A 270,812-nucleotide genomic window follows, 5' to 3' on the forward strand; every position below is an offset into this window, starting at 1 on the left:
TGTGGCACTGCAAGCTTTCGGGAGATGAGACAGGTCCTTGTAGTATGTGTTTGTTAACAAATGCACAGAGAAAGCTCAGGTGCAACTCAGACGTTGCAGGGGCAGTTTTGATGACAACAACCCTGCAGGAAGGGCCTTTTTCTCATGTAACAACCTCCTTCCCATAGGAACTGAGTAAGTCCCTTACATCGTATAGTTAGACGCACAGGTGCAATGGAGAATAAAAGAGACTTTGTCCTGCCTTTGCCATTCCAGAGTAATGTATGCCTTGTGTCAGTGAACAAATTCCCAGTCGGATTTTCAGATGACAGAAAATGTTCACCCCACTGACTGCCAGGAACAGAGATCATCAGATTGTGCTGCTATTTGTGACTTTTTTTTTAAGGTTTTGTCAATGGGAATTCTGCCTTAAGTCAAAATTGGGCCTTGTATTTTTACAACACGAACCATTACGTATCCCCTCCTGGTGAAGGGCAGCAAGTGTCAGCACAGCAATAAGGAGAAATATTTTATCGAGGTCTCATGGGCAAATTTTCTATTCAAATTAAAAGTGCAAACCTGATGCTGAGAATATTGAGCGAGCATCAATGGTTTAGATCTAGGAATAACATCTAATATACCTTCCCAGGTATTTTTCAATATACACAAATATTAAATGCCTATGTCAAGGGGAGCTTAACAGATATTTTCTTTGCTTGACAAAGAAAATAGCTGTGAGAATGAGAGCTGGCAAGTGTTAGCAGACCTAATGCTGATTCTTTTTGTTGCATTTGTTTAGGTATTCACAATAAGGATGAAATGGAGCTGTCTTTTTTGCTAAACATCTATTGTTTTCCATGGTATCTGCATCATGAATGCAGGTAACAAATACTGGCTGCACTCATAATGTTATTTTTCTGCTGAAGTGCTGTTATATATCTTACAGCAAACACCAGTCTATCCCAGTGGATCACAGCTGACATTTTCTTTCTGCTACAGAAAGCAGGTTCCTCTGCGGGGTTAAGCCTAAAAAAGCAGCTCAGTCAGAGTCGCAGGCTCATTACCCTGCCCTTGCACAGCTACAGCACACCATCAAAGACGACAAGTGCAAGGCTTCCCCTTATGATGTTGCTGCAAATCTGACATGAAAAAGTAGGCCCAGAAAGCTGGGAACACAACAATAGCTATTATTTATTAATGCACCATGGACAAAGATCCCAATTTACTAGACCCTCCACAAACACAAAGCAACAAGCAATGCTCTTTTTGTCCAAAGAAATTACATCCTTGGTGTAAGACCAGAGAGAGCAGATGGGAGAGCACCAGGAAACCATGAGACAACGCTGGCCAGTAGGATAAGCATTCGACTGGAGCATTCAGCAGCCAAGCACCAGCAAGGACACTGTGGCAAAGGGGAATATTAAAAGCGGACCTGAAGAGGAACTGTTACAACCAAAGTATGGTCCGGAACCAGCTCCTCAGCTGCTCTGACGTTGCCACTCGCTCCCCTCGAGCTGATGTGGGGTACCCCTCTGGAGCAAATGAAAACTGCAGAAGAACTGAGGCAAATCAGTCTGTCCCGGCCTGGGTTATGCATGACAAAGCAACAGCAGAGCCCATGGAGATAGCAGCGCAGTCAGTGTCACTGTTTGCTGAACTACTTAAATGAGATCTGATTTGTAAGTGAAGTAGCACTACACTTTGGCTTGGAACTTACCTGTAAGTATTTAAATTAATGATTTTAGTTAACTGTGATCTTTTCAAGATTTTCAGGTTTTGACCTAATACCCAGGAAGCAAGAACTGAATGCTACCTGTACCAGTGCTGTAAATGGTTCTGTTGTCAAACTGGATTCAAAAAGCAATATAGCTCACTGTCAGGACTAACCTGCCCGTCACTACTCAAAGTGATGTCAGTGCCACTGGCTTACCATTCTAGCCTCAAACATTTACTGAAGTGAATAGGAAATACTAATGCTGTGAATCAGAAAAAAATGAGACCCTGGAAAAAGACCAATCCAGACACAAGAAGGAGCACTAATTTCATTAAAGGATTATCCCTTCATAGAGGATTTTCTCTTTTACAAGGTTGAAAAACTTCCTGTCTTTGTTTAAGCTCTATGGAGAGTATTCAGAGAAGCAAACTGTTGGAGAGCTGTCTACTTGGTCAGTGGGGACCAGACGAGGGGCTCTTCCAGGGCCTGATTCTGGGCTCCTGCGTTCAGCTCCACCTCTGACTCCCTCTTGGTTTACCTACTGACTGCAGAGGAACTTGGAAGAGACTACGCCTTTAAATACTACTCCCCCCCTCACACACCCCTTCCAATTCAGCAAAGTACTTAAGCTCATCATCTCCCCACTTTGACAGTATATTTTAATACACAGCATTGGTACTAGTTTAACAACTTGATCTTCCACTGGCATAACTGTAATGGATATTCAGTCATGGCAAGAAAATGCCTAAAGCATGGTGGGCTTCCAAACAAAAAACTGGGAGTTGGTTTAAGGAAAACAAGGAAAACACACACAATATTTTGAATAACTCATTTCTTTAATGCCTTAAAAATATAAAAGCTTTGCATGCACATAAGACAAAAGAGCAAGTGTTCTGTATGTTTTGACAAAGTATTCTGAACATTCTCATGTCACAAAAAATGAAACTAATTTAGAAAAAAAGTTTTTAAAAGCCTAAATTGGGGGGGTGCATTTGGAACCTTATACAGAAAAATTAAACTTGTTTTTTAAAAAAATACTAGACTGCGCTACTGTGGACTGGCTTAGTCCCTAATTTTAATGAACAAGGTGGAATTCTGTAACGAGCATTCAGGTTTAACAACAGTCATTTAACCCCAGAAATGAAAGTGAAGGGCAAGACTGACAGACAGATACCATTCCGATAGCTCTGTAAAGCCAAAATAACACATACAAGGATGATTTTTTAAACTATATATATATACACACACATTGAGACCTGTCAAAATCTAGAAAGTAACTAATATTAACTAATTCTTCATTAGACTGTGAAATTCTTATGAAGGTGGCAGACACCCCACTGTTTGGAACCTCTAACACTGGTCTTGAAAACACAACTGGAAAGTATCAGTAAGGCATAAGGGTGTTTCTGTCCCTAATTAGTTATTATATTGACTGACCAGCTTCACACAGAAAAAAAAATGCTCCTGTTCAGAGTATCTGTAACTGAAGATGACTTGGACTCTGTATCACTATATTGGGCATAAGAATTGTATAAGCAAAACCTGATTCAAAAGTTTAAATGCCCCAAGATTTTCACATCAAAACTTTGGATATACTCCCATGTCTAAATAACATAGGACACTGCCAAGGGACACTGCAGGTGCTGTTACCACTGTCAAAGAAAAAAACTGCACCACTCCTATGAAAACAAAATCACTTACTTTCTTGGGTCAAGAACTTCTAGTGCCAGCTTCTAAGGTCTTTCTCAGGATGTGAGAAGCCTGTAAAATTAGCATGTGTTCCCTCTTCTCAAGTGTCAAAGCTCTACCTTCTTCGTGCATCTCAATGACAAGAACTTTCTTCTGCAGACGAAGGTCATAGAAAAAGGCCACTGTTCCTGTTTTCAGCGGTCATCTCCTTGCACAAAGAAAGATATCCTAACTTTGCTGTAGTATTTTGTATCACATTGGCTTATCTAGCTTTGTAGGTCTAACTTCCTATGCTAATAACTCTTTAAATATTCCTCTTTTCTCATCATGTCACGAGAGACACAAAGATGATTTGCTTCCTATTCTGAATTTAATTTGATATTTGGGGGAGATGCAGGTTTTTTACCCTAATGTGCAGACTTCCCAGACTGTGAGTGGGAGAAATGAGATCTGCGGTGACACAGGGTGCACAGGTTATACCAGTACAGTCTGTATTAGAAGCACAATGTGTAAAGAAAGGCCAAAGGTACAATGGGGTTTTTACATGGAATAAGAAACTGCCCATGGCAAATATTTGGTGCAAACAAGCTTGGTTCTTGTTCAGTAAAGTGCTTTGAAATCCTATGAGAAAGGTTGCAGAACTGAAAACATGCTTATCTAGAGGTCCGAGCAAAAGGGCTTCCCTATTGCCCTGCTGTTCTTCACTGGGAATCAGAGATGACTTGTTTCACTTGCAGCAGCCACGTGAACATGATCTTTCTAGCTAATTTTTTTGGCTCTGAATCTTTCTGCTTACTTCCTTTGTGAATTCAAAAATCTCAGAAGATTTTCCTATAATATCAATGTGAGTATCATAAGGAATAATCAAAACATATGGGTAATGGGATTTTACAGTTTCACACGCCTGTTTACATTTCTGCTTTTCATCTCCTGTGTGCCCCTCAAGATAGAGCCTTTCTTTACGTAAACTGTTATGAAGTTTTATAGACTGATTTTCAATTTCCTCTTTGACTCTTAAAACCCGACCAGCGCCAGACCTACTTCTGGCATTCTCAAGATACACTGTAGTTATCTCACCATCAGTTATGTCAGAAATCACAACACCATAATTTACTAGGAATTTCTTGAAAAAAAAGTGTTTCATGTAGTGGTATATATCTGTGTCAAGAACAACCACCTGTTTTTCTCCATCTGGGTCAGGAATGAAATTACTTGTCTCCATGGAAAGTCTTTGCTGCTGGAGCCTTCTCTTTGGTCTCTGATGGTGCTTATTTTCTTCTCTTTTGTCCTTCTCTGAAAGGGGTTTTGCTTTTAATAAGAGAAAGTCTTTTAGCAATTTGATTGCTGGAAACGGCCCTTGAACAGAAATATGCCCATTGGACTGCAAACAACCAAAGTTCAAAGCCGTGATGTTCTTTTTAAGTTCTTGTATCAGATCTTCTAAAACAAATTGATCTTTGAAAATAGACATATTGAGGACAGATGTGACAGAGGTGAAGACCTACAATTTTAAATTAGAGAAGTTAGGTAATAGTTAACATAGCAATGGATGTCTGATTAAATAAATAATGAATGAGCTTACATTTTCACAGTAGCGGGTTACTTTCAGAGGATAGTATCTGGACAGCCTCTTGTCTTCTAGTCGATGTTCATCCTTCTTTAGAACATTCTCTACAACTATAGAGAAAATCAGATTCACTTGTTCTACAGTAAGATAATGTGCTAGCCAGTCTGATGGCTGGAGCACTTCACAGGTGTTTTTCTCTTGATGTTTTCGCTAACAATTTTCCATGCATATAAACAGGAGGTTTAATACTCTTGCCTAATATTTCATGCATCAGTCAAAATTTTTCAGAGGCGAGAGACAGAAGTCTGTCTTCTTAGAATATTAATTGGCAGAGATTTATTCCCAAAGGCCTGACTATAAAATTCATGTCTGTTATGCAGGGTATAAATTTAGCCCTAAAACCAAACCAAACCAACACTTTGCATGAAACCTGTTCAGAGTTATGACTATTTCTGAACAGAAGTAAAATCCTAAAACTTGACTGACTAAAAAAGAGGTGTTAGTCTTCCAGATATATAAAATCCTAGTACCAGTACACAATTTGAAGTGGTTTGTTTTAAGGTTAACGTTCTATGACTAATTCTTTGGGTGACAGCTATGATTTCTATGGTTTATTAATTTAAATACCTTCTGGATCTTCAAAAGTTATATATGCAACTCCTTTCTCCATTGTTGGATACGTAACTTCTTCCACATCACCACCATTGTTCTTCGCCATTTGGAAATGAATCACCAGTATATCAGTCATGACATCATTGTTCAGAAGGCCATCCGGAACACCGGAGACGACAACCGTCCTTGCTGATTTAGCAGCTTGTCCTGTTGCCTGTGTACACAGACACGACACACTGTAAACACAGGTAGCACCAGTGACAGTTTCACCATTAACTGATTCTCTCCCTTATATTTACCCAAATCCACCCTGACAGCTACTGTGACTTCCGTTCCTTTAGCACAGAAAACATCCCCATTCAGCAGACAAATTAGGAAGACTGCTGAATCAGATTTTGATTCCTGAGAATGAGAGACTTCCCTCAGGCACCTTTACATTACTGTGGAGTAAAAATGGCCTGACTCTGTAAGTAATTTACACCCTTTCAGTATCTTCTTTTGTTAGAGCAGTAAAGATTATAACTAAATTTAACAGCTTCCCAAATGAAGAGATCAGTGTCACACTGTTAAGACTCTTTGCTCCACTTTGATTCTAATATTTAGAATTTTAAGAGAATGAAAATTGTTAATTGCATGTTCGTTTGAATAAGGGTTGTCATTTCAGAATGGTAGGGTCAGATTTGGATAGTCCTTCCTTGTTAAATTCATGAGAGCTGGGATCTAGCGTTATGCTCTGACTCATCCCTCTCCACTTATTAAATGGATAACCTTGTTAAACTGGAAGAACATAATCCCAGTCATCTGAGATTTGCTGTGCATAAAATAACTAAATACACACATGATTTTCATCAGAACCAAACCTCCCAATGCTGCAAACATGAAACCCATCCTAAATAGGATTTGCATCTATGTCTTGTAAAGAAAAGCATATTTTCCTTCCATTATTACACAGAAATAAACAGTAATATTTCACTGGGAATATCATGACAAAATTACTGAACACTGAGTAAATTTTGTAACAGTTCATTGACTTTTTGGAAGAAAGTAAATAATTTAGTATGTCTGCATAGAAGCGTTTGTGGGAACAAACTGTCAGTAACTTCTGAGTGACTGTATTCGAGGTTAATTTTTTTCTAAACTCTTTAGACTTCTCTTAAAAAGATTTTTCTGGACCCATGCTGCCTAAAATATTAGGGCCAGCACAGCAGTTAGAAAGCCTGCAAAACGTGCCACGGGAGACTAATTTTTCACTGACATGCATCCAAACCTTTTTGGACCCCCGCTATAGTATTTCTGAAGGGAGCGAGGAGACATTCAGTGAGACACTGTAACCTTGCACTGCTTTTAATTCAGGAAGGCACGAGGCCTGCTTTTACCATCCATCAAATTTAAAGAGCCAAGAGCTTAAATCATATTAGATGCTTTTTTTTTTTTTTTCCCCGATGGGAACGTGCATCTGAACAGCAAGTTTTTTTGCAGCAGTCAGCACAAAGAGAAAGCAAAAACAGGGTGATTCCGAGATGAGGAGTTTTACGTTAAGAGTTTCCTCAGTCGCGCCTCACGCAACCAGCGCACCCCCCCCCCCCCCCCCGCAAGAGCAGCAGCCAGGCAGCGTCTCTCGCCTTGTCAGCCGGTATTTTGGAGAAACGCTAGTGTCTTCTGTTGGGGTTAGGAGTTTTTGGAAGTCCGTTTTGGGCACCTCCCAACCCGGCTAATCGGAGGCAGCAGCCGAGCAACTTCCCCATCCCGCAGCCGCCAAGGCCCCGAGGGCCTGCAGGGGACCAAAGCCGTGCCGCCTCAGCTCAGAAGGCCCCGAGGTAACTCAGGAGCTTGGTGTTTTGTTAAACTGCCTGAAAAAAAGGAATATTGTTTTCTTCCAAGTAAGCTACAGCGTGAACGGCTGTTGTTGTTAGGACAGCGAAACGCTACATAAACACTGAAGAGACGATTCAGAGCAGACAGGAAGGCGCAAAGAGATCTCAGCAGTTCACGCTGCTATAAAAAAAATCTAAAACATCAATACAAGGGGGAGGAAAATCAGACCTGTTATTAACACCAGAAAACTGAAAGCTGAGGCGAAAGCTGCCATAAAATCCTCAGTGCTGTTAGAGCACTAAGTATTACTTCAGTCGAGAGGAATGAGAGAAGGCAACAACAAAGCCATCACGGCGCTGCGCACTTAACGCACTTAAGTTTTTAACGAGCGCCGCAAGGGCGGGACGCGCCTGCGCGCCGAGGCCGCGGCGGGGCCGGGGGCTCCGCGCCGCCGCTTCGCGTCCCCTCGCTCACCTGCGCCTGAGGAGCCGCCGCGGAGGCGCCCGCCATGGCCGCGCCGCGGGTCCCGGGTTCCGCTTCGCCGCCGGCCCCTCCCGCGCTGGGCGGGCGCTGCCGCCGCCCCCGCCGCCCCCCGCCTCGGCGGCCCGCGTCCCTCTCCAGCGGCAGCGTCCGTTAGGCTGCGGCCGGGCGGTGGAAGGGGCGCGAGGGCGGGAAGCGGGCAGCGAACGCACCTTCGTGGACAGCTGCGTAACGAAGCACGCCGGCACGGCAGTCCAGACGCGCCGCTGAGCTTCTCCGGCTCCTGAGGCGTCCCAGCGTCTCGCTCCAAGGCCGCTTCAGCCTTAAGGTTTGCCTCAGCGTGAGAGCTACCTCCGTACAAGTATAAAAAAAGCTCCTCTTCAAGCTCCCAGTCAAAAAACAAACTCACTTAAGTCGGCAGAAAAAGGATATTGCCATTTATGGAAAACTGACATCACCTAAATTGTGTTCTTGTTCTTCCGCCACGGAAAATGATTTCCCGTTGCCTTTTTATGGCACCGCTACGGCTTTAAATTTTAAACGGTATAATTAATTCATCAGACAGAAAATTAAGATAATCAAATTTGTGAATTTCTCAAAATTTGTTGTTAAAAAATCTCATCTTGATTTTAAGTACTTAAAACCTGCCTCTTCTCGCTAGTCCCACACGCTGTGAGACCTTATGAGAATTTTAAACTTTCTCCTTTTTCAAGGATTTACTTCTCAATGTTTATCAGTGAGGTATGGTTAAAATTCCAGACTTTTTTTTTTTAACCTTCATTAAATCTTTCCCCTCTTTCTTTAAGGCATTTGATCTTATCAACTACGTAGTCTTTAAAAACAAAAACAAAAAAGCTACAGGCACAAGTATACAATCCCCACAAGTACTCCAGTACTTATCTCACAGTTGTCAGATGATCAATCCATGCCTTTGCATGCACTAAACAGTAAGAGGAGCTACAATCACATGCATCTTCTTCCAGTAACTTCAAAATCAACTGCGGTGGTACTGGCCTTTTACTTTTCTATATTCAACCATATTTATTGTTTATTAATTGAAAAATACAACTTCTCTAGAATAATAATATCTGAGGAACATATTTGCAGTGCTCTTCTTACACTAGAGTTAAGGGCATATTCCTTTTTTGCATACTAAGATCTCAAATATTATGAAATATTATTTTCAATGTTGGACCCAAACTACTTTGAAGATTACTGCTGCCAAACTGTTTCAGACCCCAAGGTAGCAAATAAAAAGGATCACAGCAGAAAAGCAAAAATATCCCCCCTTAGGGAAAATAAATCCTTCTCTGACTTTGCACTTCCATTTTATTTCAAAGATCTTTTAGAATGAGAACTGAGAGGATGAACTGGAAACAAAAGGAGTTTAAATGCTGAAAAAATAATTTACCCTAAATTCTTTATGCTTTTTTCCAACTGACTCTATACCAACCCTTCTGGAGTTGGAAACCTGGCCAGTCACGTGCAACAAAATACCTCGGACACAGCATTCATCATTAGATTGTTTCCCCAGTACTGTTACAAAGTAATCTGCTTTAGATAAAGAATCATCTAAATTTGTAGCTAGCACAGATAGCATTTTAAATGAAGCAAAACAATGAACACAAAACAAAGAAAAAAAAATAACTGTAGAAACAAATATAAGAAAACCCAGCAAACCAGGCTATTAACTTATTAGAAGCTCAGCAGAAGTTGGATCAGATCCTCAAGGAAGTATCAGCATTTCAACAGCTAAAAGCAGGACTTCAGCATTTCTCATAAGGTGCAATTTCTTGAGTAAATCTGTGGCATTTTTACACTCTCCCCTTTTCCATCACAACCACCATTTGACAGATATATATACATATACAAATATACATACATAAAGCTCCTTTCCCTATTGCCATTTTATCACTAATGCGTTGATGGAAATTTTATTAAACTACACAGTAATTGCTTTGAAGTATTTGAGGTGTGGTGGTATCTTCTAACCTAAGCAGGACTGGAGTTATATCAGAGAGAGACTTTTTAAAGCTAAGGCACTTAAAAAGCAGGTGTGTGAGGACACTTTCAAGAGAGGTTATGGCTGGTTTTCCTAACCAAAATTTAAGAAGGAATAGATCTATCCCACTTTGGAGTATATCACCTATCTAAAATTTGAAAGATACAAAATCTTCAAATTTGCAGAAAAAAATCTTGTATTAAGTTTCAAGTGCTGGTAAAGTCCTTTTCGATGACTTTCATCAGGAATCTCTGGAATCACAAGCAGTGTTTTTCATTGAATTTCTATGCTTAGTTGAATCAAAAAGGCAGGTAGTTCCTCTTTTTCAAGTATAGATTTCAGAACACTAAAGCACAGTTCTAACTATCTGCATAGTTTCCCATGCCTCTGAAGAAGCAAAAACTCAGAACTTACACTTCATATATCCTTAAGTATCCTCCTCAAAATAAGCCCATGTAACCCCTTTTGATACATATTTGATGTTTTCTATTTCCCCACCACCGTTACTAGGCTTCTGAAAATGAATTTCAATCATGTCCTGTACACTTTCCTCATCATCTTCAGTCTCTTGAATTCCTTTCAACAGAATGGTCTTCTTAGAAATCCCAGAACAGATCTATTGAGGAAAGAAAACCAAAAGAACTTGTATTATGTATCAGCTGCTGCATGTACATCTTAAGGAACTGACAGATACTGGAAATAAACATATCCCTGAGAAGCTATAGCTATGATCTTTGATTACATTTTAAGATTTTGGACACTGCGGTATATTTTAAATCACTGAAACTAACAGAAGTTGTGAACTCCGCAGGCTGCAGAGTCTGACAGTTAATGCATCTGACAGGTAATGCATCCAGCCTCTAACTTGTGTCTCCTACATTCCTTAATGCACACACTGGATTTCTGGATCTCTGATGATTCTAGTCGGTATCACTCAATCAAAATCAATGCCAACACACTAATATATACCTGCAAAGGATGTTGTCAAATCTCACAAATGCACATGCTTTAGTTAAAGGCCTGATTATATACAGTATACAATACTGACTTGATCACAATTTATTCATACAAAGTAAAAGACAAAAAATTTCAGTGAGAATATGATGAGCAAGTAGAGCAGTTACCGGAAAAGGGGACATTATTTTGGTTGAATGATTGAATGAAAAAGTGATTGAGCAAATGTTTTCTAGAATAAGAGGAGTCTCTACTGACACAATCAACCAGGCATCTGATTAGGGCTGAATATGATAGTACCTTGTGATTTGGAAATACGTTGTTGTTGTGTCTACTATTAACCTACTTCACTTCATAAACAATTCAATATCTGCCTCCCGCCTAGCAAAGACATTATGGTAAACGGTGATGCAATCTGATCAAGGAAAAACAGGCACATCCTTTTAGAATGAATTACAGCTTTCACACTGCAAAGCATAAGATTATCAACAGCATATTGCAGGCTCCCACTTGCTATGAAGTTTCACAGTTTGAGTAACAAGAAAGCTTCTGCAGTCCTCAGAACAGAAAATTCTGTCCATACCTTCTATTTACGTGGTAGTGTGAGTTAGATTCTTTTACCTGAAGCTTTTCCAAGTGTTTTTCTGTGCTTGGGGACACAGAAACCATATAGAACCTTCCATTTACAAAGAAAGAACATGTAGCATGTCTCAGAAAGCCACTAGCTGCTGTAATGGAGAATGAGAAAATGGGGAATAACATTAATATAATCAAAAATATATTTTTGTAATCACATCAAAAACTAACTAATCCTTTTTTAATACAGATTTAGAAACTAATATATGATAGCACATTTGTAGATTCCTTATATGCAAAAGTTTATTTGAAAATTGGAATTGGCATTTCCAACAAAGCAAAATAATTAAATACCCACAAAAGCTTCTGAAATAAATCTAAAGCAGCTGCACTAAATGGATGTGGCTCCACTGATCTTGGTAGAATTTCATACACTTAAACCAGAATGCCTAAAGTTAGGCAATCTGAATGCCTTTCTTAACTTCATTGTCATGAAGGAGAGCTAAAATCAAACATATTTTCCTAATTTTCTCTCTCCAATATAAGCGTCCAGCAATGCAAAGGAAAAATAGATTTTTGACAAAGTTAAAGAAGAAACAAAACTCACAAGCTACATAAAGTCATGTTTGATCAAAAACGAATGTTACGAAATACTACTTTATTTACAGATATGCAAGTGAAACCACAACTCTTCCCAGGGAGAGTAAAGTAGAACAGGAATAATTCGCTACAGTCAGTGGTTAAGTTAACATAGAAAGAATGTGAGGAAATGGACAATATGGCCTGTGACAAAATGGCTAACAAAATATTGCATAGAGTACCTTCAGGTCTGAGGAATGTAATAACAGCTGTTCCAGACCTCTTGTCGTATTTTACATTCTCTACTTCTCCTCCACCATGTTTAGATTTGTAGAAATGCAGCTCTAATTTGTCTCTCATCCAGTCATCAGGAATTGATAGCTCTGGTATTTCAGAAACGTTGATCTTCTTTCCAGAAATAGTGACATGGAGCTAACAAAAATATTTTTTTTGTGCGTTTTGTGACTGAAAGCCACCCACAAAACTGAGCCTAAGTACTGCATGTTTGTATTTTTATAGTTCTATATTTCAGTCAATTACCTCAAATTTGATTCCCATTTCAAGTGTAACAGGCTTCGCTCTCAGATTTGCTATTTTGCTGTCCAGGTTCACAGTATGCTTACCCATTTTTATCAGCCTCTGGGCAACTGTAAGGAAAATCACAAGTTTGCAGATATGAAAAGCCTTGTGTAACCATTATGAATTTAGACTGTTCCCCAGTCTTGTAAGCAAAATCTCTTTTGGCATCAATAAAGGAGAAATAAGTAACAGCTAGGTATCCAGATCCCACTATCTACATCTTCAGACACGTATATTTCTGTAAAATCTAGCTGGTTATAGGCAACAGGTAAAATATTTTACTATTTTTAGAATGAAAGTTGCTGTCAAAAGATGCTCTCTCTCTATAAAATATTAATACTAGACTTTACATATTTCACTTAAGATTCTTGGATGAAAACCACATCATTACTGGCTGTTGAGAACGCCTATTAGATATGTTAGTTTGCAGCCAAAACAAATGAGTCGCACACTAGCCCTCTGTCTGCAATATACTTGCATAACACACGGCCGAGTTACCCACCAAGCGGGCCCAGCCCGAGCGCCTGCAGGCAGGCAGCAGGCCTAACAGCAAGCATCTCAGGGAAACAGGCGAGTTACAGACTGCTCCGTCCCTCCATCACCTCAGATCTACCCATCAGTGACATTCATTTTACAATTAAAATATGCATCGTACCTTCCTCATCTTCAAAAGTAAGCAGTGCTTGGTTTTTATTCAGTCTGAATGGGATTTTTGTAGTTACGTAAAACACACAGTGAGTGTTCATATCTGGATAACCATCCTTCATGTCTTCCATTTGAGTGAACTTCATTTTCATTTCTGCTACCTTTTTTTTAATCTAATATTTTAAAATCAATACAGAAAAAAAATCTGCCATTTATTATATAACAGAAAAATGAACAGTATAGTCTCACCTTGAAGTACAATATATACAAGTTTAACAATCAAGCAGATTGAAGTCACTGCTCGTAAAACAGGTACACCTCCTAACTAAATATAGTTGTGCATGTCTAGTTCTGGGATTTTTGTCTATGAGTGGTTTTTTGATTAATTTTGAGCTTGGGCTTGACCTTGACCTTACACAGAAAAGCTTCAGTTGAAGTCCATGGGGTTTTCTATCTGTAGAATTAGAGTATTTTTGGTAAGAAAAATTTGCACAATGCAAGTATCAGAGCCATTCATGTTACCATGTATATGCGACTAATTTCATCACTACCCTACAGAAATAGGAAGTCTGCTAACAGATAGGCTTGCATGTTACCATCTTAGTAAAACAGGTAAGAATATCCACGTACTTTATAACTAGGACAGGTTAAAAGTGTTCATGAAAGTTTCTGGTTAGGAAAGGCTATTTTAATACACTTGAGGAAGTTTCAAGTATCTCTTTTTCTACCTTTACATAACTATTTCAAAAGAAATCCCTGTGTGGAAGAAAATAAAAAAAACAAAAAGTTTGTGTCAAGATAATATAGCCCGAGTACTGAAAGCATTCCTGCCACCTATCTTCAAAACGCTGAATTCGGCATCTTACCTAGGAGCCTGTTTTCCTCCTGTTCCCTCTACTGCCAATGGAAAGAGAGACATTCTTCCTAAAGATAATTCAGACACTGAAGGCAGGCCCCTGCTAACACTGAATCTCCCTCTAGAAGAGCTTTGCCCTGTCCAATGACTGTACTGAAAACTGACAAACTTAGAAATGTATTTTAGGAAGCTACAGTTAATATTGTATTATTATTAACATTAAATAACACTTGAATAGCACTTCAAACTCTGAAGCAAAAGTTTGTATAAAAAACAAATCACAGTTTTCATTTTATTGTAAATTCTCAAAATATTTAGTTGTGTTCCAATTCAGAATGAAACCAGATTTTTAAAAGCTTAAGTTTCCAAACGGAAAGTTCTAATCTCTGCACAGCTCAGAGTCTACAGCAGTATGGCTAAAACGACACTTTGGATTCTGAACGTATATCCATTTAGTATCAGTGATATTTAGTTGGCTGCAAATTGAGTTATTTCTGATTTGGAGTAATATGAGAGACTGATCAGGTCAAGCTCAATATAGGCTATAGTAAATGCTACATTTGTCTTATAATGGACATAATCCCTTTCTTGCATCCTCTTATCCCAAGAAATATTAAATAAAAATACTTGAAAATTACTAATGTTATGCATATGTTTTATTCTAGCTTTCCATTTAATCATTTTCTGATTTTCTTCACGCTTCTCATCTTCCCAGTATCTCACACTTTTGTATTTGTTTCCATATTCCTGGTCTTCCTCACATCATCTTGCCAGATGAAATAAGAAAAGAAAACTTAGAGCTACATTTTCTATTGAAATCAATAGAGGTTGAAATGCTGAACAACTGGCCCAAAGAATCTAAAAGTGACAAAATAAAAATGTAGCCTCTTAAAAGACTAATTGCAAAATATTTCAGATGTTACCTGAACATCCTGTGAAAGCACTGAATTATTTGTTGCAAGGTCTTCTTTGAGCTTTTCAATCTCTCTCTTCAGCTCAGTATTTTCTTGATTTAGCAGACAGAGTTCTGTCTACAGCATGAAAAATATTAAATGCAAAATTAAACATGTAGAAGATAAAAGTATTTTAGCAAAATCTATAGACATTATAAACTATATTTCTACTTTTAATTATTTTTCTAGATGACAGCCACACACGAGACATTTTTTGCACAGCTTTAACTTTACACAAGGTAAATTTACTCAGCAAAGAGCAGTTTCAGTTGAAGTAAGTTACAGTAAGAACATTTTCAGAAATGAGGCATTAGTGTTTTCAAGCATATACAGTGTACCATAAATTACACTCTACTTTGCATAGTTATATTAATTCTTTCTAAATGCAAGGTCAGAACCTATGTTAACAGACACACATTTTATTATTTTTGTACCACACTTGATCTTAAATAACTGTTATTCCCTTCCTCCTGTCTGAAACATATTTCCTCTACATATATAAATCCTAAACGGGCATAAAGCCCATGTAACTAAATCCAGTATCTCCTGGATGGACAACACAACAGAGGAGAAGAAAACACAACAGAAGTAATGAGGTCCAGCCATACACAATTAGAATATCTTTCCTTTAAAGCCATTAACCACTTAAATGTTTAGACCAGTTCCCATCAGCTGAAGATAATGTAAAACAAAAGCCAGATGCTGAGAATGACCTCTTCTGGCTATAAAATCAAAACATTTATGATTGGAGAGCCAAAAAGAACTCTTAGAAAATCTCATGCAGACCTGAATGGGCAGAACATTATCTAGGCATGGGTAAAGTTACTTGTGCATATGAAGTTCCTCTGCACAAATAAGACTAAACATGAAAATAACAATGTCACAGTACGCTGATAACCAGTGATGAGATAAAACATGACTTGAAACAATAGTTTAAGAGGGATTTCAGAGAGAGAAGGGAAAAATAAGCCATTAACGGAGGAAAAAAAAGGATTTTTTTTCCAGGAGTCCAAAAAGGCAAAAGTCACATTAAAGTTGGAGGACCAGAATGAACACAAGGAATAAGGAGTGAAGGAGGCAATAAGAACAGATGAACCAGCAGCAGCAGAACCAAAGTTACATAGAACTCTGCATGTGAGGACAAAAAGTTTGAATTTCATAGCCATGTTTTCCTCAGCTTGAGTTTATCCCTGCAAATAAATAACTTCTGATGAAATAAGCCCTACCTGTATTATTTCTTTGTACTTAGCCTATATTATAAGAGTTTGCGATATCAAAGCTGTAATTTCTCACCAGTGACTTACAGGCCAAACTAAACTTCACTGAAACACCTTCTTGACAGTCCATGAAAACTTCTCTTATTACAGAACCAACAACTGCATGATGACACATTGAGGTAATTACCATTTAGTTCTAGAAAGAAAAGCCATCTGGCTCTGGCTCTTGCCAAATTAGCTCCAAGCTTTCCTAGCTCATAGTGACTTAAGAAATGCTAGTTCTCTTGCATATTGTAACCTTTTGTAAAACATGCTGGGATTTAGGGAAGCTGTGGAGCAAATGAAGCAACCAATTCAATGTTATCTGCGTCACACAAATCTGAAACTTATCTGTAAGTGGAGAATCCTGGAGGAGGAAAACCAGTTTTGTCAATCATCATTTTCTACACAAGATGAGTCTAAGTTTTGCCTTCACTCTACAAACATTACTGTAAGATTTTTTTTTTAATTGCACTGGTTCTTAATTTGCCATTGAAAAATTATGTGTAAAATATTCTAGTCATACAGACTGCAAACTGATAAAGCTGTTTAAACTGAAAGGGAAATATTATTCTCATTTTCTCTAATCAACACCTCCCTCACCATTCTGCAAATATTGACAGCTATGAGTAAGCCTTCTCCATACCTCATAGTTTTCCCTAGACATAACGCTTTCCTTACGCTGTTTCTCTTGCAAGTCTTTTAGCTTTGTCAGCTCATCCTGCGCTTTAACATGCTCTTCATCCGCACTCAGTTTACAAAGGAAAAGATCAGCTTTTGCTTTCTCAGCTTTTTCAAGTCGTTCCTGGAAAAGAAAAAATGTTTTATATTTTTGCATGAGAACCAACAAAACCTGAGGTAAGCCCTATTTATTTATTTTAATTCCCCTAAGGGATAAATATTTCACTTAAACGTACAAGTATAGTTACCACTGAGGTCAACACAAACATGTACCATTGAAGAAGGAAAAACAAGTTAGACAAGCATCTGCTATAACAGAGGTAGAGTTGATTTTCTTTAGAAGGATGGACTAATGGTCTTCCAAGGCATATTTCAGCTTGTTTCCATTATTCTATGCACTTTATACAACTTGCCTTCCATTTCTCCAGTTCTTCTTTAAGACTTTCCATTTCATCTTTTGATGGGCCAAAAGGGTCAGTGGTTTCCATACTCTGGAGAGAAAAGAAGCACACACAGTTTTTATTTGTTTGCTTGTTTTTAAATAGGGAATAAATAACTGAGACACACCAAACTGTTCAAATTATTCTATAAAACTTGAAAGAATAAACACTTTGCAGTTGGATGAAGCATTTTGCCATGGTAGCTTTCAATGTATCAGCATTAATGACAGTCCAATGTATTTTGCCCATGTGCCCATTTACTGTTTCTCTCCAACTGTGCAGGCAAGATATGTGGCAAGTTAACATTTTGAGGGACCCATTTAACTTCATAATTAGATCTTTCTAGCATCTGCATGCCAGAGGATAGCATATAGCACATAATCTCTTTTAATACATTGACAGTTAAACCAATTCATTGAACTATTTTTTATGGCTGAATGGGACAAAAATCTAAGAAACTCAAGACTGGTCAGTAACCATTATTTGTTAACTATCCAACCGAAAATATTCACAGGCTAATATTTTGATAAGTCACAGAAGCAAATTATGCCTGAAGGGAAGGGAATTATGTCTGAAGGGAACTAAGATCTCCAACACCACAAAGGTTTATCTGTATGCTCTCTCAGCAGTTCTTCTAAGACAATGTATAAAGAATATACAAATTTAAGGAGAAAAATTTGCAAAAAAAATTTTTTTTTATTTTTTTTTCACAAGCGCAAGGAGATTGGACAATAAAAGGTAACATCAAGTGGGAGAAAGGTGTTAAAAGTAGTATTTCAGAATTAAAGTACATTAGGGTAGAAGTTCACAAGCATAGGAAAACTACAACTGGATAAAGCCCAAGAAAAGAGAAAGTGTTCTTTGTTCTGTTTTGTTTCTATGGCTGCAATATTCTGCAGAATAAAAAGAAAAAAATCCAAAGAGACCTGCTGAAACAATCCCTCCCTTTTACGTAAGATTATGTAAAACTTGAACGTGAATCATGAAATTTAGGCATGGAAAGGACCTGTTAGATAATCTAGTCAATTCTCTTGGTAATGCTGGGTTTTTCCTAATAAATAAATAAATAAATAAACATTTCCACTACTTTGTCCAGTTTCAAATGCCTATTAAGCAACAGGGAAATCCACATCTGTATATAACTTAAAACCGGAAAAAAATTCCTTCACCCAAGGGATTGAGTGCAGGAAAACAGATGGATGCACATGCTACAACTGGAAACTCCTTGTTACTGCAAAATGTTCTAAGACAACAGTTTTCAACCTGAAAGAAAGAAAAAAAAAGGCAAAAAAAACAAGCAGGAAAACACAAGAAATCCCAGGAAAAGTCCCATCCAAACTACTTGCCATGCTGCAAGAATTGAATGAAGGGAGGCACCGGGAAAGAGGAAATTCCGTTATGAAATCTCTACAGAGACGGATTTGCAAGGGAGTTAGGAAAGGAAAGCTCTCATAGAACCGTGATGGGACTCTCCCTGCAGAAACAGGAGCCAGCTGCAAGGGAAAGGATGTAGGGAGACCCTGCTAGAAACTGAGGTAAAAGGTTTGGGCAAAGAGTTTTATATTGGACAAGGACATCTGGAACTTAAGATGCGCTTGTGGGAGAGAGGAGGGCAGAGGACAGGAATGAGAAATGTCCACACTATTAAAGGGTGGAAGATGATTATGCCACTTAAAAAGTTTCAGAACCACCATCCTTGCAGTCCAAACATGTATCTTCATTGAGAGAGTGTACTGTCAAATACAGATCATTTCAGGTAGGAAATACTTCAGGAAATACTTACAAAACCATTATCTTGTAAAGACCATGGTGGACTTGTTAAATCCATTGAAACATGAGGGAATGGGAAAAAAAAAATACAACATTGAGGGTATTGGCTCTTTTTGTAGCAGAACACTCCAGAATGAAATACCAGAAGCTGGGTTTGGCTTTTTTTTTTTTAATGTACCATTTTATAAACAAAAATGGCATATACTGGGTTTCTGAAACCTCCTTCCTTACAAAGCTAAGAGACACGTGAAGAATTCTACACTGCACAACTTCATGTTTTTAGACCTGAAACTTAGGTATGTGCCTACCTTTATGTGCTGACTGTGCTGTTACGAATACGCATAACCATCTGTATGCTCTGTGCTTAGAAATATCACTCTTAAACCTGCTTAAAACAAACAAATAAAAATACCGTCTTACACAGCAGACAGTGCAAAATGGGGCATCTGTTGCCACAAGATTTTGTGGTGGCAGATGAAAAGAATTTAGGTGAATTCACGGGCAACTGACCCACAAACAGGCGCTGGGGAGCACAGATTCTCAAGCAGGTCTCGTCTGCGGGTGCTGGGGGGGTACAAGGAGTTTGGACACGGGTCGTGACCACGCGCGCGTCCTCTCCCCAAACAGCAGCTCTGAAACCCGGCCAGGAGACTGCCCAGCAGGACATTTCTTACACTCTCCTCCGGAAACCCTATGCTTGGTTACCATGTGGTGCCGTTAACACCGGCAGCATTCAAGAGGAGACTTGAAATCGATCCCGTTACCATCTCTGGCTAATTATCCAAGAACCCCCTTCCTGTTTTGGGGACTTGATTCTGCATTAAGTAACCTGATTTATTACCGGCGTCTCAGGTTAGGCACAGGTTGCCAACGCACAAAACCGAAAGCGAATGACTCGGCTGAAAGTGAGAAATACGGTTTCTCCACACGACGGCCCAACCGGCGGCTAGTAAGGTGGCTTCACCCGCCCCAGCGCGGTTCTGTCGCAGCCTGGGAGGCAGCAAGGGGGTCTGAGGCGCCGCGGCCCGGCGAGACAAGCCTGAACCCCCATCAGCGCTTCGCTGGCGCTGCCTAACGCGGCCCCGGAAGACCAGGGGTGCTGCTGACCATGAGGCAAACTACTGAAGGGCAGGACTACGCCCGCCTTCGTTTCTTCCTCCCTTCCTTCCCACCGTACGGGCAGCGCTGGACCCTCACAACCCCGTGGGGCAAAACGCTCGACGGGGCGCCGCGAGGTTTACAAGGGAAAAAGCCCCCGGCCGGGGGAGGGCGGTCAAGCGCGGCGCCTCGGGAGCGGGACGGCCCCGGGCCCCCGGCTCGGCTCCCCCAGGGCCCGCCCGGTGCGGCGCGGCGCGGCTCCGCCGGCTTTCGCTTTCCCGCTGGCGGGGACCCCCGGCAGTGTCGCACTTACGGGGCGCGGGTCCCGGGGCGGCTGCGGGGCGTCCGGTGGCGGCTCCCCGCGGGCAGCACCGCTCCCCTTCCTCGAAGTCACGTGAGGGAAGATGGAGCTTTTCTCCGCATCAGCGCGGCGCCGCGGGACCTCCCCGCCGGGGGATGGCGCTTTCCCGGCACCTTCGCCCGCGGAGGCGCTGAGGCGGCCGCTAGGAGCAGCCGGCGCGGCCCCGGTCTCGCCTGCCCTCGCCGGGGAGCCGGCCCTGCCCTGCCCGCTCCCCTCACACCCCGCCGGGCCCCGCGGAAACACAGCCGCCTCCCGGTACTCCCCGATAGGTAACCCCGCGGGCAGCGCCCCGTAAATATCACGGAAAATCACGGAAAAGGCACCGGTGGGGGTGGGCTGCGAAGGCTTTCTTGTTGTGCTCCTTCAAGGGTGGCTTGAGGGCTGCGAGTCTGCCGTCATTGTCCTTCCACATTTACTTTTTTGCCCACTTTTAACTTGGCTGGAAACTTCGGGTTTGGCCTTCAGAATTTTATATGCAGTCAAGTGACTAAAGCTAGGTGCCCCCAGGCTAAGTTTTGTTGGATTTGTTTTGTGCGTTGTTACATGTTCTCTGGGATTACATGTTATGTTATAAAGGACTAGGTCACCAGGCTGTGGCAAAAGACAGACATTCAGTGACAGAAACACCCAGTGCTGATGCAGGTGCCACGTTCAAACTACCACTTCCAGAAAGCTCAGACCTCTGAAAACGGTGCAGGCGGTGGCCCTGGACCAGCCAGAGCCCCACATCCATTCCCTTTGGGTGGAGGTGCCCGCCATCTTAGAGGTATCCGCCATCTTGGAGTGCCCGCCATCTTGGGATATCTGCCATCTTAGAGGTACCTGCCATCTTGGGCCGCAGGGGTGAGCTGGGGCCCTGGGGCAGAGCACTGGCTGTGATCTCACCAAGCAGAGGGACTCAGCCCCATTCCTAAAGGAATGTGGTGCTTTTATGAACCCTTCCGTATATAAATCTTCCCATCGCATAAAAATGATTGGTGGCAGATGTACCTAGAATTGGGCAACAAAGTCACTGACAGCCTATGGGCAAGGCCAGCTTTGTTCTGCGGTGACTGTTTAAGGCTGCAGTCTTGTAGCTGCCTCAAGTTTGTCTGTATCTGCTGTGCGCCACTACATGATCTCGCTGCATCCTTTGACAGGCCATAATGTTTATTTGGTGAGTTGGATTAAAGCACCGATCTGATTGTAAACTATCTCCCTTCCTCCCTCCCTCAAAAAAATCAGTCTTTGGCCAGATCAGTTACCGGATCTGTGACTGCACAACTGCTAGTGCCAGCACAAGGGAAGGGAAAGGTGAGCAGGGTGGCCCTTTCAGCTTCAGCCTGCATCTAAGTCAGCTTAAAGCAGTCATGAGAGGTGGCCTGAGGTGAGGTGACATCTTTGCAAACAATGGGCACTCATTTTCTGAAGAGCTTCTTAAAGGGAAAAGGCTTAGATTTCCCTGATGGCCAGTTTGAGGAAGAGAAAGCGCTGGCTCCCCTTTGAAGGAGATAGTAAAGGGCTTTGGGTAGTGAATGATTCTTCTTCATGTAGGTAACCAGAAAGTTGCCTGTGAACCCTGAGAGGGGTGGTATGACTCGCTTCTTTGTGCAGATCATGTCACTAGCTGGACAGACTGGCCTTCTTGCCGTGGGAGTTGTCAGGTGGGAGATACACAGTGCGTGCGCTTAAGGATGGGTAAGTGTAAGAGTAGCACCACAAGCATCATTCATGAATAGCTGTTGGATGCAGGAGCTCACAGTGCATCCAAGATTGTAGCCAACCAGTCTGGCACAGCTGGTTGAATTCAAGACTGTAAATATCCATTTAGAGACACATTGTAGATGTGTTGCAGTCATGAACCAAGTTTGGGCAATGTCTATATCCACGAAAAAATGAAAGCTTACTGCTTGCAGAAATATATGAGCAGGTGTCCTTTAAGACTAAATTGTTTAATCTTTTAAATGTTATCCTCACAATTGCAACCAGACTTGTTGCAACCAGACTCAGAAATTCAAAATATGCCAAATGAGTTGGACAAAAAATAGAAGCTTACTTTGTCACTTACTGAACATAGATTTCTATTTTCAGGGAAAAGCAGAAAGAACTCTGTAGCTGTGAAGCCTTGTAGCATGGAATTGGTTGGGCTCTGCATAGGCGCTTGAGGAAACCTGCACAAGAACAGCCAGGTCACGGTCTTCAGAACTTCTGCTTTCATTGGCTGCACAGAGGAAATCTTGAATTATACTTGCTTGGATACCAGTCACCTTGTGCCACTGAATTCAGTGGGAGTTTTACCCATGAGGTAATTATTATTAGAGTAATTTCAAATTTCCTTCTCTGCTTTTTAAGATAAGTGCATGAAAATATGACCCTGTGTTCATGAGACTTTTTTTTAATTATTTTTCAGATATTTTTGCCTTGACAATGGATAACAATGTTTACTATTGCTTTGTAAACACAAAGTTGGTTACTAATGAGATGAGTAAAAGGGAGAGGTTTTGCTGGAGTAGCCAGGGAGGAGGAGGTGATTATGTTATGATCTAAGTACATCAGATTTCAGATTTAAATGTCAGAGTGGTATTGGCAGGCTGTTCTCCATGAACAGTGGTCATGTTGGGAAGTCACTGCTGATCTGAAAGAGCTTTATTTCATTAAACTCCAGGGAATGCAGTAAAGTCAATCTGTTTACATGGCCTTCTGCTCTGGGATTTGAGCAGAACAATGTGTTTGTGCTTGTTTTGGGAAGGATATTTACTGGAGATGCTAAACTGGACCAAGTCCCTTAACTGAAATGGAGTTGGCTTGGAGTTAATTTGTATGCGCAATTGATTTCTATGTGTTGTGAATTTATAGTGTTAACCACATGTGAATCAGAGAAATGGCAAAAATACTGGTTTCATAACTCTGAAGAGTCTAGCTAAAGGGGAAAATCAAGGAGTAAAATATAGCATAGAATACAAGAAGCTTTAAAACTCTCAGGATTTCTCTGAGCAGTCTGCATTGATACCAAACTTGTTCTTTAGGAGTCTGAAATACTCTTAATAAACCTAGGAATCAGAACTGGATACTTCAGGGAAAAAAAAACACCAACGAACTTCTAAAAACTTCTGCCCTTCTGGCAGTGTAGTATTAGGACTCATCTACCGAAGGAAATACTCAAATTAAGCTGGAAGAAGGTTTACAGCTGTAAGCTTACCTTTTATTTATACCAAAAACAATTTGACCATACCTCAGCATCTGGACAATAGTCCTTAAGAATCTTGTGGCATTATCTTCAAAGGTAGAGTATTTTGGTTCTTTTTTAGGTTAGATTAGATCCAAAGAGAGAGGTAAGTGGAATTTAAGTGCTTAAATCATAACTGTGATCCTGAAAACCCATTTCAGTGCCTGTCTAATCCTTGCACTACCCTGACTACAAAGCCTAGTTCTCCAGACAGGTCTCGTAGCATCTTAATGTTGGCAGCTTTGAGTGCCTTAACTTGATAATGCTCAGAAGCCAGATTCAGTAATTAAAGTGTTCCGATGACACGTAATGGTACTTCAGTACTTTGACAGAGTCATGTTTTACAGCTGTCTAACGTATCTTGTGTTTGTTTCAAAACCTGGCCAACACAGGCATAGTGATACCTTTCCTCCTTATAGTCAAGATTTGCAAAGTATGGAAAAGTGTGCATGCTTTTATAGATTATTAGTGCCTGGAAAGAAGAAATCAAATTTCAGTCCTTAAGGACCAGCTCATGCATTCTATGCACATGCTAGTACACAAATACATTCCTTAATAAGCAGGGTACACAGTCATGATTCCTGCGTTTCAAAGCTTTTTTTCCGTACTCTTTGAGAGTTTTCACAGCCTCTCTCCAATGAACCTAGGTATCTCAATCCTTTGCACTTCTTCCAACAGCTAGGCTGTCTAACGGGAATAATGGTTCCTGTTCAACCTCCTGCATAGTGATCTCTACTCAGTTATTGAGAAAAAAAAACTACAGACCCTGAGTAAACAGAAATGTCTCTTTTCCGTCCTTGGTACAACACCAGAGCCTGGAGAGGAGCTGATCTGAAACTTGTATTTATTGTGGTTTTGGTGGCTGCAGGTGTGCTGACTTCTAAGCAGCATCAAAAATCACCATGCTGATTGTTCTGAATCTCATTGCGGAGATACCAAAGTCTGTGCTTCCTCAAACTTTGGTATCAAAGAGACACCAAGGGCACACAAATGATGGTGTCTCTGAAGAAACTGTCCCATTTGCTCCTGCCATTCGTTTCTCCCCTCCCCTGTCCTGAGTAAGTATTTGTGCAGCCATGTGGCTGCCTAGATTGGGAAATGAGCCAACTAAAAACTAACCACAAGAAAAGTTATTTTTTAGCTGAATTATTTCTTCAAGCAGTTCATCCTGTGGTCAAAAAATGGTATGCTATCCCAGGAGGAAGATGACATGGAGCGAGGTCAGTGGGCTCAGTGGGGGGTGAATGACAGCTTATTTCAGTGGTGCTGCCAGCATAACGTGACTTAAAGCACTCATCACAGCCTCATTCTCTGTAGATACAGTGTATAGAGCCTGAGTGCCAGAGGAGGCTCCAGATTTTGTTTCAAGGGACCTAAATTTTAGGCATTGCAACATATAGGTCCTTTTTTCTCAGTTCTAGGAAGGCAACAGACAGAAACATTCCTGAGAATGAACATTTAGCACTTTTCGATGTTGAGTATCTGCCTGTTATAAAAGTACAAGTCCATTTCCAACACAGAGTTATGAAATAAATAATCTATACCAAACTACATTCTTTACAGGAAAGATTCCGAAATGTGTTTGAAAAGATTTGGGAATGTTTCAGCTTTCCTAAGATGTGTGTCCCAGAACAGTACTATGAGGCAACACAGTGGTTTAACAGTAGAAATAGAAAGCAAACAATGAAGAACATACACGTTGTTACAAGCCTAACATACATGTTGTTAGGCTTGAATAACATTCCAGTTCTTTGGCTATAAATCACTGCATGTTAATGAAATACTTTTTTCGAATAAAGTTGTTAGTGCTTCAGTGAGGATTATCAGTTTACAAAGGCAGAATAAATTCTATCATGCAAGCTATTTTATACTGAGTGATCACAAATGAGAGGAAAAGAAGAGTAGGAGAGGGGATAGAGGGGATGACCTTGTCAGTAGTATTAGTCTGCGCTTTTTTCTTTGATGAATGAATTGAAATTGCTTGTTTATATTCCTTAGGAATAAAAAACACTGCCTCTGAAAATCCCAGGTGTGGCTAGGGGTGGATACATAGCGTAGAATTAACCGCAGGATGCAATGTTTCATGAATGTGTCTCTGGCCTGAATGGCAGATTCTGAAACTGTCTGTATGAAAAACAGATTTTTTCTGTTCCTTGCCAAACTTTGTAGTCAGCAGGATTTATTCATACCTCCACTGAATATTTTACATAGGTAATCTTTTGGGGGATGTTTAAATAAGTGCCTTAGTCTCTGGAAATGCTTTGTGGAAGAGATTGTGAGTTTTTTCCCTTTTTTAATTTCCAAAAAGTGTTTAATGCATACCACACTTCATTAAGAAACACTGAGTGTAAAGAAAATCCTGTCTTAAATAGAAAGCTATGGTACAGCTGAGATAAATTAAAAAGTCAATGTGTGTAAGTTAAAGCATGGCAACTGCTTATGTGGAGGATATCTCTGGGAAGTAATCTCAGTATTATGCAGTTTTGGTCTTGAAAGATTACTGAAAAAAAACTCAGAACTCTTAAATGGTGAAGGAAGGTCACTTTGCCTGAAAAACTGTTCACAGGAATTTAATATATTAGGTTTTATTTATTAACACCACTGTTTTGGTCAGTTCATCTCAATCCTCAGTGCAGACCAGCCCAAAGGTGCTTGGTAAACCACTATTCCAATTATTATCTTCTATAAGCTTTAACCAACCTAACCTAATCAGGACAACTATTAAGTATGTAAAAATGAAAAGCGCAGATTTTTAGAGAATGCAGCTTCTCTTTCCAACTTCTGCCTCCATCCTTAAGTCTTTTGGCAGAGCCCAAGTTGCTGAATGCTGAATAGACTGCCAGCAGATATTTCCATATAATTAATTTTCTTTTACCCTTTTATTGAAACCCCCAGTGTGAAGCCAAGGATCGAGTAATGGCTGTCTCGGATTATTTTATTCTCCTGTGGAAATTGCACTTACCTTCTCTGTAAAGATATCTCCACAGGCAGGCCCTCCAGGGAATAGATAGAAGATTTCATGTGCTGTTTTTTCAAATTACCCAGGATTTAATTATTTTGGATGAACTTAGATTTCAATTTCTCCCTCTGTTATTATGCTCATATGGAGCTCTTTTGAAGATACAAACAGACACAACAGCTGCTAACCCAGTTTATTTCCAAAGAAGTTTTACTAACTAAGGCATCTCTGTCTAGTTTTTTGGAGGGTTTTTTGGAATTATTTTTGTATGTCTGCTGGCTGAAGATGTTTTGCTGTGTCCAGTTTTTAAATAAATGGCTCATATTCTCTGATACTCTGTTTCCTATCTGACAAACGATCATGATTACATGTTAAATCAGCATTAAAAATGTATAGTTCAGTGTAATTCACAGCTGAAGACAGCATTAGATACAGTGTAAACATGTGTGTTTTTATTATTATTTACTCAGAAAATTGCAGTTTTATGGAGGAGAAAACTGTCAATACATTTGGGTAAAAAACTTTTGTGGCAAGTAAGAAAATATATGGAAGGAACTGACATATTTTGTTTCAACTCTTTCAAAATGAAACCCTTTGATTTTTTTAATTTCAGACATTTTGGAAAATAACCATATTTGATAGTAAAAAATGTTTAAAATGTGAAATGAAAATGAAGTTCTTTAAATCGAGCAAAATAAGGAACTTGACCCAAAGTTATTTTGGTTGTTTCACTAAAAAAATCACATTTTATTTTGAAATAACAGAAATCTTTATTTTTTTATCTTTTCTTCTTTGTGTTTGGCCAGCAAATTGAAAATTCAACTGTTTTATTGCTTTAGTTGGATCTTTGAACAAATGTTTCTCAGTAATTGCCTTTCCCAGCACCAGTGTGCAGGCAATAGCTGTCTTACATCAGCATAGGATATTGAACATACAGTAAAGTTTGGGTAAGATTTATATCATCCCAGCTTTTTGGGAAAGATGATTCATTCAGCAGTATGGCTTCGTTAGAGTGCTCTGAATTTGGCATATTGATTTTTGATTAGATGCAGCTGTTAATATTTAGAGAGGACAGAGCAGACGGTTTCTGGAATGACAACCGGCCGTTGTCCTTCCACTTAAACTGCCTGTTTGTTAGCTTTTGAAATAGTCTGCCGCAGTCAGTCTGGGATTCGTATAAGATACCTGGAACTGTTCTGCAAACAACTGAATATCAAAACCCAAACATATTGCTGGCAGACTACAGTTTTGTCACTTGAATCAGCAATACATGGTTTGTGATAGTTCAAAGCTTTTTTTGAAGTGTATAGTTATATATCCATTTCGAAGTACAGAAATTCGTATGGCAGTAAGACACTTTCTTTAGCACTGTTTAAAGACCCCTTACACTGAGAAAAGAAATCTTTATGACTTCTTTGTTAGATGTAAAAGAATTCACTTTTTACCTCTTCATCCTCAAGTGCCAAAAAATTCTCATTTTCCATTTATATTCCCATTTTGATATTTGCTGTAGTGGCTGACAGTGGTATTTAGTAATATATATTGTCAGCCATTTTTTAGCATGATGAAAATCAAATGAATCAGTCAACTGTATTGTAAATAACGGGGAGACACAGCAGCAGCTATAAAGCTGCTAACGCTTCAGAACGACTAAGAAAATATAACAGCAATTAGGTGGGTTATATTTATCCATTCTTTACACAGTGTGTATGATGCTGGTGTGAAAAGCTAGCTCATAGATGTATACATGCAATTGAATTAAGCAAGCTTTTGGAAGCCTCCTGAAAGGGATTGCTTTGCCTATTTGAATTGTTATTTAGCAGGTAAGTATTCTGATGATATGAAAAAATGGCCCAAAACTGAGAGCTGGCAAAGGAAGAGAAGAACAGTCAGATCATGAAAAACAAGGAAAAATAAATACTGTAAAAATAAAAATTGATAAGACACATTCTGCCAAATACATGAACAAAGCCAAAGAGCACTTTCATAAACATATAAACAGGAGACTGAGACTACAATCCTGTTAAAAAGACTTAATGGAGAGATGTTACTATAGCGTAGGATAGTCCATTTTCTTTTTCTTTCATGAGGAGAAAGGCTGAAGAGAAAATGTACCTTAAAAATGTAAAGCAAGGAGAATACCAACTCCATAAAAACACACATTCATCAAAATAACCTTGGAGGGATACAGTGGCCCACAGCCACAGGACTTAATTAAATAGATAAAGCACAGAACAATTAAGAGAGTAAAGTATGACACTGTCCGTAGCAAATAACTTACTCAGTACTATTGTACATCGGCTTGCAAAATCTGGGGATTGCCACTTTGATGGGTCTAGAGTGCTAATAGGCTGTTTGTTTGATGAGGATGCTCGTCTGATTTTCAGCGACAAGAGGAAAGACTCCAAGCATTGTAATTTCAGATGCAGTGGGAGTAACCTGTACCACTGTAACACCATTTCAAGCCAACTTGTGCAACTGGGCATTCCCAGGGTTGAAACATGATGACAGGAATATTTTCTAACACCATACTGAATGTTGTAACCATGGTATTGCATGCAGTCATCAGAAGCCAGCGTGCTTCTCTTGAGTTCATAGGATGTGAACTATACTCATGCATATAAACAAATTCATAGCTTAACTCTTTACAGAAGAGTATAAAATGGGCGACAGAGATGGATCAAGTACATGATACTAAATGGAATAAAATCAGCTGTAGAAAAAGCTGGTAAAAATATTGAGTCACTATGACATTAGTAAAAGACAGAAATTTGATTTCCTCAGAAGCTGAAGCAGGCAGCAGGAGGGAGGAGGAGAAAATGAATATGCAACGGGCTAGGAAATGAGTGTTGCAAACATGAAGGGACATCTTAAGCAATGACTGCTGAGACTAATCCACTGAGTATTTTATCACTATTCATCTCTTTGGGTTTCAGGAAGGAATTTAGCATAATACTGCAAAGCGGATTATTGCATATGATTAGTATTTATGGGACTAGAGGTACTACCCTTGAACTAACACAAAGTGAGGAGAATGAGATAAAAAGAAAGGAAAAGTAATAGAGGGAGAAATCAGGAGAAAAAGCAAGTAATGGCTGATGGCTTCTGAAAACAGAAAAGTGCAGAATTCTGCCGCTGTCTAGGTGAGAGAAGGGGTTTGACTCCAGAGCTTATCTGAAGGGAGTACTAATGCGTGGTGAGTCCAGTGACAGGCTTCCTGGGAAACAATCTGGGACACAGTGTGGAGAGAGGCTTGTCCTAAATCCTAAACATCCTTTTCCATTTCTACATTATTTGTCTGCAACTCTAAGCCAGTGACTTCTGTCCACTTGGGATTTACAGGGTGGGTAGATGCCTTGACAGAGTATGGGGATCTACGCGTACGCTTTCTCAGAGGAAAGCAGACCTCTTTCTTCTCTTGTAAACTGGGTTGCTGGTGGTGCGCACTTTTTATATGTTAGCCTAGTGCCTGAGGTTCAAACCTTCAGGTTTTTGCAGGTGCTGAGCTTAAGGAAGAGGTTCCGCTGTCCAGTTCCACTGATAAATTCCTTTTTGAATCTGTCTGTTAGGAATATTGAACAGAAACAATCCGTTAAGAACACAGAGCAGAAGACATCCTGATGAGAACCTATAAATCCATTTTTTTCAAAGTATTCAGGTGCCTTGTAAGATTTTCAAAAGCATCAGTGCACAAACTCAAGGGAGTATTTTGCTTCTGAAAATTCACTACCTGCCTATGGGCATCCTTGGGCATGTAAATAACTTTTAAAATCTAACCAGTTGTTGAAGACGTTATGAGATGGACGAACCAATGGGACTTAAAGTAACACAGGTGAAAAATAGTGGTCAGATATTCAACATTTATGTGCTCCGAATTGCGCGTTGGGGGCTCATTGACTGGAAAGGCTCCTAATTCACGCATTTGCATTAGATGCTTAGAGTTAGACAGTGTGAATACCCATGTTATGTTATATGCCAATGAAATAACTATAAACGTAGAAGATTAAAACAAGCTATTATGAATGCTTAGTTACTTTAACTAGAAAGCAAAAATCATTAAAAATAGTAAGGATAACTATTTATTTTGTAGGTAATACTCTGACAATTTTGCAGCAAGTTATGCAATATTTCACTGAAAATGTAATGAATTTTTAACATGCTCTTTAATTTAGTTATTAGTGGCATTCTGTTAATTTACTGTTTCAACCCTTGGCAGGACAGCATCATTCATACAGTGCCATAAAACTGAGTAGTCAGATAATTAGTATAGATACTTAAATTGTGAGAGATGGAAAATGTTTCTTCTTTTCTGCAGAAGTGATTATTCACTGCAGCTTATTAACTGCCCTTTTGAGGTATGAGTTGTAATCTCTACTATGCCACACATGGAAGGATTTCTTAAAATTGCATATTTTTTAAGAATCTAAGTTGTAGTCAATCTTACAATAATGCTTGTTTCCCAAAACACTGCTTGGAACATGCAGTCTTGCTAAAAATTGTCTCCATGTGGTTGAATGGGCACCAGTGATTTGGCTCTAGTCTTGTTTTCACCAGTGTAAAAATAGATAATATGTAATGTTTTTATAATAATATAAACTATTGTAATGTAAATACCAGGTGTTTCATGTAGGTCTGCCAGACAGTAATATTTTTATGGGCATGTTTACTAAAAAGAAGCACACCATCTTTTAAACCTCTAGTTAATATGCCTTGTATGAATATATTACAGGCATGTATACATCTTTAAAAAAAATTTTTAATGTAAATGTGAGAGAAGTGATAATTTGCAGGCTTTTGAGAGACTGTGCTGTATTAAGTTGAGGTGACCTCCCTGACTCTGTACTTGTTAGTGCCTTAGGATAATCAACTGCAATCTGGTAAATACTTTCTGAGCCTCACAGCACACTGAGGGCACAAGCTGTGTAGTATCCCGCAGCCTCTGAGAGCCTCACCGTGGAGGGACACTCACTGAGCCAAAGCTGACTCCTAAGATAGGTTCTTGGTATTCAATAGTGATTTCTAGTTATCACTATACTTCTGCAGACATCCTGGTGCTCAGTATACCATAAGTGTTTAGCTGATTTGATGAAACTTGTAGCATTTTGGTAGGCAGGTTTTCTTCTGGGAGCCAAACTCTGTCTTTGAAGTCAGATGTGACTTCAGTGTTATCAGCTGCAGGAACATGGAGCTCTGTATCTGTACCTGTGATTCATACTGCGAACCCTCTCTAGGATCTTTCTCTCAGAACTGAAACAAGCTCAGTTTCCCAGAACTCGGGAAAACTTTTCTCTAATGGAATCATTGGATAACAGCTTGCAAAATACAGATTCACTGTTTTTGTCTGCTTGAGAGTGTTTGGCCCTACATAGCTTAGCCACAAAGGATATGTGCCCATCATCAGTTTGTAGATATTCGGGGTAACTCTCAGTGTTTCCCATTAGAGCTGCTCTCCCTTGCCTAGGAAGCTAAGTACTTCTTGTATCCAAGAGGAGAAGAAACGTATCGTTCTAAGAGCACTAGAAGAACCAGGCCAGGCTCATGTTTTTTACTACATTGGCTATTGCTATTTAGTATTCAGTGGAAAAACCTGAAAGTGCCTTAACAAGGTTGTAAGGGACTAAATTTCTTTATATCTCACTCCTTGACTCTCTGTACATTAACTTGGCAATTGAATATTAATATATTCACATACACACACATTCACTGTGTAGTTGCAGTTTCATTTGAAATGGATGGAGTTGTGAGTTATTTTTTCTTTGAGGAGTTTTTTGGCAGTCTTTCGAGTCTATTTATCTTGGAGTACCCCTACCATGTTACTCATTCTTCAGTATTATATTGTAAAAACTGTGTTTACAACGTTTTAGGAATTTTTTTATGTATTTATGTAGTTTAAAAATGTAAAGATAGAAGAACATCCTTGAGACACTTGTAAATTCCATGTCTATCTATTTTTTAACTGTGATAGGCCCAATTATTTTATTTGGAATTACTGTTATTATAGGACTTCAGCTAACAAATACTTTAACTTGGCAAATGTTCAGACTTTCTTAGTAAGTGAATCCATTATACTCTCCTAACATCTGCTCTTAATTATCACAAATGTTTTTGGTACTTTCACATGAAGTTTTTCATTTGCTTTTTTTTTAACTAAAGTACCATTATGCAGACTGGTTGATTCTTATCTCATTGAAGTCACTGGTAAAATGGGCATTGATTTCAATAAGAATTAGACTAGAAGACAAAGGAGAATAAGTTTAAAAAAATATAGTTATGAGACAAAATACTCTGTTAAAAATAAACTTAACACTGTGACAATAAATAGGAAGATCACTGGCCAAATACGTTCTCACGTTATAAAATTCTTCTAAACTTGCATCATCTGAAGCATATAGGGGGGCAGAAAAAGTCACGGATTTTGGTTAGAAATTCCTTCCTTCCATCCCTCAAGTGCAATAAATGTGTGACAACTTAGAAAACCTGTTTTGTAAATTCATTGGGAAGTAAGTTCTTACTAGCCCAAAACATGGAGTTTCATCAACTCTTTTCCCCAACACAACATTTCTGTAATGCTTGTCAGCTTCCAGTAAAACAGCATACAAGAAAACAGAGACTGGAAAGCAAGTTAATGTATTCATGTAGGCCTACCAAATCTCATTGGTTTCTTTTATTTTGAATTCATTATCATTTACATACTTTGGGCATGTTCTTTGAAAAGATATTTTAGATGAAATAGATATTTTAAAATTTTGCTGGTTATTTTTAAAGGCAATCTCACTAACAGCAAACATCAAACTGGGATTTTGTGTAAATAAGTCTGTCATCTGGAAAATGCATGCCACAATTCTGCACTATTTGACATTGCAAAGGCTTTTGCTGGAGTACTGTGTTTGGTTTTGGCATGACACCTCAAGAAGGATGCAGCCCGAATAGAAAGAATACAGGAGAAAGGAACAAAAATGATCAAGGATCTAGAAGATATGACCTACAGGAAAGATGAAAAGAAGGGCCTGTTTATTTTTAAGAGAAGACCTGAAATGAGATACAATAACAGTCTTCAAACACATAACTTTTCTGCTACAAAGAGGCAGTAAAGAATCTGTTATCTTTGTCTGCGGTAGCAGAGAGAAGCAATGGGCTAAAACTGCAACAGGAAAGAGTTTGATTAATGGAAGATATTTTGTTATGGAAGATATTTAAAATATTGGGAAGAGTTAAGCACCAAGAGGTTGTGGAATATCCATCACTGGAAGTTCTGAAGAACAGGCTAGACAAGTATCTCAAGAATAATGTAGGTGTAATTATTCCTGCCATGTGGAAGAAGGTTGGGGTCTGATGGCTCTTAAAGTCTCCATGTAGTTCCTTGAGTCTGGGATAATCCTTTGTCTTTTACCTTGACAACTCAGTTCAGGAAAAATAAGAAAAAATAAATATAAAATAAAAATAAGATAGAACAGCAAGTGGCCTTCTTTCAAAGGACATCAAATCCAAACTCCTGTTCAAATATCATCTCAAAATAAGTTAGGTGGGTTTTTTTGTTTGGCATATGTATTTGGGGTGTTCCAAAGCTGCTTTGCTCTTATGATTTGAAATTGTCTTTCACTTTTCAGCCTAAATTTATCTCTATATAGTATAGTATGGTATGGCATGACATGGCATGGCGTGGCATGGTATTATTGTTGGGCCAGCTTTTCCCTTTCTTTAGGTTAAATAACTCTTCTTCCATTCTTTGGTCCTGCCATGTAAATTCAGTCAGTGTAGTCATAGCCCCCATTTTAGACAAGCTCTTTTAGTTCTTTTTCGGAAGAAAAACTTAGCTTTAATTTTTTTCACTTTTTCCCTGCACTTCTCTTTTCTGTATTTTTCACCAAGCAGTTTTTTTCCGCAATGGGATTACGGTTTCTTGCTGGAAGACCTCTTAATGAAAGGCCTTTCACTGCATGCTTTTCAGTTTAAATACACCATTCTTGATATCATTCTAAAACCTATCAACAATATAATTGTAATATATTCTATACTACCTATAGTAAAATACATCTTAGAATGCAAAAGCTATAAATATTTTCATTTTCATTTGTTAATAAAATAGCAGAGAAATGGAAAAATTTAGGTGCTTAGTACTTAAACTAATGTAAAAGAGATTTGTCTCCCAGCATACACTACTGTTATTTTTTAAAAATCCCTCATCCCCAGTGGTTCATCCATTAAACCTCTGGATTACTTTTTCTTGCTGTCATTGTGATCAGTTTTCTTATATCACAGTACTTCTACTTTATTTTTTGCACTATTTTCCCCCAGTACTTCCCTGTTCTACTCCTGCCATTTTTTTTTTCCTCGAAGCAATTATGGTTTCTGGCTGAAAGACTGACAGCTAACAAAAATCATGGACATTGTAGTCTAGCTGGTACCAAACCAGCAGTCCCCATATTTTTCATATAATCACAGTCAGCTTCTGTTGAATCTTTCTGGCCAGTGTGCATCCCCATCATTAAGCTGAAGTGAAAAAGCTGTTATTTTTATTGTGTAATACAGTGCTGTGCATCTCCATTACTGTGGCATCATGGATTGCAAGTGGGCTTCAGACCACCACTTGCGAACTACAGAGTTAGGTGTTAACTTCAAACACTAGTCAAACAGTGTTTCTTGACATATGTAGGCATAGAAAGAGTTAAGAAAAGGTCACCAAAAATCTGTGTTTTTTATTTAAGATATGTCTGCGATATATTTAAATGTAGAAAACTTGGAGGAAAACTTAAGAAAATACTGTCAGATGAATGTCTCAGAGTGGCCATGTCCAGCTGTGGAATATCTTCTTCTTGGTGAGAAGATCCACTACAATTTGCAGATGAAAGTTTTCCTTTCCGACTCACTTGGGAGCCAGATGTATAGGACTGAATGTATTACTTTATTGACACTGAGAGCTGCACAGATTCATGCCTAGGCTGAATCTGGGCAATATGTTTAATGCAAAACAATAGTAAATATTAGGTTGTTTCCTTGGATGTCAAAATATTCACCATACCAAATTACTCTTCACTGTAAAACATGTACTGGACCTTGTAAAAATGTTATTAACTTCTAACAAAAGATGAAGTTCATTCGTTTGAGGGATTGTTCAGAGGATATTATGATAGACATCTGAATTCTAATCTCGGGAATGGACGACCTCCAGAAGTCCCTTCCAACTTCAGTTATTCTATGATTCCTAAGCCATTGTATTTCTTTGGAAATAGTAACAGCATAGTTTCTCCAGAAAGAAATATATTAATACTAGGGAATTATATTAATTATATCTCCAGAGAGATACATATCTTATTATATATAATTAATATTAGAATTTGTATATATCAAAAGAGGTGCCATCAAATACTGTTATTATCAGAACTCTTTGTCACGTTATGCCCTTTATTTACTATGTTACTTTTTCTAACTGAGGCCTTTGACAATTATAGTCAGCTTGAGTTATTATTGCATGAGTGTCTGTCTCAAGAATTTCACCATAGTTGTCTATTACAAATCACCTCTGAGTTGGTAGGCGCTCCTTGCTTTCATGAGTTAGTCACTATTAACACATTTTTGTAATCTTGTGCGATTGGCACTCGCCTACCGGAACAGAAAAACTCCCTGTGGTTTAGACATCTGGTTCTGATATAAAATCACTGAGCTATCAACTCACATTACAGTATCATTCAGAGGAATTTGAATGAAATGGTAGAGAAGAAGTGACCTGTGAAAAGAAGGGCATCCACAACATAATTCTCTCTGTTCTGAAAAAGAGATCTTAGTGTCAATCTAAGAGGATTCTCTTCATCTGAAGAAGTTCTTTGTCTTTTTGGCTTACTGATGTATGATATTACTGTTGGATTTTCACTTTCCTTTTCTTTCTATTCCTTCTCTCATGCCTCTTTATTGTTTCTAGATCCCAAGAAGACACCATGAATATATCACAACTCAAAACAAGCAATGACTTAAGTGTCGGTCTCCTTCTGTTATTGAGAACTGGATACTCCAGAGTAATGCTCTCAGCACTGTCTCCTTCATTTATCAGCACCCTAAAAGGTTGTACTGCCACCTTCACAACTCATGCCCCAGGTAAGCTCATATGTGTGTCCTGGATATCAATGTGTGGAAAGCAATAGACTACTACCAACTTGTTTTGGCAGAATAATGTTGAATAGATCTCATTCAAAAAGATCAGACTCTTATGAAATGAGCCAAGTCTGGTGGATGTTTTCTTGTTTTGCTGACAGAAGAGCTGTAAAGTGTGGTGGGACAATCAAGACTGCTGAACAAACTGGCAGGCAGTATTCATGGTCCCAGCGTCCCATGCTGTGGGAGCTCACTAACACAACAGCAAAGAGGACAGCAAGCGTGTCCGCTATGCCGAGGGTGCCTTAGGCTGATTGGAGGGAAGCCAGGGGGTTGCCATCGGCTTTCTGTGATACCTAAGTGGGAAGTCCCATTGCCAGGCCTTGAAATCACAGTGCACCTGAGCTTCATCAGGAGCAAGATGACTTACATATGTTGTACAACTACTGCTGCACGCCAAAGGTTCAAACCTGAATGTGTAAAGCATTCATATGCACCATAGGAATGTACGTTTAGGAGAACTTTACTGTAAGAACTGGTTTGCTCTCACCCGTGAGCGCTGAACAAGATAAGTCAAGACACTGGTATTTTGGTGCAAGTTGCCTCGCTCTTCTGTCTGATGCAGTGGAAAGGCCCTCGACTCCACTTCCCCACAGCTTTCCTCTCTCCCTTAGCATCTGTGTGTGTTGTAGGTGGGAGGACTAAATGTGTGCGTGTGGATATCATGCAGCTATGTGTTCATTACATTATATTAAACCTGGAATGATGAAGAATCTCTTCCTCCGTGACACAGCAGACGTTTATGTAAAATATTTTTGAGTATGCACAGAGTCCTCCATCCTTTCCTTTTCATTTTTGCTTTTCATTTATTTTAACTTGATCATGCTCTTGATCATGCTCATGGTCATAAGCCCATCTTTCTCCACAACTCCTGACTTGGAAATTACAGATGTTATCAGAACTGGAGAGCAAATTCCTCCAATGGCTGCTTAGGAGTGTGGAGCAGCAGACAATTTTCCATACTCTCATCCTTCCCCCTTTCCTCTCCCACTCATCCCACCCATCACAAGGAATAGCTGCAGAATTCACTTTCAGCCAGAAGGGAAGACAGGCAGACAGCTGTCATGCTATGAATCAGATCCTAAAGTGTGGTTTGGAGGGAAAGATTTTAGCTTTAGTTCCCACTCGCATAACAAAGAGCATCTGTTTTTGGCACTTGCAGTTTTATGCTGTTCTTGAAAAACTTAGGAGTGTGACTTGCAATTACAGATTTCACGTGAGGAAATTGAATTCGCATATCCAAGGCAAAACATTGTACTGACATTTTTTAACTGATCAGGTCACTATGAAATTAAATTCAAATTATGTATGAAAGAATAGAATGTTTAAACGAGAATGTGAAGTAGTATGCGTGATTCTCTTCAATCCTGTGAATTGTGTGAGTAGAAACATTACATGCAGCTAGACTGGTTATTAGTTTTACTGTTCTATGGAATTTGAAGACAGCGAGTGCTGAAGAATGAACAGACTTTGGCTTGAAAAGTTTTCATGTGTGCTCCAGTAGTTAGGGATAGAATGATTCCTTGGACACTCTGGGAATCAAGAGAGCCAAAAGTGAGTCACATGGACGAATACAGACCTCACATTTAATTGTACAATAATACTACAGCAAGCACAATTGGAGCAGCCTTGCTGACCTCACAGCTGAAAGCACTATTTAAGATCTGGCTACCAGATGTTCCAACAGAATCTAGCCAGCTGCTAGCAGAGGTTACCCTGAGTGTTTTAACAGAGAGTATTTACAGCCTAATAGTTCGGAAGAGATGATTGCACTAATTTTCTTTTCTGTCCTGCTGTGGGACAAGGCTGAAGCATGGGGATTCAAGGACGGAGTGCTGCATAACTCTATTTGGTTAGGTAAGAAAGAATTTAATCATGAATGTTTTTCTGCAGAAATCACTGTGTTTCTCTAACAATATAAAGATGAACCTCCAGCAGTATAAAACCATGCATTAAAAGAAGCAAAATCCTGCACTGAAATTGGTTATCATTTATCTAATTAATGCCTGTAAGTTTTGTCTTTACAGTCTTACTGGTTTTACTGTTTATCTGATGTGCAGGAAAACACAGTAATGGAATATTTTGTCTGAATGTATTTGCTTAAGCATGAAGTTAAGTGAAAGCACTATTAAATATTAGTTCCTTCTAACGAAGGAAGGAAGAGTATGAAAGGAAACATTTGCCAAAGGAATGAATTAGTTTCTGCATGAACATACTTCAAATGCCTGGGGTCCTACATATGAAACTAAATGATCTGGAAATAAAAGCAATAATATTTCCTAGGTTTCTAGGAAAATACAGAAATGTATATGTTTTGGCCATTCGTTTGTTCACATCATTAAATAGTGGAGAAAAAAATTCCAAAGGGGCTATATAAAATGCTGTGGCAATAGCCAAGTGGGCTTAAATAGCTCTTAGAGTTCTTTCAGAGTTCTTTATTATTCTCCAACAACAACAAAAAATCAAAACATTTCCATAAAATATGTCAAAACAAATATATGCAATGAGTGCTCTGTTTTATAGACAAATATTTATAGACTTCTTTATTGTCTCTGGAATATTGCATATTTCTTTATGAATTTTAAGGAATTGCCATAGCCAGAACTCAATTCTGTAGCTCTCAGATGTTTCATGAAGAATCGAGACCTTGCTCTGTTAGTTGGTATAACAACCACATGAATCTAAGCCCTCCTCAGAGGACCTTGTAAGCTAAAAGGAATGTGAATGAGAAGGAAATCGATCTGTAGTATTTTCCAGTTAATTGCACATTTTTGATTACTTCCGTTTCCCTCTAATCTTGGAGCATGTGTCCTGTAGTTACTGAAGGTGTTCAGATAGGAGAGAGCTCTGAGGGAGGATAGCTTGGCACCTTCTTGCACCACCGCAAGGAGGAAGTATTCAGAAAAGGATGACAGAGAAGAGGCTTGTGTGAGAAACAACAAAGCCTGCATTCTTCGCTGCAGTAGCAGTAAGGAGACACAGAAGATAAATAGGACTGAAGCTGTGTTAAGCCCTGATGGTAGGGACAGAAAAGTTGAATTTGGTATAGTTTGTGATGGGTATTCTCATACAGAAAGGATGTGGTCAGAGCAGTGGGTAGAGAGATATGCTGAGCCAGGCCTCCTGTTTATCACTAGTTTGTACAGGCTCTCTCTGCACAAGAGTACTTGGCTGTGACATAGGTCGGGTCTGCGCTTCAGCTGTTTGCACGCTCCCTGGCATGGTTTTCATCTCTGCCAGCCAGCGGTCCTCTGAAGAGTGCCTGAGCGGCGAGAGCAAGGCCAGGGACTATGCAGGAGGCAACGTGGATGAGGCCCCCTGACCCTAGGGAAAGGGAGTTCAGCCACACGGCACAGCACTCACACTCATGGCCAGGGAACGGGTCCTGGGCGTTTTATTGGCAAATACTGTCATATCCATGTGACTGCTGCTGCCAGTGCTGCCCTGGCTGTGGCCCTTAGGGGCTTCTGCAACATAAATGTGAACTGATAATGATACTAATCATTTAAGCAGTTGCACTTTGTATGACATGAGGTCCTTTTGCATATAAAAGAAGGTTCAAATTCCTTAAAAGCAAAGAATAGTGTTAACTGGAATGAATAATAAAATAATGGTTTGCTACACCTTTAGCATTTACCATGTGAGTAAATAGAAATGAAGGACAAGAGTAAAAATTTGACTTGCTGCAAATAAATAAATACATGCAAAATCTGGAAGCACGGTATATAACTTTCAAATAATCACTCTGCTTTCACAGCTCCAGGACTCAATTGGAACACCTTTAAAAATATACTATCTATTCTAAGTACTGCAATAAAATTACTGTAACAAAAACCAAGTTGCAGTTAATTAAATTAGCAATGGAATTCAGTGCAATATGTATAAATGAAGAAAAACTTGGCAAAATCACAGCCATCCATTTTATACATCTTTGCATTAAAAAAACCCTGTAATTTGAACAATAAAAGGAGTAACCCCAATCTCATACTAACTATGCACAGGCATTAAAGCAAGACCCTCTCCCCTGGATAAAACCTAGGAATGCGCAGTGACATTTGAACTTTTCTTATCTTCTCTTCTTCTGATAAAGCACTTTCAAGACCAGAATGAAAATGAAGGGAGTTTTCCATTTTACCTTTTTTCCTCAATAAACCATTAAAACAAATATCAACTCTTCAATTAAGGTCAGGCTAGAAATGTTCATGTCTTTTACCTTATTTCTGTGATACAAAACATCTTTTGTTTTCTCACAAAATACAAAATCCTGATGCAGCTGAATATATACTATTCCTGTTAATGTCTTTCTTGTTTGAATGCAATATTTTTGGGGCTCATTTTTGAAACAAGCACTTTATAACCAAAGGTTTATGGTGAACTGATGAGAGGATCAGAGCAATCTTTCCCGAATATGCTCATAATCTTCTAATTCTAGTGCTGTTCTTAGTGCCCCAAAACAGGAGTTTCCCAGGGCAGCAGGAGCTCAGGATCAGATAAGGGCCAGGGCTCCGCTGCCTGCTTTGTTTGCGCAGGCCCCTGGAAAGCAGGCAGGCTGGATACGGCTGCCCCGCTGAGGGGAGAGTTGCGACGGGGAGCAGGAATGTCCCTGGCAGTCAGCAGTCACCAGCCCATACCAGCAGAAATAAACACCAGATCTCCTAGGTGTCCCAAGTCCCAGCTCTGTCCCTCCTTGGGGGGCCTTCCCCTGCCAGTGGTAAGAGTAGGTAGCCCTCATTCCTAATCCTTGGGACAACTGAATTTGATCTTGACTTCACTGCTGAGAAATACTGAGTCAGGGCTGAGCTTCTTATAATCTTGAATAGATACAGTGCGAACAATTCATCCATTGAGGAAGTGGAGTTACATGGGGTGATATTTTTGCTAGGAATAAGAAAGAGAGAATGTTCTAACCTCTGATGGCAACAGAAAATAACATAAGGATTTTTTTTTTTTAATTGTGTCAGGTGGATTCTTCATCAAGAAAATTACTCTGTTCTCCATGACTTAAAAAAACCCTCATAGTCATCGAGAACAGCAAGTGCAAGAACATTGCACTTTCACTTGATAGTTTGGGTTATGTTTACAAGGAAATGTGTAAATAGAGAATATGAATTTTATTAATGATGTTTCATCCTGCTGAACAGAATTGTTCCCAAACTATTTGCAGTGAACAATTAAAACTATTTCTAGGAATAGAAGAAAGGACAGAGAGCTAAGAAATTAAGTGGTTTTGCAAAAATACTCAACAGCACGGACTGGCAGGGAGAAGTCAACGATGGTGTTAGACTTTCAAAGGACTGAAGACACAACCAAGCCCTGCTTCCAAGCCCTCAGTCATCACCTTTGCAACTCAAGGCATAGGCTTAGATCAATCCCCGGAGTCACTGTAGGGTCCATGACAGATGCAGCACACCACAACACACAGCTGAACAACTGGGAACAGATGGGAAGTGTTCCTCCAAGAGAAGCCCCAGCAAGCCATGACTCGGGTGGCACCACAGAGACAGGGAAATGGGGCTATTCTAGGCCTATGGACTTTTCTAGGGTGATGTCAAAATATCAGTCAGCAGCAGGGCCCCAGTATACATATTTCATGATCCAAACTGTCTGGGGGTAGACGTACCTTTCCATATGTGTATGGCCTAAGCCTGTGATATAAACAAAATATGGTGTATTTTAACGTGACAAAATTCAGGCCTTGATTAGAGAGCACTGAACCGCCGTACAGGAGTGTAGTGAGGAAGTCCCCACTCCTGTGTTCAGAATTTCGTTCCCATTCACACACCATGTGTCAGTGAGGTGTAGGGACCGTGCCTACCCCATTGGCGCCATACCTACACCATTCAGTGGAGTACTCTGAGGGTGGCCATGAGTTACCAGAGACCTGTGCCAGTAACTTTACATGACAACCCCCCACTTTGAAGTTAAATACTTCTGTTTGTCCTTTATTATATAACCGTGTGTCATGCATATTGATGGAACTTTATTAGGCCAAATCTCATATTTTTTTGTCTTTGTGCAGAAGAGATTGGCTGCATTTTAATCTTGCCTACTGCTGTGGGTGACTCAAGGGTCACTCTTCTCACAGAACCCTGCTGTCTCTGGACTTCAAGGAGAAATTTTAAGAAATGTGAGTTGGAAGGAACATGTCCTGTCAGCCCTGTAAACCATGTTCTTTTGCGTAAGAACCAGAGGAAAAAGTGGGTGGAGAAATCCCAGAGAGGCCAGCCCCAATATGCAGGTTTTCAAGCAAATAAGGAAGAGTCTAGTTGGAAGTTCTTGCAAGGAGGGCTAATGCTAGCCAGTGAGTCAATTAAGGTTGCTCCTCCATGGTTTGAGTACAAGGAGTTGGACACTAAATAATTTTTTCAAGTATTTCAAAGCCATTATTATTGTCCAGGAAGAGGAGATTTCGGAGAGGTCAGATACCCTGGGAGCAGCTTTCAAGCAGCATTCTCCATCAGAGAAGATGCCCAGCTGCGGCTGGGCCACACCATGCTCTCTAGTGCCAGACTCTTGGTATACGAACAGCACATATTTACAGTGGTAGGCATGTGCTTGCGCCTGCAAGTAAAAGCAAAATTTGATTCAGGTTCGTCTACACAGCCATGATCTTGCCTCCATAATGACTGATAGTAATTCGTGCATGTCTGTGTTCATGTTCTGTGAATGTGTGTATATATATGTATGTATGTATGTAAATGTATATTTATAGATATACTTACGATGCTTTGAGCTAGGTTTGTTTTTGTAGCTTATCATTCTGCACAGTCCCTAATGTAATTAAGATGGGGAAAAAATGCCTGTGAAAGATCTGATCAATTAATTAGGATATGCTATTCTTAGGGAATACTGAGTCATTAAACTGTGACACACTGATCCGGCAGCAAATATCAAAGCTCAGCAGAGTGTATGTGCATGGTCTGTCCTTCCAAGGGCTACTTTTATCGAGTTGCAAAGGAGTAACAAAGATACAGATTGGCGATTGCTCTCAGCAGGGTAACACCAACCACCAAGACATTGCATGAAGACTCCGTGGTGCTGCTATCAGTATAGCAGCCCTTGCAAAAACTATGAAGGGCAAATCTTTCCAGCAGTATTCTGGAAAATGGGACAATGATGTCCTGACATTTTAGCATCAATAAATAGGGATAGATACCTCTTGAGGGATAAGATTTGAAAACGCTATTGCCAGGAGAAAAAGTCAGAGAAATTAGAGACAGCTGAAAGTGATAAGTTTTTACTGTCAGCTGCAAGTCTAAACTGTTGGTGATTCCCTCTGAATGCTAGGTGTAACATCCAGTGCTCTTCCAGGAAAGGAGCAGAGTGGGTCTTGCAAAAATAGCTGCCAGAACTAGGAGAGCTTTTATCAGCAACTATCACTTAAAATAAGCTTTAAGACTGTTTTTACTTCAGCAGTGACTGATCACCTTTGCCACCCAAGAAAGCTTGGAATGAACTGCCTCTTACTCTTTGACTCAGTGTAGGTGGGACAGCTTGGCTAATCCCAACAGAGCTGTAGTAATCAATAACCTCATTTCCAGGTTGTCCCCTGAGTGTGCAGTGAGGCTAGATTGTGCATTATTTTTTTAATATTCAGATTTTCAATTCATGCATACTGAATTTAATATAATTATGCTGTAAGGAAACAGTGACTGGATTTATCTGGCTAAAAATGATAGATCATTATGTGAGTGAGCAATAATACTTTCTACAAATGAAATTTTGATTTAAAAAGATTATTTTGAACATACCATACTATTATTCCATAGCTGTTTGTTATTAAGACTGTTCTTTGCACTGGAACTACCTTGGCTTCTTAGAAAGATCTTTCCACAGGATATATGTTATTCTTTGCCCATGCCAGTGACATTTCTGGCTATGTTACAATAAGAACTCTGAGTCTTCTGAGACTACTCTCAGCAATATCATTTACTTCATTGGGAGTGAGTCCAGTGACTGTGGGTCCAAAAACTACATTGGCAGACGTCATTCTGTATCTAATAAAGGATCTCACCATAACTAACCACAATTCAGTGGTTAACATTTTTTTAAGTATCCTAACATAGCCAAAACTACTGATTCTAAGTAGAATCAGTAGAACAGAGAGTCACTAGAAGAGACATTCTTTTTTTCCCATGGTGCAAATAACTACTGTAAAAAAATGCTTCCTATTTTGCTTCTTTTCTCAATTATGTTGCTTAATGATAGCTGCAGACAGCCATTTTTCTCAGATTATACCGAATATAAAAAAAATCTAAAAAAACCACCATTCAGATTAGATTTGCACATTGGTATAGAGACAGATTTCTGTACATATGGCATCAGACAAGTGAAACAAGAAAAGATTATAAAACCTGTAATAGTACTGACAGTTTCTAGTTTTCCCTGCAAAGCTGCTGGAATTTTCAATAGCAAAAAAAGATATATGAAAAAAATGTATTAAATTTCTGTGTAGCAAAAATATCAGCCAACAATTGTTCCGGTCTTTGTGAGACAAGCACAGATATTTTTATTTTGCATTTTTATTCCCTTTAATTTTTACCTCTCTTCTATCCAAGTAGCTCTCATTTAACTTCTCTGGAGATTCGAAACAAAGCTCTGATTCATCTTGCAAAAGTACTTTAAGTTATATCCAAAAGTATGCTGTAATAGCAATCCAGAAAAAGTTTCCCTGGAGTTTGATATGGTCCCACAGATCTAGTGATACTGAACCAGCTGATCGTTCCCATAACTACTGCTTTCTGAGTAGTCCTATGGGACTCCTTCCCTGTGTTTGTTGATTTTCTGTTTTTCAAAAGCTTGCCCCAAACTCTGACCAGCTCTTGCTCAGAAACTTCTCCCAAACAGAAACATACCTTTGTGTTGCATATTTTCCTGACACTTCCCAAATAATGCAGCTACTACCAGAACATCTTGTTTCTATTCTCACCTGGATGGTAGCCCAAGGTGAAGGTCTTGGGAAACTGCTGAAGCTGTAAGACTTGACATCCTCCAGGAAGGTAGGTCAGCTGGGATCCCATAGTCTGTATTCCAAAAATAAAACAATACTGAGCTTGTTTATTGCTTTGATCCCCCAGAACGAGCAGCTGGAGTGTATCACAGGGAGTCACGCACTGGAAAGTACCAGCTCACCTATGCAGAAGCAAAAGCCGTCTGTGAGTACGAAGGAGGACATCTAGCCACCTATCAGCAGCTGGAGGCAGCAAGAAAAATAGGTTTGAAAAAAATAGCTGTTTGCATTTCATGCTGCTCATTGTGTCGCCAGTCTCTCATTTTCATGAATGTTATGAATCCTGTGAGACTTATAAACTCCCTGGATTTTTGCCCGAGTTGCACACAGTGTCTCCCCGCAGTAACAGAGCATGGCTGCACCCCTGAGCTCTGCATGCGACACCCTCCTGGAAGCAGTAACACAGAGTGGAGAGCCGTCTTCCTCGGCTGGGAAGCAGCGGTACCTGCCCGGCGCCCTCCCTGCCATGCTGCAGCAGGGGCACCGCGGGGGCCTGCGGGGCAGGGCATTTGTCCCCAGTGAGCCTTCTTAGGAAAGGAGAGTTGTTCTTTTTCGCATAAGCAGTCAAGGTGTTTTCATAACGTTTATCTGAGCCCCGTTTGCTCTAAGAAAGAGTGGCTGGTGTGCTCGGAGAGAAAAGCCGATCTCAGTGAGGACACTACTGCATATCTGTTTGATTCCTGTTGAGGAATGATTAATTCATTCAGAGCATTAGGAAAACAATGGAAAATATCCTCCACTCTAGAAATATGCAGGCTACGCTGTTGAGTCACAAGCTGGCACTCAGCACCACCACACATGTGAAAAGGGTACTTCTGTCTCTTCTGACTAGCTCGCAGTCCTGGCACGCCACAAGTATGTTCTGGTTTGTCTCGGTGGAACCATGGAATTGATCTCTACCAGACAGTGAATAACAGTGCATTCTTTGGCTATTGTTTCTAAGTTCCCAGCCACACAGTGCATTAACAGGATCTTTTTGTTTTGTAAGGAAATACATATTTTAGGTATTTAAATTTAAGCTGTAAGTATTTTAAGTGAATATTTTGTTTCCTTAGCTGTCTTCTGCATACAGTATTTTGTTCACCCTCAGAACTTAATAGTGCAGACTCTTAAATGAGATACGATTGAATAAATTTGTATGACTTTAAAAGGGAAACAAAGAACACAATTTATTCGCTTATATAACTAATCCAATATATAATTTGATTACAAATGCTGGTACAGCATTTAAAACTCACCACCCTGGAGAATATATAGTTCATCTGCATTTGATTTTTGTTTTCAAATGACAAACAATAATCATACTGTGGAGAACATAATACATCCTGTGTTTAAAATCATCCTCTTAAAGACTGTTCCTTGTAGTACAATTTCTATTAGACCAATTACATCTAAGTCATTGATCAGCTGGAGTGAGTCATTATTTATTTGAATAAAAAGCAAAGTTTCTTGCCTAGGATTAATTTATCACATCCATGCCTCATTTTCTCCCCATCTCAGGTTTCCATGTGTGCGCGGCTGGCTGGATGGCAAAGGGCAGAGTTGGTTATCCCATAGTAAAAGCTGGACCCAACTGTGGCTTTGGGAAGACTGGCATTGTTGATTACGGGATTCGCCTCAACAGAAGCGAGAGATGGGATGCCTACTGCTACAACCCTAACGGTGTGTTTAAAAAGAACCCACTGCTCCTTAGTTCTGAGAATGTGACTACATGGCATGATGTCTGGCTGTGCGAAGGCACCCAGACTCTCAGTGATAATTACCCTTTTGCTGGCCTTTCACATTTTCCTCAGTTTGTAAACAAAAAATCAATAGAGTTATTTTTTGCAGTTCTCAGTCTTCTAGTTGCAAACACTGCTGATAAAAATTAGAAAAAAGCCATGCGACTTCAGCAAATAAAATCTAGAGAAGTTCTCCAGATTGTTTTGTGTTTGGTAAAGTTCTAAAAAATTCTAAAAAATTAGAATTTGTTCAAATCCATGTTGGAGAATTTTCTTGTGTTCCTTTTACTAGCCTGACATTTGTGGAGGAAGGTTAGCTATAATTAGATGCCGCAAAGGTAAGCATGTGTGTTTTTACTTACATGGAAGACCTTAAAGGGCTGGCAGATGTTGCAGGAACAGTATCACCTTGCTGGTGAACTGCCACTATGGGGAGTCTACTGAAGTGAAAATGTCATCTGAGAATCTGGCTTCTAAGACTAGGTGGGACTGTCCAGATGATCCATATGAATTCTTACCAAAAGAGATAGGCTGTAGGCTATGGTTTTAAATCCAAACAAGGAAGTTACACTCTTCAGTTGTTTTATTCCTTTATTATCAACACAATCCTGGAGGAAAACAGAGGTGTGCGTGCAACTGCTGTTCCTGTTTAACAGCTCTCTAATGCATATATAGAGATACGAACAAAAATAAAGCATTATGACATGGAAACTATTTTCCAGGTATTTTGCCTATAAAGATGTGGAAAGTTTACCCATCTTCCTACTCATGGGACCTTCTTTCTCTTGCCTGTGATAGAAAACTCTTGAAAATGAACACTCTGTCTGGGACTGAAACACACACAGATACAGCTCCCAGCAGTGTGTGTGTGTGTGTGTGTGTGTGTGTGTGTGTGTGTGTAACTAGATGGAGAACAGCGGATCTCTGAAGCAGATCCAGAGAAGTGATTCAAACATGAATGACAAGACCTCATGGACACGGGACATGTCTCTTCTCCTGGGGAGGGTGAAACAGGTCATCCGCACCTTGCGCAGCCACATGTGGGCTGTTGCTGCTGCGTGAGCTAGTTGGCTGAGTCTAGCTGGAGTAGCCCCATACAACACTGCAGGTGACTGAAAGATTAACGTGGCCACTGTCCAGTTTATCTTGGGATCCTCCATGTAGCAGGGAAGATACAAAAAGTGGGCACCATCAAGAAAAGAGAAGCTTAACTTTGTGCTCTGCCTGGCTCTCCTGCTCCTCCAAGTGTACTACCCTGCATGGGAGAGCCAGAAACTGGAGTTGTCCGTGACGTCTGTACAGCTGTGCACATTTTGTTTGTGCTCACAGGGTTTGAGCTTGTTTATGTTAGCCGGGCAGTTGTTAACCAAATAGCTCTGCGGGGTGGGGGACTCTCACAGATGTTCAGCATACAAAGAAAACTGAGAGAGAGACTACTGCACTCATTACCGCATTTAAATTGTCAGCCCAACTTTCTCCTTTGTCAGCCCTCTCTTCTGGGATGAAACGTGATTACTTTGCAAATGCGTTGGCTAGAGGACAAAAGGAAACCAGAACCGCCAACACTCAGAAGGTGACTTGAGCCTTTCGCACTATGAGGATATGTATTCATGCTCGATGGCAGTCTGCTTCAAAACCTGGCAGAGTTGTCTGTTTGCAGGTGGGAAACCGTAGCCTCCGGAGGCAAAGCTGAATCGATTGAATTGAGCCTGTGCTCTTCTCAGAGATGCTAAAGATGTCAAGCAAATTGTGGAACTACTTGCATGTTTGAAATCACATCCATCCTACCTGTGTTGTGGTGCTGAAAAATACAGGACTTGTAGACAGTGTGCAAACTAAGAGGGTTATTCCCCTTATCCAAGTTAAAACTCCTAACACATGTGCCCTGAATCACCCCTGGAAAGTACCTACCTCTCCTGTAGGTCTGAACTTAGGGGACAATGACAAGGTTGAAATCAAGCAATGTGAGGCCCCCAAATCAATTGGTCCCGCCAACAAGGTAAGGCTCAAATGGGCATGGAATCTAACGGGAATGCGTGCTTTTCTTCCCAAAGGAGACCTTCCAAAGGGAGGAGAAGAGCTGCAGCAATAAAAGCAGCGCAGCAGAATAAATGTAGTCACTAACCTTTATAGGCTTTTTGGAGAAGGCGCACTTTAAAGAGGTATTTGGAGAAAAAAGGATGAAAGTGAATGTGAGGGCAACTTACAAGAACAGCTGTAAAGCTTACAGTTTGACATAGTCAGAAACCCCAAATGCCTTTATATAAAGCCCTTAGCTCTGGCCCAAAGTCCACTGAAGTCAATGAAAGCTTTTCCTCTGAGTTCAGTGAGTTTTGGATTGTGCTTCATTTCCAAAGTATCTGCTCCCAAAAGCTAGGAATGACTGACATTTCTTCTGAATGCTGAGTGTTTAAATATATGAACAGTGATATTTCTCTGGGTGTTCCTATGTGATTTTCTACAAAAGATCTACTGAATCAGAGCGCACAAAGAATTAAATCATAGCCATATCCAAAATGAATACTTGAACTCTGATGTTTTTATGTTTCTCTTAGGAAAAGAGTGTGGTGGAGTCTTCACAGATTCAAAACATGTTTTTAAGTCACCAGGCTACCCAAATGAGTATGAAAATGAGCAAATTTGCTACTGGCATATTAGAGTAAAGTATGGACAACGGATTCATCTACAGTTTCTGGAGTTTGATGTTGAAGATGACACTGCTTGTATGGCTGATTTCTTGGAAATCTATGATAGCTATGATGATATCAATGGCTTTGTGGGCAGGTAAAGTAATTCCAGCTTTAATAAGAAAATATTCAAATGTTTTGAAAATTTTTCAAGCATAATACTTAAGAAAAACTGTATTACTTTAGCCAAATAGCACCCCTGATATGCCCTAAATACTTGTAGCACCAGTACCTAACCTGTCTTTCCAGACAATTTTCTTTACTATTATTAACACAGATCTGTAAAGCACTTTTGAAAATTATGCTTTGCCCTTTTCTGTTTTGTTAAATTACATGAAAAAGACCTGCAAGACTTTTTAGTTAGCTGCTTATTTTTAAATGAGTCTTCTATTATTTTGCAGGAAGAACTAGCAATCTCAAATAACATTTTGTATTTGCTTTAATTGAAGGGAGGGAGGAGAGGTGTTAAACTGTTAGCAAAATTGTATTTAATTCAAATTATAATTAGCCACAGAAGTCAAATATTGTCTAAGAAAATCAGAACAGAACAAGTGTTATATATCTTCTATTAACATTTAAAGTAGTTTCCCTCTTCTTTGCTTAATTCTCACTTTCTTTAATATCTTTTTGCTTGTTCTTTAGCAGTCAAATTTTTAATATGAAGTGTCTCATTTTTCTAGTACAACAAATAAACTAGAAAAAGTGATAAAAACACTTCCCTATTCCTGCCACTTTTCATATCCTCTCTACAAATCATGCACAGCAAAGCAAAGATATATTCCATTTGTTTCTCCTTTAGAGATCATTTTAAATATTTTTCTTGATGAACTCTTGCTTTCTCAGTTTTGGGCCATTATTCCTTGCCTTAATGCTGTGTAAAACAGTTTTTTCTTGTTTTACAACATTGACTTCCTTCTTATATTGAAAATTCTGTTTCCTGCAGCTTTCCCTCCCCTAAATCTTACTATAATGAGAAAAATCCTTGAGTGAATTGCTTTAACATACAGAAAATTACATGGAGTGAACACATACAAGCAGTTTAACCCATGAGCCACAGCTCTCTCAAAAGAGAGTACAGCCCGAGAGTCACCATTGTCAGTACAGGTCCCTGCATAACAGGGATATGGCATATTTGCTGGGTCACTCAGTCATAACCATTTATAATTTTTTTTCAGGTTCTGTGGAGATGAATTGCCAGATGATATCATTAGCACAGGTAATATTATTTGCACTTTTTACAGTAAAAAATCAGCCCAAATCATCTCTTCTCCCTACTTTCTAGGTCATAGCCAACATGCATAAGCTGCTATTTAAAACTGCCAGTGTACTCTTTTGTCAACACAGTTACTTTTAAATAAGTGTAAAAGAAAAAAAAGGTCTAGTTAGAAAAATAATCAGGGAAGGATCTACTCACCAAGTTTCCCTGTTTCCAGAGCAAGGATTGCAAGAACATTGTCAAAGCTGGATATAGAAAGTATTTTGTATGTATGTATAAACAGCAGTCCAAGGTCTGATTCTGTATAAATGAAAGCCACTTTTACCTCTCTTTGCTCAAGTATTGCAAAGTCGCTGTAGCGCAGAAGTCAGCGCAGGCTAATCATACAAGGAAGTAGTCATGTTCCCCAGGGAATGTGTATAGTCTGCGCAGGAGCTCCTGTTGCCACACTTCCAGTGTCTCTGGTACCTAAACATGCAGAATTCACAGTGCCGTCAGTTTTACCGTCTGTGGATGGGTTATCTCAGGGGTGAATTAACAGTGCTGCGGATGCAAACGGGCCTCACATATCTGGAAGCACCTGTCATACTGTGCTGCACTGGCTCACACCATGAGCATTCATTCCTATGTTACACCAGGCTATGATCTTAGAGCCTAATTGTGTATGTGTTATATTGTTAGTGTTTTCTTCCTTACCTGGACGATCCCTGATTAAGCAAGGATATACTGTTACTCATTAATCAAACATAAACTGTTGCTGAGAGGTTCCTAAATGTGCCACAGTGCCAGAATCACAACCCTGACTGCAAATACAGCACAGTCTCAAGCAGAGGTACATAATCTGAGGAGGAATCACTGGCATCAGAAGAAATACTTTTTAGAATGAGGCATCACTGTAATCATCTGAAAACTGTGAGCATTGCCATTTGTTTACAAATAATTCTGTTTTAAATCTCTTTAGTCTCTAGTAATAAAATCATCCTAAAATAATTCTAAAGAAGTAGAACTGAAAATAAAGCAGTTTCCCCTCCTTAAATATTTAAAAAAGCCAGGGAAAAAATACATTACAATGGAAAGAGAACATTACCATGAGCAAAAAGAAGAAAATAAAACAAAATTAACAGGAATGAGAATGGGAATGAAATCATGGTGAAAGAAATAGAATGTAAACAAAACGGAATAAAGGAAAATGTGTTTGTCGGGCCAGATGATGCCACTCTTTTTCATAATGAACAATGCATCATTCCATACACAGTTTGTTGGATTAGTCCATGCAAATAAAGGGGGCAGAATGTGAAAAATACTTGCTGCACTCTCATGGTTAAGACATGAAAAATGGGATTCTGCCCTGATCCACTGCAGTTTTCATGTTCGACTTTGGACAAATCCTGAGCTAAAGCTAATCTAAGCTTTGACCTTTGCTTTGCTTTCTGTGCTCACAGCCCACAGTTCTAAGCAGCAGAAAGAGAAGAGAAAAGCTGAATTGTCCCATACCTGCTCTCCCAGTTTACACTGGCCTGGCAGAGGATGACCAGATGACAGTCATGGAGAGTGGTGTAGCAACCTCACCCCTGTGTCACCTAGAGCTGCCTGAGGCTCCGTGCCTATTTTATATGTCCAAGTATTTTCTCTTCTTAATTTGGGGTGACTGCCGAAGCCGAGCAAGTCCAACATGAGCCTAGTTTTCCAAGGGGCTGAAAGGCCTATACTCAGCTTGGAGGTAGACAGACCAGGTGGATTGCTCTGCAGACCTCAGTGTTCAGGATGTCACACCCATGCCGCAGCATAGACTCCCTGCTGGAAACCCAGGTGCCTGAGGGAAGCAGGAGAGCAGTGTGAAAATAACTGAAACAGCACATTTTGTGCCACTCACAAATGTGATCTTTGTTTTTCTTTTTCTTGTCCTAGGAAATGTTATGACCTTGAAGTTTTTGACAGATGCCTCAGTGACAGCTGGTGGTTTTCAAATTAGATATGTTACTATGGACATGCCTTCAAAATCAGGTGACGGAAAGAATACAACTTCCCAAGGAAAGACAAACTTCTTATCTGGAAAATTTGGTATTATGTGAGCAGATTAGCAAGGTATAATCATTAAGAAACGTGTTTTAGAACCCAGCTCAGATATCTGTTTCTTCAGATAAGACAGAGACGTACAGTCATTTTCTTCATATCTTTCTGACTTTTAATTTTCTGCCTTATATAAGGTTTTTTTTAATAGAGTAGATTAGGAAATAAATTATAAAAGGTACTTACATAAATAATAGAAGACTATTTTTAGATTACAAGGACTGTATAAAACCAAAGAATTAATCGTTACCAAAGATTTTAAAATTATTTTTCTATATGAATTGTTCTCTTTCCTCATTTCTTGCTCCACTTGAACAAATATTTTGTGTGACAAATGTTTCAGGGTTTTTTTTTAATTTAATTTGCTCTTCTATCCTTATTTTTCTTGATTTCTGCATATTTATTTTTGGATTCTGGCTTTATTTCTTCCTGTTCTCTACACTATTCTATTTTTTTTAATTAACATTTCCCTGAACCCAAAAGGCCATTTGAGTAAACTCCTTTATAAGATACGTGAATTCATCTTGCGGGTGGCCTAACAGCCACCTATGTAATTGTCTGAAGTCAGAAGATTATAAAGCATTATGAAAAGCACAGAATCAATTATATTATCATCATAATTTTGTTGTGAGATAAATTAAAAACTACTCGATGAATTTTGTCAGGTTTTCCTCATCCAGAGAAGAGATGCTCAAGCATTTAACTTTTCTGATTTCACTTAGTAAAGAATCAAATGAAAGACTCTGTAATGATAAGCAAATAGGTGAGATGAAGGATCAGGAGAAATTATTTACTGACTACCAGCACATCTGTTTATAAGATACTGTCAAGATGCTATATGTTGTTTACACAGGTTTTAAGACTGTACTGTTTTGAACTGATAAACATAAATCATTCTCCATATGTTTTTAACTTCAGTTTAAATTCCTCAGTCTGAAGTGTCATTAAAGCTACCTCTGTTTCAATCTTGTCCAGAGTTTCCAGTGAATGCTTTTTTATTTTTGTGAGAACTCCTCAGATTTTTTATCGCTTTTCTTAATTTAAAAAAGTAAATAAGTTTTGAGAGGGTTTTTTTTTTCTTACTGAATATTTTCCTGACCCCAAACCAGCTGAAATCTAATGCCTATTGAGCATCTTCCTGTGAATTTTTTGGTTTGGCACTTTGTGAATTCCCCAGAAAGAGTTTTGTACAAGAGGAGTCCTGTCTTTGCTTTACAACATTCTCATTCTCAGTACTTTAAATTGATTTCAGCTTTGAGCTTTTATTGTTTTAATTGCACTTGGAATATGATTTTGTTTTCTAGTTTAAACAACAGTATAGATAGCACATGGCTGGATCAACACACACACAAACACAATTTCAGTTGCGTGGGTAGTGGTGACAGGGCTGACACAGCTCTTTCTTAGCTAGCTTCTGAGTAAATAGTGTATGCAGTCTGTCATGACACCCTACCACTGGGGAGAAGAGAGGTTTCATTCTTTTAATAGGACACCATATTCTGTTGTAAACATACTGCTTTTTTTTTTTTTTTTTGGTTTAGTTTGATATTCTGCCAATAAGCTCATGGCGTTTAATATCTTCTGGTTTGGTAACTCCCTCCCATTATACTTATCTCTGAAGATACCTGCTTATATTGCAGTCTTGTTTCTGTATTCTTGATACTTGCCTAGAAACAGTGTATCTGACATCTCTTCAAAATTTTTACTCGTGTATTGAAAGAATGACTGCTCTTTGTCCAGGCCCTCCCCACCTCGCTTAATTTCCTTGTTAATTCAAGGAAATGTATTTTATTTTCTGCTTTTGCAGTAGCCAACTTTGTGCTTCTCCATGAGGCTGGGCTCAAGACCAGCTTTCGCTGGGTAACCTGACTCAGCTGGTACTCGCAGGGGAACATCTCAGCTATTTGCTGAGTTTTAGACCGTGATTGAGGCCATACTTACCTGCTATGTATCTGGCTTTGATCTTCCATCTCTGTTTGTGGGAAAGTCATCTGATTAAGGTCGAGTCTATAAGGCAGCCTGCCAGGGGGATATTCAGGCAGGCAGGCAGGGCTCAGACAAGGTTTGCCTGCTCAAAGGCAAATATGGATATAAGCGCTGGGTTCAGGACTGCCTTGCTTTCCTGCTGTTCCCAGGACCAGCTGACCCAGGCGCCGATATGAATATGATTATGTTGTTGCCAGTAAGTGTCACTGTATTTTTTACAAACAAATAAATAATATGTATTTTTAAATAAATGAAATATTTCTTCTGGGGAAATTCAGGTCTTTGGTGTATATGAAAATTGACTGTGTTTTATACACTCCACTCTGGTTATCTACACTTACCCTTGACTATACTGACATTCCTATATCGTTCTTTTATCCTTCTCAAATACACACCAAAATGCAATTTCAAAATTGCATAACAATGGAAAAGGATGAATTAAGGATCCTGCCAGCAGAAGTTGTTGACATTTTTCACAATTTTGAGACATATAAGAAGCAGTGGTAATGACAGGAAAACAGAGAAACACAGAAAATCTGACATCTGGAATCTCCTGAAAGTGGGAAGAATACTATAGGTAAAATGCTAAATATCTTAAAAGATTCCTAGTTGTCTTGGAGAACAATGTCACAGCTAGAACTGCAGCTACTCTCTCTTTCATTTCAAATACTCTATTCATGCTTCATCTTAATGCCAGGAAACAAAGTTCCTATTACTATGTTAAATGGAATCAAACTGCACCTAAAATCAACTGGTATTTTTTAATCCTGCCACCTGGTGGACTGAAAAAAAAGCTATTCACATGTTCCTGTGAATGTATTTCTCTAAAATCAGCAGAAGTATTTAGCAACAAGAAGCAAAAAGCCTGGAGAGGACTGTTAACATTTTATTTATGGTCTGGGGTTCTTTTGGACTGAGAAGCAGCAGGTCTTAAATTGTTACGGAGCAGAAGCAAAAACTGTACAGGAAACATCCACATGTCTAGGAAACCCTCCTGGGACAGTCAGTGGAGTGACATCATTTTAAGAGTTACTTTACAGAACGTAGACTCCAGATAAGTGTATCAGAAGCCACTACAAAGCCCTGCAGGTGATGAAGAAGGAAGACTCAACGGTTACTGTAACTGTTAAGGCCTATTTTTATCCCTGAGAAGCAAGGTTTCTCTGCACACAAAAATCTGCTGCCACAGAACTTGAGTTATTTCATATTACATCCACAAACACTGTTGATATAAATTATTTCACACGCTTATCGATAACTGGCTTGTCTCTTTCCCATGAATTTACCATGATGTGGAATGAATTGTCCCTAATAGGTGCTAATGTCTCCTCACCCTGAAGCCACTGCTGCGCGTCCCCGTGGTGCAAATTTCCTGTTTGTCTCTGTGCCCCCTGCCCTTCCCCGTCACTCAGCACTGGCTCCCGGGTAGGACCGCTTTTAACGCTGCCCTTGCTCAAGCTGATACCGGGAGCCTGATGCTAAAATCCAAGATTTTTGAGTCCGATGCGCCGTAGGGGGGACAGTCTCGGAGACTGATCAAGCACCTGGAGTCTCAGCCCCAGGGACCACACTGACGAAAAACACCAACTTTCAGTCACTTTTATGCAATGCTTTGTCACGCAGCCCTACGGGGGAGCTTAAAAACTCGGTGGAAATGTGCCAGAGCACTTTTTGTTAAACTAGCTTTTTTCTGCTTTCTAGAATCAGCAGCTGCGGGGGGAGCTCGGCCTCTCCACGGCTGTCCCTGAGACAACTAGAAGTGGCTGTGGCGCTACCCAGCGATCCCGCTTCACAGTCCTCATCCACCTAGGTGGATTTATGGTCCGTTTATGGTCCACCTAGGCCTCAAGGAACCTTAGGTTTCTGCAGATAACGTTGCCACGGAGCGGAAGCACGACCCTAACGCCCCAGCAGCTCTGCAGAAGTCAAGAGATTGCTTCTCGGTTACAAATACGTATGATTTGCAGATTGCACGCGCCTCCGTGAAGGACGCGAGGGTTGAACGCGCGCTCTGAGAGGCGACAGAAGCAGCGGCCAGTTACGCGCCCAGCCCACTCTATTTAAAAACCATAATAAAAGCGTAGAGTCAGACAAGGCTCGGACTGTGTTTGAGCACCCCGAGGAGCACCCCAAGCCGAGAGAGGCAGGAATTGGGTTGTTAGAGGAGGAGCGCAGAGCAGAGCTGAGGTAACAGCGGCCGCCCGAGCCCGCCGCCGACCGTTGGGGCCGGGCAGGCGAGGGGCGCCCCTCCCCCTCCCCCCGCCCCGCCTCGCGGGGCCGCCGCGACCAATCGGCGGCGGAGGCGGGGCCCGGCGTGGGGCGGGGCCCGAAAGGCGCGGGAAGCGATCCGTCGCTCCGCGCTCCTCTGCGCGCGGGGAGAGACACGTGGTGCGGTGGGCGGGGCGGGCGCCGCTCGATGCGCTCCGGCTCGGCCTCGAGCCCCGCCTCCCCGCGCCTCCATTGGCTCCGGCGAGGGCAGCCCGGCTCCGCGCGGCGCCGCGTCCCGCGCGCCGCCATCTTAGCCCGGGAGACGGCGCGGGGCGCGCGGCGGCTGCGGCACGGGGCTACCCCCCCATCCCCCCCCTCGCCGCCGCCGCCATGAGCGCGCCCGCCGTCGGCCCCAGCCTGCTGCCCCTGCTGGAGACCCTGGAGGACCCGGCCGCGCCGCCGGGGGACCTCACCGACGCGCACCTCACCGTCGCCAAGTGAGCGCGGCCCGCGGGGGGGTGGGGGGCCGCGCCGCGCCGCGCCGCGCCGCCTGAGGGGACGGCGGCGCTCGCCAGGCCTCGGCCGCCCGCCTGCGCCGAGGGGCCCGGCCGGGCCTGGCGCGGCCTCGTGCGCCGGCACGGAGGCGGGAGCTGGCGAGGCAGCGTGGAGCCCGGGGCCGCGGCGCGCTTCCCCTGCCCGCCCACCGGCCCTTCCCTGCCCGCTTCTCGTGGTGGGTGAACGCGCGGTGAGAAGCAGAAGCTTCTTCCGACCGGGGAAAAAAAACCCTCACTTTTCCGCTTTCTAGATTTTTTTTTCCCCCCCACAGTTTTGGAATGATCATGTGTTCTCTTAATTACATTTTTTTTCCCCCCCAAAGGTACCTCTTAACCATCAGGTCCCATTTTTACCAGAATCCTTCACATCTGTTAACATGTGCAAAGTCATTATTACCGCTTGCCATGAGTATCTTCCTTGATTCCCTGTCTTTCTCCTTTCTAGTGACTTCTTAAACCATAAATGCTTAGGTATCAGTGACTCTGCTCGCTGTATAATAGAGTTTACCGGTTTCTAGTAAGAACTGACTGGAACTAATATCCGAACTTAGGGATCACATCAGAACAAGAAATTTCTCAGGCTGTCTTTTGATGGTTACACGTGTTAAGCTTGTTTCCTGCAATGTGAAACTGCTTATTAACACTTTATAGGGAAACACGAACTCTCCTATGTGGATGTTCTTCAGATACGTGGGAATTTTTCGCTGTTAGTTGCGAAAGCAGAATTTTTCTATTATCAGGGATCTGCATTCTAAAACTTTTTTTTTTGAGTAGTGTGCTAATTTTAGCTTTATAACAAGCCGTGTAAAGTTTGTCTAATTTTCAGTAGTCACAGGAAGTTTGCCCATTAACTTGTAATGTTTTTGTCAAAGATGACAGAAGATGAAAACCCTTAATGTCTTTTATGCTCCATACACAAAATGGTTCATTAGTTATTTCACTTTTTCTAATATATTAGGATATATATGCTTTAAAAAATACTGTTTTACCATTATGGCAGACTAATTGTGTGGTGATTAGTGGCTCTGTTCTTTTCTTTATAATTTTTTTTTTTTTTACTTTCTAAGGAAAAAAAAAACTGTTCTATAACCACCATCTTTAGACCAGTTAATGGATTGTGTATAAAAAGAAATGTATGTCAATACCACATTTAACATTTGTCAATATTGCTTATTTTCTTCTCTGCTCCTTGAAGTCGCTTGACTGGTGAGGAGAGCAAACAATTCACTGCAGAAGTCAGAAGACACTTTTCTCGACTTTGCAAAGTGATGAAGGTATGTCTCTTCCATTAAATTTTCTGCAGTTTATTTTAACGAACAAACCAAAGGTATGTTTAGGTGATCGAGATACCTGGCCAGTCTAAGACTTGAATTCATGTAATGCTAATTTGAGCTAGTGACGTGGTGGTAAGGGTTTGTTGGTAAATTGTTTCCTTTGTGTTATAGAAATTACTATAGAGAAATAAATTTGAGAGTCTTCGATGAGTTCATGCTGTGTTGTGCAGTCAAATCTAGTTTTCCAGAAAAGATACAGTGTGTTCTGCCTGTCCTTGGAAACACTTTGGAGAATTGGAATATGAAGCAAATCTCAAGGGATTTGGAATGTAAAGGCTGTTGTTCTAGCCACCTTTTTTTTTTTATTATTCCTGCTGTAGGTATTTAATAACAATTGGAGAGTTAGGTAGTAGTACATGCACAGAAAAGAAAGAATTTCTGATGTTTAGCACATATTTAAGTAAAAATGTCTAAATTACAGACAGTAAAAATGTCTTGAGAACCCCAAATTCTTTCAGTAATTTGCGTTGTATATAAATAGGATGGCTTTACTATATCAGTCTATTTTCCATCAAGCATTCTGTTTTGACAGCTCTCTTCGCTAAGCAGAAGTGTTGGAATTAAGACAGTTAAAACTTTATAGCCACTTCTGTGACTTGAGACTTTAATAATTTATTTTTTCAGGCACACATTTCTAGTCAAAACTCGGAGCTAAGTAATGCAGCATTACAGGCCTTAGGATTTTGTGTTTTTAATTCGAAGATTACATCTGAATTATCTGGTAAGCAAACTAAAACTTTCACATATTTGGTGATTAAAAAAATATAGCAGATCTCTTTATTTATTTGTATACTTTAGTTTTGACTAAGTTTACAGTTCCCATGCGGTACAGTAGTTTTGTCTCTAGCATGAAGCAATGTGAGCAGTTCACTAATTCCATTTTGTGCAAGAAGTTGTAATGTGTTTCCATGCTGCTATACTAATACTATTGTACTAATTTCCAGTTTCAGTAAACACTTCGGTAGCATTTAGGTCCTGTAATTTGTCTTTGTGGAATTAGTAATGAAAAAAGATGCTGAAATGGAAAAAGAATGGACACTTTTTTTTTTTTATGTAGGGACAATGTAGGGAGCTATAGTAGTGTTTTTGAGGGGTTTTTATCCCTTACTTGGTGGTTCTAGCTTGTCACATTGCTGCTGTCTCTTAAATGTTGGGCTGGTAAAGTCCTTGAGATTAATTTAAAGTAATCCAAAACTTTATGGCCTAAATTACTAGAAAGCACTAAACCCTTTTAACGACGAGTTTTGCTGCTGAAAACTTGAGGGTATGCATCAAGGTATGTGGGTTTTTTTTTTTTTAAGTCTGGATTTTGTTAATGGAGGAGAGCTAATGTCCGAGTTGGCTGATCTTCAGAAGGTAGCTGTTAGGTGTTCCAGTGGTCAGGCATATCCACTTGCAGTCATACGATCAAAAGCCGCTCTGTGTCAAAAGCCGCTCTGTGTCGGATGGCCTGCGACCTTTGTGTGTACACCCTTAGCTTTAGTGTGTGGTGGATGGTTAAGCTACGATTGCCTTTGATGGGCCCGCAAAGGAAAGTAGTGTGATTCAGCTCTTGCCTTGTACCTTGATGGTGCCTGAGCCCGTAGTGACCATTAAGAAGAATGACAAATGGCAAGCTGTCTATTCCCCACCACCACCACCTCTTTCTGGTGAGCGCTGAATGGTTTTGGACAAATGCACTAGAATAATTTTTAGCAGAGGAAAAACCTACCTCAGGCAAGACTGAACAGCATCCTGTGTATGGATGTGCAGACAGGATTTTTTTTGTGTGTTTGAAAGGATACTGCCATTCTGCTTATTGAAACTGATTCTTTACCTCAGATTTTCTACTCATATTTCCTGAAGAATGTGTCCTGCTTTCCTCATGCTCAAACTTTCTGATTCCTTGTGGAAATAAGGCATCTATAATAACATCTGTGTAGTCCCTTTCTTCTCTCCCATAATTTTTTAAACAGTTGGTCAATTGCAGTCAATTTTGCTAGAGAACTTGTGGTTTCAGAGATAATTAAGTCCTGAAAATAGGTGGACGGGGGTTGGGGCAAGAACTGTACATAACTCTGAGGAAGGGGCTATATGTGAGCTTATGCTTCTGAGATACTGAGATCACTTGCCCAGGAAACCCAAATTCGTAAGAAATCAGGCTTTATTCAATCTGAATTTCAAAGAAATAGATGACTTCCCTGCCTCTCTTCCTAGTTGAATTCAAGTGCTTTATCTTGCTCTTTCTTTTGTGTAACTGTCTTGCTGTTACCTCAGTTCGAGCTTTACTGCCTTTTTTAATAATAAAAACCTCTTGTAGTCCTTAAAATGAATTTTGTGTGTCAGCATAGCAGTGAAATTGACTGGACAAAGGTGCTTCTGAATTCACTTGAAATCCAGAAAGAAGTTGTAAAAAATCAAAGAAATATTTAATCTTTAGGGGTTGGGGGGGGGTTTTGATAAAATTGTCTTTCAGTTTTATGGTTTTCTGGTTTCTTAAAATAATACTATAGATATATACATACTATTAATGTAGTATATCAATACTTTTTGTGCATTCTTGCTAATTATTTTGAAATGAATTTACAAAAATTGCTGAAGATTAATATTTAAGGCATTAAATCGTGACTTTTGGGAGCTTTAGTTGCATGGATCTCCTTGCTTTAGTATTTGTTAGCTGAGCAAAATGACCTGAAACTTGCTAAGAAGTTGATTAGAATTACGCAAACAGAATTTGAGTGCTATGCATTCTGCTTTCAGCGCCGGAAATACAAGAGTTGCTTTCAACAGTGAACAGCGTTGCTGTAAAAACTTCAGACAAAAACACTCGCACTCGAGCACTTTGGGTGATCTCTAAGCAGACATTTCCTTCTGAAATTGTTGGAAAGGAGGTAAGTTTCCTAGCTTTTTCTTTTTATTTTTTTCTTCTTCTGCCCCTGGTTTCCAAAGGAAATAAGGCTTAATGCAATTTCTTGGTCACTCTCCACCCAGTAGCTTTTGAGTCTGAAGGCCATTTTCCGCCAAATTTGACGGGCTCAATTATGTTAAGTTCTTGGAAAATTTTTAAGCATGGATAGCTACAGAGAGAAAAGAGTTCACAAATTATTGCTCCACTTGAGGGAAAAGCTGCAACGTGAGCTTGGCAATTGTGTTAGACCCCAGCAAAGCTGCATAGAAGAGAAACATTACAAATGCTCTAGTTTTCTCAGATTTCTAATCTTAACTGGACCCAGGATAATCCAATCACGGGCACAGTCATGGGAAACCAGATTTCAGAATTCCTGCTGCTTATGGAAATATTCATATTTAATACAATGCTGGCTCCGATATTATTTCCTCAGGTGTCCAGCATCATTTCTACGCTGGAAGCAATACTTACTAAAGGAGATGTACATTCTATGGTTGTCGAATATGAAGCACTGAATGTTGTTATACGGTATGTGCACTGCAATATTAAATGCTTAAAATAAATGCTTAGTTTTTTGGAAAACTATTGAAACAAAATCTTAGTGACATTAAATATTCTGATGATAAATATTTGGAATGGTCTTTGAATTGTTAAATACATTAGATTTTTTTCTGTAATGTTTTGCATTAATCAGTGCAATAGAGTGAAAGTGTGTGAACTACTGTTCCTATTTCTGGCCTTTTCCCAGGCTCCTGAACCACTTCATCTGCAAAATACTCCATTAATGATAACATGACATAACTGATGCTGACCCAGAAAGTAGTCAGTGTTCAGATGAACTTTAACTGCTTTAATTTTTTAATGGTTTATTAGGAATGCTAAATTATTTCCGAAGTCTCACTTACACTTCACAAGTCATGTTCTTTTCATGTTCTAGTTTTCTTTTTCAAAGTCAAGCTGGTTGAGAAATTTTCAGCTCTCATATGGAAGGATTTACTTTTACAAATGTCTTCTCATTGGTGCTTTACAAGTTTATCGCTACACTGTTCCTCATAACACTGTTGAAATACTATTTAATTCCAAAGCCAACATTTTAGGCTAATACTGAAGAGTGCATTCTTTTGGTCAGCGCTGCCAGAATAGTCAAAATAATAGATTTTATCTTTATTTGGAATTAATTCAAATTTTTTATAGTAAATGTGTTTAAGCTTAAATCTTTATTTAAGTCCTTTCAGGGTAAAAAATTTCTTGAGCTGTATGCATCTGTCTTGAACAGCAAATACATCTTTAAGAAAAACAGTTACTGTGGTAATTTGCTTATTTTCTCCCCTATATTTTAATGCATCAGATTTCTATAGCAGAGAAATTGGATATTACTTTTTCCATTTACTTGGTATTTAGTGCTTTTGGCATCTGAATAATTATACTTTAATAGCTCTTTTTGCAAATCTGAGGTGCAGTAGAGAATTACTCCTGAAAGTTGCACATTTTATTAAGTTTCATATACTTCTATAGGATTACAAAAAAGATTCAGTTACTCTCCAGAGCAGGAGTTGTACTTGAAAATAAACTTTAAACAGATACTGGGTCTCAGGTTGAGTGACACCATTGGTAAGAGGATGCTGTGGTTCAGAAGTCCCTTAGGCTGATGGCAAATTTAATGGAAAACTGTTGTCTTAAGCAGTGTTTGTCCTTCAGCCTTCACCTCAAAGATGTGAAACCTTTTCTTAGGAAAAATTGTTGAGAGGCAGCAATTTTACTTAATGTGGCAAGACCTTTGTTAGTTGTAATGACAGGGATGTGATATGACGGGACCACAGAGAACACCTGGGAAATTCTGTCTCTTCCAGAGAGACAGCCTTCTTCAGACAAGTTTGAATACGTGCCAGGAACTCCCGGTTTTGAAAGCCTCATCAGCTTCAGTGTGGGATTGTGTAAACATACTGAATTTTTTTGTCTTACTGTGCTCAGACAACTAAGCACTAGAGCAAGGATGAAATAAGGATACTTCACGAATCTGCTTTGGGTCTGTGCAAACCTGTGCTGCTTCTGGGTTCAAGCTGCCTTTGAAAAGCAAGCGTTTATTGCTTTCACCACACGTAGCCTGTTGAACCTGGTCTGGTCCGTGTGAAACGTGTAAGGAATGGTTAATTTGCAAACTGTACTTGGTCATTAATGATGAAGAGGTGATTGTATGTTTCTTTCAGGCTTTCAGTTATTGTGCTAGATTTGCCTAAAAAGTTATGATAGAATAAGGACAGCTGTAAGTGTCGGTTTGTTGCTCTGCTCTTGGTGAGGGACATCTGAATTACTGTATTTTTTCTGAATTCAGCTTAATGGAGCAGGTGCCAGCCCAAATGGGAGAAGAGGCTGTGAGGTGGGCAAAACTGATCATTCCTCTGGTCGTCCATTCCGCTCACAAGGTGCAGTTACGAGGTGCCACGGCGTTGGAGATGGGCATGCCGCTGCTGCTTCAGAAACAGCAGGAGGTAGCGGCTGTCACTGAGCACCTCATGACCACAGTAAGTGGAAATGTTGTGCCTTCTCTCTGCTCTACAGGCAACAGCACTGGTTATCAGGGTTTTTTTATAATCTAGGTAGAGATTTTTCAAGTGGCTTTTTGCTGTCACTGTGCATTAACAGCAACTACATGATGACAGTGGTTTTGACAGGAAAAAATGAAGGTAATGGCAATGTAGTTATAGGACCACTAAAAAAATTAAGTTTCTAGTATGAATCATAGATCAGGATAAAAACCTACATTTTAAAAATGACCTTCAAGCACCTGTCTTGATAGCCTTAACTCAGAAATAGCATCATTAAACTTTATTTATTGCTTGTTAAAATAAATTTAGTTTACCAAACTATAATTATAGCAAAATCTAGAGTGGGAGTGACCCACATTATCTATTCCAGCTTCCTAATCAAAGTAGGAATAGTTAGATCAGGTTGCTCAGGGCCTTGTTCAGTTGGTGTCTGAACATCTTAAAGGACTGAAATCCTACAGTTTCTCTGGGCAGCCTGTTCCAGTGCTTAACTACTTTTACTATATTAAAAAAAAAGTTTTGTTTTTTCTCTTTTTTTTTTTTTTTCCTCTTTCTGAAGTGGAATTTGCCTTGTTGAAACTTGTGACTGTTTTCTCCAGTCTTTTCCTCCGGTGCCTCTGAGAAGCGTCTGGCTTCTTCCTTGTAACCCTACTGTAGTGGAGGTAGTGGAGGACTTTGCATGTACTTTTGAATTTTGTGAGGTTCCTGTCGGCCCATTTCTCAGGCTTGTTGAGGTCCCTCTGAATGGCAGCTCTGCTCGCCAGTGCTCCAGCCAGTGCTTTCCCTGCCCAGCTTGGGGTCAGTGACAAACTTGCTGGGATTGCGTTCCACCCATCGTCCAGGTCGTTGATGGTGTTAAATCATGTTGGCCCCAGTGTTGACCCTTGATGAATGTCACGCATAAGCTGGGCTCTGAACTGCTGACCATGGGCCTTTGAGCCTGACAGTCCAGGCACACGCTTTGTAATCTGACTAGTCTGTATCTCCCCATTTGGCTGCAGGGACACTAGAGGACACAGTGTCAAAAATTTGCTAGAGTTAGAGTGAAGAACATCTGCTGCACTCCGTGGGTCGGCAGAGCCAGTCATTTCCTCATAGCAGTCAGTCAGTTTGGAAAAGCAGCGTTTTCTCATGTTAAAACTGTGCTGACTGTTTCTAGGGACCTTCTTGCTGGTTTATGCCTGAAAATGACTTCCGTGGGAACTTGCTCTGTTATTTTTCCAGGCACTGAAGCTGGGCTGGTTAGCTTGTAATTCCCCAGATCATCTTCCCCCTTGCTCTTTTTTTGGAGACTGTCATAACATTGTCTTTTTCTTTCCTGCTGTCACTGGGGACCTCTCCTAATTGCTGTGACCTTTCAGAAATGATAGTGTGGCCTCATGGTGTCATCAGTCTTCTCCCTCAGCACCTTTGGATGCATGCTGTACAGTTTGATGGACTTTGATATGTAGTTTACTTAAGTGATCTCTAGCTCAGTTCTTCACCATAGGTTGCACCGTTGTGCCCAGTAGCAAAGGTTATGGGAGAGCGACGTTGAAGGCCTGAGAGCAGACCTAGCCAGTAAAGGTGGAGGCGAGGAAGGCACCGAGTACCTCAGCATTTTCCATGTCCATCAAAAGGTTCCCACCCTATTCAGTAACAGTCCCGTGTTTTCCTTGGTGATCATCTTGTTGCCAGCATACTTGTAGAAGCCTTTTGTGTTACCCTTTAACATCCAGCACTGTTAGCTTCACCCTAAAAAAATAATGAAATGTTAGCAAAGTTTGACTGATTTACTGGCAAATGTGGCATGGTACAGAACTGTATCTTTCTGATCTAGAAATAACATAGTCAATTCCAGATTGTTTGTGTCTTTCCAAGAGTCATGAGTACAAGTACGTGGTTTTTAGGGTATTTTGAGTATATTCCTTGCCAAAAATATTTTTCTTTTTGTTTGCAGAAATTAATTTCAGAACTCCAAAAATTGTTCTCTACAAAAAATGAGACTTATGTGTTGAAATTATGGCCACTATTTGTGAAACTACTTGGAAAGGTGAGTAGAAAAGCAGTAAGTTTAGTTCCCTAAGGATTCATCACTGTAGATTTTGACAACATAAGTATCTTAACTCTGTGAACATCTTTGTCTTCAGACTCTGCATCGTAGTGGAAGTTTTATTAACTCATTGCTGCAGTTGGAGGAACTTGGATTTCGTAGTGGCTCACCAGTGGTAAAGAAAATAGCCTTCATTGCATGGAAGAGTCTAATAGATAACTTTGCTCTAAATCCAGGTAGATTTAAAAGCAAAAAGCTAACACCTGAACTGTTTTGTCTATCATCACATTACCTAAATGGAAGAGAATGTATTTTTTCCTCAATTTGATAGTAATCAACCGTATATGTGTATGTATAAGTAAAATTGAAATATGCTCTTTTTTTTTTTTTAAATTGAGAACTAACTTTATTTGATCAGTTCTATCTTAATTTTGCTGCTAGGAGAAATGGTTAAAATTAACAAACCTTTGTTTTATAACAGTTTGAGCCAAACAGCAATGAAATAGAGAGGAAAAACATGTTGTAGGTTTTATTTTGCGTTGTATTGGCTAATTGGATAAGAGCAATGCTTCAAAACTCCAGTAGTTCTTCTAAAAAAAAAAATTACATGGTGTTGTTGGCATTTGTGTTGTGTCCTAAAACGAACAGCAAGGATTAGATACTGCAAAAGCAGTCTGAGCAGTTTCGTGTTGATTGCAGAGGGCTGGTGCTGCTGCTGCTGAGTTGGCTAAAAGTTTCTCTTCTTTGAGTGCTTGGATAAAGTTGAGCAAACTTCTGTCCAGATTTGCTTTGCTATTCCTACATGATAGGAAGATTAATTTAAGTAATCTGTAAGTCATATAAACGCTTCAGCGGTAAATTATCACTTGTGACTCCAGTATACTTTAAAATCATTCAGTCTCATTGAGTAGTTTATGTACATATGCGTTATATTTGTTTTGTTTTTCTGTTCTCTTTAAATTATCAAGCATGAGTGGATATCATTCTTCCACGTTTACATTAGTATTCAGCAGACTTCATTTCAGTCCTGATATTCAAAAGAAATACCTGCTATTTCTGGAGTCATTCCATAAAACTTAGAGCAATAAAAAGGTCAGAAAGATTGGTGTATACATAATGTATTTTATTTTCACGAATTGTTACTCGTTGTATTTGAAGCTAAAATACATTAGGAGGAGATGTGGTTTAAAAAAATTCTGCTTTTTTTGTTCTGCAAATCAAATTTTAATTGCATTGCTTAAAAATACGGACTTTTTATTTTGTCTTCAAGATATATTGTGCAGTGCTAAAAGGCTGAAATTGCTAATGCAGCCACTGAGCTCTATCCATGTGAGAACAGAGGCTTTGGCACTGACAAAACTGGAGGTCTGGTGGTATTTACTTATGAGACTGGGACCACAGCTGCCTGCGAACTTTGAACAGGTAAGAAAATGGAAAATAGTCATGGCATAATCATTTAGCCTGTGTTGAGTGTGTGAAGCTAAGTCTTCTCTCTCATACTGTAATTTTTTATACCTGTTTTGTCATTCCCTAGTTCGGTATTACAGTGAAACTGTCATAAGGGACTAAATCTGACTTAGGCCTATGTATGTTACACATCTATATATTCTATGTAGAAGGAGTATTTGGGGCTATACTTGCAGTCTTTTTAAAGTTCTAAAGGAGTTGAGAGCGTATCTGCATGTCATGTGAGCATCTTAATGAAAATCTCCGCTCAGCGCACGGTTGTAGTAAACCTAAGTGGATTATCTAAGGGCTGCTCTGTCCTGTCACTGTGGAAGTACATGCTTTGCAAAGTCTGCCATGGGAAAACATTCTGAAAAGAATGCAAAATACTTAGAAAGTGACATGGAACAATGATCCAGGTGTACTTTTCTGTAAAATTTGCAATCAGGCAGTGCTTTGCCCTTCCCAAGGAACATCCAGTGAACAAGGAGAAAAACAAACTGTTATGATAGCCTGTTCACAAAAATATTGTGAAAGCCTTAACTTCATGTTTATAAACTGTCAGCAGATAAGTGGGATACTGAAAAGAATGTCTACGTCTATTTGAGCAGATGTTTTACAGTTACTTAAGGAACCTCATGTATGCTCTAGTCAGTTGTTAAGTGTGTACAGTTTTTATCACTCTGTTTTCTAAAGATGCAAACAGAAGTTAATCATAAGGGAAATAAAGTGCTCCCAAGTGCTTTATGCACAGAACAGACCAACTTTTTAAAATTTCATTTAACAATAATGGGAATACTTCTTGTAAAAGTTGTTCCGAGACGTGTGCAGCTTGGAGGGGCAGGGGGATTAACTTTTGTATTTTTTCTTCCTGAAACACTAGTTATTTTGGATTGTGCTGACTTGGAATAATATCCAGGTAATACTTCAGGAGTCATCATTGTCCGTAATGTGCAAACTAATTTCTCCCCTGTTCAAGCAGGATAGGCCTGGGTGAAGGTTTCTGTGTTCTGTTCACTATGGATTTGAAGGCTTAGACCTTTAAGCAGTGCTTAGGTGTTTGAGTTGACTTTAATAGTGGTAGTTGCACTTGTTCTGGAAATGCGATTTGATAGAAAATTTGATAATGTTGTTAGTACTCACCTTATAGTTGGAATGAATAAAGTGTTGCTACTAGGTTTCTGAATTTCATTAAATTAAACTTGACAAGGTGAGAGAAGGGGTCAAAGTTCATTTACCTTTTTAAATTACGGTACAATTAAATCACTTCTGCAGTGAGTTTGGTTTAATCTAGCCTTTGCGAGTCCAGCAAAGGGCTACTAAGATGACTGAGGGATTAGAGCATCTCTCCTATGAGGAAAGGCTTGAGAGAGCTGGGGCTGTTGAGCCTGGAGAAGAGAAGGCTGAGAGGGGATCATATCGGTGTGTATAAATATCTGAAGGGAGGGTGTCAAGAGGACAGGACCAGCCTCTTTTCAGTGGTGCCCAGCAATAGGACGTGAGGCACTGGGCACAAACTGAAACACAGGCAGTTCTCTCTGAACATGAGGAAAAACTTTACTGTGAGGGTAACAGAGCAGTGGGACAGGTTGCCCGGAGAGGCTGGGGAGCCTCCATCCTTGGAGATATTCAAAAGTCATCTGGACACAGTCCTGGGCAGCGTGCTCTAGGTGACCCTGCTTGAGCAGGGGGCTTGGACTAGACGATCTCCAGAGGTGCCTTCCGACCTCAACCGTTCTGTGATTCTGTGAGGTACCCAGAAACTCTGGAAACACTGATACTGTAAACAGCAGTAGTTTACGTTGAAACTTAGAGTTCTTTGACTGCTTGTCTGTCATTCCTGTTTTCACTGAGGTTTGGTATCTTTGCAGGTTTGTGTACCGTTAATCCAAAGTACTCTAAGTCTAGATTCTTCTGCTGTGTTGCAAGGAACACCTTCACGTGGACCAGCCAACCAGAGTTTAGCCTCAGCAAACCCTGCACCGAAATCAGGTATTGAAACACAAGCCCCTTTCCAACTCTATTTCAGAAGCAGGAACTAACCTGTTGTATTAAACCCTCTTATGATTTTTCACTTGCAGTATGTTATTAACGTAAACAATATTTAGAATATTGCGTGCTCTTCTGAGAGCTTAGAGGTGGTGACTTATGTTAGTTAGAGACTGTTGTAGTCATAAGTTTACAAAATCACGGTAATCAAATTTTGTTGAAATCCAGCTTTTAATGTCCTGAATTGTGTTGCCTTTGGTGAGGGAGCTTTGATCCTTAGTTTGAAACTCTGTTTCTTAGTATTTGTTGGTATAGGCACTATTTATAGATGCCATTTCCAGTTCTATACTATTTTCACTTTCTGTTGGAATGAGTAACCCCTGTGATCATAATACATCCCTAATTTTGGTTCTTTAAATACATGTTAGATACCATCAAGTTGAGCTGTGTGTATAAATGTGAGAGTTACAGAACTGCCTTTTTTCGCTGTATAGAACACCCCGGAGTCTAGGCCTTGTGTAACTGTAGGCTGCTGTAATTAGGAGCCTCAGGTACGTTGTAGGAGTATCCTAGATGTGTAAATCTCCCTGTTGTTCCTTTTAACAGGAAAATTAGTTAACTTTAATTTTGTAAAATCCTCTTTGAAATCTGTCAGTATTCTTTGATCTGGGACCTCTCGCACTTGAGTATAAAAGTTTCTAATGGAAATGCTTTCATAGCAATAGAATTAGTAGCAGTTGCTGTATAACAGCAACTTTCATGGAGAGACTTTAAAAAAAAAAAAGTGGAGTCTGAAACTTTGGTAGAGATCACTTGAAGATATGTATGCTTTCGAAATACATGTTTATAACTGACGTTAACCTAACTTGGAGCGGGAGTTTGTACTAGATGTCTGACTGTCAGAGATCCCTTTGAGCCTATATTATTCTGTGATTTGTTTTTTTTAGTGTTAACTTTGGGGTTTTGGTCTGTTGAATCTTTCCTTTCACTTGATTCTAGATGAAATACTTGGTAATGTAACTTTTCAACCCTCCCTCCAGGTCCTTACCCATTTGGAAGTCCAGTCACGCCAAGGATGAACCTGAATTCTAGTACAGCAGGAATGGTGGTGATTCCTTCCATTCAACTTTTGGGAATTGAAATGCTGCTTCACTTTTTGAGGGGTCCAGAAGTTTTGAATTTTGCTAAGCAAAATAAGCTGGTACTCAGTTTAGGTATATGAGTTGTATTTTTTCAAAGTACTTTTGCCTAACCTGAAATTACTACTTTTATTAGACTTAAAGATGCCCATTAGCATGAAATGCTTGAAATATTTAAAGGTGTTAGTTGTCATCTTTAATATTAGAAAATGTTTTCAATTGTATCAAATGCTTATAATGCATATTTATACTTGATTTTTTTAAAAAAGATTTGTCCTAAAAGTGCACCACAAAATAACAGATTTACAGAATGTGTTTTGTTCTTCTCATAGAGCCTCTTCAGTACCCGTTGATCAGTAGCCCTTCTTTTTTTTGTAAGCATGCCAGCACACTTATAAATGCAGTTCAGGATGGCTTCATTGCAATTGGAAAAGAGGTTCCTGGTAAGAATTTAATGGTGAAATTAGATTTTTGTTTCTAAGAAAAGAATCTGGGGGAGGGAAAGATAAGAAAGAATAAAGTAACCGCTATTCTGTAATGTTCCAGTGCTGACATTATTAAAGAGAACTGATCCAGCTAGGTTTGAGAGATTGAGTTGTGGCTTAAATCAAAGTCTGTAGTTTAACATATTTCTATTCAGTCTGTAATAAAAACATTAAACAGACACTAAATCTAAAATACAAATTGTGTTATCTTGCAGATTCTATGCTGAATATTATATGGAAGGACATTAATGGATATGTAAAAACAGCTATTGAATCAGGTAAAAAAAAGTGTATTTTATATTGGTTATTGCTGACCAGTTTTTTTTTAAGATTAGACTCTAAGAAGTGTTTGCTTCACTGCTAGCAATTGCCCATTTTTATGCATCATCAATAGCTGTTCCTAAAGAAACAAGCTAATCTTTACATGATGCCTCCATCTTTATTACAAGAAAGAACATCTGATCTGCTCCAGTGAGGCTTACTAGCAAAGGCACAGTACCACATGACTACAGCTGTGTTGTCTCTTAAGCAAGAAGATGTAGCAGCACTGCAATTGCTTGAGCAGTTGTGCTTTTCTTACTGAAAAAATCTTTGCCATATCAAAAAAAAATCCCACCCCATGTCTTTGTATTGAGGAAAGCTCTTAGATTTCAGTGTCTTAATCAAATTAGTATAAATTCCTCCTTGTGTGCCTACAGCTACTTTTTTTTTTAATTTGGATTTTGTCTCATAGTAAACATAATCTCTTCACAGATGTATAAAGATAAGTTCTTTCATATTAAAAAAAAGTCCATTACTCTATAAAGGCCTTAAGTGCAGAACATTCTTAATACTGAAGTTTCCTTGCACTGAAAGGTCTAACTGAAAAGCATAGCAAAAATCCAGTACTAAATATAACACTTGGGTGAAGTAATACTTCACAGCATTTTTGAACACGTCAAAGTTAAGGGTGTACAGAAGTCCGTGTTAAAGGTAGGAAGGTTTTTCAGTTTTAATAATAAAACTTAGAATTTTTTTCTTTAAACTTTTTACACTGTTCTTTAGAGCAGAGACTTGGTATCTGATTCTGTAAAGTGTCTAGCATATGTTTATAGTGATATACAGGATTTATTTTGGCTTACAGTGCATTATATTTAATGATGATCACAGTGACCATTAGTCTGTTCTGCTGTAACTGTAAATACATTGTTCTAGGAAATAAGAAAGAAAAGCAAGGGTCCGAAGTACTGACTATGTTGCTCCAGGCCTTAAAAAACACTGTTAGATCAAATTCTCTTCCTATGCAGAAAATACTGGTAAGTCAGATGTGTTTTTTTAATCTCATCTTTTTGATTTTCTAAATTCTGCTTGGAGGCAGTCTTGCATTTTATGCATCAGCACTGCCTCTTAAGAGCCAACTTTTTTGGTGAAAAGGAGGAGCCTCCTCCTAAGGAGGAGCGAGTGTTACAATTTTGCTATTATTTTGTACTGTTACAAAAATAACTTCCCTAAGGTTCCTAGTATTTAAATACATTTTCTTCTTTTTCCCATCTTTAGTCCCTCATTGACATTACTGTTAAGGAATTGCCCCCCAAAGTATTGGGATCGCCAGCTTATCAGATTGCCGATATGGATCTTTTAAACGTAAGTCTGACTTTATTCCAGATCTTTGTCTTTATTTATGCTTAAAGGCATTAGGAAGTCATATGTGCACAAATGTACAGAGTGCTTTAAGTCATGACAGCCAGATCTTTTGAAAATTATGTTCCAGTTTCTGGAACACTGATTCTGTTTTCAGCCCCTGACTTCTCATGAATAATTTAACTGTCAGTAGCTAAATAGGGATGTGCTGAAAATATTGGATGAAACAAGGTTTCTCCTTTTATTTAAGTCATGATTTACTGTACAGGTTGCAGATAATCTTCAAGGAAACTGCATAGTCTAACTGTATAGTGCTTGTTATATACTGAAAAATGAAGTTTTGGGAAAATGTTGTGAAGTCAAAGTTAAGTTCAGTAAAGAAAGATAAGTGTTATACTCCTCAGGAAAAATCAAATGCACGGACACAATGCGGAGAATGTCTTGCTGGGCAGCATTACTGCAGAAAATGATCAGAAGTCAGAGTGGCCTAACAGCTGAAGATGTCAACCATGATCTACTTTAAAAAAAGGAAAAGGAAAAAAAAAAAAAAAAAGCTGGTATCCAGCATTAGGGAGAAATACTCTGGTTCTGCTTGAGTCCTGATGAGCCCTACCTGGAGTTCTGTGGCGAACGCTGTGTGCTGCCTTAGAGGGGAGAACGAGGGGAGGGCAATGTAGAAGATAGCCACAGAAAATAGCCTGTGAGAAAAGGCTGAAATAAGATTTTTGGTTGGAGTGAAACAGCCTGAGGGGGGGCCTGCTGGCAGTTGGATTTTTTTTTTTTAAAGGTGGTTTAGAGCAGTCTAAAATTGAATGGTGATCAGCTCTTCTGTGTGCCTCAGTAGATAGGAGGTTTCTCGTTTGTTTTGCAGCAGCAGAGGGAGATGGAGCTCTCTAGCCTGCGAAAGCAGCTAATTGTTTACGCTTTTAGTCGGGGAGAGTATGGAATTCTTTTGGGGAGGTTTTAGAAGCAGACCGATATCTGCGAGAGGATATCTGAGTACAGCAGAGCAAGTGGATGCCTCAAGTTGTATAAATTCTGTGTAGTGGAACTGACTTAAGAGCTCAGCTCTCAAGGATGTCTTGGTTTTTTTGGAGGCTTTCTTAAGCCTTAATTACAGTCAGAGCTTTATTAAGGCTGATGAAGTTTTAACTGGCAGATATTAAATGTGTTTTGTTAAATGCCTTATCAGCAAATCTGAAATAATTCTCTGACAGATTTTAAAGGATTCAAGGTTGTCTGAAAGATGTCTTACTGAAACTTTAAATTAAGCAAATCTCACACTGCTCCATGTTGTTCAAGGAATTGTAATATGCAGTATTGGCCTTATGTCTACTTATCTGTTGCCTATAATTTCAAAGCAGTAAAAATGATGTGCTATAACTCATAACCTTTTAAAAATAAGTTTTTAGCAGAACACCAGTTATACTATAGCTGAAGCTAAAGTACCAGGATCTTTCACCACTAGTTTTTATTTTGAAGTGTTATGACTGACTATATCATACAGTTTGCTTTCAGTGGTTACAGATTTGTGGCTTACAGTTAAATATAGAAGATAGCAGATTCACTTAAATGTGTATCTATTTCATTTGTTCAGTGTAGACTGTTTTGACCTCTTAAATTTCTTTTACAAGGGAACGCCAGCTTTGTTCTTAATTCAGCTGCCTTTCCATAATAACCTCTTGGAGCAGTGTGTAACAGATGAGAGGTAGGTGTCCTAAAGAAAAGATTACTGTGGGTTCTGTTTGTTTTTTCAACAAGCTTCCCATAGTCTAAGATTTTATTGAAGCTTCTTTCTAACTTCAGTTAAACTTACCTGTGTAACTTTTCTCCCCTAGGTTCTTCGTAATCCTAGAAACTCTCGTGGGTTATGTTTTATCTGGTCCTACATCTCCGCTGGCTTTCAGCGAATCTGTGTTCTGCATCATTAATCAGAGCACAAAGCAGGTGGAGAACAAGGAGCATCTCTGGAGAATGTGGAGTATTGTCGTTAATCCGCTAACCGAATGGATTAATCGGGTATAGTGTTGTGTCCCCCCCCCCCTTTGCTCCTCCCTCACCCCTCCCCAAAGAAAAACACAGGGAAAATTTTCGTGCTGATCTTTAATATAATTTTAGGAATTAGATGTCTTAAAGCGATGGCAAAATTACATAAGCCTTGGTAGTGTTTGTGAAAGTAGGATGTGTACAGCAATTTGTAAAGTTTTGTAACTGAAGGATGCACACTGCAAAGCGAGGGAGTAAAAAGGAGGAGGAAGGCAGGAGTGCTGGTCGGAAGTGAGGTTTCAGGTGATTCCAGTCGGAAGAGTAATTATTCTTCTGTACAATGTACGGTGCAGTGCTGGGATCTTTCCCCCCTTTTTAAAGATTTCAGACGTGTTTATAGATGTGCTTTGAGCCTTCAGTGTAGCCTGGTTGTTGCAAAGGCTGAAAACTTGCCCTTCAGGACCTCCTAACCTTCACGTAATAAGCTTGTTTGCTCTTTGTGAATACTGAGTTGCAAGATTTAGGTTGTAGTTAGAACTGTTTTCCAGTAATGTTAGACTTCTTAATTGAAAGCCCTAATAAAAGCCATGTAAACTGTAATATTCAACTGGTTCTGCAGGCTGCTTGCCAGAAATCCGCTGACTTTAATGTAGGAACTGTCAAGCTAATCACCATGTAGTCTTTGGACCTAAAAAAAAAAAATCTTTGAATTTTTAAAGGAAGTTATTTTTAGGTGCTTTAAATAGGTTGCTAGCATCATTCACTGCAACTGAAATCAGTAAAATTAATTAAAAATTCTAAATCTGTTTTTCCCTCTGGGGTTAAGGAGCTATTTTGGAATTAAAAAGTAGTGCTCCCCCTGCCCCCCCGCCCTTTAATAATGGCTTCTACTTAAGCTCTGAAGGAGCTGAGAAATGGCTAATTTAAAAACACCGTAAGTTATTTAATTTGTGCAAATTTTATGTACAAAATAAATGCATTTGGAACAGTCTTATTCATCACATAAATTTTGCAGGTTGCTAATCCACCAAAAACTTCTCGTTGCAGACTAACGAAGTAAATCAGGGTGATGCGCTGGAGCACAACTTCAATGCTGTTTATAGTGCGTTGCTGCTACCCGTATTCCATATATTCCCCGTTCAGGGATTTCCACAGGTAACAGTGAATTGCTAATACTGATTAGAAACAATGTGGGTTTGATCAAAATTATGAAGTACTACCCAATAATCTCAGAGTAGAGTTTAATTTACCAGGGGAGTGTGTGTGTGTGTGTGTGTGTATATATGTATATGTGTGTGTATACATACATATAAGACTATTGTTTGAAGGCTGGGATTCTCAAGTTGTGTAGGTTTTACAGAAGAAGAAAACTTAAAACAAATGTTTATCTCTATGCACAGACATTGATATTTATAAACTTTTTCTTTCTATTTTAAAGCCAACTATGAAATCCTTGTTGCGCACTTGGTCAGACCTGTATAGAGCATTTGCTCGCTGTGCTGCTTTAGTCGCAACAGCAGAAGAAAACGTGTGCTGTGAAGAACTTTGTGCAAAAATAATATCTGGGCTAGAAGGTGAAACTCCAGTAGTGAGTATAAACCAGTGATACTGAACTATATAAATATTTTAGCAAACTTTTTAAACTAGGTACATGTGCAAGAACATATTGAAAATTTTAATGTAGTGTTTTCTGTAACTTAAAAGTGGGCAGTGGGGAGGACTTAAAGCAGTAGGAAAATTTCTTTTTACTGATGGGAGTTAACAAGTTGATCCAAAAATGGATTGAAAGAAGAGAGTAAAAGTAATTATAATGCTTTATTATTACAATAAGTTAAGCAGGTTTTGCATTTGGCTTCTAAATACTTAAGTAATACTGGCTTAGTGAATGTCATTATCATGATAAATATAATTTGACCAGTTGAAATGAATATATGAAGCAACTTAAAGTCAAATTAACCAATACCGAAAAGAACAGATGTTTTCATTAGGAAGGAGAATAGAGTAGCATCGTAGCATTCAGAGAACATAGTTTGCTCTATTCCTGGCAGTTTCAACCCTACACACTAAAACTAAGACCTTTAACAGTAAAGCTTTATAAAAGAGAGAGCTTTTGAAAGATGGAGGTATTGCATTACCTCTCTTGTTTGTTTGCAAGACCACATCAGCTGGGGAGAGTAAGAGTGTCTGTAGGTGTCAGTGAATATTACATATTACTTTGGAACATAAAATCTCAGGTGCTTCAAAGTTGAATATTTGGGGGGGTGGGATGGAAATACTGTGAAAGGAGCAAACAAGAAATGCCTAAGAAAAGTGGAATCTGAAAACATGTCATTTGGAGGATTACATCATTACAGCTTTTTAGATGCTGCTGTGTACAGTACTAATCCTGATTATAAACTTCAATTTTCAGAAATTAATTATTCATTAAGCCAAATTTAAGCATTTAAGAGCTTCAGTATATAAGTTATGTTGAAACTAGGCTTTTTTTTTTTTTGGCCTTCCTTTTAAAAGGAAGCACAACCTTTTATTTAGAACAAGATGTGGTGGATTGGGGAAAAAGAAAATGCTTGACATCAATCTCTTCATCTGTCCTAGAAACCGATTGTGCTTTCTGACTGTAGTGTTGTTAATGAAAATCTTGCTGTTAATGCCAACAATGGCTTTTCTAAAATCAGGTTTTGTATAGTAACTGAAGTAAGGCCACACTGAGATTTGATGGCATGTTCTACTAGACAGCTAGTACCTTGAACCTTTATATTTTTGATGCATCTTCTTAAATCTAATATCTTCTTACAGCTGCCTGTTACTGTTTTGCCTCTTTAGAATTATATATGTTTGCATCTCATTTGTGTCGAGAGGGAAGACTGCATCTTTCCCTCATGCAAATGTGCTTATTTTAAATCATAATCTTTTCTTTTCTTAGTTGTACCTGACCATGTAGTCAAATTTCATCCATTTCCCTCCTTCCAAATTTGAAGTTGTTGCATTGCTGTCCTGAATGGCCAACACGTCTTGTTTTATGTCACTATAACCTTTTTTCTAAGGTTTGCTAATGATTTCTGTTTCTTACTCAGATCCTTTCAGTGGTGGATGGTCTCATCCATATTATATCAGTTATGGTGGACTGCATCAACTTTGCACCGTATGGTACTAAATATCAACCAAAAAATAGATGTAAGAAAACATTTGAATATTGCGATTTTCTTTGTCTATTTTTTTTCTTCCTGGGTTGTTTGAAAGCTGGAATTATTGTAGATTCAAAAGTGATGACTGTAAAATATCAGCAGTCCATATAGTCTACGTATTATCTAAGCACTGAGCAGATTTTAAAAAAGTCACAAAAATGAACTCAAAATATCATCCAATGTCTTTAGGTACCTTTTCTTAATTGTTGAGCAGTTTAGTAGTTACTAAACGTAGCTGGCTTGGCAAAGCTTACTAAACTTAGTTACTAAACTTAGTTAGCTTGACAAAATATAGCACGTGTGAAATGCATGTAAACACTGAGGCTCCGTTCCTTTCCAGCTCCCTCTAGAATATAGCTCTGTTTCAATCTGAAGATGTATTTGATGTTTCAGCTATAATTTCACTTTTTGCCTATGAAATCTGCCTCTTTTGTTCTATTTAAACATACTTTGAAGTAGCAATGCTCGATCATAAACCATAGTCCAACTATATAATAAATACCTGCCTAAAATGAATGTTAAGCTGTTAACATTACAACTGAAAGGCTACTGCTTTTGAAGCTGCTTTGCATAATGTTAATCGGGAATAGGATTAATAGGTTTGCAGAGTGGTTTCCTGCCTTGCCTTGAAATCCATGGTGATACATGAATACAAGAGGACATTGTAAAAGGTGCTTTGTGCTGTTGCCTCTTCCCACTTACAACTATTGAAGAAAGGATTTGCAAAGTGACTGTAATTCAGTACAAAACTGAAGATATTTTTTTAATAATTTCTCTGCCCCATTTGAATGTTAGGGTAGCAAGTCGTCGTGTTGGACTACTGAAAGAATGAAATGCTTTAATTGAGTCTTAATAAGGAAAAGCATGATGGAACCTTTTCACTTTGACTAAAACTCCCCCTCCCCTCCCTATCCCTGTTCTAAAACTTACGCATATCAACTGGTATCTGTACAGTGGTTGCCATCCTTTTGCAAGTAGATATTAAAGATACTTAAAAACATAGTCATTTGTATGACCAACAGTAAGTATAAATGAAAGGAATTGGAATTGTATCTGTAGTGATATCATAAAGTGATGCATTAAAAATGTAAGTCTTCTGTTAGGCCTGTGTTTTAGACTGTTTTTCTACAGATACAGTTTAGGAATCAAAGTTCTGTTTCCCGTGTAGAAAAAAAAAAAGTTCTAATATTGTTTATAATGTATGTAGGTTAGATAGGAATCTTAAAGCATGGAGACAGGGTGAAAAAACAAACTTTTAAAAAATCTTTTCTTTTAGCTCCACAGACACCTACGGATTGGTCTAAGAAGAAAAAGGAGCCCCTTGGAAAGCTCGCCTCTCTGTTCAGACTCCTGGTGATGTTGTTAAACTCTTTCCATGTGTTCAGTTCCAAAGAAATCTGTTCAGAAACGCTGGTCTCTGTTGGTCCTTCAATTATTGCTATTCTTCACAATATCATCAGCCGTGTTTCGTTGCCTTCAGTGATTGGGACTATGTTTGCAATTTTTTCAAAACCTCTGGCAGTGTTTTATGAAAAAACGAAGTGAGTATTTTAGGAATGACTGGAAAACTGGATTCATTGTATTGCTGCTTATTGGTGTAATTTTGTGTAGTCTGTAGCAAGCATTATATTTAAGCATAGCTCAGGGTTTTTCAAAGCATCAGTCCTGGGATACTAAGAATTCTCAACTCCTACTAACCTCCTTTTTGAGCACAGAGTATTTTGCTAGACTCAACCTGGTTAGTAGGCACCGTTCCTGTAGTGCACCCAGCCACTGCGAGTAGAACGTGTCTGCCTGGGACAGTTGCCGGGAAGCTGCTGGTTGCTGTGACGGCTGTTTGTAAGCTGGGGTGCCGGGGCCGAGTGCGCGGTGGCACCCAAGCTGGCATGGCTTCAGAAGCGGCCTGGCTGGTGCAGCACCGCGTTCGGCGCGTGCCACTGAATTTAAACGGGTCTGGCGCTCTGGCTGACGTGCGCGGCGGCCCTCGGCGCTCGCCGGTGTGTTACCTGCTAGGCGGCAGCGCAGCTGATGTTCGGTGGTATCCCAAAAATGCACGTGCGGGTAGTAGTTCCCATTGTAAGGCTTTTCTTTAGAAATGGAGCCAAACTTGATTTCATTACAAAAGGAACGCTGTATAACTTCTGAAAGCTTGATGGTTCGAATTGCCGTCTCTTTGGAGTGAATAACGTTACCTCCGCTTCATTATGCACAAACTGAAAATTTCAGTCATGATGTTTCATTTCTCTAAAATGGCCACTGGAAATAATACTTATCCAAAACAAGCTGCACATGGTAAATATGGTCTGAGAATCACTTAGTACAACTATAAAAACCTTACAGCTTGAATAATTCCTTTATGAAGGTAGAGTTGAACTACACCTGCTCTCTCCACCTCCCACCTCATCTGCCTCTGAGCACTGCCTGTCTCAGAATTATACATTAAAAGGGAGATGTTCGAGTTGGATATGTGTCTTTGAAGGGAGGCAATATGCAAGCAAACATAAGTTTGGGAACCTCTGTCTTCAGCTTGGAGGTCATGGGCTTAAAAGAAATTACAAAACACTGATCTCTCGCATTTTTTAGGATTGTGCGTGTAGGGATATATTTACATGAAATTAGTTTAGGTGCTGCTTCAGCTTTATACGCAGGTATTTATGGGGCCTGGGAAACTGTTTGGAAAGAGAGATAAGAGCGATACAAGGCAGGTAGAAGTTACTTTATCAGAAAACATTTTATTGTAAAGTTGAAGTAGTTAGTGCTCATTTTTGCCATTAGGTGGTTTAAAGAAACGTTTAGAGCATGCGGGTGTCTGGTGTTAAAGGGAAGGCTCGCTCGAAAGTCTTCAAGTCGGGAAGCTTGTAACTGCCCAGTGAAGAGGGTTGATTCCCAGCATACCCACGCTGTGTACTCATCAAGTTGTGTATTAAGCCTAGTGTGCAATGCTTGAGTGTGGTTTAATTCTTATGTTTGGGATAGATGAGACAGCAAAATTTCATAATTTCTTTTTGTTTTGACAGGCTTGCTGATGTACCTAGAGTGTACAGTAATCTCAACAACAAGGTAAATTTGCTAGAGACAGCTGGAGGGAGGGAAGGGAGGGGGGAATATGACATTCTAGAGGGGGGGTTTTGCAATTCATCCTGTGTTCTAAACAAAATTGTAGCAAAGGTAATTTTAATTTTAAACTACTTGTATTTTACTGAGAAGACAGCTAATGTGAGGAGCTGTTAGCTTAGCTATTAAACACAGTTATATCTGATTTATTTAGAGTGAGACTTTTTCTGTGGCATGGTGTTCAGACTTGTTTATTCAAGCCATAACATCCTACAGGATAACAACTCTTTCTGTTTGTAGAAAAGCCTTTTTTTTAAGTAGTAAATATGTGCAACATTTGAATGAAAGACTAAAAATATTGCTTCTTCCTTCGCTCAGCTTGAAAAGTTACTGGCCGAGATTATCCTGTGTTTAGAGTCTCACTGCACTGGTTCTTACGATAGTGAACTACTAGAGCAGCTTTCTCCATTGCTGTGTGTAATATTTCAGCATAAGAGCAAACAGATGCGCAACCAGTGTGCCCACTTCTGGAATGCAACATTTGCTAAGGCTACATCGTTAACATATCCCGAGGAGTTAAAGTAAGATATATCTTTATGCTGTGTGTGGCTTGGACTGTGCAACAATATATAGTCCATGCAGTTTTAAGCAGGTTCTCTTTCTGGTCGTAAGAACTAGACATAATCAAGTGTGTATGTGTGGAAGAAAAGCATTGGTAGTATGTTTAAATTGTGAAAGTACCTTCATCCTTGAAGTTAACTGTGTGCAATGACTTAAATATACGGTTTTATCCTTGAATGCTTAGAAGGATGTTTGAGAAGTATTAAAATAGGTCTGGAAATTCATGTGTAAGGTTACTTGGCTGTAAAAGCCATGAATTGTAACACAGGGAAGAGAGATCTTAAGTTATAGATGAACAAATTGGCGTTGTTCTGTTTACTGTGTATGTTTTGCCTGTTGGAGGGCTGGTGTGTCTGCTGGTCTTGTTGCATGCTTCCCCCCGCTCCCCCCACTAAGTCTGACATTTTGTGTTGAGCAGAGCTGTGTTAAGCCAAGCCAAACAGAAAATTCCCCTCCTCCTGCCTGGTTTTGAAAGCGTTGAGATAGCAGAAGACGACAGTGGCCCGTTTTCTGATGCGGTAAGTATTTTGTTGACTCCAGTGGGCGCTTCATTGCGTATGACTGGGGGAGTCATTCAGAAGGTTTCCTAGTGCAAGGTGAACTCTGTTTCCCCGCCATGACTGACTTGCACTTGCTTCATGTTTGAAGTAGGAAACTAAGCTGAATAAGCACTGACGAGAGACTGAGCTGACTCTTAATAGTTTTTGCATTTTAAATTTTGGTTACTACCAGCTTGTTCAAAATAATCTTTTAAGTTGTCCTCTATGTAATTTAGAGAAAACAGGAGAGTGGGAAGGATGAACACATCGCAGGATGAATTTACGAAACTTGAATTCGGTTTCTTCATAGCAATGCGTTCAGTGTATTTTTGTTTAAATAGATGGAAAATTCACAGTGGGATGCAAAGATAAGTGGAATGGAAGTAAAGTCGGGTCGAAAACGAGATTCTCTGTTGGCACAGGCGAGTGAACTGAAAAGTGAAGTAAAAGACAAGACCAATAATGTTCAAGTAACATCTGCAAAGGTAAGGTGCTTATGAATAAGTGTAACGAATCAGATCCTTTTTTTTTTTGCAGTAGAATATTTAATACTGTTGTGAATTCTTAGTTAAAGTTATTGAATCATGTAGTACTGAAGTATTTCAGTCTTTTCTTTCAAATTTAAGCTGTACAGCATGTTCATGTAAATTCTGTTCAAATTCTGTAATAAGTTTAGAGACTGCTGAGGTTTAAGGAGGGATTATGCTGCTTGACGAACAGGAAGAGTGGCAGTCAGACACTCGGTTCATGCTTCTGGTTGCACGTTATGACAAACTCTAGTGTTGGGGTGGATCGGATCTTCAGTTTTGGTAGAGCTGTGCCATGTGCTCTGAGAGTTTAATTTTTGAGTAACACTGTCAATCTGTGTGACCCTGGTACTAGAGAATGAAGGGCGGAGTATTTCTTCTCTTCTGTTATCCATAAGGTAACAGATGTAAGATGGAATCTGCCAAGCACAGAACTGTTCCTTTCCTTGTGTCTGGAGTGTAAGTGTTTAGACTCTGGTGAAATAATTCTTGGTCTGTTCTGTTTGTTATACCTTTTTCATTTGGATGTTCCTTAAATCCTATGCTGAAAAATGAGGTGGTTAACTGCGGCTTGAGTTCTGACATGGTCCTAGAAGGGGCATAGCTGCTGCCCTTTCTTTTGGAGGAGAAGCACATCCCCCAGCAAGCATGCGCTTGGTTCCTTGCTGTTGACGGTCTGTACTTCTGTTTAAGCAATCGATCACAAAGTCTTCAAGTCCTGAACAGATACTAGAAGGATCATCCTCTCCGCGTTCCCCAGTTGTGACTGGCCTTGTGACCACCAACATCAGTTTACCTTACAGTGCGCTTGACTGTCTTGACGATGCTTCTCCTCTGTGCTGGAATTCTCTGAGAGTCAGTGCATCACCTTTCAACTAATACTGAGCGTTTCCCTCCTGGAGGTTCAACAGGCATGTTACTTTCTCAGTGTGATCCTGGTGTCAGTGCTCACTGCTGTTCACCTTTACATGATGCTGATGCAGAGGAGAAGTTCTTCAAGCAACCTTACAGCCATACACTGCCTCACTGGTGTAACTGATCCTTCTGCTTGCCTGTGTATTCAGCCACAAAACACCTCCTGGTAGATTCATACAGCAGCAGTGATCACTGTCCTTAAACAGTCAGAGCTCCTGCATTCCCTCCTAAATCTGGAGCTAATAAATCTGCCCAGCAACAGGGAACTTGAGAGATCTATTGAGGGATATTAGCATTTTTCTGTCCTTCGAGCGTGCTGAGACAGAAAATAAAGGATGGTGATACTTCGACTGTCCACCTGGGGTGATGCTGTGGTACTTGTTCTTGTCATCCTTTGGTGATTGCAGACAGTTTTTTAAATGGGATCCCTCTTACCATGTACTTCAGGAATCATGGATTAATTAAACAACACTAAACATTAGTCATCCTGAGTATCAAGGTGACCTCACCTGTTAAGGCCTTTAAATTTCAAGAAACTAAAGGAAGTGCAAAAGCTTATATGTTTATATAAGGGCACAGAGGAGGGGTTGCAGAACCTCTCTCATAGGTGGTGGTGTTGGGGGAAAGACACTCATGAAGTAAACGGGCACCTGCAGAGGGATTTCTGCTGGCTAATGCTGAGAGAAGCACAGTTATTTGAGAACTGCTCCATTCAGGATGGATGTACCTGAACTGTGGAAGCACCTTTGTCTGCACCTGAATCTGTCTCACTTCTAATCCAGCTTTTTTACTTTCCACAGCTGAAACTAGAATTTTCATCTTTGAAGACTAAAAGTGAGATAGTTCTGGAAGAGGAGAAATCTGCTGATTTTGTGTTTATTCCTCCAGAAACAAAAGCAAGAATATTGACAGAACATCAGAAAGAAGTGCTTAGGTCAAAGAGGTCTGTAATTCATTCTGTTTAAACTTTCTGTGAAATGCCCTTTTATTATGAGCAGAGTATATGAAACGGACATAACTTTAATTCCTGTGTCTCAAACTACTGTAAGTAATTATATGTCTCTCTCTTCTGTACAAGTTAAAAAGCTGAAGCTTAACAGAGTTCCCTGCTTCACTATACCAAAAGCAACCAAATTAATCTCTGACCTACGTTTCTTATTTTGATTACCTACAGTATGTGTGATCTGGCCTTAGTTTGATAATTTAGGCTTTGCATTTTCATTTCATGACTCGTTTGGAATATAAAATAGAAGCTGTCACTTTTCTGAAATCATTGAAATAAAAGGATTTTCTCTACCTGATCTGAAGGAAAGAATTTAGGTTTGAAGAGCAGTCTTAGATTTGTCAGCAGCACGTAAGAAATCAGAATATTTCTGAAGGCTCCCTTGTAATTAAACAAGTTCTAGAGTTACCCCCTTCTACGTGAGAAAATAATACTGCAGTATCTGTTGTACTCAGTCAGCTACCAGAGCTATTCAGAGATGTGGGTTTTTGTAAGCAAATTTTGCTTGTGTTGCTTGACGGGAACTCACTTGGGTTGTATGGTCAGCATGTGTTAATGATTCTTTGCAGTGGGATCCCAATCACAAGGGTGTTTTTGTCTGTAAGCATGGTTAGATTCATTTAAAAAGCTTTAATGCAAGTGAGAATAGTGAACTCTTCTCCACTTTCCAGTTTGCTTTGTCGCTGGGACTGTGAACTTCTAGTAGTTGATTGCAATATTATGTCTTTTCCGCGCAGGATAGGGAGAGGACTGTGATCACGTAGCGTCCTTATGTGAATAAACGCTGCTGTGCTTTCTGGACAGCAGTCCCCGCTTTGTTCCCCATTGCAGTTTGATAGTCTTGTGAGTTCAGAAGTTTGGTTCGCTTCAGATAGGAATCAGCTGTGTTGTGATGAGTGTGTTACATTACCCAATGTCATCAGAATTTCTTTTATTAAAGACAAAATGTCAGACTTGCTTTTTTTCTTTTTTTCTTTTTTTCCCCCCTCCCCAGAACTCATATTCCTGCAATGTACAACAATTTGGACACTTCACAAGACACTACCTTATTTTCTCAGTATACTCAGAGCCAGGAAGACTTTTTGTAAGTAAAGGTGGCCAGTGTCTGCATTGAAAGTGTCCCCTTTTTTGCAACACTTCTAATTTAAGTAACTTTTATTTTAGGAAAAAGTCGTCTTTAATAGAAAATACAAAAGAAGATATTGAAAAGAAACCTCAGGTAATTTCTTATTATCTAATGGTGATTAAGATATCAGAATCATAACCACACCAGTGATATTTTCTTCATATCAGCAGTTCTGATAAGGGGTAGCAAAACTCTTTGATTACTGGCTAGGATAAATATGTGCTTTTTAAATGGGATTGATAGCTCCCCCAAACCCCCAAATGTAGCAGCTCACAGGAATCTTTTTTTCCTTCTTCTTGAGTAACCTGTAAGACACTTTCATGTGGGTTCAGCAACAAGCAGTGTTGCCTGTTTTGAGAATATCTTGTTTCTCTTGTACTTCCCTTATTTTTTTCATATCTGAATAATGTTGATATGGGTGACATGAGTGTAGACAATGCACTGACAGCTGGCTTCTTCGACTGCAGTGCCAAAAAAAGTAGATAAAATATAGCAACTTTTTCATTAAAAATATTTTAGTTGTAGGTTTGTTAAATGCCTCTTGAAATACTTTAATAAAATGTTTTTGCAGTTCTTTGGGGTTTAAATGGATTTAAAAAAAAAAAATCTGTGCTCCTAGGATAATTTGGAGAAAGGGTGGCTTGAAAAATCCTTGTTTTTTTTCGTTATATATTCTACTAGAACTGTTTTTTATATTGTATTTATAGCAAATTTACAGTGCTCTGCTGTTCGTTCTTTTGGGATAGGAAGAAAATGCAAAAAGTGAAGGCTGCATTAATGAACCAGATGAAATCATGGAGGACTGCAAATCGGATAATGCTCTTGAGAACGCGGACTGTGTGAAAAATAAGTCCCTTACTCGTACAGAGGAGAGCTCAACTTCAAAAAGCAAAGGAGAGTTAAAAAAGGATTCAGCTGACACGATTCTGAAGGAGCCATCCTTTGGAGAGGAATTAGAAAAAAGTATTATAGAAGCAGCTTCAAAGGAGCCCTTAGTAGTAGGAGGTGAAAATACTTCGAACGTCAGTAGTAGTTCAACTTCGAGTGACATAATTTCTGGAACACCACAGCCTGCAAGCCGGCGGCAATCTTTCATTACACTGGAAAAATTTGATAGTTCAGAGCACAGACCCTTTAGCATTTCAGCGTTAAACAGTTTATCGGAAGTGTCTGGAAATGCTTCTATGCCAGATAAACCAGAAAGTACAAATATACCCAAGGCTGATGCTAAAGTAGGAAAACCTGGTGGAGAGAATAAAAATTCTTCAAAACCTGAACCTGAAGAAATAGTTATTGCAATACGAAGGCTAACTCGCAGGCAGAGTAAAATTGAGCAACAAGGAAATAAGCAGTCCAGGTTGTTAGTTAGGCCAGACAAAGAGAGAAGTACACAAGAGTCTTTTGTTTCCACCAATATGGGAAGTAATCTGGAAGCAGTGGAAGAGACGGAACGTGTTCTCTTTGCTCAGTCTCAAGCTCTGCGTTCTACAGAGGCAGAAATTAAAAGAGTTGAAGATTCTATAGCAGAAATGGAAAAGAGCAGGGCTTTAGATACAGACTCTAAAGAAAATACACCCCCAGAGACCACTGTATCATCTGACCAGATAACAAGTGATGATAATCAGGTTCCACATGTGTCTCCTAGTCCGAAAACACTCAGACGTTCTTCAAGACGACGGTCAGAACCTGCAGAAAGTACAACAGGTAGTCAGGATAAGGAAAACAGCCATCAAAAGAAAGACAAGCGTAAAGAAGATGAAAAATCTGCACAAAAGAAGGTGCCACAGATTAAAGATGATATATCCCAAAAGCAGAAAGCAGTTTCTGGGAAAACCACAGAAAATGGAAATAAAACAGAAAACAGTCTACCTGAGAGAACAGCTGCAGAAGACTTTGGCTCAAAGGAGTCTCATGCTTCAAGGGGTGTTGACGAGGAAGTGAACAAAAGTGCTAGGAGGCCAGAAGATGGCTTGAAGGCTGATACGGAAGGTCAAGACTGTAGTTCAGATACAGTAGGCCAGAAGAAGGTAAAGGAACGCCCGCGATATCACACAAGAAGAGCTTCACAAGGATTGCTCTCCAGCATAGAAAACTCGGAGTCTGATAGCTCTGAGACCAAAGAAGAAAACACAAGGAAGAAAAAATCTGGAAAAGTGAAAAATAGAAATGATTCCCTTGAAGTTAAATTGAAAGAACAGCTGCCAGAAAGCCATAGCCATGAGGTGTCATCTCAAGAAATTGAAACTAAGAATCTCTTGGAAATAAATAAAGGTGAACTAAGCTGCAAAGTCAGCACAGATACTGTACTGACATCTGAACCTTGTGAACTGAAAAAACAAGTAATTCATACAGGTGTTAGTGAAGCCATGGGACCTGCCAACTCAAAGGTTTCACCTGATGCACAGAACCCAGATGTGGAACAAAACAAAACCAATCTGTTGACTGAATCTTCCATCAATCCGTGTGTATCTGAGCAAATTTCGAAAGCAGAAGAGGAAAATAAATCTGCTGAAAAGCGAAAAAACATAGAAGACACTAGCTCAAGTGTTCCGTCTGAATTTGTAGCAGGAGCAAATGCTTCAGGTAATGTTCTTTCCTCTTCGCAAATAGTTGAGTGTCAGCACAAGAGAAGCAAAAGGATGAGAAGACTGAGGAGCTGTGATTGCTGTGGTGGAAAGACAAAGCAGCAGTTGAAGTCATTCACTGAAATAAGTGAGAATAATCATAAACTGAATGATCCCCAAACAACCCCTACGCGGGCAGTTGGAAATACATCAGCGATGTCTGGTGATTCTAATTTTGAAGAGAGCTTGTCCATGGCACCGTGTGCTATGAGCACCCCATTGCTTCCTTCTAAGGAATCTGGTGCACTTCTCTCGGAAAGAGAGAGAGAATCCGAAGACAGTTTGCAAGGAAATCCTGTTGTAGTGGAGGAAGATCTAGAGAGCACAGCGTGTACAGCAGGTGAAATTAATGACTCTGTGGTGGAAGTGAAAGAGCCTGTTGATCAGAGTGGCAGAACGGGACAGTGTCTGTCTGAGTGTGCCTCACCAGATGAGCCTGGTGACAGCTCTCTGGTTGCTGGCAATCACAGTGAGCAACCAGCAGCTACAGAAAAGGAAGAAATAAGTCAAAATGGACAACTGGAGGAGATACCTGAGGTGCTGACTGTTAGCCAGCCTGAGAAAAGAGAGATGAATGAGCTAGAAGTTAATCAGGATGATGAAGAAAAAGATGAAATTAATCTAGGAGAAACTTACAATTTTCAAGATAGGGAGGTGAAAAAGGAATTGGTGGAAACTGAAATTCTAGTGCCTGAAGACGTGGCCTTAGATAAAGAAGGTACAGAAGAAAATATCAGTGTGGACTCACCTCAAAAGCCAAAAGATCTTGATTCTTTAGTTTTAGTTAATGAAAGCCCTAATGGTATGCAGGCACGCTGTATCTGGTCTCCTTCAGCTTCTCCATCCACTAGTATTTTAAAGAGAGGTGTAAAAAGAAATCAAGATGATGATTCCTTGTCACCTGCTAATAAGGTATTGTACCGTAACTCTCTGTGCATATGTAATCCACCCTCTGGAATGTAATGTGTGTGTTGAATTACTGACTGTTTGCTTTCATTGTAAATGATCTCATGCTAAAGATGAAGACCTGCAGATGTCTTTCTAATGTACAAGCACTGACAGACTTGTACTTCTGGGGGCGGGAGGGGAACTTGTTTTTGAAATAGAGCACCAGTCGGATCTGCCTGCTTGGGTTGCATGGGAACAAACACCACTGCAAAACCAGTGTGCAGTTAGGATCTTACCACTGCATTTTGAAATGCTTTTTACAAAATGCGTTTAATGTTTCCTTTAGCAGTAAGAAAGCCATAGTTTCTGTCCTTGGGTGAAGCGTGATCGGTGGCATTCAAGAACTTTGACTGTATCTATTTCAAACCGAGTTTTTGTCTCTTAGGACTCATTTCACCAGAGGGTGATGGTTTGAGTTCATACTACAGCTTAACCATAATACTTCTCTCTAAAAACAGATTCGTCGAGTCTCTTTTGCAAATCCAATTTATCAAGAAGGACTGGCAGATGACATAGATAGGAGAAGTCCTGTCATTAGATCCCATTCTTCAAATAGTTCACCGTCTTCACGAAGTCTTAAAATTTTATCTAACATTCAGGCTAAGGTAAACGAATCTTAAGTGTATTCTGTATGTTGTAACTGCTCGGTTTCTCATTTATGATAGGTGTGAGGCTGTGTGCACTACAGTGTATGTTCATAGTAAGCAATTACAAGAGCAAAGACTAGAGAGTAAGTTTAAGAAATATTGTTCTAGTCTGGTTCATTCTGTTGAGTGAGATGCTAGTTCTCTGAAAACAAATATTTTGAGATTAAGGTAGCTAGAATCTTACAATCAACTGAATTCCTACGATCCTGAGAGATTTTTTTCCTCTTTTTCTATCCAGCATATTACCACTCCAACCAAAGGATTTCTGTCCCCAGGATCTCGTAACCCTAAATTTAAGCGCTCAAAGAAGTGTTTAGTAAGAAGTGCTTTGGTTCATGTATCTCTTCTATTTTTCCTGTATTTGGTTGTGTGATAGTTAATTTAATAATCTTTCTGTATTGTTCAAGATTACTGAAATGGCCAAAGAATCGCTGCCTTGCCCAACAGAATGTGTGTATCCGGCCTTAGTTGGCTGTAAAGCACCAGTTGATATAATTTTACCTCAGATTACATCAAACATATGGTAAGTGGGTTAGTGCTGGTGAAGATTACATTTATTAGAAATTGAATTCTCTTATCGAAGCTACAAAAGTATTTTTTCTGATACAAGATGTGATGACTTATGGAGACATCTTTGGCCAAAAGGTTTTTAAAAGTGGGGGGGAGAGGGCAGGGAGGGACTTAGCTATTGTGAAATTACTAGATATTTCTTTGTAAAGCTGTGAAAAGCTTGCTTCTGGGAACACAGGAGCCTCTCCCAGTAGATACGAGGGAGCAGACTGATCTTCATGATCTGTGGCGATAGAAATTGGAGCTTTCCGTGTATTTCTGCTGACTGCTAAAGATACCATCTTCCCAGTTGCTGTTGGGAGTACTGCGGAGAAAGGGGGATGCTCAGAAAACAGCTATTTCAAACTTACAAAAGGTTATACGGGCGTTTGTGCTTAGTTCATGCACCACTAAGCATGAACATGTCTAAATTTTCGTAAACCTGAAACACATCTCTCTCTTCGGAGCATCCCACTTCCTTCGCAGCGCCCCCAACAAGCCCAGGTAGCTGGTTTCTGATAATGAATTTAAAATTCTGATAACGTATGTTGAGACAAACTTTATAGACCTATAGTGGGAACTGTTTCGGGTGGCCTTTTTAGCATATTCAGCTTTTTCTTGTCAATTGTACTTGAGTTTTAGAATGTCATTCTTTGGATGTAGGGTGAATTGCAGAAAGGTGCATGTCTCTGCAAATAGACTGTCATTTCCATTGTGTTTTTCCTTCATTTATGTGTATGTTAATCGGCATTCATGTAAGAGTGCTTCCTGCCCCCTCATCCCAGGCAGAAAAGACATGGATTCTAGCACAATAAACAGGATATCTTTTTTTTTTTTTCTTTCCCCCGCTGCAGTGCAAGAGGTTTGGGGCAGCTCATTCGAGCAAAGAATATTAAGACTGTGGGTGACCTGAGTACTTTGACGGCATCAGAAATCAAAACTCTTCCTATCCGTTCTCCTAAAGTTTCCAATGTTAAAAAAGCTCTGAAAGGATATCATGAACAACAGGTAAGGTTCAGTGTTAGTACTCAAAAAGCCAATGTGACAACGTAATGAACTGCTATATCTGTCAGGAGGAATGATATATCTTTTTCTCCTAGAAAAAGCTTTTTAAACCATAATCTCCATCTGTCAAAGTAACATTGACATTCAAGGTACAGATCACTTAACTACAACACTATTAACAGGACATAACGACTGTATTTGTTATGAGTTTAAAATGTGTCCCACCATGCAGTTTCAGTGTGGTTTGGGGGGATTTCCCCCCCCCTGAAAATGTCTCTCTTGCTCTCTCCCAAATAAACCTCCAGGTAAAATCTCGAGGGTTTGAGGAAATAGCAGCCCTTGAAGACACAGAAAAGCCAGTAAACAACATAGCGGATAAATCTTTTTCTGTAGATGAAGAAAAACTTGCAACAGGTAACTATTAGACTTTTTGCTTAAGATTTGGATGTTTATTTTGTTGCTTTCATTTTGTTCTAATAGGAACACTTTTTTTTTTAACTGAGCTAATGCCTAATATTAACACATTAGGTGGTTAATTCTGTTAATCACTTAATGAAGCCATATAGTAATGGCTTTTAAAAACTTGCTATGTATTTTGAGGGAGAAGTGCTCTGGTTTTTGGTAAATGAGGTTTTATAAGCATGCTAAGAACACATTAGGCAGGGCTCTGTAAACACTTAATTTTCTGAATGTCAGCCAGCTATGTCCCCTGAGCTGCTTAATGCTGTAACTCCTGGCTTCTGGGCACGCACAGAAACAAAACGGGATGTCTTGAATAGGTTAAAATGAAATCGAGGTACTTAAGACTTAGGTCATCTTCAGGGAGAGGGGGCACTTCAGGTGTTTCCCAGGATACCCACTTTGGATTTGGGTGCCTAGATTTTTATCTGAATTCTAGCATTCATTTTTGGAGTTTGGTCTGATAGTTTAAACAGAAATCTGTATTTGTTCTTCCTACAAGATATTTTGAAGCATTTGGTTAACTGGAGAACCAAGAATGCAGAATTAACTTCTCTTCAGCTGTCCAGTTTAAAAGTTGGACTTCCCTGGGATCATGTGTGTTACTGGCAGTATCTGAATAGGATCCACTACTTCCATTTTTGATGCTGATCGTGATTATACAATATAAGTATAATGAAGATCACCTGTACAAAGAAGGGTAGCCTGTGGTTCTGAGAGGTGCCTTTGTCAGATGCTCCCTCGTGTTGTGTGTTGACTGCTTGAATACATTATTTTGTATAGAAGAAACTTGTAACCTTCCAACTTAGTTCTGCTCGTATTTAAACCAAAATAGACCTATTACACTATCCTACTTACATTCCTTTTCAGATTTGACTGAACCAGTTGTGTTGAATACAAACGGCCAACCAACAACAGATCTTCCGAGCCAAATCGATGCGCTTGCTGCTCAGCTGACCTCTGAAGATCTTCACAGCTATTCAGGAAGCCAGCTGTTTGAGATGCAGGAAAAACTTGTTGGCATGACAAACTGTATCATGAAGAACCTGCAGTCCCGTTGGAAATCGCCACCCCACGAAAGTTCCGAGTAGTTGCTTATAACTTCTAAGCAAGGAGGACTTTGTTACAGTGATTTTTCTGAAAAACTGCTTTTCATATTTGTGAATTATTCCATAAACTGTGCATTTGTACTATAGAAGATTTTTTAACAATTCTATGAGCAAAACTTATCATGTGTTCTTTTTTTTGTTGTTTTATTTTGTGGGATTGCTTATTCCATATTAGAGGTATTTGTATCATATTGCTATGCATATTTCTTTCAGGTAGCGAAAGAAAACTTGATAAAGGTGTGCAATAGCAAAGACTGAAACCAAACCAACAGAGTAGTTAAATTATTATTTTTTTCAAATCCTAAGTGTTCTTACTGCTGCAAACTCTTACTATATGGTTAGAGATCAACCTTGGCTCCGCTGATGTGCTGTCCATGTTGTTTCCCTCTTGAGCTGCTGAAACTTTGACTGACAGTGCGTCTCTTTTAGGCCCCACTTTATATTGAGCTGAGCTGTGCTTAATTCCTTAAAGTGGCAACTGTCCAAGAACCTGGTATTTGACAGCTGGATGGCATCTATTTTTGCATGCATTTTTTTAATAAGAGTCACACTAAGAAGCTGATAATAAAATGGACCCTTACAGGTGCAAGACTTTGCAAAACCTCTCAGGCTCTTTCCCATGTTCTAACAGTTTTGTTTACGGCAGTGTTCTCCTTCTGTGGAGAAGACTTTTTCCTGTGGGGAAAATGAATGGATTTGACATGAGCTCTTTGTATATTATGTACAGACTTACAATTGCAAATGTTGGTTAATAATTTATGATATTGAATTTTAATTGCATGGAATGCATTGCTGCTTCTCAGAGACCTTCAGAGAGTTCTTGGGTTTTACTTGGGAGAACTAATTTGTATATATTGTACTGTAGCTATCAAAATGGACATTTATTGAAAGGAATTGCTGCAGGTGTTTTTAGAACTTACATGTGCAAATAAAAGAGTAAATAGTTCCCTAACTTGTTAATGTCAGTATTTCTTTTTTTCATTTAAACTTAAGATTTCAGATACCTCTTAGCAAGTGCTGCCTGGAGGGTTTCTTCAACCCTCTCAACATTGTGCTGGAATTACAAGGTTGGAAGGGACCTCGGACAGTCACCGGTGCATCCTTAAGGTAGGAGTAGGTCCTCAAGGACAAGGTAGCATAGTATCTCATCAGCAGAACTGTAAATCTTCTCTACTCTGCTCTTGCATCTTGCAGAGAAAGTAAAGAACAGGACAAAGGTGTCTTGTAGCAAGAATGTAAACTGCGCCAGTGATGAGTGTTTTGCGGGCTTCCCGCTTTCCTGAAAGCGTTCATTGGTTCCAAACCCTGCCTCCGTAGGGGTTTGTTAAGCTGTTGCATCTAGTGACCTGCACAAATAAGGATGTGCCCAACACATGTGGGAAGGGTGTCCGACGTCTTTGTTTAACTAACACCCTCCAGTGCTGGCAATCCTGCTGATGGACTTTGCCAGTGTGAATCGCACTTCAAAGAACGATGCTGCCCCATTCGGGCTGGTCTAATGTGTACGGTCTGGAGCACCGTGACTGACGCCTTCAAAGTTAATGTTGCAACAACTTCTACTAGTAACTTATTTTTAATCTAAATGTACTCTGGACACAGTATAGAAAGTGCTTTCTTATTTCCAGCTTATTCTTGATACTGGCCAGTACCAAAATGCTTCAGCAGATGATGCAAATAACCACTGTGTCTTCACATACAAATAATCTGACAAGTTTATTCACAGCTCCTCAGGGTTTGACTTTTGCTGTTGTGGCTGTTGCAGGGTAAATTCTTGTGGCTTTTTCCCTATTTCAATTCAAAATTTTCTGGACGAAGCCAAAATGAGATTGATTCCTGCTCCTGAATGTGAGTTAATACATTCAACATACTGCAGAAATGTTAGCTTTATTTACTCACTAATTTACAAGAAATAACAGCTTTTGACCCCAGAACACTCGGATGAAAAACACATGCATGAGTGCTCAGCAAGCAGAGGAGAGGCTTTTGCTGTGGGATTTTTTCCCAGATAAATATTGTCTGGTTTGAGATACTAAGCTTAAATATTGCTTACATGGAAAAGTAATAAATACATTCAAACGTTTTAGAATAGCCCAGAAAACTACTATTTCTCTTCATGGGAAAACCAATAAAGTAACATTAGGTAATCTTAATCTTAAATATCTGAATAGAAGTTCTGTGATATTCAACTGGATTGCAATTCTAGCATAGATAAATAAGAAAGAGGGTGGTATTCAGTACATACTTTATATGCAAGTCCAGGCAATGTAAAAAGATTTTGGACAATAGAAAAAATACAATTCTCCCATGAGCAATGACTGGTAGTGTTTTTACAGGCAGTTTCCAAAAATGTTTTGGAAAGATATTTTTAAGAGTATTTTGCTCTGCAGTTGTATGTTTGTAGTTTTTGTTGTGTTTTTTTTTTCCTCTATCCTCCCCCCCCCACCTCCCAAGAGGATGGTTCATAAAGCCTTATCAACATGGAAAACAGTAAGGCACACTGAGAAGAACTTGTAGTATTTCTTCCCAAAGGTTTATGTTGCAAGAAGTGCCTATGTGTTTTTGCCACGCAGACAGGCTTTATGGAAGATGTGGTTTGCTTTAGACAGCTTCTACATAGTTGGCCGGCAGCATGCCAGTCTTGCCAGTTCTCTGGACAGTCCCGTACATCCAGCCTTCATCAATTGCTTGTACATTTACGATTGTGTCACCGTCTTTGAAGGAAACTTCATCAGCATCAGCTGCCATGTAGTCATACATGGCCCGGTATGTCTTCTGTTGGTTTTAAGAGAGGGGAAGGGAGGTGAAAAAAGAAGAGGCACACTTATACCAATGCTGTTAGCAGGCACTGACAGCCATAGCTGCTGGTCAGAATCAAAACGTAAGTAAGTGGACACTAGGGGCAAGTTGTGTTTTGACTTATTTTAATACTCTAAAAGTAGTGCTGGTTGTAGTATCTTTGGCAGGTCTTTTAAATAGCCTGATTTTCTATCAATCACAAAACTTCTTTTCAATATGCACTCAAACATCAACTCCTGAAATGGTTGTAGGATTTTTTTTTCCCTCTGAAACTGCTCTGTTTGTTAGGTTCATTTTCTGGTAGAAGCAGTCTCCTTGCTTCTAAGGTGGTCAGCCAGCACAGTACCTCAGCTTAGAGCCCCTGTGTGTTGTTTAGTGACACTGAAGCTGAACAAAATGTTTTCAGAGTGTATTTGAACAACATCAGCTCTGGTTAACCCCAGCCAAACTTAAGGGTATTGCCTCCCAGCACATCTTGCACGGAGGGTGATGCTGTACCACTGCCTTCTACAGCCTGCTCTCGGGATAAAGAAGAGCAGCTATTTTTAAAGTTCTTGAGCGCAGGCTGGAGTCTATCCCACTTCTGTGGTGTTACATTTTCACCTGGCTTGTACCGAACTTCAGCCCAGAAGGTAAGCCTGCTTGTTAGCTAATCAATCAATCCTAACGCAAGTTGAAGCATAGTGCATGTGCTGAAGGCCATGTAGGGGCCACCAAAGCTGCACAGCTTGACCTGGTAACCCAACTAACTCATGCTGAGAAAGCCAACCCTAGACACCTTCAGGCTGGTGCTGCAGTGAGCCTGCGATTGAATGTTTGCTGTAACTGGGTCAATGTTACTTACACCAGCAGTAGATGGGTGAGAAGGAACCGAGGATACAGTTGTCTGCTGGGTGGCAACTGAAGATGATCTTTGTTGCGGCAGTTCTATAGTTTTAGCATGTTTGTAGCCCACTACAAAAGGAAAGAAATATTTTGTAATTTATACAGTGTACTTAATGTTTTTATTTATTGTGGAATTGTCAATAGGGTTAAAGTTTGAGATGGTCTGAATAAAGATACTGGGATAGAATTAATTGCATTAAATCTGCCTTATTCCAGTTTACATTGGTTATGTCCATAGCTCAAGATTTTATAGTTGTACCTTTGTACTTTTTTTCATGGCTAAAGCCAGGACCATGAGCCATTACGGAGTATAATGACAAGTGCTGGCCTGTAAGATGGATAGGAGGGTGGGGGTTGGTTCGTTTGTTTGTTTTATTTTGGTTTTTGTCCTTTGTATCATATGGGAGTAAACTGCAGTTTTGTCTTCCTCGTACCTGTTGTGGTTGAGGTAAAGAAGCCCCCGCTGCTGTAGTAGGACAAATGTTGATCCATGCCATCTGAGGGCTCAGATTTCTCATCCCCACCACTGAGGCTCAAGGCGCTGGCAGAGCGGGAATGCTCCCTGCTGCGGCGCTGGGCTTGGACTGCAAGGAGAGCGTATGTAGTTACTTTGCAAGAAGATGCACACACAAAAATACGTACGCGTGTGTGTGTGTGTGTGTGTGTATATACATACACAAGCATATACATATACACATATGTGTGTATATTAAAAAGACCCAAAGCCCTCTACCATCAGTTTACTGTTACCAAATTCATAGAGGTCTATTTTTATGGTTACTCAACGGTATTTTCCACTGCTATTAAAAGCAGTCTAGAGCTGCCATGCCAAAGTTCTAGTCAAAAAGCCACAGTTGTGATGCCCTTATTATGTTTAATACTCAGATTTTTTTTCTCCTTTTCCAACCTTCTTGTCTTTTATGCCTACTGTTTCCAGACTTTTTATTAGAATTATTCCTTGCTTCCCTTCTTCAGATAACATAGACCTGAGACAAGCCTAATACAGGGTTTTCTATCATTTAGAATGCCTCTTTTCTTAAACAATTAGCAGGAAAGGAGTAAAAAAAGATACTAAGGAACAGCATTTTTGGACTTAGTTAAAAAGGAAGTACATGTTAATATTACAGGCAGGCAACTGTATCATGATATAATCTGTGGACCATATAAACAATCCAGTATAGCCCTGTGTTAAGAGGTAATTTGTATATGATACTAAGTTGAATTAATTTTATGGTTTTTGAGAAATAGGTATATTAAACATCCAGCTATATTTATTTATGAAAAGATAGCATGAATATAATTATGCTGGTGCAGAGGAGCTATAGACAATTTCTCCTCCAATTTCCATTAATTTTTCACAAGAGCTGGGTCCCTGTGTAACTTTTGAAATCTTGTCTGTGTGTAATACAGTATCTGAAGTCAGCACAGAGGCCTACACTGGTGTTCTTGGCTAGGTGGAGCAGCAAGCTGTACTTCAGTATCCCCAAACCGTGAGGTAACAGATTGACTTTACGTAAGTCTAACACCTCTTTTCCATAAACGGTACAGACTGAGGAACAAACCAGAGATCATGTGTAAGCTTCTGGACTGAATGTTGTCTTCTGCTGGGTCATAGTCAAAGACCGACCCAGGATTAGTGCGCCACACACGAAGATCTGTAAGAGAAATAATGGTTTTCTGAGGAGAAGCGTGGAGAACGAGCTGTTTCTAGAGAGCTTGAGCAGCGTATGTGTCTGGGCAGGAGGGGAGAGCCAGAGCACAGATGGTCTATAGCTGCTATTGGAGAATATATGCAACATTTAATTTGATAAAAACTTCATCTCAAAGTAATGATAGGTTTGAATTGATATGGCTGAGCTTGAAAATCTTCAAGACAATGTATCAAGGTCAGCTTGTGTTTTGCATAAGGGAAAGACTCCAGTCCTTGTACAACCTGGCTTCTGCTTACCTGTGAGATTCTCTTGATCCTGGTCCACCCGCTTTCGCTCCATTTCTACTACTCGTCTTTGAATGCCCCTATAGCTAATGTCACTGAAGTCCTGCATGTTCTTTTTCACACGTTCTGTAATGGGGTCAGTAACTACAGGCGTGAAACTACCTTTGCTTTTCTCAAAATCTTCATGGTATTTCACCTGCAAATTAAAATGAAATGTCTGTTTCACCTGTAGCTTAGAAAAATAATTGAAATAATTGTGAAATAATTGTGAATTCACAAGTGAATTTCTAGTAGAAACATGAACTGCAGTTCTGAACTTCTGCTTTCTCCAATCCGAGGAACAACAAGAGACAGAGAGAGCCTAATCCCAAACATGCCTTTCCTGCAAAACCTCTTTTGCTTTTATCATTTGAAAAATTGGGTATCCAAACTTGCTCTATGTACACTGGTGTGAGCTGGAATCCCTGGCATGTCTCAGAACTAAGGTTACATTTTTATTCAATCACTTTCCAAGTTAAAAATACATATATAAGTGTTCTTACTGTAGAGATGTGTTTCTGGGTCTCTCGTACACGCCGCATTTCAGGTGTATCCAGTACATAGGCAGCTTTGCCTTGTACTTGTTTTCGGAAACTGTCAGAATAAAGAACCTGCCAAATGAAAACAAAGAAGTGAGCACAGAGCAGAAAGGTTCTTCTGGGTCATGAGAAACGAGCTGTGCTGAAGCAACCCAACATGGCCAAAAGTGTGTGTGTCATGGGGGTGAGGGGGGACCTGTATTAGTGAATAATGTTAGAATGTAAAGCAAAATTTTTTTTCATAATTATGAAACATGGACTGCACAGGACTTGATTCCAAACCTTCCTTTTTCTTAACTAAAAGATCTTTTTTCAGCCTTGTAACCACAGGGAGAAGTAATGCAGTAATATACAGTTTTGGGTAAAATTTTCATATATTTGGCATGCAACTCACTGACTTTAGTGAAGTTATCAGTGTGAAATAGAAAATTTATCATTGCATTATTCCAATTTTTGCTGGTTTTGTAGGGTTTCTTTTTTCAATAACATCTGTGGCATGTTCCTGTAAACATCTATTTGCAGATGTAGTCTGCATTTATCAAGGGAGTCATGAAATATGTTATGTACATGAACATTGACAGGAAGGGGCATGACAGAACTTTTACACCTGGAGTAACAGGTTAGCAAAGACTTGGTGCCAAAGAAGGCCAAAGAAGGCTTGGCATTTTTTATATACATTGCAGGATACTGTCAGCGTCTAAAACAAAATATACTGTTACTGAAAAATGCACATTTTATAACTCATATAGTTCACTAATCACAGAAGATACTTTCAAAAGATTTGAAGGCTACCTATGTTATTTGAAATTTGTCACTATTAAAAAAAAACAAAACCTAGAGCAATTACACAGAAATAGTCAAATGCAACAGGAAGTAAAAAAGCAAGTATTAAAGGGGTTTATTTTCAAATCATTACTTAATACTTCAAAACTAGGTAGCTAGGGACTAATGCTAATATCTGCACTGTTATTTCAAATTGAGTAAGGAAAAGAATCCACACTTTAGAGATTAAAAATGTTATTGGTTAATGCACTCTTATTTATTGGCTCAATAGAAAATACCGAGCTAATGTTTTCTTGATTGCGTTTAGCCCTCTCCATCTCTGGAGTGATCGGTGTTGGAGTTCCTTTGGCCAGATGTTCTTTGTACAAAACCTGGAGCGTACAAAAGAGAAGTCCCCAGATCAAAGACTGGAATTACTCAGCGCTCGCTCTGTAAGTGCTGTTATTGTTTAAGCGTTCTCATCACTGCAAGGGATAGAACAGATCTTGGGAAATAAAGCAGTTAAAAAGTTACTTGCTAGAGCAAAAGGTAAAAAGCAAAAGGAAAAATAAGCAAAAATAAGGTAAACTGATAAAATAAGGTTAAATTAGAAGATTTTTTTCCAAGTGATTATCTTTTTAATATAAAGTGGTTGTCTTTCCTCCTTCAGTACCGAGCTAATGTGTTCTTGATTGCGTTTGACTCTCTCCATCTCTGGAGTCATCGGTGTGGGGGTTGCCTTCCCTAAGCCTTCTCTGTATACAACCTACAGATCACAAAGTAACCCAAAGTCACAAACGCATAAATTAAATACTTCACTGTTACTGTTTTAGAGTAAACACCATTCATTAGGAAAGAAAAAAAAAAGAGGTCAGAGGAAAAATGGTATTAAAAAAGTTAATTACTAACAAAAAAGAAGATTCTTTTAAGTACTATGATTTTAAAAGGTGAATTTCTAAATTTGAGGGAAAAAAATTAAAAGGGTTAAGTAAAACCAGGCAGACATGAGTTATTCCAAAAAAAAAAAAAAAAAAAAGAAGAAAGAAAGAAAGAAAGAAAAAAAAAGCTCTATCATATCCCAGTTCACTTCTTCCAGACAATACCGAGCTAATGTGTTCTTGATTGCGTTTGACTCTCTCCATCTCTGGAGTGATAGGGGTGGGGGTTGCTCGCCCCATGTTTTCTTTGTACAACACCTGTGGGATACAAAAGATGTATCCAGTTTCTTTAAAAAAAAAATATATATATATATATATATATATCAAAAGAATTCGAACACAAATTATTTCTTAGTTATGAAGTTTCAAAAAAGTCATGAGGGATTATGGTATGCAGCACTGCACAAAAGGCAAACGGCTAATGGTATAAGGAAGGGTAAGAAAAATAAACTGTAGAAGAAAAGCTCATTAAAAGGACCTTTGCTTTCAATTAACGAAGCAGGGCTCTATCCAGCTACAGCTGCCCGGGGAAGCTGCCCGTGGCCCATGAGAGCTATTTAAGCAATGCGTGTTTTGCCTCGCTGAAAAGTTCCCCCCCTTCTCCTCCCTGGCCCCGGGTACGATGTCAAGGAGGGCGCAAGGAGGCCGAGAAGCTGCTGCTCGGTGTCGGCAAGGGAAGGGCCCTGCGGGGAGGCCTGGCCCCGCTGCTCTCCGCAGCAGCTCGCTGCGCCCGAACGCCGACACGCGTCTCTGTCCCCAGGCCCCGTGGCCGCCCAGAAGGGCCCCGAGTCGCAGCGAGGCCATGCCCCAAGGGCCTCAGTGCTGGGGTGGCGTGTTTGTGGTTTTTTGTTTTTTTTTTTTTTAAGTTATAGTCAAATACCCAGTTCCCTGAAAAGCCAATGAAAACTTAAATGCTAACCCCGTCGGTATAAACCCGACTTTCTTCACCTGCAGAGCAAGGGAAGCTTGGCTGTCGCCGGCTGGATAGAGCCCTACGGTTGCAAGAACCGAGCTGCAGAACAGGCTTAACTCTCCCGAGCAGAGTGTTAACACCAAAACTAGGTTTATTTTAGAAGAGGAGAGATTAATTTGCAAAAACAGATGTATCTATTTTTAAAATCAATTTTCAGTAACTTGTTAGAATGTTACTTCATTAAAACATAGGATTAAAGGTGGGGGGAAAACAATTATTTTTAAGGTACCGAGCTAATGATTTCTTGATTGCGTTTGACTCTCTCCATCTCTGGAGTGATTGGTGTTGGGGTCACTTTCCCCACATTTTCTTTGTACAAAACCTAAAGGATACAAGGGAGTATCCAAATATCATTAAAAAGGCATCACCACCAAAAAACAACAACAAAAAAACAACAACAAAAAAAAAACCCCACACAAGAAAGGCTTTGAATTCTGGCATTTAGAAAGGGTTAGAGTTGGGGCCGCTGCTGCTCCCCCAAGCAGCAATGGGCACGTTGCCACTGCTGCACTAGGATGCAGAAATGGACCAAACAAGAACGGACCCAATACTACTGCAAAATAGTAGTGAGAAAGGGTTAAAAAGATTGTAAAGAAAAGATGTCTACCAAAGAAAAAGGTCAAACCTAGTTCTAATAAAACAGTGTTAAAATACAAGATATTACAATTTATTTGTAAGCACAAAAAGGCAGGGGGTTTATGCTAAGTGGTGATTTCATTTTATAAAGTTAGAAAGCATAGATTAAAACTGCTACAGTTATGTTAAACACTTCAGATTTTAAGACCTGATTTTCTGTTAATTATACCGAGCTAATGATTTCTTGATTGCGTTTGACTCTTTCCATCTCAGGAGTGACAGGGGTTGGGGTTGCTTTCCCTATGTTTTCTTTGTACAACACCTATGAGACACAAGAAAGGAGCCAAAGAAAGCAGCAATAAATAAAAAGCCAGCTGTAGACAAATGTGAAGCCTTAGGCATTTTTTTTCTTGCATTTGGTTTCACAGGGCCTAGGTATTATATACACATTTTTAAAAGACGGTACTTAGCAATATTTTACTAGAGATGTAAGGTTTAGCTTTCTTTTTTAACTACAAGATCACTCTTTTAATAGTGTAAGTACGTACTACATACACAAAGCCACAAAAAACTATATACAGGATTTGAGGATGTTATGAATATATAAACTATAATAATAAAAAAAAGTCAGCATTGCAAAGAAAATGAAGGGTGTTTGTTAAAAGTTCTTAGGATTAGAATAGGGCATTAAAACAAGTTTCTAAAAAAACAATTAAGCTGCAAAAAGTTAAAGTAATCACTGTAAAATATGGGTAAGAAGAAGTCATTTATTTAAGCTGCCTTAGACCTACAGTGGGCATTATTTTGGAACAAGTGTTAAAACATTCATTTATAAAAACTGTTAAAATATTCATTTAAAGAGTTAAAGGGAACTTTTTTCCTTGGCAAAGTACCGAGCTACAGATTTCTTGATTGCGTTTGACCCTCTCAATCTCTGGAGTGATTGGAGTGGGGGTCCCAGTCCCCACGCTCTCTTTGTACAACACCTGCGTAGTAACAAGGAAGCATCAAGAAAAAAAAAAAAAAAAAAGAAAATCAGAATTCAGTAATAATTACATCCAACATGAAGTCTCCTGCGTCTTAAAATACCGAGTCTCCTGCAGCTCAACCTGCTCTGCTGTGCACTAAAAGCTACCCCGAAAGCAATGCAGACTGGGATTGTACCAATTCGGTCCTGAAGGCAAACAGGTCTATGGTTTTGTTTAGAAGGGGCAAATACGAGGCAAATGAATATATTTTCATGCTGGAGGGGAGACTACCATGGAAGCCTGCTGGAAAGTCAGACCCCCTCTTCTATAAGAGCGTTAGAACAGAAAATGGTAGGATTTAAAAAAAAAAAAAATCATAGAAAAAGGGAGTTGGAACAGGGAGCAAAATGGTTAAAGATATTTAGGATTATATAAATAATCATACTTATGAAGAAGAGGTAGGTAAGTAACCTTGGAAAATACAGTACAGTGAAGGAAAAAGGATGTTTTTATAAGTCGATTACAAGGAAGTAAGGATGGAACAGTTCATTTTTAATAAAGGTTAAAAAGTTCGATTTAAGTGGAGTTAAAGGGGATTTTGTTTTCCTCCACAAAATACCGAGCTAATGTGTTCTTGATTGCGTTTGACTCGCTCAACCTCAGGAGTGACAGGTATTGGGGTCCCTGTCCCCAGATCCTCCTTGTACAACACCTGTGGGGCAATACGGCGACGTTAGAAAAAGGAACAAGCAAACAAAAGCGACGCTCAGCTCGCTGAGAAAGCACCGAATGCGCTGGGTGCTCTGAACCAAACGGCAACAACAACAAAAAAAAATCAAATAAAGCTAAACACGGGTGTGCTGCAATAACTTCTGGCAGAAATCTAGAACCCCTTCTCTACTTCATTAAGTGCTTCTCAGGACATATATAAAACACTATCTTTGTGCACCAATGTATAGTTAAAGACTTCCTAAAGGAAGGAGGCATCACACACAAAACAAAAGGAGCAAACAAATCGGCTCCGTTTCACCATTCCGTAAACAGCACAGCAGGTTACACCAACGTCTATTAGAGCACTGTTATACCAAAGTCATCTCCACCGGGTGGTAGCAGGCCACCTATAGTTTAGTTTTCATACGTGCTACAACCAGGAAAAAGAAAACAACCACAAAACAAAACCAAGGACTGATGTGATTAACAAAAGGAAAAACTGGATATTATTTAAGAACAAAAAAATTAAAAAGATATTCAGAGTCAAAAGAAAGGCTGAATCTAAAAGTTATTATTATTAAGGTGATATAATCAAAATGGTAGAATGATGTAAGTATGATCTTACAAGAATGATGTAAGTAGCAACTATGGAGGAAAAAATGTCAAAACAAAAGGAACAGGGTAATCTTTTTTTGTGTGAGTTGATTATAGGGAAACACAAGAGTAAATTTTTGGTGTTAAATTATTTAAAAATAGATCAAAAAGGAAATTTCCATTTTTCAAGTAAAAAAAAAATACCGAGCTAAAGTTTTCTTGATTGCGTTTGACTCTCTCAATCTCAGGAGTGACAGGTATTGGGGTCCCTGTCCCCAGATCCTCCTTGTACAACACCTGTGGGGTAATATGGCTATATTAAACAAAAGAAAAAGGAACAAGGAAACAGCAGTAACACTCGCTTCGCTGAGAAAACAAGCTGAACATAACAGAGATTTTTTTTCCAGAGCTGCCCTGAACAAAAAACAGCGGGAGAAAAAACCCTCCATCTTTGAAGATAGCGCTAAACACTGTTGTGCTGCAATGACTCCTACCAGAATACTACAACACCTTCTCTGTTCAGTTTAGTGCTCCTCGAGATATATACATTAAAACTGCTTACTTCCAAGACGAAAGTGTTGTTACACAAAATATAATGAAGTGTATTACTGTCTCTTCAGCAATAGTGAGAAGTGGGGTGACCTTTTTCTTCACCGTACTTGAGGCACTGGAGGAGGAACAGGTCCTAATGCTCCTTCCTAGAAGGTTTTCTGCACACACACACACACTCACCAAGGGAGCCACCCGTTCCCCGAGTGAAATGCTACCTACTGTTCAGCGTTTACGATTAAAGAATCCTACTTGCTTCCTACGGGCAGGACACGCAGATGAGCTCGTGCTAAAGGCGTAGGTATGGAAACGGTACCCGAGCAACTATACTTATTCCTGCTCTTACACCTCTGTAAACGTCTCCCTGGCTGAGGCAAACCCTGCTGGGGCTCAGCTGCTACCCTGCAAGGCCACCACGCTTCACCCCAGCTAGGGATCCGGGCCACCGGCTCGGTGCTGCAACAGCCAGCAAGCAAATCAGCTCCGTTTTGTTCATCTGGTCCATAAGGTTACACTGGAATATATTGGAGCACTCTTAAACTGAAGTCATTTCCACCGGGTGGTAGCAGGCCACCTATAGTTTAGTTTTCATACGTGCTAAAACCAGGAAAAAGAAACAAAAAAACACAAAAGAAAACCCAGGACTGATGTGATTAACAAAAGGAAAAACTGGATATTATTTAAGAACAAAAAAATTAAAAAGATATTCAGAGTCAAAAGAAAGGCTGAATCTAAAAGTTATTATTATTAAGGTGATATAATGAAAACGGTGGAGCAAGAATGATGTAAGTAACAATCATGGAGGAAAAATGTCAAAACAAAAGGAACAGGGTAATCTTCTTTGTGTGAGTTGATTATAGGGAAACACAAGAGTAACTTTTTGGTGTTAAAATTATTTAAAAATAGATCAAAAAGGAAATTTCCATTTTTCAAGTAAAAAAAAAATACCGAGCTAAAGTTTTCTTGATTGCGTTTGACTCTCTCAATCTCAGGAGTGACAGGTATTGGGGTCCCTGTCCCCAGATCCTCCTTGTACAACACCTGTGGGGTAATATGGCTATATTAAACAAAAGAAAAAGGAACAAGGAAACAGCAGTAACACTTGCTTCGCTGAGAAAACAAGCTGAACATAACAGAGATTCTTTCCAGAGCTGCCCTGAACAAAAAACAGCAGGAGAAAAAAAACCCTCCATCTATGAGGATAGCGCTAAACACTGTTGCGCTGCAATGACTCCTACCAGAATACTACAACACCTTCTCTGTTCAGTTTAGTGCTCCTCAAGATATATACATTAAAAACTGCTTACTTCCAAGACGAAAGTGTTGTTACACAAAATATAATGAAGTGTATTACTGTCTCTTCAGCAATAGTGAGAAGTGGGGTGACCTTTTTCTTGACCGTACTTGAGGCACTGGAGGAGGAACAGGTCCTAATGCTCCTTCCTAGAAGGTTTTCTGCACACACACACACACACACACACCAAGGGAGCCACCCGTTCCCCGAGTGAAATGCTACCTACTGTTCAGCGTTTACGATTAAAGAATCCTACTTGCTTCCTACGGGCAGGACACGCAGATGAGCTCATGCTAAAGGCGTAGGTATGGAAACGGTACCCGAGCAACTATACTTATTCCTGCTCTTACACCTCTGTGAACGTTTCCCTGGCTGAGGCAAACCCTGCTGGGGCTCAGCTGCTACCCTGCAAGGCCACCGCGCTTCACCCCAGCTAGGGATCCGGGCCACCGGCTCGGTGCTGCAACAGCCAGCAAGCAAATCAGCTCCGTTTTGTTCATCTGGTCCATAAGGTTACACTGGAATATATTGGAGCACTCTTAAACTGAAGTCATTTCCACCGGGTGGTAGCAGGCCACCTACAGATTAGTTTTCATACGTGCTAAAACCAGGAAAAAGAAACAAAAAAACACAAAAGAAAACCCAGGACTGATGTGATTAACAAAAGGAAAAACTGGATATTATTTAAGAACAAAAAAATTAAAAAGATATTCAGAGTCAAAAGAAAGGCTGAATCTAAAAGTTATTATTATTAAGGTGATATAATCAAAACGGTGGAGCAAGAATGATGTAAGTAACAATCATGGAGGAAAAATGTCAAAACAAAAGGAACAGGGTAATCTTCTTTGTGTGAGTTGATTATAGGGAAACACAAGAGTAACTTTTTGGTGTTAAAATTATTTAAAAATAGATCAAAAAGGAAATTTCCATTTTTCAAGTAAAAAAATACCGAGCTAAAGTTTTCTTGATTGCGTTTGACTCTTTCAATCTCAGGAGTGACAGGTATTGGGGTCCCTGTCCCCAGATCCTCCTTGTACAACACCTGTGGGGTAATATGGCTATATTAAACAAAAGAAAAAGGAACAAGGAAACAGCAGTAACACTCGCTTCGCTGAGAAAACAAGCTGAACATAACAGAGATTCTTTCCAGAGCTGCCCTGAACAAAAAACAGCAGGAGAAAAAAAACCCTCCATCTATGAGGATAGCGCTAAACACTGTTGCGCTGCAATGACTCCTACCAGAATACTACAACACCTTCTCTGTTCAGTTTAGTGCTCCTCGAGATATATACATTAAAAACTGCTTACTTCCAAGATGAAAGTGTTGTTACACAAAATATAATGAAGTGTATTACTGTCTCTTCAGCAATAGTGAGAAGTGGGGTGACCTTTTTCTTGACCGTACTTGAGGCACTGGAGGAGGAACAGGTCCTAATGCTCCTTCCTAGAAGGTTTTCTGCACACACACACACACACCAAGGGAGCCACCCGTTCCCCGAGTGAAATGCTACCTACTGTTCAGCGTTTACGATTAAAGAATCCTACTTGCTTCCTACGGGCAGGACACGCAGATGAGCTCGTGCTAAAGGCGTAGGTATGGAAACGGTACCCGAGAAACCATACTTATTCCTGCTCTTACACCTCTGTGAACGTTTCCCTGACTGAGGCAAACCCTGCTGGGGCTCAGCTGTTACCCTGCAAGGCCACCACGCTTCACCCCAGCTAGGGATCTGGGCCACCGGCTCGGTGCTGCAACAGCCAGCAAGCAAATCAGCTCCGTTTTGTTCATCTGGTCCATAAGGTTACACTGGAATATATTGGAGCACTCTTATACTGAAGTCATTTCCACCAGGTGGTAGCAGGCCACCTATAGTTTAGTTTTCACACGTGCTAAAACCAGGAAAAAGAAACAAAACACAAAACACAAAAGAAAACCCAGGACTGATGTGATTAAAAGGAAAAACTGGATATTATTTAAGAACAAAAAAATTAAAAAGATATTCAGAGTCAAAAGAAAGGCTGAACCTAAAAGTTATTATTATTAAGGTGATATAATGAAAACGGTGGAGCAAGAATGATGTAAGTAACAATCATGGAGGAAAAATGTCAAAACAAAAGGAATAGGGTAATCTTCTTTGTGTGAGTTGATTATAGGGAAACACAAGAGTAATTTTTTGGTGTTAAAATTATTTAAAAATAGATCAAAAAGGAAATTTCCATTTTTCAAGTAAAAAAAAATACCGAGCTAAAGTTTTCTTGATTGCGTTTGACTCTCTCAATCTCAGGAGTGACAGGTATTGGGGTCCCTGTCCCCAGATCCTCCTTGTACAACACCTATGTAGTAACATGGGAGTATTAAAAAAAATTAAGAACAAAGAAATGTCATTTTATAGAGGCAACCCATATATAACTATTATGCCTACTAAATCCACTAGGAAAGCAGGAAAAACTAAGAAATACAAAACAGTTAACAGTGGTGATAAATTCAGAGGAAGCCTTCTGAGATCTTGAAATACCATATCCCAGTTCTTAGATATGCTTCAATAGAATAATAAAGCATTAGAGGAGCAAAATAAAGCAACTAATAAAGAAACTGGTGTTATTTTTTAAAATGTAAAATACTTTAAGCTTCACAAAAACAAAAGTAACTTTAGAAAAATGAACAGATATGAGGTGTTAAGCGTTATGATTATAAAAAAAAGTACATAAAATATAACTAAAAATCACTGAAAATTCTAATAGGGGAAGGGGAATGCTTGTATATTTATACGTTAATTACAAAGCACAGAACACCTACAAATGTTAAAAAGTTCATCTGAAATGAGGTTACAGGGAACTTTTTTCTTAAATTACAAAAAGGTACCGAGCTAAAGTTTTCTTGATTGCGTTTGACTCTCTCCATCTCGGGAGTCACAGGCACTGGGGTTCCAATCCCCAGCCCCTCTCTGTACAACACCTGGGGGGCAACAGGGAAGTTAAAAAATAAAAATAAAAAAAGAGGAGGACGGGAGAGAGACAGAGAGAGGGAAAGTCAATTAATACTGTGAAACTTTTAAGTATGAAGAATACAAATTTGTCAGGCCTGTTCCAAGGCTTGCCAAAACAAAAATAAAAGACTCGGCTAATGTTACTATGAGTTTTGCTCTCATCTCACCTGGGCGCACGTAAGTAACATCAACAAGAACTGTAGGAGTGTTTTTTGTGAAAGCGTATCTTGAGCCAAGTCACCTGAAAACTCTTTTGCATTTGTCCTTTTCCCCAAGAAGTTTCATCAGTCTGACAAAGGATCTTGAATTAGCATCTTTCCCTCTCAGATTTCTAACTGGGCCCACCAGCAGAAAAGCGAGCTGTGATGCTCTCGGGGACAACCAAATGCAGCAAATAGTGTAACAACAGTGACTTTTCTGAACTGGCACAGGAACCTTAAATCAAGACTGGATTTCACATTGGTTATGTCTGAATTGGGTCAGAGTGAAACAAATTTGGTCCAAAGCTGCTCCAATTAAACCAGAAATAGACCACTAAATTATGGCGCAAAGCACTTGGAACTGCGCATGGTGATTCAAACGGAACGTGGCAGGAGCAGCAACAAGTCTGGATAGAAACTCATTACTACAGTAATTTCCTTAACTACGACATTTTCGTCATCTTTTATATTACAGGGATCTGGGGGCGCTGCCCACATTTTCTTTACGAAGACCTGTAGGATAGAAGAAAGCCTCCAACACAGCAAAACCAAGAAAAGAGATAACACACTAGCTGCGTTAAATTGCTTTGCTTCAAGAAGTGTTAAGGGTTCGCGCTTCTGTTCGCACTGCACCAGCGTGGTGAGTCTGAAGACTGTTAGAAGGACCAACCGTGTTACTGAGGAACAGAGTGACGTTCACACGGAATATTACTGTTTCAGTGGGGGAAAAAAGGAACTGCTTAACTGCTTTAAGTAAATGAGGTTAAAATTTCACAGCTGGAACAATTTAATGACAATTAAGTTAGACTTAGGTGAAAAATTAAAATATAAGGATACTAACAAGCTTTTAGTGATTTGATTAAGAAAGGGCTGTTTAAAGTTCAGCAAAGAATTAAAACAAAATTCAATATGGAGGAGTTAAAGGGAACTGATTTAAGTTTGAGGTGCTAGTTTTTGTTTTATTTAGCAATACCGAGCTAATGTGTTCTTGATTGCGTTTGACTCTCTCCATCTCTGGAGTGACCGGTGTTGGGGTGCCAGTCCCTAAGCCCTCTTTGTATAACACCTGTGAGGTACAAGAAAATTTCCAGAAAAAAGTGCTCAACAAAGGCAAAATCATTAAATCTGACTATTTTGTAAGTTACGTTTAGCGTTAGGATCACTTTTTTTTTTTTATTAATTCCACACTTGTTCTAGAGCTGAATAGTAAGGACACGGCTTGTGGATGATTATTCCGTAAATATATGAATAAAAATACATAGGAGATAGAGGGTTAGGATAAAACAAACATGGAAAGAAGCCCCATATTAATTTCACAGCTTACCTCTAGTTTTGGTTCTCAAAAGAAAAGCAAGTAAAGCTGTAAATCACCCCAAAAAGTTAAAGCACAAAAAGGCAGAATAAATGAGTTAAAAATACTGCCAGGGAGAAAAAAGGTGCAGTGTGAGATTCTAAACCACTGAGGAAAACCAGAAAATATGTTAGGATGTTATTATGCAAAAATAAGTTATCTTTTTTTTTTTTTTTTTTTTTTTAAATACCGAGCTAATGTGTTCTTGATTGCGTTTGACTCTCTCTATTTCTGGAGTGACAGGTGTTGGGATACCTGTCCCTAGGTCCTCTTTGTACAATACCTGCAGAATACAAGCACCCAGAAAGGTGAGAAGATAAAATTCCTTCCACCAGAACTCAATTACAGCACATTTGGATAGGTAATTCACCTGGTTTATAGGTAATTATAATCTGCGATTATATGGAAATATGTGCACAATGTATTTTACTCAGCAATTTTTTTTTTTTTTTTTTTTTTTTTTTTTTTTTTTAAAGTGCAGTCACCAACTCAGCTAAGTACTTGAAGTCTGTGTCTAGGCATTTGAACGCACTCAAGGCAATGGATTATTTCACTGTAACAGGACACAAGCTTCAACACTACGCTATTTGGGTTGAAAGGTTGGTATCTTCTGCTCTTCACTTTAGTTTAGAAAATTTAATTGTATTACTCTTCTGGTAGTTAACATTTCCAGGACTTTTATTACAGCATTAACAACCAAACCTTTTACAGACATGTCTAAATATATAGGTACTTAGCTGTGGGCTCCATTTCACTTTGATCTATGTGTCTATTTGTTTGGAACAGCACAATTTTATCTTGTTTTAGGTCTCCAACAAGAAAACTCATTGAGTTTTAGCTCTCATACTATTAGACTTAATTTGACTTGTAATTGTTTGATAAAAAAAATTGCATTTTTTATTAAAGAAGTTGCACAGAAGATGCCTGGGTTGGTTTAAGACGTAATCATGTAGAAATACATTATGACTACACTGCTCATTCTTCTTGCAGACTAGTAAAATACCTACAAGCTGCATCTCACTGCTTAATGTCATTGAAACAAAGAATATAAAATAAAGCATTCAAAGCAAGAGAAAACAAATGAGGTAACTTGAAGGTTGACAAAAGCAGGATCATTTGAAAATACAACTCAGCTATGCAAAAGTGAACTGTAAGAACCACTAGTATTGGGAACAGCTCAAAAGGAAAATGGTAGTCATAAAACCAGGAATGGAAAAATCAGAAGACACTCTTTATATGGGTGTCAGCTCCTCAGCCTTGTGTAGCTGAGGTACCAATAACAAAGACCACATCCTGCCTCAATTCTGTGTGCAGAGATCAGAGGAGGAACGGAGGACTCAAAATCAGGAGAGCAAGATGTGGTTATTAAAAGTTACACTTAACTACTTAAGGAAAGAGCCAGATACTGCTTCCACTTAAGACTGTCACTAGGTTTTGTGACTACAAAAAAGGCTCCAATTATGTTTTTCACAAAAGTTCTCTCTGGTACTCCAATTTTTTCAGGATGATTGTAAGACATCATCTGGGGATTTTTTGTTCCTAGCTCTGTGTTTAGAACAGGTCACAGAAATAACACTGGGAAGTGCCTGAATGTAACAATTACTCCAAAATTCAGGTATATGAACTACCTCCTGCTAAATACAGGGATTTAAGAGCTCTGTTCGCTTTTCAGTGAGTAATACCCACGAATACCAGCAGAGATTAAAGCTTGAGCTCTGCAAGAATATTCTCTCTCCAAGTCCTGGATAAAAATGACAGCACCATTAAAAAAAATAGAGAACTTTTTAGGAGTGGAAGCAAGATGACACAGCTGAGCAGTTTACACAGGTAAGTAGAAAACATAGGCCACTACCGAGCTGATGTGCTTCTGGGTCTCCTTGACACGCTTCACTTCCGGGAGATCAGGAATTGGAGTTCCTTTTCCAATACTCTCCTTGTACTTAATCTACAAATGCACAGACATCAGAAAAAATAAAAGGGTTAAATCAAACCACAGTTGACACGTGTATGGGTAACCAGTCACATGAATAAGGAAACATAGGTCATTTAAATGTTACAAACTCTCTGAAATCTCAGGTACTAAATGTACTCTGATGGAAGGAAACCAACAAGGAACCTATGAGAGTTATTTGTATTATCACAGCACCCTTGGCCATCTTAGTGTGTACTTGACTGACATTTTTCCTACCGAATCTCATCCTCCTGCCTTTGAAAATTACCTCCTTCTAGCCCTGGACTCCCTAGACAGCAGCTGGACAGTTAGCCAGGAATGTTCCTCTAAAGCAGACATGAAGAGTTTCTTTGCTTTCATGGTTTTAAAAAAGCAACATTGTTAAATTGCTTTGTAGAAATGGGCCAATAACTGAGCTCAGAGTAGAAAAGCAGGGAGTCTTGGCTGAGCCAGAATTTTTCAACTGAAGCTCCAAATTCGGGTATCTAACATCTCCCAGGATCTTCATTTCAGCAAGAACACGACTCCTGATCTCTAACAGTTGAGCCCTTTGGAGATATCTCAAATTGGGTTCCAAAGCAAACTGTGGTATTAAAAGTTAAAAATCATTTCTAACAATCTTAGCCTAATGGCATAAAAAAGGCATCTCGATTCATATGTAGATACATAAAGAACATTATCCTGATTTCAAGGAGGCTGAAAACTTAAAGATCTCACTAGCTTCAACATGAGCAGAGAGTTGCTATTAAAGTATTCTCATCATCTTTACAAGCAATCTGTTAGCAGATTACTGGAACTGCTGATTAGATTTCACTACTAATGGCATTGTACTAAAAGATTTTTTAAATAGGCATAAATACTCGTTAATAGGTCTGATACCACTTGGTCTTGCATTCTACCAATGAAAGGTATTTAATTTTGTATTTGTAAAAATCCATCATATTCAATATAGGTGTGTACCACCATCCAACATTATAACAATTAAAGTGTTCGATATCAGCGCTGTTTTCATTTTTACTTTAGCATAATACAAAAATAGCATTCCCCAAGAACATATTTAACACACTGTGCATGAAACAAACAGCTGAATGTTAGTATCTTTCATGCTAAAATAATGTCAGCATTCAAAAAAAGCATGACAAACATTTACAATTTTTGAAGGAAAAACAACACATACTTATCTCCTTATTCCAATTTTAGAGTATTAAAATTTTTATATAACATAAAAGTTTTACAAGAAATGTGCTAAGTAAACTACGTTTGGGATTAGAATTATGACAAGAACTTTAATGTTTTAGAAATGGATTAAGGAACAAATTTGATTGTTAATCATTAGAAAAATTATTAAGTAACAAGAATAGGAAGAACTCTTAGAAAGTAACTCTTAGCTGGACAGATTATTGCCAAACCACAGTTAGCAACATTTAAGAAAAAAAGAGGGGAAAGATTATATTATTTTAGGTTGAATTAGCACTGGTAGAGCATTAAAAATCAATTGTTTTGTACCGAGCTAATTGCATCCTGGGTTCGCTTAACTCTCTGCATCTCTGGTGTCTTTTCAATAGTAGTTCCAGTTCCAATATCTTCTTTATATAAAATCTTAATATTTAGAATCAAGACAACAAGGTTAAGCACACAAAACAGCATTATTTCTTCCAGAGAGTGAACAGAGGCTCATGACAGCGAGATGCACGCAACGGTGCCTCTTGAAAGGCAGCGGTGGAGGACCACCTCTACTCACTGCCGAACAAGGCCAGTAACGCTTGTGTTGCCTACCTGAAGAGTGTCCTGCTACATAAGCGTCATTTGTGCAAAAAAAGGGACTGATCATTTATATTTGTAGCAATGCATTTTAAGTAGAATAACAATACATTTGTAAACTAATTTTAGGATTGAAAACTAGCATTTGCTGTAGTTTTAATTTATTCTTTTTCTAATTTGTTTGGTAATTTACACAAATTTCTTCTACTTACTATGCTAATGATGCCAGTTGCAAAATGATACAGCAGAGGTTCAACACTTCATGGTCAAACATGAAATGTGAAACAAGTCAGGACAGGACAGCCAGTTCCGTTCTCACTAAGACATTTGCAACACAGCAAGACTGCACTACCTACATAGCCACATGACAAAAGAAAGGTGGATACCAGTAATACTACTTTAAACACAGGACTAATTGTTTAACTACTACCTCAAAGCTATGTACATGCGAAATAGGTCAATCTGGGCTCTCCACAAAAAAAAAAAAAAAAAAAAAAAAAGTAAAAAGAGGTAGCAAAAATCAGGTAAATCTACACAGAATAAAATTAGCTTTGCTTGAAAAAGCTCTTATATTCATTTAAGCAGGTGAAGAACCTAACCACTTGCAAGGTAAGAGCCTAAAATAATTATTTTATTAAACACATTAGAATGTATTTTTTTGAAATAAGCATCGAAATGAGAAAATAACAATACCGAGCTGAAATTCTTCTGGTTTTCTTTCACACGCAGTATTTCTGGTGTGTCTTGTACCACTGTAACTTTTCCTTTACTGTTCTGTAGGTCCCACTGATATTGAAGCTGTTAAAAAAGTTTAAAAAAAAAAAAGTTAAAAAGTTAAAAAAAATTTAAAGTAAAATACCAAATCTTGAGTCTAGGCCATAAAAACTTACTCTCAGTGGATTTTTTTTTTTTTGAAGATTAGAAAAATAAAGAATTTACACACTTAAAGAGGTCATTTCAACATCACTAATAGTGATGTAAAGATGTAGCATAGTTACAAGTATTCTCATTTAAATTAGCAATAGGAGATCCTTTACTAAATTAATTGAAAAATCTTGAAAGATGCCAGATGGTACCTAAAAGAATTAAGTCTCAATGCTGAAAGTTTAAAGATTTCAAGACAGATTGGGGGTAATTGTTCATGTTACCGACCATATAGTCTTGCAGGTAATCCCACTGGCATCACCAGACAACCTCTGTAAGTATAATTTTCTATTACTAGCACAGGAATTGTCAAAGCACTGCAGCAGAAAGGAAGTTTTTTTCAAGAAAATCACTACATCATTTTGGTTGCCAGTGTAACACACAAGTAGGCTGCTGCATACATAGAAGATCCCTTGACTGAGAATCCCTAAGAATATAAAGCCTATTTGGGATTCAAGTGGGATATTGGGACCTTATTAAATGACAAAAAGCTGCACATTTTTGCTATTTGACAGTAACAGTGTTTATTATGCGCATACATACTGTGCTGAAGTTCTTTTGATTCTCACGGACTCTCTGCATTTCTGGAGTGTCTGCAACAGGCACATAGTATGGCATGGTCCTTTCTGCGTCTTCCTTATACTTTTTCTGATGCAAAACACAAAATTCATTCCATTAATATAAAAGTCGTAATAAACAACCTGGCATTGCTTATTGCTGTATAACGCCCATCTCTATAGAAATGTGAGACTTTTGTGTCTGATATAAACTCAGGTTATATCTCTACGTAAGTGTTTATTCTAAACACTTAAAGTTATTAAGGGGTAGGAAAATTCAGCTACATCTATTTAGTGCAAAATTAGCTTCGGTACTGCAAAATCAATGGAAATTATTATACCATTTTATGCATATTCTAATGAATTAATAACATACTGAAATGGAATTTCAATGTAAGAGATGCCCCATCACAGCTCTAGGGCATTTGGTTTTCCAGTGTATCTCCTGAACATTGTAACAGGTAGCTATTCAGATTTATTGAAGAAAAAATGTGCCAAACTAGTATCTGCTCATGTGTTCCCCATGAACAATGATTAAATCTCTTCAGTCAGGTTACCTGGCTTGAAAGGTTCTTGACCTGCTGGGCATGAATAATCTCTGGAGTATCAACAACACTGGTGTAGTTGGCTTTCTCCATTTCTGCCAACTGTTTGTATTTGATCTGTTGGGGAAAGCTCACACTTAGCTGCCTTAATCACATGTATGACAACAATTTTCATTTGGTTTACACAGAAAAAAAATGTTAATGAATTTTCTTTTAAAAAAAGACAGCAGATACGATATATGAGTTATTTGCGCAGACCTGGCTGGCAATGTCAGTGGCATTCTTTGCTCTCACAAAATCTGGTGTCTCCAAAGCCAGTTCTGTCAGACCTCTTCCTTTGATTTCCAGTTCCAGTGCTTTTTTGTACTCTTTCTGCAAATGAAGATAGTAAAAAGATACTTTTAAAAGGTCAATGAGAATGCAATCCCTTTGGCAACTTCAAATAGTCTCATAACACCACAAAATAGGACTAATACTAATATAAACTCACAATTAAAAACACATATAATGTCATTAAAGTGTATATTTTAATACTAAAATGTAGCTACTATATACTAAAGTGTATATACTATATATTAAAAAGTGTATCCCTTAAATCTTGAGAACAAACTGCACTCCTGCAGCAGTGAGTGGAGGCACACTACAGACCAGCTATATCAAGCTCACTCTTCTTTCTCACATCAGTAATCTCAAGGTTCCTTCAGGTCATCAGACTGTGGCAGCACAAAAAAATGACTTGTACAGAAAAGCAGCAATAGGGAGGGAGCAGTGTATGAAATGCATGCGGTAGTGAAAAGTGGTCACAGAAGTGTCATGCCTAAATGTCTAAAAACGCAAGGAGTCAGGATTCTCTGACATATTCCGAGCCTTTTGGAATGAATATCCTCCCTAAAATCTCAGTGCAACAGCAGCCACTCTCCCCAAAGGTGGAAAAGATATCCACTAAGGTCTAAAAGATTTATTTTGTATAAACCGGTATCATTCATATCTGTATGCCAGCTCTGCTGAACTGAGCTGAATACGTCTGCTTGTAATATTCTATGGTAACAAAATATAGGCTCTTTGAATAACTCTAAAACAATCACTGCATTAGCAAGTACAAAATACTGTTGTCAATCAGCATGCTTACCTTGAAGAGTATTTTGTTAACAAGCCATATCATCAGTAACATTTAAAAAGTTACTTTTTCAGCTTTCAGCCTGATGAAGTTAAAGCCCTTAAAATATGAGCTAAGCTTAACCTACAAAAACAGTCACTATAAAATATTTATTACACCAGTCCAGTGCGTAACTAAAGCCACTGCTAAGCTTGCAGCCTGCCTGCCTGCTGGCCAGCTCTCTCCATCAGTGCTGGGCAGACCCTTCCTTGGCCAGGAGTCCCGCAGCAGCTGACAACGCTTAGCACTTGTCAGCCTTGGGAGGGGGAAGCACCATAAGCACAGCTGCTGTTTTAAGTATAAAGCACTTGAAAAGAGCTCGCTCTGCACAGCGCATCTCCCAGCTGCAGAAGTTTGCCAGTCTGGTTCCCTCACTCTAGTCCTTTTCTGACCTCCTGTTTTCCTTCTAGTCTCCTCAGCCTTGGCTCCCAGTCCTTGGTGACTGCTCATGACCTAGGACACCCCGCTTGCCAAAGTGACACCTTCAGTTCCTACCCTTAGCCTTGCTGCACCACCATCTTGATTCAGTTTCCCCCTTGACTGATCTGGCCATTGATTGCAGCACCTGATTCCCATCTATACCCCTGACAGCGACATAAAATGTTATTGCACAGCCAGGAACCATTCGCTACAAGTTCAGGCTCCCATTTTTAAGCGTAGCCACCAAAAAGCAGTCATTTTTCTTTCTACTAAAGATTTTCTAGTGACTGACTAGTTCATATTAGTGTCATACTGTCATGTGCACTTATCAAGTGGAGGCTGTTATATCCACTCAGATAGTTTCCAGGCAGCTTTTTTTTTTTTTTTTTTTTTTTACCTCATTTAGGATTTGAGTTGCATTCTTTGCTCTTAACATGTCTGGAGTCTCTTCTAAGGCTGTTAGACCTTTGCCTTTGACACCTTCCTCCAGATCCCTCCTGTACTCTTTCTACAGAAGAAAGAAAACAAAACTGCAAAGCCAGACTAGATAGAGTTCTACACACCACAATTTTGTTGCAAAAAATGAAAAAAAAGATCCAAAAGGTTTTTTTTAAAACAATAAAGAATACTGTAGAGGGTTATATACAAACTACAGAAACAGAATACAGGATAGTACAAATTGTTCCACGTAAATTGAAAAGGCACACACATACACCCCACAAATGGAACAGTCACACTGATGAGTGTCAGAAAGAGATACAGTAAACATGAATACAGTTAATGAACAGTGAAATAAATGTCCACAACAAATTAGATCACAACACAAAAATACGTGTCAACATGCTTAAAATGAATGGTTAGGGAAAAGGAAGTGGTGAAGAAGGAATGCTGCTGAGGATAATTAGTGAAATTATTTAATTTGACAGAGGAACTAAACACAGAGTAACTGCTACCTCGCTTGCTATTTTGGTTGCATATTTGACATGTAATAAGGATGGTGTAATCTCCAAGCCAGTAAGGTTTCTGCCCTTAATGGACTCTTCAAAGTCCTTCTTATATTCTTTCTAATGAAAGTAAAAAGAAGAAAAAAAAGCAAAATAGCAAATATTTATTACATTTTTACTTTTAATTACATGAAAAACTATTGGGAGGATGGAAAAGGAGCAGTAGTTCAGTATTAAAGTCACAGTGACAATCTGCTATAGTCAGCGCTGCAGGCAGCTAACAGAATAAATCTTTTTTCTATTAAAGTCCATGAAACAGATCATTGGTTCCAGTGGAAATATGACCTGACCCTGCATTTGTATTGCTTCTGCTTATTTATATATGTAGAGAAAACATTCAATGGAATCACTCAAACATAATGACTAAGGGCCTTATGCAAGTGTATAAGTCAACATGTATAAGCCTTCATTTGTGACAGAACAAGATAAAACTTCAAACAAACAGAAAATAACTGCTTGAGGAAATAGAATGACAGGTCAGTGAGAACACTGTGACAGCAGAGACAAACAGGCAATAAATGGCTTTCTCACGACTAGACTTCTCAGGTGAAAACAATAACCAAGGTACTTACACCGACGTCTAGAAAAATCTTTCCGTGGACTTTGGTAACTGACATACATAACATATTCTGTTGCAAGAGCTTAAGTGATATGTACTGCACATTGCATTTCTTCTACGGACTCAAAACTCAAAATATGTACTTCGGGGTTGCACAGGGAAATTTCATGAATTTTAAAAGTAGTATTTCCTAACTAATGTAGGGAAACATAAGATGTAATGTAACAATAATTTTTTAAAGTCTATCAGCATACACAAGAGTATAACTGCCAATATCTTTATAAAGTTTCTTCAGTCTAACAGTAGTGATTTGAATCTTACCTCACTCTGCATGAGCTGAGATTCTTTTGCAGTAAGGTACGTTGGAGTTTCAAAGTCCAACATAGGTTTTCCTTTTTCCTTCTCATACTTTTCTCTGTATTTCACCTGAGAAGAACAGAAAAAAGTTACTCTCCTGAATAATCAAAGAACCAACTCATCAACTAGTATGAGCCTACTCGAGTCAACAGACCTCAGGTAAAAAACGAACCGCTAACACTGATTACCTTCCTGAGATCCACATTAATTATTGTCAAATGTAAAATCAAAGGTCAGGCTTAGTAAAACATGTGGCCTCGAATTCTACCAGCTTATTTCCTATTGTAAAGGAGAAGCAGTGTCAGCTCAGATTTCAAGAAATAAGTGATCGCAAGAAGGAAGACAGGTAGCCGTAAAAAACTAGCTTGAAGGCCCTCAGGCTGCTCGTGAGCCTGCCTGAGCTCAGCCAGGTACACACCAGGGGATCGCTGGAGTGTTAGCAGCAGTTCAGTGACTTGCTACCTAATTCTGCACATCAGTGTCCAGGACATAAAATATCCACCAGGATGAAGATATTCTTGACTCAAGTTATAGCATCCTGCCTTTAGGGAATCGATTTTTAGACTGCTACATGAGGTAATGATAAGACTGGTCTTCAGCTGAGGAAGATGCAGATCTCAAACTAGAGCAACAAGTGGTGACTTACACTAAATACCAACAGATTTATGACCTTTTTCGTGTACTCCTTTGCTATGTAACCTTTTTGCTCTTCTGTGCCATGCAGCAAAACAATAACTATGGCACTTTGTGATCTAGCAATAATTTTTCTCTTGCTGTAGGGTCAATAAATATCTAGAATAAAGAGGAGTAGAGACCAAATCAGAGGATGGGTTTCTCTGGAATGGATTTGCTGTATTGCAGAGGGGAAAAATATCAATAGACACATCTAACAGTAGGTATTGTTTTGGATTGTTAGAGCAATTATGGTAGCAAAAGAAAAGCAGCAGAACTCTCCTTTCTATCACTTGTGACTAGGATGAGTAAAGCAATAGAAAATATACTGTCAGCAACAATCCTATTTCTTTCAGTCTCCACTTTCTGTGATTATTTGTCCCTTTTTTCTACAGATGAAATCATCCTGATGAATGTTATTATACTGTGCAACAAGATCTAGGTACAGCAGAAATAAGTAACTTCATGATCTACTTCAGAATGCGGAAATCATACAGACATTTTGTATGGGTTCTATGAGAGCAAAAGAGCAAATATTTCTCCTTGACTTCTGTTCTCTCAGTTCTGCAGTGTTTATAAAGCGGACAGGCACAGAGATGGTTATACATTGGAGAATTTGCTAGGATGACTTCTGTGATGCAGAGTTTGGTACTGAACAAGTGAGGTTAATGAGAAACGTGACCAACTTACTTGGCTCTGTAGTTCTGATGCCTCCCTTAGATGAACCTGTTCAAGATTATCTGGCACCACATGGTAGTGACCCTTACTCTTCTCATATTGCTTCTTGTACTGGTACTGAAGGGAAGGTGTCAAAAATCATCTCAATAAAAAAAAAACCCTCAGCAAATCTGCTTCTTAGGTCCAATCAATGCAACACTTCAATGGATCATCAAAGAGAAATTAGAAAAGAAAAAAAAAACAAAAAAACAAACCAAAACAAGAAGTTTAACCCCCAAAATCAGATATTATTTTTAAATATGCGGATGAACACTTATCTTTTCTGATCATTTCAAATGCAGCAAAGACTTTTCAAAACCAGGATTAAAAAAAAGGAAAAAGAAAACACAACAGAAATATGAAAAGGCTTTGTCAGGCAATAATGACTTTTGTCCTTTTTCAATAAAATCACCAAATATTTTGTTAGGCATAATTCTGTACTTCTGCAACAGGGGGATGTTAAACATAAAAATGAAAGAAAAAAAGAAAAAAAGTTTTAAATTATAGTAAGCAGTAAAGAAAAAAGAAAAAATGGAAAAAAACACCATTTGTTAGTGAGATGCAATCAGTTAAAATGTAATAAAGAATGATTCCACTAAAAATGATTAGAAGATTTAAAATATTAGCAGTTCTACAGCTAAAGTTTTCACTGCCCAGAGGATAAATGTGCAAAGTTGCTAGTTGACTAGGAAGTGCTCATTAGACAGGAGAGGAAGAGATCACTACCAGGTGATGTCCCAGGAACAACAAGAGAGGGAGGAGTTGTTACAGAAATAGTTAGCAGAGGTCAATTCAGAACTGAATCAGTAAGAATGGAAAAACCAAACGGATCTGGGGTTAGCTGATGAGCTTACAGCACTGGCGAGCTGGCTTGTACTCAGGACGTGGTTCATAATCAGCGATTCAGACATGTCTGTGACAGGCTTATGAAGTTTCTTTAAATCTGCCTTATATTTCACCTGCAGGTAGGAAAGGGCAAACAGTATCAGCAAAGACTGTTAATAAAACCTGTGATACTTAATGTACTAAGAACATAAAGAAGGTCTTCATTAACGAAGTCTGAAATTTTTAACTTCCCTATAGGAAATGTATAAGTAGACATACCTCACTAGCCATGTTGTGAGCATCTTTCATGGTCTTGTAGATTTTAGCCTCCTTTAAATCATACTTTGGCTTTTTACCCTTCTCTCTGGAAAAATTCTCCTTGTATTTAACCTAAATTCAAAAACAATCAAGTATTACAACTACTCTTGAATATTAACTTGTTTGGTTGCAGAAGGCAAAGAAACTGTATCTCATGCTGATAGTAAGCAGAAGAACAAAGCAGCAGTAACTTGAAGGCATCCATTGGAATAAAAGCTATTTTAAAGATCACCTGACATGGAAAGAAAATCTACGTCTGTATTTACAAAATATCAGTTGCAATTTTTCATTCAGTGCACAGATAGCATCTCTTCATTGCAAAAATAGTAGCAGACACAGTGAAGAGAATTATGCTGGCAAAATACAGCTAAATTCTGACCCTCTGAAACATAAAGACTTTTCATTTGATGGGAAGCACACATATATAAGAGATTATTGTATTTCACAAAGAGACAAACTGACACAAACATAAAGAGTATTTAAAAGAAAATTTTACACATCTCTCAGAGAAATATGAAATATAAAAACAACCTCAAGACATACAAGCATTACAGACAGCAAACGTACCAAATGCTTTTATACATACAGTTGTATACATATCATGCTCTGTATAAAGCAGAAACAAAGAAAGATGGTAATGATCACATACAGAATAATGATACAATTAATTATTAGGAATTAGGTTACACAAGAGGCTCAATAATGCTTCCAAACCACATCAGATTGACATCAGCAGGATAAACCATATTCATAAACACGCCTGTAAGTCAGGAAATTTCAGCAGATATGGGTTGGAGGCACAGAAGTGTTTCTACAAATGGGAGTTCTGCTAATGACTTAAATGAGGTCCCTCCCTCCTCCAGCACGGCTTGTCCCAACACACTGCTACAGCTCCAGCTAAAGGTAAATTCCTCACTGCTGCTTGTGAACCTGCAGAAGGGACTATTCCATCAGGAACATTTTTTTAGTATTTTTTTTGCTATCAGAGATTCGTGAAATTGTTGCAGAAGAGTGCAGGAAAAACACAAAGAATTAAAGATTTGGTTCTCAAAACTTCAGCCTTAAGATCTGGCTTGTCTAAATTGAGCCCACAGTTAGTATGTAAGTTCATCCCTATTAGAAGAACCATCAGAATAAAAAATCTGACTTTTTTTTTTCTTTCCACGTCTTCCCTGTAGTAGTATTCTAACTGGTATGGAAAGAGGTGAGGCAATGACGTTTCTTTCCACTTACCAATACACATTTCTTTGGAGATGCTTTACACTAACAAAACTAGCAGCCTTCACCCCTGGCCTAAAGAACAAGAACTCAACAACTGTCATCAGTCTTTCTAAAAGAATCTGATCTTGTTCAGGACCAAAATAATATTTTTAAAAAGCATTCAAATAAAATAAGACTGTGGCTGATGAGGAAAGAGTTTGAATAGTTCTTCAGTAAAAATTGACTTCCCAAGCCATATTTATACAAAAATTGAAACAAAACAAACTACTGAAGAACTGATAATTAAATTGAGGAACAACTGAACCATGCTACAGGTTTTTAAATTATAATGACATTTACAGAAATTTAAACAGATAGTTTTGTGTTAGTAAAAAAAAAAAATAAAATGCTTGAATGCAGAGTTAAATCACATTCCACAGATTTTACACTTTTGAATTCATTGGCACATTCCTGCCCATACAGCACCATACCCCTCATGCTGTACAGCACTGTCCCTCTTTTGTTTTGCAAAATAGGCCAACATTCAGATAAAATAAAACACATAATGAAGCAGGCAAGTCCAGAAGTTATGTAACTGCTTAACAAAACAAGGAATATCAACATTTTTGACATAAAGGGAATCAGTATTGATTCTGACCTCACAAAAATGAAAATCAAAAATAAGTTCACTAGTATCTGTGAAGTTATGGGAATGTAATATTAACATATGATCAAGATCAGCCCACCACGCCAAAGAATTCACTTTTTTGAAACCCAGAAGAAATTTGATTGAAAGATCTGTGCAAAATTAAAAGCAAGCATTGCAGACAGACAGATGAGACACAACCAAAAACAGGCAAGTGGATAAATGAACTGGATATAATCTTGTATAAAGACAAAAGATGTTGCTAGTCCAAGAAGAAATGCCCAGAAGAAAAACAAAGTTAAAGATTACACCAATTATTATTTGCCCCATTATTGTCTCTGAAATAATTAATTTTCTCTCAGGACCTCCAAAATCGTATCAAAGCATGTTTACAATACTACGAAGAGAACTGCTTAGCATCAGAACGAAAGCATGGAAAAGGAGGAGCTCATTATCACTGAATGAGAATAAACATCATTTCTTCTTTTTCTTATACTTTATTTTTCTGGACTAGGTGCCAGTTTAAAAGTCCCTGGTTTCACTGAAAAAATTCTTGTTTTGCTTGACAAATATAGTAGCCGGCATTCAAACATGCACCAGTTGCATGCAGCAGTCATGGCTAGACAGAGAGAAACAAGAAACCCCTTTTTTCATTTGGAAACACATGTGCAAGACAGAAATGGCACAAACCTGTCTACTGCTACTTCAAAAACTGCTACGTAGCCATACTTCTTCTGTTCTGCATAGCTTTGGGGATGGCAAGAAACAAAAGAAAATATGTGCCCTTAAATCACTACAGGGCAGGCTTCTCGGAGGCTCTGGGAGGGATTTACTCATACACTACGCTTCCATTATGCCCCTCCAGCACAGTGTGAACAGAACAGCTTGAAATCCCAGTGTGAGCATCCTGCATAAGGTGTGAACGTTCCCTGAAAATGACCTGCACCATCGTCTAGGTTTGTCATACCAAAGCATATATTTCCATAAGTCAAGCTTACTTGCTGCTTTTGGTATTTTTGTGTGAAAGAGGTGAGTTTTCATGTTGCATGAGTGCATTGGGAACTTCCATTAAAAACACTGCAAGCTCCAAGGCCAAAATGAAGGCCGCAATAAAGTTTCAAGCTCTGTGTGCTGTTTTTGGAGCAGACAAATTCCCCACCCACAGAATTCCCATGCACTGTCTTTCCATAGGAAAAAAGAAGGTCATATCAAAACGAGCAGCCTCACAAGTTTTGCTACATTCAACACCTTTGACACCAAAAGATCCAGTGCAACTGCTGCATCATAAAATCTTTTAACAACTTGTAGTTATAAAGATAATATGCAAGAAAGAGAAAGATGCATAAAAATGGCATTCCCAGTTGTGTCACTTAAATTTATCTTACATGACTACTTAGCATATTAGCTTTCTTAAAGGTTCTCATCCATGGTGTATCATAAGATGCAGCTCCATGCCCTCTCACGTGTCGTTTGAGGTATTCTGCCTATAATGCGTAGCAAGAAAGCCAGATTAGAAACGCAAACAATTACAGGATTAAAGCATGAAGTGGTGAGAAAGAACCAAGTAGAACTGAGATCCTGGTGGAAAAAATTATCACAGGGAACAGCAAGCATGTGCTTCACGCTAACTGCGGATCAAGACTGTTGTATAAAAGTAAACAAGCTTATATTAATACAGCATATTAATGTCAAAATAGAAGATTCTTTTAAAGGTCAGGAGTAGAAAGTAAGTAGCAAAAAGAAACTGAATGTCCACCTCATGAAGATGGATAATAAGAATTAGGCAAAATGCTGCTTCTTTGAAAGCCAGTACCCAGAAAAGGAAACAAAAGAGAATATCACTAACACCTCAGCCCTAGTATTTGAAAGATCTTGTCATGGCATCATTTTAAGGAAATTCTGTACCTCCATTACTGACATTTAATAAGCCAGTAGAAAAGTTATTAAAAATCTCTAATGTAAGAATATTTTATGCTTATATGTGTAAGTGCTGATTTTTATTTTACTTTTTTAAAAAATATCACACAAGTGAACAAGCAACAAATTTGTATCCATTTCACTACCGGAGACAAGAGAGCTACTAAGAGTTTCTAGGCTTCTTCAAAAAATAGTTTCTAATTCTGGATTACTTCATTTTTAGGCAACACTCTTGAAAACCATCAGCTGCCTTTTAGGGGTACCACTTGTCCTGTTTTATCTTTAGGATATACAGACTTACCCCCTGGACCAGCAGCGTTTTGTAAGAAGGCCAGTTTAATTCTGCTACATACCAACTGTTTTCAGCATTCACAGAATTTATAAATTTGTAAGCTGCACAGCTATTCAGCTACCTGTACATTCTACATTTTAGCTTTTGCTATTCCCTAAAAATGTTGATACTGGACATTGTAGAAGAATTATAAATGACATTTTTAAGAAGATGGAAACACAATAAGATTTTAGAGATGACAGAAGAATTAAAAGAAAGTGAAGGAAAGAACACAAATAAAACACAGAGGTTATAAATTCCCTGTCTCCTCCTTCTCTGAATCCTCTCTCCAGCCGGTATAGAGGGATCACTTCTGCTCTCATTAAAGCCAGGAGAGTTTTAGCATCTGAGCACAATTCTCCACCAGCCTAATTTTTGAGAAAGTGACTCGACCAGTCTTGTAGCCGTTATGCAGATATAAACGACTACCAGACAAGAAAGTAGTGAATCAGGTCTCACTGATATCACCGTAAGCAGAATCCAGCACTCAATCCAATCAGCTGTTGTTTATTTAACAAAGCAATAGCCTCACATCAGGATTTAAGTTTTCTATGTGTTCCCTTTAAAATATTCCCTTAACCCTTAATCTAGAAATAATTCCAGTTATAATATTAATATTATTGTATAAGTTAATATCATGTCTCAGCCAATCTGAACTCATTACTTTCGCTGCTTGAAAGCTTCACAAACCTTTTATCATTACATTTTTTTATTATTACCTGGCTAGTTAGCTTTGACACCTCCTTTGCAAGTTCAATATCTGGACGTCCCAGCATGGTTACGCCTATGCCAGCTTCTCCACGCTTCTTATATTCAATCTAACACAGAGAAAACATAAAAAGTGTATAGCTTAGCAGTGACCACATGCCTTTCTAATTACTTTTACTATTTTTTATACTAAAATTACTGCTAAGTAGTTATACAGAAAATTTAAAAAAACAACACTCACATCGCTAATTAACTTGGCAGCTTGCGTTGCTTTTTTAATATCTGGTCGATCTGCTATAGGTGTGTAGTGGAGCTTAGATTTAGCATCTTTCTTGTATTCAACCTAAACCGTGATGATAGACAGAGGAAAGCAGATTACTGACGTTTGTTCATGAGGAATATACCTAAATAAGGAAGGACCCAACAGTGCTTGCGGAAAAGTGCCTAGGATATTTTTTTTAATCATTTCACAAAGAATGTAAAAAAACAGTTTTTGCAAGTTGTCTACAAATGAATAAGCACACGTAATTCTGTCTGAATTTGAAGGAATGAAAGAAATTATTAAGTTTGATTTGCAATACGTTACTTTAAATCCTATCATGTTATTAAAGATAGATATGATTTTCAAATAAATCCTTTATTTCTGTGCAGTTTTACATCTGTAAATATTCACATCTTTGTCCTCCAGAATTACACCTGAACATAAAGGCTGGGAGGAAATCCCAAAGTAGGTAAATTTGTGTTTCTTTCAGCTGACTTTGGTTTCAATTTGCTTATACAAACTATTTAGTTAAAGAAAGCACAAGATAAACTTACGGTACTCTGTTTCTTAGCCACTTCCATGGCATGTTTCACTTCAGGAGGCTCCAACATCACAGAATAGTCAGACCTGCCTTTCTCCTTCACAAACTTCTTTTTATAATTTGTCTGTTGAGAGCAAAAAGAGCCATGTGTGATTTTGTAATCTCACAAGGACATAAATGCTACTGATACTTGGAACTAAGCTCAGAGAAACTGTTAAGACAGATAAAATGCAGTCTTCTAAGTTTCAAAATTTATGGCCCCTAGCTTGCTGGTCACAATTTACATTTTAGCTTATTAAAACTTGTTATTTGCAGTTGATGATTTGGGTTTATATTGTGTTCTATGAAAAATGGAATCTGAAGTAAGGCCCACCCCTAAGCACTTAGCCTGCTTGCTTTTCTTCAGAATATTTCAATAGCTTCCCAATAAAACGGGTTTAGCTCTTTGTTAAAGTCTCCTTCTGGCAGGGAATTCATCTTTGCTGACTCCTTGGGCATTTCCATGACCAGACTATATACCATGTACTCTAAAGCAAGCAACAGTCTAAAGAGTCAGAGGTATCAGGTAACAAGGTCACCATAAAGTGTCACCACACTAGTTACTTACCTCACTGACGTTCTTGGTCACCTCTTTCACATGAGCAGTGTCTCGTGTCTCAGGCAGGGTTGTGTAAGACCCATGTGGAAGCTGCTTCTTGCTATGTTCTTTGTATTTGTTCTGAAAGCACAGAAGGAAAATAGATTAAAAAAAAAACAACAAACAAACAAACAAAAATCTACACAGAATATTAAAAGGACCTATTTAAAAAAAAAAACAATGAATGTCAGATGTTTTACCTCAGACACAAGAGAGCTGACATTCTTAGCCAGGAGGATCTGGGGTGTATCTGGGACAACAAGGCATGTTCCTCGAGCTTTGTTATGCTTCTCTTTGTATTTTACCTAGCAGGGAGAAAAGATATGTGAAGTTATGCATATCTTGTCTTGTGATAATCTAAAAAGAAATGACTAAGCTGTGACTGCTTGTTAGCGCAAAAGTTTGCAGGTGATCCCACAGTCTGATGTCTGCCGAGATTTTTTCCAGACTACGTATTCCTATAGCTATCATGCAGAATTTTATTAATATATTGAATATATTGCTAGGAACTATTAAACATACTTTGTCTTATGTGTAAATAATACATGTAGCTTAATTTTTTAATTTTCTCCAGATAATATTTGCATTTTAATAAGAGGAATCTATAAACATACTAAAAATCTAGGGTGTTCAGGCAATGTTAAATCTGAATATTTATCTAGTTTGCAAATCCACAAACCAGGTCAGTGACATTTATAAGACCAGATTTATTCTGGTTTTGCCAATTTGTTAATGAAATAAACATACCAAATAATGAAGTCAGACTGAGAAAAAATTTTCAACCCTTGATTATTAATGCAATCAGCAGATATTCAACAGTTTGAGAAAACTGCAAATTCTATTTAGGATTCAATTTGTTAGAGAAAGGTTTAATCTGCATAACTTCTTTTTCATAAATCCTTATCATTTCATTTTTTCTGCAAAATGATTCTACTGAATAGCAGTCACAAAAGAGATCCTGCTTTGAATACACTGTATTCATAGGAGCAATATGCCAATAATGTAGGTTATGTAGTATGTAAAGTTCTAGTAGAACAGAAAAAGTGGGTGTTCAGATACTTACATCGCTTGCCAAGATGGCATTATTTAAAGCCAATACTGTGTTTTTATCATCTGTGACAGAGAGTTTGCATCCTCTTAGGAATTCACGGTCCAGCTTGTATTCATACTGCAGGAAGAGAAAACAAGTGACAACAAAAATCACACCAAACCTTCTACAACGTTTTTTTTATTGCGAAAAGGGGAGAGGTTTCAGTTTGTTCTGATTCTCTTACATCACTCTGTTGCAGAGATGACTTGGCTGCTTGCACAAAGTCAGGCCTATCAGCAATCCAGTGCCAATGAGCCTTGGCTGCTTCATATTTTTTCTTATAATCCAGCTGTTTATAGGGAAACAACAAGAAAAAATAAATTAATTTGAGGTTGTGTAATTTAGACACCAAATTTATACAGATGCAAAGTCTCTTTTGGTCAGGACCAAATAAAGAGAGAAGAAGTTAAAAAAAAAAGGCGTCTACACCAGATTAGTGCTTTCCTCTGAATCATGACCAATCCAGCAGGAGTCCATTTGCTCTAGGTTTTCCACTGCTGGATGGAGAAAGGAATATGAGGGATGGAGAAGATGTCATGACTTTGAGGTAGGTGAGTGTTTTCAGTTCCTTGCCTATCACAGCGGATGCAAGACCACAGCTAACAGAAAACAAATGAGAGCTTCCTAAAAAGAACTTGCTTTGTCTATAAGAACATCATCAAGCAGAATTTCAGAGGCAGTTACGTCTCTTTGTCAGAGAAACAGAGAGGAGCTCGAAGAATAGTAGATGTCTATGTGACATACAGGGAATCTCATGTGACCTCCAGGACAACCTTTATAAATGAGTATTTTAGTGTGAAATAAATTAACATATATGTTATTCAAGCAGTGTAAGAATTAGAAGGAATATCTAAGCTCACTGAATTTCAACAGAAATGGAAAATAATTTCTCTTGGTCTCCTTTGCTAGTCCCAACCACTATCCCAACCACTAGTCCCAACCCAACAATGAAAGTGTTAATAAAACAGAACTCACGTTGCTGTTTAGCTTGTAAGCATGCCTTGGAGTCTTAATATGAACTGAATCGGCTATGACATTGCAGTGAGATTTATTCCTCTCATACAGCTCTTTGTATTTCAGCTAAAGAAAGAAAAACATAAAAAATGTTTACAAAGATAATACATTAAAGTTACCACTGTAAACAAGAAAAGCAGCAAAGTATGAAAAACCTAGTATTAACTAATTTGCTCCTAATTGTCAAGATTGAATCTTAACAGAAGAAAAAGAAATTATGTTGGTACAACTTAGTATCAATCATCTGCCTGAAAGAAAGGTCCTCTTCAGCAGCAGTTCCTTTGGCATAGAAAATATGTAGGTACAACTCACCATGAAGTGTAGACTAAAATTTACCAAAATCTCCGAGTGTACAGTAATTTTATCTATTTTTGGCACCCAATACAAATAATTTAAAGAAACTTATTTTCTGACAGCCACACTTGATGCTTTCTGAAAATCCCTTTACAGAATCTCAAATTCAGCACTCAAATTTGGAACAAGAAAATGTACTTCAATTCACAGGTCACTTTTGAAAATCTCTGTCTCTTAGGATCCACATTAGTATCTGGACAATTTTGTTACTTTTTCCTCCTAGTCTTATTCTTTATACAGAAAATCAGTGCAGCATCTGAAGGACTCAGACTTCAAGGTGCTTACTCTCACAGTGCAACCCTGAGTTATGAAAGTGCTAATATCCTCATTTTATTTACAGAGCTCTTATGAACAACAAAACGAATGTCACACAGAAAGCATAAGGTGGAAGAAGGACTTAAGCCCAGGCCTCCCCAGCCCCACAGCATTGCTCTGTCCAGTTCATCTTCCTTTTTCTCTCTTCCTATCAGCTTTCCATTGTCCCCCATTCAAGAATCTACACATAATTATTTTAGAACAAAACACCTACCTTACATTTTCACAATGCCCACAGAAGAACTGAATAAACAGAGTAAAGGATAAAGTGTCTAAATCATGGCTCCACAAAAGTTATTAGCCGAAATAGGAAGAAAACCCAGAAACAGACTCCCAAAATCCTGGCTTTAATTAGACATCAGTTCCAGCTCATGGATTTTATTACTAGCAGAGGCTGCTCTATCCCAGCAAAAATGTTCCAAGAGCAACAGCAGAACTTTACATAATAAAACTTCCTAAATACTTCCAGATTCTCTTGCATTATTGAAAAGGCATTAAGTACAGAAGGAGTTTTACATGAAAATAAAAACACATTCTAATAAGAAGCTAATTTTTATTACAGCATTGCATATAGGTTAGAAATATCACATATCAAAGTAAAAAGTTAATTATGTGTTTTTCTGATGTTACAGACAAGGATGGTTTACTTACATCACTTATTCTGTCCTTGACCTTGCGCACATGCAATAACATAGGTGTATCATGGATCGTAGTATAGCCTTTAGGCTTTGCTTTGTTATATTCCAACTTGTAAATAATCTGAAGATACAAAATTATTAGATCACATTATTTCTTGATAGTCTTGGTGTAAATTGAAAAAAATCAAGATGGGAAATATTTTGCAATGGACTGTTGAAATGCCATATTGTTAAGCGTCGTGCTTCAAAGGGGAGAATTCCCAGAAGGCGTGCGTGCGAGGAACTGAGCACACTTACATCACTGATCTGCTTGTTCACTTTTGTAGTCCGTAAGTGTTCTGGAGTATCCACAATTGTAGTATATTTGTCTTTCTTCTTTTCATATTCCTTTTTATATTCAACCTGGTAATAAGGAAGTAGAGTATATTAACCACACCAACCAAGACAAAATATCTTCAGGAGATATGTTTATATCAAGACATCAAGTTGCAAAATCCTTCCACCAAAGCCAATGAAAGCTGAACATGCACAACAAGCCAGACTTTACAAACCCCTTATTTGCCTGAGAGGCTGCCTATCTATTTGTGTGACTAGTTTTACTTTTCTTTCACTGAGTGTAAAAACTTCACTTCTATTCTAAATTGCAAGATTGAGCTGAAAAAGCAATCTTGGCAGATCAGAGGCTTTTAAAATCTGTAACTGGACAAGATGTCATTTTAAAATACTCATCATAATGAAAATAAATTTAAAACATCTTACACAACAGAAGAGAAAAGAAATTCACTGAATATATGATAATGCCAAGCTATTTTAAGGCATTAATAACAGAATTGTACCTTGAACATTTATTTTTAAAGATCATCTTGTCTTACTCAGGAGTCCAATCCTGTTTTCACAGAATTCAGTGAGAACAGAGTGTATACAAAGAATGATAATTTATTGCAGATAGCCTCAGGGCAGGTGTAGGAGGCCACAACACATTTCTAAAAAAGAACTTGCATGCTATATAGTGCATAAGGAAAAAAAAGGCATGCTTTTGAAACACAACTAAGACAGACAAAATATAGAAAATTTATACAAACAACACAAATCAAAACATGAAGTCAACTCAGATGAACATACAAGTCAGGCAGAGTGCTATTTTTTTTTCTTCAAACACACTCAAGCTTACCTGCAATATTTTTAATCAGAAAATAAATAGAAATCCACTGACAAATTGAACAATTAATGTCTACTGATGATCTTCACTGCATTATTGTAGAAGGATTTTATTAACTGTGCCTACAGCAACCAAGAAGAGCATCCCCCTCATTCTCATGTAATTGCTTTCTACTGTTGCATTTCCAGCATATAACTTAGACGTTACCTGCCGGTTTCATCGAGTTCAGTCAGGCATTGATTTGCCATTGAAATAAATCACTCGTGTGTAGGGAGTAAGGTCACTGCTAGCACATCCGACTCCAGAGCATATATAAATATGTACCAGTTACTTAATCAACTGCATTTTCATTCAACTGGTACAACCAATATATATACGTAGGAATCCAGATTAAATAAAGGTAAACATGGAAAATGGTCTCTTGGCAAGAATGCTGGAGGCACAGGCTGCTGAAAGGATCCTTTATGCACTCAGGAATGTTAACAGGGAAGGCTCGTTGGTCTCTGAGAACAAACAGATGAATCAGACTCACTTTCTACCTTCCAACTCCTAAGAGAACTGCCCCAAAAGGGAGATTATTTCTGTTTATAATCTCTTACTATTACGTGGCTGCATGAGGTCTGCTTTGCTTAAAAGCAATAGATAGAGCAAGAAATTAATGAAAACGTGATTTCCTCTTCAGACCTGCAGGCAATACTCTTCTCTTCCTGTACCTCTTCTGACTGCTGTGAAACATGACTGTTCTGTATCTAGACACCATCAGACACCACCACCAGGCAGAGTGTTAGATAACTATTGTAATCTCCTCTCCAAATTACTTCATTATGTTCATACTGAATTTAGGAACTTACAGGGGGTCAATAAGAGAGACGGTGTCAGAACGAGTATTTGGTTGGGAAAATATGAGGAACAGCTAACACACTTTCTTAAAGGTTTGGGAAAATTGCTCTATGTAAGTATGTGAATTATTGTAAAGAAGTATATACATAACTATTATTCGTAATGAAAGGAGAAAATGGAGGGCCAGATCAACCTGAGCTGGGTCAAGTCCGAGTCACAGTAAACACTGTTTCAGATATTCTGTTGTCAAAACTATTTTATCATATCCAGCACTAAGTACATGTACAAAACTTTGGAGTCTGGTATCTGTGGGAATTTAGAAAACTCACAAGCATTACGTATTAAAAATCCAAGCAGCTAAACTGTATATATAAGGCCTCCTAAAGCAGCAGTTCTTCATTTTACCTGGCTCCACAAGTGTGTGTTGTAGAGTGCTCTCAGCATATCTGGCCTCAGAATTTCATTACATCCTTGTTTCAGCAACATCTTGGCAAAGGACTTATATTTTTTCTGTGCATGCAAATGGCAACGAAGCACAAAAGAGACTTGTGAAGACCATAAACAACAGCACGGCTCTAGATCCCAGTCACTTTTAGAGTGGAGAGATTTAGGCAAGATACTGTATGTATTCATTCAGACGTGCATACAACTTACATCTATATAATTAAGAACGGCAAGAGTATATATTAAAAGTCCCATTAAGGAAATAGGGGAATTATTTTGGGGCATATTGGAGTAAATTATAGATTAAGGTAAGGGCATTCAAAAGCCAAATATGCCACTGTTGCTTTATCTAAAAATGAGTACAAAAATAATCTTTGTAAAAGTCACTAAAAGAGAGGGAATAAAAAAATAAATGCATGATACAACATCCATTTTTTAAAACCTCTCCAATGATTTCAACAGGCATTAGATGAGAACCTACTTGAAGGTGATGTCAGTTGATGCACAATATATGAAAGTACATACAGTATAGATTAGCTCACTCAAAAAGTGAGAATGCTTTTTGGGTGGCAAAACAGAGACTGTCTGACCAGCTGAACTAAAACATCACAATATCACAGGCGAGACCTACGATACTGCCGCTATAGACATTTCAGGCAGACAAAGATAGTAGCTGTGAGCGAACCAGGCACTTTCTGGCAGCACTGGCCAGCGTTCCTACAGTACCTGACTGCTCAGTGTGGTCCCCCACTTGGCCAAGAGGTTCCTAGGATCATCCACAATAACGCTGTACCTATCTTTGAGCTTCTCATAGGCAGCTTTATATAATTTCTGCTCAGAATAGCATAATACATTGTAACAACATAAAAGAAGAAAGTGAAGACACAAAGAGATCCTGAGATCATAGTTCTAACCACTGAAATCTCATTAAATGCAATATTTACAGACTGGGATTAAACTCCATATCCAAAAGAGAGAAATGTAGGAAAAAACAGAAAAAAAAACAGAGAAAACATGTCCAGTTAATATATACATTTGTAAATTACTCCTGAAAGGCCTAATTTACAATTTAAGGATGCTTACATCCTACTCCTGCCACTCTTCAATAAGCCAAACTGTTTTTCAAAGGGCTTCGTCCTGCAGATGTACAGCATTACTTCTAGAAACTTTTTTGGTGATTTATACCCAGAGGCATTTGTTACCCTTTTGCTAATACGTTGTGCTTGTTTTTTCTTTAAGTCTACAGGAGAGACCAAGTAAGTTAAGAGTGAGAATTCAAGGCAGAATACCCGAAATGGAACAGAGTTACGATAACTTTAGAGAAAATATTATCCTCCTAACACTGATGACAATTTGTTTGATATTTCAAGAGAGCAGCTGTGATTCTCTCTATACCTTTTGCACATGACAATCAACAGTCAGTTTTTTCTTAACAGTTTTACTAAGCAAGCAGCATCTTTTCAGTTAGCATTTGTTTACTGGTCAGCAAAGAAGTTTCTTAGCAATTTCACTTTTTAATTACTGTAAACCTGCTCTGTGCACTACTCAGGCAGATAACAGGAACATCCTTGTCTTTCCTCATTTTAGTCTGACCTTAAGACATTCTTCTTTTAACTCTCTTTGGGTCTACTTCCATTTATGTACCATTTCATAAGGAAGACCAGCCTTTAACTCAGTGTTAACATATACAAAGCTATTACTTCAGTATGAGAGACTACTGAAATCTTTTAATACTTACCTCATCCATCAACTTAGTGGCATGTTTAAAATGCCTGTTAATTGGAGAGTCAGCTACATACTTAAAATGAGACTTAGTCTTCTCAAATATCTCCTTGTACTTACACTGGAGAGAAAAAAAACAAAAAGAAAGAAAGGTTACCAAAGAAATGTAAGGCAAAGGAAATAGACAACTGTAAAAACTATCTGCAGCAAAAATATGGTAGAATTAATGCATATGTGTTTTTGACATATTTACAAAAAAAATATTTTAGGTCAAAACAGCTGTAGATGTAGTAGTTTGTGGGATGTAACTATCATACTAAGAAAGCAATGGAAGCTTCAAAGCTTCATAATTTTAAAGTTGGACTTAGAATCACTAGAAAAATTACTACAGAACAGATATCTTTCCAAGGAACAGAGGAGATTAGTACATGATCATTTTGTCTCCAATTTCATTTATAGTAAGCCTTCTATTTTCAGATGTTATGTTCCATGTTCTACCATGAGATATTCATATCCATGTCTTGACCAGATTTTGATTGTCTTCAGAGAAAGAAGCAACTACGACATAAGCAAACTTTGAAGAAATACTTAGCAAGAATGCAGACTGGTTTACTTACCCCACTGTAGAGCACCTTATTCTTTTCTGCCAGAGCAAAATCTGGAGTATCCCATGCATAACAGCCAATGCCTCTGAGCCATGATAAGTCTTCCTTGTACTTAACCTTTAGAAAAGTAAAAGGTTTCAGTTTTAAATGGCATCAAATACTGAAATAACACCTCAACATAAGGTGTAGCAAACAGAGCTACATTCATTATTCTTCCATTATAAAATAAATTGCGAATACTTATATTTTTCTGATGGACTGTGCTTTTTTCACATATCTAATCCAGCACTAGCTATTTCAGTTCCTGCATGAATTAAAAAACATTTATTTCTGTACAATTAAGGGGTCGCTTTGTATTTCTCAAAAAAATCAATGGGATTACACTGGTTTAAATACAACCAAGCAAGGTCACTCAGAAGTCACAGAGTAAAACTCTTAATCTACAGCAATCAACACTCCCATGATTTTGCATGCCTTTTTGTGCACAGCCAGGATTCTATATACAAACCAGAAATCTCAGGAAAAAACATCTTTTTTTCAATGCTGTTAAGGATTTTACATATAAACCAAGTTTTTATTACAGTGGTAACAAAAAAATCCAGCCAAATACTACTATTGAAATTAATGGAACAGTCTTAACTGATTTCAGGAGATGGACTGCAATTTTAGCCATTTGATTTGCTCTGTCATTTCACAGATCTGCCAGGCAAAAGTGTACATCACTTTTTCATTTCCATTGATATTGCCTTGATTTTCTTAAGAAATACGGACTTTTCTTTTAATTTTGGAAACCTCCGCTTAGGTTTCAGCATCTCAGATTCAGAAACTATTTGAACTCACATCACTAATAGCATCTGTGACTGCACGATGATGGGAATGTTCTGGCCGGTCTGGGATAGATCTCCAGATTCCCAGCTGACTCATGTAGTTTTCTTTATATTTCACCTACAAAGAAAGATAAAAAATTAAGTAAAACAATTTGAGAACAGAACACATCAGCCATGCAATTTTAAGACAGTCCTTTTTCTGAAAGGTCAGAACTAAAAACATGAGACCAAGATTTACCTGCATTTGTGTCTTCTGAAGAAGGACAGAATTTAATATTAATAGTGCTAATTATATATTTCTGATTGTTTGACATAATCAAATAGAATAATAGTATAAATGGCATATTCTAGAGTATTAAATGACAAACGGAAATTAGGAATAGAAATGTTGTATACATACACTGCTAATATCATCAGTGACCTTTCGGTGATAGACAATATCCAAAGCATCTTTCACTGTGTGGTATTTCCCCTTTGTGTTCTCAAAGGTTTCTTTGTAGCGCAACTGGTAAGAAAAATAATATATAAAAGATTATATTTATCCGTCAGGAATTGTTTTAGTTAAATATCCTACCTCTTAAGAATGATATCAAGGGATAGGTTGCTTTTCAATACGTTAATGAAAGCCCTATGGAATTTCAAGAGGACTCAGTTGCCTAAAATCAATTTCAGTTTGACTGAGACTCACAGTGAAAATTAGAGAGAAAAGAAGTTGGCCCCTCAAAAGCAAAATTTTATCCTATTCACTTTCAGACTGAAGAAAAAACATCCATGTATCACAGGGCTATTTTCCAAAAGAGCAAAAGTGCTGCATTTGGCATAAAAAACCCACTCATCCCTTCCTCCATGTCCTGGTCTAGAAGAAAGCAGGAAGTTCATAGGCTTGAGCAAATCTTCTCAGAGGAGAAATTCAGATGTGCAAAAGAACTGGGACACTCCTTTACAGAATTTAAAACCACTCTTAAGACAGCAATTGGACAAATCCATAGGCCAAAACACCAGCCCAGTACATGCCTTTTCAGGCTTTTCCAGGGCCCCTGGGCAATGTACATTTTGAAATACATAGCAAAAGTCTCACTAACAAGTAGACTACTCTTAGCCATTGCCTTAAAGCATAAATCGCTATTCCACACTTGAAGGAAAAAATAATTTCATCCTCAAATCCGTACCTGCAGCAACTCAGATAATTTTTTTTCTCTGATCCACTTCTAAGTGAAAAATGAGTGAGTTCCCACTGAGATGCAAGTTTATTCCTCACACTTAATTGAGATGAAGATCTCTGATATATTCTGATGTATTCTACTCTGGCTCCAGTATCAATCATTTCTCTCTAGTCTGCACTATTTGGAGATTTCATGTGTAAGCAATTTGTTCTGAACCTATTTTTCCTCTTTTCTAAGTCCACACTTCCATGCAAAAGAAACTGAAAATAAATTATAAAGAATGAAAGAAAGCATTACAGTGCCCTCAATCTAAAATTTACTAATCTCAGTAATATCAAATTGAAATACACACACAGATGGAGTGACCAAGTTCAGGACCCACGCTGAGATATTCTGCTGTTTGCATGCATTCTCCCCATTGATCCTTTTCTTCTTTTTGTAGAGGAAACAAAAAAAAGCAAGCGAAAGTGTTCACGGGCTACGTACATCGCTAGCATTCAGGTATGCTCTCTTGGCTCTGATCAAGACTGGCGTGTCAGGGACAGGTGTGTATTTGTCCTTCATCTTCTCATATTGGATTTTATATTTTTTCTAAAGAGATACAGTAAGATGGAAAAGAAAAGTTATACCTTTAGCCTCAAAAGCATTTGTTAATCTGGCATTATGTTAAGGTGCTACACTGAGCGCACAAAGATGTCACTCCTGCAAAGTCCTTCTATCAAAATACTGGGAAACAAGCTCAGCTTTGCAGCTCTTGCTAGTTCTTCTGGATCTCGTAGCCCATATCCCTCAGATTCTGCAGACAAGCTCTTAGAAACAGGTATCTTATAAAATATTGAAATGTATAAAAATGTGTATTGGTTTACCAAGCTAACATAGGAAACGTGGAATTTAAGCATAAAAGGCACAAAATCAACAAGTAAACAGATTTGAGCCTTGAACCTATCACTAAAATCAGAAATAAAACTTCTAAACAGTTCAGCATAGTGGTACCAAACAAAAGAGCAAATATCTTACCTCACTAACCATGTCCTTTACATGCCTAGCGTGGGTAAAAGCTGGAGTCTGACCACCAGCATGGTGATGGGGCCTCTCTTTTGTGGCAAGCTCCACATACAAATACTGCAGGAAGAAGAGAAGAATCCAAAAATACACATTTCAAGTAAGTTTTACTTTATTCCCTGAAAAATGATTGTAAGTTCACAATGCATATATAACCACACAATTTACCCCAGGAGAAAGTAATGTGCCCTTTCATCTTCTACACTCTCTCAGTTTATCTTTCTCTATCAGTACTCTTGATATTTTGTAAATGCCAGTAACACACTCACAAATGAAAATGTCATATGCACACGGCATTAGTGACCTCTCTGCTCTGCATCCAGACCTAACTTCAGATAAAATTGTCCAGAGGGTCTGTTTCTCTCTGGCAAGTAACATCATTTTGTTCTGTGAATTTAAAAAAATCTACAGAATTTGTAGATAATAACTCAGTTAAAGAACTCTAATATGAGTAAAGAAGTGATGATGAGTAGATGAATAAAAGTAGATGAATAAAAGTGTTTATTTCTCTGAGAAATTCAAAGTTTCAGAGAATTTGAACAAAACTGCGACAGGGCTCAGTGTTCTATTTCAGATGGATAAAGCTGGACATGTCCATTACAGAGACGTGGTCAACATAAAATTTTATAGCCCCTTGAAAATGAGGAATGGCCATTTTTAAAAGTACTCTCTAGGAAATCTATATTGTTTTGAAACGGCCTGGAAAGTTTTTGCTGTACTTTAACAGAACATTAAGAGGGATCCCCCAGATGTTTACTCTCAGTGAAAATTTGTCACCTGGCTCTGTATTTTTTGTCCTCGCTTGGCTCTTAAGAAATCAGGTGTTTCAAGGATGGAAGTATACTTTGTCTTCAGCTCTTTGCCTGCAGCTCTGTAAACCAGCTAGAAAAAGACAAGTTCGTGAGTTATTTCTTCTGTTACAAATGTCCCTTTAGCAGCCAGACAATCACAGCTTTGCATCCCATACATTTCAGGAAAGCCAGTGAGAGGATCTGAGCTTTTTTTAGTTATAACTAACAAAGATGGACAAAAATAATACAGAACTTACTTCACTCAAATGTGTTTTTAATTCTTGAACTGTCCTGTATTCAGGAGTATCCAATACCACACTGTATTTATCCCGCATCTTCTTTGCACTATCAGTGTATATATAATTAGACTGAAAAAGAAAAGCAGTATCACTTAGAAAACTGTTATTATTCTTGGTAGTAAAGAATTTTACAGTGCAACCTAATAGAAGAGAATCATACTCTGTTCCTAGTACTTAGAAACAACTACCTAGTTGCACGGCAAGAAATGTTGTCACATTTTTATGTACTTAATTTCTCGTAAGTACTTAGCATGCACATCAGTAAATCAATCGTTGTTATACAGGCTTTTCAGAAGAAAAATCTTACCCAAAGTTTACGCAGCTGGCGAGCACGGACCATATCAGGAGTATCATACAGGAAGCAACCCAAGCCCTTCAACCACTTCAGATCCTCTTTGTATTTATTCTATAAGGCAAGTAAAAGAAGAGAAATCAAAAGTTAACTGTTGGGATCAATAATCCCAACTGTTGGGGACTGACCAATAATCAGTCCCCAAACACAGTTACAAAGTCTTTATCTATTAAAGAATAAAATGCAAATGATGAGTCAAATTCTACTCCAACCGGCACGTGAACATGAATCAGTAGAAAAGAATTAGGCCTGCTGTATTCAGGTACCACGTATCTTAACAGAAGCTGCTTACATCACTTGTGATGTCCCCAGCATAGCGGCAGTGTAACACCTGAGGTGTGTATGGCAGGGAAATCAAGTGTCCCTGCATCCTAAAGAAATCTGACTTGTAGATGAGCTGAAAGACAAAGAAAAAATAATATTTCACATGTTTGATCATGTTGAATATTCTAAATCTCTTCAATTTTTAAATGTTAGAAAGACACATACATCACTGACAGCTTCCTGTGTCGCTCTGACTTGACGGATTTCTGGTGTGTCGGGAGTGGTATGAATCTTGTCCTTGTACTTGTGGTACGTTGCCCGATACAACCTCTGTACCAAAGGAGACAGCATTCTACATGTTAAAAGTAAAAACTTAAAACGGCGAGTGGGTTGGCAGAGTGTAAGTACTCTTCTCTTTAGTACTTAGCGCTTAGCTCTGCATGGAAGAACTAAGGGAGAAAAGGGAGCAAACCTACTGGCTTCTAATTAGACAAAGATTTTCCACAATCATTTTTGATAGTAGCATCTCAAACATATAGGGAATCTGAGACTCTAATCCTACAAACGTTTAAATATGCATGTTTAATTTTCACCCTGCTGAAGTCAATGACCAAGCAAATGAGTACATATTTATAGTTTGTAACCTAAAGTATACAGACCCACTGGCATAAAGACACAATAATTTCTATGCAACTTTAATCAAATAGCAGCAGAATGGTTAATTATGTCACTATTACTTTTATATTGCAGTAACAGTTTTATAGGACTATAGAAAGTCTGGGCTTTTAAGAACCTCAAAAAGCCATACAGATCAACTCCAAGCTTGGATCAATGATCCCTTGCCATTTTTGATAGAAGTTTGTCTAACCTGTTCTTAAAGGCCTCAAACCATAGGGATCCCACAACCTCCCCAGTCAATGTATTCTCATCCTGACTATTTTAGGCATTAGAAATATTACTGAAAACAAATACATATGTTTACTGTACCTCATTAATGACTTGATTCACTTTCTTTATATTTTCAAACCCAACATCTTTAGGTCCCAGAGTATAGCCTTTAGCTTTCATGTGTTCATAGGCTTCTTTATATTTCAGCTATAAAGTGGAAAAAGGAATTTTTAGATAGAAGAAAAACATACAAAAATTAAATTTGCTTGTGATTCTACTTACACTGTAGTTCTGAAAGCAATTTATGCAGTACAAAGAATCAAATTTTTAGAGACACCCAAGTGAGCTTTAGCTGTATCAGAGTCTTTAAAATACCTGGGCATCATCATTATTTTTACGTTTATAATGTGGCCCAAGATCAATATTTTAAATTTCTCCTGTATCTAATAAGATATTAGTAGCTGAGGAAAATTACATCTTGATATTAATTTATTCAGATAATTGTGGAGTTCAGTAACATTTAAATTCTGTTAAGACAAACATAATCAAAGTCAGGGCCTGGAGTGCACTAACAGGCCTTAATTGCCCTGCCCAGCCTCACCTGGGACCTCAGTCCCTGCCTGAGCTACGCTGCAGGTGTATCTATCTGCAGCCCTGTCTCTGGCCTCATTTCCTGGCTGGATGCTGGGCCTATATTTTAGGTAGCTTGTCTCTAATCCTGGTTCTAGCCCTGCCTTCTGGATATACCTTGGACCTATGTGGCATCCTTATCTCCCGTCTTACCTCTGGCCCTGTCTCCTGCAGCTCCTGACTGGACCCCCTGGATGGCTCCTGGACCTGGTTCCTCACCTGCCTTGTCTAGGACTGTTGATGCGACCTGTTATCAGCGCCCTGCTCTGCCCACCCTGCTCAGATACTGTAGGACTGTGCCCTGGTTGGTGAGGACACTGCCTGTGCCATGGGCACCCTCAGCTCCCAGATCATCCACCAACGTGGAACTGCCCTACTCGTATTGCTCTCTCCGACAGTCAATCTTGTATCTGAGAAATAACTGTCTTGAACAGTTGTGTACTCATACAAGATTTCTGAGGAGCACCAAATATTCCCTTGCAAATCATGTTGTAGAAGGACAATACTTACATCACTGCCAATGTATTTGACATGTTTAGCATGCTGAAAGCTTGGGGTATCTGTAGGAAGTCTGTATCCAGTAGGTAGGGCATTCAAACCAGCCCAGCGATACAAATTCTGCAAGGAGAGAGGGAATTTGTGACAATCGTGAAATATTTGAGACTACTCAATGGCTGTGTAGGAAATACCTTATTTACAATAGGCAAAAGATTTCCCACATGTCTATATTATTAAGTACGCTTGTAGATTAAATGAGGACATCTTCCCACTTTCATTTTAAAGCAGTGAAATCTAGCTTCTTTATCTGAAAAGCTAGAGGAAGACATTAACTTTTAAATAATTCGCTTCTTGAATACGAGAGAAGTCTGTAGACTTGCAAAAAGAGAAAGATCCAGAGGAAATAGGAACATGCATCAATCACACAGGAGAAAAACATGTCCATTGCTTTTGGTGTCCTGTTAGAAATAGAATTTTTGTACTTACCTCACTCTGTATTTTGTGTGCATGATTTGCCCGCTCCAAATCTACTGTTTTTTCAGTAGGAATAATTTTGCCTTTGATATTGTGCATATATTCACTGCGATAGATAGCCTGAGAAAAGGAAAAAATAATTAGGGGAGAGTCATAATAGCCATGTTTTCTCATAGTATATATTATTTGCTCACCTATGGGACTCTCTTTCAAAAAAAACAGATGACAATTTTTCCTATTTAGGCAATTTAATGATTGTATTGATTGTGTTCTAATATCTTATTAATGGCATAGGCAATGAGTTGTAGGTATCAGCAAAGAAATAATTAACAAATATTAAACGTTACTTTTCTGGAACTTCTAAGGTAACAGCATATGTAATATTGTAGATGAAATGTGATACAAACACTTACTTCACTCAGGTTCATGCCACTGAGGACATTCTGGACATAGACAGGAGTGTCCATGACCACAGTGTAGTCATTCTTCATTTTCTCTGCCTTAGATTTGTACTTAATCTGTGGAGAGAAATTCAAGAGCTCTTATTAGTAAGGCTAGCCATTGTTAACTTATTATATTATTAAATTTACCATTTATTATATTATTTACTTATTATGTTAGTGAACCAGTATTAAGCAGAAAGTGTATTGAAATTATGACTTAATGAATGAACATGGCACCTGACTAAGTAAGAACAGTTAGAGCATTGCCATCAAGGAATATTAGGAAACATCAGTACTCTTTCACAGAATATGCATGTGCACCATATGATGAACAGCCAACATAATTCTGATATAGAACTTATGAGGGGACATATATTCTGGAAAACCAGACTTACCATTCCCCCATTTTAATGGCTTAATCCTCAACAAAGGACAGGCCATAAGATTTTGAGAGGGGAAAAACATCATAAAATCAACATCAAAAGACTTCCTGCCTGTATGAATTCTTAATCATTTCTGCTGTGCTCTAATGGCTCTGAAAGAAGAATTACCGTTTTCAAGCCCTCTTCTGAGCAGACATGTATTTAAACATATGTTTAATGCTTTCCTGAATGGGACCTAACCAGACAATATCTACTTCTTCCAGATCAATGAAGTTTAAATAACACAATCCAAGTACTTCAGTAGAGAAAGATATATAACATTTTTGCAGGTTATATCTGGAGTAGAAAAAATATGCACTATTTTCACATTATCCATCATTTTAATACAGTGGTGTGGAAAAAAATAACTAAGAAGCAGGACTAGCATAAGCAGCTCAGACTCACATCACTGCGAAGGTCATATGCGTGTTTGGCGTGGAGAATTTCGGGGGTGTCCCAGACGAAGCAGCCAATGCCTTTCAGCCAGTTGAGATCATCCTTATATACCACCTAAGGTGTAAGAACAAAGAAGCAATCTGTAAGAGTTCCACTATGATCTAATGCCTTATTGCTAAGGTCAGTCTGAAACACAACTGTCTAATGACAGCAAGCAAGGCTTCTAGTATTTTGACCTTCCTTTGGTTTGAGAAAATCAAAGCAATTCCTTTGGAGTGACTTACATAATTTTTCTTTGATGCTTCAGTTTGACCAATGAGTAAAAAACCTCAATGATTTTTAAAAATTTATTTGCATATCCTACAGGCAATGATTTACTGATAGCTCAGTGACCTACTCTTGGGCCAAGCTATGCAGGGTAAGTGTGTGGAAGCTTTGAATCAGCAGGATTTTCTCTCTAACTTCCAGAGTTTCCACATCTTACGCAACCAAATGATAAAGGACAATTTACACATAGAGATGGCAGCACTGGCAGACCTGTAATGTTACAACCCAATGCCTATACAGATAACATTGAAATTATGCAAGCTTAGCCACATCTCAGCAGAATACTTATTGCCAAGTATTACAACTCATGATAAAGATGCTGTTTAGTGGTGCATAATCTAATACCTACATGTACCAACCTCAGAACACTCTAAGTTTTTGCAAAATCATTTCCTCTAACAGGGCATAAATGTAAAAATCTTTTTAAAAAGTGAGCCATGAATACACAATTTGTGTACTTACATCACTAAGTTGATCAGTGACTTTTCGAACATGGGCATTGATTTGAAGATCCGGTAGACACATCCACTCGTGGAGATGTGTGCGGTAATCAATTTCACTGATTTTCTTCTGTGCATCCTTAGCAGAAATTATGTCTACCATGTCTGGAATAATGTGGATTTTGGCTTTATTCTTTTCATAGACTTCTTTGTACAGGCGCTGCAGAGTAAAAACAATACATTAATGATGCTGGAAAATATTCAAAGCATTCACTGCTGATAAATATATGCTGACAAATTTTGCTGAAGCAAAATTACTGATATTTTCATGGAATGGTTGTTGAATAGCAATCACTATGGCTATGACTAAAATTTACAACTTGCCTGCTCTAAAAATCTAAAAATAATTTGCAGATAGGGAACCTCCCAGCCTATCATACTAATTAATGACTGCTAAAATATGATTTGTCAATTTTTCATGGTACTCATGTTTTAAAAGGAGATAGACTAGGTAGTACCCTGTTTTACACATAAACATACTATACTAAAGATTTAGTCGTGCAGGCAATTAAACAGTTGAGTCAGAAACTTGAAAAGACACATTTTTAAGTGTAATACAGAATTTAACAAATACTGAACACTGCCAAATGCATATTAAAATAAGATATCTGGATGGATGAATGAATGAATGTGGGTTCTCTGAGTATCCTCTTCTAAGATAAGTACGGTTTTATGAGGAAAACATATATTAGAAAATACTTACATCAATATTAAGCTTTCCAACTCTCAGGCACCTTGCTGTGTTGGGATCATCTTCAACACCTCTGGGTAGTGTGTACAGTGCTTTAAATTTGTCATATTCTTCCCGGTATTTTACCTAAGCAGATGCAAAGAAAGGCAACAAAATAACTTACTCCCAATGAGACAATTGTAATTTTGGAACCAAATTCATCCGTGAGCAGAAAATTCAGCTAAGCTCAACAGGCAGAGAAGGCTGTTCAGAGCAAGATTTTAGTTTTCTATTTTACTTTAAGCTGCAAAGAAAGCACACCATAACTATGATGTTATAGAAAATAACAATAGATGCTGGGAGACTTTTAAATAAAAAGCTGGAGTGAACAATTTATTTATTGTTCCAGCTCCTTCATTTAAAGATATCCATGAAGACAGTGATCTCTTATAAGCCTCAGTTCATTGAAGCATATGTTTTCATTAATCTGTACTCAGTAAAGCATCACTTAAGGAAATATGTAAAATTTAGTGGGTTTTGAGACCTGGACATTTGGGCAACTTAGACTATAAAAAAACCTAACCAGTAATTTTCAAGAAACAGTTTCTGTTACTATAAAATGTGGATTTTTCTTCCATGTAAAGAGGAAGCAAAGGACTATCCAACTGTTATCCAAATGATTATCACAGTAAAGTCTTTATCCACAGATGTATATTATATTTAAAATTAAATACATAAGATAATTTTAAGATTTTTTTTGATACCTATGGTATATGCAAGGCATGAAGGATTTCATTGCCAGAAATGATGATCTGATTGAAAAAATAAAGTATTTTGTTCACTTACTGTACTAGCATTATGCTTCAGTTCTTTTGCACGTGCTAAGGAGACTGCATCAGAGGGCAATACATAGCCAGTAGCTTTCACTTTATCCCAGGCTTCCTTGTAGAGATTCTATGGGGAAATAAAAAGTCACTGTGAGTTTGAAAAATTCTTCTCTATACAATAGAAATCAAAAGTCCTCCTGTTTTTATTTAGACACCTTAACTATTACGTGACATCAAGAGACCAGCTTACTTGTTTAGGATAATCTCCTACCAGACTTACAAGCATACATGAAGGGTGACAAAAGGCCATTTATTTATTTTTGTCCAGTCTCATACAAGAACTGGCCTTGGTTCTGGTACAATTTTCTTCAGGGAATACATTTGTTAATGCATGTACTTTGACAAGACTTGAACTATAGATAGGAAATATGCCCTCTGTCTGAAATGCAGCACTAGCATCTTCACCATATTCAAGCCACGCAGGCGGCTATCACTGGCTTTGATAAGCTCTGTGTCTGGGAGTTTATCTTCAAACAGAATGAACAAACAAAACGAAAGGAAAGTCCTCCACACTGAAGAGAAACAAAAAATGTAAAAACACTTACATTGCTAAAAAGATGTTTCAAATTTTGAACTCTTTCAGAATCCACTGTTTCAGTCACGGTTGTATACTTGTCCTTAGTTTTGTGGTAATCTGCTTTGTATTTCACCTGCAAGATGAAAGACAGATTTAGTGAAATTCTTTCAATTCTCTGAAGGAGCAAGGGGAAAAGCATGAGGAGAAAAAGTGGAGAGACTCACTTCACTAGCATTTACACCACTCTGCACTGCAGTCACATAGAGAGGTGTATCAGTAACAACACCAAAGTTCTGCAGATTCTCTTTTCCTGCAGCTGTATATTTTATCTACGGAAACAGAAAAAAACCCCAAAACATTAATGATGAAGACGACCAAGAAATTCTCTGTCAGCTTCCTCGAAAACCAATTCTGGACAACTGAAGCACCAGGATTACAGCCCAGTTAAGACCATTCTTAAAGGTGACAGGTGATACAGAAATACTTAATATATACCAAGTATGAACTGAGGCATTCTGAAAATTGCATGATATCATTGTACAGCATGTAGCAGGCTAGGAGTATTCGCGGCAAGGCAAGAGACACTGTTATCCCTACATATACGTCTCACTGATCTATCTTGTGCTGATACACAAGATACAGAGTGGGATACAGAAAAACAAAAGTGTATCTTTTCACTTTTTAAAAAAAATCACAACCGTGATGTCCTTTTCTCTAGTTTTTCTGCTCCCTCAATAACAAAAGTGATGAAGTCTCTACAGATCAAACTGAAAAACTGTATTATAATAATTTTTGAAAAAAATATTTCTGATGTTACAAGAATTACATCATTCTGCTCTGGACTGGGACAGGTGTCAGTCCCAGCGAATAATAAATGGAAAAAACCTTACAGGTATTTACTTATTTGAGGAAAATATGCTTACTTGGCTCTGGAGGTCATATGATTTTTTAGCATGCAGGATTTGTGGAGTATCCCAGACATAGCATCCAAGTCCCTTCAGCCAATTTAAGTCATCTTTATATATCACCTGTACGGAAGAAAACAGACTGATCAGTTAGGAAGATATTTGCCCTCTGTTTGAAGAAAGTAGAATTTGTTTCTTCTCTATTTGCAATATCCTCTACTGGTGCAAAGGCAAAGCAGAAGATTACTACTGAATCTGATCCAGGCTCATTCAACAATTACAAACTATTTGGAGGTTTCTATGCAAGCACAAAGAAGACTAGCCCACCTTACAGTTAACCCGAATGATTGTTTTTCCTACAGGATTTACAAGTGAAACTAAACCAAATAACCAGACCATTAAAATGTCCCGAAGAAAACTGTAAAAATGTAATTTTTGCTACTATCTACTGTACAGTCTAGGAGCATGGTTAATAATTTCATATTTAAATACTTTGAAAATATTTGAAAGTATTTCATATTTAAATTCTTTGAGAAACTAACATAAAATGGTACTAAAATGTCAAACAAATAAATGAAATTTCATACATACATCACTCAAAATCTCCTGGGCCCTTTTGGCTTGAATAACATCATTTTCTTCAGGTGAACAATTCCACTGATGAAAGTAATTTCGGTATTCTAGATCACTGAGAATATATTGGCATTTTTTAGCTAGCACATGATTCATCATGTCACTTGGAATATGGACATTTGTTTTGGTATCTTCATAATTCTTTCTGTAGGCCAACTAAAAAGGAAAGATTGGGGAGAAAGCAAGAAGAACAAATAGTGTTTTCCTCTAAGATAATTTTGACTCTAACAGGATACAGGTTTTAGCATAGTCTGAGGCATACTTTCTGGAATTAACGGCTGAACTCTCATAGGCTTCAGTAGAAGGATGTGTTAACTTACAGGACTTAGTACTTAACCACCAGTTATTCTAATGGGGTGCTACAAGGACAAGAATGATCTTCTTCACTTGCAGACTAAATAGCTGGTATGAAAATTTATAAGACTCCAAGATAAAAGAAGTCACATGCTACAAACATGGTTTTAGTTTAGTTAAATCTCCCTGCGCAAATGAAGATAATATCTGGGATCATATTAACTTTATGCCCAGCATGACATGCTAAATGTGCAGTGGCGATGATAACAGAACATCCAATGTGCATTTATACTTCTAGTTCTTAAAATTCTATTTCAATACAAAATTGAAACAAAACTGGCAGTTTTTTATAAAGCAAAAGTATCCCAAGTCATATAGTACTTCTTAGTGCTCAGATTCTTAAATTGAAATAGAATAAAGTAGTTTTTTCCTATTCTAATATGTCTAATCACTGAATAACTTCCTTCTTCACCTCCTAAATCATTTCAAGTTCAATTATGCACCCCATGTACAAAATAACCATTCAGGAAACATAAGTGTATTGAAAATACTACTACTACTACTATAATAATAATAATAATAATTATTATTATTAAGCATAGCATTGTTTATGTTTAAATATGGGAGTCGCACTAAAATACAGTAAAGGGAAAATATTACAGCAAGAATAATTCTCTCCTTACCGCACTCCTCATTTTCTGGAATGCTAGCGAGTGAATGACACTGGGGAAATCACCAATATCCTTCCCAGCCAGGTAATGGCCTTTCAGCTTCTCATATATTTCCTTGTATTTAAGCTGCAAAACATTCATGTGAAAATTGTGAAGTTCATTCTAACAACACATAGCAAACGAGAGAAAGAATGGAAAATTCATACTAACCTCACTATTAATGTAATTTGCACGCTTAGCTCCGACAAGCGGAATGTATTTCTCATCCAAAGTATACCCAATGGGCTTACTGATTTCCCAAGCATTTTTATAAAGTTTCTAGACAAACAAAACACATACAGGTTTTGAGAAAAAAATCCACTACAGTTTCCAAGAAATGTATTAATATTAGCAAAATATTTAAAGTCTTATTCATATTAGCAAAATATTTAAAGTTTGAATCTGCCTTTTTTACTCACATGGGATATGACTACTTTTATGGAGTAGTCCCTTATTCCATGAATGGTCCCAATAAAGTAAGTGGAGAACATTCATTTCAAGCAGTTTGTTTAGTGTCAGGAAGGGAACCAGAACTAGTGTGCCAATTCAGGGAAGTAATTTAGCATGAATGTGAACTGATCTCTGCTTTCTTCACTAAATTTGCTTTCTTGAATGGTGACCTTGAATTTGACATTTCTCATTCAGCAGAGTAACAAAAATATTCAAAATATAGATATGAATTCTTGCTTATCAAAATATAGATATGAATTCTTGGTTAGAAGTGCTATATAAAATTCTACAGGTGTATGTTCAAAATTGTGAATAATTCCCGAGTACTATTAATACTATTGTTTACTATAAGAGCATTAGCTGTGTCAGTGGTATTTTTCTAATAAATCATATATAGTTAAAAATTAAACATATTTACATTCAGACTAAACTATAAAGCTCCTATTCACGTGAATGAGTAGTCACTACATTTTCAAAAACAGAGATTTCATATTAAAATTAATGAGACTACTCAGAAGTAACTGCTTAATACTGTAAATGATCTACAGTTTTCTGTAACCAAAAAATAAATGTAAACTTCACCAGTAGTCTAGGGAGACATTATTAAATGGAATTATAAAGCATTTTTGTCACACAAACACTATTGGTACTGCAACTACCCAGTGCCATGCAGCACTGCTTTAAGATCAGGTCAGCGAGGAAAGAAATTATCATTATCCCCATTATCCAAACTGGGGAAAAACGGGAGAACAAAAACATTAAATGACTTTCCCAGAGTCACCCAGTAGATCAGTGACAGAACTAGAAATAGAACACAGCTTTCTGAAGTCCAGTCAAAAAAATAAACTAAAACTTAATCAGGTATTTATCAAACCTTACATCACTATATAGCAAGGCCATGTCTCTGGCATGGTTCAGCGCAGGAGTATCATCAGACCCAATGTACTGGCCTTTCTCAAGGTTAAATGTTTCTTTGTATTTTAGCTAAAAAAGAAAACAGATACTACGTTAACTCCACGAAGAAGAGAAGTAAATTAGCCCAACCAGTCTATCTATCAGAAGCAGATGTTTATCTTCAGTTACATTATCACATCTTCAGTGAGGCTGGTAGTATCTTCCAGCCACTATGGTATGTAGCAAATGTCACCAGTACATCACATCACAAAATCCCCACAGTATCGCAGTGAAATTAAACATCCTGGTCAGCAAACACAGGTTAGCAGCACTGCCATGAACTCAGCCAGTATTGTAAAATATACTGCAATTCATCATGAACAGGACTCAATTTTAAATGACTATAAGCACAATCTATGTAAACTCTAAATAAGGGACATCCTATATTCTTCTACAGAAAAATGCAAAATTATTTTGGATAGTAATATTGTGCTATTCACTTCGATGACTTTTACTGTGCCACTTATTTACCCCAATAAGTCTATTATTAGTGAAGCATGCACATGCACACAAACATACATACACAGTGCTAAATATACAGTCTAGCAAAAGCAATTAAGTCATTTACTAATTCTACTAATGTAACAGTTTCTATTAAAAAAATGAAAGTACATACATCACTCTGATTGACAGAGTTAATCTTTGCCAAAACAATGTCTGGAGTGTCAACCACGCTTGTATAATTGGAAAAGTTATCAAGGGCTTCTTTTGTATATGCTCTCTGCAAAGAGAAGAAATATTTTCTTAAATATTGTGCATGAGAAATAAGAGTTAATCACTAACAGCTACAATATTTTCTCTCACCTTATTTATCAATTCTTGTGCATTCTTAACTTTCTTGTGTTCCACTGAATCCAGAGGAATCCAACCACAGCCACGGAGCCATTCCAAATCAGATTTGTAAATATTCTAAACAATAAAAAGAAATCAAAAAGAAAAGAAATTATTTAATCCAGGGTGACACTTTTCAGTCTTATGTATTAAGGACAATACACTTAGACCAACCAAAGTGCATATTACATAGCATGCATATAAAACCACTTACATCGCTTTGTAGATCATAGGCCTTCCTTGCCTGAATACAGTCATTCTGGTCAGGATGACATGTCCATTCATGCAGGTATTGGCGGTAATCGATATCACTGACCAAGGTCTGGCATTCCTTGGCTGCTATAACTGACACCATATCCGGAGGAATGTGAATTTTGGACTTAGTTTTGTGATAATCTGATTTGTACAATCTGTCATTCTGGATCTCGCCTGCGTGCTCAAACCACACCAGTTTGGGGTCATCTCTCATAGAGGGAACTCCAACATAGTGTCCTCTTTGTTTCACATAGTCAGCTTTGTATTTAAGCTGATGGAAGAGGGGAGAAATAGGTAAAAATCAACACAGATTATATCTACTCTTTTTTTTAACCTGTGAAAAGCTATGCTTTTGTCAACACAAAGAGCAGATTGAGACCTTATTATGGAGACAGGGACTTGTCAACTGCAGTCTTAAGTTTTCAGTACACGACCAGATAAAAATGTTATGATACAAACAGTAATGTTAATCTATATACTCCTTCAACTTCAAAATATATAATTTTCTAGATTAATATGCTACCATTTTTAGTAAACAGTATTTTCAACACAAGAGAAAAGTCTTGTTAGAAAATGTTTGCTGAAATGCACTTAACTTCAGTTCTGTAACACATTTTTCTAACAAATTATTTGAGACTGTCTGAAGAGTTGCAGTTTATTGAAAGTATTTGCACCACAGTTTTGTTAAAATGTATGTTCAGTAGCTTAGTGCCATGTAATAATTTCAACATCTATTATGCAAAAATTCAGACTGCAATATGCATATCATCTTAAAGTTTTTCGAGGAGGAAGCCTCCAGATATGCCAAAAAGTGTAATCAAACTATATATTATAAACATATCATTTCAATTATTTAAAACAGATAAAATATGAAGGTCTATACTTAGTTGATTTCAAAAGGACTGTTTCTGGACAAGGTGAAGATGGAAAGGGGAATCTGACCTTTAAGCACTGATACTCACAAAACCCATAATATCATAAATGGAAAAACTGTTTGGAGGACAGTGGACTTCATGGGTTATGAAAACTCTGCCGGGTGTTGCCCCTAACACAAAACCTTATCAGCTCTCAGTTGCCGAATTTGCAAGGCTTTTAACATTCCAAGGCTTCCAAGCACTCCCTTCCTAAAGTGATGAGAAAAAATTATTACCTCACTTTGGACATCATTTGAGCGCTTGGCATGACAGATCTGCACAGTGTCAGGAGGTAAGAGGTAACCAGTGGCTTTTTCTTTCTCCCAACTTTCCTTGTATAAACTCTGTGGAAAATAAAAGTGAGAAGGAATTTAAAACTACTATAATCATTGTTATTACCGTGTATATGTAACCTATATTAAAGTGTAAGGAAAATGAATCCTTCCCTCAGGATGTTCTTAGCGAGGCAAGTTTTGTAAATTCCCCTATAGAGCTATTAATGTGATTAGAAATCGTCAGACGATCACGGAAAGAACACATACCTGGTTAAGGATTCTGGCTGCCTCTCGGGCCATATCTAGCTGTGGCGTATCTGTTAGAGTGTAATTGGACTTGACCTCATTCCATGCTTTGTGATATTTAATCTAGAACACAGAAATAAATGATTGACTCGCAACATCATCACAACATTTGCAAAACAGAGTATCAAGACCCACATTTTATGCACAAAATAATGTAGAAGAATGAATTTTCAAGGCTACTGGATACGACACATCAAATACGCATCCAAATGGATATTTTTTAAAAGGAAGTTACGCAAGAAAAGAAATCACAAAATTTGCCAGAGAAAATTTTGAAAGCTTGTTCCAGTATGGCTGGATGGATAGGGATGAATCCTCAGAAGCTAAAATTATGCTGGCTGTTTGGTCTACCAGGATCTACAGCCGATAGCCCAGCTACAGCAAGAAGCGTTTGAAGCAGGACAGCAGATTTTGAGCATTTGAAGACCGAATCTCCTGTTTCTCTACTCAGCATGATCTCTAAGTGAATGCAGCATTTGAGAACCTCCCAGACACATATGCGTGCACACACACAGACACAGACACACAGACACACACACTCTGAGTCATATTCCCAGACACAGGACATGCCCAAATGTTTGCGTGTGGTTGCATGGCAGCCTGCCTGCCATTCATTTCAACCGTATCGTTGTCAGTGTCATCCTTTTACCAGTGTTTGAGTTCATGTAAGTGTTTAGCTTGCCCTGTTCTCCAGCGGGAAGCACACTGAAAATAAGCACAAACTCATGAATTGAGGGCGAGTCATGTCATTTCATGTTCACAGGCCAGCTTCTCGCAGGCTAGCTTTCAAAAAGATATTAAGAAGGGCAAGGTGATTGCACACCAGCTTTTCTCATGTTTACTGTAACACAGCAGTAAGCTAAAAAGCGGGTAAACTCATATTGGTGTAAGTGAAAAGGGATAAATGTTCTGGTTGCCAGAGTAGAAGTAGCTGTTTACCCATGGTCTTCCCTTGACAACACCACTAATAGACACATTCACCAGCAAAGCTGAAAGATGATCATACTGACATCACTGAAATTCATCACGTTCTCGATGATCATCAAAGATATCAGCCAAGACTGAAAGAAGGAACTGGTCACAGAACTAGCAATGGCTTTTCACATGTCGAAGAACAACGCACTAGATGCTACTCTGCTTGAGGAGCTTCTTCCCTCATAAGCCATTGAGCTAATAGTGTCGTGTTCATCTGAACCCTACACAATCACAGAATTCCCAGAGATTGTCCAGAATTCCTTAGTCTTGTTTTTCTTCATAACAATAAAATCCTACCATGTAAACATGCAGATCAAGTTAACAGCCTGGAAATACGCCAGCAGACTTACATCACTAAGAATTTCACCACTATTCTTTGCTGTGATATAATCAACTCTGTCTGCCACTGGAGTAAATGGAAGAGTTTCAGCTTTTGTACGATACTTTTTCTGTACAAGAGAAAAAAGATGAAATTACAATCAGATTATACTGTACTTTATAGCTAACACAGAAATTCTGAATATAGAGAGAAGAAAACAAAGATTACATGGGAAGAAAATCTCTCCATAAACAACGAACACTGTGGAAATATTGCAGTTGTTGCATTTTTTATAATAAAATTTAATGAAATATTGATGTATTTAACCATTAAAAATACTTAAAATTAAGAAATCCCTTGAGAAAATTTTACTACTGAATTTTTTTTTTTTTTACCTCATTCAAGAGGTCTCCAGCATATTTGACATGGTTGATCCCAACTGAATCATTTGGCAACCATCCAATTCCACGTAGCCATTCTAAATCAGATTTGTAAACAGCCTGGGAAGACAAAATAGAGTCCATGTTGTTAGCCACACTCCCCTGTACAATCCAGCAAGTTTCATCAATAATGACACTTACTTCCACTGGTTAAAAGGAAAGCAAGACTTCCAATATCAGCACTATATCTAAATTTATCACACTTCAAACTTGCCAGTAAATAATAGTGGTATACACTATGCATTCTTAATAAAAGGCAAAGCCAATTCTTACCGAATTCAACAGAAGATTCCCACTGACTTCAGTGAGAGCTGAAGCAGACCAGTATGAGACAAGAAAGTAGTAAGATAAATTAAGATTTTGTGTTAACCTACATCACTCTGAAGATCGTAGGCTTTCCTCGCTTGTATGACATCATTCTGATCTGGAAGACAGATCCACTGATGCAAGTAATGACGGTAATCAATATCGCTGACCAAAGCCTGACCATGCTTGGCTGACAGGACGGATAGCATATCCGCTGGCAGGTGGCACTGTGTCTTCCATTTGGCAAAGTGCTTCTTGTACTCTAGTTCACTCTGAACCTTGCCTATGCCAAGGGCAAAGCGCATTCTTGTATCTGCTTTGGCGTTCGGAACTCCAACATAATGTCCTTTCTGTTTCTCGTGCTCCAGTTTGTATTTATACTGGGGTAAAGAACAAAGACCACCATTACTAGTAGTTATCATGAAGTGGCTCTAGGGAAGCATGTGAAGAGCTAAATGCCTCTTTCTGCACTTACATCACTAGCAATTTCTCTGGAAGCTTTGGCTGCCTTGATTGGGATTGCATCTGCTCTCAAATCACAACTCATCTTCAACTCATCCCAAGCTTCTTTGTACAGTTTCTGAAAGACAGAAAAATGTCAGACATATGCTTAATAATACTCTGACATTTGCCATTAAAGGAACACATAGTTTACTGCCATTTGTTTGCTGAAATACCATGTGAATTTTTTGTGTATTACTCCTGCTCCCTGCCATAAATAATGCTGTAAATCTTACTGCCTTTCAAACATGTCCAGTACCTGTAACACAGGTTTTGCAACCCATACTGCACAGAGGGTGTTTGCAGAAATTTAGTAAATATTTATATGCCTTAGGCTCTCTTACATTTCAACAAAATACTATCACAATGATGCATTATATTAATCATTTTTAAATAGTTGAATGCAAGCATTTATTTAAAAATGTCTAAGTACTGTAAAAATGCTCAGCACAGGTATGGGAATGCTGCAAGCCCTGTATGAGGACTCACTTCAATGAGATCCACATGACTTAATCTACAAGTTCATAAATAATTTCTTAGGAAGTTGAAATTCACAGGGTATCATTTCTATTTTATAAAAATGTAAGATATTAGAACGATAAACATACCTGGCTATAATTAAGAGCATTAGTCTTCGCTAGGTTGATTGCAGGTGTGTCTGACATCATATGTATCATAGTCTTGTCCTTTTCCCAGGCTTCTTTATATTTTGGCTGTTAAAATAGTTTATTTTATTATATTGGAAATACAGAACTAATTCCACTTGTTGATAACATAAAATTCCATAAATCCCTCCTGAATTATTAGACAAACACTAAACTTGTCTTAAAATACAACTGACTGATTTTATATTTCAGCAGTGAGATCTCTCCTTAATTATTTATAGTCCTGAAACAATGAAAAACTTTTAAAATGTTGCTACGTACAATGCTGACTTGTTCAGCATTAACTTTAGCTTGAAGAACATCTGGAGAATCAACAACACTGGTGAATTTCAGGCTTTCTATAGGGGTACGGTACACATTGTCACTCAGGAGATCCTGGGCATGCTTCACTCTCTTTACATCAGGAGAGTCATTTGGCAACCAGCCAATTCCACGGAGCCATTCCAGATCTGACTTATAGACAACCTGTAACAGAGAGGGTTAAAAAGAAAGAATATTTTGTTTAAAAGGACTGTCTTAATTATTTTAAACTGTACTAAGCAGTAAGTGTTCCAGTAAGTGTTGCCACATCAGCCAGAGCCAGAATACTTTTCATATACAAGGGACTTGTGTCAGTGTCACAAGTAAAATGCAACCTGGGAAACAGATTTTAAGTAGTCTGTTTCTTAAACATTTTAAACCTTATGAAGTTAAATAAAGGGGAAACAACTGAATAAAATGGCTGTTAAAAACGATAAGAGGAGGCTTAAGATCTCAAAAGAGTCTTCCTGTCCCCTCCAAAATATTCATTTCCCTACTTACTTAAATGATTTATGAGTCCAAACATCAAAACAAGCTGCCCACCACAAAGTTTGACAAAAAGGAGTAAAAAACTGGTATGGAGAAAATGGGGACTAGAGGTACACAGCATACTTCCAAAACTAGTAGCAGGTCACACTACTTAAATTTTAATTGAGCAAAACCTTCAATGAGGAACATTAATCTCACCTTCTAAACCCAAACTGGAAACAGAGGAAGAGTGATCACTGACTGTTAAGCAGCAAAGCCAAGAAAGGAAATCAGCTGCACTGACTCCTACTTCCATGATATCAGTCACTACAACAGCTTACCTGGTGTCTTACATAGCTTTCCTGGTCATTAAATAAATTTCCAAGAGGACTTTCATAAAGAGGAGTAACAAAAGCCATTTGATTACAAAGAGAAAACAGAGTTGATATATCATAAGTCCCATCAAGACAGACAAATCCTTCATCATCTCCAAACCACACCTCTCCAAAAGCATACAGTAACACAGTAGATACTAATATCAAAACTCTTCAGAATTCACAGAATAAATCCATACTTTGAAAAGGACAAAAACCATGAAAAACTGAAGTAAGTTGTCTTAAGATAAATCCTTTCTGACTGTAGAATACCAAACCGTCTAAATGAGAATATAATACTTTAAAGAGCAAAAATAGTAGAGTAGTATCTCCCATATCTCTAAATATACGCACATCACTCTGCAGGTCATAGGCCTTCCTTGCTTGGATCACGTCATTCTGGTCAGGCAGACAGGTCCACTGGTGGAGGTGCTGCCGGTAGTCAACATCGCTGACGAGCGTCTGGCATTCCTTGGCTGCCTGGACGGACATCATGTCGACCGGAATGTGGATCCGGGCCTTCGAATCGTGGTATGCCTTCCGGTAGATTCGGTCGTTCTGCAGCAGCATCGCACGCGCAGCCCACGACAGCTTGGGATCCTCCTTTGCAGTTCGGCACCCAATGTAGTGCCCTTTCTGCTTCTCGTGGGTTTCTTTGTACTTGTACTGGTAAATGTAAAAAGAAAGCCAATAGCCACACGCTTCCCAGCTAAACGTGGGAGGCAAAAAAAGGGCCTTGAGGTCCCACACTTGCCAGCCCTTCCAACCGATTTCCCAGAGGTACTGACTCAACACAGGCAAAACTCAGGTCCACTCAAAACGCGGTCGCTCAGGGACCCAAACAAGATACTCCCCAAATCATCAGTGAAGTTGCAGAAAGACAGACATGCTCAGTACAGGTTTCAGAATAACCCGGGGGCACAAAGCACTGTACTGCTTCTAGCTGAACTGAACTTCTCTCAGTTCTGCTGTGCTTCGCGCACACACACACACACACACACACAGAGCAAAAACCTTCAAGGAAGACTGTACCTCACTAGCAATGTCTCTGGAAGTCTTGGCATGCTTGATGGGAATGGCATCGGCTCTTATGTCGTAGCTTTTCGCCTTCGCCTCTTCCCAGGCCTTCTGATAACGTTTCTGGAATCAAAATTAATCACCCACGTTACATCTAGTCAAGACGCTGCAGTAGTGACCTTCTTGTCTGAAAGCCCATTGTCTCGTGGCTTTACCGCTTGGATGCCTTGTTTGCCCCCCGTAACTGTGAGGGTTACAGAAATGACTCTCACCACTCTCTCTACAGAAAATTCATGGCTTACAAATTAACGTAGGCTCAACACCCAGAAAATGAAAGGGTGGATGAAGCATCCCCAAAAAGGTGCCACAGCACCCCACTAAGCAACCGTTGCAGACCACAGGCACTGATTCACCATTTACACCTCAAACGGGCAAGCTGAACAAGAGCTGTGCACCTCCATGCCGCCGCGCCTGCCAATTCAGCAAGACCTTGCAACGGTCAGAGGTTCTGATCACACACACCTGGCTGCACGATCCCAGCTACTAGGGCAAAACATCCCTTCTGCCTGCAAAAAGCACCCAAAACCCAATGAGCTATGAGGCCTCCTGACAGTCACGGGAGAGGCCCTCTTTCTTTACTGGTCCTTTTCCGGTCCTGCCAAGAAGCTGAGGGGAGCCGGAGAGGCTCAGTCGGTCTATGAGCCTGAAAGAAAACGAAAGTGCCTCTACTTGGCCAAAGACACCCAATTATCTCGGACTTCATGCCCGGGGACATGAGGGCTCACTCTTTAGGGGCATCAGAAGCCTGGAGAGCCTGGCTGGAAGTTGTCATTAGTACGACTGTGCAAATAGCAAATAGTTGTGAGAACAATCGCGACACTCTTAATTTAATAACGCTTCACGTGCACAACGTTATTCTCTTACATTGCTGATGTTCTGAGCATTGACTTTGGACTGCAGCAACACAGGCGTGTCAGAAGGCATGGAAATCTGCGTCTTATCTCTGTCCCAGGCCTCATGGTACAGATGCTGAGGAGAAAGGAAGCATAATGACATTTCATCACAGTCTGAACACTCAAAAAAAAACCACGTGCAGGAACCTTGTGCTAATGCCGATCTGCATTAGTTTCAAGTTAAGCCTTCTCACAGCACAGGCTGTCTTGTTCATGATTTCTCCATATCATGCTTTGAACAGAACTGTACGATCTACCCCACAAGAAAAGAAAAAAAGAAAGTCACCACCAAAAAGGAAAGGTAGATGAAAAGTAAGCTTACGTCACTGATCTGCAAAGCGTTGATCTTAGCCTGGACAACGTCTGGCGTGTCCACAATGCTGGTGAATTTCAACTCCTCTGGCCGTGTGCGATACAACCTCTCATTCAGGAGCTCCTGGGCTCTCTTTGCTTTAAGCACGTCCACAGAACCTTCGGTCAACCAGCCAATGCCACGCAACCACTCCAGGTCGGACTTGTACACGTTCTGCAAACAAACCAAGGGTTACCGCAGTCGCAGCAAGAACGGCAGCCACAGAGAGCTCCTGTGCAAGGCTTTCCCCAAGCTGCTTCTCCCAAAGTTATGCAGCAAACTAGCGTATCGGGCCGTTCGCATGCTCACTTACACCCCTCATTTGCACAGCAATGAAGTTAATGGTCTCTTGAAAATACACGCTACACGCAAATAAATGTCGGAATTCTGCAAGTTACACATTTTTCTAAAGACCAAGACCACATTTGAAACATACGTTTCACCTTTATGGGAACTACCCAAAACACTTCGGGCCTCCATGCTCTAAACACTACTGATTGGGAAGGGACCATCCACGTGAATCAGGAAAACCACACCAGAACTGATTGCAGGGATAGGAGCAAATGTTTGAAAGGACATCTGCCCACTCGCAAACAAGCAGGCGCTCACACACACCCCTTAGAGCTTTTGCACAGTTCCTCTCACTCACATCGCTCTGCAGGTCGTAGGCCTTCCTTGCTTGGATCACGTCATTCTGGTCAGGCAGACAGGTCCACTGGTGGAGGTGCTGCCGGTAGTCAACATCGCTGACGAGCGTCTGGCATTCCTTGGCTGCCTGGACGGACATCATGTCGACCGGAATGTGGATCCGGGCCTTCGAATCGTGGTATGCCTTCCGGTAGATTCGGTCGTTCTGCAGCAGCATCGCACGCGCAGCCCACGACAGCTTGGGATCCTCCTTTGCAGTTCGGCACCCAATGTAGTGCCCTTTCTGCTTCTCGTGGGTTTCTTTGTACTTGTACTGGTAAATGTAAAAAGAAAGCCAATAGCCACACGCTTCCCAGCTAAACGTGGGAGGCAAAAAAAGGGCCTTGAGGTCCCACACTTGCCAGCCCTTCCAACCGATTTCCCAGAGGTACTGACTCAACACAGGCAAAACTCAGGTCCACTCAAAACGCGGTCGCTCAGGGACCCAAACAAGATACTCCCCAAATCATCAGTGAAGTTGCAGAAAGACAGACATGCTCAGTACAGGTTTCAGAATAACCCGGGGGCACAAAGCACTGTACTGCTTCTAGCTGAACTGAACTTCTCTCAGTTCTGCTGTGCTTCGTGTACACACACACACACACAGAGCAAAAACCTTCAAGGAAGACTGTACCTCACTAGCAATGTCTCTGGAAGTCTTGGCATGCTTGATGGGAATGGCATCGGCTCTTATGTCGTAGCTTTTCGCCTTCGCCTCTTCCCAGGCCTTCTGATAACGTTTCTGGAATCAAAATTAATCACCCACGTTACATCTAGTCAAGACGCTGCAGTAGTGACCTTCTTGTCTGAAAGCCCATTGTCTCGTGGCTTTACCGCTTGGATGCCTTGTTTGCCCCCCGTAACTGTGAGGGTTACAGAAATGACTCTCACCACTCTCTCTACAGAAAATTCATGGCTTACAAATTAACGTAGGCTCAACACCCAGAAAACGAAAGGGTGGATGAAGCATCCCCAAAAAGGTGCCACAGCACCCCACTAAGCAACCGTTGCAGACCACAGGCACTGATTCACCATTTACACCTCAAACGGGCAAGCTGAACAAGAGCTGTGCACCTCCATGCCGCCGCGCCTGCCAATTCAGCAAGACCTTGCAACGGTCAGAGGTTCTGATCACACACACCTGGCTGCACGATCCCAGCTACTAGGGCAAAACATCCCTTCTGCCTGCAAAAAGCACCCAAAACCCAATGAGCTATGAGGCCTCCTGACAGTCACGGGAGAGGCCCTCTTTCTTTACTGGTCCTTTTCCGGTCCTGCCAAGAAGCTGAGGGGAGCCGGAGAGGCTCAGTCAGTCTATGAGCCTGAAAGAAAACGAAAGTGCCTCTACTTGGCCAAAGACACCCAATTATCTCGGACTTCATGCCCGGGGACATGAGGGCTCACTCTTTAGGGGCATCAGAAGCCTGGAGAGCCTGGCTGGAAGTTGTCATTAGTACGACTGTGCAAATAGCAAATAGTTGTGAGAACAATCGCGACACTCTTAATTTAATAACGCTTCACGTGCACAACGTTATTCTCTTACATTGCTGATGTTCTGAGCATTGACTTTGGACTGCAGCAACACAGGCGTGTCAGAAGGCATGGAAATCTGCGTCTTATCTCTGTCCCAGGCCTCATGGTACAGATGCTGAGGAGAAAGGAAGCATAATGACATTTCATCACAGTCTGAACACTCAAAAAAAAACCACGTGCAGGAACCTTGTGCTAATGCCGATCTGCATTAGTTTCAAGTTAAGCCTTCTCACAGCACAGGCTGTCTTGTTCATGATTTCTCCATATCATGCTTTGAACAGAACTGTACGATCTACCCCACAAGAAAAGAAAAAAAGAAAGTCACCACCAAAAAGGAAAGGTAGATGAAAAGTAAGCTTACGTCACTGATCTGCAAAGCGTTGATCTTAGCCTGGACAACGTCTGGCGTGTCCACAATGCTGGTGAATTTCAACTCCTCTGGCCGTGTGCGATACAACCTCTCATTCAGGAGCTCCTGGGCTCTCTTTGCTTTAAGCACGTCCACAGAACCTTCGGTCAACCAGCCAATGCCACGCAACCACTCCAGGTCGGACTTGTACACGTTCTGCAAACAAACCAAGGGTTACCGCAGTCGCAGCAAGAACGGCAGCCACAGAGAGCTCCTGTGCAAGGCTTTCCCCAAGCTGCTTCTCCCAAAGTTATGCAGCAAACTAGCGTATCGGGCCGTTCGCATGCTCACTTACACCCCTCATTTGCACAGCAATGAAGTTAATGGTCTCTTGAAAATACACGCTACACGCAAATAAATGTCGGAATTCTGCAAGTTACACATTTTTCTAAAGACCAAGACCACATTTGAAACATACGTTTCACCTTTATGGGAACTACCCAAAACACTTCGGGCCTCCATGCTCTAAACACTACTGATTGGGAAGGGACCATCCACGTGAATCAGGAAAACCACACCAGAACTGATTGCAGGGATAGGAGCAAATGTTTGAAAGGACATCTGCCCACTCGCAAACAAGCAGGCGCTCACACACACCCCTTAGAGCTTTTGCACAGTTCCTCTCACTCACATCGCTCTGCAGGTCGTAGGCCTTCCTTGCTTGGATCACGTCATTCTGGTCAGGCAGACAGGTCCACTGGTGGAGGTGCTGCCGGTAGTCAACATCGCTGACGAGCGTCTGGCATTCCTTGGCTGCCTGGACGGACACCATGTCGACCGGAATGTGGATCCGGGCCTTCGAATCGTGGTATGCCTTCCGGTAGATTCGGTCGTTCTGCAGCAGCATCGCACGCGCAGCCCACGACAGCTTGGGATCCTCCTTTGCAGTTCGGCACCCAATGTAGTGCCCTTTCTGCTTCTCGTGGGTTTCTTTGTACTTGTACTGGTAAATGTAAAAAGAAAGCCAATAGCCACACGCTTCCCAGCTAAACGTGGGAGGCAAAAAAAGGGCCTTGAGGTCCCACACTTGCCAGCCCTTCCAACCGATTTCCCAGAGGTACTGACTCAACACAGGCAAAACTCAGGTCCACTCAAAACGCGGTCGCTCAGGGACCCAAACAAGATACTCCCCAAATCATCAGTGAAGTTGCAGAAAGACAGACATGCTCAGTACAGGTTTCAGAATAACCCGGGGGCACAAAGCACTGTACTGCTTCTAGCTGAACTGAACTTCTCTCAGTTCTGCTGTGCTTCGTGTACACACACACACACACAGAGCAAAAACCTTCAAGGAAGACTGTACCTCACTAGCAATGTCTCTGGAAGTCTTGGCATGCTTGATGGGAATGGCATCGGCTCTTATGTCGTAGCTTTTCGCCTTCGCCTCTTCCCAGGCCTTCTGATAACGTTTCTGGAATCAAAATTAATCACCCACGTTACATCTAGTCAAGACGCTGCAGTAGTGACCTTCTTGTCTGAAAGCCCATTGTCTCGTGGCTTTACCGCTTGGATGCCTTGTTTGCCCCCCGTAACTGTGAGGGTTACAGAAATGACTCTCACCACTCTCTCTACAGAAAATTCATGGCTTACAAATTAACGTAGGCTCAACACCCAGAAAACGAAAGGGTGGATGAAGCATCCCCAAAAAGGTGCCACAGCACCCCACTAAGCAACCGTTGCAGACCACAGGCACTGATTCACCATTTACACCTCAAACGGGCAAGCTGAACAAGAGCTGTGCACCTCCATGCCGCCGCGCCTGCCAATTCAGCAAGACCTTGCAACGGTCAGAGGTTCTGATCACACACACCTGGCTGCACGATCCCAGCTACTAGGGCAAAACATCCCTTCTGCCTGCAAAAAGCACCCAAAACCCAATGAGCTATGAGGCCTCCTGACAGTCACGGGAGAGGCCCTCTTTCTTTACTGGTCCTTTTCCGGTCCTGCCAAGAAGCTGAGGGGAGCCGGAGAGGCTCAGTCGGTCTATGAGCCTGAAAGAAAACAAAAGTGCCTCTACTTGGCCAAAGACACCCAATTATCTCGGACTTCATGCCCGGGGACATGAGGGCTCACTCTTTAGGGGCATCAGAAGCCTGGAGAGCCCGGCTGGAAGTTGTCATTAGTACGACTGCACAAATAGCAAATATCTCAGCACGCTTGTGACTTTGAGAGATCGGAAACAGAAGGCTATCACGTGTTGGACCATAAGGAACTTAAGAAAGAAAAAATCAAAGCGCGGAAAAGGGAAAAAGAGGGGAAATGAAATATTTGTTGCAACAACACTGGGAACATTTCACTTCCAATTCGATCACACCATATTGAAAACGATATTGAAAAATATCTTGCATGCTTTCAACATCCAGCAAGTTTGCGAGTAAATACAGTTTCCAGGCAAAAAAACAGTCATTTCCTTCGGAAAACGTAAACTGGGCAACACTTCCATTTTTACAGAACCTCCAGCACGCTATGTCCACAAAACTGTTTGGGCAAACTACACAAACCTGCAAAGCGTGTCTGGGTTGATGAGCGTATAGACTTCAGCAACGATTACATGGAAAATATCCACCAGCCTTTGTCAAAAGCAGGAGAAGTCGGGTGGAATTGCATGCTGAACTCTCCCGCTTGGCTTACGAGCGCACGATCTATCGAGCAGAGACGGGCGACGCTGTGATTCACTCCCTCAGCCATCTGCGCTAGCTACAGCAAAAGGCAGAGCGGAGGTGCAAACGTCGTCCAGCCAAGGGCCCAGCATCACCGCTGGCGTACGTGGGAGCAATCCCATCCGCTTCGAGCTCGCACTGCGAGCAAGGCAATAGAATACCACGGGCCCTAGAGATCAACACCTCTGGCTGCCTTGCTGAATGAATGAACGAACAGCTGGTGCATTGACAACACTCTGTGCTTAAAGAAGCCTTAAGTGCAATCTGTGCTTTACAATACAACCACATCAGGAAGCAGGAGCAGTAAACCACCATGTACAGAAGAATCTAAGAGGGGACAGGCCAGAAGTTGTGAGAACAATCGCGACACTCTTAATTTAATAACGCTTCACGTGCACAACGTTATTCTCTTACATTGCTGATGTTCTGAGCATTGACTTTGGACTGCAGCAACACAGGCGTGTCAGAAGGCATGGAAATCTGCGTCTTATCTCTGTCCCAGGCCTCATGGTACAGATGCTGAGGAGAAAGGAAGCATAATGACATTTCATCACAGTCTGAACACTCAAAAAAAAACCACGTGCAGGAACCTTGTGCTAATGCCGATCTGCATTAGTTTCAAGTTAAGCCTTCTCACAGCACAGGCTGTCTTGTTCATGATTTCTCCATATCATGCTTTGAACAGAACTGTACGATCTACCCCACAAGAAAAGAAAAAAAGAAAGTCACCACCAAAAAGGAAAGGTAGATGAAAAGTAAGCTTACGTCACTGATCTGCAAAGCGTTGATCTTAGCCTGGACAACGTCTGGCGTGTCCACAATGCTGGTGAATTTCAACTCCTCTGGCCGTGTGCGATACAACCTCTCATTCAGGAGCTCCTGGGCTCTCTTTGCTTTAAGCACGTCCACAGAACCTTCGGTCAACCAGCCAATGCCACGCAACCACTCCAGGTCGGACTTGTACACGTTCTGCAAACAAACCAAGGGTTACCGCAGTCGCAGCAAGAACGGCAGCCACAGAGAGCTCCTGTGCAAGGCTTTCCCCAAGCTGCTTCTCCCAAAGTTATGCAGCAAACTAGCGTATCGGGCCGTTCGCATGCTCACTTACACCCCTCATTTGCACAGCAATGAAGTTAATGGTCTCTTGAAAATACACGCTACACGCAAATAAATGTCGGAATTCTGCAAGTTACACATTTTTCTAAAGACCAAGACCACATTTGAAACATACGTTTCACCTTTATGGGAACTACCCAAAACACTTCGGGCCTCCATGCTCTAAACACTACTGATTGGGAAGGGACCATCCACGTGAATCAGGAAAACCACACCAGAACTGATTGCAGGGATAGGAGCAAATGTTTGAAAGGACATCTGCCCACTCGCAGACAAGCAGGCGCTCACACACACCCCTTAGAGCTTTTGCACAGTTCCTCTCACTCACATCGCTCTGCAGGTCGTAGGCCTTCCTTGCTTGGATCACGTCATTCTGGTCAGGCAGACAGGTCCACTGGTGGAGGTGCTGCCGGTAGTCAACATCGCTGACGAGCGTCTGGCATTCCTTGGCTGCCTGGACGGACATCATGTCGACCGGAATGTGGATCCGGGCCTTCGAATCGTGGTATGCCTTCCGGTAGATTCGGTCGTTCTGCAGCAGCATCGCACGCGCAGCCCACGACAGCTTGGGATCCTCCTTTGCAGTTCGGCACCCAATGTAGTGCCCTTTCTGCTTCTCGTGGGTTTCTTTGTACTTGTACTGGTAAATGTAAAAAGAAAGCCAATAGCCACACGCTTCCCAGCTAAACGTGGGAGGCAAAAAAAGGGCCTTGAGGTCCCACACTTGCCAGCCCTTCCAACCGATTTCCCAGAGGTACTGACTCAACACAGGCAAAACTCAGGTCCACTCAAAACGCGGTCGCTCAGGGACCCAAACAAGATACTCCCCAAATCATCAGTGAAGTTGCAGAAAGACAGACATGCTCAGTACAGGTTTCAGAATAACCCAGGGGCACAAAGCACTGTACTGCTTCTAGCTGAACTGAACTTCTCTCAGTTCTGCTGTGCTTCGTGTACACACACACACACACAGAGCAAAAACCTTCAAGGAAGACTGTACCTCACTAGCAATGTCTCTGGAAGTCTTGGCATGCTTGATGGGAATGGCATCGGCTCTTATGTCGTAGCTTTTCGCCTTCGCCTCTTCCCAGGCCTTCTGATAACGTTTCTGGAATCAAAATTAATCACCCACGTTACATCTAGTCAAGACGCTGCAGTAGTGACCTTCTTGTCTGAAAGCCCATTGTCTCGTGGCTTTACCGCTTGGATGCCTTGTTTGCCCCCCGTAACTGTGAGGGTTACAGAAATGACTCTCACCACTCTCTCTACAGAAAATTCATGGCTTACAAATTAACGTAGGCTCAACACCCAGAAAACGAAAGGGTGGATGAAGCATCCCCAAAAAGGTGCCACAGCACCCCACTAAGCAACCGTTGCAGACCACAGGCACTGATTCACCATTTACACCTCAAACGGGCAAGCTGAACAAGAGCTGTGCACCTCCATGCCGCCGCGCCTGCCAATTCAGCAAGACCTTGCAACGGTCAGAGGTTCTGATCACACACACCTGGCTGCACGATCCCAGCTACTAGGGCAAAACATCTCTTCTGCCTGCAAAAAGCACCCAAAACCCAATGAGCTATGAGGCCTCCTGACAGTCACGGGAGAGGCCCTCTTTCTTTACTGGTCCTTTTCCGGTCCTGCCAAGAAGCTGAGGGGAGCCGGAGAGGCTCAGTCAGTCTATGAGCCTGAAAGAAAACGAAAGTGCCTCTACTTGGCCAAAGACACCCAATTATCTCGGACTTCATGCCCGGGGACATGAGGGCTCACTCTTTAGGGGCATCAGAAGCCTGGAGAGCCTGGCTGGAAGTTGTCATTAGTACGACTGCGCAAATAGCAAATATCTCAGCACACCTGTGACTTTGAGAGATCGGAAACAGAAGGCTATCACGTGTTGGACCATAAGGAACTTAAGAAAGAAAAAAATCAATGCGCAAAAAAGGGAAGAACAGGGGAAATGAAATGTTTGTTGCAACAACACTGGGAACGTTTCACTTCCAATTCGATCACACCAAGTACTCTTGAAAAATATCTTGCATGCTTTCAACATCCAGCAAGTTTGCGAGTAAATACAGTTTCCAGGCAAAAAAACAGTCATTTCCTTCGGAAAACGTAAACTGGGCAACGCTTCCATTTTTACAGAACCTCCAGCACGCTATGTCCACAAAACTGTTTGGGCAAACTACACAAACCTGCAAAGCGTGTCTGGGTTGATGAGCGTATAGACTTCAGCAACGATTACATGGAAAATATCCACCAGCCTTTGTCAAAAGCAGGAGAAGTCGGGTGGAATTGCATGCTGAACTCTCCCGCTTGGCTTACGAGCGCACGATCTATCGAGCAGAGACGGGCGACGCTGTGATTCACTCCCTCAGCCATCTGCGCTAGCTACAGCAAAAGGCAGAGCGGAGGTGCAAACGTCGTCCAGCCAAGGGCCCAGCATCACCGCTGGCGTACGTGGGAGCAATCCCATCCGCTTCGAGCTCGCACTGCGAGCAAGGCAATAGAATACCACGGGCCCTAGAGATCAACACCTCTGGCTGCCTTGCTGAATGAATGAACGAACAGCTGGTGCATTGACAACACTCTGTGCTTAAAGAAGCCTTAAGTGCAATCTGTGCTTTACAATACAACCACATCAGGAAGCAGGAGCAGTAAACCACCATGTACAGAAGAATCTAAGAGGGGACAGGCCAGAAGTTGTGAGAACAATCGCGACACTCTTAATTTAATAACGCTTCACGTGCACAACGTTATTCTCTTACATTGCTGATGTTCTGAGCATTGACTTTGGACTGCAGCAACACAGGCGTGTCAGAAGGCATGGAAATCTGCGTCTTATCTCTGTCCCAGGCCTCATGGTACAGATGCTGAGGAGAAAGGAAGCATAATGACATTTCATCACAGTCTGAACACTCAAAAAAAAACCACGTGCAGGAACCTTGTGCTAATGCCGATCTGCATTAGTTTCAAGTTAAGCCTTCTCACAGCACAGGCTGTCTTGTTCATGATTTCTCCATATCATGCTTTGAACAGAACTGTACGATCTACCCCACAAGAAAAGAAAAAAAGAAAGTCACCACCAAAAAGGAAAGGTAGATGAAAAGTAAGCTTACGTCACTGATCTGCAAAGCGTTGATCTTAGCCTGGACAACGTCTGGCGTGTCCACAATGCTGGTGAATTTCAACTCCTCTGGCCGTGTGCGATACAACCTCTCATTCAGGAGCTCCTGGGCTCTCTTTGCTTTAAGCACGTCCACAGAACCTTCGGTCAACCAGCCAATGCCACGCAACCACTCCAGGTCGGACTTGTACACGTTCTGCAAACAAACCAAGGGTTACCGCAGTCGCAGCAAGAACGGCAGCCACAGAGAGCTCCTGTGCAAGGCTTTCCCCAAGCTGCTTCTCCCAAAGTTATGCAGCAAACTAGCGTATCGGGCCGTTCGCATGCTCACTTACACCCCTCATTTGCACAGCAATGAAGTTAATGGTCTCTTGAAAATACACGCTACACGCAAATAAATGTCGGAATTCTGCAAGTTACACATTTTTCTAAAGACCAAGACCACATTTGAAACATACGTTTCACCTTTATGGGAACTACCCAAAACACTTCGGGCCTCCATGCTCTAAACACTACTGATTGGGAAGGGACCATCCACGTGAATCAGGAAAACCACACCAGAACTGATTGCAGGGATAGGAGCAAATGTTTGAAAGGACATCTGCCCACTCGCAGACAAGCAGGCGCTCACACACACCCCTTAGAGCTTTTGCACAGTTCCTCTCACTCACATCGCTCTGCAGGTCGTAGGCCTTCCTTGCTTGGATCACGTCATTCTGGTCAGGCAGACAGGTCCACTGGTGGAGGTGCTGCCGGTAGTCAACATCGCTGACGAGCGTCTGGCATTCCTTGGCTGCCTGGACGGACACCATGTCGACCGGAATGTGGATCCGGGCCTTCGAATCGTGGTATGCCTTCCGGTAGATTCGGTCGTTCTGCAGCAGCATCGCACGCGCAGCCCACGACAACTTGGGATCCTCCTTTGCAGTTCGGCACCCAATGTAGTGCCCTTTCTGCTTCTCGTGGGTTTCTTTGTACTTGTACTGGTAAATGTAATAGAAGGTAGTACAAGAAATAGAGAATCTGAGATCACTATTTCACATCATTTCATATTGGTACTGATCACTAATGGATTTTTTTCATGTGATGAGATATATTTATTTAGAGTTTAGAAATACGTAATATATTCTTGCTCTGTAATTACTGTTATATTGCACAGTACATTATTATTTTCTAATACCAGCTTAATGACAGCAATGGCATTGCAATATTTGTTTTGGAAATTGTTGCCCTTTATTCTGCACTTCATTCTACGGAAGTGGGCCTTCTAGAAGAATCTGATTTATCATAATTTTTTACGTGGCATGTAGCTTGTTACTTGATTTCCATTTCACAAACTAACTAAAAATGAATGCAGAGTAAGAACATACATCACTTGCAATATCTCTTGATGCCTTTGCACTTCGGATTGAAATTGCATCAGCTCTCATGTCATAATCCTTCATTTTGGCCTCGTCCCAGGCTTGTGTATAAAGTTTCTACACAAAAGAAAATGGAAAACACCTGTTGAACATTCAGAAAGATGGAATTTCTACATTTCATTAAATTTTTTCTTGTGAATATCATTAAAGCATATTTTAAAAGAAGATCTTTATGGTTAAAGAAATGCTTACTTCTTTCTGAATTTCAATTATTTTGCTATATATTTAAATGCTCTTACTTGGCTAACATTAGCTGCATTGGCCTTCGCTAACAGAATTGTTGGTGTATCAGGCATGACATGAATTGAAGTTTTGTCAGCATCCCAGGCTTCCGTGTATAATCGCTAGAAAAGAAGAAAACAGATTTCTTTAAAAAGTTTCTTTATGTATAACATGATAAAAAAAAATTTTAAAGCAGCAGTTATCAAAAATATGTCTACCCGTGATTAAAAAAACGAAAGGGAAGTCTTGAAGCAGGATAGGATATATATATACAAACTAATACATTTTTCCACCTGCCAGGGACAGTTAGCAAGCTTTAAATATCCTGATAAAATAAAGCTTCTCAATGTAAAGCTCAAGTAGAAAACTTTGTCCTTCCTCCTTATTACTCAGGCACAGCAATTTATTGGTTTAGTGTTGCTGGGAATCTGCTGTAGGAGGAAAACTATATTCATTACTCTGCTCTACTTGTAAGAGTTGTTTGACTGATGTTTCTCATTAAAGAGAAGGGATAGGTACTTTGGGATTTTGTTCCTCCAGGTCTGAGAAAAATGGCAGAAGCCTCATTGCCAAAGAACACAAGTTATTTCCTCAGAACTTGTTCATTTTGCAGTATCTGATGTTCAGTCAACCACAGAGCACTATAGCAGCTGCAGTAAACGTCTCAATATTCTGCTACATCTTGTGCTATCGTCATGACACCGTATCCTCTAGACATACCCTTACCCCTGCTCTGGAACATCATTTCTACAGATTTCACAGCATTGTTTAAGAACTGCAAAGACATTCGGCCCGTTCTACCAGAGATGAGTTTTGCATTGTGAGCTGAAATAACACTGAAGAAATAGAAAAACTGTACTCAAGAGACATTTAGAAAAAAATAGGGATTCAGATGGGAGGAGGAGAAAAGGGAAACTAGCCAAACATTTTATTATTGATCTTCACTAATATCTGATATAGGTGAACTTTTCCAGTCATTTTTGCTAAGTGTTCAGTTCAGACAGAGCCCTGAGATATGATACTCTGCTCCTGTACAAAGGCTGAATTTGGGTATTCATCATCTCTGAGTCCACAACAACATGGTGTGCAGCATTACTTTGATTTTTGCATTTTCCACCTCCTGAACAAGTTCTACGAGATAGTAATACTAGTGATGTAAAAAAAACACACAAACAAAACAAAAAAAACAAAACTCACCTTGTTCATTATCTCAGCATTTTGCTTGGCTAAGACCATGGCCAAAGAATCTGTCACACTAGTAAATTTAATCTGGTCTGCTGGCTGACGATACTTCCTTTCACTCAGGATTTCTCCAGCTTTCTTAACTTTCTCAATGTCCACGGAACCAATAGGGACCCATCCAATTCCCCTTAGCCATTCCAGGTCTGATTTGTAAACAGCCTGAAAATTTTTGAAAGTTCATCAGATATGTGCAGGTGTGATCAAATATTAAAATAATTATGAATAAGCATAGCCTATTCTATAGCAGCAATCCTATATATTTATAGACAGTTTTTATATATTTATATTACAGTATATATTTATATTACAGTAGCAAGATATAGTTTTGATACTGATTTTTATTTTTGAAGTACATGTAAAATAATCATTAAATAACACATAGAAGGGAGTTAGGGGAGAACTACACAAATATCAGTGTTACACAGAAATAACACTTAGGATAAGGTCTCAGAAAATAGGATTTGGCAACATACCTTTGATGATAGGATATAAACCGTTCCACCTCTGTGAATACGTCTGACATGAGAGATCTTGTTTTTGCATATCTTTTAAAAATTATATTGTACAAGACAATACATTTAATTATGTATTACAAGTTTAACAATTCACTCACATCACTCTGTAGATCATAGGCCTTCTTAGCATGGATAACATCATTCTGGTCGGGCAGACAGATCCACTGATGCAGATAGTGGCGGTAATCAATATCGCTGACCAGCTCCTGACACTTCTTCGCCAGCACAATTCCCAGCATGTCCACCGGGCTACTGAAGTGCGTCTTTGTCTTCTCAAAGGCTTTCTTGTACTCCCTGTCACTCTGCACCTTGGCTACGTGCATAGACCACAGCATCTTGGGGTCATCCTCTATGTTCCGCGCTCCAATATGGTGGCCAAGCTGCTTGCGATAGCCTTCTTTGTATTTGTACTGAAATATAAATCAAAGTATTATGTCCCTTTAACTATATACATCTCATTTATTCATTTTAAAAAGTTGTAAAAATAAACTCTCCACAGTTCTCTATAATCTAGTCACCAAAAAGCTTGTAAAGCAAATTTTGAGCTAACAATATGGATTCTTGGATAAAATTTCTGAGATTTGAATTAGAACTCTAAACAGAGTACGAATAAATTTTGAAAAATCACTTTTCTCTAATTTTAGTGAGAAATAATTCCAATTTACACAGACTGGGTTTTTTACGATTTTATTGAAGAAACAGGCTTGCAAGCTAAAACATTTAATGTGATAGAGGCATTATACTGTCCATATAACTTCTTCAATTCATTTAATTTTTACATTCATGTCTTCATATACATATATATATTAATTTACTTCCCCAAAATACTTTTCAATATCATTGTTTAACTGAAATGCCTTTTACAGAATCCAACTAACAATTTTCAGGTTGCCAAGAGCAGACATTAGCATACAAAGGAACAAAAAGGTAGAGTCACTTACATCACTGGCGATTTCCCTGGATGCTTTGGCAGCTTGAATGGGGATGGCATCACCTCGCAAGTCATGGCCTTTCTTTTTCGATTCTTCCATGGCATGTTTATAAAGTTTCTATATGTGAGGAATTAAACTATGTGATTCTTGTAACTAAACTCCATATACTACATTCTCTGCAAAACTGATTGCTGGTCACTAGAGTAGATAGCACAACGTTAAGATTTATTCTAACCTAGCTTTACCTAACTTTCTTAATGCAAAGATCCAGATCATTAGCTGACATGAATTTATATCAAGTGAAGATCTTTGCCAAATACATTAGCTAACAATTTATTTTTTTCTTTCAATTCTTTAACTAACATAACATAGAATATAATTTTACAGATAAACTATTCCTCTGATACAAGTGGATTAAAACTTACTCTTAAAAGACACCTCTTATTAATGTGAATTTATTTGCCTAAACTAACATTGAACACTGGGATCACTGCTCTTCAGAATTGTTATGGAAACAACTTTTTTGATATTTCCAATGCTGGAATAAATTTTGCACCTTCCCAACAAAACGCACAATGGCAGAAAGGACTCAAAGATTCACTGGAGACACAACATCTCACAGAGTACGCTCTAAACACTGCTCCCCAGTGTATGCATAGACCGCTGTACAGAAGCGCAAACAATGTTTTTAAAGTCAGAATTTTGAGGAAGATTATTGGAAGCTAATTAAAAAAAAAAACAGATGGCACCATCTATATCAGGTTTATCAAAATATTGACGATTCAGCCATGCTACAAACTGGATATATTTGGAGAGCGAATACACTCACCGCACTGTAGTTTTGCATGTTCTGTTTTGCCAGTGTGATTTCAGGCGTGTCAGGCATTATGTGGATTTGTGTCTTGTCTTTATCCCAGGCCTCAGTATATAAACGCTGTGAGAGAAATAACATATGTTTAAAAAAAAAAAAAAAAGACTACTTGGAGATCTCATAAAAAATAAGGACAATTACAGAGCTTTACTCCATGTGAAGTCTGAAAAAAACTTATTCTTTCTATAGCAATGAGATTTTGTATTCACTCCTCTAGATAATTTATCTCCAGATTAAGATTTTTCAATCTAGAAGGGCTTCTGTTTAAAAAAAAAAAAAAAAAAAAAGGCTTAGAATAAGGTTTTCCATGGAATGCTAATCAGATACATAGAGAGCTAAACTCTAAGGACAAGGCCTGATCCAAAGAGAAAATGGTTTTATTGACACATATAGGATTGAGATCAGGCCAAAAATGCTCTTAAAATCTAAGTAATACGCTGAGCTATTTTAAAACACGGGTATTTCAAAGACAGCTCTAAAACAATTAGTTTATTAGTTGCTAGATTACTGGATAAATTTGATATACAATAAGATTTATTAGACAAAAACAAATTATTATAGAAATTATTAGATGAAAATTATTACTAGATAAACACTGGAGTATGTGGAAAGGTTCACACTTAATTGATAATTACAATTTAACTTGGTAACTTGGAACAGATTATTAAATTAGCACATGCTTTACACTTTTAAAGCTTTGCAGTGCTGCAACCTCAGGCAGAAGACAGAGACTCATATGGCTAGCCCTGCGTCTCTGACGTTTAGCCGGAGAGTGCCGAGTATGTTACTTAACAAACCAGGACTCACCTTATTCATCGTCTCTGCATTCTGCTTGGCTAAGACCATCTCCAGGGAATCAGTGACACTAGTAAACTTGATTGTGTCTGGAGGCTGACGGTATACTTTATCACTCAAGATCTCTCCCGCTTTCTTGGCTTTTTCAACATCCAAGGAACCAATTGGGACCCAGCCAACGCCCCGCAACCATTCAAGGTCTGACTTGTAGCAATTCTATTACAAAAAAAAAGGTTATTCTAATAATAATAATAATAATAATGCAACTTACTCAGTGCCTCTTTTCGCAACAATATACGTAATTTCTCTATCAACTTTTAATTCAAATAGATCCCAAATACCAGAGAAAATTTCAGAAAAAATCGCTGCATTTCACTTAGATTCACAGTGAAGCCATTATCTAAGTTTGACAGAATGGCAAATGATAAATAGCCCAAATTTAGGAATTAGGCGATTTCATTTAAATATCAACCAGTTAACATACCCTACAGGAGATCTAGAGTTGCAAGTAGCCACAGAAATAAAAAATAAGTCTTGAAAATTTGGTTCTACTACATGGGCATGCGATGGCATATTGCACCAATGTAAATAACTAAATATGTTTCTCCCCAAAAATAACACCAAAAGGCACTCACATCACTCTGTAGATCGTAGGCCTTCTTAGCATGGATAACATCATTCTGGTCCGGCAGACAGGTCCACTGATGCAGGTGGTGGCGGTAATCAATATCGCTGACCAGCTCCTGACATTTCTTCGCCAGCACAATTCCCAGCATGTCCACCGGGCTACTGAAGTGCGTCTTTGTCTTCTCAAAGGCTTTCTTGTACTCCCTGTCACTCTGCACCTTGGCTACGTGCATAGACCACAGCATCTTGGGGTCATCCTCTATGTTCCGCGCTCCAATATGGTGGCCAAGCTGCTTGCGATAGCCTTCTTTATACCTGTACTGTAGGGTCAAAGAAGATCACCAGTTTCAGGGTAGCTGCTCTCTCCCCCACGACACTACTCTGGGCAAACCTCTGCGGACAACCGCTTTGCTCTCTGCGCCTTGCGGCACCACCAGGCAAACAACCAGCCTAGGACAGCAGAGGCCTACAAGCTGCAGCACTTCCACCCCGCTCCACGTCTACGCAGGGCCACGGGACGTCCACCCGGCAACTCCCACCAAGCTAGCTTGGAACCAGGAGCAGTACATAGGATCCAGCACAGAGGGTCGCCACCCGGCCCAAGCATCCCTGCGGGGAGGCCACAGGAAACAGCTGGCATGCAAAACGGGGGAAACACCAGACTGCTTCAACAGGCAAACTGGACTTCAGCCTGCACTGCCCCGCCTGCGCTCACCCCCACGGCCCACAGTGGCTGACACACTGCACTCACTGCACCAGGCTCTCTTCCATAGCGCCACGGGCCTCACCCTCCCCGGCCTCGGGTGCGTCTTCAGCTGCAGGCCTCCAGCTACTCACCTTGGGGAGTGACGAGTGACAACACTTTTCCCCCCGACCCTCCCGTTTCTGAAGTGCCCACTAAGGTTCATCAGACTCCGAACTCACCCCCTTACACTAAGGCAACAACCCTAAGCTACAGAGTCAACTACAAACTCCTTCACAGCACAGCAGGCCCATACCATGCACGCACAACCACAGGCACAACCTCCAGAAACACTACGCTCACAGACCAGCTGAAGGCTAAGGCCTGCGGAAGTGCTGCGTGGCCTCCATTCTTCCAAGGCCACAGACCAGCAACTTTCACCGCAGGCACTCAGGCAGTCCCAGGACGTGTGCCGACAAGGCCTCCTCTCTACTTACATCACTTGCAATATCTCTGGAAGCTTTTGCAGCCTGGATAGGAATGGCATCTGCTCGCAGGTCGTGCCCCTTTTTCTTCTCTTCTTCCATTGCAAGCTTGTACAGTCTCTGAAAGAAAAACAAGCGTTGCCCACCTGCCTCAAACAACACTGCCTCCTGGCCCACCACTCTCCAAGGGTGGCCACTGAGCTCCAGATCAAACACCTACCTCGCTGTAGTTCACTCTGTTCTGCTGCGCTAGCAAAATATCAGGCGTGTCCGGCATAATGTGAACGCTGGTTTTATCTTTCTCCCAAGCTGACGTGTATGAGCGCTGAAAGAGTGAGCACCACGGGAAGTAGGATCTCACAAGCACAGCCAAACACCCTCACACACCCAACTAGCTGAGCGACCTGCAGCAGGGGCCTCTCCTTTGCACTGCCTCACGCACCCAGGCAGCGCTCATGCACTACAGCAGCAGGCAGCCGGAGGCAGGAAGAAAGGGGCTTCCCTCCGCTGAACGCCTCCTGCCACACCAGCCCACACATCTGCTCCAGGGCACCCCGGGCGCTTAGGCACTAAACACCATGGGCGCACGCTGATGGCCCAGCTGAAGATGCTGGGTGTTGTCCTGCTGATTTCTGCAATGCCCAGCTGCCTCAGCCAAGCCAAAAGGGACAGAGCATGGAGCAAGCCACAGCAAACGGCAGAACAGCTACACCTAGCAAAGGCAACTCAGCCTTTGCTTTCTGCAACAAACCTCGACGACCGGGATGCTTACGTAAGAATCCCAGCCAACCACGCAGGGGCACTTCAAGAGTCAAACTCAAGGATAACTGCCCTCCAGCCCCTGCAACCAGAGCAGCCACCTGCGTGATGGCATCTCTACCGGGAACATACACCCCCTTTCCTCACAGGACCAGCCTCCAAACAACTAAAGCCAGCGGCGAGCCCCTTGGCACACCTCTGCCTATCCAGAGCCTTTCTAATGCTTAACCCCTTTCTGCTCAGCCTGCCACCCAGGCCCTGCTCCAAATTACTCAAAACACAACATGCTCCAAAACGGTGAACACAAACCCCTGAGGCAGTAGGACACAATACCCCACTAGCAAAACCCACGCCCTGGCAGCAGAGCGCGCTGGTGCCCTGCTAAAGGCACCCCTTTCCTTCCAACTGCAAACATAAGCAAATCTCACCTGGTTCATAATCTCAGAGTTGTGCTTCGCCAGAACCATTGGCATAGAGTCAGGAAGGCTCGTGAATTTGATGGTGTCCGGGTGTTGCCGATACTTCTTGTCACTCAGGATGAGGCATGCTCTCTTATTCTTCTCATCGTCCAGCGAACCACTAGGTGACCAGCCAATGCCCCTCAGCCACTGGAGGTCGGACTTGTACACATTCTGAAAGTAGGGACAAGGACACAAAGCAGCTCAGCAATCTCCCACACCCACACAAAAACTCCTTCCTACCAAGGGAAGCTACACCGAGGAAAGCAGAGTCCCTGGGTTCAACCTGCCAGCCAGCAGGATGGAATCCCATTAAGCTCAGCACACCAAAAGAAAGGCGCCTGATGCAAACTGTGACTGGGAAGTGTGACCCTCGCAATCTTTGCCCTCACCGGGCCCAGGCAGAAACACCCGGCAAGTCAGTATGGGCACAAAACAGGCCCACGCAATAAGCCTCCACTTGTGCTCCTCCCCTGCACCTTCTCCACCAATGGAGCAAAGCACAAGTGAGACATCGGGTGGAACAAGTCCAGGAAAGAACAACTTACATCGCTCTGCAGGTCGTACACTTTCCTGGCTTGTACAACATCGTTTTGGTCCGGCAGACAGGTCCAGCGATGCAGAGGATGCTTGTAATCAATATCGCTGACCAGCTCCTGACATTTCTTCGCCAGCACAATTCCCAGCATGTCCACCGGGCTACTGAAGTGCGTCTTTGTCTTCTCAAAGGCTTTCTTGTACTCCCTGTCACTCTGCACCTTGGCTACGTGCATAGACCACAGCATCTTGGGGTCATCCTCTATGTTCCGCGCTCCAATATGGTGGCCAAGCTGCTTGCGATAGCCTTCTTTATACCTGTACTGTAGGGTCAAAGAAGATCACCAGTTTCAGGGTAGCTGCTCTCTCCCCCACGACACTACTCTGGGCAAACCTCTGCGGACAACCGCTTTGCTCTCTGCGCCTTGCGGCACCACCAGGCAAACAACCAGCCTAGGACAGCAGAGGCCTACAAGCTGCAGCACTTCCACCCCGCTCCACGTCTACGCAGGGCCACGGGACGTCCACCCGGCAACTCCCACCAAGCTAGCTTGGAACCAGGAGCAGTACATAGGATCCAGCACAGAGGGTCGCCACCCGGCCCAAGCATCCCTGCGGGGAGGCCACAGGAAACAGCTGGCATGCAAAACGGGGGAAACACCAGACTGCTTCAACAGGCAAACTGGACTTCAGCCTGCACTGCCCCGCCTGCGCTCACCCCCACGGCCCACAGTGGCTGACACACTGCACTCACTGCACCAGGCTCTCTTCCATAGCGCCACGGGCCTCACCCTCCCCGGCCTCGGGTGCGTCTTCAGCTGCAGGCCTCCAGCTACTCACCTTGGGAAGTGACGAGTGACAACACTTTTCCCCCCGACCCTCCCGTTTCTGAAGTGCCCACTAAGGTTCATCAGACTCCGAACTCACCCCCTTACACTAAGGCAACAACCCTAAGCTACAGAGTCAACTACAAACTCCTTCACAGCACAGCAGGCCCATACCATGCACGCACAACCACAGGCACAACCTCCAGAAACACTACGCTCACAGACCAGCTGAAGGCTAAGGCCTGCGGAAGTGCTGCGTGGCCTCCATTCTTCCAAGGCCACAGACCAGCAACTTTCACCGCAGGCACTCAGGCAGTCCCAGGACGTGTGCCGACAAGGCCTCCTCTCTACTTACATCACTTGCAATATCTCTGGAAGCTTTTGCAGCCTGGATAGGAATGGCATCTGCTCGCAGGTCGTGCCCCTTTTTCTTCTCTTCTTCCATTGCAAGCTTGTACAGTCTCTGAAAGAAAAACAAGCGTTGCCCACCTGCCTCAAACAACACTGCCTCCTGGCCCACCACTCTCCAAGGGTGGCCACTGAGCTCCAGATCAAACACCTACCTCGCTGTAGTTCACTCTGTTCTGCTGCGCTAGCAAAATATCAGGCGTGTCCGGCATAATGTGAACGCTGGTTTTATCTTTCTCCCAAGCTGACGTGTATGAGCGCTGAAAGAGTGAGCACCACGGGAAGTAGGATCTCACAAGCACAGCCAAACACCCTCACACACCCAACTAGCTGAGCGACCTGCAGCAGGGGCCTCTCCTTTGCACTGCCTCACGCACCCAGGCAGCGCTCACGCACTACAGCAGCAGGCAGCCGGAGGCAGGAAGAAAGGGGCTTCCCTCCGCTGAACGCCTCCTGCCACACCAGCCCACACATCTGCTCCAGGGCACCTGCTCCAGTGGCCTGCTAAAGGCACCCCTTTCCTTCCAACTGCAAACATAAGCAAATCTCACCTGGTTCATAATCTCAGAGTTGTGCTTCGCCAGAACCATTGGCATAGAGTCAGGAAGGCTCGTGAATTTGATGGTGTCCGGGTGTTGCCGATACTTCTTGTCACTCAGGATGAGGCATGCTCTCTTATTCTTCTCATCGTCCAGCGAACCACTTGGCAACCAGCCAATTCCCCTCAGCCACTGGAGATCGGACTTGTACACATTCTGAAAGTAGGGACAAGGACACAAAGCAGCTCAGCAATCTCCCTGACCCACGCAAAAACCCCTTCCTATCCAGGGGAGCTATGAAATTGGACAAGGGAAGCTATGCCTAGCAAAGCAGGGACGCCACGTTACCCGCCCAGCCAGCAGGAAGGGACTCCCATTAAGCTCAGCATCCCTCTTCCTGGCCCTTCCCCATGCCACAACAGCACAAGCAGGTGCCGAGCCAACAGGCAAAGCCGTCCTCCACCACCTCTTCTGCAAAAGACTCAGTCTGCCAGGGTAAGATCTGCCCCATTCACTAACCTCCAGCCGCCAGTGATATGGAGGGTTCTTACACCTCACATATTAACACTCTTTGTACCATTCGCTGCTGCACCAACAGCTTGCATTTCCAACTGGTGTTCCTCCTGAAGTACAAATTTGACTCTTGTGCCCTTGGTCTGCCAAAAATAATTCTAACCAGCGGCAGCCACCACTCCCGCAAATGCGTCAAGGCAGCCACAACCCTCTGTTCTCAGCACACCAAAAGAAAGGCGCCTGATGCAAACTGTGACCGGGAAGTATGACCCTCGCAATCTTCGCCCTCACCGGGCCCAGGCAGAAACACCCGGCAAGTCAGTATGGGCACAAAACAGGCCCACGCAATAAGCCTCCACTTGTGCTCCTCCCCTGCACCTTCTCCACCAACGGAGCAAAGCACAAGTGAGACATCGGGTGGAACAAGTCCAGGAAAGAACAACTTACATCGCTCTGCAGGTCGTACACTTTCCTGGCTTGTACAACATCGTTTTGGTCCGGCAGACAGGTCCAGCGATGCAGAGGATGCTTGTAATCAATATCGCTGACCAGCTCCTGACATTTCTTCGCCAGCACAATTCCCAGCATGTCCACCGGGCTACTGAAGTGCGTCTTTGTCTTCTCAAAGGCTTTCTTGTACTCCCTGTCACTCTGCACCTTGGCTACGTGCATAGACCACAGCATCTTGGGGTCATCCTCTATGTTCCGCGCTCCAATATGGTGGCCAAGCTGCTTGCGATAGCCTTCTTTATACCTGTACTGTAGGGTCAAAGAAGATCACCAGTTTCAGGGTAGCTGCTCTCTCCCCCACGACACTACTCTGGGCAAACCTCTGCGGACAACCGCTTTGCTCTCTGCGCCTTGCGGCACCACCAGGCAAACAACCAGCCTAGGACAGCAGAGGCCTACAAGCTGCAGCACTTCCACCCCGCTCCACGTCTACGCAGGGCCACGGGACGTCCACCCGGCAACTCCCACCAAGCTAGCTTGGAACCAGGAGCAGTACATAGGATCCAGCACAGAGGGTCGCCACCCGGCCCAAGCATCCCTGCGGGGAGGCCACAGGAAACAGCTGGCATGCAAAACGGGGGAAACACCAGACTGCTTCAACAGGCAAACTGGACTTCAGCCTGCACTGCCCCGCCTGCGCTCACCCCCACGGCCCACAGTGGCTGACACACTGCACTCACTGCACCAGGCTCTCTTCCATAGCGCCACGGGCCTCACCCTCCCCGGCCTCGGGTGCGTCTTCAGCTGCAGGCCTCCAGCTACTCACCTTGGGAAGTGACGAGTGACAACACTTTTCCCCCCGACCCTCCCGTTTCTGAAGTGCCCACTAAGGTTCATCAGACTCCGAACTCACCCCCTTACACTAAGGCAACAACCCTAAGCTACAGAGTCAACTACAAACTCCTTCACAGCACAGCAGGCCCATACCATGCACGCACAACCACAGGCACAACCTCCAGAAACACTACGCTCACAGACCAGCTGAAGGCTAAGGCCTGCGGAAGTGCTGCGTGGCCTCCATTCTTCCAAGGCCACAGACCAGCAACTTTCACCGCAGGCACTCAGGCAGTGCCAGGACGTGTGCCAACAAGGCCTCCTCTCTACTTACTGTGACGGTGTGCTCCTTCCCCCCCCCGCTGATCTGCTCTCTCCCCCTCAACCTGACCTCCCTGTAAACAGCACGTATGTAGCAGCTACTTGAGCATGCGCCAGCTAAGGCCCATCTAGTACGCAAATATGACTATGAGTCAATCATCTCCCCCCCAGAAATAGGTGGCAGCCCACAGCTCATGGAGCTCTCCAGCACAGCAGCAGGCTACACTGCAGAACCTCCTCTTGAGCAGGGACGCCTCTCAAGGTTACTCCTCCAGGTTGAGAGATTCCTTACCCGCAACAGATCCTCGGTAAGTGATTAATAGCGTGCTCAACTTCTGTGAACTTTGTGAAACTTTGCTGAGTTATAGCTCTGACTAATTGCACACATAATTCCTTAGACATAAACCGTTCACAAAGTCTGAGACTAGGACTGAATTCAGCCGCACCTAGGCTGCTCTCCAAAGGAGTTCAGAAAGCAAGGGGGTCCAGTCTGAACCTCGTGACTCAACAGGAAGGTTCCCTTCGCACACACCCCTTTAGACATCAACCGTTGACCAAGTCTGGGACCAGGACTGGATCCAGCTGCACCTAGGCTCCTCTCCAAAGGAGTTCAGAAAGCAAGGGGGTCCAGTATGAACCTCGTGACTCAACAAGAGGGTCTCCAATGCACACGCATCTGACCCTGTCCTTCATGCAGTAAATAACTGAGTGAGCTTTCCCAATCGAACCTTGTTAAATCATTCTTATTCATGATTGAACTTTGTTAAGTCGCTGTCTTACTGCAATAAACATAGTGCTGCTTCCCTCTTACAAGTGAAGTGCATCACTACATTCGCGACACTTACATCACTTGCAATATCTCTGGAAGCTTTTGCAGCCTGGATAGGAATGGCATCTGCTCGCAGGTCGTGCCCCTTTTTCTTCTCTTCTTCCATTGCAAGCTTGTACAGTCTCTGAAAGAAAAACAAGCGTTGCCCACCTGCCTCAAACAACACTGCCTCCTGGCCCACCACTCTCCAAGGGTGGCCACTGAGCTCCAGATCAAACACCTACCTCGCTGTAGTTCACTCTGTTCTGCTGCGCTAGCAAAATATCAGGCGTGTCCGGCATAATGTGAACGCTGGTTTTATCTTTCTCCCAAGCTGACGTGTATGAGCGCTGAAAGAGTGAGCACCACGGGAAGTAGGATCTCACAAGCACAGCCAAACACCCTCACACACCCAACTAGCTGAGCGACCTGCAGCAGGGGCCTCTCCTTTGCACTGCCTCATGCACCCAGGCAGCGCTCATGCACTACAGCAGCAGGCAGCCGGAGGCAGGAAGAAAGGGGCTTCCCTCCGCTGAACGCCTCCTGCCACACCAGCCCACACATCTGCTCCAGGGCACCCCGGGCGCTTAGGCACTAAACACCATGGGCGCACGCTGATGGCCCAGCTGAAGATGCTGGGTGTTGTCCTGCTGATTTCTGCAACGCCCAGCTGCCTCAGCCAAGCCAAAAGGGACAGAGCATGGAGCAAGCCACGGCAAACGGCAGAACAGCTACACCTAGCAAAGGCAACTCAGCCTTTGCTTTCTGCAACAAACCTCGACGACCGGGATGCTTACGTAAGAATCCCAGCCAACCACGCAGGGGCACTTCAAGAGTCAAACTCAAGGATAACTGCCCTCCAGCCCCTGCAACCAGAGCAGCCACCTGCGTGATGGCATCTCTACCGGGAACATACACCCCCTTTCCTCACAGGACCAGCCTCCAAACAACTAAAGCCAGCGGCGAGCCCCTTGGCACACCTCTGCCTATCCAGAGCCTTTCTAATGCTTAACCCCTTTCTGCTCAGCCTGCCACCCAGGCCCTGCTCCAAATTACTCAAAACACAACATGCTCCAAAACGGTGAACACAAACCCCTGAGGCAGTAGGACACAATACCCCACTAGCAAAACCCACGCCCTGGCAGCAGAGCGCGCTGGTGCCCTGCTAAAGGCACCCCTTTCCTTCCAACTGCAAACATAAGCAAATCTCACCTGGTTCATAATCTCAGAGTTGTGCTTCGCCAGAACCATTGGCATAGAGTCAGGAAGGCTCGTGAATTTGATGGTGTCCGGGTGTTGCCGATACTTCTTGTCACTCAGGATGAGGCATGCTCTCTTATTCTTCTCATCGTCCAGCGAACCACTAGGTGACCAGCCAATGCCCCTCAGCCACTGGAGGTCGGACTTGTACACATTCTGAAAGTAGGGACAAGGACACAAAGCAGCTCAGCAATCTCCCACACCCACACAAAAACTCCTTCCTACCAAGGGAAGCTACACCGAGGAAAGCAGAGTCCCTGGGTTCAACCTGCCAGCCAGCAGGATGGAATCCCATTAAGCTCAGCACACCAAAAGAAAGGCGCCTGATGCAAACTGTGACTGGGAAGTGTGACCCTCGCAATCTTTGCCCTCACCGGGCCCAGGCAGAAACACCCGGCAAGTCAGTATGGGCACAAAACAGGCCCACGCAATAAGCCTCCACTTGTGCTCCTCCCCTGCACCTTCTCCACCAATGGAGCAAAGCACAAGTGAGACATCGGGTGGAACAAGTCCAGGAAAGAACAACTTACATCGCTCTGCAGGTCGTACACTTTCCTGGCTTGTACAACATCGTTTTGGTCCGGCAGACAGGTCCAGCGATGCAGAGGATGCTTGTAATCAATATCGCTGACCAGCTCCTGACATTTCTTTGCCAGCACAATTCCCAGCATGTCCACCGGGCTACTGAAGTGCGTCTTTGTCTTCTCAAAGGCTTTCTTGTACTCCCTGTCACTCTGCACCTTGGCTACGTGCATAGACCACAGCATCTTGGGGTCATCCTCTATGTTCCGCGCTCCAATATGGTGGCCAAGCTGCTTGCGATAGCCTTCTTTATACCTGTACTGTAGGGTCAAAGAAGATCACCAGTTTCAGGGTAGCTGCTCTCTCCCCCACGACACTACTCTGGGCAAACCTCTGCGGACAACCGCTTTGCTCTCTGCGCCTTGCGGCACCACCAGGCAAACAACCAGCCTAGGACAGCAGAGGCCTACAAGCTGCAGCACTTCCACCCCGCTCCACGTCTAGGCAGGGCCATGGGACGTCCACCTGGCAACTCCCACCAAGCTAGCTTGGAACCAGGAGCAGTACATAGGATCCAGCACAGAGGGTCGCCACCCGGCCCAAGCATCCCTGCGGGGAGGCCACAGGAAACAGCTGGCATGCAAAACGGGGGAAACACCAGACTGCTTCAACAGGCAAACTGGACTTCAGCCTGCACTGCCCCGCCTGCGCTCACCCCCACGGCCCACAGTGGCTGACACACTGCACTCACTGCACCAGGCTCTCTTCCATAGCGCCACGGGCCTCACCCTCCCCGGCCTCGGGTGCGTCTTCAGCTGCAGGCCTCCAGCTACTCACCTTGGGAAGTGACGAGTGACAACACTTTTCCCCCCGACCCTCCCGTTTCTGAAGTGCCCACTAAGGTTCATCAGACTCCGAACTCACCCCCTTACACTAAGGCAACAACCCTAAGCTACAGAGTCAACTACAAACTCCTTCACAGCACAGCAGGCCCATACCATGCACGCACAACCACAGGCACAACCTCCAGAAACACTACGCTCACAGACCAGCTGAAGGCTAAGGCCTGCGGAAGTGCTGCGTGGCCTCCATTCTTCCAAGGCCACAGACCAGCAACTTTCACCGCAGGCACTCAGGCAGTCCCAGGACGTGTGCCGACAAGGCCTCCTCTCTACTTACATCACTTGCAATATCTCTGGAAGCTTTTGCAGCCTGGATAGGAATGGCATCTGCTCGCAGGTCGTGCCCCTTTTTCTTCTCTTCTTCCATTGCAAGCTTGTACAGTCTCTGAAAGAAAAACAAGCGTTGCCCACCTGCCTCAAACAACACTGCCTCCTGGCCCACCACTCTCCAAGGGTGGCCACTGAGCTCCAGATCAAACACCTACCTCGCTGTAGTTCACTCTGTTCTGCTGCGCTAGCAAAATATCAGGCGTGTCCGGCATAATGTGAACGCTGGTTTTATCTTTCTCCCAAGCTGACGTGTATGAGCGCTGAAAGAGTGAGCACCACGGGAAGTAGGATCTCACAAGCACAGCCAAACACCCTCACACACCCAACTAGCTGAGCGACCTGCAGCAGGGGCCTCTCCTTTGCACTGCCTCACACACCCAGGCAGCGCTCACGCACTACAGCAGCAGGCAGCCGGAGGCAGGAAGAAAGGGGCTTCCCTCCGCTGAACGCCTCCTGCCACACCAGCCCACACATCTGCTCCAGGGCACCTGCTCCAGTGGCCTGCTAAAGGCACCCCTTTCCTTCCAACTGCAAACATAAGCAAATCTCACCTGGTTCATAATCTCAGAGTTGTGCTTCGCCAGAACCATTGGCATAGAGTCAGGAAGGCTCGTGAATTTGATGGTGTCCGGGTGTTGCCGATACTTCTTGTCACTCAGGATGAGGCATGCTCTCTTATTCTTCTCATCATCCAGCGAACCACTTGGCAACCAGCCAATTCCCCTCAGCCACTGGAGATCGGACTTGTACACATTCTGAAAGTAGGGACAAGGACACAAAGCAGCTCAGCAATCTCCCTGACCCACGCAAAAACCCCTTCCTATCCAGGGGAGCTATGAAATTGGACAAGGGAAGCTATGCCTAGCAAAGCAGGGACGCCACGTTACCCGCCCAGCCAGCAGGAAGGGACTCCCATTAAGCTCAGCATCCCTCTTCCTGGCCCTTCCCCATGCCACAACAGCACAAGCAGGTGCCGAGCCAACAGGCAAAGCCGTCCTCCACCACCTCTTCTGCAAAAGACTCAGTCTGCCAGGGTAAGATCTGCCCCATTCACTAACCTCCAGCCGCCAGTGATATGGAGGGTTCTTACACCTCACATATTAACACTCTTTGTACCATTCGCTGCTGCACCAACAGCTTGCATTTCCAACTGGTGTTCCTCCTGAAGTACAAATTTGACTCTTGTGCCCTTGGTCTGCCAAAAATAATTCTAACCAGCGGCAGCCACCACTCCCGCAAATGCGTCAAGGCAGCCACAACCCTCTGTTCTCAGCACACCAAAAGAAAGGCGCCTGATGCAAACTGTGACCGGGAAGTATGACCCTCGCAATCTTCGCCCTCACCAGGCCCAGGCAGAAACACCCGGCAAGTCAGTATGGGCACAAAACAGGCCCACGCAATAAGCCTCCACTTGTGCTCCTCCCCTGCACCTTCTCCACCAATGGAGCAAAGCACAAGTGAGACATCGGGTGGAACAAGTCCAGGAAAGAACAACTTACATCGCTCTGCAGGTCGTACACTTTCCTGGCTTGTACAACATCGTTTTGGTCCGGCAGACAGGTCCAGCGATGCAGAGGATGCTTGTAATCAATATCGCTGACCAGCTCCTGACATTTCTTCGCCAGCACAATTCCCAGCATGTCCACCGGGCTACTGAAGTGCGTCTTTGTCTTCTCAAAGGCTTTCTTGTACTCCCTGTCACTCTGCACCTTGGCTACGTGCATAGACCACAGCATCTTGGGGTCATCCTCTATGTTCCGCGCTCCAATATGGTGGCCAAGCTGCTTGCGATAGCCTTCTTTATACCTGTACTGTAGGGTCAAAGAAGATCACCAGTTTCAGGGTAGCTGCTCTCTCCCCCACGACACTACTCTGGGCAAACCTCTGCGGACAACCGCTTTGCTCTCTGCGCCTTGCGGCACCACCAGGCAAACAACCAGCCTAGGACAGCAGAGGCCTACAAGCTGCAGCACTTCCACCCCGCTCCACGTCTACGCAGGGCCACGGGACGTCCACCCGGCAACTCCCACCAAGCTAGCTTGGAACCAGGAGCAGTACATAGGATCCAGCACAGAGGGTCGCCACCCGGCCCAAGCATCCCTGCGGGGAGGCCACAGGAAACAGCTGGCATGCAAAACGGGGGAAACACCAGACTGCTTCAACAGGCAAACTGGACTTCAGCCTGCACTGCCCCGCCTGCGCTCACCCCCACGGCCCACAGTGGCTGACACACTGCACTCACTGCACCAGGCTCTCTTCCATAGCGCCACGGGCCTCACCCTCCCCGGCCTCGGGTGCGTCTTCAGCTGCAGGCCTCCAGCTACTCACCTTGGGAAGTGACGAGTGACAACACTTTTCCCCCCGACCCTCCCGTTTCTGAAGTGCCCACTAAGGTTCATCAGACTCCGAACTCACCCCCTTACACTAAGGCAACAACCCTAAGCTACAGAGTCAACTACAAACTCCTTCACAGCACAGCAGGCCCATACCATGCACACACAACCACAGGCACAACCTCCAGAAACACTACGCTCACAGACCAGCTGAAGGCTAAGGCCTGCGGAAGTGCTGCGTGGCCTCCATTCTTCCAAGGCCACAGACCAGCAACTTTCACCGCAGGCACTCAGGCAGTGCCAGGACGTGTGCCAACAAGGCCTCCTCTCTACTTACTGTGACGGTGTGCTCCTTCCCCCCCCCGCTGATCTGCTCTCTCCCCCTCAACCTGACCTCCCTGTAAACAGCACGTATGTAGCAGCTACTTGAGCATGCGCCAGCTAAGGCCCATCTAGTACGCAAATATGACTATGAGTCAATCATCTCCCCCCCAGAAATAGGCGGCAGCCCACAGCTCATGGAGCTCTCCAGCACAGCAGCAGGCTACACTGCAGAACCTCCTCTTGAGCAGGGACGCCTCTCAAGGTTACTCCTCCAGGTTGAGAGATTCCTTACCCGCAACAGATCCTCGGTAAGTGATTAATAGCGTGCTCAACTTCTGTGAACTTTGTGAAACTTTGCTGAGTTATAGCTCTGACTAATTGCACACATAATTCCTTAGACATAAACCGTTCACAAAGTCTGAGACTAGGACTGAATTCAGCCGCACCTAGGCTGCTCTCCAAAGGAGTTCAGAAAGCAAGGGGGTCCAGTCTGAACCTCGTGACTCAACAGGAAGGTTCCCTTCGCACACACCCCTTTAGACATCAACCGTTGACCAAGTCTGGGACCAGGACTGGATCCAGCTGCACCTAGGCTCCTCTCCAAAGGAGTTCAGAAAGCAAGGGGGTCCAGTATGAACCTCGTGACTCAACAAGAGGGTCTCCAATGCACACGCATCTGACCCTGTCCTTCATGCAGTAAATAACTGAGTGAGCTTTCCCAATCGAACCTTGTTAAATCATTCTTATTCATGATTGAACTTTGTTAAGTCGCTGTCTTACTGCAATAAACATAGTGCTGCTTCCCTCTTACAAGTGAAGTGCATCACTACATTCGCGACACTTACATCACTTGCAATATCTCTGGAAGCTTTTGCAGCCTGGATAGGAATGGCATCTGCTCGCAGGTCGTGCCCCTTTTTCTTCTCTTCTTCCATTGCAAGCTTGTACAGTCTCTGAAAGAAAAACAAGCGTTGCCCACCTGCCTCAAACAACACTGCCTCCTGGCCCACCACTCTCCAAGGGTGGCCACTGAGCTCCAGATCAAACACCTACCTCGCTGTAGTTCACTCTGTTCTGCTGCGCTAGCAAAATATCAGGCGTGTCCGGCATAATGTGAACGCTGGTTTTATCTTTCTCCCAAGCTGACGTGTATGAGCGCTGAAAGAGTGAGCACCACGGGAAGTAGGATCTCACAAGCACAGCCAAACACCCTCACACACCCAACTAGCTGAGCGACCTGCAGCAGGGGCCTCTCCTTTGCACTGCCTCACGCACCCAGGCAGCGCTCATGCACTACAGCAGCAGGCAGCCGGAGGCAGGAAGAAAGGGGCTTCCCTCCGCTGAACGCCTCCTGCCACACCAGCCCACACATCTGCTCCAGGGCACCCCGGGCGCTTAGGCACTAAACACCATGGGCGCACGCTGATGGCCCAGCTGAAGATGCTGGGTGTTGTCCTGCTGATTTCTGCAATGCCCAGCTGCCTCAGCCAAGCCAAAAGGGACAGAGCATGGAGCAAGCCACGGCAAACGGCAGAACAGCTACACCTAGCAAAGGCAACTCAGCCTTTGCTTTCTGCAACAAACCTCGACGACCGGGATGCTTACGTAAGAATCCCAGCCAACCACGCAGGGGCACTTCAAGAGTCAAACTCAAGGATAACTGCCCTCCAGCCCCTGCAACCAGAGCAGCCACCTGCGTGATGGCATCTCTACCGGGAACATACACCCCCTTTCCTCACAGGACCAGCCTCCAAACAACTAAAGCCAGCGGCGAGCCCCTTGGCACACCTCTGCCTATCCAGAGCCTTTCTAATGCTTAACCCCTTTCTGCTCAGCCTGCCACCCAGGCCCTGCTCCAAATTACTCAAAACACAACATGCTCCAAAACGGTGAACACAAACCCCTGAGGCAGTAGGACACAATACCCCACTAGCAAAACCCACGCCCTGGCAGCAGAGCGCGCTGGTGCCCTGCTAAAGGCACCCCTTTCCTTCCAACTGCAAACATAAGCAAATCTCACCTGGTTCATAATCTCAGAGTTGTGCTTCGCCAGAACCATTGGCATAGAGTCAGGAAGGCTCGTGAATTTGATGGTGTCCGGGTGTTGCCGATACTTCTTGTCACTCAGGATGAGGCATGCTCTCTTATTCTTCTCATCGTCCAGCGAACCACTAGGTGACCAGCCAATGCCCCTCAGCCACTGGAGGTCGGACTTGTACACATTCTGAAAGTAGGGACAAGGACACAAAGCAGCTCAGCAATCTCCCACACCCACACAAAAACTCCTTCCTACCAAGGGAAGCTACACCGAGGAAAGCAGAGTCCCTGGGTTCAACCTGCCAGCCAGCAGGATGGAATCCCATTAAGCTCAGCACACCAAAAGAAAGGCGCCTGATGCAAACTGTGACTGGGAAGTGTGACCCTCGCAATCTTTGCCCTCACCGGGCCCAGGCAGAAACACCCGGCAAGTCAGTATGGGCACAAAACAGGCCCACGCAATAAGCCTCCACTTGTGCTCCTCCCCTGCACCTTCTCCACCAATGGAGCAAAGCACAAGTGAGACATCGGGTGGAACAAGTCCAGGAAAGAACAACTTACATCGCTCTGCAGGTCGTACACTTTCCTGGCTTGTACAACATCGTTTTGGTCCGGCAGACAGGTCCAGCGATGCAGAGGATGCTTGTAATCAATATCGCTGACCAGCTCCTGACATTTCTTCGCCAGCACAATTCCCAGCATGTCCACCGGGCTACTGAAGTGCGTCTTTGTCTTCTCAAAGGCTTTCTTGTACTCCCTGTCACTCTGCACCTTGGCTACGTGCATAGACCACAGCATCTTGGGGTCATCCTCTATGTTCCGCGCTCCAATATGGTGGCCAAGCTGCTTGCGATAGCCTTCTTTATACCTGTACTGTAGGGTCAAAGAAGATCACCAGTTTCAGGGTAGCTGCTCTCTCCCCCACGACACTACTCTGGGCAAACCTCTGCGGACAACCGCTTTGCTCTCTGCGCCTTGCGGCACCACCAGGCAAACAACCAGCCTAGGACAGCAGAGGCCTACAAGCTGCAGCACTTCCACCCCGCTCCACGTCTACGCAGGGCCACGGGATGTCCACCCGGCAACTCCCACCAAGCTAGCTTGGAACCAGGAGCAGTACATAGGATCCAGCACAGAGGGTCGCCACCCGGCCCAAGCATCCCTGCGGGGAGGCCACAGGAAACAGCTGGCATGCAAAACGGGGGAAACACCAGACTGCTTCAACAGGCAAACTGGACTTCAGCCTGCACTGTCCCGCCTGCGCTCACCCCCACGGCCCACAGTGGCTGACACACTGCACTCACTGCACCAGGCTCTCTTCCATAGCGCCACGGGCCTCACCCTCCCCGGCCTCGGGTGCGTCTTCAGCTGCAGGCCTCCAGCTACTCACCTTGGGAAGTGACGAGTGACAACACTTTTCCCCCCGACCCTCCCGTTTCTGAAGTGCCCACTAAGGTTCATCAGACTCCGAACTCACCCCCTTACACTAAGGCAACAACCCTAAGCTACAGAGTCAACTACAAACTCCTTCACAGCACAGCAGGCCCATACCATGCACACACAACCACAGGCACAACCTCCAGAAACACTACGCTCACAGACCAGCTGAAGGCTAAGGCCTGCGGAAGTGCTGCGTGGCCTCCATTCTTCCAAGGCCACAGACCAGCAACTTTCACCGCAGGCACTCAGGCAGTCCCAGGACGTGTGCCGACAAGGCCTCCTCTCTACTTACATCACTTGCAATATCTCTGGAAGCTTTTGCAGCCTGGATAGGAATGGCATCTGCTCGCAGGTCGTGCCCCTTTTTCTTCTCTTCTTCCATTGCAAGCTTGTACAGTCTCTGAAAGAAAAACAAGCGTTGCCCACCTGCCTCAAACAACACTGCCTCCTGGCCCACCACTCTCCAAGGGTGGCCACTGAGCTCCAGATCAAACACCTACCTCGCTGTAGTTCACTCTGTTCTGCTGCGCTAGCAAAATATCAGGCGTGTCCGGCATAATGTGAACGCTGGTTTTATCTTTCTCCCAAGCTGACGTGTATGAGCGCTGAAAGAGTGAGCACCACGGGAAGTAGGATCTCACAAGCACAGCCAAACACCCTCACACACCCAACTAGCTGAGCGACCTGCAGCAGGGGCCTCTCCTTTGCACTGCCTCACGCACCCAGGCAGCGCTCACGCACTACAGCAGCAGGCAGCCGGAGGCAGGAAGAAAGGGGCTTCCCTCCGCTGAACGCCTCCTGCCACACCAGCCCACACATCTGCTCCAGGGCACCTGCTCCAGTGGCCTGCTAAAGGCACCCCTTTCCTTCCAACTGCAAACATAAGCAAATCTCACCTGGTTCATAATCTCAGAGTTGTGCTTCGCCAGAACCATTGGCATAGAGTCAGGAAGGCTCGTGAATTTGATGGTGTCCGGGTGTTGCCGATACTTCTTGTCACTCAGGATGAGGCATGCTCTCTTATTCTTCTCATCGTCCAGCGAACCACTTGGCAACCAGCCAATGCCCCTCAGCCACTGGAGGTCGGACTTGTACACATTCTGAAAGTAGGGACAAGGACACAAAGCAGCTCAGCAATCTCCCACACCCACACAAAAACTCCTTCCTACCAAGGGAAGCTACACCGAGGAAAGCAGAGTCCCTGGGTTCAACCTGCCAGCCAGCAGGATGGAATCCCATTAAGCTCAGCACACCAAAAGAAAGGTGCCTGATGCAAACTGTGACTGGGAAGTGTGACTCTCGCAATCTTTGCCCTCACCGGGCCCAGGCAGAAACACCCGGCAAGTCAGTATGGGCACAAAACAGGCCCACGCAATAAGCCTCCACTTGTGCTCCTCCCCTGCACCTTCTCCACCAATGGAGCAAAGCACAAGTGAGACATCGGGTGGAACAAGTCCAGGAAAGAACAACTTACATCGCTCTGCAGGTCGTACACTTTCCTGGCTTGTACAACATCGTTTTGGTCCGGCAGACAGGTCCAGCGATGCAGAGGATGCTTGTAATCAATATCGCTGACCAGCTCCTGACATTTCTTCGCCAGCACAATTCCCAGCATGTCCACCGGGCTACTGAAGTGCGTCTTTGTCTTCTCAAAGGCTTTCTTGTACTCCCTGTCACTCTGCACCTTGGCTACGTGCATAGACCACAGCATCTTGGGGTCATCCTCTATGTTCCGCGCTCCAATATGGTGGCCAAGCTGCTTGCGGTAAGCTGTTTTATATTGGTACTAGTGGAATGAAATAAGAAACAATAATTTTCACTTATTTTGGAATTGAAATTTATATTTCTGCATTGTAAATACACTTTTAAAAATTTTTAAATATTTGAGGATGTGCATAAATTTTCATGTAATTTATTTTGTGGACTTGCCATCATGGGAAGCAATATATTTTTAAAATTTATTGTAGCCCTCTCCAATATTTTTAACATTTTTATTTCATGTCCACGATATATTAGCTATTTTTTTCCTCTTCTTTCTTTTTATTGATTCTTCTAATTCTTTTCCGTTATTTTAACATCATGAAGAATAATGTAAGCACTGGGAAAGAGAGCAACATAAGAACGTTTGAATTTCACACTGTTCCTCCTCCTAAATAAAAAGACACCTTACCTCAGAGGTGTGCATCAGCTTAATGTCACACTATTATCTCCTTTATTTCCATTCAGTAAAACTCTTACCTCACTAGCTATTTCTCTGGATGCCTTTGCTGTCTTGAGTGGTATAGCATCAGAAGGAAGTTCATAGCCTTTTTTCTTCAGTTCTTCATATCCTAACTTGTAAAGTTTCTGTCGGATAAGGATTCAAAGTGATATTGATAAAAAGGTGAAATTATTCTGCCTTTAAAAAAGTAGAACTTTAGTCCTCTATTTATTGAAAATAAAGTATGAGATTTCAAATACAGTTTCATTCATCAAATGAAGTTCAACAGCTTATTTTAATAAATGTATATTTTGTAACTAATGATAGAAGATATTTCAAAATAACTATCAGTAAGTTTTCTGATTAACTCATCTGTGATCAATGCTGCCTTTTACTTGACATACTAATCTGACTGAATAATAGGGTTTTCTAGGGAGGTAGATAATACAACCTGCTGATTCTCTGCATACAATTTCAATCACAATTATCTCTTGAATACTTATGATAGAACTGCTGACATTTCTTTACCTTTTGCATGTATTCTATATTTGTTCCATTATAACAAAAAATTTGAAGTAATGCTATGTAATTCTAAAAATGCAATTCAATATAATCAGATCTTTTAACAAAACAAGTGTTGATAGGCTTACTAAATACTACTGAATACGTACCTAGAACGTTAATAGGATCAGCAGGGATGAAAGAGATGTATCTGAAAACAGCTAACTTGTGCTGAATATTTTCTTGGTTTTTTTTTTAATATTCTAGCAATTCCACTCATGCTTCCCAGTGCATAACAACTTTCACAGAAAAAAATCATAGGTGTGCTTATAATGGCTAAAATTCCAGAATTCATCTACCGCATTTTAAACCAAAGCCACAAAGAGTAATTCCAGATTTCATAAATGAAACATAGCAGAGAGACACTTACATCACTCGTGTTGATTAAGTTTGATTTAGCCAGCAAGATTTCAGGAGTATCAGGCATGATGTGAACCTGAGTCTTGTCCTTGTCCCACGCTTCTCTATACAGTACCTGAAAAAAGACACAAACGAAAATACCCTGTCTGATAAAATGCTTACATACATATCAGTGAATTCAGCTTACCTTTTCTCTTCAATAGCAATACAAAGATGTAACCTGCAAGGACGAGGTCATATAAACAATGCAAGACACTTAAATCAAATAATATACCAGCTTCTAACTAAAATACCATCTTTTTTCCTTCATTACACCCATGAAAGGTCAAGGAAAAAGTATTATGATGATACACATATACTATATAGTAAGGGTCTTATTTGCAGGTATTACTGAATAAGTTACAGAACACTAAAGACCTTAATCTCTTGAATAAGCCATAGTGCTTCTTGATAAATGAGCAATAAAGCACAGATTGCAAATATTTTGTATATTTTAATCCCATGTTTGGATACAGAGATCTTTTTAACTAATGTATACTAATGTATTCATTCATTTATCAAATTACATGTTCTGGCTCTAAAGGCAACTTACATCACTTCTATTTCTGGCATTAGATTTTGCTAAAACAATATCCATGGCATCAGGGATACTTGTGAACTTAATAGTATCTGGGTGCTGCCGGTATTTCTTCTCACTCAGAATTTCAGAAGCTTTCTTGTTCTTCTCAGATTCCAAAGACCCCAAAGGACTCCATCCAAGACCTTTGAGCCATTGTAGATCTGACTTATACATATTCTGTTAAGGAAAAAAATCAAAATCGTAATAGGTTATTTCCCTGTTGTTCTACTAAACCGTATGAAAAGACTGTCATTTTAACAGAGTTTGGTTAGCTTCAATCTGTTCTATATTAACATCCAAATGGAGTTATTAAAGACACTTTTCAATAAGCGGCAAATATTTTATTAAAAAAAAAAAAGAATTAATTCCAGAGGAAGCTTACATCACTCTGTAGTTCATAGACCCTCTTTGCTTGGATGACATCATTCTGGTCTGGCAGACAAGTCCAGCGGTGTGGCACCTGTTTGTAGTCTATATCACTAACAAGTTCCTGACACTTCTTAGCCAGAAGGAAGCCTAGCATATCCACGGGCATGTTAAACTTTGTCTTCCACTTTTCAAAATCTTTTTTGTATTCCCTCTCACTCTGCATCTTAGCTACTTGCATAGACCACATCATCTTAGGATCATCCTGTAAGCTGCGGAATCCAATGTGATGTCCCTGTTGCTTGCGGTAGCCTTCTTTGTACTTGTACTAAAATTACAAAGATTGCATTACTGGAATTACATTAAGAATCAGGCAGTGGTAAAATATACCAACAAAACATCAATATATTCACTTAATGTTGCACATTACCAATATAATGAGCAACTTGTTATGGCATCTTATGCAAAAGTTCAGTAGCCCCTTAATTCATGCGCATAACCTTGCTTGATGTCAGTGAATGCCATCCCCAGGAAATAAAGAAAGTCTCTGGAGAGGAAGAGTGCATGGCTCTGAGAATGGTCTCCTGTGCCATCTGTTTTATATAGTCACACTCTTCTGAACTCCCAAAGGCCAACACACTGCAATGTTTTGATGAATAAAATAACCAGCAATGGAAAATGCAGATACTTAACATTCAGAAACATTTCCTAATTATCAATAAAATCTCTTTCATAAATGCAGGAGTTGTATTTACATCAAGTTACAGACAAATACTAGCAATGCATGTGTCACCAGATCTATTCCAGAGCTGTAAAGAGGATTTCTCAGGACTGGCACTGGTCAAATTTGCTGTTGCTTTAAAAATGTAACATTCAAAAGAGCACACAGCTCCAGTTTATACTGCTCCTAACTTTGTACGACTAGCTATTTCATGGATGGACCACAATCTTTGGAAGTCCCAAGATGCAAGAACAATTCTCCTCAAAATATTTTCTTCACTGACTACAACGTATCAGGGAAAGAGTCTTTTTAGCAATTTTGTGTTTTATCCCAAGGCACACATTAGCAGAGAGATGGATCTGGATCTAGGGAGGCTCAGTAGGTTATAGCAATTACATAAAGTGCACAGCAGATTGAATTAAAAATGTTGCTTACATCACTTGCAATGTCCCTTGAAGCTTTGGCAGCTTTCACTGAAATGGCTTCAGGTGTGAGGTCATAGCCTTTCTTTATCATTTCTTCCCAGCCAAGCTTGTATAGTTTCTAAAATTGAAAACAATTTTAATTGAAAAGCCTTAGTAATATATCTGTCACCTTCTATTTAGATATACCAGTGATCCATATTACCAAATTCTGATCACCGCACTGGCTTCGGTTATGAGAGAAGGGCTACTAGAAAGGAAACTGAAAAAAGAGAAACTCTGATAGGCAAGAAGGTCAAGTCTTCCAAGTCTTAGGCCAGCGATTAAATAGTTTTCCTTATGGCAGCAGTTTCCTGTTATAGCTTATCTTGGGAATTTGAAACTTATCTGGGGAATTTGAATCCTGTACATCTGGGATAACTGAAAAAATTTTGATTGGCTTAACAAAATTTTAATTAATGAGCCTGTCATGTAGCTGTTAAAGAGTCAATTCAGTTTGTGCACAGTTGATTTAAGTACAAGCGCTTGCAAGTCAAAGATTCGCCTCTGAACAATAATGCAAAGCAAAAACTAAGTATTTTATGCTGCACAATTGTCACTTACACTTGAAAGATGAAAGAAAAGTTAAAATCACTGCACATACTTCTTCTATGTATTAAATTAAAAATATGCACAATGGCTTTGTATTTTTATAATAGGGAATTTGTAATGCGACTGATTTCTATGGTAAGCATAGAGCATGGACTAAGCACTTCCAGAGTTCAAAACAGGTCTCAATTCCCATATATTTTGCCATAATTTAGGCTATTTGCTACCCTGAAGATGGTACCCACTGCTACTCATAGCAGCATCAAAATTCTTGCCTCTATTTTAAAACATCCCTTCCCTTTCTTCTAACTTAGACAAATTAATTAATTTTTACTTTGAAATGGGAGGGCACCTTTTCATTTGAAGAAAGCAGACATTAATTTAAAATGTAATAGAAAGTACTAAAAAACTCTACCTGACTGTAGTTGGTCTTGTTCTGTTTAGCCTGTAGAATATCCGGTGTATCTGGCATCACATGAATCTGAACTTTATCCTTCTCCCAAGCTTGAATATAAGCATGCTATTGAAAAAAAGTGACATCAGATGTGTTAATATAAATGACGAAAGAAAGCTCTTTGGAGGTTTTCATCTTTTGGTTTGCGCACTTTGGTTACTGAAGGGTAAAGAGGAAGATGTTGACTCAGATGTATTTTACTATGTAATGATCTAATCCAGAATCAGCTGGATTAGGATCCAGTCTTCTGGATTAGAAGATCCTCGCTTCTAATGAGGTCTATGTATCAAGATTTTTGGTGTCTATGGAACAGTAATTTTCAGCTTGCTTAACAGCTCTTGGTTCAACACTCTGACAATTTCCCATGAGTCAAGCTAGTGAGAAACACACTAACAAAGGAAAGTTTCATCAAGAAATGCTGATTTACCTGAATTTAAATGTTACACCAAAATATGTCAGATTCGATACATCTTTTCTAAAAAGAAACAGTGGCTCCTTGATAGCGAACTAGGCTACAGAGAAGTTTAGACTCTCAACATTAACGATTCTATAGCAACTCTGACATGACCACTAGCCCAGCACAGGGACACAAGGCCTTACAGATTTCCTGACATGAAACCATGAGACTAGATGCTCTGATGGTCTCTTAGGAGCCATGGTTTCAGGGTTCCCCCGCCAGGGTTTCAGGAGCTACGGTTCCCCCTCTGCATTCAAAGAGTCCTAAAACGTCTTTCAACTTCAGTGCCATCCCACAGCATCCCTATGAGCCAGGTTAACAGTTCTGCTTTATCACTGAAAAATCAAATGAAATTATTTGACTTTTGCATTACAGTTGTTTTTCTAAACATTCCTTCCAGCAGCATTTTTTAAATCAGAATTACAATGCTTTTAAATGCTAAAAATACTTAAAACTTGGAATTTTGTTTGTCAACTAATAAAGATAACAGGATAAAGTACATACTGTCTGAGGTAAATATTTTGATAGGACATCACTGATTTGTAGGAAAAATTATGTATTTCCTTTCCCCAGAATTAAAAATCATTTTTATATAAGAATGAGAAGAATAGAGGATAGAGAGGTGGCCTTGAGAAAAATGAGAACAGATTTATTTATTTATTTATACCATTTATCAGTAATTGAGTGATTCAGTTAAGAAAAAATTGAAACGAGGAATCTGTAAGTGACATATTTGGTTTTCCCAGGGAGACAATGCTACATAGAGGCGGTGATACAGGCTCATACAGTGTTTATTAAAACAGATTATATTTGATGCCTGACTAAGTTTCCCCATAAATACTCACTTTATTCATTGTATTGGCATTCTGCTTTGCAAGCACCATGTCCATGGCATCACTCTGTTTTGTAAAGGGGAACATGCTGGGATGCTGGCGGTATTTCTGGTCACTTGCAATTTCTGTAGCTTTCTTAGATTTCTCCACATCCAGAGAACCAGCAGGACTCCAGCCAATACCCTTGTACCAGTCATTGTAATCCTGCTTGTACTCATTCTGCCAAACAGATCACGAAAGGCAAGTTTACACTTTACAAATAGGAGATTCTAAATAATTCTGTTGTTTCCAAAACACAGCCATAATGACCAAACAGGAAAAAAAAGTCACATCTGTGAATGATAGTCAGAAAGAAAATAGAATCTTACATCACTTTGTATCCGATTCATGTTTCTGGACAGTTCTAAACTCATTGCATCTGGTAGAAGTATATATTGGTGAATCAGTCGCTTGTAGTTAGTATTGGTTACACGATCCTGCGCCTCTTTAGCTGCCATGATACTAAATGCATCAGAAGGCGTTTGGTAATGTGTCTTGCTTGTCTCATAGGCTTTCTTGTATTCGCGATCAGACTGCATCTTAGCCACTTGCATGTAATGGACAAGCTTGGGATCATCCTGAAGACTGCGGAAGCCTACAAGTTTTCCCTTGTCTTGTTCATAACCTAATTTGTACTTAAACTGTGAAAAGAACAGAGACAGAAGCTTTAATTCTACTTGTAAGACAAGCAATACCTATCTTGGAAGGAAGAAAACAAAACACTTAATTTAAAATAAGATTTTAAAGTTGTTAAGCAAACACCACAAAGAATATGGGAATGGCAGCTTTGTCAACTTATTTTGCTTTAAAGAACACCCTAAGAGTAGATGTCTCAAATTTTAAAGTCCCTTTTAAAAGCAGCATATTTAAAACTTTTTTTGAACAATGAAATTTCCTTACAACAGTTTATTCTGCCTTTACGTGAGGTCAAAGGAACATATAAGATCTAGTTTGCTGAAGACAGTTCTTTCCAAAATGTGCACTTTTTACCCTTTTCATGCTCTTGTTTAGAGTTCCCCATACTAGCTCTAAAAAGAACTATTAGAACCAGGGTAAGTTAACCCACACAGTTCTCCATTACCATTGCCATCCTGCTTCCAAAACTTAGCTTAGGTAATTATCTTTATGGTAGTCTGCAGCATACTCAGAATACTCAAGCTGAGATCTAAAGACCAGCCATAAATTCAAACATCTAATCATCATTTCCATTAAGCTCAGCTGTTCAAATGATCTAAAAAATTCAAATACAAGATTTTTTGCATTTGTTTGCTTAACAAAAGGAACGGTTCAAATTCTTAACCGCTTCCTCAGTCCCTAATCAACCCTGGACAACGGAGTACACAGACTAAGTATTAACTTTTTTTTCTTTCACTGCTTACCACTGGGAGATAACTGAGAATGGAAGAACCTTCCTCTCAGCCTTAGAGCAGTGGAGAGCAAATTGACTTTGCAGAGGCTACTACATCACCTATGTTCTTGAAAAAAATGGAGGTCTAAATAGCGTGTCCTTAGGCCCTCACTTCACCCCTGTCTCAGGCCGGCTTTGTGCCAGCCACAGCCAAATCCCCGTCACTGATAGGCAAAGGAACTCAGAATGGGCTGGGATTCCAGAAACCTACATCCTCCGCACCAATAAATTCAACAGGACTGCCACCAAAGGAGCAGATAACTGTACAATAGCACCAAAAATAATTTATTTTAAAGCTATACTTGTTCTTTTCAAAAATTTATAAGGCTGACCTCTGAACATTCGGTATAAACGACAAATATCCAATGTACCTTTATAAAGTATCCAAGCACCATCACACTGAGGAATAAACTGCATAGGTATTTTTTTCTAAGAAGAGTCCCACATAAATCTCCTCACCTCTCTAATGAAGAAACTGTTTTTTAACCCTGCTAGCAAAATTATCAGAATATTTATGTCAAATATGTTCAAATTATTTACAAACAAGAGAATAAAGAAAATTCATATAACTGGCATACAAAATTGTATCATGTCAAGAAATGAATGCTTTATAATGTCTGAAATGGACTATTTTCTCTTTTATGAACTTACATCACTAGCAATGTCCCTAGAAGCTTTGGCAGCTTTAATAGGAATAGCATCAGCTCTGAGATCGTACCCTTTCTTCCTAGATTCTTCAAAAGAAAGTCTGTACATTTTCTGTGAAAAGAAAGAAAAGAAACATTCTTTAAAAAAGCAAACCACCCAACACTTGTATAAAAACTATTCATTATATACAATAACTTGAAATACAGACTATTCATATGTTTTAACGCTCCCTCAACAGCTGTTTAAAGCATTCAGGCACTCAAAGAGCTGAATATTCCTTCAAAATTAACTCCAGTCCTAGCATTTATAAATCAATGCAGTTGAATCAAACTGTAACGAGTAAGATAATCTATAACAACAGAGCAAATAATTGCATTTGTTTCCCACATGCTCAAATATTGGTTTAGTTGCATCTATAAGGATATCATCTTTTTAAAAAATGTGATAAACATGCCTACTTATGTGCAAAATTAAGATTTGCATGATTACAAACAATTCTTTATTTAGCATACACAGATTTAACCACTAGCTACTGTAAAACTGGCTATAGTATCATTTGTTACACAAAAATAGATTCAATCTGCAAAAAAGAATTTTGAATCCACTACAAAATTTTGTGTATTAGTAAATAAAATAATAAACACAGTAACAAACATGGATAACATTCAAATTCTATTATTTTGTTAATAACTATTATATTTTAGTTACCTACATTTATACTTCATAATGTGTCTATAAATACTATGTTTTTTTCTTTATATTAGGTATTTAATTTCGGGGAAGGAAGAGAGGAAAAGGAAAATAAATAGCTTTTTGTGCAAACTTGTACAGGTTAGCAAAGTGAGAATTACGGACACCTTCCTATGCTGTCACCTCATTTATTCCTAATAAAAAACAGCAGCAAATTATTAGCCTTACAGACAGTACTTACATCACTTAGATTAAACGCATTGGCTTTTGCTAAAGCAATCTGTGGAATATCTGGTGTGATATGAACTTTCTTTTTGTCTTCTTCCCATGCTTGTTTATATTGGTGCTGGAAGGATAAACGGAAGATGTCAACATAACAATCTCAATCAAAAAAATAAATAAAATTATTTCTTATTAAAGTAATTCCCTATTTTAAATGTAATCTTTCTTTTGTGATATGAACATTACAATGATGCAACTGCTAGTATGGTAGGAATATTTGTATTTTAATTTTATCACTTACAAGCAGTGTGAATCAGGAACAGCTCATGAAGTTAATAGTGTAAGGCTGAAATAAAAGTGGAAGAAATACTGATCTTGCCACAGTATTCTCCTGCTTTTCTCTTGCTCAACAGTGTTAGCAACAATCATCAGCATAAAACAATAGGTTTCAAACCCAAGTCAGAGAGTATACAAAAAAAATTGTTAAAAGAGTAGGCTATTTGGTCTGAAATAGAGGATTATTACTTATCTCTTGGAAAATAAATATCACTTGAGAGAGATAATAGAGCTTTTCTTAGAGGAAGTTGAGCTAAGAGATGTGCACCTAAAATTCTGGTGGTCCTGTAACTACAATGCACATGAACACTAGACACTTCTACTGAACACCGGCGGATGAGAGCAGTTCAGCAGGAGAATCAGAAATTAAGTATCTCATTATAAATGCATTCATATTATAGAGCAATTTCATATCAATGTAACAGGCATCAGATGAAACAGACCATACATTTAAAAGTTTAAATCCTTTTCTCAAAAGGGATCACTCCAATACTTTCAGCTCCTAGAGTCAAACTCTTAAAAGTCTAAAATCTGTTATGCTGGGCAAACCTTACTGAACAGCATATGACCCCCAGGTGTGTCTTTGCATGTATTTCTCAGAAATACTTTGGCCAAGCTCTGCTTTCAAGTATAGCAAAGCTCTATTAAGGTTAAATACAATGACAGTCAAGCATATTCATTAGTTGCCAAAACTGACAATTTCAGAAGTTGCTCATATAGTAAAACTGTATATTAGATCAAGTATAATTTGGTTTTTATTCCCGCAAACTTAAAAACACTTTCTTACCTCATCCATGATTTTTGCATTATTTATAGCTAAGACCATGCTCATAGAATCCATAGGAATGGAGAACTTCAACTTGTCTGGATGCTGACGGTATTTCTTTTCACTGACAATTTCCATCGCTTTTTTGTTCTTCTCAGCTTCCAAGGAGCCCAATGGCATCCATCCGACACCCTTCATACTTTCATCATATTCTGCTTTGTATTGATTCTGGAAGCAGAAAGAAAAGAAAATAATCAGGTACATGAAAAAATCTACAAATCATGATACTTCTTTCATGTGTTTAATGAATATTAGATTTTGAATGCATTTATTCTAAAAGGAACCAAACAGTACTAAGATGTATCCAGAGTTTATTTAGAAATATATTACAGTGGTATCTCTTTTTTATTATCCTGTCTTTCATACAGTGTTCAGATCCTCCTGATGACAGATTGCTTGCATGAGATTACATGATTAGGCCTTCCTGAAGAAGAGGATTCACTTGAACCATTATGCATAAACATGAAAAAAAAAATCTATCTCCTCTAGAATTTAAACATCCCAGGAACTCTGGGAGCACAGCTACTTAGCTGGTTTCCCCTTTTTCTGAAAGGACATCTTTTTGGAAAGTACAAAATAAAACTGTTGTGAAGCTTTTCTTGCCTTGGCCTGCACACAAGTATTGCTCCTAAAGAGCCTGACTGGACATATGAGCAATAAACATACACTTTGATTTATAAATAAAATGATGTGTTTCCCAGCCCAAATTCTTTAGCAACAGATGTAAATTAATATTTCAGACCAGTCTGAGAAATATACAATCACTATCATTGCTGGAGGTCTCATTTTATGTACTAGATCTTAATATATAACTGAATGAATTTTGCTAAGAAAATTGTGCTATTTATCTTACAGTATTCACTTGTAAACTAAGCATCATTTCATTCGCAATGCAAAGGTTGAAAAGTCTCTCACTTACATCGCTCTGTATCTGCATCATGTTTTTGGCTAATTCGAGACTCATAGCATCAGGCAAAACATTGTAAGTATGGATCAAGTTTCTGTAGTTTGCATTCGTAGCCACTTCCTGCGCCTTCTTGGCTGCCACAACGCTGAGCATGTCGACTGGGGTATGGAAATTAGTTTTTGCCTTCTCATAATCTTTTTTGTATTCACGATCAGATTGCATCTTAGCCACCTGCATGAAGTGCACCAGCTTGGGGTCGTCTTCAAGGCTGCGGAACCCAATATGCTTTCCTTTTGCTTTTTCGTAGGCTAGTTTGTATTTATACTGACAGGAGGAAAGACAAAGAGCAGCAAAAACTTAAATCAAAACATGCATTATTAGGCTCAGTTTTTTCTCTAAAAGCTTACAAAATATTTGTTCTTTTTCATCACAAGTTCTTTTTCACTGGTCCTCAGGTTTAGTCACTTAAACTTGTTCACTCTTACAAAATAGCCCATAGAACAAATGCATATGAAGCTCAGCAAAATGCACTATTCAGTGTTATTCTACTGGAGACAAAATACCCCTGAGAGCAATTGCTGTAAAGGTTTACCACATCAAGCAAATAACTGAAACCTAGATGATTCAAAATGCTTGAAAAATCACACTTGCGCATAACATAGCACTCTGCAAAAGATCTGATTGGCTTTATAGGTCGAACAATGAGCTTCTCTGAGTGCTACCAGACAATAAAACTTACATCACTTGCAATGTCTCTGGAGGCTTTGGCTGCTTTTATTGGAATAGCATCTGGCTGCATGTCATAACCTTTCTTCTTGTCTTCCTCCCATCCAGCTTTGTACAGTTTCTAATTTAAAACATAAAAGAGAACAGTTATTCTAATAAGAAAGTGAAAGTATTAAGCACCTTATATCTGAATTTAAGTATTTTCACAAGAGACATAAAAATTACACCAATTTTTGATTTGCACATTAGTAACAGACATTGAATGTCCACTTTGAGTATGATAGCTCACATCACTCATGGTGATCTGGTTCACTCTAGACTGCAGAATTTCTGGAGTATCCGGCATAACATGAATGCTGGTCTTCTCTTTGTTCCATTTATCAGTGTAGAGCCTCTGCAATGACAAAGTGATATTTAGTACTGGAAAGGCATCACACTCATAAAATAAGAGCTTGCTTTCAGTTTGTTCATGTATATATAATAATAATAAAAATAATATTTTGCAGTACAAAGTTCCATAAACACTACAAATAATCTTCATAAATATAACTGAAAAATAACAATATTATATTCCTCTTCTTTCTTTTGTACTTCATCTGAGAAATCCGCAGTATGTTTTGATAACTAATAAATACTGAAAATGAAAATTTTCAGTCTGTATTTTTCCCTGCTTTGTATCCTTAAATGCAAAGCGTATTTCTTTCCTGCACCCTCTTTCCACGGCAAACATGGAATAGGATCTGTGGTGTTCCAAATACTGGGGATACATGTCAAAGTATTCCTGCTTTCAGAGTATACTTATACAAAGTTAACAGTTTTTTTCCAGCTCACTGATTATTAATACTATTTCCTACAGAAAAAGAGCAAAGGTTACATAAGTGCTATAAATCTGGAGAGGGTATCTCTAATCTTATACAGAGAGGAGAAAGCTCTAATCTTTATAAACAGAAAGTGAAACACTTGTAATTATGGGTCCAGTCTGGGGCTTCCATCTGTGTACAGTGCACAGTCCTATCCAAGCAAATCAGTACATCCATTTGGAATTCTAATTACTTCAGTGGGAATGTATCCACAAGACAATTTTGCCCAAAGAAGGCCTAACTCAGGCCTAGCTCAGTCATGACCATCGGAAAAAATTCTCACCTTATTCATGGTCTTGGCATTTTGTTTAGCAAGCACCTGTTCCATTGCATCCATCGTAATGGAATATTTCAGCTTGTCTGGGTGCTGGCGATACTTCTTTTCGCTAAGAATCTCTGTAGCTTTCTTGACCTTTTCTAGATCCAATGACTGAACTGGCATCCAACCAACTCCTCTTAACCAGTTATTAAAATCTGCTTTGTAGGCATTCTTTTAAAAAATAAACAAGGAAAAACAGAGTGGGATAAAGAAAATTAGAATGCCCAGATACATAAAAACAGATGGGGTCTTAAAATTTCTCCTGGTCATTCATTTTTGAAGGAAAGTGTAGACAATTATGCTAGAACAGTTAATGTTTTCCAAATCCTTAGCATAAAATTAGAAACTATTGATGTGTTAGGGACAAACAAATTCTGTTCACTGAACCAATGTGTAGAACTCCCACTAGAAACCAAATGCACAGATCTTGGAACAAAGTTTGAGTGGTAAAGATGAAAAACTGACAAAAATACAATCAGTTTTAAATGACAGTCTTGTTTGTCAGTAGATTCAGTTCTCAGTGGAATTAATTCACTGCAAAATTTCTTCAACACCTTCTCCTTAATGGCCTGGTTCTGCACATTCTTGAATAGATACCATTCCAATTTTATCACACTTTACAACATGGCTTTTAAAACAGATAAAGATATGAAGATGCTATGAAAATAAAGCGAAGCTCAGTGTTAAAAAAAATGAGACCATCATATTTACACCTGACAAAAAGACCACATGCTTTTATAGCATATGCACGCAAGGCAAAATTCATCCCAAAGTATCACTTTTCTCTCCTTGCAAACATCCTGAGTTTGACAGCCAAACAAGCTCAGCCAACTCAGCGAGAACAGGTAAAAATGCAAGGGGGAAGCAAAAAAACCTGAGATGAACATTTCTGTATTTGGGAAGAACACAGTGTCTACAGCTCAGATCCTACTTGCTGGACAATACGAATATACACATTGTCCTTCGCCAAACAAAGCTTAGAATGTGAAGAACACTTTCAATCAGGCAGTTCAAGCTTTCTTGGAATTTCAAATTTGTCAGAGGACTTTTAAAAATGCAGATTAAACAAAATACTGTCTGGATAAACCAAATGCAGGGCCCCAAGTTACATCAGTGGAAAAAATGGAAATGAGTCACAGAACTTAATGGAAGCTTTTACAAAGCTTTTGTATAACCTAATCATGAATCCTTAGAGTACATGGCATATGCCGCTGTTGGAGGACAAAGACAGGAAGGAAAAGGGAAGAAAATTAATCAGGTTTAAAGCCTTACATATAACCTATCTATGTACATAATGTATATTTTCTGTAAATCTAAATGTTTTTTATGTTGTTATATATGTTATATATTTATTTGTGACTAAATCATAGTCATAATTTAGACTCTGTACATTGCCTAGGATCTCTGACAATACAAATAATAAACACAATAATAACACCCTCTAATTACAAATCCAAACACAAGAATACAGGATTTAGAAAAATATGTTAATTTACTGGGAAGCAGCCAAATATTTAGAGAAACAAAGAAAGTTGTTACTTGTTAGGTAAGCTCCCTGGAACTTATTAACTACACATAATTATGATAATCTTTGGAAAATACAGGGTTCTAGAGCAGACACTTCCCAATCCATTGTCAATCCACTACTGTTCATTTTTTAGCCTTAATATGTTAATACAGTAATACAGTAATTCTCAGAAGATAAAATTAGGATGATTAATTATTACTTACATCACTCTGAATCTGCATCATATTTCTTGATAGTTCCAGGTTCACAGAATCAGGCAAGAGTGTATAATTGTGAATTAGCTGCTTATAGCCGGTGTTTGTAACTGCTTCCTGGGCCTTCTTGGCAGCTGTCACACTGAACATATCCAAGGGAGCATGGTATTTGGTCTTGCTGACTTCATAATCCTTCTTGTATTCACGATCGGATTGCATTCTGGCCACATTCATGTAATGAACAAGTTTAGGATCATCCTGCAGGCTACGGTATCCAACCTGTTTGCCTTTGTCTTTCTCATATGATTCCTTGTACTTGTACTAGAGATAAAGTAAAAGAAAGCCTTATCCACTTTGGAAAGAAAAGACATACTTTTGGTAAGTTTAATGCTTTGAAATTCAATATTGTAATAGCTGCAATTCATTCTATAAACTCATAAATTGTTTTTCAGACAGCTCTGGATTATTTAGGTCAAAAAGAAGAAGGTTGCTGGATTACTCAGCTTGTCTTAACTCCCAGCATAGATACAGATCTAGATATGCAATAAAAGCCCTCTTCTGCCATTGCCTGTGCCATATTATATTTTATTGCCATAGTCCTCTAATTCTGAGGAATATTTAGCTTTTAATTAAAACACTAGCACAATACTATGCAATTGAAAAGCCTAAAACATCCAGACAGCTAGACAACCCAACATTCAGATACTGGGGAGAGGCAGGTGTAAGTGGGTTGGAAGTGATTTTTAGCCTTTTGCTAACACTACTGAATTTATTTCTGGGTTCCCAATCTCCTTTCATAGCCTGCGTCAGATGGCACACTGACCTTTCCTGCTGCCAATTGACTGAGCTTGACTGATAATAATCACATTTCTGTACAGCTGGTGAATGCCATACAAGTAGACCTACAGTTCTCCAGCAGTTATGAATAAAGAATAAATAAGTTATAAAAGAGGAACTTTCAGATAAGCTGGTGCACACCTGAAGTACATTAAGTTTCCATATAACAAAGAGCTCCAGCTCACCAGCACTTAGCTACATTATGACCCATTTCTGAAGAAATGGCTTTTTTCTGAGGTTCACAAACTTCCAGTACTTTCACAGTACCATAAAATTTCAATTCTCAGAGATAAGCTTCTCTATTTTACTATATGGATATAGGATGTGCTCTATAGCATAATACGCTGCAGAAGCTTTAATGAAACAGATCTTTGTATTTCGCTCTACATAAATTATACTTACACCACTGGCAATATTTTGAGAAGCTTTAGCAGCAATAATAGGAATGGCATCTGGTTTCAGATCATATCCTTTGGCAATAGTTTTTTTCCAGTCTGCTTTGTAGTTAGCCTTATAGGGGGAAAAAAGGTACAAGTTAGCAATGTTACAAGTAGTAACTGTAACAAAGTTGTTTAAACTCCTATTTTTATTATAGTTACAGGTATTCAGTTTAGTCTGTGCAACTGCAAGGAAAAAAGTTGACCTCTGCACAACTACATTTATATTATGGTAAATAAATCTACCACAAAGATAGCAAAGCATTTCAAGACGATCACTTTAATTCATGTAGCTAACTCATTAACTCCTTAGGCATTTTTTGCAATTTTTACACAGAAAAACTCTGTCAGCAGTGCTTGTGCCCTTGCTTAAGCAAAATTCTTTTTCATTTCACTGAAGCTTTAGAAATTCTTTTCTGTAGCTCCAAAATCAGGACATCTGGTCTTAAGTGACTTAAAGGAGTCTGACTGGTTCTTTGTTAGTGGATAGCATCTGGACAGGCTAACAGTACTTGATAGCTTTCTACGGCATGGGATAAAGAGAGCTGTCAGCTTTCACCCAGTTCCTAGAGGTCTGATAATGCGACCAAAAATTTACTATTACAAAGGCAATAAAGCTGATACTATCAGTGGAGATCTCTGCAGTGTTGGAGGGACGCAAGAAGTCGTGGAAAGCAGGCAGACAGTAACGGAATGGTGGAGAAGAAGCGTTACATAGCATATCCCCACACTAGCTGAGTTAATTTCCTTTGAAAGCCCAGCAGCAGGAAACATCGTACAGAGAACTTGTACAACAACTTGCCTACGCAATATGTGTTTTGCATAGAAAGAGATGACATAAGTCTCCAAACTTACAGGGATTTGAATAATAAAAGATATGCTGGGTTCCTTATTCAGTCTATCCAAACACTTTGGCAAAAAGCACCAAAATGTGTTTATGTTCATTAGTACTCAGAGAAGCACTTTAAAAATTGCTTAACAAGGATAAAACCCATTGACTTCTAGAAACAAGAGTTCAGCTGAACTCACACTTGCATTTCTATATTCAAATATAGTAGCACAAATAAATAAAAGGCCATTTTTCTATTAAGTGAGTGATAAATATATTATTGAACAAACTATTGGTTATATGCTCACATCACTCAAATTGAAGGCATTGACCCTGGCTTGAATAAACTGTGGAACATCAGGATCCAGAGTGTATTTGTGTTTTACTTTTTCACCCTCTTGCTTATATGTTACCTGAAAGGAAGAATAAATAACATATTTGTTGACAATATAAGGTAGGTAACATTACTGTTAACAAATAGGCAAAGTTATAATGCTTAATTCTTACCAACAAATGGTAATTTTACTACTTGTACAGTTTTTAGAATTTAAACGTTTTTAAGATGGAATATCAGTTATTTTATATATATCATATGTACAATAAAAAATAAAATGACTATACTGCACAAATAGTGAAAAATGTCTTACATCACTCAGTTGCTTGGTATTGTGCTGAGCTAAAACCATTGGTATTGAATCTGGTATACTTGTAAATTTGATGGTGTCTGGGTGCTGACGGTATTTCTTTTCATTTAGTGCATCTCCAGCCTTTTTAGCTTTTTCAGCATCCAGAGAACCCAGGGGACTCCATCCAATACCCTTGAACCAGCTGTTATAGTCTTGTTTGTACACATTCTGAAGGAGAGAAAGCCAACATGGACCAAGATTTTCCCACAGAATTACAATCTTTCTGTTTAAAACCATAATCACACAGTCTAGCCAAAGTGTTCTACATTAGCAGGAAATACTTACAAATTCTTAAAGGGAACAGACTTTTTTTAAACTTCTCTGTGATTTTGCAAGGATGAAAATTAGCCACTGTAGTTTTTCCCTCATGATTCATTTCTTATCAACAGTGACATCCCTTCAGTATTTACTAAGCTCTTTTTCACTTACCCATGTGAAAATTTTCACTGTATGGTGTCCATCTATCATGGCTGAATTTGTTCTGTGTTGCAACAGAGTCTAATGGACTTGGCCTTATACAGAGGTCTACGGGGCAGAGACTTTTCTACTTCTAGTGAGCCAATGGGGATGCAATCAATGCCTTTCATCCAGATATTATAATCTGCTTTGTAGGCATTCTAATCAAAAAGTGAAAATAATATTTAAAAAGCTAGGAATCAAAACAATTCAGGGACCTCTCCTGAGTCTCCATAGTTTTTCTTTGAGGTGCCTCAACAAATTCTGTTCAAATGAGGTTTTACTTACATCACTCTGAATCTCCATCATGTTTTTGGTCAACTCCAAGTTCATTGCATCTGGTAAATAAGTATAGTGGTGCAGGAGGTTCTTGTAATTAGCATTGCTGGCAATCTCTTGAGCCTTCTTGGCAGCCACAACATTGACCATATCCAGTGGGGTGTTGTACTTAGTTTTTGTTTTCTCATAATCTTTCTTGTACTCTCGCTCAGACTGAATCTTGGCTACTTTCATATAATGAACCAGTTTCGGATCATCTTGGAGGCTCTGGAAGCCAATATGTTTACCCTTGGCAAGTTCATAGCCTTTTTTATAGTTAACCTGTTACAGCACAAAAGAACACAGAGCATATCATCTTAAGTGCAGTAACTTAGCAAAAAGTAAATTAAAAGCAAAACTATGCTTATGGTTTTTTACAAGAGTATCCCTCACATATAAATCGGTGACCTATAAATTGGTGACCTATACAAAACAATCATCATAAAACCAAACATGTATCTCTTTACAATTCACTGCTTAATTTACAGTTAGTTAATTTACACAGTATTATTACTTCAATTATACTGATCAGAAGAGGGAAAGGAGTCTTGAAATACTAAGGGACTTCCCTGAGGCCATCCCCAAGAATCTACTCCAAAATCCAATGACATCTTAGAAGGTTTTTCATCTCATTTAGGATCAAGCCTATAATCAGGGACAGAGAGAATTCAGGGCTTTATTGCTCATGAAGCTGTCACTAGTGACCTAGCCCTTATGATTTTCCTTAATCATATTGGAGTGCAGGATATTTTATTTATTCCCAGAGAATTACATAATGAGACAGCCTTTACTAAGTGTAATTATATTGTACAAATATTTTAGCAAAGCAAAAAAAACCAATAAAATATAATGGTGTTAATTAAGGTCAATCTATGTTTAGATAAAAAGTGCAATAACACACTCCATAAACGTAATAAAGAAGTTAACCTTCAGATATCATAAATAAATATAATCACGAACATTGCTTAAGCAAACTCTTCTGAATTAAACACTTCCTTGAAGAAGGACGTACTTACATCACTGACAGCCTGTCTAGCAGCCTTGGCAGCTCTGATAGGAATAGCATCACTTCTTAGATCATATCCCTTTGATTTTAATTCTTCCAATCCAGTTTTGTAGTAGTTCTAAAAGAAAAGGTGAATTTGGAATGAACAGTTTCTAGCTAACGGAATCTTAAAAATCTAAGCTGAATCAAGAGCTCTGGATTCAAAATACACTTACATCACTAATATTATAGGCATTAACTTTAGCCTGGATAAACTGGGGTACATCTGGAGGAAGGTGGTACTTGTGAATAACTTCTTCACCTTTGGATTTATACAGTACCTGCAGAGAAAATTAAAGAAATAAATTTGGCGGCCTAATGTTTATAGACTACAAATACTTAATCATGCTGAGTGATACAGCTTAAATATTTCATTTTATCTCACTCATGAAGAAAGACAGAGATGAAATACTAGTCCTTGCCAAGTGAATGGCATAAACCGCATTGAGTTAACTGGTGCAAAGAATATATTAAGAATGATTAACACAAACACAATTACACACCTACACACTGAAACCCAATATGAACAGACACTTGAAAAACTTAAAAAAAAAAATTAAAAAAAAAAGATTCCCAGGTGATCTTGCACTAGAACAAAACTGAATATGCACATAAACGTGCATGCATAAGTGTATGTGTGCGCACAAACACACTCACATATACATTCATTTCAGGAGTTCTCTTAAAATCAGATGACTAAGTGAGGGTGGCAACAGTGCAGAAATGGATAGTCTCAGAGTATAGCAACGCGTGAGTCATAAGAACTGGATAAGTTTGCTAACTGCCGCCAACAAGCTTTGAAAAACAGAACCAGTTGGATTGCAAGAGATGGCAACAACCACTGAATATCAGGGCATGATTAGTTCTACAGAGGTTTCAGTTTGGGGCTTCAGGTAATTAATATACCTATACTATCCATACATGAATCAGAAACAACAAAACTTACATCACTTCTCTGAGCCTGGTTGATTTTAGCCTGAACCATAACAGGCTCATCTTCAATCTGTGTAAACTTAATAGTGTCTGGATGCTGGCGATACTTTTTCTATTCAGGAAAAGAAAAAAGTCATATTACATTTCCACATGGATAAAAAGAGATTTTATTATAGCTCTAACACATCTATTTATTAAAATGTACATAAACATAAGCTAATACATTCATTTATTATGCTCTTTCCTACTCTCAGATGTTAATCTATGTCATTAAACAGACTTAGCAACTGAAGTATGAAGCTCTATACCATCTAAAAATTAGGCCCCTGGATGAAAGGTGGTAGTCACAAGGTTGATGTAGGTGACTAATTTCTCTGTAAGTTGAACAGAAAAAAGCTGGATCTTCTAATTACAGCATTCATAACATTCAGCACAATAAACCCCAGGATACCTAATCCAGACAACAGAAGTACTGATAAATAATGCATGAAATTCTGAGTATTGCTAGGATTTAGATACCTGAGGTCTGTAATTAGGCATCCTTGTGAAATTAGATTCACAGCTTAAATCCACTGCTTTATTTATGTGCCTAAGTCTTATGTTTAGGTACAGGTGACTAGATCTTTATTTTGATCCAAAGAGCCAAAGGACCAACAGGAGATCTCAGCAGAGGTGTCAGTGGATTTTTTGTGTTTTAACTCCAAAGACTGCTTACGTAAAATGCATAAAATGTAGTACCTGGAACATATGCTTCCACAGACACAATTTAATTATAAGGCAACAAAGACATGCTTATCTTGTTACTACCTTTCTTCCAAAAACACAGCTGAGAGCAGAATGAATCACTGAGAAGCCAAGTAAATTAACTAGTTTAAGTGAAAGCTTTTTGGTTAATCTACAAATTAATATATTACTTTTCATAAGCCAGGACTGAGCCCATAAAGAATTCCCATTTAGTCAATGAATGGCAAAGAGTACTTCATATTAAAAGATAGTAGGATAGATACAGCACAAAGGTCTCATTGCTTTTTCCCCTGCAAAGTGCTCTCAGATGAGTAAGAATTTGGTTACACTAGGTTTCATTACCTCATTCAGAATGTCTGAAGCTCTCTTAACCTTCTCTGCTTCCAGAGATCCTAATGGTACCCAGCCACAGCCTTTCATGTCACTATTGTATTCAGATTTATACTCATTCTGGAAGAGAAAGAGAAAAACATGGAGTTCAGCGAAAAGAAGATTCCACATGTCTGAATTACCTATACAAAACTATTTCAGTGACACCAGTAGGAAAGCTTAAACCTTAAAGCTTAAATACCACATCAGTAGAATTGATTTTATGTAAAAGTCAAAGGAAAACCAAGGAAACATCTGGCTTTAAGAGAAAGAGGTCCAAAGGCTGCTGGAAGACAAAAACCCTGTTCTCCCTCAGACAAAGCCCTTGTTAAAATTAATGGACATAAGTACATGCACTGAAAAGATGTCAGAATATTTAGCCTGCATGCCTTTAAAAATATGGGCTGCAGAGTTGTGTTTTGCCTTTCCAGTCTGGTCATTTCTCAATGATAAATTATTTGAATGTCAAATTACATATGAAACTACTGTGATTCATAAAAGCTATTTTCTTGTCAAGATTAACAAATTACAGGGGTTTCCAAAAAGAACCAGTCTGAACCCAGTTTGCACAGGTATTGTATTCTTACTCAACCCAGAGCAAAGAATGTGTTGTGTTCACATCAAAACACAGCATCAAAAGTTCGAAATTTGAACTTTTTCAATTTTTCAAATTGAGGGTTCAATCATCACTTGACTGAGGAACTTGAAGGGATCGCTTCATCACTGAACTCATCAAAAGTTCAAAATTCTTTCCATAAACACTGTTATGATACAAAACTTCAGCTACATTTCACAGGCACGAGAGGTTCAACAGTTCTGAGTGCAGCTGTGCGCAAATATGCCTGACTTAATCTAAATGAACTAGTTTGGGTATTTTTGCACCAGCACGATGCTCTGCCATCATCCTTTCAGCCTGCTTTCACTCTACACATAATATTTTGCTAATATGCTACAGTTTCACACTGTACAAAGCTAGCTGACACAGATTTCACAGTAATATTTCTGCACGCACTGCACTGTAACATGTAGAGATACCCTTACAATTTTTCTACTATTGTTTGTGAAGCTTCTCTGTTAGCTAAACCAGTATGACAGTGAGCCATTTAAATACCTGATCCAAAACATTTAGCTGACCAGTACATAAGATATAGTCGATGTAGTTGGATGTCTCCTGTATTTCCTTGGACTAAGATCTTCTTGAGTTAAAAAGGTTTCCAACTCTACCTGCTGTTTCTGGAAAGGTGCAATGTTGCTAGAAAAAAGTATCTACTGAATTTCTCAGTTTCTGGAAACATGGTAATTAGCTTTGTAAAACTTCAAAGCTCTACAAAGCTAATAACAGTACTGCGAAACCCCCTGAGACCTCATTACATTCTCAAGATTTAAAATTTTTGCAATGAATATTCTGAAACTATCCACTAGTGGTATTAAAACAGACTGAAGTTCTTCTTAATGAGAAAAATAAATAAAACACATTTGCTTCTTGTGAACCAAATCATTTGTGACTTCAAAAGAAACCCAGAAAACTAGAGCTGCAATAAGAAACAGAGTTCTTTTCAAAGTACTCTGTATTAAAAATAGTAAGTTCAATTACCTAAAACTTTCCCCAAAAGTTATCCTGGGGCTAGCAAACACCGTCATCACTTTGGAATTGCTGTCATTAATTAACAAAGAGGATAACTCAGTTTATCATACATATATAGAGAGTGACTTCCAAATTGACATTTTAAAGAAATACACCCAAAAAGCAGATGATACTCCTGGTATGCTTCCTTTCACAAACTCCTGAAGAACAAAGCTATGATCATTTGTTGAGAAGCAACAGTTAAATCCTCATACCCTATCTGCTAAATGAGTTTCTCTATAAATATTGCAGCCCCTGTAAAATATTGACAGGTTGTGGGGAGGATGTCAGCTCTTTGGGGTAACTGAGGCCAACAGCCACAGGTAAACTGCCTGACCATGGGCAGGAAAGACATATGCATAAATTATTCATTCATCTGATCCTTTGTTTTCATGTTGCACTCTGTTCTTTATTGCTAAGATTCACAATGTTTGTTTTTAAAAGGGTTGTTTTGCTCACAGTATTTATTACTTGTTTGAGCCCCCCAAAAGAGGGTTCTTACATATGGAACTTCACCAGATTCAGTAAGTAATTCATATTAATATGTATGGTATGCAGCCTTCTAAAATACTCAGACTGTATTAAGGAATGTCATCCCAGAGAAGCAAAGATTTATCACCTACAGCCTCATCAGGGAGCATTCAGAAACCAAAGAAAATGTGCTGCCCTGAACTATATCAAATAGCATTTTAGAAAAGAAGTCTAAATTTGGGGATCAGTTTAGAATAGGTTTATCACTGTGCTGCTGAAAAACAGTCAATATTGTAACTCCCTAAACTATTCAAACCCAGTTCACTGGAAATATACTAAACACCAGAAAATAAAGTTAGCAGCTATAAATTCCTCTTTAAAGATTCCTACCAATTTCTACTTCTTGCTTTGCAAACCAAACAGCTCATCATTTTTCAGAGCAGATTGAAGGTGATTCTATTGGTACACATTATTTGCAGCCAGAAATGGTTCTACTTTAGTTACAATGACAACCTGGTCAGCGTTACCACAAACACAAAAATACAAATTCCTTACATCACTCTGAAGAGCATAGGCTTTCTTTGCAAGCTCCACATTAATGCTGTCAGGAGGATAAAAGTAATTATGAGAGATGTTCTTGTAGTCCACATTGCTGGCAATTGCTTGAGATTTTTTTGCTTGAACAACTGGGATCATGTCCATTGGTGCTGTATATTTGGTCTTCGACGTTTCATAAGCCAATTTGTAGTCGCGCTGAAAAAGAATTCAAGAAATACTTTTTGCTACTAGATTAATTCAAGGACAGTTCTGTACTCCTCTCAGAGAATGCTGCTTTCTGATATAACAATATGTGCTTGCTATTCTATCTAAATGTTCAGAAGTTCAGATAAACTAGAGATACTAAGATTGCAAACAGACATAATGATTAAATGCAGGGTATAATTATGTTTCTCAGATATAAACCATGGATTATTTATTTTCATTAAACCAAATTTTAGAACTGTTTTTATGTGTTATCTGCAAATGTAGCATGTCCTACATTAGTACCTGGTAGGGTACAAGCTGACATACAAGTCCAACACTTGATTCTGTGTTAGACTCATAGATGTGTTAATTCATGACACATAAGCTTAAGGACTGACTTCAGCAGGTGACAGAGCTGGTAGATTTTCATAGTTTTTGTGTGCTATCCATTAGAAAGGAAATAACACATATTATTTTACTAGTGTATTATACCTCATGAATAGAAATTAATGCACAGTAAATTGGAACTGAACACTAAAGGAACCCAGCAGGCATTAGCAAGAAGGGAGCAGCAACAGCCAGCTGTGTGAGGTTCCCGGGGCACATCACAACTTTGACTTCAGAACAAAGGCTTTACACAATGTAAATAATAGGAAGAATGGTAAGAGTGGATGACAGATGGGTCTATTCATACATTAAAGCTCTGAGCAACCTGGTCTGACCTCATAGCTGACTCTGCTTTGAGCAGGACGTTGGACTAGATGACATAATGAGGCCCCTTCCAACCTGAATTATCCTATGATCCTACGATTTTTTTAATGTAGATTTTCCTTATAATAGAAAGACTGTTCCTTCATTCCTATAAAAGACCTAGCCTACAAACCAGAAATGAATAAATAGCAGGAATAAAAGAAATTAGTATAAGGAGCTTACATCACTCTGCTGTTTGGCCACCTTCATGGAATGTAGTATCTTGGGATCATCATGAACACTCAGGGCTCCAATCATTTTCCCTTTACTCTGTTCATATGCTTTCTTATATTCCACCTGCACAGCACGAACAAAAAAGTGAAACCAAGTTCCATTTAAAATGTAACCTGAAAAGCTATTAGAATCAAAAACCATACTTACATCACTTGCAATTTTATTGTGAGCTTTAGCTGCAAGAAGTGGAATTGCATCAACTTTGATTTCAAACTCCTTATCTTTAGACTTCTCCCATTCATACTTGTAACAATTCTGGAGAAAATAAACAAAAATGTTTAAGTCATAAGAATCTAATTAATTCAGATGTAACTAGATATTAAATACAAAGCCAGCATTTAAAACTACTGCCAGTATTTTATATTACAAATTAACATTATGCTTACTTTGAGTATGACACAAAGAATAATGCACAAAGACTACTATAACTTTCCTAGCAATGTGAAGTACCTTTGCAACGGATATTTTAAGCATAAACATAAGTTAACGCCATTTCACAGCCCCTTAATATTCCCAGAAGAATCATTTTAACAAGACCATTCTCTCTGCATTTTTACATAAAACACTAATGTTTATTATATTAATAAATATAATATTAAGACTACATTAACAATTATTGCATTACATGTCAGTTATGTGTATCTATTGAATTTTATGTGCGTGTGAACTATTTTAGCTGCTTGGAATTTTTGCAGCAATCCTAACATTTATTCTTATTGTCAACATAATTGATTACTTCTACTCCACATTCTTACACAAAGTGTTTTGCTTTGAACAAATCTTGCTATCTACAGTACAGTAAAAAATTAATACTTACATCACTAATGTTATATGCATTAACACGGGACTGGAGGAAAAATGGAGCATCTGGTGGTATAGAACACTTGAACTTCTCACTTTCATGTTTAGCTTTGTATTTCAACTGAAAAACACAGTCAGATAATCATTTAGAAAGGCAGAAGTCAATCTTAGTTGAGAGGTTAGAACAGAAGTGTACAATGGGACAAAATTTAGTTTTTGTTAAAGGTATAACTATACTTCATAATATTATGACTATTTTCTTATCTGAATAAAGATATAATCTAATTTTACTGGTGAAATCCCCAGACAATAAAACCTAGGGTTCACTCAGCTTACTAGTATCAGCTTCATTTGGAGCAGTATCAATTAGCATCAGTTAAGGAGCTGATTTTCTCCTAGACAGACAAATTATTTTTGGATTCAGTCTTTCACCATTAAATTAATGGATTCCAATCACAATTAAGTCGCAAGTGCAAAGCAGGCTGATGTCTCATCCAGGCTCCAGCCCATGCTCCAAATAAAGCTCATTTGGAAATACTTGCTCAGTAGAGATCAATGATTAGAACAGCACAGGTGGTGTATTCCAGGACCGAAAAGTACTGATTGGCAGAATTGTTTGTTATAAACTTACACCATATTTGGCCTTTGTGTGTCTGGATCTAACTGGCTCATAAAAGCAGAAAGTCAAATCATTCCATTGTGTTTAACAGTCTCAGTGTTGTCACAATTTTATTTAACCATTACTTGGTTACCCGCACAAGCAGAAACAGAATCAAAGATTCACACTATAATTGTTTGCAATCAGTAAATATAGGGGTTTATTTTCGTTGGAAAGAGTACAATAAAATTTAATAGTTCACAGACTCATAAATTACATAGGTTAGACATTACATGTAGAAAATAGTGATATTTTTATAGAGTCACTGGACAATTTTGATAATGCTTCTTATCTTAAGTAATTATAATTTGAGATGTGTGATGGAGAATCATAACAGAACCAAAGCTGAATATTCACATACAGCCTGTCACAAGGGGTTCTATTTTGATGGCTTGTGCTCTTCAGCATGAGAAGAAATATTTGACTCCTCTGCCTAAAGATTTTGAACTTCTTTCAATCCATCAAATCATCTGTGGTGATGAAACACTATTTAACCACAAACATGATATCCCCAGATGAAGGACAACTATTCCAGATTAATAAAGCAACTGTTAAATGATTTAATTGATTAATAAATTTCAATTGTAAAATGGGCTCATACGGGCCAAATCCTGTTCTCTTTACAGAGACTGCAGATAGAATAAAAGAAAAATGACAACATGACTTACCCTAAAATGGAATTTAGTTTATATACATTTAGTCTCTTTATACTGGCCATATCATATTTAGATTATCACTGGACTGACCTCTCCATTTCACTATCTATAAAAAACCAAAGGAATTACTGTCTATTTTTTGATATTTTTGATATACTGCCTTCCCATTCACAGCCTTCTAATGCATCTGCCGTTAAACAGTGATTTTATTGGACACGGGGGTAAAGCTACTGTCTCTCTTTTTTTTTTTTAATACACACTGAAGAAAAATAATAACTAAAAATACAGAATCACGTAGGTTGGCAAGGACCTCTGGAGAGCTCTAGCCCAACCTCCAAACACAGCAAGTCCAGTAAGAGCAGGTCATGCAGGACCTTATTCAAGTGAGTTTTTAATATCTCCATGGATGGTGATCCCACAGCCACTCTGCACTATCTGTTCCAGTGTTTGACCACTCTCAAGGTATAAAAAAGTTTTCCTAAGGTCCAATCAGAATTACGTCCCCACTGCCTTTTGTCTTTCCACTGTGTGCCATCAAGAAGACTCAGGCTCCTTCTTTTTCTGGCTTCATCTCAGCCTCTCCTTGTAGGTCCTGTGCTCCAGCACCCAGTCAGCTTGGTGGCCTCCACTGGACTCACTCCAGCACGTCAATGTGTCTTGCACTGGGGAGCCCAAAACTGGACACAGCACTCCAGGCGTGCTCTCACAAGTGCCAGAGAGAGGGGAAGGATCGCCTCCCTTGACCTGCTGCCTACCCTCCTACTAACACAGGCCAGCATGCGGCTGGCTTCTCTGCAGCAAGGGCTCACTGCTGACTCCTGTTCAACTTGTTGTCCACCAGCCCTCCCAGGTGCCTTGCAGCAGAGCTGCTCCCCAGCCGGTCAGCCCCAGCCTGGCCTGTGGCAAGGGGCTACTCCAGCCTGGGGCAGGACTTGGTACTTCACTGAACTTTGGGAGGTTCCTGACAGCTCATTTCTCCAGCCTGCCATGGTCCCTGTGAATAGCAGCCTGCTCTACAGTGTATCTCCCCCTGCCCCGCTTTTAGTAACGTCTGCAAACTTGCTGTGAGTGCACACTGTCCCATCGTCCAGGTCATTAATGAAGACGTTAAGCAGCATTAGCCCCAGTATTAATCCCTAAGGGATGCCACTGGTAACCACTCAGCATTTGGACTTTGTACCTCTGAACATCCCACTCTGAAGATTAGTCAGTTTTACACCATATACACAGATTAAAACACACACACACACACGCACACACGTGCACACACACTAAATACATATGGACTAAATCCAGAATTCCAGATCAAATAATTTTTAGGGAGGCTTGAAATCTGCAACAAGATGAGAACGTGTGACTCCAATTTACCTCCACTTTTAACTACTATAACCTCTGAATCCTGCACTGGATCTTTCTTAGTACAGATGTCAGAAGAAGTCACAGAAGAGACACTGCAATACTTTCCACCAGATACATGGAAATTTAAGATACCTAAGTGTCTTGATGGTTTAGTAAGTTTACTCACATCACTCAGCTGTTTGCTGTTGATCTCTGCTTGTTTCTGCACTGGAGAGTCTGTCACTGGAGTAAATTTGATTTGATCAGGATGTTTTTTGTAGGTGTGCTAAGGGAAAATAATGAATATGTTTACAGTACACATACATAAGCAAAACTTTTTACTAACTAAAACAGCAATGTAGCGTTACTTGGGATAGATAGCAGTTACAGCAGAGGTGAAGATAAGCATTATTCTATACATTTGTTCTCACATTACTTAACAAAATCAGAGAGCAAATAAATTTTTAAAGCATTTACCATAAAAAAATATATAGACTTAAGGAGGTAGATGTTTGAAGTTCATTCTACATTTTAGTACTGTTCCTCTGACTTTATGTTTTTACTTGTTAAAAAAAAAGATTGTGCTGTATCTGTCTTGGTCACTAGATGTCACAAAAGGCTTCTAAAATATATATGAATTTGGCTTTTAAATATATGCTAAAAAGGTGAAATTCAAAATCACAGAAATTAACAGGAATCACTCGAGATTTCCACAGGCCTTAGAAGTGGTCATTCTGTACATAACTGACTACTTGGTAGCAACTACTTACATCTTTACACTGATCTAACTTCTTAATAGCTTCATATTCTTGAGTTATGGTCTGAGGGAAGTAGCATTTTGACTTGTCCTCCTCATAATCTGCTTTGTAATTTTTCTAGGGATAAAAACAGCATTCAGTAAGAAAACAAAACTGATCTTTCTTTGAAATGAAAGCACAATTGTGAGAACAGAACTAATGCCATACTTACATCACTCTTCATAGCTTCAACTTTCATACAGTGTGTATGATGTGGGTCCTCAAAGCTCCCTAAATAGTGTCCTAAAATATTCTTTTGATAAGCATCTTTATATTTTACCTAGGAAAATAATCACAAATTGATAAGCAAAAGTAATTAAGAGTGTCAATACTGAAACACACGAACAAATGCAAAAATACATACATCACTAAAATTCTTTAGAACACTGTCAGTCTGAAACTTTGGAGTGTCACAATAATTCATGCTTGTTCCTTTTGATTGTTCATAGGCTTCTTTGTATAATTTCTGCAAAAGAAAATAATGTCAGTGTAGAAGATTTTATTGAAATTCATTCACAATACATTAAAAATGACAACAGTAACATTGTGAAATGACATGAAGAACTACGAACAGGCCATCTATATAATAACAGCAGGATATCAAAAGAATAACAAAATTGAGTTCCAAACCAGGGATGTATACCCTGACATTTCCATATGTTCAGATCAAGGTCATAAATTTCACTGCATTATAAATTTAAAAATAATCAAAACTAATTTCAAAGTCAATTTCTTTCCAAAAATATCACAGTATTCTAATCATGCAGCTCAATATATGCCAATCTTCCATGAAAATTATGGTAATATACAATAAAATAGTGCAGGAAAACCTATTCAATTAAATGATTTCCCAAATTATTTTTCATACTTGTTATAGGAATAAAGTATTTGTTAACTCGAATGTTAAACATCAAATTGCTTGCGGTGGCACTTGCTTTTCTGAGGACTGTATTTGTTATTAGAGATTTGAAAGCCAGATCACATGTACAAAGGCTCTATCTAGTGTTCTTAAGATCAGAAGAAGAGGGCAGACTGCTCAGCCAGTTCTTCCATTGTCATCATGAGCCTTGCGCATAGATTGCAAAGAAAAGTTTTCCCATAACATTGAAAAACAGATGGCACATTTTTTCCCAATGAATTATTTTTTTAACTTTTTTTTAGTGACTCTTAGGATTATAAGGGAAGACAGGAAGGTCTGACTCACAATTTTTGAACTTTTGACACTGAGAAATATGAAATCTCTTTCCATACAGATGAAAACAGCAAGAAGAGATAAATCAAGAAAGCCATTACATTCTTGAAGGGAGTAAAAAGAATGCAATATGTATGAATATGTGAAATTACTACATCTTTTATCACTGTTGGCATCATTTGAAGTTCCTTGAAGCAGTAAGGGAAGAACTGTCATCTCCTGATCCATTTTTCACAGGGATCCAAACGCCCTATATAATAATTAGCTATTCTCATAATACACCACAACTATTTTCATATTCTGCTGTGGAGAACTGACTCCCTAGCTAGTAAAGAATTACTGTTCTGGTTGGTTGTATCTCATGACAAATAGTAGGTCTACAATACTAAAAATGCTGAGAGATCCAATGGAGAAGCCTTGTAAAGAAATGATGAGTTTTGGTTTATTGTACATGACTGAAAACAATCCAACTGAACTTTGATAATACTTACATCACTCAGCATATTTCCTGCAGCTTTTAATTGCCTCAGCAAAGGGTTCTCTGTAGCAGGAAGTACATTATAATCTGCAACAGCTTTGTTCTTTTCATAGTCTGCTCTGTATTTTATCTTTAAAAAATAAAAATAAAAAGGGTGAGGTTTTAAAAATCACTTATCCAGAGTTCTCAATTTTATGGTGTCAGCTAGGAAAGAGCATGATCTTCACCATGCTCATTAGCACCAGGAAAGGGTAACACTCAGCTTTCCAATAAATGTTTCTAGGGAGCAGGCCAAAGAAGCTTTCCTCCATTTAACAGACAATACTATAAGCCAGACACCCACTGACCTATATCATCTTGAAAATTTCAGGAAAATACTCTTCCTGCGTTTTTTAACTGGTGATTCATCATGACAAAGGACCATGAAAGGCACTCAGACCAACAGAGTGCAGAGATGACAAGGTGGGAGGCAGGGTCACAAGATAATTGTTTAATAGCTGTGAAGTAGGTTCCCCCCCAAGCCCCTCTTCAAATACATTCTGCTCTTTCAAGTAGTGATCAACATCTCAAAATAGTCATATTCTTCAAATTAATGATATAAGATTATCCTTGTCTTTGCTGATACATATAGTATTACAGAAAACATAGAAGTCAAAATCTGGACTTTGAACAAAAGATATAACTGAGATATACTGAGTAAAGATGAACAAATATGAAAATACTGAGCCAGAGTCAGCTACTTTAAGATGGTCTTAGTTAATAGTATTGACTTATTGTACCTAAAAATCAGGCATATAAGGTGATCAGAGTGAACAATGAGGAAAATTCTGCTCACAGAAGTAAATTCTACCTCATGGGTACTGTTGCTGAAGGTGATAACGATGGCTAGGAGTCATTAGAGGCATTGCAATGTAATGCATAGAAGAATACACCTTTTGCAGGTAGGAAAATACTTTTGACATTAGACAGAACAGCTTCAGTACAAACTGGCCTGACTTCAGAACTATACTCAAACTAAACTAATGGGAGCATGCTTAACATACCTTACTGACATTATTTCCAAGTCGCTTATTAGCTTCATATTCTGGGGTTTCAGTTTGCATAAAGTAGATTTGGTCTTTCATGTTTTCAAAGTCTTCCTGATATTTTCTCTGTTAGGAAAAGAGAAAAATAGATAACAATGTATCAAATGCACTTACATTATAAATCAGCCATCCATGAAGTAGCTTAAATAGAAAAAGAGAAATACCATGAATGGAGCAGGCAAAATGAATCAGTCTTTTCCAAGTTAATACAAACAGAAGATAAAGTTGCACATTTCAAGATTTTCTGAAGAATTCACTTACCATACTTATATTTTCTGAATTCATTTTTGCAATTGCAACATCATAGCATGGAGTTTGACTCCACTTGCCTTTGATCTTGTTTTTATAGTCTTCATGGTAGTTAATCTATAACGAAATGAAATAATAAAAATGAATCCCCAAAATATCAATTAAAATAAAACATCAGCATCTTCAGATACAGCTCAATTTTCACATGTCAGATCTGTTTTTAAAAGTCTTCCTTTTAACATTGTGTCACATTTTATATCTGCCTTATAACCACTTTACCAGCTACTGTCAAAAACACCTTAAATATGATTTGACCTAATTACTTCAGTATTCAGTTATCCCTCTTGGTACCTTCTCTGGCTAAATGGATGAACTGACGAAATAAGTCATCTATTCTAAAAGACAGTAGCTACTAATAAGAAATTTTCTCCATGGAATATCACTAACATATTCCTTTGGTTGGGTTATGTTTTCTCACTAGTCACATAATATGCTCCACTGGTTAAACTGGAATTTACCATTACTACTGCTGAAACTCGTTACAAAGCGCACGTGGACAACCCTGTTAATACAGGGATTGCCTGGTAGCTGTGATATATGTATCAGACTATATTTAAGTTCATGGAAATCAAGTACCAACTGTTTCAACCACCTTCTGTTTAATAACAAAATGTCTTCCTGGGTTTTGACTGTTTTGACTCAATGCTCCAAACACATTTTCAGACAGCTTCTTTGCTTATCACAAAAGATATAACTTCTCCCATGCTATTTCAATTGTTACCCCACGGGTAAAGAATATTCATGCCAAAAAACCCCTCATAAATTCTTAGATTTTATTATATTGGAGATATATATATCTTACTGACTATATTTTATTCAAGTCAAAGAATGATCATCTTCTTGCTTTTTCTACATCTAAAACTCTTCTTGATGCCAATTTAGCTTTTCAGCTACAGAATTAGGTTTGAGAATTTTTCTGTAAGTGAAATACTACCTTCTTTCACCTTCCAGTTGAGTTCATTACTATATTCTCTTAGTGGTTTTACAACCAAAAGGGAATATTGTAATTCTCTAATCTTAAACAGCAGATAATTTTCAATACACAGCAATAAAATCATGCATCTCCTCCTCTTCATCACAGCTAGATTCTAAATTGAGTTAAAATCCTACTTCTGGCTTAAAAAACTATGTCACTTAGCTCCAGTTACTTCAGTGAAAGTCGGTCATCCTGTATTTCATTTCATCTCCTGCAATCTTCAGTTGTGCTTTATTCTAACTACAGCTAAAATGCACTGGCGAGGACTGGTGTCAGAGTCTTTGTTAATCATGCCACACAGTTATGGATTTTACTGCTGTACATTATTTGCTAATTCAGCGTGCAAATCAGGAAAAGGTTATCTAATTTGCCAAACATTTCCACTAATTGGTATCTGTGAATTTAAGAATGCTTGGCATGTGCATGTGTACAATAATTTGACACTGAAATGAACATTTAGATGTATTCTGTGCCACTGAACTAGGAATCTTCACAGATGAGGTGTCCAACTTTTCAGCAAAATGAGGTTATTCCTTGTGAGCAAGTAACTGACTCTGCAAACATTATCCATATTCCTACTTTTTATTATTCACATTTCAAAGAAGATCAGAAAGGGGGTGTTGTTTACTATTCTCTCCTGTAAACATGGGAAGTGTAAAGTAGGAGAGGAAAAAAAGAGGGAAAATGATAAATAATGTATGTATATGAGAGGGAAAGAGAAGCAGAAAGATTTTGTGAAACCTAAATTCACTGACATGAACAAAAGTTTTGCATTTCACCTGAGACTGGCCAGGTTTTTCTCCGCTATGTTTCAGAAAGAGAGAAAAGGTAAAAACTGACTTTTGTCACTGAAAATCAAAGGAATCTTCATGTGAGGTCTGGTCTTTTCTTTTGCTCTCCCTTTCTTTAGGTAACATTTTGCCTCTCAAACTCCAAAAGCGAAATTTCTACACAAGGAAGAGCACTGCATTCTACTCACATCACTGAGTTGCCTTGTCACTTTCTTGGCTAGTTCCACATCAGGCGGATCTGGCAGAGGAGTGTATTTAGATTTTCGTTCATCATGCCCTTTTTTGTAGACAATCTGAAAAAATGAAAGAAGTCAGCTTTTACGCTAACTGTCTGCTAATAAGTGTCAGAACATTTACTCCAAATCCTACTAATACTACCATTAACAAAAGTAGTTATGTTCATAGCTGCTGCAATGCAAACTCTTTAAACCAATGTATTCTGGAGGACTCCTGAGAAGTCTCCCAGTAAGAGACAGTGAAAAAGAGCCAGCTCCCTGTGAAAATTTTTAAGTATATTAACATTACTGCCCCGACAGACATGAACAAGCTCTGGACATCTTCAAAATTCACTGAAATGTTTAAGTGAGACCTGAAATCATTGGTTGAAGAGTGCTTTTTTTTTTTTTTTTTAATCAGCAAATCACACAGCCTCACAAATTCCTGAGTTTTCTTATCACTACTTTAGAGATACAGGCTTACAGAACTACAACAGAGAACTGGGCTTATAGCCAAATAGGAGAGTTTCTTCATGTTTTCTGAGAGGTACTCAAGGTCTTCTTATTGGTTATCTCAGAAGATCTTTAATAAATTGTTTCATTCATTCATAACTCAACTTCAAATTGCCAATCCCTGCCAGCTCTCTAACATAGAATACGCACTTTTCTATAAAAACAGCAGTACTGTCAATGCTATCAGTGCATATTTATGCACTTCTGTTTCTGTTCCATTACAAAGATTTTATATAGGTGTGCTAGTTTAAGCACACCTAGGTGTCTACCAAGTTACACTGTAATACTCATGTGATCTAAGGGACAATCAGGCTTTCATACTTACATCACTCAGAGTCTTTTGGGCCTGTGCCACCCTCCTGAGCTCTGGACTGTCATTGTATGGATAGAATAATGTTTTGTCTCCTTCCCAGTCTTCTGTATAGAGTTTCTGAAAAGCAGAAAAACGCCAGAATACTCATTATGAAATAACCTCTGGCTTGAAATGCTTCTTGCACTTCAGCTCCTTAAACGTGTGATTTTCTTTACCTTACTGAACATTGCTGTATTTTTTATTGCATTCACAAGTTCTGGAGCATCAGGGGGAAGCAGGTACTTGTCTTTATTCTCCTCCCAATTCTGTTTATATAACACCTGGACAAAAAAATCAGCATGTTGGTTATTCTGTTATTGGGAAAATACTTACATTTGCTAACAAACAACCTGCTCTAAAGATTATTTTGAAATGCAAGTCTCAAACCAGTGCCATTTAAAGATATCATCAACAGGAAACATCTAAGATTATGAGATTTCCACTGCTTTGATCAACTCTGCTATCTCTTCCTGTCCTTCTAAATTGTTCTATAAACATTGTTTTAGCACCCTGAGCTCAAAATCTTCCTCATATTGTTAACTTCATGATCCATTAATGTTCAGAACCCTTCCAAAAAGTCACACCTCACTCACCTTGCTCACTTGCTGCGAGACCTTCTTTGCATGTTCTATGTCCTTGGCCTTTTCATCAACATGGCAAATAGTTCTAGCAACGTCACCAGCCATGCGGTATTTAACCTAGATCAATGCATACCAAGAAACAATTATTTTTACATCAAAAACTGTCAGAATTTTTTAAAGTAGAATATTGTTATTTTGATGCTTAACATAGTAAACACCCAAAACCTGAATTCAATAAAACACTTAGGCATATGATCAGCCTTTGCTATAGACTAACTGTTCCTTAAAAATGAAATCTATGGAAACAAATGGATTTTGTGAATTGAGACATGCAGCTTCGAGATAGTGCCAAGAGCTATGAATCCTAGATAGAGGTAGTGCCCTTCTGTAGTCACGGAGTTGTTTCTAGGAGTGCTCCTACCCTGCAGAATCAAGGAAGAGAGAGAGATCCCTGTGCTAAGCAGTGTGCCTCCATTACTCAGTCCATTACCATGTAAACACTAGCTGTAGTCCCAAAAGCAATACAGCCACAGTACTGTGGCAAGCAAGTAGCTTGGTCACAAAATCATCCTAATGCAGTTACACCACCCCCTGCTTGAGAGCCTGCTCAGTCAGCGTTAGCTCATGGATTGCTGCATCACATTCCTCAATGCCTCCCAAGTCAGGAAAGGGGTTGAATTTAATACACACTCATCTCCTGAACACTGGTTAGGTTAGGTGACTCCCCCCTCAGCTTCAGGGGTTCCCATTTTTAAGCACTTAACTCTCCCTATTTACTGTACAAAGAATTAAGACGACCTTCTATGTGGATTTCAGTTTCCCAAACTGTGAGGTGTACTGTTGAAAGGGACACTACAGTTGCTTAAAAGAAAGAGGAGAGGAAGAGCTAGCTTCCAGAACTGCAGGGACAGCATCGTTGTGGCAAATGCACCTGAGCTAGCTTGGGAAAGCAGACCACACTATGGGATTCCCACAGAGAGGGGACAGAGGGGGAAAAACATCTTAGAAAATCCCATAATAAATGACAAGATGCATAGAAGTTCATTTTGCAATGCTTAGGGAGTGTAGGCATCATTTCTGCAACATCTGTTTAGAAAACTGACTTTCAGTTACCCTATGAAAACAAAAACATGTTTAAACACATTTTAAAAGCAAAATTCTATGGTTATTAATCCAGAGTTTAACTTAACTTCAGCAAAAATTCATCAGATACATCATGAGTGATGACTCCAGGATGCAGTGTGTGCTATATTCAAATTCAGTGATACAGACATGGTCACCATCTCTCATGTTTTTCTCTGTAACTTCTGATCAGAATTTTTCAAACCTCTGGCCACAGTGAAATTCAACTATTATTCAGCTGGTCAAGAACCTTCCTGAGAGGCCCAATTCCAACCAAAATCCTAGAACTAAAATTCTTCATAGAGTCTGTAGTCCTCGCTCTTGCAATCTTGGTAAAGTTTCTACTAAACATTCAGATTGCCTTATCATAACATTATTAAAAAAATCAATTCTTATTTAATATTTAAAACTATGACTCAGTTTGCTTCTCTACCGCTCAATAATTTTTCTTATGATAGCTGATACCTACCTCACTGAGCTGGTCTTGTACTTTCTTGATTCGCCGAAGTTCTGGGGTATCAGCTGTGGAAGCATATGGCTTTCCTTTTTCTTTTTTAAATTTTTCTTTGTATTTGTTCTGAAAGGAAATAAAAACAAATATAACTGAGACATATCCTAAAGCTCTGGCAGAGGTTTATATAGCAATTATTAATTTATTTACCTGGTAGGTATAGAAATTTTTGGCAGATTATTGAATAGTAAAAATTGGCATTACTCAACTGAAATTTGCAGTTATACTTACTTAAACCAATTGACTTTCTTTCATCTGACACAACAGAGAAAATCTGCGTCTACCTTTAGCCTGTTTTAGATCACCTCCAATTGATTTTATTCTCCTTCAGAGTTTCAAACTGGTGTATTTCCAGGTGTTTCAGTGGCCAAAGGTAAGGAGAATAGGTAGGTGAGGGTAGCAGTCCTAGCTCACACACAAGCCTTTTAACCACGAATATTGGTAAGTAATAGACATTAAAATTCAGGAGAAGGGAGCTGACACCATCTGCATCTATTCAGACCAATCTTTTCCCACTTTTCACAATACAGTTCAATATTGGTCTACTTTGGTCTTTGGTATTCTACAACAGAAATTTAGGTTGGTTCTTGTTCCCATACTGCGTACAGGAATTTTTCTTGGATAGATAGACAGGTAGAAAAATATGCTATTATAAAAATGTTGAGGTTTGCTGTTCAATAGACTTCACTCCCTGTATCGTCCTTCACTTGCCTGTCTCAGTCAGACAGTGCAGGAGTCCTATTAACTGACACCTCTGACAACCTTCTCCCATCTCCCTCAAGGCACTTTTTGTGCCTTAATGATTACCTAACGCACTTAAGCAGGAAATGGGCAAAAGATGGGTTGATTCAAAGAAGGAAAGTTCCTATTTGAGGTAAATAGCACTAACACACATTATGAAATGAAGTACAAAAGAAAACAGAACAGTAGTAGGAAGGTTTGCAATGATACCTATTAAATATTTTTGAAATCGGTGTTACTAAAGAATAAAAGACACAGATGGGACAATTTACCTCACTGAATAGGTCCTTCATTTTATTACTGTGTTGCAGATAAGGTGTCAAAAACTTAGATGGGTCCACTTTTGTCCGTATTGTCTTCTTTCTGACTGGAGGTGCTGCATGCCCAACAGAAGGTTTTTCATGCCGAACAGAAGGCTTTTCATGCTCAACTGTATATCTGGTGGTTTGAGGACCTGTGAATTCTGTGGTCTCAGTGATCTCAGTGATTACCTAGGAATAAGGAAAAATAATTATTTGCTTTATAATTATAAAGCATCATTTTATTGTAAGCACTTCTGAACTCCTCTATCTAGTAAAAGGATGCTCACCTCTTATCCAGTAACCACCTACAATGAAGAAAAACGGTGACACTTTTCCTACTGGGATTGCTCAGTATGCCCACTATACATCACCCAAACTAAAAGCACAAGGAATTAACTGATTGGCTGACTTCTGTATCAAGCTCATGTAATTACTCTGCAGAGGCCCTGGGAGACAGTAGCTCCTGCTGCCTCCGTTCTGTATGCGTAACTTCTACCGGCATCAGGGGGGTTCTGAGCGGGGCTACTGGCAGCTAAAGTGTAGAAATGTTCTCAGTGCTGAAGCTGTGTTGAAGACCCACGTCGCACAGCCAGGGCTCCTAGCGATGTCACCGAAAGCTGTGCTAATAGGCTAGTATGCAAATAGTGCATACAGTCCTTCAAAAAGAATATCCTCTTGCAAAAGGAAAGAGCAGGATCCAGGAAGACAGACAAGATTAAGTCTTTGGGATCTTTTAATAAGTAATGATTCACTAACTGACTGAACAAGTCCCTAGAATCCACCTTTCCTATTAATCTACATTTTCTCATATGGATAGTCAGATCATAATCATGGCAGAGACATATTTGAGATACATATATAATCAATGGATGAAGTGCATCCATTGGAAAGAAGCCCTTAATTTAAATCTTTTAAATGCCTATTTATTCAATATATTCATGCTGTAAGCAATAATTTTAATACTACTAAGAGTCTAATTAAAAGAATTTTAAAATAATTATTAAAACCAAAAAACACCAGAATTACCTGAATAAGAAAGTATCAAGGTTTATTTCATAACACTTAGCTTAAAAAAAGCAAAGACCTTTAAAAGCAAATGCATGAAGCTCAGACTTCTGACAGCTATTTGTATTAGCATGACACAGACTAGAAAACACATCAAGCATTAACTTGAGAAGGAGCATACGACACTTAAATTCCAAAAGGTTTGTTTACTATGGACCATTACTTGCATTTCAGTAATGCTGTCCCAGTACGTTATTAGTCACTTCAGCACCACCGCAAGTTAATGATGTCTTCACTTCAAATATACCCAAGGTTTCATTTAAGTTTTGGCACTGAATAGCACTGAAGAGTTTGAAACTTGTCTAGATGAACACTGTGAAAAGTACTACCCACCATTTGCTTTATAAAAGAATGGTGAAGTTACATGCTCTAGGGAAAAGTTGTAATAGATTTCTAAAACTTGGCTTCTTCAAAGAAAATGAACAAAAAAGAGAGGCTTGATTCTGAAAATATGGTATTTCATGCAAAAAAGATCCTTTTCTTTTCATATGATAACTCAGGTTCACGTGATGCTAATACATCGGACTGTATTTACAGTTGATGGGAAAAAGTCTAATCACACTAGCTAGATAGACATTCTTCATTCCACAATGTTACTTTCCAAGACTGATGGAAATCAGATGCAGAAATAATCAGTCATCCTACTGCTCCTTTTAAATTAAGTCTGGCTATAGAATTTAAAACAAAATACCTGATGAACTCAGGGGTGACTTCATCTTAAAAATACATATATATGACAATCTTTCTTTGAAAGTGTAGTCCTAGATTACTTGCTGAAAGGGTATTCATCAATTTATATTTTAGTACACAAAAAAATTTAGGAATTTGGCCTAAACCCAACAAAAAGTCCAGGAAACAGACAGGACAGATATCCAGAACAAGCTACAAGTCCTCTAGATCATCCCACAACAGGGCCTGGCATAGGAAATAAAGTCTTTAAGAAGCAACTGTCCACTGATATTTGTGTGTCTAACATGAAAAAACAGTCCTCAGAATGAAAAAATTTGATCATTTAGCATTATGCATTAATTGCATGCACATATACACCACCAGCAACTTCACAGGGACCTTTACCTCATGTGGTTCACCCTCCTCAATAACTGTCTCCTCAATGTAGTACTATAAAAAAAAAAGGAAAAAAAATCATTGTTAGGCCAGATCATACACGGACAGCAAAATGTAACTTCCCTTAGAAAACTATAAGACTTTTAAAAACACATTTCTGAAGAAATGGGGCTGTAGTTCACAGGTACATATGTAGTCTCCTTTGCATCTTCCATAATCTGAAGATCTGTTCATTTTTGTGCTAATAATTTGATTTTTTTCATATGTTCTTTAACTTATCTTCCTCACAAGTAATTAATAAAGGATCATTATCTAATTTCTCTCACAAGAGGGAAGACTAAATGATGACATTAAAAGAAAGAATCAGCCTTCAAAAAAACAGGATTTCCAAGTTTCTGTTAATATGCTGAGAGCACTGGAGCAGGTTTCTCTAAGGTTACCCTGCCTTAGAGTTGTTCCCACCTAATGATCTAAACCCCTAAATTAGGCCAGTCATACCCAGAAGGTGATAGTGATTTGTTTTCAATTATATTTTTATTAAGTAAATAGAAACAATGATTTGGTGTTTATTTGTTTCCTTTTGGTGGAAACACGTCAGTCTTTCTGATTTTTTCAGAATATATTATTTGACATTACTGCATACCTTTGTATATTCAATGAGAAAATAGGTAAATAGGTAATCGTGAGGGTCAAAGTTTAACAGACTTTTTTTCTACATGCAAATTCTGCCTCATATCTGAAAATCCAGGCTTATGTTTTTGTCTCTTAGTTAGAAATGACAAAAATGCAGCACTAAAATGACTTTCATGAGATCACCTAATCAAAATTTCTGCTCTGACACATGATGAAATTTATCTAGTCTATCCACCCTGAGATGAAATTGTCCAACTTGTTCTTAAAACCTTCCAACCATTTGCAGTTTGTTACTCTGTAGGAATCAGCTAGAGCACTGAACCATCTTTATAGATGGGAATTTTTTCATAATGCCAAAGTGACATTTTTCTTACTAAAAATTAAGATAGTTGCTTAAGTTACCCTCAAAAAAATTTTTTTTGAAATAATAGATCACAACAGTGGATCTCCATGATGACATTTGTGTATTCCAATACTATCATCACGACCTGACACAAAAATTCCTTTTTCAAACTAAATAAACCCCAATCTTTCCTCATAGGTTTCATTTTCTAATTCTATCATTTCTTATGCTTTCTTCTGAATTCTTCAAGTCATTAATCTTTGGTGCCCAAAACTGGACTTAGTACACCTGATGAGGACTCACCAGTACCAAGCGGAGTATATTCTTCCTGTGCCTTACCTATAGCACTCCTGTATCTCAAAACAACATTAACCTTTTTGCGATATTATCAAAATATTTACTCATGCTTCATTTTAGTCCATTATATTGCTCCCACATTTGACCACCCTCATGGTGGAAAAAGTGTTTTCCTAACATCTAATTGGAGTAGCTAATCAGAATCATAATATCTAACTGACTCCATCTTCTCTGTATCCTCTGATCAGGTAGTTGCAGACAGCAATAAAATCTCCCCTTAATCTTCTTTTCTTGAGGATGGGCAAAGCCAGCCTTCTCATCCTCTCCTCATATGTCCCATACCTTTCTGGATATTACTTTTGGGGGGGTTGAGCTCAGTCAGGAGCTCCATCCATGCCGGCCTTCTGCTGTGCTTGCTTGGGCTTGCTTGCATGCTTGTGCATTGCCCACACATCGGGCTGGACCACTCTCGGGCTCTGAGGAAGCTGTCCTTGAAGACCACCCAGTTCTCCAGGGCCCCTTTGCCCTCCGGGGCAGTTTCCCAGGGGATCTTGCCAAGCAAGTCCCGGAACAGGCCAAAATCTGCTCTTCTGAAGCCCAGGGTTGTAATTCCGATGTTTATCTTGCTCACTCCTCTCCGTTCTTCAATTCCACAGCCTCATGGTCCCTGCAGCCAAGGCTGCCCTTGACCTTTACACCTTCCACAGGTTCTTCCTTGCTTGTGAGCAGCAGGTCCAACAAAGCATCTCCTCTAGTGAGTTCATCGATCACCGCATGAAATCATCTTCAACAAATTCCAGAAACCGCCTGCATCGTTTGTGCCTCGCCGTATTGCCACCCATGAGTACAAGAGCCCGTGAGGCTTTCTCCAGCTGCCTGAAGAAGTGCCACGAGCACTGCAACTACTCTGAAGCTGCAGATCTGCAGGTGGGGCAGGAACTTCCCTCCTGTTGCCAGAAGTCACGAGCCTCCAGCCTTCTCCATCGCCATCCTTGGAGACCCTTCTCCATCATTCCCTTCCTCGCCTCGTGTGGCTCAGGCACCCCTTTTTCCATGAGGAAATCTGACGATCTCCTCTTCCTTTTCCCTGACGGTGCAGCACGGGCTCAGCTCTTCCTCCAGCACCTTCGCCTGCCACCTCAGCGCCTTGCCCAGAGCGCGTCTCCCACAGCGGAGCCCGCAACCTCCCTCCGTCCCTGCCCTGCCCTGCCCCGCCGCGCCACGGCCGTACCGCAAATGGCGGCCGCGCGGTGGCGCTGCCGGCGCCCATCTCGCGAGAGCCGCCGCCCGCCACGGCGCCGCGCCGCGCCGCCCCCGCGGCAAATGGCGGCCGCGCCGCGGTGCTCGCGAGGCGACGCTCGCCTCGACCCTCCCCGCCCGGCTCGACGAAGACACGCCGTGAAGGTGTTGAGCCGCTCGCTGTAGAAAGCCGCAGTGAGGGGACAACCCTCGGCCCCGTGCGTGGCTGCACTGGGTCGCAAGTCTCTGGCGGGCCCTTCCCGGCCGTGCGGCGTCGCCTCGCGGAGGCGTTTCCCGCCCGCGGTGAGGTAACGGGCGCCCGGCGGTACCACCCTCCCCGCGGGGTCGCTGGCGGCGGCGCAAGGGGTACCTCAGCCTCGAGGTTTGCAGCCTGCGGTCCTCCGCCGCCCTGAGAGACCCTTGAAAGTTAACTCAGAAATGCGAGGTCGCTGCTGGAAAGCTTAAATTCTCCGCACCGAGGTGGTCAGCACCTCTCCCTCGAGGCACCCCGAAAGAAAAAGGATGGAAAACCATCCTTTCCCCTGTTGGCCTCTCCAGAGCTTGCCTACCGTGCCAGGGCACCGCCTTGTCCATCCTCAAGCCAAAGAGGAAGAAAAAAACAGGACGTTTCCGAAAGGTACCTAACTTCCATTGACTTCCAGCAAGGAGAAAATGTAAAATGTCATCTTTGAAAATCTCCTCTGCAATGATTTGCTCAGGGTCATATGCCAAAACTGCAGAAAGCAAAAGCCCTTTGAACCAAGCCCTAATAGAATTATAATTAAAACTCAAACCTTTTTTCCAGAATTGTTCCTCAGAATTAGGTTCACATAACTAGACTACACTTTTCAAACAATCTCATTTTGACTATGTTCTGGGGCAATTTCTGCTCGCTGGCCCTATAGCCTGTCTGACCTGGCTTTCACAAAGTCTCAGGTTAGTCAGCAGGAAAATGTTTGTGTGATTCACTGTATTTCTTGCACATCACAAATGGCTATGATATCCAGTGCAGCCTAATACCTCCAGAGAAAGGAAAAAATAGCATCTTAAACAAAATACTCAGCATTTTCTCAGCCATTCATTATTCAGTAATAATTTTCTATTCTTTCTGAAAATGAATTTCTGACAACTCAGTTATATATTTAATTATTCAAAATATACAATTCATTTAAAAGTGGAATTCTAGTTTAAACAACTCTGGAAAAGGCTAAGATGCTTTAAAATTACACCTGAAGCTGTTGTTCCTCTTTTAAATTTCCACTATGAATATCTAAGGAGGAACCACTGTAGCAGAACCATCTCAGTCAATCCTAGGGATGTGGTTACAGGAGGGTATTCATTTAAAATAAAAAAAAAAGAAACGAAACAGAGCTGTGTAGACAGAAAACGCAATGTAATTCCAACATCAATAAATAAGCATTGACAGCCATTAAAAAAGAAATTATGATTAGCTAATAGAAGAAAACATAATTATGGAAGTTGGCCTGAATGTAATACATTTTGTTACACTATTAAAGCCAATAATGCTCAGGAAGTGTAATGATGATCACAAGTAATTTGGTAATAGGAAACTTAATGAAGAACTAATGTCCTTATAACTAGGTTGCATAATGCCTGTTAAAGTGGACTTTATGAACAGTAACATTTATTTCCCAAAACACATTTAACTCAATAGCAAACCATTAAACTTTACTTCCTTGGTTATTTGAAATTCATATAGTCAGTATTTAGGGCTCAATGCTGTAATACTGCCTGAAATCCATAATCCGTTGAATTTAGTATGGAAATAAGAGTTATAGGACAATGTCAACATTTGCATTCTCTCTTTTCCTCAAACATGCACTGAGCAATTTATTGTAATCACTTATGTATTTCACAATGTGCTATTTAATTTCAAAATAATCATAATGTAACAAGTAAGACTATACTGTCTATTAACCTGGTATACTCCTTTAATAGCAAAGTCATTCCAGTGGCACTCGCTCATAATAACAAACTCTAGTTTTCCTAGTTCTTGGGGATTCATTTAATCAAGTTGCAGAGACTACACAATTAAGCATAGAACTGTGAGCTTAAATGACCTGTGGTCAAATTAATCCCTGATGAAACTCCATTAACATCTACAGGTTTAAATCCAGCTCCATCTCTGCAGTTTGTAAGGCTAAATACAGTATTGCTTGGCTGTACATTGGTGGCACAAAACTACTATATTTCTGCATTGCAGCGGGCACAGACATAGAGGCTAGCCTGAAAAGTGGCATCCAAAGTCCTCCTCTCTAGTATGGATTGGATGACAGAGGGCAAGCCAGGAGGGAAAAGAGAAGGCCCACTGCAGCTATAATTAAGCAGAGGCGTAACCACAAAACCTTGTGATGGGTTGTGGAATGGTCACAATCCTTATTTAAACAGAGAGACTATGACAGGAAGCGGAGAGGTTTTGCTCCTCTGATAGCAACTATATATATTTTTTAACTGATGAAACCAAATAATGAATATCTAAACATACCCTACACCCTAAATTTCAGAGACCAAACAGCAAGAAACTATCTCTGTTCATGCGCAACATTCACAGGGCAGTAAACAAATATTTCTACTCTGAGATTTTCTTCTTACCTCCACAACTTCCTCATATTCTTCCTCCTCCATTTTCAGAGTATTCTGCCTCTCACCCACTCACTGGTCATGTAACAGAGGAAAGTGTGAATATATAGTATTAGCCCAAGAGTGAAAGTATAATGAAAAGCTACTGGTCAAGTTCACCGTATGCTTGGGTCACAGTTAGTAACTAGCAAGATTGTTACTTTGTTTTATTGGCTAATCAGTAGCAGAACTTGAAAAACTGAGAGAACTCAATTTGTGATCTAACATTACTTTGTTTCTGATTATTACTGGAAACTGTTGGATTAAGTTTCAAGCATTCTGATACAAATTACAGTTTTGGACAAATATTTTATTCTGATAATTATAACACCAATACTGGAATTCAATGAAAATTGAAAAAAAAAATCAGAGGAAGAGATTTGTTGAAGTATAATTTGATATCTTTTCATTATAACAAAGTTATTTGAAGAATTTTCCTTTTCTCTGGGACTATTCTATACTACTTCATTATGTTTTAAAACTCCTGTTAGAATGGGAACTTTATCAGTATATTCTACTATATCCACTCGCACATAAAAACATAATGTAAGAAAAAAAGTACATATATTTTTTAAGTGACCTTAGGTTCTTCTCTTCCCAGCATTAGCCTGTACAGGTGCTCTGGGGCTTTATTTTAGCTCTTGTGGCTTTTTTATGTGTATTATTTCAGACCTGGAAAATATGAAAATCCGTACAGTTTGGCTGAACTACAAAGTACAGATTACTATCAAAACCTTTAAACAAATTAATTAATACAGTGATTTTGCTATGAGGCAAAGTCATAATTTTCCACCAGAGAATGCAGCCTGTTTCTAATGTTGGTAGGAGATGAGGTTTTGGAACAGCTGTTCCTGAGTCCAAAGATATTTGCCATGTAAGTTAATACTAACAAATGACTGGGTGGTTTTGTTTAGCTGGCTAAACTGCAATTCCTTCTGAAGCAAGTGAAGACTAGTAATGCAGGTTAAATATAGGAACATAGAATACTGTCCCTTTTTAGTGCCAATGATGTGTTGAGAAAAATTACAAGAAACTGGTTTTGTTAAACCAGAATTTAACTATTAAAATAAATAGTTACTCAATTAACAAACAGCAAGGCAGGTGAAAAAGTAGGCCAACATTTATGCACAAATTCCAGAAGTAGGGACTTGCACAAAAGGAACCTCTCTGTAGAAGCTGTCATTATTATAACCTTCAGTTGCACTTCCAAAATACAGTTCCACATCCTTTCCTTTTACTAGCAACTAGCCAGCTATCCAGTCAGACAGAACATCTGACCTCCATGGACAAGGAGCAACTTGTACTCTCAAAAAACTACAGAATTAGGAAATAGCTCCAGATCCTATTCTGAAGAAAAAAAACCACAAGTATAATTAAATGATCTTACCAGCAACCAGTAAATATCCTTAGGAGCAAAGCCTCTCCAGTCTGCCCTCCTGGCAATGCTGGGTGAGAGCAAGCCTGATGCATCAGCTCCTAATTACTCATGTGGCCAGCACAGCCAATCTGGCTCCAGCGCGCTCGGGTTTCAGCCCTAAATATACTTGGTGACCCTGGGGGAGGCCACCTGTTCCCAGCACCATGAAGAAAAAGGGAGCAGGGCACTCCTGTACTCCTGAGGAAATCCAAAACATACCACAGCTTGACTAAATTTCATCAGATCTCTACTGAAATGGATCCCTGAGCAAATACAAGGGAGTGTTCAAATGGAAAAAACATGCACATTTTTTTCTGTCAGAGCTGATAATTGTAATGAATTTGAATAGATAGAGCCTATTTCATTCCTAAACTGGAATTCAAGAATTTCTAAATTTCAGAGAAAGGAGAGCGTCTAGACTTTGAACTGAACTTTCAGTCTAAATCTATCTTGAATTTCATTCCTTAAGTACTACTAAAGTGCTTTATCAGTTTAAGTGGATGGAAATCATGTGTCAATAGTTTTATGATTTCTTTATTCACCTCAGATTCTGAAATGTTACATAGCTGAACATATTGACACACAAATATGTGAAAACTGACTATTTGCAAGGAAAAACTAGAAACATACGGATGAATGCGTAAATAAAAATGCAAATAACAGCCAACAAGTCCTGTGGAGAAAGACTAAGGATACATGATAAACGGATTAAGTAACAGTGGAGCAATTTTGATACATGCAGCATTTTGGAAAGTCAAGAAATAAATTATATGATGTATGCAGTAGAATGACAGAGATGATAACAGAAGAGACCTCTTAGGTCATCTGTCCACTCTCAATTTAGGATTGCTTTAGTTCTTCAAGGAGACACATTTAAAAGCCAATACCAACAATGATCTCTTCTTATATTACTGTATCACATAATTTAATAGATGATTGTCAGGAGCCCTGGAGAGACACCTTCTTGTTCCTTAACTTTTTCCAGTATTTAATATTTATATCCAGTTGAAATATCATATGTCATTCACTACTGCCAAGGATTTTATACCCTTCACAGAGCTGTAGATCCTTCCTTTTCCCCTTTAGCCAAGCTATATGCATTCAATTATTCAACATTTTGCTTTACTAGGCAATCCTTCCTCCTTTTAATCTTATTTCTGTTTATTTGAACTCCCTCAGTTTCTTGACATTTATCAAAGATGTCCAGAAATGAATGTAGCATGTTGATGGACAGCAATGTCAGCTTAATCTTCTGCTCTCCAATCCAGTTCCTCTCTGTGTGCATCCTAAAAATAACTCATGGGGTCATTTTTCTCTGAAGTACTGCTTTTCAGTGGATTGGATGCGTAATGTGACATCTAGGTAAATGATGACAAATCTTTTTATAGTGAAGGGGCAATTTTTTATTAAATATGTAATTCATTATATTTGTTTCCAAATCTCTGTTGATGCCAAAATTAGTGCTGTGGCCAGCAACTCACCATTCCTCTGCTTGATTCTTTTCAGCAAGTCTGGATTCATGGCCTCTTTTTCAGACTTGACAGTTGTACTTTACTTTGCTTTTACTGTAAATGTCATTGCCCCATAGTCACTGCTACAAGATTAGATGTTATTGCCTCATTCCAATCACCTGATCTAAATCAAGTTAATCACAGCATCAGAAGCTTGTATCCCTCTATCCTGCTTGTTGTTTTGACAATATTAGCAGGTATTTTCAAACAGGATGTCATTTTCTGTACAGTTCTCTCTCAAGTTCCTGCAAATAATCTCTCTCTTAGTGATATAGTCTACAACTCCTAGGTTACTAGTGCATCACCTTCAGATTCTATTACTGTGCTGTTTAACATAGCTTATTTAGGCAGATACTATACAAGGCCAAAATTACATGCAAGCTGCAAGTATTACCTTTTCTGCCACTGAAACACAGCCACCTTGGTGTTTAGGAGCAGAAAATTCAGGACAGGAAAGGAAGCACAAAATAGCCAATCAAAATTACAGGAAGAATTTGAGAAGCAAAAGTTATTACTAAAACTGAAAAGTGGACAGAACATAATATTTATGTTCTGACAGGCCTCAGAACATGAAGAGGGCAAAAGAGTGCTCTCAAGTCACCTAGAGCTGTCAGCATATCCTTTCTTTTCTTACATTCTTACATCCTTACATTTTGTCCCTTTACTCATTCAGTTCCAAATCTCAAGGAACAACTATGACAAAACTATCACTGTTAGCTTTGTTTCTGTTTACAACTGAAAAAAATCACTGCATTTTCTATGATTTCCACCCAAGTCCACAACAGTTCTTTTTTGCTCAAAATTTAACATTCATTTGCTTAAGTGGTTTTATCTACATACAGCAGACAAATAAGTGGATATTTACACACACACACGCCTACATATAGATTAATTATTTATATATGTATATATAATACATATACAGAGGGAAACATGTCTACACACATGTCTTTACATTAGTTTTCACTGTGGAAATTAACTACTATGCTAGTTGTACATCTCATGTCATTCACTTCTCAGGACCATTAAATGCCAGTGATACATATTCATACCAGAATATCAACAAGCAGTGCATGAGAAGGCAGAACATGCATGAGGTAAATGGGGAATAATAACAGTTAATATTCTGGGTTTTTTATTGCTTTCAGTCATTGTGAAAATTTGTGTCTGTGACTAAGAAAAGTAATTTTTTCAAATCACTCTTAGCTGAGAATACCAATCTGATTTTCCAGGAGACAAATGTTTCAAAGGCACTAGGAAAATTCTGCTGATAGACCTGCCTGGCAGGTCTGATACAGGTTAACACACCAGATCAGACTGCTGTATCTATGGTACATAAGTATGCATATGCTCAGCAGTTTTGAAGAAAAAAGATAGAACGGTACAAGATGACTATGCCGGAGAAAGATGTTGTTTTGCATTTAAATGGTCCAAAATTTTAAAGCAGAAAATATTTTCTTGTACTCAACTTTTTTGAAATATTAAGTTCAATCAATCCCACCTATCAAATACTAACCATTGTGACAGGGCAAAGAAAGGAAGAAACATGGCACCAGACACCAGCTATATTTTCCATAGGCTCATGTAATCATTTATCTGATGGGAAGATATCATAAAATGTTTTCTGAATGCAGTATTTTGCTGTGACATCAAATTAAAACAAGGAAAGCTGAGAGCTTTATCATGGGATTCCTTCTCCTGATTTATTTAGTAGGTGTATAATTCAAAAACTATGAAACAACTCCCTAAATACACTCACTCCCCTTACTCACAGAGCATTCACATACAAAAACTCACTATTTTTTTCAGAACCTCTTTTAGAGCCTTTGCAAGTTCCTTTTGGGGAAGGCAGTCTTCTACCTATGAAAAATCTGTAATCTAATCCTGGAGCCTGACCAACATAGAGGACAAAATACAGAGGATTAATGTAGAAGGACAGAAGGGTAACTGAACTGTAAGCTGCACCTTGTCCCCCTTACCCCCGCCCTCCCCAAGATGGAACTGTGACAGAAATTCTAGTTTTCTACATGCCTTCCCCCCCAAAAAATTGCATATTGTCTTGATTATTCATTTCTGTGTATTTCTTTTATAGCACGTAACTCTTTGGATTCTAAGACAGAGTCTGGCAGAATTTTAAGTAGCTAAGGCCAGATCCCACATCATGAAACCCAGGGACAGTTAGACTTGAGAGATGCTCTCTCTATCCTTCCATCTATTTGATGGAAAATTACACAGGAAATCTGTAGTGCCAGAGGTTACACTGGGTTCTCTGACTCTTGCCTTTTGTCTGGAGAGACTTACTGACAGCATGGTTGCTATTTTTAATTTTTAACCTCCTGAGGAAATCAGTGGACAACCCAGACTTAACAAATATTAACCCAGACTTAACAAATATTGTATCATTGAAAGAGAACATAGTTGAATACATTTTGATTCATCTACTCTGTTTTTTAATTATCATTATTGTTACTTTTCATTCTTTTCTGCCGACTAGATTTTGCACAGGAAAGTTGGAAAAAAAAATCCTGTACTTTGACAATGAGGTGGGAGAGTCTCTTGTACCATTCAGGGGTCTGTCACTTAAGCCAATTAGCTTATGTCTAAAGTTTCCTTTAGAATTCAGTCTTTATATTAAAAAAAAAAAAAAACTAAAAATGCACTGAAAAATACAAGACAGATAAAATGTATGTTGCTTATGATATACAATCTGCAAGACTTTGTGACATTCAACCTTAAAAACACTGTAACAGTCAAAAAGTCTTAAATGTGAAAGCCATTTAGTCTGGGAAGAAAGCTTTCATTGGAGAACACAACATAAGCATAGAGCCCTAAAAATAAAGTAATTCTTGTTAGATAAGCAGTTACCAGTCTCTAGAGGGAGGCCCACAAGCTATATTTGCATTTGCTTTCCCAGGATGCAAACAATAGAGGAAACCAGTGTAGAAAATGTGAGTCATAGAAACTCCACTAATAAGGAAAAGGGGAGTGGTCAAGTCTAGGGAAAAAAATAAGGAAGAAGGAGAAAGTAAAACTTTAAACACAAAGTACACAGAGAACCTGAAAGGGATGTCCAGAGTACTATATCCTCAAAAGAGCAAAGAAGGGAATATGGTCTAGTTTGCCATCACCTAAACTAAATTTCAAGCTAAGGAGTCATCTGAGAGATAGATGATACTGTATTCAGTGGATCCTCTGCTTTTGCAGCTTTGGAAGATTACCCAGAAAAACTATAGGTGAGGAATGCTGAAGTAGCTAGGAAGGTATCTTTCTAAGTACATGCATGTTTTACTTTCCGTTTTTTTCCAACTTCCTCATTTCTAGAAGCCTGACCTTAAACCTTCTTAGGTAAACCTTTGCTTGGTTTTACTGTTAAGCTCCTCTGGTTTGTCTGGGTGAAGCTAACAAGTATGGAGTACTCTCAATGTTCAGAGATGGTGAATCCAAAGCACTATATGCAGGCATCCCATGTGGAAAAGAGCCTAGGAGCTGGAGTACTTCCTGCCAACCCATTGTAAGTCAGTGCAGTGGAGGATATCACCCGGTCCCAATGACGGAAGAGGCATCTACATTACCTGGGCATTAAATAGAATAACACAAAAAGAGCAGGCAGCTGAGAGTCATGGTAAGGCTTCAGGCAAACCGTGATGTGACACACAATCTTCTTATCCTAAAGAACAAAGACTAAAAAATAACAAATTTGAAACACTGTCTTCAGCTATCACTGACTGATAACAGAAATGTCTTTGAAGCTGTAACAACATCAGTAATCTCTCATAAGTAGACTAATAAGTCAAGGCTCTAATTTTATTTATAAATCATATCCCTGAACAGAAATATAATTCTCCAGATTTCAGTGATCCTTGTACTTCTCCAGTGGTTACAGACACTTAACTTTTAGCTTCTAACTTAACATTTATAGCTGGTGCTATAATTGCCTTGAAATGCACTACACTCATGTTTTATGTCTTAGATATAAACCACAACAAAATGCATTGCAGAGTAAGCCATTATCAGAGGCTGTTGTTTATAAGCCAAAAATCCTGGAGTAAAGCAACAGAAAAAAAATGCAATTTTTAATTAAGAAATATCTTGAAAGATTTCTTCTTGGCTTCCGTGATTTATTTATGTTCTCTATCAGAAAATACCCTCTATTTTCCAATAAAGCACATGGGTAAACAAACAAGCAAAGCCCATGAGTCAAACTCCAAAAACATCCTGGAGCTGGCTGGTGTAGCAGTCCTGGGTCAGCAGGACCAAGTTTTTTTCCTTCAGTTCTTTGATACTGGCTCAGGCACATCTAAGCTGTCTGTAGATGCCAACACTCTTAGGGAGCACAAAATCCACAAGAAACAAGAAGTGCTGTTAAAATGAATCATAGAATCACAGAACAATTTAAGTTCAAATGGATCTGTGGAGCTCATCTAGTCCAGCTGTCTGCTCAAAGCAAGGCCACCTTCAAACTTAGGTCAGGAAAACAAGAGGCTATTTCTGTATGTAATTCATAATTTAAAGTATTTAACTCAGAATCTTTACTTCTGAACCAACCACTAGAGAGGAAAACCTCCTCCTCCACCTTCACTGTAAATGTTATCTTTTGTCAATGAGTTATTTTATCTAAAAAATGATCAGTGGAAGTCCTTTCCCCGAATGCAGTTTATAAGAGAACACACGCATCTCTGAAAATCTATTGGCTACAAGTTTGAAAGTGCTGATGTGAATCACTTAATCAAGACATCAAAGGAAGTGAGAAGAAGAATCAGAGATAAATCATTCTGGACTGATAACGCATTTAAATGACCAGAGCTGCTCAGCTGTAAAAATGAAAGCTGACTGAAAATCCTGAGCAATTTAATATCTATTTGTTGTTATTTATTCTTGATCTATGTCTGTCTGTTCTATTTCCAATAGCATCACCCTCCTAAATTGTACATCTTCCTTCATCGTATTGGCTGTGTATGTCCTCATCTTGCGTCTGTTTCTACATCAGGGAGTCCCTGAGCTTCATTAGGGTTTTGTGTGTGTACGGAGTTCCCCAAATGCTGTACCTTCGAAGAACAGAGCCTTAGCATATGCATTTCACATAAGATTTCTATGCTTATCTGCTGGAGAAGCAACTAGCTTTGGAAATTATGAATACCCCAAAAGTATTAATACATGTCTGTAAGCTGTTCTCAGTGCTGTTTTGTTCCCTTTGAGAAAACCAGCAGATTATTGGCCTTGGATCACGGTATCTAAAGCTGTGACCTATTTCTACAATAGCTGGCAGACTTGTTCTGTTTTCTTGGAAGAGAGAGTTGCTTTCATTAAAATGTATGTGCACTGCATCCTGTGGACCCTCCTGTAATGCATCAAAAAGTCTGGAGAGCCACATCTGTTTCTGCACAAGTTCACAAAAAATCTAGCCTCTATTCACTTAACGAGAGTACCAATTTAGATCTGGCTGAGTGCAGCACTGTGATGTAAAACATTTTTTCCCTAGGATTTATTCCCTGAGATCAGCCACTGGCAATTTTCCTGACTTGGTTATGATCTCTAACTCACTTCGCACTAGGACTGAATTGACAGTCTTAAAATTCATCTGTCTTGATTGAGATGTTGAAAGGATATTGCTCCCACCAAAAAACTCTGGGCAAGTTTACTCCAATGGTTTTGACAGATTTCTATAGTGTCCTGAGTCTAAAGGTGTCCAAAATTGTTAGATCTCTCTATGCAGATTTTTATTTAAATTTCCAAGTTCTGCTACCACAAAATATGTATTATATGCTCAGTAACAGAATTCAGTTTGCATCACTCTTCATGAGAGTGAATCCACAGGATTTAGTCTATTGGCTTCTGTATGACAATTAATCTCAGTACTTTATAGTACAGAATTCACAAAGGAGCAAATAAATCTATGGTATGTGTTTAAAATTATTATTAATTGTGATAGGACTATAAGCACAGAAAACTCAATTTATATTTCATAGTCTAAATGCCTGAATTTAATCATAAATCTGTCTCCTTAAACAAGATCTTAAAATTGACTCGAATCCAGGGAAACATCACTAGAAAGTCATAGATGTTACTAACTGCTGGCAAATATAGGAATATGTAGCAAATCTAAATACCAACTAAAGGGCACATCTGCAAAGAGTACAAATCTCTTACTATAAAGGCAGTATGTGTCCTGTTTCATTTTGCAAACTCTCTATGGAACTAATGCAATTGCTAAGCAGAAAATACAACACAGACTTTTATACTAAAATCAAACACAAGACAATGAGGTAAATCTATCTATCTGCATTGTAGAACTGCTAATAAAATTTAGCTGGTATTTACAAAGGGAGATGGATGGAAGGGGGAAGATGGTAAGAATTACTATCAATTGTCTCTATCTGGGAACTTTAAGTGAACAACATAATGTAATAGGTGCCAAGGCTCGCTGTGCTTTGCTTGGGGACAGAGTTGGGAGTCTCAGAAGAGAGGCAAGACAAGAGAATCTACTCTTCTATTCCCAGATAAGCACCATGACCTTGTCCCTCTTTCATTTTCTCCTTTGGCACTGTGAATCTTGCATTCTTTATTGAAAACGACACAGCACTTTTTCTACTCCTCTCTTCCCTTGCCATACTGTGCCTTTTTAATGAAGAATGGGTAAAAGAGAAAAGCCCTGAGAGAAAGGAGAGCTGGAAGAGACTGAAATCTAAAATTTTGATTCCGCAATGAGTATTCTTACAAGGGCTTGTTGTTAGCCAGTATTCACTGCAGCTTCATAGGAGGTGGGAGAGAGTCCTCCGAGGTAGATGGGGAATGAACCTTGAGCTATTACAACCTCAGCAAGTGCACTGATCATGTCAGTACTGCACATGTGTTACCAGGACTAACACAATTAAAAAAGAGGCTAATGTCTGCATCAGCATTGTAGTAGACCATTCTCTTTTTTTTTTTTTTTTTGCCAGAGAACATTTATGAGATTGCGATCCTACGCAGACTATACTATACATCATTTCTAGATCCCAAGTGGACTTAATGATCAAGTCAGGTGTTGATCAATACCAGGACCAAAATAGCTAAGGGGGCATTCTCCATATTTAGGGAACCTCAATGGATTTGGGTTGTCTCCAGTATTAGAAGCATCTGAGCAATGGCTTTCAGGGTCTCAGTATTGAATCTAAATGTCACTTAAGTTGGCAGCATAGTGTTGATTGAGCAAAGAAATAGCTGCACTTCAAATATATACTATATCTCTGCAGTTTCAGTAACTCTAACTTTCCCTCACAGCCTAATAACTAAGACTTGGATTTAAGTATAAATTCAAATAAGAGGCGTGATCTCCTAGGACTAAACATCATTATTTCCTCAATATTTGCCTTATTTTTTATCCTACTGTTTATCAAGTGCTAAAAGTGACATGTATCATTTTAGCAGGGTGCAAAAGCCATATCACAAGAATTTCAGCTATATTCAAGGAATGAAAAGCTTACAGAAGTACATGGAACTTGTGATACTTTCATGGTTCATCAAAGCTCTCCATAAATTGCAGGTGCAGATGCAAAATTAATATGATGATGTGAAACGTGGAGGATATAACAATGTGTTTCCCTTTTTAAAAAAAAAATCAGATGCACTCTGTGCTGCAGACAAACATCTCTGTCTTGTAATTGTTCTGAAACTGCTGGGAATATTTATTAGCCTATGAAGCAGCAAGGCGTGTGAGGCACGAGTGGAAGTCTTAACTTTTACCACATGATAAATGCCTCCAAAAATCAATAGAAGTGCTAGGATTTTTATGTGTTTTTGACAAAGGTGGTTATGAGAAGAAAGGCTGTCCTAGAAGGACTTTATTTACTACAGAGTCGGCATCCACAATAGCAATCAATCAGGTTGACCTTTTAGAACAGTTTACCCATGGGATTGTTAAACTGCAAGGATCCACTGTCCAGAAACTCTACAGCAGAGCTAGAAAAACTTGAGTCTGATGTGTAGATGGGGAAAAAATTTTACCAAAAAGGTATGAGGTGAAGGGTTTGGTTAGACAAATAGAAGTGGTTGTCTTAGAATGACACACATTTCTGTGTGCTTCTCTGGGACCCCCCTTTGCAGCGTGACAGCTGGCAGTAGATTAAGGCAACCTTTTTTACTTCTGCATTAAAACGGGCTGGGAGCACATGCACTGTCAGTGTGTCTTGGCTAACGAATGAAAATTTCCATTTGACAGGGGATTTAATTGTTTAAACTATAGATAATCCTAGGAACTGATAAGATGTAAAGCACCGAGAAATAAAACCCACAGTCTTTGCCTGATAGATGTCTAGCCACTAGACAACGAACTGTTAGCACTGAGTCACTGCCCCCAGGCTGCAAATCCATCTACAGCCACAGTGACCAGACAGGCCTGAGCTACGATGTCAATGTCCCACTGTCCCGAGCTTTGAGGCATTTGAGAATCTGAAAATGTCATGGAATCACTATTTTGTGATGATTCCTGAACACAGGAGGAGGTAAGTTAATATCTAATGATGTAATGATGAATGCTTTTGTAACTCATTAACTGCTGATTAGTTAACTCCCTGGAAATCTCAAAAAAAGGAGTGGGGGGGAGGAAAAGAAAAACTTTTCTTGCTCCTGATCACTGCAATCAGAAATGTTCTTTGGCTGTATATTTGTAAAAGTAATATGGTCGTTTTTAAAACAACAATTAAATGTTCTTATTCATGTTAGTTTATCCAGCCAAATACGACAAATATTTGCAAACACTACTTTTTAAATAGAAGCGCTGTACGAGTTGGGTTTTTTGTTTTTTGTTTTTTTAGGAAAAGAGATGTATTCTAACAAGATGAACTACACTTCTACTCTTGTGCTGCTGATCGCTTTTCATAAGGTAATAATAGGAAATATTAGATCATAACATAATATACTTAGAGGCAATGCAGTCAAAATGCAATGATCAAATCATCTACAGTGCCCTATTTTCCTGTTTATTTTTGCTACTGACAGGTTAATACATGATAAGTAGCACCACAAGCTACTAGCTTTATGATAGTTAAACTAACCACTTAGCATACGGCTGTGAGTCAGAAAGACTTTGCCAGAAGATGGGGGAGGAAGAAAATATTGGTATGAAACCAAAATTCATTATATGCTTCCTATGTTTCTGGACGGAGAAGGAATTGTCATCTTACTGATGAAATTGCTTGGTTAGGAAATCTGTCTACATGTCAAGCTTCTGTTTAGCCCCCAAAATAACATATTAGTGAAATTGCAATCATTTTTTTTTCCTGACAGGTCCAAGCCACAAATTAAAATCCAAATAAGAGTTATTCCAGTGTTTGATGGTCCTTGGGTATAGGACTTAAGTTTTTAGTAAAACACTATTAGGGAAAAAAATCACCAAGGTGGTTCACTTCCTTCATCTTACATCTAGGTAAAACACAGTTGAGCAGCATTCAAAATCAGCACCCTCTACTTCTTCGGCTAAAATGAGCTTATCTGAAGTCACAGGGAAACACATATATACCAACATGTTGTTTTCTTGCTGCAGATGTGTGCTCAAAAAAATAAGTATCATTCTTACTTACACAGAATATTTGCTTTCTTTGCACATTCATGTTAATCTCACATGACCACCTCTGGTAGTCTCCAATAGGGATCTTTTAAGCATGGAATCAAGAGTTGATTCAAAGGGAAAAAAAAACACAGCTGAGAAGAATACGACCTGGCTGCCAAATATTTGTGAACATTTTTTCCAGAGGAGATGTCCGGAAGGAAAGAGAAATCAGATGAATAAATGCATCTCAGCCTTGCTCTATGAGTTGTAGAAACTTCAAAAATTAGGATAAAAGAAGAATTTAAAAAACAGCGAAGATATGAAACCACAATGCAACAGATACTGTATATTGCTATGAGCCATTTACTCATAATTAACAGTCAGCAGCAGCCTTGTTTTGGTTTTGTTTTTTTCAAACTGAATCTGGTCGTTTGCATTAAGGGTAGTTTTCCTCACTTGACAGCATCTGTCACAGCCTCCACTGTTCTTTACTTAGGTTCTTTGAGAGTCTTGAAAGAAAACATTAATCAAAGAGATGATGTAAAACAGCCTAATTTATCCCTCCTGCTAATGTTCAGAAGACAGCAACAGGCACGGAGCAGAAAAGATGCACTGAGGAAAGATTTCCTCAAGAATACAAAGCCAGCTCTGATTATATTGATTAGATTTCCCAACATGAGCTTTATAGGGCAAACTTGCATATTTTTAGAACAGAGGTACAAGTGTCACCTGTAAATGCCAGTGAAAAGCCATATGGCAAGTAGCACCCAGAACTTCAGGTCTTATCCTGTCTCCAGCACATGTAGCTTTGGGCAAGCTTCTGCCTTTATATTCCTATTTATGCGGTAAAGATAACACAGATCTGTTATCCTTCAACAAACCTTTTTGTTATTACCATTGTTGCAAATTCTTAGCTTACAGCAACTGCTGTAAGAACCGTAGATGATATCTTATAAGCATATTAATCTATATTTTAGAGCCACAGACACCCAGTAAACAGTTGCAGAGGGAAAGTGTTGCAGTTGCAGACAACAGGTATACTCTGACTGCAAAGGCAAAGAAACTCTGGAATAAGACAGGGGTATTATCAGTAAATAATTGCTTTCCCCTTTTAAGCACTCAGTATGAAAATAGTGGGATGAGGACTACGCGACATCACGCCTCCTTTTTGGTGCCTACTGCTTCTTGGAATGGATAATATGTCCTTTTTTCTTCCACCCTCTACAGTTGCTTATGCTTTTACTCTTGCTGAGGGAAGAAATATAATTTCTTCTTGTTACTCCACCTCAGACCCACACAGAATTGCCCCACCTGAGTAATCAAAAGCAGCTGGCCATAAACAATATGGTCCGGTTTCCTCGCAACTTGCCAACTTAATTTTGCCTGGACTTTTCAAACCTGTTAGTTTCATTATACATATATTCTCCTGCCAGCTTCTTACTGAACTGAGCAGAGCCTTGCAGTGAATTTAAACATGCAGTTGTGGTTGAAATAATTTCTTGAGAAAGACAATCCAGATTCATTTATATCCTAGTCCACGTTCAGTTCATTTATTAAAGCTTCACATTAAGTCTACTATTTGTAACAAAGCTTGGCAGCAGGAAAGTTTCATGTGGCTTTGGATAGCTTTGCCAACTTTCCACATCACCCAGCAGCAACGGATAAATGCATGGATAAACTTAGCTATGCAAAAAAGACATTCCTTGTCCTTAATCAGTTGGGAGGAAGAGGCAGAGCTGAACACATTTTTTTTGTCTTCTGCAGAAAAATTATGATCAATGCCTCATGATTCTGAAATCTTCCCTGCTGCCTTTTTAAGTTCAACAACATTGATATTAATGAGAGATATTCATGCCCTATGTAAGAACAAGGGGAATGAATCAATTCTTCAGTTCTAAGGCTCCAATATCTTTTCTCACCAACGTTTTCTTCCAAAAAATGAACAAATCATAAATAGAGAGGTATGATTTAGAGAACAGTCCTTTTAACTTTTTTTTTTCTTAAGAAAAGTGCTACTATCAGTCTTCCTTATGACATCTAGCCATTCCAAGGAATTTTCAAAGTCATGCAGGGTTCATTAATAAGGCTTCTAGTAGGTCAAACATTGCTACTTGAGCATTTGCCTTCTTAACTCCTCTGTCTCTCCTGTGTTGCAAACCAGTTCCCATAGTAATTGAAAAAGGCAAATGTGCAATTTAGAAGCAGACCTGGGCTTCTAAAAAGAATTGTCCCAGGACAAGATCACAAAAACTGCCATAAAAGAAGGTCAAGATTTGGATCAAAGCTCAAAGCAGTATACCCAAGAAATACCCTAATAACTAGAGTAGTCTGGTGAGTCTTCCCATCAATATACAACAAACTTATCCCTAGTCTCCTTGATCCAAAGGATGCCAACTAGGTAACGGACTAATAAAATATATGACTTAATAAAGTGTCCTTTCAATGTAATATACCTACACTGTAATGATTTAGCAGTACATGTCTAAGCTTCAGTGTTACAGACTTTTGTTAACTGTAAGTGAAGTCTTTGAGAGCCTTTTTGAGAAATTTCTCTCTTTAACCCTGCTCTTTAAATGGAACACATTTATATAAAAGGATACTAACACCTCCAACTATAAAATGAAGGGGAAAGATTGCTACATGCTTAGTATTCCTAACTTACATTGTTGAAATGATATCTCATATCCTGAAATACAGTCTGCTGTAGTCAATAAAATATTAAGACTACTAGCCAGCTTTGGCCAGTAGTATTTTGTAGAAGCAGTTCCCAGTAGCAGAATGCTCCATGAAAAGTCATTAACACAGCACCCACCATGAGAAATTCTTCTCTGGACTGTTACTAACAGCATTAGCCAGCCATAAACAAACCTCAGTTCCTCTTACTGCTTGTTTCCATAATGGCACTAGACAATAAGATAATCACTTCATTACTAAAAATCAAGAAATCCACATTTCATTGCAATAATAAACTATATCATCACAAATACTATACTTTAGCTCTTCTGCCATTATGTCATTCAGTATTAAGAGCAATATCCTCAGTGATATAATTTGCAGCAGTTCATAACCTAACACTAACTTCTGCAAACTTAAGTCCTCTCATTGACACCCTCACCATGACATAAATGGGAATTTTCCCTGAATAACTCACACTAAAGAATATAACAAAAAGACACAACCCAAAAAAGTATAAATTGTAAAAACTAAAATTCAGTCCCTTGGAGATAATCTATTTTCTTCACCCTTATGTTGCACAGCATTTTCAACATTGCAGATCGTGTCATCAGGAACAAAACTGCAAGCCCTTCACTTGATTTTTATGTTCAGGTAAGTGACTGTACTTCTGCTCACCTCCATGCCCACAGGGCTGTAGCTGCCCCCTCACTGCCCCGCGTCTCTCCCCACTCACACACGCAGACATGTATTCTAGTCTCACTTGTTCAAAGTCAGTTATTCTGATCTCTTTGTGTTGTCTCATTTATCTGTCAAAAATGAGTCATATTTGTTGATACATTTTTCCTCTATAATAAGGGAGCAAGGGGGAGGAAAACTATTTGTTAAATAGTTCTCATTTCAATGAGTCTGGCAACCTTTCAGCTCATTTCCTTGTAAAACTTTACATGGGAGGCTAAACTACTGATTACTTCATGGGTCTTTTTATAAAACAACATTATGATAGTGGATGGACAGAAACAGCTGCAGAATTACCCTGTCTATGGAAAAGATCCCCTGGGCTCTGTGGCCTTCAGTAAGGCAGCCTCCACCGTGTCTGGCTGTCCACTGCCTTGTAAACAACAGCAATGAAATGTGTGCTTGCTTATCGTTGCAGGATACAGAAAGTTAGTACCAGCACTACACAGAAAACACCTATTTCAATAAAACAGATGACTGAAGATCTCTCGCGGTAGCTCTTGCTATACTTCAATGATTATAAATTAAAAATCTGCTAGAGCTGAGTGTTTATTGAAAGATCATATGATTTAATGAGGTCATTCACTTCGCAATCTGAAAATTAAGTGTAATGATCTAACACAGGAATGAGGTTACATCAAGTACAAACACTTTTCATTACAGTACATTATCTCTGGCTTTAACTGGTGCACATTAAAGCATTCATCTTTCTTCAGATTACAAAGTGAATAAAAGCCTAAATATCAAGTCACTGAAAAATCGAGTAACTATATGACATTAAATGCTATTAAACTAACTTAATAATTTCAATGAAAATACTCCATAATCTGAAATCAAAACTGAGAGCAAGTTTAGCGGACAAGTTTGCCTAGGGCAAATCTGAAGACTAGCTTTTGATTGCCACGGGACTGGGGAAAAGCACCCTGAGGCAAACCGTGCTGGCTGCCTCCGCTCTGGGACACCGTTCGGGGCCAGGTGTTCATCCTGCACAGAGCGGAGTGGCAGACCTCCTCTGCAGCGTCGCTCCTCACCTTTCCTCAGGCTTGCAGCAAGTCTTCGCTGGGACCTGCGCCGGAGAAGGCAGTGGATTAGGCCCACGTGAGGTTGAGGAGTGTTAGAAATATACGGTAAATAGTATCTTCCTAAAACATACAGTAACGATTCAAAACCAATCTAACTCCTGCAGTAGTGTTTTTACTCAGCAGATCTCTGAGCAGTAAAAATAGAACACCCAAATATTTTTTCTTTTGTTTGCTTTGTTGCATTTCTTAGCTTTGACACTGAAAATTGAGTACATCATTTTCAGTTTTGAATGGAATTGTTCCTACAATGGACCTGTCTGTTTAAAACCATCAAAGAACTGTGTGTTTAAAAACAGTCTATATTTCCTTCACCATTTAAAAATACAGGGAAATGTGTTGATTTCAAATTTTCTAAAAAAGGGCTTTTTTGAAAAGAACCAAAAAGAGAGAGATTAAAGCATACAGTTTTCACAAACTAAGTGCCTCAAGTGTCTACATCCCACTCTCAAAAGTGGCATACATCTGTCAGTGGGGCCTATGTTATTAATCCTAGTTTTAAAAGGTATCTAAGTATCCAGTTGCCAGTGAAATCCATTGGAGTTAAGCAGCTACTTATCTTTAGGGAACTGGGACCTAAATGCCTAAACTCACACGTTGACAACTTATTTTAGAGCTATAGTCTTTACCTCTCTGCTGTGACATTGGTTTGAGATGTTTCTATCCCTGGCTGCTTATTCCGGCTACCGAACCACAGTTTGCTGTTTCCTCAGTGTGCCGATGCAACTGCTGGCAGGTTCACACGTAAGACCTGATCACTGAAATGGTTCAGGTGTGAAAAATACATATTTTGAGGGTTATTCACAAGCAGTTGGATCCACACAGAAGAGAGTAGGAGAGAGAACAAACTGCTGCACAGAGGAAAAACAACAGCTTGGCAGCAGAGTTTTCTTAAACTGCCTCCGGTAACAAACACCCTATATGGGACCTGCACCTTAAATCATGTAAGTGCCAAAGCTTAGGTCCAAGCCAGCGCATCGGTCGAGGTTGCTGCTGCCAGCTTTGCTTGCTGGGTAAACTCGCTACCTAATGCTGAAGTAAACTGCAAGAGGCAAAAGCGTTTCCAGGTGATAGCTAGAAGGCAGGAGCAGCCCCACAGGCATGGGAGGGAGAGGCGACTAGCAATATTGCCAGGCAGAGCCGTGTGACTGCCTTGATTAGAAGTTTATCCCATGATACAGAAACTAACCTGAGTAAGGAGTTACTGGGCTTCAAAATGGATCATTAAATTAGCATTTATTTAGACTAAGAGGTGACTGAGCTTTTAGCAGCATATTCAACTCATGATTAAGAGGGAATATGATAGTCTACAAAAACACGGTCAGCACATGAGAGACCAGCTAGGGCTGTGTTTTTTAATATAGAGCTATAAGGGCTAGGGAGAGAAGAGGTGGAACGAAATGAAACCAGCAGGAACCCACCGCAGAACAAACACGCACCTAACACATCACAGGCGGGAGGACTCACTGCTCAAGGACACTGCGGATGGTAGGAGCGTATGGCATTTCAAAAAAAATCCTGGCTAAGCATACAGAAGAGACGTTTTCTGAAGAATCATAAGGCAGAAAGGGACATGATCTGGAGCTTGGAGCCATGGGCACAAGAGAAATGGATCTCCTGGACCGAGAGGGAAAGAGCTGAAGCCGAGCACAGTCTCTCCTAACCCTCCCTCAAACCCAAACAGCGAAGGCCAGGAGGCACACAGGGCCAGAAGGAAATGATGGAAGCAGCAGGACCAGATCAGAGAGTCCACTTCAGCCATATACTTGAAACCCACTTCAGAATTATACCCAATTGACCATGAAGATGTTAATTAATTGCAAGATGTGGAAGAAAGTTACGAGAATAATGTGATGGATAACACATGCTTGTATTAACAGGTTGAGTACAGCAGGCTCACGCAGAAGTACAGGTCAGCTTTCCTGGGCAAAATAAAAAGTGACATTTTACTCAACACTGCCTGAAATCTATTAAGGCATAAATTGTAGAGTGATCCCAGGATCTTTCAGAATCCGTGGCAAAAAAAATCCAGCATGACCAGGATTTCCACCCCAAATACTTGTTAACAGAAAGATGAAAAGCTGAAAATGCAACTGAATTGACAAAAAGCACATGTAACTTAAAGCTCAAATTTAAATAGATAGGAGTTTTGGAAAGTTAACTGTGCTTTAATTCTGCTTTGACTTTCATTAATGTAAAATCAGAACAAACTGTTTTTATACATGAATACCTGACGTACTTAAAGAAGTCCCTGCAACACTTGTCCTGTTTAACATCAAGATGAGTGAATTTGAAATTCAGTATACATTACAGTCTTTATTCCAGATATTAAAAATATTGAATAGTGCAACTTATTCCTTAAGACAACAGCTCTGAAAGCATAATTTTCTAACTAATGGAAGACCCATAGCAGTGGCTTTATGGTCTCAAAAGTATTCCTGTTATAGGAACACTGCATTTCTGCAGAACTGCAGGCTGAAACCTCGGCAGAGGTTAAAAGCAACTCTTCTCCTAGGTGCAGATGAAGTCGAGCCCTGCACAGTCTGAGTTTGTGGACAGTGCCCGCTTTGGGGGAGCAGCAGCGCTGGGGGCCGAGGAAGGCTGGCTGCGCCTGGGCTGCGTTAGGCAGGGTGCAGGCAGCAGGCCGAGGCAGGGAAGTGACCTGTCCCTTCTCTCCGGCACAGGCGAGACCACGTCCAAGCGCCACGTCCGGTTCTGGGCTCTCCAGTAAAAGACGCTGAGAAACAGGGGCAAGTCCAGAGAAGGCCACCAAGCCAGGCCGCATGGCAGGGCTCACCACAGCGCCTGGAAGAGCTGGGTTTGCTCGAGCTTGAGGAGAGAGGGCCGAGAGGCGAGGAGGGTTCTTACCACTCTCTGCGCTTACCTCCTGGGAGAGTACAGAAAAGAGGGAGACACCCTCCGCAGAGGTGCACAGCAACACAGGCAACAGCCACAAGTTGCAACAAGGAAAAATGTCTAACTAGGCATCAAGAAAATGATTTTGTCCATGAGAGTGGTTAAATACTGGACCAAAACAGGGGCCCAGCTTATCCATTAATTTGACTCAAAGAATAAGAACCAGCCTAATACCAGTCACTGCAGCAAAGATCTAGATTTATAGAATTATTACATGGCTTATAGTTAGTCAGACTTTTCTAATGCAGGTGCTAAGCACGTCTAGGCAATATTTTTTTAAGTTAGAATTTTAAAAAACTCTTAAATCCTTGCTTCTTGTTTGTTTTTACACTGCATTGCCTAGTGGGAAAATTTGAGGCAAGTGTCCTGCAGAACATGCAGCAGCTGTCTGTCACGGCGGGCTTTCCTGTTGCTGCCAACGCCGGGACAGCAGCTGCCGCGTTCGCCATTACGCAGCAGCCAGCTTTTACCTCGTGAGCTCATTTCACATTTAACGGAGAACGTGACCTTTGACTCCAGCTCCTGAGCTGTTAGCTCATACATGCGCTTCACATAAAAAGAACCGAGCACTAGGCAATAAAACCAGAAATGACCTTCATTCCATTAGTTTTTTAGCTTCTACTTTACTTAACTGTAATTTGCAACAGACAAGCGGAGTGTGCCAAAACCTAAATCCTCTGAACAGCATAGTGGTACAAGGAAGCTGCTACTGCAAAGATATTCAGGTGTTAACCCTTGTGATAAAGCCACCCTCATGCTTAATGAGGAAAGATCACAGCCGTATGGCAGACAGTGGGAAAAGGAGGTTTTTACCTGCGGAGGTGGCTGCACCTGGCTGCCAACACACTTAACACCAACCAGCCTTATGGACACTCTGCAAGAAGTACCCCAGATTCCCTGTCCTTCTGTCTCCCTGTGCTTTTAACCCTTTTTCTTTCCCTGTGTTTTCAGCTTAGGAGGCAGGGGACCGTGGGGGGCGTTATGCCCATCTCAGTCCTTCAGGGCAGCAACAAAGTGAGCGCAGATTGGCACAGCTCGTGCCTCCACGTGTGCGCTTGCAAGGCAAAAAGGGAGGAAGGAAGGAAAAAAGGGAAGCCAGGAAGCAAACAGGAAGGACTCTAGGGTGCAAAGGTGGGAAGAGTTTGCATTCAGTTTAAATACCGAATTAAACATCAAGTTTTTTACATTGGATTCAGTCAAAACTCTCCATTCAGATCTCTATTTTTGAGACAATTCTCAGACTCTGTCCTTGGTTTGTCACAAGAATTAAATCACAATTTGGGTGGAATCTTGTATTGGTGTTTTAGCACAACAAGCAAGAATTGACCAAACCTTTAAGACACCCACATGCATCACTTGCAGCCAGATCATGTTCTTAAACACTGTCCCCAGGTTAAACTAGAGGGACAGGGGCTTTCCTGGGGATGCGCAGGGTTTCCCCGGGACAGGGAGAGGCTGGGAACGAGAACAGGAGCGGCACGAGGGCCCGCTGGGCAGGGGCTGTTTCTCCATCGCCCCGCAGAGGTGAGGCTCCATTTCAAAGGCGCTGCCCTGTCACACCTGGCTGGTTTGAGCTCTAACATCAGGGCTTCGGGGCTGGCAGCATGCTCACGTCCGGCGGAGCAGCAAAAGCTGCGCCGGTACACGGCCCTGCTGCTCCTACTGGGAGAGAAGGAGCTACCAATACCACCGTTAACACGCAGAGCACGGCGCAGGGGACACGCACCTCTTTCTGCTGCCTCCTTCCCAGCATTTCCCCCTCCAGCTTTTTAAAATGGAAATTTTTTTTGTGGCAGGAGTTAAGCTGCCGTGGCTATGCAGCAGGAACCACACTCTGCTTCCAGCGCACACACACAGAGTGCAAACATACCCTCAGGTACCGCACGAGTGCTTGTAGCCTCGCAAAGCAGAAGGGCTGACCAGGCGGTCCGGGGGCGCGCGGCCCTCCCAAACCTCGTACAAGAGAGGCCTCAGGAGATTTCTCCTCCAAGCATCGCCGGCTTCCACCTGGGGGTAGCAGATGTTACGGACTTACTGACAGTAGAACTGCGTTTGGCAAAATATGATGATATTGCTCACAACACACTGCTGTCATTTGAGACACTTTCTGCTTTTCCCTTTGAAGTGCCTAGTTACTAAGGAAACCAACAGCATTTGCCTAAGCAAGGCTTAGTAACAGTTAAGTGCAAAAGAAAGTAAGTTTATGTATGCCACAGTTTGGGAAATGAGGCAGTTTATGTGACACATCCTACCCACACAGATGGTATGACTCAAAATTGCATCTCTCTTAATCTGATCCTATTTTTTCCATTTTCTTCTGCGTAAGAGAGAATCTGTTCAGACAGGCGCACACGCAAGGACAGCAGAGCGACAGCTCAGCAGTTCGGGCACGCATGCACTCGTCGAAGCGTTGGGGTGCCGGTCGCTCTAGCTGCGCTGCAGGCTGCGGCTGCACGTCGGAGGATCCTCCTCCAAACACAACGCCGCAGAGGACGCTGCCGGACCTCCTCTCCCCCGTAAGGCATGCCGCGTGTCCCCTAAGGGTCCGGGTTGGTTCCCCATCATAACGGGGCAGAACGTCATGGCTCCACACAAAATCGGAAATTCAGCAGCAATAAGTAATTCTGCTTCATTTCCATGGTTTCAGGGGAGTCTTCTGTCCCTCACACCCACTCTCAAAACCAACACATAAAACCTCACCCAAGACTGAGGGCTTTGTCCCAAGACTCTACCCTTAATTCTACCAAATTTACATTAATAGATTAATAGTTTATTATGGCTAGGAATCATGAGAAGAGACCTGAAATGGATGCAGTTATTTTGCTAGGCAAAGGTAAGGCTACCTCACATCTTTAATTAACCACCCAACTTTGAAATTTCAGACTTGAATAGGATTTCCTTCCCCTCTTAACATGCTACGCAGCTCCATGCTTTGGGTCCCTAACTGCTGGTGGGTGCATTAACAAAAATATACAGATCTCGTCTCCGCCGCAGTCTGTGACAATCTAACACGCCAACAGTTTCAGCCCATGTCCTTTAACCAGGAACCTCCTTACACTAGCGATAGCCTCTGTGGGCTCCCCAGCTAGGTTTCAACTGTTAATGTTACCTCTTGCAGACTGGGGAAAGCGGCCTCCACTGGGAACATCACGTACCTCCTGGCAAAGGATCCAGGATGCTGGTGGCTCGCCCTCACACCTCCAATCCTCCCGAGGAGGACAGGCACTATCAACCGCCAGCCCCAGGGGAGCATTACACCAGGAAAGAGGCATAGGTATTACAAAGTTTATACATAAAAATTTTAACTGTATTATTAATTAGTCTTTTTGTATTGATTAGATAGGACTATGAAAATTAGTAGTAGTAGTAGTAGTAGTAGTATCAGTGTAACTGGACTAACAACTATTGTACTTTGATTAGACTGTTAAAACATTAAGCTAACAAATTCCTGGCTCAACATGCAAGGTTTTTTCCCCATTTGTCCGAAACAAGACTCTGAGCGTAACACTATGCCAGAGCGGGGCTGCCTGGTCTGCGTCTCAGTTTAGGAGCAAACTGTTCTCTGGGCAAAAGCATCAGCGAAACTATTTGAAATTATACTGCACACGAAACCTGGCATCCACTTTTCTAAAGGAAGGCTCAAGTGCTGCCAGCGCTACTGCCAGAAAAAAAACACGTGACCCTCCCAACATCTCCATGTTGCCCTCTTTCTACTCGTCCCCACCTTCTTCTACCCTTCGCTATCCTCTGACCTCTCCCTTCACTTCAGTACCAGAAAAGCTGCTCGAGCCAACACAGCATGGACCGTATTGAGCAAGTGAAAAATTCTTGAAAAAGTTACAAATAGAAGTAGTCTCATCACAGATCAGGTGTGCAGTCTGGGCCGATGCACCATCACGGAAGCATTTGTGGTGCTGCAAGGACGGAGCAGCACAGAGGGAGGAGGAGGGAAGGCATTGACTTGTGGTGGCAGTACAGGCCTAAAGCGTTCAATCACTTAGGATGTAGTTCAGTTCCTTAAGAAAAAAAGTTATCTTACATTTGAAATATTTGCTAATAAAAAGGAAGATTCTGCCCCCATCTGGCCTCCCCAGAAGGAAGCTGCCCAAGTCAGCATACCTGCGACGGCAGAAATTCTTCACGAGGATTTAGACTCTGGAGTGCTGAACAGGACACAAACACTTGCTTCCTAGCTGCTTTCGGCACACAAAGACATGCAATAACTCAGGTTTCAGTTTAACTGACAGAAAAATTGAGATAATTATATTCGCTCTGGAGCGGATCCAGTCAGGCTTTCATTTGTTTGCGGGGTGCAGATGGGTCCAACTGTGCCACGTGAATGGGAATAGATAGGCCTCACCAGATGGTGCTACTGCGGGAAGAGAACCAGAGTCTCCTTAGCTGCCTTAGTAAATCTGTGCCCATCACTGAAAGAAATGGAAAAACAATTAGTTTTGCCTCTATAAATCTCTACCACATCACTTAGTCTGTATTACATTTTCAAGATAGCAGAAGCTGCTTCTGAAAGAGCAGTAAAGCACTCTTTAAATCATTCAGCCCACAAAGTTGAACTGTCTTTCCCCAAGGGCCACTGGTATGAAGGGAGAGGAAAAACCTCAGCTTTTTAATCAGTCCCATAAATAGCATGTTGACCTCTTGCTTTCAGAGCAGCAGGGGGAGGGGGAAAAAAAAAGTTTCATTTTAAATCTCAAATCAGCTGGAGCCTGAAATCCATTGAAATGCTTTCCCCATCTTGCTCCTGCAGCCTCCCGCTGTCATCCACAGCCAGCCGCTTTCTCCACCTCACTCCCCCTTGCCCCTCTGCCTGGACGGTGGTGAGCTGCAAGGCCGCGTCTCATTCCGTGGACCTGGACCTACCACTGCCAGCTCAACCCACACCACGCACACACTTCCGACGGAAGAAGAAACTACAATGAAAGGAAGTGAACTATTTACATGTAAGAGGTAGGGCCAACTCTTTCTCCTTAGTCACTATAGAAATCATCTTCAAATGTCATCTCTGAAAGAACATAAGCAACTGAAGAACTAGTAGGCCTTACTTTCTGTTAACAAGAAAATTTACTTTTAGGCTGCTAAAAATCTTGACTACTGCTATGGAGGAGAAAAATCTCATGTAAGGAGTAAGTACACCACCTTATCTCAGTTAAGAGCTAGCTTACCAATGTGTGTTTTTTGCATTATCCAAGGATTCTCTTAAAGGCTCCAGGATAGGTAAGAATTAATAGTGTAAACACATGATGGAAAAAAGTTCCATCAGGCTTTCGGCCTCTTTTAGCCAGAAGGACAGCAGAAAAGGGAGGCTGGTTCTCTCTTCAGTAGTTTAAAGGAACAGTATACACAACTTACAGAGACGATGCTTGGCTGCAGCAGTTTATCAGGGCACAGGTTACTGGAGGGAGGATTGTTTGCGCAAGCACTTGCTGGCAACTAGGGCCAGTTTACCAGCAACTATTTACTAGGGCTAGCAACAGCTCGATTTGCCACCCACAAGGGGACTTGGCTTGCTGCTGCCAAAACCTAAAAACCCAGACCCTGCATCCCAAATGCACATATCTGAACACACTTAGCAGCCACTTCATCTCCACCTTTTGAATATAAAAGGAATAAAAAAGGGATAACTTCAAAATTAAACTTATTCAAAAACTTTGCACTTATAATGTAAGTTTTAAGTTTACAACAGGTGAAAGCTTCACAACTATTGCATAATGTATTTTGCATAAAACCTACAATTTTAAGTAGCCACTTTGTCTCCTGCACAATGGAGCGGGTTCATTCCCGTTTCACGCTCAGGTCTGCAGGTGAGCAGGAGAGCACAAGCACCTGAACTGCTGCAGGGGGAATATGGCACACAAACCCCTGCAGCCCCGCAGCAGAGGGCCGGCAGCAACAGAGGCAGCAGCTGCCTCGGCGCAGACTCACCAGCACGAGCTTTCCAAGCCTGCCTCAAATATCAGACTACAGAAACACTTAATTTTATCTTGTATTGGTAAAAGAACAATTGCAGCTCATGAATCTGAATTCTCATGAGCTAAATCAACTACAGTAATTCTGATTAACTCATGCACACACACACACACCAGGAAATAGTTACCAAAGGGAAAACTCAAGATAGAAACATTAATTGCTGCATGTAGGATTTTGGGACATGGATTAAACCAGAGCAAAGACAAATTCCTCTCCAAGGAGAGAAAGAGATGGCCCTTGCTCTGGTGAGCAAATATCACCCCAAACAGGACTAGGTTCACGCTTTCAAGAGCTTCAACTGCAGTAAGATGCTTTCAAAAGTTTTTATGAAGGACTGAATCTTAAAATAAATAAATAAATAAATAAATAAAAATAACAAAACAGGGCATATGGAAAATTCAGAAGACAAAAATCTTTGGGTTTTCTTCTATTATCCCGCAAAGCGGTTCACGACAGAACAGAAAAAAAAAACATTCTGCTTTGTCTTCCCAAAACCAGAAAAATTACCAACGAAAGTAAAAGGAACAGGATGGAAACCTGGGAACAGGAGCCGTTTGAGCAAAAACTCATCTCAGCCACATATGGATGACACTGCAGCATGCAGCTACTTCTGCTGCCTCCCAAACCTGTCTGGTAGAGGAGAAAAAGCAGAAAGAGAAGAAGATTCAAACAAGTTTTTGCTCCAAGTACAAGAATCATTCAGAAGACTCTCTCTTCATGTGTGTTAAATGCCTATTTCCAAATGTTTTTACTTACTAAAGACACCTCTTGGTAATTTTAGCGCTTGTAAAATTTTTTGAAGCATATACTGCTTATTGCATTAACAGAGCCTTGTTTGGGCCTTTTGAACAAGCAAAAAAGGATTTTGGTAACAACGCAATATCCTCCAGCCCCAATGAAAGGAAGTTTTTCTCCCAAATTACAAGTGTAATTACTGTGGTTTTTTGTGCAGCTCTGCTTTGAGCAGAGCAGAAAGACACTCCGTAACTGAAAAGTGTGCAAAAATACTGCACTATAGACATCTTGGTGGTATTTTGCACACTATTATTCACGAGCAAGTATAGGCACGATACAAGGATCAGTGACAATTTATGTAACTATTAACTCACAACAGTTTTGATCTCTTGTGCACTTGGGTTGATGCATACAGAAGCTGCTCCGCAGAGAGACAAAACTGAAAGTTAATCTTTGGAAAGCAGCTTTCTCTTGTTCCGGTAACATGTCCTTAAGAAGACTAAACACACTCTCCACTCCGTCCCTTGAGGCATGCTTTAAGGAAGGGGGGTGAGGGGGGAAGGAGGCAGGGAGATACGGACAGTCCTTATGAAAATTCACATATCAAGTTAAATTCAAGACTTTCCTTCATTTATCAGCTAGCCTATTCACTACAGCATAAATTTTACAAAACTTTCAGCATCTTGGAGCAAAAGAGACTCCACAGGGGGCCCGTTACCTACTGATATAAACACACTGTTTATAATAGCACCCCACAAGCAAAACCACCTCTACTCAAGTGTTGTCTAATATATCATTTGAAGCCTTTCAA

General features: G+C 39.9%; 5 protein-coding genes across 10 annotated transcripts; 2 read left to right on the top strand and 3 right to left on the bottom strand.

Moving 5' to 3' along the window:
• Nucleotides 1-2,042: 2,042 nt before the first annotated feature.
• On the bottom strand, nucleotides 2,043-7,918 carry RBM43 (RNA binding motif protein 43). Its single transcript, XM_067299427.1, has 4 exons — nucleotides 7,851-7,918; nucleotides 5,577-5,775; nucleotides 4,965-5,059; nucleotides 2,043-4,883 (listed from the first exon to the last, which is right to left on the bottom strand). The coding sequence occupies exons 1-4, from the start codon at nucleotides 7,884-7,886 to the stop codon at nucleotides 4,146-4,148; spliced, it is 1,068 nt and encodes a 355-aa protein (XP_067155528.1). The 5' UTR covers nucleotides 7,887-7,918; the 3' UTR covers nucleotides 2,043-4,145.
• An 809-nt stretch (nucleotides 7,919-8,727) lies between these two features.
• Nucleotides 8,728-20,629, bottom strand: NMI (N-myc and STAT interactor). Its single transcript, XM_067299429.1, has 9 exons — nucleotides 20,559-20,629; nucleotides 17,351-17,428; nucleotides 16,903-17,061; nucleotides 14,971-15,078; nucleotides 13,202-13,364; nucleotides 12,508-12,614; nucleotides 12,210-12,399; nucleotides 11,434-11,540; nucleotides 8,728-10,474 (listed from the first exon to the last, which is right to left on the bottom strand). The coding sequence occupies exons 2-9, from the start codon at nucleotides 17,423-17,425 to the stop codon at nucleotides 10,286-10,288; spliced, it is 1,098 nt and encodes a 365-aa protein (XP_067155530.1). The 5' UTR covers nucleotides 17,426-17,428; nucleotides 20,559-20,629; the 3' UTR covers nucleotides 8,728-10,285.
• A 2,120-nt stretch (nucleotides 20,630-22,749) lies between these two features.
• On the top strand, nucleotides 22,750-54,590 carry TNFAIP6 (TNF alpha induced protein 6). Of its 2 annotated transcripts, XM_067298600.1 has the most exons (8): nucleotides 22,750-22,890; nucleotides 36,687-36,859; nucleotides 38,651-38,773; nucleotides 45,994-46,131; nucleotides 47,427-47,588; nucleotides 50,203-50,431; nucleotides 51,510-51,550; nucleotides 53,459-54,590. In XM_067298600.1, exons 1-8 carry the CDS (start codon nucleotides 22,886-22,888, stop codon nucleotides 53,620-53,622), a joined length of 1,035 nt encoding a protein of 344 aa, XP_067154701.1. In that variant the 5' UTR covers nucleotides 22,750-22,885; the 3' UTR covers nucleotides 53,623-54,590. The 2 variants fall into 2 exon arrangements, with proteins under 2 accessions (XP_067154701.1, XP_013795303.2); XM_013939849.2 differs by lacking the exon at nucleotides 38,651-38,773 and having other exon boundaries at nucleotides 22,822-22,890.
• A 3,614-nt stretch (nucleotides 54,591-58,204) lies between these two features.
• On the top strand, nucleotides 58,205-95,095 carry RIF1 (replication timing regulatory factor 1). Of its 5 annotated transcripts, XM_067299430.1 has the most exons (35): nucleotides 58,205-58,311; nucleotides 59,564-59,642; nucleotides 60,327-60,423; nucleotides 62,442-62,572; nucleotides 63,023-63,117; nucleotides 64,922-65,111; nucleotides 67,075-67,167; nucleotides 67,265-67,403; nucleotides 68,438-68,589; nucleotides 70,485-70,605; nucleotides 71,643-71,816; nucleotides 72,074-72,184; nucleotides 72,442-72,504; nucleotides 73,421-73,521; nucleotides 73,763-73,849; nucleotides 75,481-75,554; nucleotides 75,685-75,865; nucleotides 76,880-76,987; nucleotides 77,271-77,420; nucleotides 78,907-79,006; nucleotides 80,294-80,558; nucleotides 82,035-82,077; nucleotides 82,450-82,652; nucleotides 83,111-83,210; nucleotides 83,573-83,716; nucleotides 85,474-85,616; nucleotides 86,671-86,760; nucleotides 86,841-86,895; nucleotides 87,549-90,338; nucleotides 90,833-90,979; nucleotides 91,260-91,337; nucleotides 91,429-91,544; nucleotides 92,425-92,578; nucleotides 92,881-92,989; nucleotides 93,905-95,095. In XM_067299430.1, exons 1-35 carry the CDS (start codon nucleotides 58,205-58,207, stop codon nucleotides 94,123-94,125), a joined length of 7,011 nt encoding a protein of 2,336 aa, XP_067155531.1. In that variant the 3' UTR covers nucleotides 94,126-95,095. The 5 variants fall into 5 exon arrangements, with proteins under 5 accessions (XP_067155531.1, XP_067155532.1, XP_067155533.1 ...); XM_067299431.1 differs by lacking the exon at nucleotides 91,260-91,337; XM_067299432.1 differs by lacking the exon at nucleotides 86,671-86,760.
• Nucleotides 95,096-96,715: 1,620 nt separating this feature from the next.
• NEB (nebulin) lies at nucleotides 96,716-243,427 on the bottom strand. Its single transcript, XM_067298601.1, has 155 exons — nucleotides 243,395-243,427; nucleotides 238,279-238,323; nucleotides 236,110-236,328; nucleotides 235,055-235,162; nucleotides 233,476-233,580; nucleotides 233,059-233,163; nucleotides 232,856-232,960; nucleotides 231,991-232,095; nucleotides 229,988-230,092; nucleotides 229,685-229,792; nucleotides 228,655-228,771; nucleotides 227,336-227,437; nucleotides 227,144-227,251; nucleotides 226,945-227,049; nucleotides 226,362-226,460; nucleotides 223,539-223,643; nucleotides 222,869-222,976; nucleotides 222,671-222,784; nucleotides 221,549-221,746; nucleotides 218,872-218,979; nucleotides 217,799-217,897; nucleotides 217,029-217,133; nucleotides 216,824-216,931; nucleotides 215,778-216,089; nucleotides 214,995-215,201; nucleotides 214,656-214,760; nucleotides 213,484-213,591; nucleotides 212,254-212,565; nucleotides 210,487-210,693; nucleotides 209,633-209,737; nucleotides 209,357-209,464; nucleotides 208,630-208,941; nucleotides 207,672-207,878; nucleotides 206,568-206,672; nucleotides 205,640-205,747; nucleotides 203,910-204,221; nucleotides 203,554-203,760; nucleotides 202,213-202,317; nucleotides 201,223-201,330; nucleotides 200,083-200,394; nucleotides 199,674-199,877; nucleotides 199,092-199,196; nucleotides 198,199-198,306; nucleotides 197,435-197,746; nucleotides 196,857-197,060; nucleotides 196,461-196,565; nucleotides 196,253-196,360; nucleotides 195,082-195,393; nucleotides 194,504-194,707; nucleotides 193,537-193,641; nucleotides 193,329-193,436; nucleotides 191,326-191,637; nucleotides 190,378-190,581; nucleotides 189,982-190,086; nucleotides 189,774-189,881; nucleotides 188,603-188,914; nucleotides 188,025-188,228; nucleotides 187,058-187,162; nucleotides 186,850-186,957; nucleotides 184,847-185,158; nucleotides 183,899-184,102; nucleotides 183,503-183,607; nucleotides 183,295-183,402; nucleotides 179,200-179,511; nucleotides 178,577-178,780; nucleotides 177,728-177,832; nucleotides 176,908-177,015; nucleotides 176,065-176,376; nucleotides 175,407-175,610; nucleotides 174,227-174,331; nucleotides 173,937-174,044; nucleotides 169,771-170,082; nucleotides 169,092-169,295; nucleotides 168,741-168,845; nucleotides 166,970-167,077; nucleotides 163,687-163,998; nucleotides 159,835-160,038; nucleotides 159,517-159,621; nucleotides 158,883-158,987; nucleotides 158,476-158,787; nucleotides 158,057-158,161; nucleotides 157,693-157,791; nucleotides 156,329-156,430; nucleotides 156,023-156,130; nucleotides 154,832-155,143; nucleotides 154,591-154,695; nucleotides 154,403-154,507; nucleotides 153,712-153,816; nucleotides 152,554-152,661; nucleotides 152,356-152,469; nucleotides 151,337-151,534; nucleotides 150,764-150,868; nucleotides 150,065-150,169; nucleotides 149,869-149,973; nucleotides 149,283-149,390; nucleotides 148,470-148,583; nucleotides 147,729-147,926; nucleotides 146,949-147,053; nucleotides 146,092-146,196; nucleotides 145,691-145,798; nucleotides 145,217-145,324; nucleotides 144,176-144,283; nucleotides 143,414-143,518; nucleotides 143,217-143,321; nucleotides 142,880-142,978; nucleotides 142,531-142,641; nucleotides 142,260-142,364; nucleotides 141,438-141,542; nucleotides 140,907-141,011; nucleotides 139,658-139,762; nucleotides 139,271-139,375; nucleotides 138,443-138,547; nucleotides 137,842-137,946; nucleotides 136,830-136,934; nucleotides 133,958-134,062; nucleotides 133,674-133,781; nucleotides 132,315-132,419; nucleotides 131,524-131,628; nucleotides 131,313-131,417; nucleotides 130,450-130,554; nucleotides 130,220-130,330; nucleotides 129,626-129,736; nucleotides 129,051-129,152; nucleotides 128,821-128,919; nucleotides 127,239-127,337; nucleotides 123,969-124,079; nucleotides 123,719-123,823; nucleotides 122,838-122,942; nucleotides 121,440-121,544; nucleotides 120,509-120,619; nucleotides 119,953-120,063; nucleotides 118,238-118,351; nucleotides 117,992-118,096; nucleotides 117,421-117,525; nucleotides 116,647-116,751; nucleotides 115,699-115,791; nucleotides 114,094-114,186; nucleotides 112,432-112,524; nucleotides 111,864-111,956; nucleotides 110,567-110,659; nucleotides 109,945-110,037; nucleotides 108,653-108,745; nucleotides 105,175-105,267; nucleotides 104,481-104,573; nucleotides 103,817-103,909; nucleotides 103,241-103,333; nucleotides 102,204-102,296; nucleotides 101,774-101,866; nucleotides 101,400-101,492; nucleotides 100,303-100,410; nucleotides 99,773-99,956; nucleotides 99,387-99,479; nucleotides 98,259-98,408; nucleotides 97,784-97,893; nucleotides 96,716-96,915 (listed from the first exon to the last, which is right to left on the bottom strand). Exons 1-155 carry the CDS (start codon nucleotides 243,425-243,427, stop codon nucleotides 96,742-96,744), a joined length of 21,384 nt encoding a protein of 7,127 aa, XP_067154702.1. The 3' UTR covers nucleotides 96,716-96,741.
• Nucleotides 243,428-270,812: the final 27,385 nt, after the last annotated feature.

The sequence above is a fragment of the Apteryx mantelli genome, chromosome 6 (assembly GCF_036417845.1).
Source record: "Apteryx mantelli isolate bAptMan1 chromosome 6, bAptMan1.hap1, whole genome shotgun sequence".
Taxonomy (NCBI): Eukaryota; Metazoa; Chordata; class Aves; order Apterygiformes; family Apterygidae; genus Apteryx; species Apteryx mantelli.

Coding starts and splice junctions, on each gene's coding strand:
- RBM43 (XM_067299427.1), bottom strand. CDS start 7,886: ATGGCGGGCGCCTCCGCGGCGGCTCCTCAGGCGCAG. Junction 5,060..5,576: donor AACTTTTGAAGATCCAGAAG/GTATTTAAATTA, acceptor TTTTCTCTATAG/TTGTAGAGAATGTTCTAAAG. Junction 4,884..4,964: donor TAACCCGCTACTGTGAAAAT/GTAAGCTCATTC, acceptor TTAAAATTGTAG/GTCTTCACCTCTGTCACATC.
- NMI (XM_067299429.1), bottom strand. CDS start 17,425: ATGGAAACCACTGACCCTTTTGGCCCATCAAAAGATGAAATGGAAAGT. Junction 11,541..12,209: donor TACATTCCTCAGACCTGAAG/GTACTCTATGCA, acceptor TCTCCATTACAG/CAGCTAGTGGCTTTCTGAGA. Junction 10,475..11,433: donor AACACTTGGAAAAGCTTCAG/GTAAAAGAATCT, acceptor TTTCCTCAATAG/ATCTGTTCTGGGATTTCTAA.
- TNFAIP6 (XM_067298600.1), top strand. Junction 46,132..47,426: donor GGAGGCAGCAAGAAAAATAG/GTTTGAAAAAAA, acceptor TCCCCATCTCAG/GTTTCCATGTGTGCGCGGCT. Junction 47,589..50,202: donor CTACTGCTACAACCCTAACG/GTGTGTTTAAAA, acceptor TGTTTCTCTTAG/GAAAAGAGTGTGGTGGAGTC.
- RIF1 (XM_067299430.1), top strand. CDS start 58,205: ATGAGCGCGCCCGCCGTCGGCCCCAGCCTGCTGCCCCTGCTGGAGACC. Junction 86,761..86,840: donor CAGAGCCAGGAAGACTTTTT/GTAAGTAAAGGT, acceptor CTTTTATTTTAG/GAAAAAGTCGTCTTTAATAG. Junction 90,339..90,832: donor CCTTGTCACCTGCTAATAAG/GTATTGTACCGT, acceptor CTCTAAAAACAG/ATTCGTCGAGTCTCTTTTGC.
- NEB (XM_067298601.1), bottom strand. CDS start 243,427: ATGGAGGAGGAAGAATATGAGGAAGTTGTGGAG. Junction 232,096..232,855: donor CCCAAAAGACTCTGAGTGAT/GTAAGTATGAAA, acceptor TCATTTTTTCAG/ATTGTCTACAAAAAAGGGCA. Junction 147,054..147,728: donor TCACTGATCAACTTAGTGAT/GTAAGTACACAA, acceptor CTTACACCTTAG/GTGGTATATAAGGATGATCT.